This window comes from Colias eurytheme, chromosome 6 (genome assembly GCF_061535395.1).
Source record: "Colias eurytheme isolate Ceu_HAF_F1 chromosome 6, ilColEury1 Martin Lab GWU primary, whole genome shotgun sequence".
NCBI lineage: Eukaryota > Metazoa > Arthropoda > Insecta > Lepidoptera > Pieridae > Colias > Colias eurytheme.
Genome location: NC_142985.1, coordinates 13,361,634 through 13,649,991, shown reverse-complemented (window position 1 = coordinate 13,649,991; position 288,358 = coordinate 13,361,634). Strand labels below are relative to the sequence as shown.

Below are 288,358 nucleotides of genomic sequence, written 5' to 3'. Positions count from 1 at the left end.
TTATTAATCGGTTCGTTTTTTCTATAAGAGGTTCACAAAGCTTTTATAAACAAAAAATATTTAAAATCGTAACAATGATGGTATTTTATGTTAGCCTCGAATACTTGATACAATGAACGATATAAGAAATGATGGTATATCAAAATATACGTTTGGTAAAGTTAACATTAGTTAGGTATAGTGAATAATTAACAAGAGTACAAGTCGTACAATTAAATAATATTTCATAGATAGATCCAATTCACTTGGCATAAAGTACTTGTGATTTTTTATTAATTATTTATCACATAGAAATATTATGTTCTACATCAATGGGGACTAGCAAACTATTTACTATCATACATAGAATATTGTTATCTTTGTTATTTACAATCTGAAGGTCTGACTAAAATTTCTTGTCTACCTATACTTTATTTTGCACGTTGGTCTTATTTTGCATCCCTTATCTTTTGATTGCAGCCAGTGTCTATCACTGCACGAATTCATTGCAATAGTTTTTATAAAATACTAGCGGTCCGCCCCGGCTTCGCCCGTGGTACATGTTTACGTTTTCTCTACATAAGAACCATCCTCGTACTTCAAGGAATATAATAAAAAAATAATTATCGAAATCGGTTCAGCCGTTCTCGAGTTATGCGCTTACCAACACATTTTGCGATTCATTTTTATATATAAGATTAAAGTTTCAATTTTCCATCCAAAAGTTTAATTCCCACAGAATATTTCTCGTATATATTATTTTGATGTGTTAAAAATTCGCCATGATATTAAAAATCTTTTATATTTTATCGCATGCATTTAAGCCTGTGAAACACGGCCAGACCACCAGCCTCAATATTTTCGATACGAATTCAACATTTACATTAAAATATATCAATACTTTGCAATAATTACAATATGATTGGACGTGTTTGCGAATTAATCATGTTCCGACTCGGTAAATCTGTTCAAATTATGCAAATGAGTGGATTATAATTTGAAATCAATAACGCGGGTTCACTCGCGTCACGTTCACGCTTCGGGGCGATAGTTCTGGGGTATGTGACCTCGTGTTAATGTATTTTGGAATGAGTCGTTTTGACAAATAAATTTTAAGTTATAATTAAGGATCAGTCATCTGGGAAGTTAGTTCTCTCGCGCTGATTACGGGGGTACATTATAAAATGAATTTAATTGCAGGTGACTCTATCATACTATATAGTATACATGTTTTAATAACTGATATTTAATAATGAAGTTACCAGAAAGGGGTGCAAAATAAGTACAGAAAACAGTGTACAAAGCTGCATCTGACTTTCCTGACTAATTTGTTTTCAATTTACGTCACGGCTTCTAAAGGTATTGTGTTTCCAATAACTAACGTAACAGGAGCATAATTTGAAATACTGAAATATAACCTTATATGAGATTAGAATGTTAACGCAATCGAAGCTAAGTTACTTTTAATACAATTTATGTGATAGAAAAGTGAAAATATGGGAGAAGCTCTTAATTCACCATTTTATTATTATTAAATCCTTCGATTTTTGAACCTTTTTTTTTATTCTTCTTTATAAGTATCTATCTGACTGGTTCTCTTTGTCCAGGTGGTGCCGCTATGGCGCTGATCGGAAGTCTTGCCACCTTACTGCTTATACTCATCGGTAAGTCTGTTAAATGAACCCAAATAAATAATAGATATACTACCGATATGATGACCGGAAGCTGACATTTTTGAATATAAATACATACGTGTTTTAAAATGAAACGGTTTTTTATTTGTTGGGTTCATTTGTATTTCGCTACATTTTACTGATGTTCAAAATAATAAAATTGTTTCATTGAAATTTAGTGTTACCAGAATTAAAGGCGGATTAAAATATAAACCAAAACGTAAAAAAAATATTTTCTGTAGGTTTCAACGATGCCAAATTTAAAAGGATATTGATAAACATATTTTACAAAAAATAATATACCTAACCTACACTAGAATAATAATCATAAAAGTAAAAGTTTTCTGTTGTTTCTATACCTAAAGATTTTTTGAGTTGACTTTTGTTTTTGGGAGTGCAAATCTTTGGGACATCTATAGATTTTTGTCATTATATAAGTTTGTGTGTGGTAAAAAGATGAAGTTAGTACAGGATATATTCTTTGGCGATTATCCGAAAGTGTCCATTGTTCGGCGTCACGTATTGCTAAAGTACTATCCGAGTGGTCATTCTCCCACTAAACGTGCCCTTATATCCTTTTGACATACTTTTGGAAACGTTGAAGTTTTCCTTTTAGTGTACCCGCTTTGTTTTTTCGTTCATGATTAATTGGCAAGTAGTTACAATGGCATTACTTTGAAGTTATTAATTTTTATTTTTGAAGTGAAACTTCTTTAGGCGCGTTGCGAGTAAAATTTTAAGGTCGCATCATGGCAATACAGTCACGTCATGGAGTGGAGACGATTTTGGTATCTTTGAATCTGTCACACATGCATGTGTGCTCAGCATACACGCACTTTTTCTTTTTTGTACTCTCGATTTAAGTCGACGTTCATATTATGATAAAATCAAAATGCAACCAGCCAGGACTATTCACAAACATAATCTTTCCTTTTCAGTTAAAAGCAGCAGCACATCTTACAGCTTTCCATTCAAAAAATCCATATTTTTCCACTCAACTGCTCTTACCACAATCTGCTAAGCCTTCCTAAACATTGTTCGCGCCCCATAATTACACAGTAATTCACGGAGGAGGGCCCATTGTGACGTCACGTCGCGGGGCCCGTTCGAGTGACTCTCCTCAACTAATTACCGACAATGGAACGTGCTGTGATGTCACATATTCGGTTTTAACTAGTCATGTGGAAATTTGGCGGGAATTTTTATGTGTGGGTTCGGAAAAGACAGAAATTATAGATACGCACTTGTACTATGACAGTTATTGTACGGCATAATTTAGTCCATTTAGTAAGTTTTAGACCACCAAGTATGCACCGATAATTTAACCGTAGAAAAAATGAAATATATACAAAACACAATTTCACAAAGGTAGTAAAATATATTTAGGGGCTCTATAAACCGAATATTCACCAGGAGAGTAAGTTGCGGGATGCAGCTAGTGTACCCACTACCCAGGCAATTTGGGATTTAATTCAGTCATAACATTATCTACGATAACGGTATATCTGTTCGTCTTCAGGCGTTAGCGACTGACGGCGCATCGTTAGAGCAGCCTTATGGCGAGCTATAAAGGCGATTATACCGACTTTCATGGAGCGTGTCCATTGTAACACGTACTCAGGTTCCTTGGAATTTTGAAATAAATTTAGCAAATTCCTATCAGAAAAGAAAATTGCGAAAAGTTCAAAAGTTATAAAAAATGCAGCATTACCGTACGGAGCCGGACCGCACATCTATACTAATATTATAAAGCTGAAGAGTTTGTTTGAACGCGCTAATCTCGGGAACTACTGGTCCGATTTGAAAAATTCTTTCGGTGTTAGATAGCCCATTTATCGAGGAAGGCCTTTCCTGTTAGTCTTAACGTGATGATATTAGCCTATAGGCTATAATATCATCACGCTAAGACTAACAGGAGCAGAGCTACGCGGGTGAAACCGCGCGGCACAGCTAGTCTAGTATATAAATAAATCTCATACTTAACGACATTAATAATTATTTTGACGTAGAAAAGAAAACTCAAAGCCAAAGAGATCTTTTCTGAAATAGACTTGTAACATTTTATTCAAATAAGTTCCTGACAGAATCTCTGGTAGTTGCTCTTTTTAAATAAGTTACAATTTATACAATGTAAATAAAATTTTCGTTTTCACAAATGGCTGTTGTGTGGCTGTTTAAAGCGGAATATTTTCATGGATCTTTATTTACACAATTTCGCATCTAACCATTCTTTATCAAACAAAACAGAGAAATACAGAGAACTTGACAACCATTAAACGTGTTTTGAATAAAAACATAATTATCGTAATATAATGTAACATCAAACTTATGTTATTTTCACACAATAATTTTCTTGTTGTAGGGACCTCATATTATATACTTTTACGAAATACTTAGCAAACATGAATTTTACATTTCTTGACGAGGGACTCAGTAATGAGTGAGGGGGTATTTTCCAATAGCTATCGGTATTTAGAATTTAATAACTGAACAGAAGCGGTAGCATTGTATCTGTACTGTCCTTGAGAAGTATCAATTAAATAATGTAAAAAGGAAGGAATATATATTATTATACAATCGCATCATTATTTTAATGTTTTATGTTATGCATGTGAGAAACACATACCCGAATTACTATCAAGTAAAAAGACGTGTGGCACTCGGGGACTGCCGCGGTAAAGCTATTGCATAGCAATTAGCATGCCTTCAAGCCACACCTCCGAGCCCGTCGGAGTGGGGAGCGTGAGGTTTTTTCGTTACGGAATTTCTCGATTCGGTCCCCGCGCTCAAGGCCCGCGATAGAAGCTATGCAATAGCTTAAATGTAAAATTCGATAAAATAAGAATGTAAGTAATGATATAATGAAACAAACAAGTAGGTACATAACTATATTGATATCCTTATAGTCTAAAGCACATGTCTAAAGAGTCAGCGTCACAACATGTAATCCTATATACTTACTATAACTGGTCTAGCTTCACACTAATTCATATCGATTACCGGTATTACGTATCATCTATCTTCTGAGCTATATCTTGTCGTCTCTGTAGCTGCTGCACGCTGGTTGCAACCATTAATGGCTGGCTATAAATGTGATAATGGAAACTCACTCGTGTGTCCATTGTCACACGATTGCATTTGTGGTTACAGCAAATGATTGTGAAATGATTGTAGGAGGTAAGTTTGATGTGTACGGGAACATTGTCGTTAACGATAAGTACAAGGTTAGTTTGAGGTGTATGTTACATTGTCGTTAATACATATAAAAAAAGACGTGTGGCACTCGGGGACTGCCACGGTAAAGCTATTGCATAGCATGCCTTCAACCCACACCTCCGTGCCCGTCGGAGTGGGGAGCGTGAGGTTTTTCGTTACGGAATTTCTGGATTCGGTCGCCGCGCTCAAGGCCTGCGATAGAAGCTATGCAATAGCTTAACAATAAAAGGCTCTTTTTTTATAAGCGCTTCTTTGACCAATTAATTGAGTGAACGTGAATTATTTTGTATAACAAATTAATGAGGTTGGGGACAATGTTATAATCACGATTTAATTAATGCGATGGTAAAACGTTAACCGTTAATTAACCGACTTCAAAAAAAACGAGGAGGTTGATAACCTCCTCGTTTTCGGCCGGTATAATTTTTTTTGTATGTATGTACACCGATTACTCCTAGGTTTCTTAACCGATTTTCGTGATTTTTGTTCGATGGGGCATGGTGTCGAATTGGTCCCATAAAAATTTTATTTGGATAGGCCCAGTAGTTTTTATTTTATGAGCATTTTTGTCTGTACTCGATGACTTAATTGAAATGTAGCAAGTAACTTTGATTCACTTCCCGGTAACCGATTGAGCTGAAATTTTATATACGTATGTAAATTGGATAGCGATGAAACATTATCATGACATAGGTTTGAAGTCGGTGCCAAACACTAAGCACTTAGTATTAAGCCCGTGCACCGACATCAAATCTTTTTAGTAAATAGCACATCTAAATAATATTATGTAGTCATTAAAAATATCATTTTTTTTTTATTTTTACTTTTCTGTTTTTGAAGTCGGTTGTTTTTAACGCAGTTATTTTTATTACTTTTTAAGATGAAGTATATTATAAACACTATTCAAGATATGCAAATAAAATCACATACTTTACATTAATTAAAATGTAATGAAAAATATTCATAGATTCGTGACGTATAAAAATGGACACGCCAGGTAGTCGGCGACATGAAAGGCTCGTATGTATGTAAATGTGTCCTCTGGCGCTCGCTCAGCCGACGGGGATCTCTGGCGTTCATTAGCGAGGAGCGACTGATCGACTAACTTATTTATCCGAATGTTCGGCATCTAACCCCAACTAATTAGGACTTTGAAGTTTTGCTATTCGAAAATCTGCATGAACCGAATGAGTTGATAGGATTGTAATCTAATTGCAGTTATATTTATTGGAAGGGACTCTTTACTCATCTGCGTCAGTAGCAGTTTTGTTTCTGTACATTGGCGACCTATAAAAGCTAAAAGTTTTATAGATTTTATTGCGTGAAGTGTTTGAGGAAAAACACAAAATGCGTGATTGATTCTTTTACGACTGACCCAAAACCGGGACCCAATAGTAAAAATCTTCATTTAAAATTATGTATTTCGCATGTGTATATATTTAAAATTTTATGGTATACTAGCGGTCCGCCCCGGCTTCGCCCGTGGTACATATTTACGTTTTCTCTACATAAGAACCATCCTCGTACTTCAAGGAATATAATAAAAAAAGAATTATCGAAATCGGTTCAGCCGTTCTCAAGTTATGCGCTTACCAACACATTTTGGGATTCATTTTTATATTATAGACTAGCGGTCCGCCCCGGCTTCGCCCGTGGTACATATTTACGTTTTCTCTACATAATAACCATCCTCGTAGTTCAAGGAATATAATAAAAAAAGAATTATCGAAATCGGTTCAGCCGTTCTCGAGTTATGCGCTTACCAACACATTTTGCGATTCATTTTTATTTATAAGAAGAAGATTGAATAATGAATATGTCCATTATCCACCTCCTGGTAAATATGAAATAGCGCTGATTTTGGATTCAAAACAAGCTTTGAGATATATTCTAGGCAATATCTTAGCCCCCAGCAACTGTACTATATTAATGGTATTACACAATATACAGGTTAAATTATATTAACCGACGTCTAGACGCCGAGCATGTTGAACACTCTGACACCGCGCTAGAATTCTAATATAATTATTCTCCAATATTCTATCACTTGGAGCAGTCAAGATGGCAGGTTTGTTGCTAATTATCGCAGATGTTAATTATTCAAATCACTCATGCAAAAGTATTCTAGCAATTTACGCGATTAACGTCTAAGATCATCATTGAAGAACTATACCGAAGCTTTTTATACGACGCGATATTTTATCGTATCGCTATATGTAAATTAAAGCCACCCAGGCGGGATGGTTTTTTTTGATACATTGTAGTAGAAAAAATACGATACGAAAGTATGATTGATTGAAAGGTGAATATTTTGGCGAAACGTTATCAGAATTCACGTAATCAGTTTTCATTTAAACCTTTTATTCATTTGTTTTGTTTGTAATGAAACTCGACAACAATACATTAACAACGAATTGTACTGTATATTATTATTGTACTAGCTTCCCGCCCGCGGCTTCGCCCGCGTTTTCAAAGAAAAACCCGCATAGTTCCCGTTGCCGTGGGATTTCCGGGATAAAACCTATCCTATGTGTTAATCCAAGTTACCCTCTATATGTGTGCTAAATTTAATTGTAATCGGTTCAGTAGTATTTGCGTGTAAGAGTAATAAACACACACACACACACACATCCTCACAAACTTTCGCATTTATAATATTAGTAAGATGAACTTATTTAAGCGAGGAATTATTATGCTTTCGATCGAGGTAGGTACTAAGATTCATTTTAATACATACTTGGATTTTGTGTTAGATTCAATTAAAATATTTTTGTGTATGCTATTAGTTATAAATATACACGATATGATAATGTGTGAACATTGTTTATCCTATCCTACTGTAATATTATAAATGCGAAAGTTTGTGGAGATGTATGTGTATGTGTGTATGTATGTTTGTTACTCTTTTACGCAAATATTACCGAACCGATTGCAATAAAATTTAGCACATAAAATATATAGAAGGTAACTTGTATAACCACATGGGATAGGTTTTATCCCGGAAATCCCACGACAACGGGAACTATGCGGGTTTTTCTTTGAAAATACGGGTGAAGCCGCGGGTGGAAAGCTAGTAAGTATTTATATATTACTAGCGACCCGCCCCGGCTTCGCACGAGTCCAATGCTGAAACTAAATACACTACAGAAAAATTGTGAACGTTGTATATAAAAACATAGCGGCCCGCTCCGGCTTCTCACGGGTATAAAGTATATAGCCGGGCGGCCGGCCGGTACCGCCGCAAACGCTACGTCCCACAATTTTTAAATCTGTAGTATCTTCGAAAATATTCACTTAAATCATACGGTGTAAAGGGCCATATAGATCTATATTAAATGAACAATGTATTCAAGGTATTTAATTGGTTAAGGATTAATACTGTATTGGTTAACCCTAGAACCGTACCCTGGGGTACAAATGAAAAAAAATTCAGAAAATCTTCTATATCTTTTTTTCTAAACAACGGTTTCTTTTGCGCGTTCGTGTATTTATCGGGGATGAGGAGACACGTAGATACCGAATTCGATCAGTGGTCAAGCTATTGAGAACACGTCGTACGAACCTGTCGGGGTACTCCAGTACCCCTGGGTACTACGAACGTAAGTATTTCAAGGTTCATTTATTTTATTTTTTCGCCTTTTGATCCTTTTATTTTATATTTTTTATTGATAAATTTGATGTTCAATTATAAGTTTACTTTACATTCATGTTATATACATACTGTTATTGCTATATAGTGTAGGAATTTGTATTTTCAACAAATTTATGATTTGCTGCATGATTTGAATACCTGAGTTATTCATTTTCTTTTTTTGATGGCAAATAATGGATGAATTTTGAGTTTTTGTGGGAGGTGGAATAACAAGAAGAGCTGGTACTTGGTGAGGCATCAAAATATGAACCTGACGAAATTTTTTTAATTTTTTTCTTATAAAAAACTTCACCTAGAAGAATGATTTCAGTACATAACTTTGCCAATGTCTCTACAAATAAGTAATGGAGATATTTTAGGACAACAATTACCAATAACTGCAGGGACCACTGCTTTTTCAAAATCTGAGATGTAACTGTGAATATCCACGTTAAAATCCCGTCAGTCCCGCACACAATGCAGGAAGTGGAAACTTTTAATAAATTTTGATCACCAACGTAAAGTGTGTGTAAATTGTAGAAAAAATATAAAAATGCCATGATAAATTAAATTATTAGGACCTAAATGAATGTTAAGATTACCTTAATAAGACAACATTTAAAAAAAGTTAATAATCTTTTTGTAATCTATTTTTTTTCATAGGCGTACACTTGTACCCCTGGGTACCGTTAATGAAATTTTAATATGGGTACGGTTCTAGGGTTAAAATCGCTTCGAAAATTAGCCATTATTTGTCGTAAAAAGTAAATGACAAAAAAAAGTTATTGTGGGTTATCCATATGAGATAGACATAATATACCATCACGGACTTTTCTGTAGACCTTTTCAATGTGTACAATACTTAGTACATTATTTTGATAAAACTCGTAGGGTTCAGCCTGCGTTAGAATGTAAGCGGAAAAAATGTAATTATTTACGACATCGCATTAGAAACCTCAACAAGATAAAAAGTAAAACAACTAAAACCCAACTACGACAAAAAACGACGCTGAAAAAGTATAAAACAAAAGTTAAATTGATGAACTAATAAAGAAGCTATGAACGAAAAGATGTGAATTATATGCAATCAGCCCATGAATACAGGTAAAGTCACAAGCAAATGCTAGTAATATATATATATTCAAAATGTGCAAGTAAAAAGCTTTCAAATGATACCAAACACGGCATATTTATCTTAACTTTATTTTTTTACTCTGTATGTTTTGTCCGCTAGAGGGCGCCACATTAGATTTTGTGAAACCCCATATAGCCTATAACCAGCGGACAATTAAGACGCTTCTAATGATATATCATTTGTCGAATTCTGATAAGTAGGTTAGAAGTTACGAGGGAACAGATGAACATACATACATACATACATACATACATACATACATACATACATACATACATACATAGCCTGTCAAAATCATAACCCTCCTTTTGCTTTGCCGTAGTCGGGTAAAAATAACAGTACTTCTCCACTATTTCATGGATGTTATTATACATATAAACCTTCCTCTTGAATCACTCTATCTATTAAAAAACCGCATCAAAATCCGTTACGTAGTTTCAAAGATTTAAGCGTACAAAGGGACATAGGGACAGGGAAAGCGACTTTGTTTTATACTATGTAGTGATGATGATGATACACATTTTGGGTTAGATTATTTTTTATCGTATCGGATGTCGTAAATGGGCTCCTAGGTAAGTTTCCTGGCTCCGTGGAATATTTCAATTATGCCTTAAATACTCGTTTATTATCTATAGTTTTTAAAATATTTGAGGTAGATATTTTATTAAAATTTCCTTTGTTGCCGCTTAATACCTCCTCATTATATTTTCCTCAGAAGTACATTTATTCAATTTCCTTTTAACTGAAATCAAATAAAGATTATGGCTGATCAGGCAGAGAATCTTTAATTTATATTCTGTGTACTTAAATGTATATAAAATACATCTTGAAATAACAACGTTCACTTTATAATATTATAGAAATGTGTTTCTTCGTCAATTATAAAAGTTGCACAGCAGTCACGCGTCGCGCATAGAATGTCTGGTAGCTGCGGCATTATTTGCGGCGGCCGCGTGCCGAGCCCCATTGATCACCATACGTTTAATATCCACGAACAAAGACCTCTGCTTAAAGTAAAAACCTCGAAATCCTTTTTAAAATTGCTCCCGTGCATGATGCATGTAATTAAAAAGTGGGGCAGCCGACCGGCCAGCGTCGCTTGAGCCCTGCAATCCTGCAGCGACGCGCCTCACACCTCCGGGATCGTTTGGAGTGAGGGCGGGGGAGAGGTCGCGTTCGGCCGGTTCATTGAAGGGGGGGGAGTGATAACCGCGGAGCTTTGATATCTGCTGTGCACGAAATTATGTTGATTTATGCGATACGTCGCAATGAATGCGCCGATCGGGAAATATTATATGGTGATGATATTACGAGATATGGGAAATTTTAATTAAAACGTACGGTTATTGGAGGCTGTACAAATAATTTCAGTAGTTTTTAATACATCTGTCTGATAACTCATGCGTAGTGAAATTGCTATATTAAGTGAAGCGATGTTGGATATCAAAAAGTATATATTATGTATATTATTAAATTTATATTGTTACTAGCGACCCGCCCCGGCTTCGCACGGGTGCAATGCTGATACTAAATACACTACAGAAAAACTGTGAACGTTGTATATAAAAATAAAACCGGCCAAGTGCGAGTCGGGCTCGCGCACAAAGGGTTCCGTAGCAGCAAATATAATAAATTACAGTTAAATCAACCTATCTCAAAAACTATAAGAGATACTTTGATCAAACCAAAAATCGTTGAAAGAGTTAATTAGCATGCATCACCTCTATTTTTTTTAGAATTTTATACCCCGTAGTTATAAAAATAGAGGGGGGGGGACATACTTTTTACGACTTTGAGAGCTGATATCTCAAAAACCGTTCACTTTAAGAAAAATGTTTTTTAGAAAACTTTATATAATTTTAAAAGACCTTTCCATTGATACCCCACACGGGTATGTACATCGAAAAAAAAAATTTCATCCCTCAGTTACATGTATGGGGGGCCCCACCCCCAATTCTTTTTTTTACTATTTAGTGTCATATTTTTGTAGCGGTTCATACAACACATATTCCCATCAAATTTCATCACTGTAGTACTTATAGTTTCCGAGTAAATCGGCTGTGACAGACGGACAGACGGACAGACGGACAGACGGACATGACGAAACTATAAGGGTTCCGTTTTTGCCATTTTGGCTACGGAACCCTAACAAAACGGCCCGCTGCGGCTTCGCACGGGTATAAAATAGATAGCCGGGCGGCCGGCCGGTACCGCCGCAAACGCTACGTCCCGCAATTTTTAAATCTGTAATATCTTCGAAAATATTCACTTAAATCATACGGTGTAAAGGGCCATATATATCTATATTAAATGAACAATGTATTCCAGGTATTTAATTGGTTAAGGATTAATGCTGTATTGGTTAAAAAACGCATCGAAAATTAGCCATTGTTTGTTGAAAAAAGTAAATGACAAAATAAAGTTATTGTGGGTTATCCATAAGAGATAGACATATACCATCGCGGACTTTTCTTTAGACCTTTTCAATGTGTATAATACTTAGTACATTATTTTGATAAAACTCGTAGGGTTCAGCCTGCGTTTACAATGTAAGCGGAAAAAATGTAATTTTTTACGACATCACATTAGAAACATCAAAAATAAAAGTACTTCTCCACTATTTAATGGATGTTATTATACATATAAACCTTCCTCTTGAATCACTCTATCTATTAAAAAAAACCGCATCAAAATCCGTTGCGGAGTTTCAAAGATTTAAGCGTACAAAGGGACATAGGGATATAGGGACATAGGGACAGGGAAAGCGACTTTGTTTTATACTATGTAGTGATTACCTTGTAAACTAATGAAGATAAAGCATATTCATAAAGAACTTTATTAAATTTTTATACGCTGATCAAAATTCTAAACTTTCTAATAAAAAGAGATGCACTAAGCGCTTAGCCTCCACTTTTCTCCATAGTCAATATTAACACTTACACACACTTTATTAATTATAAAAACATCCCAGTATGTGACAGCCCTTTGTTGCAATGTTTATGACGCACTAGATCTAAGCTAATTTACCTATACACGGTCTGTAGGCTGGGGAACAAAGGGTTTAATTAAATCAAACGATTTTCGACCGTATTGCTTTGAATTGTGCGAATCATTTTCGTATACAATGCCTAAACTATATCAATTAATGTGAAGTATTGGTTTGTTAACAAAAATTATTTCATATTTTACCGATTCGATACCGAAAACACATTACGTTAGCAAGTAATTAATATAATATCTGCACTGGATGTAACATACGTATGTTTATATTAAAATATACGATTTTAATCAACCATTATAGCATTCAGTGAGGTAATGAAGCGAAAGAGAATTGTTCAGATGATAATAATCGACTTCAAGCCGGCTGTAGAACTTTGTATTCAGGTTACAATTAAATTTCAGTATTCGATATAAATACAGTATAAACAACAAGAAGTCGCTCGAACGCTCCCAAAATGAAAATCAACAGATTTGCGAGAGCGTCCCGCGAGATTAATTACCGGAACCAAGTGAGCCCCGACGTGACGCGCCTGCTAATCACGGGCTTCACTCAATTATTATAATATAACACGAACTACTTCGTGTTGACGTACCGCGCCATTGGACTATGTGCTAACTGACGATGTTGGATTGTGCCTCTATCAATTAATAATATAGAGCTTTAAATTTTTTAAATGTAGAGCTGTATTAAGTATGTAATTTAAGCTATAACGAAAGTATTCCAGAATAAATACTGTCTATCTGCTGCTCTCCTTATACTACAAAATAGGTGGTCACTGTTTTGACCTTAACAAATTATACACCTTGTCTATATCATTATGTTTCTTTATTAAAATCGTATAAAACCTGTTTGAATGGACAGATAAACGAGGCAGGAGACTTCATTTTATGATAATTTATTAAAATATTACGTATTATGTGAAGTGATTTATAAAATTATCTTGGAAAAGTTACTCTTAGAAACTGTATATAATATGTGTTACACGTGTATTAAACGCCCGAGGTAGAGCGTTCAAGACTTTGGATAAAAGAACATAAGAAATATATCGCCTTAAGTCAGGCGTATTAAGTATTTATCGATGAGTGCTCTTACTACTTTGGATATGTGTTTATTTCACTCCAGATATTTTGGGATTGTGATATGAGTATCTCTGTTGAGAATTACAAACTTCTATTGTTATTTCGTAAGTTTGGATTACTAGACAACGTTTGAAATAGCTTCTGTGTATCGGTTCAGTAACCTTTTACTAATGTTACATAATATAAATTGTGTACATTATTTGGGTGATGACAATTACAAAGCAGCTTGTTGTTTATAAAATTTGCGACACATAAAATTTGAAAACTATAGACTTGAAAAAACAAAAACTTTAACTTAGAATTTAACAAAATGATATTTTCTTAACTATAGCATCCAATAATAATTATTATACCATTTAGTACCTTTTACGAGTGCAATTGTACATTGTTTTACTTCCTTTTCTAGTAAATGTGTATGGAAAATTTAAAGTGGGCATAAGTAACGTTTGAATACACTCGCAATAGCAATAAATGAGTTGCGTAAGTAGTGTCGATATCGATAACTGTTTACGAGTAGTTTTATAGTGGAATTATACGGGAGCATGTCGGTCCGCAGTATCGATAAATGCGCCGTTATGTCGATATACGGTACAGCCCTATGGGTAAGTATATTGTTGATAAATGCTCACAGGAAACCAACGCGTTAGATTCATGAATAAAAAGGGTACTTGTTAAAATTTACTGTTTTGGCAGAGTTAGTATTAAAGTACTTGATGTTTATTTAAATTCTTTAAAGCGACCAGAGAAAATGTTTGTAGTCTTTTCAATTTTAGTCCCATTACATTTTAGCCGATTCTTATAATTGTGATTTTAATAATATACATACTTCTAATTTAAATTATTCATCTTGTTTTTTGTTGTTATAAAAAACGATTAGTTTATTCCGTGATTCTTGCTTTCCATAATTGCGTATCTACTTTGTTAGCAAAAACCGCAGATGTTACAATGTTCTAAACTTTTACCGTGCGGAAGTTTCCTCAAAAAGCTACCAGTTTTTAAAAGTTAGTCTACTAGTGGAAACGATTGCTTTTAACTTTTAAAAATTCTATTATTATTTTATGAGCTTGAATCTGATTCATCGATTAGTTACTTTAATCTCTACGGGGCATGGAAAGCAGATTGCACGCTAGATAGTAATTTTCAATTAAAATTAACTCGATCTTCAGTATTGTGGGAAAAAAATATTCTTAGCCAAAAGAAAACTTTCACACACTACCTACTATACAGCATTAAAAGATAAATCAGCTGTTTATCATGCAAATCTGGCATAGTTATTGTGTGTCAATTTTTAAAGTTTTCGTACGTAACTTATGATGCGATTAATAATAATATGACATTAAAGAAGGAAGTCCTTATATATCTATATATCCAAATAAGTCGTTAATTTATCTCTATAATTTTATGTTCCCTGCATGGAAATGCTGAAATGAAACGAAACTTGCTCCACCAAGGAATTGAGATACAAAGTATAGCTCATATTATATATCTGAGTAGTTAGGGGAAGGTTTAACTGAATGTAACACACGATCGCTTTAGTGCGGGTATAATTCTGGGCTTAAGGCATTATGGCCGCTTCATTATGTAAGCAATGTATGGGAAGTGTAGACAGCTGCTTCTGAGGCGACTCACTTTAAACATCGTTTAAGCTTGAATTGGTGGGAAAGCGAAAATTATTTGTTTATTCAGTTATATTTAAATTGAGAAAAAGTGAATTCGCATGTCCCCTTGTGGGATGCATGTTTAAATTTGCGAAATCGACTATTATTTTTATTTCAAAAATTGAACCCAGTACCTTTGGCTCAGTCATAACCTATCTGTACTGAACTTTCGATGCATTTTTTTATTTATTTCGTTATCATTTCTGTCTGATAAAATGTGAGCCAAACAACTAGTAGTAAAAGCAGGGCACAACAAATAATCACGTCTACAGCTGATCCTTTGATAGAACAATGCGTAACCGTTAACGTCCATCAATAAAACTTGAACTATTCTCGAACATTCTGGAAGTTCCCAAATACTGAGCTCCCAGCGGGCCTCTGTTTGCTTTACAATGGAAATTATCTCCGCTACGGTACCCATGGGCCCGCTGAAATATACAAATGTTCTAATTATTACCCTCGAGGTGGCTAAAATATATTCTATTTACAATTGAGAACGTTATTTTAGGTTTGTATTTTCTTTTCATTATATCATATTGCACACGTGGGTTATTTTAATGGAGGAAACTGATACAAAGTATGTTATTACAACTTCAAAACTTGTGTTTTAACATTCTTAAATATATAGATACTTAGAGCGATATTTCCGAACACTTCAGTTCAGAGAAATACTTTTAAATTAAATTTGATAATAATATGCAATTCTTTCTTACATCTATGTGCTATGTTTAAAATACACATATTATATCACTACATAGTATAAAACAAAGTCGCTTTCACTGACCCTATGTCCCTTTGTACGCTTAAATCTTTGAAACTACGCAACGGATTTTGATGCAGTTTTTTTTAATAGATAGAGTGATTCAAGAGGAAGGTTTATATGTATAACAACATCCATTAAATAGTGGAGAAGTACTGTTATTTTTGAGTTTCTAATGTCATGTCGTAAGAAAATACATTCTTTCCGCTTACATTGCAAACGCAGGCTGAACCCTTCGAGTTTTATCAAAATAATGTACTAAGTATTATACACATTAAAAAGGTCTACAGAAAAGTCCGTGATGGTATATGTCTATCTCTTATGGATAACCCACAATAACTTTTTTTGTCATTTACTTTTTACGACAAATAATGGCTAATTTTCGAAGCGATTTTAACCAATACAGCATTAATCCTTAACCAATTAAATACGTTGAATACATTGTTCATTTAATTTAGATCTATATGGCCCTTTATACCATATGATTTAAGTGAATATTTTCGAAGATATTACAGATTTAAAAATTGCGGGACGTACCGTTTGCGGCGGTACCGGCTGGCCGCCCGGCTATATATATGTATTTTATACCCGTGCGAAGCCGGAGCGGGCCGTTATGTTTTTATAAACAACGTTCACAGTTTTTCTGTAGTGTATTTATCAGCATTACACCCGTGCGAAGCCGGGGCGGGTCGCTAGTACATAATATATTTCACCTGTAAAAGGCAAATTGCAAAGAGTTGATTAGCTTCTCATGTGCGCTTGTATTTAAATTACTTCTTATTTTGTGTTGCGACTGGGGCAAAAGTGACCTAACTATTAACTCAATGGCTATATAAAAGGTATACTATGTAATTGTTTAAGTCGGACTTTTTTATACACTCACATGAAATTCAAGTTAACAGTTTTAAAAGTAACAATACGCTGATAACTCCATTATTTATGGATCAATAAATCAAAATAGCCGATAAAGCTCCCGTTATAAAACGCTGACAGGATCGCCTAAGCGCCATAAAATTGAATTATGTCGATACGTCAGCATCGATCGTTCTTTGTCACTAATCCCAGTTTGATTGCACTCCGTGACCTGCCTCACTGCGGCCTGACTGACGACTGTTCTTGCTGAAACTTCATATTTTAAGTCTAGTCCCGGCTTATATGCGCTCTTTGTATTTTTTCAAGTTCTACAGTTGGTATTGTGGTTAGCAGGTAAGATTTTCAATTTGGTTTAGTTAGGTCGTTACTAGATACCATGTTTATAGATGTCTCTGTTAATTTTCAAGGAATATATATTTACGTAATTTTAATAACTTTTAATTGCGTAATAATTGACGTATGTCAGTATTTCAATCAGTCCAGTAACTTAGATTATCCACTAAAAACAAATAAACAATCAAAAAATCGATCGTAAGTAATATCTTGTTCTATGTAAGGTTTTATTTTATTAAGCTAAATATTGCTTACAAATAAAATATGCGACCAAACTATAAATTACGAGACATCGGTACCAGGAAACCATAAAGCGGAGGAAACGGCTCTGCATAATGTATCTCGGTGGACAGATGCACGGCACGAGACTGTGCTCAGACAGACTAATAATGATCTTACTGCTATACTAAATACTAATATTATATTATGTAAAGGATGATTTTGACGGAATTAATAAAATTCTCGAAGATTTTAGAATTGATATTGACAGGATGTAAAACATTGTGTTTCAAACTTAAACCTTTATTTATTCAATTAGACTTCTTCCAGAAGGACTTTTAAATCGTGGTCTTTCGTTTGAATATAATATTGAAGATATTATTGATAGCAAATACTACCCACTAATAACAATAAAAGTAGATAGGGAGCCACAGTTGACGTTGGCAGGATTCGTTCATTTCCGGGAGTTGCTCACTCTAGAAGAAACTATCTACATTTGAAATATGATATAAACAGTTGTTACTAGATAGATTATTTAGTTATCTTTCAAAGACAACTAAATAGTATTATATCATCCTAACTTCAATATTATAAATGCGGGTAAACTGCGGAGCACAACTAGTATTACATTAGATAAGAAGTACTTGATTTAAACACATAGTGTTAAAGATAATTATTGCAAAATTTGTTGTCTGTAAAGTCGGTTTACTGAAGATAGTTGAACGTGACAACGTCCGATTGTGCTTCTTTGCCGCTCGTTCCGCGCTCTCGCTTGCACTTCGAGCCTCACATGGAACGCTTCAGAGCGAGGTAACGCCGCATGAGTCATGTTTTTTCGTGCGCGCAGCCGGCTCTATCGAATTATAAGACATTGTCACGTCAAAAAAATTGGTTGTCTGTAAAGTCGGTTTACTGACGATAGTTGAACGAGACAACGTCCGATTGTGCTTTTTTGTCGCTCGTTTCGCGCTCTCGCTCGCACTTCAAGCCTTACATGGAACGCCTCAGATGAGTCAGAGCGAGGTAACGCCGCATGAGTCATGTTTTTTCGTGCGTGCCGGCTGCACGCTTATCACGCTTTATCGAATTATAAGACGTTGTCACGTCAAAATGTATTTATTAAAAACATTAATAGGTATTAGAACCATGAAGCAAATTGAAGAATTATTTCCCTGTATATTTATTTCGTTAAGATTTCATCAAATATCGAAAGTTTGGCTTCCATCATTAAATTCATAATTAAATACTTTATGCTAAGTTCATTTGAGAATTTTGAAGTTTCCTTACAACAAATATTTATGAAGTTTTTTGTGAAATTTGTTGGGAGCAAGCGGGCTTTGCCGGGATTCCGGAAAGCCCCGGGAATGTATGGGATCAGGTCCGGGATAAGCAATAACCGTTCCTGTGATCCGCAGCTCGTTACCGGACCTCTAGTCCCTCCTAATATCCGACCTGACAAGCCCGAGCAATATATTAACCATATTTCGGAATAGAATTGGAGGTTTATTAAAATGAATTATTGTCTTCCATTTACTATTTGTAAAATTAAATACGAATTATATACATGATTGTCACCATGTATTTAAGTGTTATTTCGCTATTAGAAATTGAAGATTATCTAATTTATTAAAAAGGAAAATTTTAATTAAAAATTTGTTATTAAGGACAACAGACATATTATATTTATTATTTAACCTTGTTATTCATTACACAAATATGTGATTTACACAGAAAAAATAATAATATCCAAAACAAGCTCTAGCCAGACCGACAGAGAAACAACAAAGGCGCTTATGCAAGTATTATACTTTATTAAACGGTAAAAAACGCAAAATTAGCAGGGCTTTTGAGGAATATTACAAAGGACCATTAAAGCTATTGAATCGGACAGAGGCGCTCACGGCCGTTATTGAAATGCCGGCCGGAGCTGTTGTTCCACCATTTTGAAATTAAATATAAAACTCAATGGTAATCCCCATATAACAGACGCCTTTCAAACACTGGTGTGGGATACTCAAATAAGGATGTGCTTTTTTATCTACAGACGTGAGATTTTAATTAAAAAATATGATATGGTATAAAATTATAAAGCCCAACATTGCAATCTTAGCAGCATAATAATTTTATCCGCAATAAAATTAAAGCTGCAATTTTCTTGGAATGAAATTGTTAAATTACTTAACAGTTTTATACTCGGAACATGATATTATGTTCTTGTGAAAACGTAATAATCGATAGACTGTCTCAAATTCTAACAAAGTTTCAAAAACTTTCTGATTCATATAAATCATTATTAATGATAAGAGCAGGATACTTGAAATTGAAGTCCTAATCTATGCAGCGAAACAATGAACGGATAGTATTTTTTTCTAGTTAAAAAATACAATTCCTTTATAACGTGACAGAAAAAGTAAAATGATACGGAAGGTTGCATGCTGGCCCGTTTCGGCAGCTGTTCGCTTGCTTTTTATTTGCTTCTCCAGCGCTTCAGTTGGTATCGTTTTGAAGTCATGTCTATAATTGTATACGTGGAAATTGACGAAACATAATAATATAATGAAAATAAATATAAAGTTGGTATACTTTGGGACTTTACAAAACATAATCATAAATTGCATAATAGTTCATACAGTTTCACCACTAGTCTATTATCCTGATTATTTTTCTCTACAATTTAATTTGGTGTGCTAAAGATCCAGTTGATAAAGATTTATCTTTTACGATTACAGTTAGTTTTTCCAAGTAGAAAATGTTATGGAATCGTTATCGTGTATGTATCATAAATGTAGGCTTTGTAGTTTTCAGAAAATGTAATTTGTGAGATAATAGACATGCGTATATGATAAACGTTACATTTAATAGACACAGTTGAGTGAAAATTTTAATATATTCGCCGGTGTTACGTCACAGCTATAAAAGCAATTAGCGGCGGCGGGTCCGCCTATATGGGCCAATATGGCTGGCGCTGGGCCAACTACGGCCACCTCTGTCGCTGCCCTGTACGGAATGTTTCAGTAACAAACGGGGGTTTTATTAAATTTTTAACGCTTAGAATTTGTTGAACCATATTTCAGTTCTCGCTTGTTATTGGTAATAAATTGTGTTATGGATCTGTTGGATGGTTTATGCGTTAAATATTTTTGTATTGTGAGCATTTTATGGGGAAAAATTGTTTTTAATATGGCTTTTGATGCAACGTATCAACGCATGCCCCCAGTTGTAAATTCTGGACATTATAATATTGTTCTTAGTTGTTTTTATTTACGTTGTGAGGTCATACTGAAAGTTTACAAATTAAATTATTAAAAAATCGTATTCGTTTAAAGACACTTTCTAATTAATCTATTTTATGATAAATTTTAATATATTTGCCATATTTATTGAGCTATTGAATAGGAAATATAATGAAAATATAATGAGAAAACGGGAGAGCATTAAAGCCGCAATAAAGTGAGATTAGCGGATAAAGGCCGGCTAGGGCTGCCACCTGCGATATTTTATCTATACTAATATTATAAAGAGGAAAAGTTTGTAAGTATGTATGTATGTATGTATGTATGGTTTTTACGCAAAAACTACTGGACCGATTTCAAAAATTCTTTCACCATTAGAAAGCTGCATCTTTACTGAGCAACATAGGCTATATTGCATTTTCAAAAAAATTAGAGATCCTTACCAAAAATGCAATAATGTAACCCAAGGTGTAAAAAAATCCTCAATAAAACTTCTGTCATCGCGTGCGCTGCGGAAATTATTGAAGATAGAACAAAAAAATGTTCTACGGTATTATAGAATGGATCAATATCTACAAGAAAGTCCGCGATACCATATGTCCATCTTCAGTAGTTATGTTACTACAACAACTTTTTTACGTTTTCAAAGTAAATAAAAGTGCCGACAGTAATCAAATCATGTTATCCATACACATATATTAATCCTTATCCCATTAAATGATGTTTTATTATAGACTGTTTCAATACCAGCAAAATACTTTTTAAATGAAAAGAATTGGATATTCCATTCAAAAGATATAACGAATTTTTAAAAGTGTCAATCTACAGAAAATAGTAGGTATACTGTTCGAGCAGGCCGTAGTGCGGGGGTCACGGAGGAATTCTACCAATATGCGTCTTGACGGAACACAGTGGGGTTTTGGTCGGTAGGAATCCGACATAACCCACGGCCCCACGGGACGGGGTAAAGGTGATTTTCATGTGATTAAAAATTAAACCTATAGTCCGACCTATAGTAGACTTTTCACTGTAACGATATCGCTATCTATGCGGGTGAAACCGCAGGGCATTGCTAGTATTTTATAGATCTACACGGAAGAACGGAATTTAGTACTGTTGGATACGGTCTTGTTAATATGAAATATGTCTTTAAAATAAATACATACATACTGAAACGTATTATGTTAAATAAAGATATTCATTTTATTTTCCACTATGATTGCTATAAATAAGTACAAAGAACTTGAATGGAGTTGAATGACTTATTGGAAAAAGTAATTAAGAATTGCATTAACCGGGACATTTGAATACCAAAGGGATTATTTAATACTTCTGGTCTCTTAGGTAAGAAACGTTTATTTACACTAAAAAAATAGACTTGCATTTTTCTTTTACGATGAATAAATTTCATTTATATCACATAGTGGAATGCAATTTTTTTAATTAACAAAATCACTATTCTATCGACAAAAATATAGACTTTAGATAAAGAGCAAAATAGGTTCCAAAGGAAGTAAGAAATTTTAGACCTAAAAAAAGTGCCTAAAAAAGAAAGCATTATCATTTTCGCCTTAAAGTCAAATCTCCTGTTATTGCACGACTCATGATGCGAAGCATCAGAGAGTGCTTTACGATCGAAAAATTTTTTTCGCCTCATTTTTGCAGCTATTCTTATTATTATAGCCTTGTTAGTTCACGGAATCAAGATATTTTGCATACTATTGTCGAGATAATTTAATGGAGATTAATCCCATACTTTTTAAAAATTGATTTACTTCAATAGAATTGGAAAAAAACACCGAAATAGGTCAAAAAATTTTCCTGTCCGTCATGTGTGAAACCTGAAAACACTATACCTAACTTGTGAAAAAATCCATCATTTGAGTTAAATTTTTTTTTAAATATTCTTATCGACGATTATAGGTCACTGAATGCGAATGATTAATTAATTCAGTGTCGTTTAATTACAATTAATAAAAAACGAAAACTACAATAAGTTTTTTTTTATAGGTATATATTTCATAATTAAATGAGCATTATGAGTCGTGCACTTTTGGATTTTCCAAACTTTTTGTAAAATATTTTGACCTATTCCAAAGAAATCAAAGGTAAAGTCTCTTGAGCGTAATGAGAGCAAATCCAGGCAAGATCGGTTAAATTGTCGGATCGCGGCATTGTCTCCCGGCTCCGGTCTCAGTGTGAGTAATGGACCACACTTAGCGGTACGTGAATTTGTGATCGAAACTCTTTTTATTTTTCTCCATTTTAATGTAGTTTTTGATGTTCTATTTCCAAGTGATTTTTGTTCTACTACCTACGGTAAATGGACCGGTTAGTTGCAGTTCTCTCAAGCCCATAATATATCAAAAATTAGGTATGAAGCCATAATATGGTTTTCATTCAAGGATAAAATAAATAATAATTTATTATTGGATTTATAACAACCTAAAAATTGAATATTCCTTATCGAAACAACAGAAACTCAGCGAGAAATTAACTTTCTAACAATAACTATCTAGCCTAATATTTAAAATGTAAAACAATATTTTTGAAGTATATTGGAATAGTATCTATTTATAATATTCTTGAATAACTGAAATTATTATTAAGTTTGATTTCTTCACTAAGTTTATTCTTTAACATTTACTTGAACACTTGAACATACCTTGATACCTCCCTACACCAATGCTTCTCTGCAAACAAAAAACATAGCTACAATAAAAGCATTGTAGTTTTGTACAGTGCGTTTGTATCAAGGATATTTTGAGACGAGTCAAGTAAATAATAAGGCGATGAGAGAGCGACAACAATCGCGGTGAGAAACTGCTCGAGGAAAGTATTTAATTCCATAATTGAGGTCTGAGTGAATGCGCGTAAGCCTCTTACACGATACGACATTAATGACGACAAATCTTTTGTCCAATTTATTCCAGATCGGACGGTTTAAGGGAGCTTCGTGTATTATATTTTGTGAACGTTATTAATGTTTGAAATGAAATCGTTGATAATAAGGTTTTAAATTTAATATTTTATGAAAAGAATTTTGGTTAATGAATTTGCTATTATTTTTACGTAACATCAATCTGAATAAAACTGCTGTTTAATATTGGTTGTTATATATTTGATTCAAATGCAACTCTTTGATAATATTATAATTATAATTAATCATTTCATTTTCCATACGCATGACTGACTTCATATTTGTTAATGAAACTAGGATTTTGAATGAAATAATATTATCAAATTATAAATTAGTTTAATTTATTAGTATACTTAACATAATTATACATTTTAGGGATTTATAGTTGTTTAAAATAAAATATTATATTATTTTACATAGAGGTTGAATGTTAAATATTGTGTGGTGTATTTATATGAAGAGATGTAACATGATACAATTGATCAGTCACAAATACGTTTCGGATTTCGAGTTAAGAGTCACTTTGTGGTTCACACTTCAATAAAACTGTGCAATACAATATAGTTAAATTATAAGCTGAAGCGAATGGGGTTTAAATTTAATTATTTGATTGAATGACAAATACACAGCCACTTATATTCATTTTTACGAAAAATTAAAACTTTATGTGGTATTTTTCTGCGTAAGATGCATTGCAAGTAATAAAGTAGTCGGTACGTTCGAAAAGTTAATACTTACATAGGTACCTACCTAATGCGGTGGAACTCATAAGTTGTTAAATTCTTTAATAAATAACTTACCTATAAGTTATATAAGATATAAATGATTTAAATAGATAGTGGTAGATTAGTTTTGAAAAACACAATAGAGGATTTTTTTCAATAATTCGCCAAATTCCATAAACGCAGTCGCATTCAGGCAATTTCGTTTTTTCTATTTACACTGTATTCACATAAAAACTCAATTGTGTGACTTTTGAACTTTGCGTAGTGCTCGTAGTTTAAATAAAGCAACAAAATGTTTGAAAACTAGTTGTTAAGCGAGTATCAGTCGCAAAGTGAATGGAGTCGTCAAAACAATGCGATGTTTATGGCGACCGGCGCGCTGAGCCGCTCTCAATATCTATTTAACTTTTCTATTGTTAGGATGTTCGTACACGTGTATGAAACGCTTATATAAATTGATATATGTATTAAAAAATTTTGTACTCTTTGTCATATTATTATTATTAATTTTTCGTTTAAGTTAAGATATGACTCACATGTCATAGTAAAGTTTTTTTGAAGTGAAAAAATCTTCTTTATTGGGGTTGGAAAAAATTTAGTGTAACATTATTTCGTTACGCGCCATCTTTTTCTTATCCCTACCACGCGTGATTCGACGTATTTCTGTAAAGTTGCCTAAAGTAAATTATTTTTTGAAAAAAATGTTGTGTGGTTTTATGAAACCACGGTAAAAGTGAAACTTAGGCACAAAATTATCGTATTTGTACGATAATTATCGTACGGTTCGACCGTCACGCGACATGCGCTACACAGACCAAAAAGTTTGAGACGATGTAATAAAAGTTTCATTTTAAAAATAAGGTCATATAGAAGTTTCACTTCTGACGTGTGAAGACTAGTACACGCACACATTTTTTTAAATAAAATTTACTTAAGCCTTTGACTTGAAGTGTTATTGAGTTGTCGTTAATAAATAAGATATCACATGACTGATAACAAACGTGTAATAGATTTTATTTTTAGAAATATAAGAATGAAACGTAACAAATATTATTTTATGCATATAAGTACCAATTCCGTTTCTCCTTCCGTAGGCTCATTCTTCAAGTTCTGTTTACAAAATTATTTCTTCATAAATTTGCAAAACACCGCACGACATTCTGATAATGTTCGCTCACCAGTGAGCACCCCGCCTTACATTCCGCCATAAACATGTGCCCCGGCACGAGGTATGCGTGTCGCCATTTTTAACACCGGACAAAGCAACCTTAAATGATTGTATGAAATTCAAACTAGAATTTGTTTCGGTATGTCACGAATTTTTGGTAGACTCCGCTGCGTTTACGGCATTTCTGAATGTTTGCAACTATTTTATTAAATTCCTGCTGCAGACTGCTTAAATTTATATTCGTTTTATAGTTTTAAATGTTGTGATTCTTAGCAAATAGTTTTTTGTAATACAAATACATACAAAACACGTGTGTTTTACTTATAGAATAGCGTAAACATACAACACATGTGTCAAGTTACAAAAAAAATATATTTTAAAACAAATTCCTGTAAGAGATCGTTACGCAACTCTTACGTAACTCGATATTAAAAGTATTAAGTTCGATCTCTGGCTGGATAATGGAATAAAATTGGATAATGGTAACGTAATTAATAAATAATCTTCCGGCGTTTCGATACTTTAATGGGAGACATAATTCCATTGCTCCAGTAATCCAATCAGGAGGGATGAGGCTGGGCCGTCAAGCGGTGCGAGTGCGACGCGTGACTCGATTTAATTTTGCCAATGAATTTTGTAGTTTTAAGTGAATTTTCGCCCTTCGTTTGTTGCGGTTTTAACGTGGGTTTGTAGGATTGTGACATGGGCTTAGTTCATTCGTGAGAAACGAAAACATTGCATCAAATTTGTAAAATACATGTATTATACTTTGGTGAAAACGAGGGGTTAGACGTCAAAATTTTGTTTGTTAATTTTTAAAGAGAATTTTATAGTAGGGTTCGTTTGTGGAACTGATCTATTAGATCAAACTAATTATAAATTAGAATAGTTAACTGTGTAATTGAAATGTGAAAAGTACTATTTTATTTAAATTCTTCGTTATTTGTTTTTCGTTATCAAAAACATAGAGATGTCATGTTTTAAATCACGATTATCTGAAAAGATCATATTTGATTTGTTAAGAATATGATATAGTTCACCAAATTTATTCAAAGTGTGCACAATAAAATTTCAGAGACGAATAAAAATAATACGAAACGTTTACAAGATATTTGACATTAGAGCATCACTCGGGGATTCCTATGAATACGTAATGTGCAGGCTTTGCATGTCGAGTGGTGAGGAGCGGCGCGGCTGAGTGACTTATGATCTTGTTGTCACAATAAATATATGGTTAGCGTAAGGCTTTTTTGTTGCGAAAAAAGAAAAACTGTTGGACGTAATAAAAGCAGATGATTATAGATTTACATTATCTTACGTAACAATAATTATTAGAACATTGTAATGCAGCATCTTTACGGTTTGTTCGTAACTTCGCCATAATAGAGTTATTAATTGTTATTTTTTGTAAGCATTAAGTAATCACTACATAATATCATCTATACATATAATAAATCTGTAGAAGGGTCAATTCTGTACATTGAAAATATTGAAAAAATAATTTGGAAAATCCAAAAGTGCACGCCTCATAATTTTTTTTTAATAAATATTTATTAATTATTATTTTTGTTTATTTAATAACAATTAAACCACATCGAATCAGACCCTGAAAAATGAAAGGGTTCTATTCCTGAGCATACTCAAGCGTAAGAGAAAAAAAAAGACTCGATTAGTAAAGTATTTCGGTCGCTATCGTGTTAACAAGAAAAAGGATCCGCACATACAGACACACGGACGTCCAAGACAGAACTTTTTTAAACTGTTTTTTAACTAGTTTAAATAACAAAAATGACATCAAAAATATCATGAACGTTAAAAATAGTGTTTTTTCTTAATATGTGTGTGTATGTATTATCTTACAAGTGCAATGTATGATACATAAAGACATTTTAAGTTTGAAAAATCAGATGTTTTGCGCGAAGTGACAGTAGTACCCACCTCAACGCTTCGCTTATGAGGCGTGCAATAAATAGCAGGGGGTGTTACTGGATCGATACCAAACCCAAATATGTGATTAAAAAATTTTTTGTCTGTCTGTCTATATGTGAAGGCATCACGTAAAAAATAACGGTTCGATTTCGATGAAACTTGGTATAATTATACCTTATTATCCTGGGCATAAAATAGGATACTTTTTATCCCGGAAAAAGACGTAGAAAAAAATTTTTTCTTAATTTTTTCGCGCGGACATAGTCGCGGGCGGAAGCTAGTATAGTATAAAACAAAGTCGCTGTTGCAGTCTTTCCGTCCCTATGTAAGCTTAAATCTTTAAAACTACGCGACGGATTTTACAAATATAGTTATGAACCACGAACTCTATACAAATATAGTTTACAAAAACACGCTTAATATTTTGTAGCTGAATTTCCGTACACAGGCAGACAGGAAATTGCAGAATATTAAAGTAAATATAAGCTAGGCTGGAGCGATCGGGCTGCCAGAATAATGGCCGGCAGCGGTGGCCCCTCCCTGTGACGTGAGACCGCTGCTGTTGTATACCCTCACTTGTGATATATCTTCAATACTATATTATATAGCTTTGTAAAACCACTATTGTACGAAAGTATCATGTTTGTAGACGATTGTCAACTTAAAATTTGTAATGTAGAATGAATTCATACTATATGATTTGATATGGCGATTGGCGAAGCTTTATCCTTTAGCGCCATATCTGCCAAATGTTAAAGCTATCGGCGCCGCTCAATATAAATTCCTTCAAGCCGTTAATGCTACACGGCTACACGTGCCAAAAATCATATTATATACATAGATGTACTCGAATAACAAAACAGTTTTTTCATACAATTGAGTAAAAACAATAAAGAGAGCCATTATGTTAAGACTAGCTATTAGCCGTTTTGTGTCAAAGTTAAGAGCTTGAATTATCAGAACACTAAAATATAAATAAAGACCGTAACTTAGTCTTTAGAAATGATGCATAGACAAATATTTAGACAAAATTAAACTTCTGAGATTAATGTAATAGCTACACGGTTCTAAATGTTTATACTCGTATTAACAAAGCTCAGTGTGGCCGGACCACGATGGGCTAAGCGTACTGTCAGAAACATGTAAATAGTAATAATATAAAGGGAGTTGAGTTTGTAGATTGTCTGAGTGTTTGTGTTATGAACTTTATAATTTGTAGCAAGTTTGTATTGCTTTGTTGTCGCTCAATCAAGTGCGCTTAATTTGGCTGAAAATGTACCTACGTTGTAACGGCTTTGTGTTTACGAGTTTTGATTAAAAAACTGGCTTCAGGAATTTTAGAGTCAGCTGAATACTAGAGATTCTATAGACTGGAATGTTGACTTCGTGTGTTATTTTGAGATTACTTTTGAGATTCGCAACTGTTTGATTACACGAAAAATAATATAAAATATAGGAATGAGGTTATAGCAAAGTGCTGCTGATTATCATTTGCTGTAGACTTCTAAAAATCAAACATCTGCAACGTTTTTTTATGGTCATTAAGTCTCAGCATGTAAGGTTAAACTTATTTCACTTTTAAAAATTTATATAATGCTCAAATAAAGCATAGAACAAGATTTAAATTAATATAATGACGACAAAGCAATGTTTCAAACCATAATAAATAGCTACTACCACTTCTGATTAATATTAAGCTAGAAATTAATTTTATTCATAGCTTGTATCGTGGAGATGATCCAAATCAAATATTTTCATATTAAATCGGAGATCACTCCCATTGTCTTGACGGGCCGCCATCTTGGACGAAATTATTAACGTATTTACAGACAACGGCATTATTCACAAATATCGTCTGCTTCTTGTACAGTTATGTCAGATAATTTTTAATTTTGATCCTGTTTTACTGATTTCGCATGAAATTAATCTCTGTAGTTTAAACATGGCGTATAAATACGTGAAACTTGCATGTAGTACAAACATGTTTCATGCACGTCAATATTTTTGCGTAATTGTGATCGTGTAAACAAATATAAACATTTCCATTGCAATCAAATTGTTTTAATGTAAACATCATTCAGACAGAAAGATAAATTATTGTGAATTTACACGATTGAATTGAGCTGTAAAAATACTTCAATAAAATTATGAAAATGATTCATAATTTTGTCAAAATAAAGCAGCGTTCCGTTATTGACGGAGAGAGACGCATTTTTGCATTTATAATGGACAAGTAATTTCTCTGAAAATTATATAGTAGTAATTATTGTAAATTCGATCGAAAATCTTAATTTTATCCATTTTTTTTTTCATAACAAAATCTTAACAAATAATGTTTACAAAATTTATTTTATTTTTTAGGATACCGATAAAAAATCGTATCCTGTAAACTAGCTCCAGAAGTACGTGTCAGTTCAATTTAATTTTCCCTCGATTTCCACTTAGAGTTGACGACAATTGAAAATACTTGACTGTCATAAATATTTAGTTCGAGAATTCCCTGAACTCCGATTTCCATGTACTGGCAGTTCGGACGTGACGACTTTTATTTGATTCAATATCTTCACTTTAAGAAACCAATTTATTTGTGTGGACTTTCTTGGTCTATTTGCAATGTCAATGTTAATAAACTTTGGGCTTATAAATATTATTTTTTTGATATTTAACATTATATAAATTATTCATTTTTTTTCTTTTTCTTAGATATCAGGATTTTTATAATGATGAATGTATTATAATCACTCGGAGTTCAGTAAATTTTGTTAATTAATAGAGAAAGGAAATATATTATTATATAACATCCCGCTACGAATAATAGGATCAGTGTACTATCGACTTTTTTAGAAAAAACGGGAAATCTATTCTTCTTGAAATTTACCAAACATGCATGAACCAGCTAATAGTTTGTAGTGGCGCGTTCAATCCGTCTGTATATAGACAGCTTAACTGTTTAATTATTTCTTGGAAATTTGATAGGCACACTGATAAAGTAAGCTTTGATGTCAAAACTAGGTTTATTGAAAACGTAGTTAATAAATAGTTATAAAATAAAGTTCTGTGCCATAAAATTGAGTCAAACATTATTAAAATGTTTTCGGTCAGTCAAGAGACATGCCTCAAAAAGTTGCTATATAAAAGTAAAGCTCATTTATTATTGATTTTGTAAATGACTGTAATATCAACTTATGACTCAATAATGTTGAATTGAATGAAATATTAATGAGGATGGAAGGAGGTGTAAAAATGAATAATAGTACTTAACTACAAACATTATACAAATCTTATCATGAATGACATTTTTTTAATATTTTGCAATAAAATTTCAATTTTTATGCGATATCTTAATGGAGTAATCTTTAAAAAATTGGATTCTATTAGGGACATGCACAAAATTGAATCTCATTAAGCATAAAGTGATATTAAATCAATGCCTAGCCGATGTCCCCTGCTTTAACCGCTGTAAAGTTCCTCTAATGGAAACTTCTGTCCCAGTTAGCGAGCTCTCGCTCTTTAGGAAACTAACTTTGGATTTTATTAACATTTCTGTAATGTTTTACCGACTTCAAAAATCAATATAATCAAGTAACATCAATTACGTAGATTATAAGGCTATTAAGATATTAATGTTTTGTCTTAAAAACGGCTTGTGTTGAAATTTATTGTATAAACTTATGGAAAGTAGCAGATAAACAAGATTTCAATCATATTATTGAGTTAAAATTTATCATTCTAATTACAAATTATTGTTACGTTTTGATTTCTACGTAGGTACATAACAAAAAGACAGTATGTGTGATTGCGCAGATCTGTGTGCATAATCAGCGAAACCAAAGCAATATTGCTACAACTTGTTGAATAATCAGCTATTAATTAATTTTATTTGACAAATAACTTGAAATACGGGATCTGTTGATTTACTACTCGAAGAAGTAAATCAAAGTTGGGTGCAATATCTCATGTTTTTATGCTAGTCTGATTTCACAGTCTAGATTTATAACACATGTTATATTAAGGTGTCATTTCACATGTCATTTCCCAATAAAATAAATACCTGAAGCTTTTTTTAATATAATGATAACATTAAAATATGTTATATTTAAGATAACCGTGTGAACTGTTGTATAATCATTATTTTTTAAAATTGAATCGAATCTATTTTATGATTGAGTCCCTTTGGTCTAATGTCTAGATTTTTTTATAACAAAATATTGGTATAAATTGAATATTTATACAAATTAGGTTACCCACAGTCTAATTAACATTTAAACACAAACTGTATCAGTGTTTCAATCTCTCAACCATATTTCTGGCCATATTAAAACTCAAATTAACTTTAAAATGAATATTACGCACCGGCGTGGACATCGCGGCGAAAAGCAATTATGTTCATGTAATGACTGATGAGCGTCACACACACACAACACGGGATTCTCACCTCTCACCGTGCTTTAATTAGAGCCAGAATCCCGTATACACTTTTTTATGGCTCTGCAAATTGCTGAGGTTGATGACTGGGTTAAAATATCCAACCCGCAGTATTCGTTTCAATGCATGTATGAACGTATTGCGCTATTGTGCACGAGAGAATGGACCGTCTGCTTCTGATATTGAAGATTTGTATTTTTCAAGGTATTGTTCGTGAATTACAAACCTGTAGTCGATCGATTATAGTCTGGGAAGTGGTCTTGCAAGACCAGATATGGAATGAGAGAACTGGACATGCCTCCAATGATTATTTAGTATCAATTATTGAAACAAGGTTTAAGTTTTAAAATAACAGTATTATGAATGTTATAATATACGAGCGGTCCGCCCCGGCTTCGCCCGTGGTACATGTTTACGTTTTCTCTACATAAGAACCATCTTCGTACTTCAAGGAATATAATAAAAAAAGAATTATCGAAATCGGTTCAGCCGTTCTCGAGTTATGCGCTTACCAACACATTTTGCGATTCATTTTTATATATAAGATTATTATGTAATGTATATTATTATGATAAGACGCATCATCTCAAATTTCGGCATTTCATTCTAGTGCAGTATTGATTAATTCGGTTTCAAAGTTACAAGCTAGATGGTATCGCTCGCAACGTCCAATATCGCTCTACATCGGTTACGTAGTACATGTGTATACTGTGCAGGTTTAACAAGCTTCATGTGTACATAGTTTGGGGCTAGATAGTGAGCTATGCTATTCATAATAACATTATATCTATGTAAGCCAATATTCTAGCTTGAACGTATGAGGTAATATTCCATCGTAAAAAACATGTTTTATTAAATTTTTGTGATTAGGGAAATGAGAAGAACCAATGAACTACAGTCGAATTATCACAAAATAGCAGTATTGCAATCACCTAATAACACTATCCTGTGATACGTACGTATCTACTCTATACTATATTGTAGTGTATAAGGATGACATCCCATGAAGTGATTCTTTATTTTGACGTGATAGTAATGCAAAACAAAAATACAAAGAAAGAAAATAAATCGCGAATGTGTCTACGCGCTACTGTCGTAGCGGTCGTAGCAGGTCGTAGCTGCCGTAGCTTGCACGTAGCAATATTCATGAGCTGTTGAATGTTGTAGGCACTCCGCAGTGGATGGGAAATTCAATTTTAATGAATTTATTGTCGTGGCTCAAGGTAATAGACAAAGGGAGTTTATGTTGTCCCTCTTTATTCAATTCCCTTTATGTGGAGAATGGAGAATGTTATAATATTATGTAGTACTAGAAGCTGTTATTAGTTTTCATTGCTACTCCACCGCTATATCAATAATTATTATTAACATTTACTACAGGTAAATAATATAATTATTATATACATAATTTAAACGCAATAACGAGACGCGAACAATCTGTATCAAGTATCATTCATTTTAATGTAAGTCTGTACTAATATTATATAGCTGAAGGGTTTGTTTGAACACGCTAATCTCAGGAACTACTGGTACTATTTGAAAAATTCTTACAGTGTTAGATAGCCCATTCATCGAGGAAGGCTATAGGCTATACATAATCACGCTGACTAACAAGAGCGGAGCTACGCGGAGCCGCGGAGCGCAGCTAGTCTGATCATTTAAAGTGCTTAACGTATTAAATATCTACTAAGTAAGCAACGCATGTATTATAGAAAAAAAGTAAAGATTTGAATAATATCCAAACACGTTGGTTTTTTAATGAAAATGTATCAAAGCAAAAGCCATTTTAATCTCTACGTTGGAAGAAATTTGAACAAGTCATACATTACTCATATCACTGTTATATGAGCCTTTGAATGTGAAATGAACTTTTTAAGATTCCAACAAAAACGTAATAATATTATGTATATAGATAATTTTATTGTAATTTTTCAGGAAAATTATATTTTGAGTTTTTTTATGATTTTTCCAACAACTCTACCTTTTTCTGTATAAAACGGTTTTCTGTTCGGATATAGGATAAAAATAGGAAAAAAATTATGTACGCAGTTCGATTGAGAAATTTATATCAAAATATTGTGTAATTAATGCATTTGTTATTAATTTTGTATTCGATATTTTGTTAAAGACGCGTTTGTGAACATAATATCCTTCCATTAATATACTCATACAAATTATAAAGAATTTTAAATACTGTACCTAATTAAAATCTCTGATATCTAGTACCATATACAATAAAATACGGAAATCTCTTGTTAGATTGTAAGGTTGGGATAAAATATTGATGCTGGAAACTGAATATATTACACGAGCGACCTGTCCAAACCGCTCACTACAATATTCACAATGAAGCCCTCCATACTCTGCGACCGCCTATTTGCCTATTTATAAGTTTTGCGATTATATCATGTTGATAACAACATAGTTTTGTATATTTGAAATGTTAGAATTGTTTTGGCTTCAAATTAAATCAGTACAAAATACGACGCAATTGTAATACGTGTTTTTAAATTTGTAATAACTTATCCATAAAATTATCAAACAATATTGCAGATTTTAGTACTTTTTATTGAAGAAAAAGAAGTTCTTGTTTTCTTCTATTAGCTATGTCTAAACAACTGTTATTCATCAATTATGAAAACGGCTGTTAAAAGTTAATTTATCACAAATTATATGGCAGTTGTTTATATTAAATTACCACAAATAAAGTCGCTTTTCAGCTCGTATTACATAATATATCAACAACAACATTATGTCTCTAATTTTTATAAATCCATTTTCCGTGGTAAGATCGGGCGATACCCGTGCGAGTCGGCAGCTGTATCCACAAGATAATCTCTTTAAACATTTCCAAGCCAACTTACCGGTAACTTAGGATCTTGCATACAATCATTATTAAGTAGGTGTATATGTTTATAAGTTTAGAATGATTAGGGTAGTGAGTGAAAATTATTTTTGAATCAAGCATATTTTCTTTTACCTTTTTACAATGTCATATTCAAGAACTTTTAACATCGAAAGATTGTTTGTTAGTAGGATCTACTATTAAGTTTTTGGTAACATAAAAGCTCAAAGTCAGGTTTTTCGATTTTCATTAAAAGATAATTTGGAATTAATGGTATTCTAATAAAATAAAATGAATAAAATTTTCGGGTATAGTGAAGTCGAAAACCGTTAGTCTCATATTTAATTCTATTTAGTCTTAAAATATGAAATATAGAGCCGAGAGCGTTCATCCCATTATGATAATAATTGAAAAATTAAACATTAATACTCTATACTTAGTTAAATAATTATATTACAAGATCTGCATAGATTATTACGACCGATAATTGTATATCCGAATGGTGCAAAAGCGTTTTCTTTGAATATATTGGTTGGTTTAACAATAATAATTAATGTTTTACGAGAAATTTGTAACACCTATTTTTCACTGCTTTAACAATTTTAAAACTATATTCATCGAAGACCATACAAGTCAAACTGAAACTGAAATCTTTTATATTCATGTAAACTTTTCAAGAGCTTATGAATAATAATTTTTTACTTAAACTGCTGCGGAAAAGAGTGTCGCTTCTGCTGAGGAGTTTAATTAATCAAGATGTATTTTTAGTTCAAAGTCAAACATCACACTGGCTGAATGGTAAAGTATGGAAGATGTTTATTTATTAAGCTATTGCATAGCTTTTATCTCAGACTTTGAGCGCGGCGACCAAATGTTAAAATTCTGTAACGAAAAAACCTAACACCCCCCACTCCAACCGGCACAGTGATGCGACGCTATGCAATAGCTTTAGAGTGCCACACGTTTTTTTTTTAGCTCAGTAGCTTGTCGGGAAACGTTATATATTTTGTAAAAATAGCAAAGAGCACGTAGCCAAGGGCAGTATGACCGAGTGTACACATCATATTTTAAACCTTGTTGAAAATACAGCAGTAATTGCGTAATCATTTTGTAATATTAACGCGCGGTTTGTCACAATATTTTATGCGGAGATAATGTTTCCAAGCTTTAATCATGTTTAAACTCTATCTGATACATTTTTACATTTTTATTTTTTCATGCGAATATCTCGTATTATACTTAAAGTATTTTAAAGCTTTCTGTTTTATTCTTTGAATTACATAATATTTATTTCTGACCAAACTGAAATTTTATAGCTCAATTAAGTTAAATAAAATACTAAACCATTTTTACGACGTTTAAAATATGTAGTGGTACGTAAAGCGGTTTTTATCAAATTTAACGGAACTACTGAAGTGAGATTTTATCGAATAAAGTTGGCTTTCTATTGCTCCAAGTGGTCTCAAATGATGTTAGCTGAATAGCTTTAGATTTCCATATGAATTGTTTCGTTTTTATCGAGTGTTGTAATTCTTTGTTTTTTTAACTTTCACTTACGTACTCAAGTCTCACTTTATCACAATTTGAGTTATTTTTAGTTTATAATGTGATATCAGTGATATTGCAAATGTGCATTAAATTTAATATAAGATAAAATCAAAATAATAAAATTTACTAAAATCTTCAAAAGTTATCAGGCAAGTATGTCATTAGTGTGCTGAATTCAAAATAGCAGCTTCAAAAGCCGGGGACATGTTACAAACACGGCGGTTAATTAGTCCACATATATCTGTATATCCTTATATCATTATGTGAAGCCTGCGGCGGTTTCTCATTACGAGGATGCGTCAGACTTCATAATATTGCATTAAGAGCGTCGTTAGGGACGCTATCAATAACCTATGCACGTTTTAATGATGTCTATTTGGGTTATATTTTATTCCGGTTTTATATCTGTAGGCTTTAAATATTGTGTGGTGCGAACGTGTTAATATATTCTTGTTGTACAGCGCCTACCTAGAAAAGATTGCGTTTATAGGGAGAGTGAGAAACTACACGTGGATCACTGTTCACTGTTTTAAGGATGGAGAAGCCTTCATTTAGTGTAATCCTAGGCCGTTTCTATTTGGCTTTACTTAGGCTATTACGAAATTCTTAAAACATGGTACCAACTTTTTACATCATAATAATATTAAATATCATCGTTCCACATTCTAACCATGCATTTAACCACCAAAAAGGCTTCACTTATAGCAAAGCAAAGAATATAATATACGCAGAGTGCATCTCAAACAGCGTAAAAGCCCCTTGACCGCGTCCCTTCCAATTGGAGCTGTCTGCAACATGAGGCGGAAAGAGATACTTTTCCTTTGTCGCAATGTTCAACCAGTTTTTAAATAAAATAACGCGGAACAACAATGTGGCCGTGTTGTATCCAGGTCATAAAGCACTACACATGATTAAAAGCTAGTTAAACTTTGTTAAGGGTTTTCTTTAGTTTCTTTTGCTTTCCATTTCGCAAGATTGTACGTGAAACCTCATTTTCATTACAAACACATTAGTTTATGGGAAATTTAAAAACTAATATGTGACGTTTTGTTTCACACACACACGACTCTACAATACGTTAAACGTATGTTCATGTTACACACGTTTTTTTCCAATAAAAATATTGCAAGAGATTAAAAAGCTTAGCTATTAATTTTGATTTAATATACTTCAAAATTATATTCTAACTTAACTACTCAGCCTTGAAATTATAAACCAACGCTGTCATTATAACGAAGTCCCTTTGAGAGAACATTTGACCAAAGCCTGTCCATTAATTAATTCCTAAGATATTTATGCAATAATATTATTATGAAATTAGCGTGATGATAAATCTTACCACAAACTTTTATTGTTTAGTTATCTAATAGAGTTAACAAGTATACGTGTAGATTGAAGTCGCAATCAGAACAATTTGGAGTACTTAAATTAAGTGGGTAATAGGTATTTAAATTGCTTACCTACTAATCCTATTCAACACAAAAACATATTATTACAGAGAAACGCTGATCTCTGAGTGTGTGGTAACTTACTCAGAGAAAGCGTGACCCAATTTTTAAAAATTATGCTGCTATAATAATATGTACATATTATGCATCAGCCTACAACATGAAGCTAAGACGATATACATTTACTTAAACAAAAGCCCAGGTTGCTGGAATAGCCTAATAAAGGTGGAATATTTCCATTATAATTATTTACCTTTATATTTCTGTAAGCTGGGCCGTTATTAAATATATTGAATTAATAATACGCCCCGAGAATAAGCACTAAGCCGGTTACGGAGATTAAGACAAACGGTTTTAATAATGTCCCGGCGCCGCATAAACTCTATTTAATTAAACTTTTTTCCACTATTCCGCGGGATTTTTCTCAATTTCACTTACGAGTTATGTGCTCTTATTTGTTTTTAGTGTATTTTTTATTAAAAAACGCTTTGGCTCTTTAATACAGCATAATTTAATTCTTATTCACTTAAATGAAAGTTCATCTATCATTGTAATTAAGAGGCTCTGGAATCGAATCCCAGTGGAGAAATCTTGGCCAAGCACTTCCTTGATCATATTTTAATAAAAATAATGTGCTAAAATACATTTATTTTATTTATTTATTTATTTATTTCAGAACCAAAGACACATATACATATTATCACAATACTCTGCCAAACTGTAAAACAGTTTGTTGGCAGATGTAGCTCCATTTTACAAAATATGTACTTCCATTTTACTTATAAAACACTACAATTTAATTTAACACTTTGATATTCTAACTAACAATGTTAAATTTCAACGGCCACAGATCATCAACACATCAACTCACTCTCAAATGCATTTAAAAAATATCTTCTTAATTCCTTCCTAATAATTCCATCCTTCCTATCACTTTCCTTAATTTTCATTGGGATTCTATTAAACAGTTTTGGCACTAAGTACTTCCTATGTCTCTGCCCATAGTAGTTACAATAGTGTGGCACTTCTAATACATTTTTAGTTCTTAAGTTATAAGACATTGTTTTATTAATACAGATTTTAAATTCATCATTATGAAATTGTTCCATTGCTATTAACATATTTACCTTCTCATGAACAGGCAGCATCTTGCACTCTACAAACAAATAATTATAATCATTATTTTTTTTACAGCGGATTTTTACTTTTTCATGTGCTAATATTTTAATAAATTTTAATTGAAGCGCTTTTATTTTATCAAGGTAAGTCTTAAAAGTCATATTATGTATTTCAATTTTCGGCTGGATTTTTCATTGTACCTAATAGGAACAATTAATGATTACAATTAATTATTAATCAGCAACAAATAATAAGAATAATTCATATATAATTAATTATTGGTTACTAATCAATTATTTCGCACAGCACATACTATTATATCTTTTAAACGAATCATCCTTATATAAATAGACAAAATTGTTTGCAAAAATGAAATTTCGATATTGAAAAAGGCTCACTCTAAGCCAATTGAATACGAATTAAACCGAATAAACTTTTTTCATCCGTCACGTTCAGGCAAAAGGTTTAGCCAATATAGTGAACAAATCAGCGATGCGTCCGCTGTCTGCCTTATAGCGGCAGCGATTGAATCGCTTTAAGTGCTTAAGTTCCGATACGTTGGCTTTTATTTGCAGATTTGTTTGGTTCCTGTGAAACTCCGCTGTACCGTGTATAGCGTATGTTTGAATCTGACGTATGTACGGCTGTGATTTTTATATTAGTGGGATTTAAACGCTGTTTATCGTTTAACTGTTACTGAATGAATGAGCGATGTAAAATAAAGAAATGATTGTTTTATTCAACACACCAATCAATGTGTGTACAAATTGCATGACATAGGTACATCATGTTGGGAAGTTACTCAACTAAAGTAACGAATTGGTGTTTGTAATGTAACAAACGAATCAAGAAGTTAGTAAGATTTCTGGCCCAGTTCGTTTTCCTTTACTAAATGATAATGAAAACTGATAAATTTTGAATGAAAAACCTTCAAAGACAATTCTGATAAATTTTAACAATCGTATAAGGATATGTATGAAGGAAAAGAAAAGTGAACACGCTCTACAAAATCACCTTTTCTTCTCGTCTCGTAAGAGCATCGGAATAAGGTAACAATGCGCAAACACTGCACAAAAACACAATTTCATACAAGTCAAAAAGTATAAAAGTCAGGGAGGGATTGCGCGGTTTGGAAAACAACGTCACACTCATATTGGTACAATGGCAGGGTTGACACTTATTAGTTTTTAATTGATTTTTTTTGCCATACTTTTATATTATTTTATACTGTATATTTATTTAGCTATCGGTAATGGTAGCAGATATTCACATTAACCCGTAACGTGTAATACGCACAGCGGGTGTGCGTAACTCAAAATGGTACTGTAGCGTCCTGCGCACAAATGCCTGTGCGTAACGCGGCCCGTGACATTGAAGGTCATCAGTAGAGACTTACAAGTGAATGTTTCCAGTATAAAAAATATTTCTCTATGCCTTAAACATTTATAATTCGAATCGACACGACTCCGAGACAGGCAATAGAGACCAAAACCACAAAATAAAAAAAAAGTGAATCATTGATTGAGTTGCGTCATCGGCCATAGTTTGTGACATTTGTCTTGTTCAACGAATATTTGGATTGTGTGTGTGATGAGTGATAATTGAGACGTATATTACTGGAAATTTTATGTAGAATACGTTTATGATATTGGTTTTAGGGATATTTGAAGAATACTCAGTGAAAAAGTGTCTCAACTTTTCAGTGCGGAAGACGCAAAATGGCGCTTTTTTTCTTGTTTGTGAATAATGGAGATTTGTTATTATTCATAGTGAAATACGTTGTGTTAAATGTGTGAAAATATAAGTGAATGTATTTGGCAATCGTGTAGTGATATGAAAACGTGAATATGATCATTTGATGACTCAGCATTATCATGTAAGTGTTAGTATGTAAGCAATTAAAATTAAAACAAAAGAAAATCAATTTTTTATAATTTTATAGAAAAAATATATCGTCATGATTACATTTTTATGCTATAACTAGTTTCTTCCTCTTTCCAAAAATATATCATACATGGCATATAATTATAGAACAATAGGGTAAATAAAATTTTCAAACTCGGTAGTCATAAATAAAAATTTTGTGTGGTTTTATGAAACCACGGTAAAAGTGAAACTGTTCGAACGGTTCCGAACACTGCTTTGTGTAGCGCATGTCGCGTGTCGGTCGGCTGCCGAGTAGGTATACCTACTCGGCAGCCGCGATACACGCGACATGCGCTACACAGACCAAAAAGTTTGAGACGATGTAATAAAAGTTTCACTTTAAAAAGCTAGATTTCGTGAACTCCCTTGACACTATCGGGATCGGTGCCGGCTGTGCGCCGGACGCGTAACGGGTTAACTCATAAATCAAAGGTTATTTAACTAAAAGTTAATTTGATACTATAATAGGCTTTACATGCACTGGTAATAAGTCAAACCAAGAACTTGGCTTGACTCATTATGACTGAACATTGTTTTCTTAATTTTCTCTAGTTACAATGCTTAATATATTTCAGGGTATTTATCATCGTCACGCATCGGTCTTTACGTCCACTACGATAAATCAAATAAAATTTAATAAGTATGTAAAACTGAAAACATTAATAAAACTACATTAATATATTTTTAATCTTTCGATAAAATTATTTTCATAGTACATAATATGCGACATTTTTTATTTAATGTTTTTCGTTAGCAGCCCTATGCAGCCATCAGAGAGGCTTTCAAGCGTGCGTTACGGAGGACCCTCGAGCGGAGAGCGGCTCCTTCGCGCGACGTCGCACGATTTCACCCAATTCGGGCGCGATGCACTACCAAGTGTTCAAACATACTATTTTAACCGACTTCAAAAAAGAGAATGTTCTTAATTAGACTGTATTTGGATTTGTTACCTCAGAACTTTCGAATGGATGATTTTGATAAGTTTTATTTCATTTGAAATTTTAAAGTGCCAGGTTGCTAGAAATAAAATTTGCTCTGACTATTTGAAGGATTTTTTTAAATAAAAAGAATTATTTATACTCACTTCTACTGGTTTACTACAGCCTTATAATATTATTATGATATGAAAATATGTAGTTCATAAATATTTCGTTCATTAAAAAGCTTTTTGATGTTACATTAATTGTAATACATTCGTAAATACATCAATAATTCTGTTGGAATAATAAAATGAACTTTAAATACTGAAATAAGTCATTTATGGATTACAGTTTTTGAGGTCTTTATGAATATCTCATCAAGTTTTAATAATTCTCTCTTTAATTTGTTACATTATATATTTTTAAAAGAACACAATTTCGTTTAAATTAAGTCGCAGCAATGTATTTTTCACAAAAGTCAAAAGTGACATAAAATTGGATGTGCTGTGTGATATTCCGACTTCACTGCTATATTAAAATGTTTTATTTGGGTTACGGACTTTTGAAATCTAGCTTTGCTATACACAGAAATTTTCTTATTTTATGGAGAGCAAACGTCAATAAGAAGCATAGCTAATTTAAAATAGAGAGAATATTACTTCTAACCCACATTTACAAGTAATAGACATAGTTTTTAGACATGCAATGCAAAAAAATGGAACTTGTAAAGTCGAAATAAAAAGAAAATCAACAGAGCAAGCAAAAGTCATCGTAGTTTTCTAGCTCATCGAACATTTTGCTAGCGATAAAATTAAAATATCTATAGTTGAACTTTTTGCGATCTCTCCGCCATTAGTTTAATTGTAGAAGCGGGTAATTAAAACTTCGTCGACACTTCGGAGTTCGGACGTTGGCTGCAAGACGTTCCGTACTATTTATAATTTTGTGTATTTAATTAACTGTTACTTCAATTCGTGCATTTTATGTGGTTTCAACAAAGACAATGCACGTGTTAATAAAACAAAGATTTATTTATTAAATGACACGAGTAAATCGTTTTTAAGTATTGAAATGATTTAGTACTAAATTGTATGATAATGCACTTGTGTTTAAATACCGTACTCAATATAATGTGAATTTATTGTCTCGAAGGCACAACAAAAACGCAGACAAACCCGCAACCTCGGGCTAGTGCAAAGCAAACACCATTCGTAGCCATTTAACTTAGACACGTTTAAACAAGCTGAGCACATTGTATTTGTTATTCAAGAGCCAGCGGCAGGAAATTAAGCTCCTTGGCTTCCCCGGGGAGGGGCAAGGGGGGTGTAGAGGGAGGGGGGATGTAACGGACACTGTTTAGCTCCTTCGAGACTTGTTGTTCTCAGTTAGAATGTACAGATGCTATTGTTATTGCACATGTTATATTTAGGTTGAATTGAGATGGGATTATGATCTCAGGGATATGAGTCTCAATGAACATCTTGGGTGAGGGTCTCAAGAGGTATGTATAAACAATTACCTTAATGTAAGAAATAAATTGATGGTAAACATGTTTGTAGAATTTTAAATTAAACATTTGTTGGTGTCATCAAAATGGTTTAGAAACTATTTATTTGTAAAAAACTAAACACATTACACACATATAATAATATATAATGATCTCTGTACATTGTATACTAGATATAGTATAACTACTTAGTAGTACTTAGTATATTACGAACTGTGCTAGATCAAAGTTTTGTTTGAAAACTTAACCATAATCTACTTCAAATAGATACTTTATATTATGTTAAGTAACTAATTTTACCCGTTTTCTGCGAAGTCGAAAGCAAAAGGTACCTACTAACAAAGCCTCTTAGGCTACTTATCATAATTTCATAAAGGTGATATCACTGTTAGCCATACAACATAAGTTAGTTAAAGTTTAAAGTATTACGTCACATTAAATTCAATAAAACCCCCTAGGGAGGATAGAATATCTTAAACATAATTTTTCCTCGCTTCAGTTTTTAGTTAAATCTTCGATGCTAATAAAGTTGGTATCGTTGTATATAATATAAAGTTTTTTATTTACAATAAACGTATGAGTATAAAGCAAGCAGTTGACAAAGTTAGCATGCATTAGCATCGCACAGGCGATCCCGTTTGCAATGCTAATGGCTACTTCACCCATCGCTTTATATAACCTTTTTTGGCTTTAATTCATGTCTTCTCCTATACTACGTAATCTAATAAATCTGTAATAGTAGCCTCTAGTTTGCATGAAACATCATATTATGTATAATGTTGTGACGTAAAAAAATGTAGAGAAATACGGTACAACAGAGTACAACACTGTACAACAATTACTACATCAGCTATCAATCAGTCACTTACCTAAACAGACAATAATACAAATTCAACATCATCGCACAGATGAACAGAGTGTTTGATGATAGGAAATATTATGCCAGCTACTCGATACGTCATTACATTGAGGAGTTTTCATGTCGTTGGCGGTCTTTCCAAACTATACAACCAAAAACAACCAAACTTTTCCACGCGTTCCACGAAATTTTATACGATATTCTCTGAAACTTTTTCCAAATAAAATATACGATTTTATTTGTATCAACAAACACTTTTAAATAATTATTTTAACCCTTGGCTAAATTCCACCATTCTCATCGTAACGGGACATTAAATAATTTTAAAACAACAATTTTTCATTTTAATAATTTTGCGACTTGTTTGTTTTAAGGAACAACGCTAATAAAGCGCGGGTTCATCTCACAATATATTAAAAGGCGGAATAATCAGGGCTGTGAACAAAACAATGGTCCATTGTTCAGGTACCTGCGGCCGCGTCGCCCTTCCGACGGAAGCGACACTCGCGACCTCACGCGACGCAGTGGTAACTTGTAGTGGCGCACGTTCATGTAAAAACATTTCAGTTGCTTGCCATTCAGTGCAAGTATACTAACAACAACGAAAGTATATCTTTATATTATATATCCTTGTAGGAAGTAGTTGCCAAGTTCATAAACGTTGTTGAAGAAAAAAGACGTGTGGCACTCGGGGACTGCTGCGGTAAAGCTATTGCCACAGCTATTGCATGCTATGCCTTTAAGCCACACCTCCGTGCCCGTCGGAGTGGGGAGCGTGAGGTTTTAGGTTACGCAATTTCTGGATTCGGTCCCCGCGCTCAATGCCCGCGATAAAAGCTATGCAATAGCTTAAAACAAATAAGAATAAAGTTTACATGTAAAATGTGCTTGGGCGTCGTCACAAAAAAAAGATAATTTATTATTTAAAATGTGTGTGTAATGAACGTGTTATTATTATTCCAACTTTAATTTAAAAGGCAAATGAAAACGCGCCCTTTTAAATATAAAACTAGTAGAAGTGACCATTCACATGACATTCTCATGTGAGTGTCGGATAATTGTGTGCATTTAATAATAATTTCAAAATGGCTGCTTGAAATTTAATATGAATTATATTAAGTTTCATTGTCATTAATTATTGTATGTAGTCACTAGTAACTTTCTGATTTCATTGATTGAATATAATTAATATATCAGTAGCTTAAATAAATTTCCTTCAAAAAGCTTACTGAACTAGTAAATCTGCGCAATTAATTGATTCATTTTATTTTATGATAAAAATAAATTACTTATAGCAATAATAAATATTACTATAAAAAAGTACTCTTCAGAAAAGACGTGAAAATGATATTAAAGTTTTCCAAGAAGATTGACAAGCAGCTTAAAAGCTCTTAAACGGTAATGACTTCTGAACTTAAAAATAAGTTGGACGTGTACACTGTACAGTGTACAGGCTTTATCTATACTAATATTATAAAGAGGAAAAGTTTGTAATTATGTAAGTATGTATGTATGTATGGTTTTCACGCATAAACTACTGCACCGATTTCAAAAATTCTTTCACCATTAGAAAGCTGCATCTTCACTGAGCAACATAGGCTATATTTCATTTTCAAAAAAATTAGAGATCCTTACCAAAAATGCAATAATGTAACCCAAGGTGTAAAAAATTCCTTAATAAAACTTCTGTCATCGCGTGCGCTGCGGAATCTATTGAAGATAGAACAAAAATAGTTTGGAAAATCCAAAAGTGCACGCCTCATAATTTTTTTTAATAAATATTTATTAATTATTATTTTTGTTTATTTAATATAACAATTAAACCACATCGAATCAGACCCTGAAAAATGAAAGGGTTCTATTCCTGAGCATACTCAAGCGTAAGAGAAAAAAAAAGACTCGATTAGTAAAGTATTTCGGTCGCTATCTGTGGTCGCTATCGTGTTAACAAGAAAATCCTCCACACATACAGACACACGGACGTCCAAGACAGAACTTTTTTAAACTGTTTTTTAACTTGTTTAAATAACAAAAATGACATCAAAAATATCATGAATGTTAAAAATAGTGTTTTTTCTTAATATGTGTGTGTATGTATTATCTTACAAGTGCAATGTATGATACATAAAGACATTTTAAGTTTGAAAAATCATACGTTTTGCGTGAAGTGACAGTAGTACCCACCTCAACGCTTCGCTTATGAGGCGTGCAAAATGTTCTACGGTATTATAGAATGGATCAATATCTACAAGAAAGTCCGCGATACCATATGTCCATCTTCAGTAGTTATGTTACTACAACAACTTTTTTACGTTTTCAAAGTAAGTAGAAGTGCCGACAGTAATCAAACCATGTTATCCATACACATATATTAATCCTTATCCCATTAAATGATGTTTTATTATAGACTGTTTCAATACCAGCAAAATACTTTTTAAATAAAAAAAAATTTAGTATTCCATTCAAAAGATATAACGAATTTTTAAAAGTGTCAATCTACAGAAAATAGTAGGTATAATGAGCAGGCGTAGTGCGGGACGGGGTGAAGGTGATTTTCATGTGATTAAAAATTAAACCCATAGTCCGACCTATAGTAGACTTTTCACTGTCACGATTTCGCTATCTATGCGGGTGAAACCGCAGGGCATTGCTAGTATTGTATAATATTGACTTTGAGAGAAATGATTTAGTATCTATGTATAGGTAGGTAGGATTAAGTGAAAGTTTTCAAGCATTTCATTGTATGAATTAATTTATTTTACGACATTTATCATTATTTCAATGTCTTTACTAATTTAAAGATAAGAAAAGGATTTTCGCACAAATTTAATATCAGCATAAGACATGAATTTTATATTAACTTTTTACCCAACAATTGTTTCTTTTATTTCATTCAGATCGTAAAATTTAATTTAAACGCTAAAGTAATATTCTCACTTTTCATATTAATTTGAAAATATCTAAAAATAACACATTTCAATTTAGTCCTAAACGTAGCTCAGCTTTTACCATAAGAACTAGAAAATAATAATTTATCTTTAAATTATTATTTGACAAGTATTTCGTCATATAAAAGACTAATAGTTTCAACACTATACTGTGAAGCGTTCAGGATTCGAAGTCGGGAAGCAAATAAAACGTGACAGAGAGCCGGCGGGCTGGAGTAGCGTGTAATGGAATTTACTGAGGGACCTAATAAATGGTTCGTCTAGAAACTATGAAATACTTTCTTGACTTTACGTTGCACTACAGAATTGTCTTTATGTGGTTCGACCATTTGTGTTCAGAAATTCGCTAATAAAGAAGATATTTTTATAATCATTTTTTTATGAACAAATATAGCATTATGTTTTGAAGCTTGGGTTCTATAAAATATCGTGTGCGTTTACAATACATCACGTATTTTAGCACAGTAAATGCTATAAAAACGTATTTAATATACCATTTTATTACTTCTGGTACGGTACCTATTCCTTTTAAAAGATCTTCTGCATTTTACGGCATAATACCCATCGAGCGAACACTATAAATGACACACTCGATGTAATTAAGTCGTCTCTACCAATACGACGGTGTCTTAGCGCGGTTAATATCCTGCATGATGGCGGAGACTTAATAAAACGGAATTACGCGGGCTCAAGATGACTTGAATTTACTGCTCGTCGCTTTGGCCGTAAAAGAAGCTCGTAAAGTATAATACAGGTAATTTTAATAGTCGCCCCGCGCCCAATATTGTTTTATGTGGAGTCTCGTTACTTTGCGTTTAAATTTCAATTTTGTTTTCGTTTCATATTTTTCATTATGACTTTATTAAGTTATAGCACGAGAGGGATTTCACTGTTGCAATGTGTTGTTTTTCGAAAATTTGAATACAGGTTCCCAGAATAAAACGGATAATACGAATAATTTCACAATTTTCTTAATAACTTCCCTCTCGTGTGGTGAAAAGTAACTGACATGCAATAAAAATGAAAGCTTTCCAAGAACTTTCAAATGAAGCATTGTTAATAAATAGTTTAGTTTGAAATAACAATACATTGAATACAATGAGATGTCTAAACAGACTTCTCATTCTGTTAGGCTTTATTCAGACTAGCTCCAGTCTTACATGCATTCGCATTCAATCTTTCTACTATACATATTTTATTCTTACAATAATTAATACTGAGATATATTACCTACAATAAGCTTATGAGATAAAAAATAGTCACCAAATTGTGTCACTGACGTGACCTACGTGTGTTGAAGCATGCTTAACTCCCACATAAAGAGTTCACATTACTGTATTATTTTCAGTAAAAGCAAGCAAACACATTTACACATCCTTCAAATATACGCGTCCGTGTAATGGAGGAAAAGTATAACAGTAATACGATAGTGTATCGTTTTGCATACAAAGTAAAGCCACACAACTCATATAGTAATTGAGAAAGTTCGCGACATCAAAGCGCGGGCTAACAGACCTATATTACCGACCTCTAGGTATTTTCATAATAGCGAATCCTCACAAAGGACGGCTGCCTCTGAAATATTTTAATTTCATTCCAATTTGTTGGTTAGCCAAGTTTTATTATGTCGGAAATATCAAGTGCACGTTCGCTTGTTCATTTTTACTGTATCCATTTGCTGTGCTGTTAAGTTTTGAAAATGATGATTATTATTTAGAATGTAATAGTGATCTAAGGCATTAAACCAGCTTACTCATATTCTTAGGAATATATTATGTAAACATTATGATTGGGACATAAAGACTATTTTATATGGAAATATCGAAATTGTTATATGGCATACAAAAATAATGATGCTACACTTTTTATATAGAACACGTATACTTTATTAATTACAGCTCTATCTTACTTCAAAAGTCATTTAAAACAAAAATTTAATATTGAAACTGAAAGCTCAACCGTAAAATGTTCCCTCACAAAAAATTTAAGCACTTGAATTATTTTTTCATCTTTACCAAAACATAAATTTTCTTTAGTTTTGTGACAATATTATGAATACATTAGAAATTATAAGCATGAAAATGAGAATTTGGAATGGAGGCCGACATCAGAAGGTCTAATTGAGGTTCCCTTTGAGCGCTCCATCCGCGGCGCAGACCACGTGTGAAATTGTTGTTGATGAGATAATGCGCCTCAATTGCTCTACTCCATATATACGTCTTATTCTTGATGTGATAGGATAATTGCTTTGCTTTAATTAAGTACATTATTATTTACCCTTAAAATGTCTATAGGTTTCTAAAAATGATATATAATACTGAAAGTTGAAATTGAAAGTCTAATAAGTTAATAATCTTTATTCATAAGTATTGGGAGAGTATGAATAAAGACTTATTCATGCCTTAACAAAACAATATTCAGTTACATTTCTCGTTATGTCTCGTTTCATGTTTTTTATTTCTACACATATGAATAAATAATTATTACCTCCGTAATTCTTAGACACACGAAATTGATATTAGATTATTGTGTAAAATCCATACTAATATTATAAATGCGAAAGTAACTCTGTCTGTCTGTCTGTTACTCAATCACGCCTTAACTACTGAACCAATTTGCATGAAATTTGGTATTGAGATATTTTCATACCCGAGAAAGGACATAGGCTACTGTTTACCCCGGGAAATAGGATAGGTTTTATCCCGGAAATCCCACGGGAACGGGAACTATGCGGGTTTTTCTTTGACTGCAAAGCTAGTGTTTAATAAAATATTGACATGATTTTAAAAGAGCAACTATGGAGTTTTTGCCGGTTCTTCTCCATTCATATTGCTTTCTGAATCGGTGGTCAATGTAAAAACTGTCATGACGATTCAGAAGTGCTGCTACAAGAAGTCTAATTGAATAAATCAATGAAAATGAAAAATGAAAAATGAAAAATGAAAAATTATTTATTTCAGCAAAAACACAGTATGTAACAAAACAAAATTTAACAACATCATATTTTGCTGTCACTTATTATACAATATACTTATTGACTGTAGCTCCCACACTAAGAGAACTTGTGTCGTGGGAGCTGGTACGATTATAAAGAATGGATTTGCTCGTGGTACCGTAATTGTTGATTAAAAAGATTTAAAATAACTAATTTAAATATAAGATATGAATTGAGTACAACTAATGAACTAAATTTAAAAAAAATAAATATAAATAAATATATACCTAACTATATCAATAAATAAAATAAGTTAAATAAGTAAATAAATTAAAGTTAAAATAAATAAAATTATAAGATACATACAATATAATGTAAATAAACAATAATTTATATTAATTCAATGTATTGAGACAAGAAGCTTTTCTGTTTGTGTGTAATTTAATGATTTTAAATAGCATGTAATAACTTTTTTAGCTTTAAAAATAGAAAAACTCTTAATGTTACATTTTAAATTTATTTTATTATATATAAAGATGCCAATATATGGGTTCATGCGCTTAGCGAATGTTGAGTGTGTAGTTATGTTTGGAATTTTGAAGACACGCTTTTTTACAAGATCTTTGTAATCAACTAAATTTAAGATAGATTTATGGGTGGAAAGAGAGCTATAGAGGATGAAAAGCTGCCGCACCGTCAGAACGTCACTGTCTTTATAAAGTTCAGAGGTTGGGTATCTGAAGGGCTTGCATAACATTGTTTTTAGGACCGCTCGTTGAGCTCTTTCAAGGCCGATAAGTGATGTTTTCGCAGCCCCGCCCCAAGAGTTAATACAATAAGTGATAATGGATTGGCAAAGAGCATAATAAACATTCCTAAGCAGATCAGTTTTAGCAGAATTCCGAAGTTTTTTTATTATACCTGAAATTTTACGGACACGATCAGAGAGCAGATGTATGTGACTCTTAAAGTTCAAATTTTCATCCAACATGATACCCAGGTATTTTACCTTTTGAGCTCTTTTAATTGAAAGATTAGCCGTCCCTGTTTGCGGAAACTCTATCATGTCACATAAAGAGGGTGCCGAAACTGAAGTTTTATGAAAACAAATATAATTGGTTTTATCTACATTTAGTGTTAGTAAATTGCGTTCGAGCCATGCATTAATTTGAGTCATACCTTTTTGAGCGGTAGACACAGCCTCATCCCAATTTTCACCGCAAAATATGACAGCTGTATCGTCTGCGTAGCAGAGAATATCCGCGTTAGATAGAGGGACCTTGTGAATGTCGTCCATATAAAGTATAAAAAGGGTGGGGCCTAAGATGCTACCTTGTGGGACTCCAAAATTGACCTCTCTCGTTGAGCTTCTTTGGTCTCCAATTTTAACACACTGAAGCCTTCCCTTCAGATAGCTCTCAAACCACAGAAGTGCGTGGCCTTTGATACCGCATCCATCAAGCTTTCTAAGCAGTAATGGAATAGAAACGGTATCAAATGCCTTTGCAAGGTCGAGAAATACACAAAGACAGCTTCTTCTGCAATCTAAATGCGAAGCAACAATTGACGTGAGGAGGGAGACTGCATCGGCTGTGCTTGTGCAATGTTTACGTTTGAGATTTATTAAAGCATCCCTTTGTCCCCAGTACCATGCAGCAGCCAGCTGATCTTCCTCATGGAGCCACCACCCCGCCTGGCGTTCTCCAACAGCTCTGGTGCGAAGGTGTCCTGCGCGGCGCACGGCAGCCCGCCGCCTACCATCACCTGGCTTACTGAAGATGGAGTACCGGTGTCTGATATACCTGGCTTGAGGTATGGACTGTTGTTATGATACTGTAACTAAATTAGACTTGTTCAATATGCATCATAATATATAATAATTTATAAGTTATAGAGCCTTTTAATTTATGCTGTGTGGGAAACCTTTATATTATTCTTCTATGAAACGATACGAATGTCAATCTAATACATATTATAAAGGCGAAAGTTTGTAAGGATGTATGGATGTATGGATGTATGGATGTATGGATGTTTGTTACTCTTTCACGTAAAAACTACTGAACCGATTACAATGAAATTTAGCACACATATAGAGGGTAACTTGGATTAACACATAGGATAGTTTTTATCCCGGAAATCCCACGGGAACGGGAACTATGCGGGTTTTCCTTTGCAAACGCGGGCGAAGCCGCGGGCGGAAATCTAGTTGTATATAAAAAATAGTTAAATAGCTTTTTTCTCTATTTATTTAATATGTGTAAGTACAATATCTTGCAAGTAAATAAGGCCCCATCAAGTCATTGAGTAATTCGTATCATTGTTTTTACTGTAGTTCTTGGAGTAATTTGGAAAAGGAACAGAGATCGTACACATTTACATGATTATGTTTGCTCTCTAATATTTGCTAGTTGCTACTTAGTTTTGCACAACATAAAACTATTACATTGAATAATGTAATAAAACAATTAGAATGTAAAGCTCTCCATATAAATCCATACTAAAATTATAAATGCGAAAGTAACTCTGTCTGTCTGTCTGTTACTCAATCACGCCTAAACTACTGAACGAATTTTCATGAAATTTGGTATGAAGATATTTTGATACCCGAGAAAGGACATAGGCTACTTTTTGTCCCGGGAAAATGACGCAATCCCGGAAATCCCACGGGAACGGGAACGGGAACTATGCGGGTTTTTCTTGGACTGCGCGGGCGAAGCCGCGGGCGGAAACCTAGTATTTGTATAATTTTTCCCATCTACCATCGTATCTACCATCAACCTTCTTCTAAAACGAACTTTATCACATATATCAAACACTAGAGGTCCGCCCCGGCTTCGCCCGTGGTACATATTTCGCAATAAAAGGTAGCCTATGTCCTTTCTCGGGTATCAAAATATCTTCATACCAAATTTCATGCAAATTGGTTCAGTAGTTAAGGCGTGATTGAGTAACAGACAGACAGACAGAGTTACTTTCGCATTTATAATATTATTAGTATATTAGTATGGATAAACAAGTCTTATAAAATAATGAAAATCTCTCACACCGTCTCACGCGATATGTCACGGCGTGTCGTCGAAGTATTAATGACGGATCTGTTGATCTCGCGCCGTAGACCCTAATCCTGACGCAAGATAAATGCGTGTCACGCTCGACCGACTCGTGTTCGATCCGAATGAATGTAACGACTGTTTTGGGAGATTATTTTTACCATTTTTTCGGACGAAACGCGATCCTTCATTTCGACATGTAGAACGTATTGTTTTGGTATGACCCGTTTTTAGCGTTACGCGTGAGTAAGAACATTAATTTGACATTTCCTTTTCGCTTTCATTCAAATGCTTGAAGTAGAAACGCTCGTTATGCTAATTCTGTATTCATGAAACAATTAATTCTGATATCCTCCGACTGAATGTCTCTGGTAAATGTTAAAAATACTTATGTAATGACGATTCGAAAGTGCTACTAAATAGTTGTCTAATTAAATAAATGAATTTTTGAGTTTGAGTTTGAGTTTGATGAAGATAGGTTTTTTCTACATAGATGTATATAACTATGTATTATTCAATTTATAGACGTCAAATAAGATGCGTGATATCCTTTTGAAAATTAGATGTTAATTTTTGTAGATTATTTCATAAATAACTAGCAAACCGGGCGAACTCCGTTTCGCCACCAGAGACACCTTTTCTTTGTTATAAACCTCACGGAGCCCGAGACCTTTCCAACGAATGCAAAACCGTGGAAATCGGTTCGTGCGTTCTGGAGTTATAGCGTCAGGAAGGAAAACCCGACTTATTTTTATATAGTAGATGAAACCTCTTCACAAACATATAAACGAAAGAACCATTCTTCAAAACAAATTACAAAGTTATTAAATGAAAGTAAAATATAACAATTATTTAAATAAATTCCTTTGATCCAACAATAGAATACCATTTTGATAAAAGCAAAATTTAAACTTTCGAGTATAATAAAAGTTTGTAAGCAATTAAAACAAAAATGAAGTTGATTAGGGTTACCATTAGCATTTAAATCAAAGCCGTTAATCCTCCGTGTCTCCAGGGTGCGGACTCACAGCTCACTCCTGATGTATTGATGCTCTGAATTATAAAGTGGTTAAGGGTCTGGGTTATATATTAACGTTTAGATATTAAAGACTTTTTAATGTTGTTTAGAAAGTTTTTATGTTATTATATTTTATCCTGTTTATGGGTAGTCACGGGTAGTCTGAAATCTAGCAAAATTACTGAATGTGTCTTTATGCAAGTGTTTTTCAGTAATAATAGCTTGTTATAAACTAAACGCCTAATTTTATATAAATTCACTCGGATAGGCGCCCACTAATAAAAATAATCAGTGCCGATGAGTAAAATCGCTAATGTTTATCTCATATAAATGTTATCAACAAACATTTATTAATACTTATTTTAAATTCACATAAACACGGAACGAATATGCAGCAAAATCAGCTAATCTTCAGGAATATTCCGCATCAGCTCATAGCTCAGGCGGAGGAGCTCATAGCTCATAGTGACGTCACGACAGACGCAGTTTGTCTTCGTTACAGTAATAACGCGAGACCGCCGCTAATGGACAGGCGGCTTTACGCCACGATGGACACGCTCTAAGCCGTTTTGGACATGTCAGAAATAGGCCATTAGAAGGAAAACACTTTTTGTATGACTATTTTTTATCTGGCTGATGGTTAGAAGCGTCTGGCGATCGGTATACGATCTGCTGGCGAAGCAACCTAAATTGCGACAGTCTGTCAGTGCTATATCATCTCGATATTAAAGGAATTAAACATCAGAATATTACATCAAATGCAGTATAGTATAGGTGTTAAATTAAAATAAGTTCTTTGGCTTCCACGTAGTTAAATTTTAAATTAATGCTGAATCACGAAGACCACACTGATTTCATAATGATGCAAAAGTACTAGTATCTGTAACAATTCGCATCGTCTAGCCAAACAGAAAACATAAATAACATACTTTTTTCTGAATTTTCAATCACTCTAACAAAATAAACTTTGAAATTATAAAGGAGATCTACAAATAAGTTATTGTATCCATCCAAACAATTTCTATCTTTGAACATAGATTTTATTTTAACTGCAAATAGCATCAAACGAAATCCTCTTACTCCATTCTCATTTAAACACATCTCCATACATAACATCCCGAACGTTGTCACTGAACTATTTTTCAGTTTCACGGTGAGGGAAAATTCTAACATGATAGTATGCTATTATTTACAGTTAGGTCGGAAATATGAAGATACATTCTGAGGATTCCGAGCTCGTTCCTCTTCGTTAAGCCATAATGTCTCCGAGATTATACATGATGTATGTGTGGATTTCGGGAAAACTATAGGTTTATCATTATGAGGTGTCTAGTTAAGATCATGTGATTTGGAATCTGTGGTTAAAGGTTGTGATGATAGTAAACGATTGGGACCCGATGAGTGCGCATCACATACTAAAAAGTAGAAGATGAAAGTGAAGTTTTACAAGGGAATAGTAGTTGATGTACCTATATAATTATACCTATGGTACATTATAAATACGTTTTTCATTGGAAATAATTTTTTCGGATCACAAATTAAAAGGTTATACCCGATTGCTTCCACTTATTCTACAAGTACCTAGATATCTTGTACACATAAATTTAGAGGATATTCAGCAGTATATAGCTATATTTATTTCTAAGCATGTTATAGGTAAATATTAATAACTAGTGATTGATGAATGATTTCTACCTAAGTTTTAAAAGAATATTATAGCGAACAATAAATAGTTAACTGTATTCTTTATTAAACAACTACATAAATCATTATTATTATCAATACTGATATGGCAGTTCCTTCATTTTGGGGTAAGATAATTATTATTTAATATTATACTAGCGACCCGCCCCGGCTTCGCACGGGTGCAATGCTGATACTAAATACACTACAGAAAAACTGTGAACGTTGTATATAAAAACATAGCGGCCCGCTCCGGCTTCGCACGGGTATAAAATAGATAGCCGGGCGGCTGGCCGGTACCGCCGCAAACGCTACGTCCCGCAATTTTTAAATCTGTAATATCTTCGAATATATTCACTTAAATCATACGGTGTAAAGGGCCATATAGATCTATATTAAATGAACAATGTATTCGAGGTATTTAATTGGTTAAGGATTAATGCAGTATTGGTTAAAATCGCATCGAAAATTAGCCATTATTTGTCGTAAAAAGTAAATGACAAAAAAAGTTATTGTGGGTTATCCATAAGAGATAGACATATACCATCGCGGACTTTTCTGTAGAACTTTTCAATGTGTATAATACTTAGTACATTATTTTGATAAAACTCGTATGGTTCAGCCTGCGTTTTCAATGTAAGCGGAAAAAATGTAATTTTTTACGACATCACATTAGAAACCTCAAAAATAACAGTACTTCTCCACAATTTAATAAATGTTATTATACATATAAACCTTCCTCTTGAATCACTCTATCTATTAAAAAAAACCGCATCAAAATCCGTTGCGTAGTTTCAAAGATTTAAGCGTACAAAGGGACATAGGGAAATAGGGACATAGGGACAGGGAAAGCGACTTTGTTTTATACTATGTAGTGATGATTCTGTTCAATTCAATCGTATTATAATGATGTCTTGTCGCTCAACAGACAGCGTTTCTCTACCGAGGTGTAAAGAGATAAGCTAAAGATCTATTCATGTCATAAATAATAATCTGCACCTTTAAACAGTTTAATATTGAAAAGTTAATTTCTATGCATATCCTTTATCGATAATGGATATAGGTACTACGGCAACACAACAACCAGATTTCGATTCTCGTTGCATTCCAGGAGAGCATCTGAACAATATAGCAGAAACAATAAGGCAGTAAGGTCCGATGAGTTAATTTTATAAGTTAACCATATTAAAGTATAGCAGCTCCTATTAGTTTGTATTTTATGTAGAGTTGATAAATTTATAGTACAGAAAGGTAAAGCGTGAATATCGGAAATTAGTTACCAAGTTCATTATTATTAAATTCCAAGCGAAACTTACAAAATAATATCAGCGGTCGTCGCTTCAGAATCGAGTTAAAGTTCTAGTTCATTATATTTTATCCGTGTGTAGAGTATCACAAAACTATGAGGACAAAGTGAACGGGACGAGGTAAGGTCGCGGATAGTTAGCAAACGCAATAAAAGGGGCGACGTGTCCGGGGCGATAACGAGCGCGCGCCGGAGCGTGGACGACACGACTCCGTGATCAGACATGCGAGCCTCGGCGACTATTTGGAGAACATACCTTTGATAGTACTGTTTGTATATCGAGAATTTATTTAGCTGGAAACCAAAATAGACGAGAGATAGATGAAAATCTGGGAGAATATTTTAAAATGTGGTTCTTATACAGATTTTAAAATAATAAATAACAATCCTGGAAAAATCGGTTACGACAAACCAAAATTATTAGGATAATATTTTACATAAAGGGCCAACGTGGCTTCTATATCAAAAAGATATCTTCTGAATCTATAAAATGACTACTACAAACTAACGCATACATAACCCTTGTAACTATTTATAATCAGCTCGGTTCGGTTCAAAGCGCCGCGTCATCGCAACTTGCTCCATTAACACCTCGAACCCTATTATAATTTGGGGGTCAATTTCACCGCCCACGACCTAACTTTACGCTACACACTGATATTGGAAATTAATTTGGTATAGTTTAACAATGTCTGCCTTTTTTATGGAAATGACTGTCCAAATTGATGAACCACTGATAACGGATTTTCGCAGACACACTTTTTATTATTATTCTTCAAAAATATCATAATTCTGGAGATCAGTCGGAACCATCAAGCATACTAAACATACTTTTGAATAGTGTTTAACCTGTCCTATTAAATTATTAACCTTATTTACTAAGTACATTGGTAAAACTAATCCAATTAAATTTATAACAAAAGTACTTTCAAACCTACATAGCATACTAATTCCAGAACACCTTTCTAACAAAATTTGGAGGAGATAGTAATATTAGAAAAGTTGTGAACCGCAGAAGCCGGCTGCGAACTCGCATCAAGCCAGCGTAGTTGAGCGAATTGTCCTAAGCAGGTAGTTTGTGTGATGAGTTACGCTAAACTTTGCTACTAAACATTTCATTATTATTTCGCGAATGTTCTGCGGCTTTTTAACAAATTGCGTTTATTTCTTAGGATTGTATTTAATTTTTTACACGTGACTTGAAACAGTGGAGTGTTAATATTGTGATATGATTCTATTCATAAATTTTAAGGTTTAGAAAAAAAAAACTTGTTTTAAAACAAACGATAAAGGTTTTACTATGTTGTATTATCACAAGACAAACAATTTTTTTTGTTATAAAGCATCCTCATTTTTTTATCAATACCGATGTAGCGTCCCTCTGGGATCTCATTTCAGAACAGCGCTGCTGCGTGAATCGTAAATATAATATTATGTAAATATAATTTCTTATAATTTAATATATTTCTTTATAATTTCTTATTATAAATAATAGTACCGAGTATACGGAGAATACAAATCAATAAATAATGGTAAATTGTTTATTTCAATTGAATTTTTGTTTAAAAGAAATGTTGAAATACTGTTGTAGGTATGAAACTTAATATGCGCTTGCTTTTTTTAAATATGACGTGAATTATAGATAGAACGCATCTCCAAATACTTTTATTACTCAAAGGAAGAAGACATCTTCAACGGATGAAATGAAGGAACTGTTTAAGTGTTTTAAAGACGAAATAAGTTCTATGTTAAATAGTTGGAAAAATGAAATTATTGAGAAATTAGTTCAAGACGTGAAAACCCTTAAACACGACGTTAAAGAGATGCAAAAAATAAACTTGGATCTGGAAAAATCTATTGAATTTTTATCAAACACCATTAATGATAGAAATAAAAAGTTAGAAATTCTTGAAAAAGAATATCAAGCAAACCAGCAGTGCCTAGAAGTTCTCGAAAATCAAATGTACAACCTGCAACAGAAACAACGAGCGAACATATTAGAAATCCGGAATTTACCTAAAAAGGAAAATGAAGACCTAAAAGACATTTTTGGAAGACTATGCGAAACTATAAGGATGCCAATAGAAGATTCGCAACTTATCAACATATCTCGAAACCCAGGACCCGCCAGCAGTGTCAAACCCGTATCAGTTGAATTAAAAAACTCCGAGCTCAAATATCGTCTCATCAAAGCAGTGAAATCATATAACGAGAAAAACAAACAGGCGCGCTTGAACTCTTGTGATCTCGGTATCGCTAGCCCAAAAGTGATAGTGTACGTCTCAGAATGTTACCCCGATAAAACAAAAAAGTTGTTTTTTCTTGCGCGTCAATTATGTAAAACCATCAATTATAAATATTGTTGGGTTGCTAATAATCGTGTCTATATTAGAAAAACTGACGGAAGCCCGCACGTACACCTCCATAGTGATATACAAATTAAAAACTATAAACCAATATAGAATAGTGCTTACATATTGTGAATTATCAATTAGGTATTGTATAACTAATTTTGCTATAAAACATGTCCAGAAATTCTATTATTATTGTATACTTATATTTATAATTATTTATTTATTAATAATAATAATCATTCACTTATCTACAAACATAAACAATCACACCAATTGCATTACACAAACATTTCACGCTTGGCCAGGTTTTCTCTGCCGCATTCACTACTCTGTAAAATGTTTTGCATCAACCCTCATACGTTTTAATTTTTATTACTTTTTCATAACTCCATCTTATTATATTGCTATATTTTTACGTAATAAATTTGAGTTTATATATTCGTTAGTGGAAGAAATAAAAGTGCATCAATTTACGTTTGTAACAATAATAATTAAATATAGATATCCTAACAGCTTACAGAGTTGCGAACATACACAAAAATACAATTTAATTCTTACACCAACCGTTAACGTCTTAATCCTTGAGATTTTTAATATTTCTTTACATTCGATTCAAATGTAATAAACACTGATTTAGATTCTATAAACACAAGTGGTTCCTTTTCGTGCTCTCCAGAAAGTGTGCAGAAGAATTTACAAGTGCAGATGGGACATAAAGGTATGGCCATTTTATCTCAAAACATACGTAACGTTCATTGTAACTTTGATGGGTTATTAGTTTTGCTACAGCGTATTAAAATGCAAATGGATATAATTATATTAACCGAGGGATGGCTATCACAATTTGACAATTATCCTTCTATGGAGGGTTACTGTTTTTCAGCTTCGAAATGTAACTATAATAAAAATGATGGGGTCATTGTTTACTATAAGTCAAGTATAAAAAATGTTTTAACTACAGAAAGAAATCTATCCAATGGTACATGCATACAACTTACTATTTCATCAAATTGCGTAATTCTAGCAATATACCGGCCCCCTTGTTTCTCGAATATTGACCCGTTCTTAATTAGTCTTAAAAATATTTTGATATCGGTCAGTTCTCTCACAAATATAATTTTAATGGGTGATATTAATATCAATATTACTGAACATAGCTGCGACCCAAAAGCTATGGAATATCTTAACTTGTGCGCATTTTTTGGTCTATATCCAGCACATACCTTGCCCACTAGGGGGAATAATTGTCTCGACCATGTTATGATGAAAACTAATTATGTATCAAACACAGCTGTGCTGCTCTCCGAAGTGACTGACCACTACCCAGTGCTACTTTTCCTCAAAGTTAATTTAAATTTTCAAGTGAGAACTGTAAAAAGTACTTGTTATCAAAGCGTTTCAAATAATCTAAAGGAATTTGATTGGGGTAAAATTGAGCAAATATGCGATCCTAACCAGGCTGTGTCGTACTTGATGGAGGTAATAAGTGGCTCTGTACTAAATAATACATTGTTACGATACCTTCCACATTCAAAACGTATCTTTAAACCTTGGATTACACCAGGTTTATTAAAATGTATTCGTAAACGTGATCGTATGCACAAAAAATGTAAAAAGTACCCAGATAATACTATTCTTTCGGCAGATTATAAAAAATATAGAAATATTTGCAACAATACCTTAAAAAAACTAAAACGTGCTTACGAACGTTCAGAAATCGAAAAACACTCACATAATCCCAAGCTATTATGGAAATGCATTAAACGTTTTTGTTATTTAGAACAAAGCAGAGTAGAAGCCACCGAGTTGATATCAACCGACTCTCAAACGTATCGATCAATTAACATGGTTAATGATTATTTCTCTTGTGTGGGTAAAAGTTTAGCTTGTGAAATCTTACTTAAATTAAATAGCACAGAAAGCGAATTGGCCAGATCTTGCACACTTTTAGAGAATAGTATAAATTCTTTCCATCTAATGCCCACCGATAATAATGAAATTACCAATATCATCAAGAATCTGAACAATGACTGCGCTACAGGGTTCGACAACATTCCTTCACGTGTGATTAAAGATAACATAGACTCATTAATTCAACCATTAACGCGAGTTTTCAACCGGTGCCTTGAAGAAGGTGTATTTCCTTGCGATTTTAAACATGCTATCGTTCGTCCAATCTTTAAAAGCGGAGATAAGTCTTTAGTCAATAACTATCGACCTATAGCAATTCTACCAATCCTATCGAAAATATTAGAACGCATTATAAACAATAGATTGATCAGCTACTTAAATTCACAAAATTTTTTATCTGCAAATCAGTATGGTTTTCGTAGAAATTTGTCCACCAGCCATGCAGTTGAAGCATTAACTAATTTCGTTAACCTGAATAATGATTGTGGAAATAAATGTGTAGGTATTTTCCTCGATCTAGCCAAGGCGTTTGATACGGTTTCAGTACCAATCCTCCTCTCTAAACTTGAACGCCTTGGTGTTCGGGGAGACACCTTTAATTTATTTAGATCCTATCTGACAGGGCGCAAACAAACGGTCAAAATTAATTCTACCCTCAGTAACGTACAAGAAATAGAATACGGAGTGCCGCAGGGCAGTATTTTGGGCCCCACCCTGTTTTTAATATATATCAACGATCTCTGTTCCCTCAACATCCCTAACTGCCAAATAATCACTTATGCTGACGATACAGTCCTGCTCATAAAGGGCCGTTCATGGGACTTGGTCCAGAGGAGCGCAGAATACGCGCTAAATGCCGTTATTTCATGGCTGGACAAAAATCTGCTGACGTTGAATTACAGCAAGACGAAATATGTCACCTTTTCCACGACCACTAAAACACAGCCGGATGTCGATTTCACAATTAAGGCTCATAGATGCGCTTCTCTGGATCAATGCTCATGTGCAGCATTGGAGCGAGTAGCACAAATAAAATATCTAGGTGTAACGATAGACAACCACCTCAGGTGGGACCATCACATTAAGTCTCTCGCAGGTAGGATCAGAAAACTTGGTAAGGTCTTTAAAACAATAAGACACCTTGGCGACTATCCCTTTCAAATGAGAATATATAAGGCTTTGGGGGAATCTGTCATTCGATACTGTATACTCGCATGGGGTGGAGCTGCAAAAACGCGTCTAATATGTCTCGAAAGAGCTCAGCGTATGCTCTTAAAAATTATTACTTTCAAACCTTTTCTGTTCCCTACCTTCGACCTATATCAAGAATTTAAAGTTCTCACAGTGCGACAACTATTCTTTCACAGCCTTATTTTAAAACAGCATAGTTTCCCTAGAGATAATAGTGACTTAACCCTGGCTTCAAAGCGTAAAAAGAATAAAGTTTTTATTATTCCTAGAACTAATCTTAAAAAAAGCAGAAATCATATACATTTCTTGGGCCCCGCCTTATATAATTTTGCTAATAAGGAGTTTAAAATATCTAATCTATCTAATTACAAACTTCGAACAGTAGCACACGACTGGTTTCAAGGATTAAGCTATGATGACACTGAAAAAATTTTGTATGATATCCTCTAAAAATCACACAAACACACACAAACATACGCACACACACGTACACGCAAGCGCATACACACTCACTCACACACACAGACACACATACTCACATAATTAGATAACTTGTAAGAAACCATTTTATAATGAATATCTTTATATATATTATATATGTATATTAATCTTATTTATTTATATATTTATTTATTTATTTTAAAGTTAAGTCTAACTAAGTTTGAAGATTGTACCTACACAAAAATTTCTGTCTCTAAATATGTACTGTTAAAATCATATTGTTAAAAATATTATGCTAAGCCGACGGAGGTCACTGGTTGACCCCGCACAGGTTTTTCCTAGTGGGTTAACCAGGGATTTACTACAATTTATAGGAGTTGTAAAAATTGTGAAACAAATAAATAAATTTGAAATTTGAAAATTTGAAATTTGAAATAAATTTGAAATTTGAAATTTGAAATTTGAGCAAGACTTGACAAACAATAAGGATCATTTTTTGTGTTAAAATAATTATTCTTGAACGTGGTGATATCTATGAGAGATGCCATCCCGCTTTACCGTAAAGGGCCCGCGAGCAAAGGCGCGGCTATCAAATTAGTTTTCTAACGAAATAACATTTCCTCCTTTCCTTTGTTATTCCTTGCTTGAGATAAAGTTTAATTAATATTTATAGAGCTATTTTAATCAAGCAAAAGCATTCCAATACCGGGAAATATGTATCTTAGCTGTGATATTTTAAACAAACAACATTTCAAAATTCCTTGCCTTCATTCTTCGTGTAAAAATTATAGTAACTATTATATCATTTAATTTTATATTAAGATTTTAATTCAAAACAAATTTCAACATAATATTTTAAGTGTGAGCGAGATTATTAACTACTAGCTGTGCCCGCGACTTCGTCCGCGTGGAATAGTGACTGCATAGTAGTTACTACTTAACACACAATTATTGAGTAAACACGTCTTGAAACACGTACTAATCATATGCAACTAAATTATAAGTACATACTTACACATTATTATAAAGTTAAGAAATAAAATAAATAATAACACAAAAGAACTGTTAGTAAAATTTATTACTAAACTGAGCTATAAAACTTAGGTACAGAAGAGTTCAAAATTTCCAGGATGTGGTTATTCACCCGCTCCCATATTCCTTCTACTTTCACAGACTTTCAACTTTTCCCTTTCACCCCTAGTAAATGGCAGAACCGATTTTGATCTAAACCATGTCTAATCATACCTATATATTATGTACATGTCATATCCTTTCGTTTGGTACTCCATTTGGATTATTTATCCCCACTATCACCCCTAAGGTGCCCTATATGTAATAAACAGATTAACCAATTTTGACTAAAAAAAAAACATGACTAATTGTAATTCACACGTCATTTGATATGCCGCTTGATTATATTATTTGACCACATTCGATTATTCATTCCCACTTTTACCGCTATAAATCAATAAATGGATGAACCGATTTTGATTAAATAGGCCTCATCATACTTCTCACGTCAGGTCATGCCCTTTCATTTGATATGCCACTTGGGTATATTATTTGACAACTTTTATACCTATATCCAATAAATGGATGAACCAATTTTGATAAAATATGTCTTATTGTACTTTACACGTCATGTCTTTCATTAGATAAGTCACTTGAGTATATTTGATAAAATTTATTTATTTATTCCCACTTTTACCCCTATATCAAATAAATGGATGAACCGATTTTGATAACATTGGACTACTTAATTGTTTCTGACAGGTCGTCTTTTTTCATTTGATATATCACTTGGGTATAACAGACAGCATTCGTTTTTCTCATTCCCACTTTTGCCCTACATATACTTATTGGATGAACCGATTTTGATTAAAATATATGCCTCATTATACTTCTCACGTCAGGTCATGCCCTTTCGTTTGATATGCCACTTAGGTATATTTGACAACTTTTATTCCCACTTTTATACCTACATATTATATCCAATAAATGGATGAACCAATTTTGATAAAATATTATGTCTTATTGTACTTTACACGTCATGTCTTTCATTAGATACGTCACTTGAGTATATTTGATAAAATTGTTTTAATTTATTCCCACTTTAACCCCTATATCAAATAAATTGATGAACCGATTTTGATATAATTTGACTTGTTGTTTCTGACAGGTCGTCTTTTTTCATTTGATATATCACTTGGGTATAACAGACAACATTCGTTTTTTTCATTCCCACTTTTACCCCTCTATATCATAAATGGATGAACCGATTTTGATTAAATACCTATGCCTCATTATACTTCTCACGTCAGGTCATGCCCTTTCATTTGATATGCCACTTAGGTATATTTGACAACTTTTATTGCCACTTTTATCCAATAAATGGATGAACCAATTTTGAAAAAATATGTCTTATTGTACTTTACACGTCATGTCTTTCATTAGATACGTCACTTGAGTATATTTGATAAAATTCATTTATTTATTCCCACTTTTACCCCTATATCAAATAAATGGATGAACCGATTTTGATAAAATTTGACTAATTGTTTCTGACATGTCGTCTATTTTCATTTGATATAATTATCACTTGGGTATAACCTACATTAACAACCTACATTAAGAACTAACATTCGTTTTTTTCATTCCCACTTACCCCTATATTATAATATAATAATAATAATAATAAACAACTAATGTAACAAAAAAACGCATCTAATTCGTATTACCCGTTAGCGAGCTACGGTGGCACAGACAGACACGCAATACACACATAGCGGTCATAACACCCCTCTTTTTGCGTCGGGGGTTAAAAATATAATACCTACGACATAATTTCAAAGACCTTTTATATAGAAAATTTACCTAGAAGTAACCATAATGCTATTTGTGCAGGTTTTAGACTTATGAGCAAAAATCTAAATAAAGGTCCTTTGACCCCCCCTACTACCCCCTCAGCATAACCACCCCCCCCCACACGCTTGGGGTCTTTCGATATGATCATCTGGACATGTCAAGGAATAACTTTAGCGTATAATTTACGTAATAAAGTAATTCATGTATAGAATGCCTTAGCAAATGTTCGCTGTGATTACTTAAATGGTCATAACTTTTTTATTTATGAACCGATTGACATGAAATAAACACTAAATGTTAAATGAAGCTTACCACAATATATTAGTGAAAACCGCATCTAAATCGGATAAGCCGTTTCTGAGATTAGCGTGTTCAAACATACAGACAAACAGACAAACAGACAAACAGACAAACAGACAAACAGACAAAAATTTTTTTAACAACAGTTTTGGGTTTGGGATCGATTAAGTAATAACCCCTGCTAATTTTTTTTTACATATTTTCATTGTACAGACACCACTTTTCTAGAATTTTATTATATGTATTGATGATGATAATAATTATGAGTGTACCTAATGCTTGTGACGTAGCAAAACCATACAATGTGCATAATGTTTTACACTATGAAAGTGGCAATGAATTGTGTCCTGGAAGTTGGCTGACTATGACGTCATAGCCGTCTCCCGGGACATGGTACAGTTATTGAGCAAACACGTTTAACGAATCGTGGGCTATCTCTATCTTCAGCATGGCTATAAAAATAAAATATTATGAATCTTACACGAAAGAGCAATTTTATTAGATAAAATTCGAGTAAATTACATACAAATTACATTTTTGCAAGCAATTTTTATAATAACTTTTTATTTTAACTATTAACGAAATCCTAATCGTAGACTATGAGTTGAATGGCCGCAGATAATAAAAAGCCATCAATAAAACAACAGCTAAAACGCTCACAAAGATTTTCAAACAAACTCTTTGGACGTAACTCGATTGGCACACTCCATTAAACGGTCGCCGGTGGCCAAAAAATTCAGTTATGTTTAAGAGGTGCGTAAAGGACAGCTTAAAATATTTCCACCGTCCCCGAGGTCTTGAGGAAATTGCGAGACCGGGACAAAGGTTCTGTTATATCTTTTTACGACCACAACTCGATTTCGGTGAATTGCCGCTCGTAACAACAGGTGCGTTCTTAGAAGTTTTTTTAGATAATTGAATTTCGCTCCCAGCTAAGGTATGTGTGACTCGAACTTTTGTAACTTCTTTTATTTGGGAATTGGGAAACTTATAATTGCATTTATCGCGTGGAAAGTTTCTTTTATAGTTGGTGATCTCGCTTCAAATTATTATTATTTAGTTCTTAGACCTTTTGAAGATCATGGTGATACTGTAATATATATTTATTTGTATCGATTAATTACATTCTCGGCTGTAACTTTATTATAATAACGTTGTAAATTATTTCGCAGTTTGGACAACTATCATACAAATAGAACGGAAATACTTTGTGTGAGTGTCCCCGCCGAAAGGCCTCGTATTAGTTGGAACAATAGTTAGTTGGATGTTTATAGACGGGAAGAGATGCTAATGTGTATAACCATTTGCATGATTATGCGAACATGTTTGCCGGCGAGGCAAACAGAGCCTGTGTAGGCCGTAAAATAAACATACTTAAACAATAGCTATATGACCCTATTGAGTTTACAATGTTTGGGACAAGGGACAAGAGCGAGCGGTTAAGTTTTTTAAATATAAATGGGTATTGTATAATAGGGTGTGGCATTCTATTTAAAGTAGATTAAATACCGATTAACAGATGCCGAGACGAAAATTATAACTGGCTTTTTTAAATATAAAGAAGAAATAAACAAATTATTAACGATTAGCAGTGTTGTTATTATTTTTTTATTACAAAGTCAATACACAGGTGGAATGGTAACCAAAATCAGAAAATTTATAATCAAAATGTATATTAAGCCTACAAATACTCACATTATTACCTACATTACATGCTTCCAAGTTCTAGTCGTCACTTCACCCACAAAAGGTGCCAACGAGTACGAGTACATACTATCGCTTCGGTTGTTGTCTTGTCCCGCAGCTATATTTGCCTGGTCCAAACTGCAGGCTAGTTTGAATTTCAACGAACCCTCGTTGACCCGGTTGCTATAGTTTGCGAATTGATATCGTCCGCTTGATGGATTTAGTTTTTGTTTCGCAACCGACACCCCGGGGAACGGGGATGTAGTATATGTAATATCTGGGCGTTGTTAGTAATATTCTGTGTTTGCACGTCGCTTGTTATTTGCTTGTTTGTTAAATTATTTAGCGGTTGAATTAGTTGGAATCTCGTGAGACTATCCTTTATATTGGTAACTACTTTTGTATTGCTATTGTGATTTTATCACAAGCTTTTACGCCAGCTTAGTCAACAATTGACAGTGTTACAAACAGTTTCAGTGCTATCAAAACACAAAAATCTTAACTGTTACATTGGTAAAATAAATCTTAACATTTAAGAAAATTCCTAAGCAAAATACACTAAAACAATAATAGAAATAATAATAATTGAAATACACTCCAAACTGCGTCAGTAATATTCAATTGGAGTTGTAACAAAACGTCGCGTCATAAAGGTGGAGCGGATACAATTACGGAGTGTTCATTATCATACGAGTACAGTGTTTGAGCCATCGCTGTTAAGGGTACGATATTCTTTACACGTTTCATTTACACGCGACTTTTTGTTGACACTCCCGTTATTCAGCTTTTTACCACAGTTTCAAAAGGTGATATAACACGCACGCTTTTAAAATTATTTTGCTGCAAAAATATGATGTCAAATGATAGAGTTTTTGCTTTACTATATTGTAAGAGTTAATAATTGCGCGTCATTTAAAAAATTACGGGGACGCCATATCATTTTACGCGGACGAAGTCACTGTAAAAGTAAATACAGTTGAACATACAACTTTCATATTTTTTCAAGTTAGATAACATTTATTGTTTTATGAATCTGTCGAAGTCCTATAAATTTTATTAGTGAAAAAGACAGAAGAAATACAGAGAAGACAAAAAGAAAATGAAATAATTTTCAAACTTAATAGACCTAAATACTACCGAAAGCCTAAACCTTCAAACTATTAAAAATACAAGTTTTACTAACTAAACTAATAAACACATACAAGTGGCTCCCCCTTAACCAGCCCTTTAAGAGACAGCGTAAGACGGGTTGCAATTAGCGCCCGCTATCGAGTCATATTTTACCCGTAGCTTCATTAACAAACCTTTGCGTATGTCGAGATAAGTTTATTTGATGATAACTTCCTGTAATCTTGTATAGTAATTTTTATATGTCTTTATTTCAAGATCGCTATCTAAATATTACTCTATGATTTTTATGTTAAAGTGTAAGTATCAAATTTTCTAAATCTGTTATTCAGTACTAAAATACATAAATTCAGTTTTTGCAAAGGAAACAAACACCCAAATACGAGGAATAGCGAAATACGATATTCCAAAGAATCCTCTGTTGTACTGAAATGAACAGAATACTCTTAACTCAAATACAATATAATTAATGATATATGGGGCCAATCCTTTACACAGATGTTTACAGGTATGAAATAAATTAAATACAAAGACTTTCACGTCAATGTGTATTTACGACGGCTGTGTTCTTGGAAAAAAAACATTTAATTCAGAGTTCAGGTCAAGTAAGTAACTTTCTTCTCGAAAAACTATCTCACCTTGTTAACTACCTCAGAACCTTTGTCATTTAATATTTTTATTTGTGCGAATATTTGCGGAATAATAATAATCAATTCCTCAAAATAATTTTTCTTTTAAATTAATTCCAATTATCACACATTAATATCAGCAAAGAAATGAGCATCTTAAATTAGCATAAACAGGACATAATAATATTATTGTAACTATTTGTTTTCATAAACAATGTTATAAAATAAATTATTATAAAAAAAGGTACATAATATATGGAAAATTATTGGAAAAGAACATAAAACACTTACTTCTTATTGCACTTTACCGAAGTGGTTAGTATAATGATTTAATTTTCGAACGTAACCGGTTATATAAATATATACTAGCTTTCCACCCGCAGCTTCGCCCGCGCAGTCAAAGAAAAACCCGCATAGTTCCCGTTCCCGTGGGATTTCCGGGATAAAACCTATCCTATTCCCCGGGGTAAAAAGTAGCCTATGTCCTTTCTCGGGTATCAAAATATCTCTATACCAAATTTCATGCAAATTGGTTCAGTAGTTAAGGCGTGATTGAGTAACAGACAGACAGACAGAGTTACTTTCGCATTTATAATATTAGTATGGATTATATACCCTATATGTAGGGTTATCAAAGCAAATAATATTATTTTTAACTACAATAAAACAAAATATTCCAACATAGACCGGGAGATACTGACACAAAATTTCGAGTCATTTGTAACAGGATGGCGGTTCTACAGGGTTCTTAGTACGCAATGACAAAAAGAAAAATGATGGTGTGAACGCTGGTACCGGCGGCTTAGTCGCGTGGGCGTTAGTCGAACTCGTCGGAAAATAGCGAAAGTCAAACGATTTGTAACAGTATGGCACTTATTTTTCCTGTAAGTTTGAGGATCGACGAATATAAATACAAAATTTCAAAGATCTAGGTGTTGGAAATCTTCACTTATATAAATTAATAATAAATTTATTTTTCAAGTATGACAGCACTTTTTCCCCCTACTAGAAGTATGGCAAATATAATAATGGTCACATTTTATCAAATACTCTCCAAAAAGCCAAATGCAATACTGGTACAAAAAGATAGGCGAAATAAAAAAATTTTGCAGATTTTCGGCGGTATGGCGACCATTTGGAATCGTCCGAAAAGTATGGCATGGCGATTTTCGTAAATGGCTGCACGACGATGGTTACCTGTGCAAAAGTTATCTTGGTACAAATGCTTGAATAATTGTTTTTTTTAAATCAACACATTCGCGTCGGTATGGCGGGCTGTAAGTCATACCGGAAAAGTATGGCATAACACTACCGCCTACTTCTTTTTTATGGGCTATCGGTAAATTCTAAAATTTTTGTGTTACAAATCGTTTGACTTTCGCTATTTTTCCGACGAGTTCGACTAACGCCCACGCGACTAACCCACCGGTACCAGCGTTCACACCATCATTTTTCTTTTTGTCATTGCGTACTAAGACCCCTGTAGAACCGCCATCCTGTTACAAATGACTCGAAATTTTGTGTCAGTATCTCCCGGTCTAACAGTATTAACACTAGTTATAATTTATTTAACATAAATAAAATCCATAGCTCAAAACCTTCTGTGTTCTAATTTTAAAATTTTTATTCTTAAAGACGCGCAAAGCTGGCCAGCGATAAAAAAAACATAATTGAAAAAAAAAGGAAAATTCGAAATTAGAATGTGATTTGGCGCTAACATGATAATTTTGTTCTATCTATTAAGAAGAAACGTGATCTTGTGATTTTGTTGTGTCGTGTGTTTTTATTTCAATTTAAAAATTATAAGTGTTACGTACTTTGAAAAAGTGCTAATTAAATAAAATACCATCGTTGGAAAATAATGTTGTTGTCAACGGCGTATCTTCAAATAGGTACGCAAAAAACTTCACTAAGATTGTAAGTAATTCATTACAGGAAAGCTTTTTAAGGAAAAAAAATACAATTTAAAGGAAAGTAATTAATAGCAGAAAAATATTAGAAAAATTTTCAAAATTGTATCCACTCTGTACCGTGGGCCCTGTTAGAATAAATATTGAATTATGTCCTTCAATGCATAATTGCATAATATCATCGACCGTCGCGAGAATAAGTGGATGGTTTTGGGCTGTTTAAGTTAATTAATTGTTAAAAATTCTCCTTTACTAATCACTACATAGTATAAAACAAAGTCGCTTTCTCTGTCGCTATGTATGCTTAAATCTTTAAAACTACGCAACGAATTTTAACGCGGTTTTTTTTAATAGATAGAGTGATTCAAGAGTTTTAGTATATAATTTTTTAGGTTTTAGATAAAGCGGGCGAAGCCGCGGGCGGAAAGCTAGTAATATTATAAACTAGCGACCCGCCCCGGCTTCGGACGGGTGCAATGCTGATACTAAATACACTACAGAATAAAACCGGCCAAGTGCGAGTCGGGCTCGCGCACAAAGGGTTCCGTAGCAGCAAATATAATAAATTACAGTTAAATCAACCTATCTCAAAAACTATAAGAGATACTTTGATCAAACCAAAAATCGTTGAAAGAGTTAATTAGCATGCATCACCTCTATTTTTTTTAGAATTTTATACCCCGTAGTTATAAAAATAGAGGGGGGGGGACATACTTTTTACGACTTTGAGAGCTGATATCTCAAAAACCGTTCACTTTAAGAAAAATGTTTTTTAGAAAACTTTATATCATTTTAAAAGACCTTTCCATTGATACCCCACACGGGTATGTACATCGAAAAAAAAAAATTCATCCCTCAGTTACATGTATGGGGGGCCCCACCCCCAATTCTTTTTTTTACTATTTAGTGTCATATTTTTGTAGCGGTTCATACAACACATATTCCCATCAAATTTCATCACTGTAGTACTTATAGTTTCCGAGTAAATCGGCTGTGACAGACGGACAGACGGACAGACGGACAGACGGACATGACGAAACTATAAGGGTTCCGTTTTTGCCATTTTGGCTACGGAACCCTAAAAATTATTGTGAACGTTGTATAGGTATAAAAATATAGCGGCCCGCTCCGGCCTCCGGCATCGCACGGGTATAAAATACATAGCCGGGCGGCCGCAAACGCTACGTCCTGCAATTTTTAAATCTGTAATATCTTCGAAAATATTCACTTAAATCATACGGTGTAAAGGGCCATATATATTTATATTAAATGAACAATGTATCCATGGTATTTAATTGGTTAAGGATTAATGCTGTATTGGTTAAAATCGCTTCGAAAATTAGCCATTATTTGTCGTAAAAAGTAAATGACAAAAAAAAGTTATTGTGGGTTATCCATAAGAGATAGACATATACCATCGCGGACTTTTCTGTAGACCTTTTCAATGTGTATAATACTTAGTACATTATTTTGATAAAACTCGTAGGGTTCAGCCTGCGTTTGCAATGTAAGCGGAATAAATGTAATTTTTTACGACATCACATTAGAAACCTCAAAAATAACAGTACTTCTCCACTACTTAATGGATCTTATTATACATATAAACCTTCCTCTTGAATCACTCTATCTATTAAAAAAAACCGCATCAAAATCCGTTGCGTAGTTTCAAAGATTTAAGCGTACAAAGGGACATAGGGACATAGGGACAGGGAAAGCGACTTTGTTTTATACTATGTAGTGATGTGAAAGTTTGTGAGGTTGGATGTATGTGTATGTATGTTTGTTACTCTTTCACGCAAATACTACTGAACCGATTACAATGAAATTTAGCAAACTTCGATAGGTTTTATCCCGGAAATTCCACGGAAACGGGAAGTATGCAGATTTTTCTTTGAAAACGCAGAAGCCGCGGACGGAAAGCTAGTTCTTTATGATTATTGACATTAGAATAAAACTTTTGGTTTACTATGTTCTATTTAATATCCATATTTATCGCTAGTATGAACTATAACGATAGTTAGATTCGTAAATATATATACATTGCTTAGAGTACTACCTTCGTGATGAAATAACGACTTAACTACTGTGTTAAGCTATTTTGCATATTTACAAATAATTTATATCTACCTATTAGCGTACATAGATACTGAAAAATCTCTTTTTACAGTGTCAAACGTGTATTGGCTAAAATTTCATCGAATTCCAGAAGAAAATGTTTTTTAAATAGTATATTACATTAATTAGATACCTAATTTTACATTTAAATGCAATTAATTTTCACAAAATAAGGTATTTTTCAAACGGTTATCTATTAGACTACAAGCCCGCATAGGACAAAAATATGGGTCAAATGAACCACCATGGGACATATCTAGAACGATAGCAGAGCAAAAAATAATAAGATTCATCACTATGCCGTCACTTGTAAGCTGTCCAACTGAGTGCAGATGAGAATTGAAAAGTACAGGTAGACTCGGTAAATTTTGGTCATATATTTTTGTACGGCATTCTTAACCATTGATAGATCCATTAAAAATAATAAGAAACCGCTCAGTGCCGTACAAAAATGGTGGTCCACCAAGTCGGAATTTTTATTTAATTTCCGAGAGTTACCGGGGGTAAATTTGGTCATTTGACCATGTACGGCATCTGTGTCATACTATTGCTATACTGCTTTTAATCCATTATTCCGCAACGCCGTACAAAAATCATGGGGACAAGGGGAAAAAATCGAGAGTTGTAATCCCCTCTCTTTCCCCACTCCAGGGGGTCATTTGACACAACACGAAATAAATTTATTTTTAAAGTATTTTATGCATAGATAATATTTTTTCATGTGCCGTACATTTTCGTTGGTTCAAAGGGGAAAAATCTGAAAAAGAAAAAAATCCATATAACGAAATATTTGCTTTATATTTTTATAATAAAATATAAATATACATTAATATTAAGAAGCTCGAGGTGGTTAATTATCACCTTGGAAAGTCGGAGTCAGGTGGAATGGACTCCGTTAAATTGATGAACTAATAAAAAAGCTATGAACGAAAAGATGTGAATTATATGCAATCAGTCCATGAATACAGGTAAAGTCACAAGCAAATGCTAGTAATATATACATATTCAAAATGTACAAGTAAAGCGCTTTCAAATGATACCAAACACTGCATATTTATCTTAACTTTATTTTTTTACTCTGTATGTTTTGTCCGCTAGAGGGCGCCACATTAGATTTTGTGAAACCCCATATAGCCTTTAGCTAGCTGGTCGTTGGTTATCCAGTGAACAATTCAGACGCCTCTAATGATATGTCATTTGTCGAATTCTGATAAGTAGTTTAGAAGTTACGAGGGAATAGATGAACATACATACATGACCTGTAAACAACCATAACCCTCCTTTTGCTTTGCCGTAGTTGGGTAAAAATATGTTAATGCCGTACTGTATCAAATGGCCATAAAGCACTCTTAAAATTGTAGCTTTCGTCGCTTTCATCAGCCTAAAAGATGTGGTCTGCACAAAAATGTACGGCATCGTTTTTTCCTAATTTATCTATGTTAATACTATTTAAAACAACGGATAAAGTGTAGAAAACTATTATATTTCATTAATCTACGATGTTTAAACTTTAACAAAATTTCTGGTTTTGCATTTCTCTATAACTTTTTTTAGAACGGTTTCTTTTGAACGGCAATACTATACAACAATTGAATTTTACAATATCATGTTAAAAAAAAAGTTCCCGTACAGGGTCAAATGACCTTACAGCTCTTTATATCAAGAATTCGATGAAATTAAGATGATTATTGGTATACATTTAAAAGAACAATTATTTTTTGACGGCATTGCTTTTAATAGTACTTTTGAGTGCTAGATAATGTTTTGGAACCGAAGCCGTACTTAGTCAAATGACCCCCTGGAGTGGGGAAAGAGAGGGGATTGCATCTCTCGATTTTTTCCCCTTGTCCCCATGATTTTTGTACGGCGTTGCGGAATAATGGATTAAAAGCAGTATAGCAATAGTATGACACAGATGCCGTACATGGTCAAATGACCAAATTTACCCCCGGTAACTCTCGGAAATTAAATAAAAATTCCGACTTGGTGGACCACCATTTTTGTACGGCACTGAGCGGTTTCTTATTATTTTTAATGGATCTATCGATGGTTAAGAATGCCGTACAAAAATATATGACCAAAATTTACCGAGTCTACCTGTACTTTTCAATTCTCATCTGCACTCAGTTGGACAGCTTACAAGTGACGGCATAGTGATGAATCTTATTATTTTTTGCTCTGCTATCGTTCTAGATATGTCCCATGGTGGTTCATTTGACCCATATTTTTGTCCTATGCGGGCTTGTAGTCCAGCGAGCAGAAAAGCAGACGCGATCAACGCGTCCCACATTTTCGTTTAATAATTTATCATTTCTCTAATTTATTTCTATATCCAAGAGCCAGGACCTTTAATTCCATAGCTTTCACACTTACAAAATATCCGTAATTAATCTTTCTGGAGACTTATACAAAATGGAAAACGAGCGACGTCCAGGATGGCTTTCATTAATTATAAAAAGCTTTGATAACGGACATCAATCGAATGTCCGTATTTTGATATGATTTCAAAAATATCTCTCGAAAGCGCTCCGTGCTCGAAATGAATGAATTCCGGATTATTTTGCCAATATTACCTCAAAGGGAAATATTGAGTTTTTTATTATTTGTCCGAGTTGCCTTCATCTAGTTATTTCTATTTACTTATTAAAGGATAATATTTATAGACGGTCATTGGAAAGTGCCTTTAAATTTTCAATATAGTTTGTCGATGATTATGATTGTTTAATTAAAATATGTATACTGACTAATAGCAATTTAGTAATAAGGTACTTGTTTTAAATTAATTTGGCCTTGTGTTAAGTGTAAGTTTGCGATGTAGTATCTTTTACATTCTGAGCTCTATTCCCATAGCAATAAGCGTGTATCTGTTGCAGGCAGGCGCTGTCGAACGGCACGCTGTGGCTGGCCCCGTTCTCAGCGGCGCAGTACCGCAGCGACGTGCACGCGGCCGTGTACCGCTGCCGCGCGGCCGCCAGCGTCGGGACCATACTGTCCCGGGATATGCGGGTGGATGCTGGTAAATACATCCTTGCTTATATTATAAATGCGAATGTTTGTGAGAATGGATGTATAAAACTTTACAGTAATATAGGTCTTTCATGCTAAAATAATCTAATCGTATCTGTGGCACATGAGGCTATGGCTGTTATGAGAACTGAGGCTATATTTAAGCATATTGGTATTTATCTTCCTATTGATATTAAAAGTGCGAGGGTAGCTCTGTTTCTTTAATAAGATCCGCAGAAAGGTCGATGAATTTTGATATCAAAATTTAATTTTAGATAAGAAGGAACATGAGCCTCTCTTGTGAAAATAAAAGTTATTAAGTGTTATATGGGTCGGAAATATATTTTAGGAACGAATATCCCGTAGAGTTTTGTATGAGGTTAAGCCGGAGGCAAAAGCTAAAAAGAAGTATAGATGCTATAACTTAATTCGGATTTAATACAAATTTAATTTAATAAGTAACAATTTAGTGTATATGAAACTTGATAACAATAATCGTTGATAATAATACTTTAGGCACATTGTAAATTAACAACCAACTGAATTGAGATTAAAAAAAAATATTTTTAGGAATCATAATCATTAATGTAATAAAAAAATTATATCTGTCTTCTAACAATACCGAAAAATGATTAATTCGTTAATAATAAGTAGTGGTTAGGGAGCCAGGTGCAAATTTGGTTAACTATTTCCTCTCAAGAGATAATTCGTCAGACGCATGAGAGTATAGTATTATAAAGCCTCGTGAACGTCAGCTGGCGCTCGGTTGGGGGGGTGCCTCCCACGCACATACGAAAAAAAATACATTCATTCATTCATTTCCTCTCAGCTAAAAATTTGTCAAATTGTAGCTAACCCAATATCTCAACGAAAAAAAATAGTCAGCTGGTTACAACATGGTGTATTATACGTCAGCTGGTGTCTCGAACATGAAAGTTAAATTTAAAGAAAAATTTATTTTCCGTTATTTCCTCTCAAACAAAAATTTACCTGATGATACCTTATATGTAACTGTGGATAAATATATATGTCAGCTGGCTGTATCTTGGTGGGAAAACCGTCAGCTGATACGGGAGGCTACAACCGCTCTTCCCCCCAACCGAGCTCCAGCTGACGTTCACGAGGCTTCATAATACTATACTTTGATGCATTTTACTAATTACCGCTTGAGAGGAACTTGGTCATAAAATCTGCTGCTGGCTCCCGGACCATAGCCTGGTAGAGCTTTATTTATAAAACTGCCTGTAACATAAACTTCATCAATTTTCAAATTCGTCACCGGATATTTATAGTTATAGAGCAACAATAATTTGGAAAATCCAAAAGAGCACGCCTCATAATTTTTTTTCAATAAATATTTATTATTTTTGTTTATTTAATAACAATTAAACCACATCGAATCAGACCCTGAAAAATGAAAGGGTTCTATTCCTGAGCATACTCAAGCGTAAGAGAAAAAAAAGACTCGATTAGTAAAGTATTTCGGTCGCTATCGTGTTAACAAGAAAAAGGATCCGCACATACAGACACACGGACGTCCAAGACAGAACTTTTTTAAACTGTTTTTTAACTAGTTTAAATAACAAAAATGACATCAAAAATATCATGAACGTTAAAAATAGTGTTTTTTCTTAATATGTGTGTGTATGTATTATCTTACAAGTGCAATGTATGATACATAAAGACATTTGCACGCCTCATAAGCGAAGCGTTGAGGTGGGTACTACTGTCACTTCGCGCAAAACATCTGATTTTTCAAACTTAAAATGTCTTTATGTATCATACATTGCACTTGTAAGATAATACATACACACACATATTAAGAAAAAACACTATTTTTAACGTTCATGATATTTTTGATGTCATTTTTGTTATTTAAACTAGTTAAAAAACAGTTTAAAAAAGTTCTGTCTTGGACGTCCGTGTGTCTGTATGTGCGGATCCTTTTTCTTGTTAACACGATAGCGACCGAAATACTTTACTAATCGAGTCTTTTTTTTACTCTTACGCTTGAGTATGCTCAGGAATAGAACCCTTTCATTTTTCAGGGTCTGATTCGATGTGGTTTAATTGTTATTAAATAAATAAAAATAATAATTAATAAATATTTATTAAAAAAAAATTATGAGGCGTGCACTTTTGGATTTTCCAAATTATTTAAGTTTGAAAAATCAGATGTTTTGCGCGAAGTGACAGTAGTACCCACCTCAACGCTTCGCTTATGAGGCGTGCAAAAAGGTCGTTGAATATCTAGAATGTTTAAAGTTGAAGAAAATAATTCGACAGAGTATGAGTATTTCGATCGTCGATTCCATTAGCGGACGTCACAAAGGCGATATCGAAGGCTCAATCAAAGGTTTACGACTGGAGCCTCTTCCATAAAGATTCCCATTTGCATTCGAACCAAACGATTCACGCCTGAGACCTCAGCGGTCAAGTGCCTCCATCCGCACGGGATTTACACACTTCACGCAAGGGAAAACGGGATATTTTCGTTTGTCAATGGTAAGTTATTCAAAGGGTTCGAAGGATGATGTGATCGGGCTTCAATACTTCATTTCTTGAAGGTTTTCATCCCACTTGACTTTGACGCAATGTCGAGATGATTCTTTTGAATGTGTTCCCGCAATTTTGTTATATTTGAGCTGTATTTCAGTGAATATCACTTGAAAGTAATTTTAAAGCTTTAAAGCTTTGAGCTCCTTGAAACACATACTTTACTTATCGTTCTTAACATTAACGAACAAATATCAATAAATCGCAACTTTCTTTTTGTTACGTCAAATATTTTAAGTGAATAATCTTATCTAAGTATATCACTTTCGAGTAGACTTTGTTAGTTGAGATGGATGAACCTTGACGTTAATTAATTGTTTGCGAGATTAGACTTATCATTCAGCAATTAGATCTGAAAGGCGTTAAAGCTAGTCATCGTGACTGAAGCACTATATTGTTAGGGTTTTCCTCACAAATGTATGGTTTTAATTTACTAGAAATATTTATCACTATGCACACATAATGTTTCCAATAGTAAAAACGTGAATTAATTTCTATTATCTATAACTTTGTACATATTAAAACACTTGGGTTGTCGGTCAACATGTTTGTACCGCACAGTTTGAACGACAAACCCGGCCATTGTTCGGTAATCCGTACTTACAGAGATATCTCGATACTACCTTTTAGCAGACAATGGGCCCTCATGACAAACAAACCCTGAACCTGTCCCTTTGATTCGGTACTTTTCTTCGCTATAATTGCTCGTCTTTCTATGCTTCAATTTTTGTTTTTATGCTGGATAGGATTCGGATTTATGGATCCTGAATTTTACCTATGTACAAATAAAGTAGTTGAAAATTATATAAACATCGTGTTTACACTGAGAAAACTAATGAGACAAAGTGAAAATAAAATGGACATAGAATATAAGGTTCCGTGTCCAATACTTACTAGCAATAAAGCAAATATATTTCAGCCTTGTTTGATTTCAATAAAAAAGTGACTCAATGTATATCAAATGTTTAGTAAAATCGAAATGATAAGAATAATGTTATGAACTACCCTTATTCACAAAAACATTCATGTACCCAAGAGCATGCAAGATAATAATATGACAAATGTTTTTAGCGTCGAAATCGAGAAAAAATATACTTTAAATTAATGTCCAATAATTTAAAACTATGGTTACTTATTTGAACGTGGATACATTCATTAATAAGTCGGCAAGAAAAATATTATACAATTTTTATCACAGGTTAAGAAAAAAATACGTACAAAATATTTCGATTCTGATTTTAATGATGTGACACGATATTTATCATTCCCTACCTTTTGCTTGTAAATGGAAGCGGCGCTGAATGATTGATTGTTATAAAATCTCGCTGGCAATAATGAAGTCCTCGACATTATAGCAAGTTCAATAACAGATTTACCGACGCGTCACAAAGGATGACAAGTGGACAGACTGCTGACGTCATTGAGTGCACATGAAATTTGCATGCTCGCTCTCAGTCGACTGATCTCTGAGTATGTGCAAAAATTTCTCTTTGTGATACGGAAATAGCATTTTTCATGGAGGTATTCGATATTAACTTGAGAATATATAACTTACATTCCTGCTGGATTTAGAGATCTGCGACATAAGCCTCAAGATTATTTTATTTTCAAAGAGAATTTTGATAAAATGTTAATATTCATACACCTATGTCAAACAGTAATCAGCTGATGTACTCCAGTACTCACCCCTTTTTTATTTGATTTAATTTTATAAAGTTCAAATCGACTGTTCCCGTTTTGTTTTGAGGCCTACTCAATCACAAATATCATGAAGTTTTTGAGGTAAATTTAAAATGAAATATCGCAAAACGTTGTAGAGACTGTCGCCTACATTGTTTTCAATCTAAAATATTTCTCTTCCAATATCCGGGTTCAGTCGCACAAAATAAATCCATTCATCTTCACGAAAAACACGTTTTTAATTCTAAGCGATTTATTCGACAAACAGAATGAAATTGGTATTCAAAATAAAGTGATTATTTCAAGATGGCGGCTGACAATTGGCGCGAAATGAGGAATTGAGAAGTTCGACCCTTTCAAATAAACAGTTTAATAGACAGGGAGTTGTAAATATTTGTTCGCAAACATTGAGTTAAAGTAAACAGTTATTATTAGATATACCTACAAATATACAAAATAGACGAAAGTCCTCCAACTATAAAATTAACCTCCCCAAGATTTAATATCAATGTGATGATAAATTAGTTCTAGTCTTAGATATCATTGACAATGTAACTATTATAGATATTATCCTTCAATTGATCAGTTGGATCAAAGATAAATTTTGTTTTACGCTGATAGTAGAAAGTAATAATTAATCTTTACTAATATTATAAAGCTGAAGAGTTTGTTTGTTTGAACGCGCTAATCTCGGGAACTACTGGTCCGATTTGAAAAATTATTTCGGTGTTAGATAGCTCATTTATCGAGGAAACTATATACCATCACGCTACGACCAACAGGAGAGGAGCCACGGGGGTGAAACCACGCGGAGCGGCTAGTTAATTATAAATCAATAGGTAATTAAAATTTGAAATTATTATAATAATTATAGAGAGAAAAAAAGCATATCATATCGAGTAATCCAATCGAAACGCAAAATAAATTACCGATAATGGAAAACATAAAATACGATTAATACATAATCGCTTCCATTATGACGATTAAAGTACAAATACAATAACCCGGCCATTACCAATACCGCCGTCAAACTTTTAATCCCAAACTACAACCATAATGTGCGCTCGATCGGCTTACATGCTGTCCGTCCGTCACTTAATCCCGTCAAAGTAAGCCGGTGACGAGGGAAATCAGCCCGCGCGTTTATTATTCATGGCGACCAGCGCGCCGCTTCATTATGACCATCGGGCCCACTGGGCTTGTCATTGTCATCCCACTTTTGGGTTCTGCGGCCAGCTTTTACTGTGCCCACTTTTGCTACATGCGCTGCATGTTGCTGTGGTGACTAGGTTGAGAAATTCAGTTTTGAACTTTTTTGCCACCGTATTAAATTATATTACACAATGTTACTTACTAGGAACTTGCTGAACTTATTAGAAGCTGAGGCCATTTTTTGATATTTATATTTTAAAAATCAGTAAATCTAATTGCTGTTTATTTTTATTTTTTTAGTTACCACTTAATAAGTGACTTTAGACCATAAGAATATTAATGTGACTTTTGCTGTTTTAAAAATGTTATGTTATTTTTACTTTAATTTTAAAATTCTATAGATACCGACCATAACGTAAATATTTAAAAGCTACCTGATATTCTAATTTCTAACTACATTATGATCCAATAAAAACAGTTTCCAGTGGAGCAGTTCCCGTAATTGGCGAACAGCCGACACTTACTCCAAGCGATACGTGCTATGATTCACAACGCGCCCTCTTTATCCGTAATTGTTTGATGTTTCATGTTTCGTCTTTGAACACTTTATTTTCACACATCGGAGGTTCGAATATGAAATTCTATTTTTGTATGAGCTTTTATTGAGGAGGTTAATTCAAATGTATTCTGAAATCAATATAAAACTAGGGATTATTTTTTTCAGTGATTTGATTTATAATAATGCGGTCGATATAACGTCGTATCTTCTAAGAATTGTAAATGATTGATTGGGAAATTCGATACGAGAAGTTTTTTCCAAATTAAATTCTTATCTTCCATTCTTCCTAGTATCATACTCCCAACGATCAGCCTGGTTTTTGGTAATCAATTTTGCTTCGCCAAAATCCATCATTAAGGTCGAAAATTGAATGAAACAGCGTGCTACGTCACGTACACACCACGAAGGTGAATGCCTCAGTTCAGGATTAATATCATCCAAAATGTCAACATGCTTCCACCGACACTTGATAGTTAGATGTAATTAATTATTGGGTGACAGCGTACCGAGTTACGAATTAGACGAAGGACCGCACAGTAATTCAGTTGCCGGCGGGAACTTCTCCAATTAAATATGTGATACATGGTTGACGGGTAAACTAAAAGGACTTAATGAATCTTGTACTTAATATGTATATTCCGTTGTATACTGGTGTTTATTAAAATGAAATAAATAAGTTTCAACTAGTTGAAGTAAAACTTCTTTAGGCGCGACTAGGGAGTAACTCAGATTTTTTTTCTGACGGAAGTAACGCTGTGTAGTTTCCGCCATTTAAAAATAATAATTCTGATTGGTTGTAAGTATACCTATGTCATATACATACTACACGCTTCTTGACTTATACGCCAGCTAGTGGCAAATATCATAATCAATTAGGATTATTTATTTTCAAATTTTCAAACGGATCAATTGTGAATAGCAAAGTGAATGAAAAATTCAACAGTTTTAAAAACATTATTTTAAATTGCAAAATTTTTTGAAAATCTCTAAATATACTTGTTTATTTATTACTTTTAAAATAAGTAAATTAAAAATAAATTTTCTGACAATTGCGACATTTTATAATAGGTATTCAATAACAAGGTTATATTGACATACGTGCGTTTTACTTCAATCGCGCGTAAAGGTTACACGCACACACTTTTTTTCAACTGAACTGTATGTATAAAATATTATATTAGTATATCAGTAAGTTATAAGTTCTGTTTCAGTCATTTTTATTCTTCTGGAAAGAAACAATTAGTTTTTTATTTATTTACTAGCACAATCACGAAATGAATCACGCATTTGTTCCCCAGTAATGGACGTGGCATGGGAGGTGCGAGCGCAGGCGACGCACGGCGTGGCGGGCGGCGTGGCGCTGCTGAGCTGCACCGCGCCGCCCAGCGTGCGCCCGCACCTCACCGTCACCGGCTGGTTCCGGGATGGCGCACTGCTCTCCTCCATCGATGGGGACACTGGTAAGTGAAAACACGTATAAGACAATATAACGAAGAGGTTGCATGCAGAAATAAGTATAATAGCAGTAAGTTTTCGATTTGAACGTAGTACTGAATGTCATATTATTATGAAGTCATAAAGGCCGCATCAAAAGAGTTAAAATTTCACTGAATCCATGTATTACGCAAGCCGTTTTATATATAACACTTTCAAATGTACCTTTTACACTAAATGTTATTAAGAATTGATCCCTCAACAGCATCATTTAAATGAGCAATAATGAGCCTTCCGCCCCGAGCTGTGTGCTCATACCGTTGATTGATAAATGAACAACAATAATCGCGCAATAAACTACGAGCTTAACATATCGATATCATTTTGGAGACTCGCCAACGCTTCCACAGAGTATAAATTCCAAATTAATTTCTCTTTCGCTATTGCTTGGGATATTGATGGATAGTTTAATATTATAATGTGATAGGTTGCGACGTTAAGTGGCATAATTTGCCAATTAGCACAAAGCGATGGTAAAAAATTGCCAAGCTTCGACTGGGTAGTGAGAAATAATATTAAAGTTATAAAAATAATATTGAAAGCCTTCTTCTTGCTATGTTGTTGCATGTAGTACCTAGTCTTACAATAATTCAAAATATAGCATCATCAAATTAAAAACTATTTTTAAAAAGGCATACAGCAAAGCATTAAAAAGCGCACCATTCCCTAAAGAATTTGGAATTCTCCCGAAGGGCGAGATTATTGCCCAGGGAGGGTGCGAATTAAGAATTTTTCCTACAAAGCTGTCCACGACAGAAACAAGGCTTTATGAGTTTTAATTCTCTCGATTGGATGAAGAAATTCAATTAACTTTCTCGTTTTGGATTCGCTGTTTTCAATCTCATAGCCGACTATTGGGAAATTATTAAATTCGGCTTATTGTAAATAATGGACAATTGTGTTTTTTTAATGAAAATAATTTTATTTGTGCGTAACGAGCATACGATGGTTATTACAGCAGTATACAGTTGCCGCCGTGTTATGTATGTTTTTAATATGCAGCATTTTAAAATATGTATCGTAATAAAAACATAAAATGAAAATGTTCCCTTGCAAATTTATCAGACAATTTATGTGTACTGAAAAAAATACATTTTATAACCGGTAGCAGATTGCTTCGTCAATTAAGTAAAAATAAAAATGATTAACTGCTAAAATTAAACAAATTATAAAAAAAATACGTCTTCGACCTGGTTCGTATCGACAATAACAGTTAGAAATATTAAAAATATCTTTTGCGAATCCACTACATGCCTTCAGATAAATGGTGAGGTTGAATCGACAGCTAGAAGAAAGACAAAAATGGTTACGAAGAAGAAACTTGTAGTGGAAAATTTACAGTAACCGTAAAAAAGATAGAGTAAATCAACGTGTTTGAATAATTCTTAATTAATAGTGAATAATTATAATGATATAACAAAATCATTTCAGAACAAATTGCGTGTTAAAAAAACTATAGTCCCGTGCAATAACGGTCCCTTTTTAAGCATTAAAAAATATTTTTGCGTTTATTTTTCCTCAGCAAGTTTTATGTGGTAAAAATTAACACAATAAGCCGGATATGGAATTGAATAGAATGACGCTGAGCTTGTAATTGAATAAAATCTGCGGTTTATTTATAGTCTTTATTAATATAATAATTAGTCAAAAATACTTTTTTCTCAAATATAAATCGGTTATAATAATTTTTGGCGAAGTGGTTTGCATTATGTTCAGTTTCAACTGAACTGTTGATGAATGAATGCTTTAATGTTCTGAATTCAGATGCTACAATTTATTTGGTTTAATTGTCGACACGATAAGCGCAGTGGCAGTAATATCTTTTGCACCGTTATTATATTGTAATTGCTCATCTTTAAAAGTTATCGTTAATTACGGCTATAATTTTTGTAGTTTTCTGAATGGTTTCGTCTCGTTTGTTGAAATTTTAAATTAAATTTGAACGTTGTTTTTAAATGTAACGTTTTTAATTTATACATTGTTATAATAATATGAGCACTTTTATTCATCCCATTCCATACATACGAAATTATAAAGGTTATTCTCATTTTTATTACTATACTGATTTAATTTGAAACCTTCGAAAGCCGGTAACATTCTCTCAAAAGTCATAACTCTGTGAATACTTTAGGCAGCTGTGGTGATCACCTCTTCAGGTGGTCCACGTCCAAAAAATAATAATAAATGAGTCTTTGATAATAATACTACATTCATCACAGCAACTGATAGTCTCAAACGATAGAATTGACATAGTTTTACTTCAATTACTCGCTCTTCCATGGCTCCCAACATCTAGCGGGAATATATTTTATTTTCCCGTTCGTTTCACTGCCAATAAGCATCAAATAGAAAACTCTTGAGAGAAAAGCTTATGTTTACGAGACGACAGTAAAAATAAAATGAGATAAGTTTACTATACACTGGGCAAGATAAAATCAAATGTATTTTTCAGTTGTCTTTCAGCTAAAATAATTATGGTGCTAAAATGATAAAAAAATTAACTTCATAAAAGTAATAAAGTCTCTTATTCTCAAATTGGAATCAGTGCTATCTTGCATAAACTTGAAAATTGCTAACCATGAACGAACAACATGACCGAATTGATGCTATGATATCTAATACATTAAAATAATTAATGATTATCAATGTAGGTTTTATGAGAAATCAATTCATTCGCTCTGCTAACGCCATAGGGCCAATTCACATATTATTTTATATCCAAATTTTTAAGCCCTTAACTCAGTGTGTTCCACGCCTTATGTGCTTCAAGACTTAGAATAAGCAGAACGAATTAGATTTAAAAGTTTCGACAGAGAGACGTTAATGCAAGTTTAATGTCCACTCGGAAGATGTCCAGGGTTATGACACTAATTAATGGCGGAACTTTTATTTAGAAGATCAGCATTTTTTTGAGATAAACATTTTCTTTTAAATCTGCTCACAGTTCCATTGAAGGAGCTGAGCGTCTTAAGGGCAAGAAACGAAAAGAGACTTTTTTCGACATTTGCCTTTCGAATAGCAAAAGAAAATTGTAATTAATTTAATGATCACATTTTAGAAGACGGCAGACGATGATAAGAAAAATAAAAATTTGAAGAATTTTGTTACAAAATATATTTTGAACACCAAATGTTTATATCGCTTATTATAATTTTCTTTTAATATTGATTATTTTTCCGACCCAAATATCGACCAATAGAATTGCACCATTCGACGTCACGTGGTACAACCTACATGGTATTATACTGATAATTTTTTGAAAATTTTCTCTGGTCGTTGACGTCAAACTGACAGGTTCAATTCAATTGTGAAATTATTGGCTGACATTTGGGACGGAAAAATAATCTCCTGAATACCACACACGAGCTTCAAAATTATCTGGCATTTCCCTCAAGGTTCCCTGCAAACAAATAAAGTCGTCAAGTTTTTCAGGAAAAATCACTCATTTGTTTGCAACGAACCTATCGGAAAATACCCGATAATTTTGAAGATCTTGTGGTATTATAAGTGAAAAATCTTTCGAGTGACATAGTTACGTCGCGTAGATATTGTTTAACGGAATATAGAGACATCATGCAATTTGCTCGATTGTTTTCCTACGTCATATAAACAGGTCCTATTAATTTGTGCCAAAAGTCTAACGTCTATTTAAATGAAGATACACCAGGAAAATAAAGCTCGCGACAAAAGCAACTAATTACCCAATTAGTGGCGATGAGTCGGAGCGGAACGTTATAATGATGTGTCGACAATATGGCCTTATTGACTATCAGTTTGTTGAGTTTTCACTTCTTTGTGAAGACAATTGCGTTTTATAAGGATTCGTCTAGTTTCCGTTTGAATAAATGAATTGATTTGAATTGTAGACAATTGAACATTCAGTAATTAACTTGTTGTTAGTGAGGAGTCTGCGTTAGTTTATACAGCAATAATGATGGAGGTATCCGTTTGTAGATAGTTACCTATACTCGTACACTATGTTTACTTTATTTACTTAAACTACAAAGCGTGTTTAGTATTAAAGAGTAACAAAACTTCATACATTCTTACAAACTTTCGCGTTTGTAATATAAGTAGGAAGTCCGCCCGGTTAAAACAATTTTATTAAAGCGTGTTTTTTTTCATATTCACTACCGAAAAATATCAATGAAAGAAATGTTGTAACTCAATTACGTAAAAGGTCAAACAAATTTATATGTAATTTATTTTATAGCTTAGGATAACACACGGGATACTTTTTAACCCCGCTTCATCCTACGCAAATGGAAAGGGGCTTTTATATAAAATTACGTCAGTTTAATAAAATAAAACAATTACTCCATTGAAAAGTTACCTTTGGGGTTGCATTTTTTAGAGGACGCAATTTTATTTTTTTGATGTGTAGGGGGGGTCAGTATGAAGCTATCACCAAGTTTGTGGGGTCGCCACCCTTGTCCCACGGCCGCCATCTTGAAAATAGCGGTTGATATGGTTTTTACGATATATCTCATAAACTATTTATTTGATGAAAAACATTGAGAAACATTATTTGTTGCAAATTAAATTCTCTACAACTTTGGTCCAGTAACTTTTTGTCGTAGAACTATAAATAAAAAAGTTATAAGTGAAAATGTTCAGATATTAGAGATATTTATATTTTTCAATAAAACTTTGTTTTATAATTTTACGAAGAAATGATATCAGACCATTTTTGTAGATTGTTTTTCGAGGAACAACTTTTATATACAACATTTTGTCATTAAGTAAATATCTAAGGTTTTACAGCGCTCTGAAGTGAGTACTAATTTTCAGTACTCTGATCTATACAGTATACTTATATTATGTGTGTAAATAATAATTTGTCATCAGTAATTGTTTTTTTTTGTTATTATAATATTTTTAATAATTAATTTTGCAATATTATTAATAATAATTAATTATTGAATCTTTTCCCCACCACCCAGGAGATAGAGTCTGGAAGCGCGTTTTTTTTACGTCGAAAAGCAGGGCTGAAATGTTCTGCAGTGTGCTTCCATTGTTGTGGAGTCTGGGAAAAGAGCCAATAGCCAATATATTATGTATAGTTACTACTGAAAAATAGTACTCACTTCTGAGCGCTGTAAAACCTTAGCTATTGACGTAATGAAAAAATGTTGTATATAAAAGTTGTTCCTCGAAAAACAATCTACAAAAATGGTCTAATATCATTTCTTCGTAAAATTATAAAAAAAAGTTTTATTGAAAAATATAAACATCTCTAATTTCTGAACATTTTCGCTTATAACTTTTTTATTTATAGTTCTACGACAAAAAGTTACTGGACCAAAGTTGTAGAGAATTTAATTTGCAACAAATAATGTGAACGATATTTTTTTATCAAATAAATAGTTTAAGAGATATATCGTAAAAACCATTCCAACCGCTATTTTCAAGATGGCGGCCGTGGGACAAGGGTGGCGACCCCACAAACTTGGTTTTAGCTTCACACTGACCCCCCCTACATATCAAAAAAACAAAATTGCGTCCTCTAAAAATGCGAGGTCAGGCCTAAAAAATGTAACATTTCAATGAACTAAATTCGATGTTACAAAAGTTAGATACGTGTCGATGCTTAAATTTTAATTGTGCAAATCATAAACAGTTAATTTTGCTTTGAAAAATATGATGTCTAGTACTTACTTGTTATCCTTTTAAATTAAAAAAAAATCCTAGAAAAATTGTTTTACCCGGGCGGAGCCAGGGTGATCAGCTGGTATAAATGTTAAATAATTTGGAAAATCCAAAAGTGCACGCCTCATAATTTTTTTTTAATAAATATTTATTAATTATTATTTTTGTTTATTTAATAACAATTAAACCACATCGAATCAGACCCTGAAAAATGAAAGGGTTCTATTCCTGAGCATACTCAAGCGTAAGAGAAAAAAAAGACTCGATTAGTAAAGTATTTCGGTCGCTATCGTGTTAACAAGAACAAAAACCGGCCAAGTGCGAGTCGGGCTCGCGCACAAAGGGTTCCGTAGCAGCAAATATAATAAATTACAGTTAAATCAACCTATCTCAAAAACTATAAGAGATACTTTGATCAAACCAAAAATCGTTGAAAGAGTTAATTAGCATGCATCACCTCTATTTTTTTTAGAATTTTATACCCCGTAGTTATAAAAATAGAGGGGGGGGGACATACTTTTTACGACTTTGAGAGCTGATATCTCAAAAACCGTTCACTTTAAGAAAAATGTTTTTTAGAAAACTTTATATCATTTTAAAAGACCTTTCCATTGATACCCCACACGGGTATGTACATCGAAAAAAAAAATTTCATCCCTCAGTTACATGTATGGGGGGCCCCACCCCCAATTCTTTTTTTTACTATTTAGTGTCATATTTTTGTAGCGGTTCATACAACACATATTCCCATCAAATTTCATCACTGTAGTACTTATAGTTTCCGAGTAAATCGGCTGTGACAGACGGACAGACGGACAGACGGACAGACGGACATGACGAAACTATAAGGGTTCCGTTTTTGCCATTTTGGCTACGGAACCCTAAAAAGGATCCGCACATACAGACACACGGACGTCCAAGACAGAACTTTTTTAAACTGTTTTTTAACTAGTTTAAATAACAAAAATGACATCAAAAATATCATGAACGTTAAAAATAGTGTTTTTTCTTAATATGTGTGTGTATGTATTATCTTACAAGTGCAATGTATGATACATAAAGACATTTTATGTTTGAAAAATCAGATGTTTTGCGCGAAGTGACAGTAGTACCCACCTCAACGCTTCGCTTATGAGGCATGCAATTATACTGAAGTGGATTCTTAATAAAATAAAACTGTACTATACTGTAAACATGTAAGCACTGTGTAACAATATATTTTTCTTTTTTATAAATCAATTTCTACATTAAAAAACCAAATCCGGATTTTCATTCTGGTCGTCCTCATTGATAGTAAAACTTTTCGAGTGTAGATCGGTTGAACATGCCAGTACCAGAGCCGTTCGATATAACATTTCACAGAGATTACGCAACAATCAAGGCACAAAGTTCGATCGGATGCAATCTCTGATTGCTGATAGAATTATGCAAATCGTCCCGGCTACTTATCGGGAGTCCCGGGCTATGCCTGATCACACCGGAGATAGTTGCTGCTATCGGTATACAATGTAGGTCATTGTTGTTTCCATATTGGTATTATGTTAGTTTGTTAAGTGTAATGGTTGGTTTTGTTGGACTTAATCAAAATATCGGCTAATTAAATAGATTTCTATAAGCAAAAAATGTATTTTTCTTCTACAAGCTACAAAACTGTATGGTGTATGAATAAATAAATTTCTAAAGGATAAACAAACTCCTCTCTAAAGCAAATACATTTAGGGTCAAAATTATACTATAAAACTTGTGAACCGAAGGACTGCTCTACTAAACACCCCACTCGAGAAAACAATGTTATCAGATCTATCTGCTAAAAGCTTGCCGAGTGAGACAGACAGATTATCCCCCTGTTGGTTGAAGCAGGACGGCGAATAAACATTCCCGCATTTAGAATTCATTGAAAAACTCCGCGCTGAAAGTTATCTGATCGTAAAAGATGACGCGCCAACTGGACAGAAAATCTCGCTAAATTCTTTATAAATTGTTCCGAGGCTAATTTTTTGCAAACGACTTTCAAATGTTTGTCATAGAAAATCTAATTTAAAACTTTTATTTTAAGGGTTGGTTTGTTTGGAATGTGAAATGGTTATGTTGGTATTTATAATATCTGGAATAACCAGTAGAAATCTATTCAAAATATTTCCCATGACCGAATTTAAAACACTAAGATCAAACATATTCTACTCTTATAACCTTATGAGTAACGACTGAAAATAATATGCAATGTAGCAAGACACGACGTGGAGCTCCTACCTTCCACCTTATTATAATAATGAAGTTATTATTCAGCTATATTTTTAAGACTTAAAATGGCCATGAATTTGAAGAGCGCATAAAACACCGCAGCGAGGTGACATCACCAATTCTATAAATGCTTAAGTGCACTCGATGGAAGGTTCCTAATTTCAAAGTCATGAGAATTTCACAGCTTCTGCAACTATTTGTCGTGTTAGGTGTTTGAGATACCTGACATCGTAATGCAATTTTTACTATACATTTTAATGTAAGTGTGGACCTTTTTATTTGTCTACTACAAATAATTAGTCAAATTTCTACTAGTCTAATCTAAAAACATTGTAGAGATTTTACATTTCTAAACATTTCTCGTTTTGACATTGTAATTCTGAAGAAGCTTAAATATGGAACGATGTTTCATGAGAAAATTAACCGTTTTATGTTAAGTCTTTTCTGTAAATAATATAACACCCGCGTTGTTATGGGTTCAGACAGACAACGCGGTTCTGTTATTCTGAAGAGTTATGTTTACACATATTATTTACTGACACGAAAAGGACAGCGAAAGGGTCTTGAGTAATAAAATTTATATACTTACTTTTATTATTCTCAATAATGAATACAAATTTGAAGAGTTCTTTAGAGATCCCTATGGTACAGAACTGACACATGTTCACTTATGGACCAACAAATTATTGTATAGGAACTTACTATTAAAATCTTTGTACATATTATTATGCTATAGAAGACTTTTAAATATTTCAACATAGAACAGTTTCTGCACTTTATCATCTTTCACAGGTCCATACGTAGTGGCAGGTGGTCGGGGTGATGTCCTGGTGATCAGGAACGCGCGGCCCGACGACGCCAGCTCGTACTCCTGCGAGGCGCTGCATCAGCTCACTGGAGAGAAGCGGAGGAGTCCACCAGCCATGATTGCTGTTTCACGTAAATTTTATTTGAGCTTTTATTTCCGATTTATTGTTAAGAGGGTAAGATTCTATGTAAAGTTAAATCGCCTCCTATTATAGGATTACCTACCTAATATTTTTCCAACGTTTTCATTATTCAAAAATAAGTGTTTGTATTAGGTATTCGTACATTGTGTTTATTAATGATTTATTAGTTCGAGTTATAGATTAGGTATAAATTACAACTTCTGTGTTTATTCGATAGCTTTAGGTACAGAAATCTACAGCTTTACCTCAAGTTTATGGTAAAGTCTCAATTAAAATAATTTCTACAATTTCACCTGTAATTGGAAACGATACCTGTTCAATTAAATTGAGACGAGTTTCAATGGGTATTCATTTGAGTAATCCGTGTTCCGAAGCGCTAGTTTGATCCAGACATCTAATGCATTTTCTAAAGTTATATTCCGTATTTTCGAATAATTGTGTGTTAGATTTGGAAAACGTGAATCCTACTTACTATTATAAAGGCGAAAGTTTGTAAGTGTGGATGTATGGATGTTTGTTACTCTTTCACGTAAAAACTACTGAACCGATTACAATGAAATTTAGCACACATATAGAAGGTAACTTGGATTAACACATAGGATAGGTTTTATCCCGGAAATCCCACGGGAACGGGAACTATGCGGGTTTTCCTTTGAAAACGCGGGCGAAGCCGCGGGCGGAAATCTAGTACATACAATATAATTATTATATTATATCCTACCGATATCTATAAAGTTCTAAAAAAAGGATGTGCGCTTAGTTTGTTGCCAATTTTAATTTTATGTGCAGACCAACTTATTCTCTAAAACAAATAGAGTGGTCGTGAAGTTAACACAGTCATGTTTTATTTGTCAAGAAAAAGTTCAGTTTAGTCGTTTCGTAAGATGGTGTTAATAAAAGAGTTAGGCAAAAAATCTATCATGACCAATGACCATGACCATGATGAAAAAAGTCAATTTTGTCAATTTGAATACTATGTGCATACAGAGAGCACGGGCAGCATGGCGCCTCGAATACTGTCGATATCGGAGGACGAGAGCGTGCCGGCGGGTGGAGACATCCGCCTCGTGTGCTGCGCCATCGGCAACCCGCCGCCCACATACAGGTGAGATCTGCTGCTATACTAGGTACTTCTACAAGAATATAAGAATATAATATTAAATATTTATTTGTTCAAGATAATAAAGACGGTAGAGGTACTTATTTCACTGTTTAATGTTTGTTCATTATATGAAAGTTCATATTATGGAAATATCAAATATATTTATGTCTGCCTTGAAGATATATTCGAAACGTATAGGGGAAGTATATTGTTATATAATACTAGCGGTCCGCCCCGGCTTCGCCCGTGGTACATATTTACGTTTTCTCTACATAAGAACCATCCTCGTACTTCAAGGAATATAATAAAAAAAGAATTATCGAAATCGGTTCAGCCGTTCTCAAGTTATGCGCTTACCAACACATTTTGCGATTCATTTTTTATATATACTAGCGGTCCGCCCCGGCTTCGCCCGTGGTACATATTTACGTTTTCTCTACATAAGAACCATCCTCGTACTTCAAGGAATATAATAAAAAAAGAATTATCGAAATCGGTTCAGCCGTTCTCGAGTTATGCGCTTACCAACACATTTTGCGATTCATTTTTATATATAAGACTAGCAGTCCGCCCCGGCTTCGCCCGTGGTACATATTTACGTTTTCTCTACGTAAAAACCATCCTCGTACTTCAAGGAATATAATAAAAAAAGAATTATCGAAATCGGTTCAGCCGTTCTCGAGTTATGCGCTTACCAACACATTTTGCGATTCATTTTTATATATATAAGATAGAGAAGAAGAAGATGTGTATTTTCGACGACAACATGAAAAGACGCTATAACATTAAAAGCGATTTCATCAAGGGCTTTTTTGCAAAATATTTAGTTTTAGTGTTTTACACTTGAGGTAGATTTAATTTAGATAAATCTTGGGTCACCAAAGTATCTCTTTGAAGTTTTCCTTGCAGAGAAATCGGTAAGTGAAATAGATGGTGAAATACATCTTCGTTTAAACCTCGACTTGACACATTCCTTGAATTTTGTATTTAAAATTAAACAGATAAATCGTCGTTTTAGGCCTTTGCCACACTAGACGGAAACTCCGTCGCCGAACTTCCGCGGCGGAACGCCAATACATGTTAATTGCATATAAAATACAAATAACGGGCACACTACGCGGAAGATCGGTCGTTCCGTCGCGGATGATCCCGCGTTCCGAGCGGACCGTCACTCGCTCGCGTCTGATCGGTCGTCCGCGCACCGATCTTCCGTCAGCATAAGATCGGCAACGTCGCATTACAGGTATTTGTATGCATCGCGCCACATTCAGCGGATAACTCGCAGTGACGACGCACGCACAGGAGCGCAGGCAGCCGACTGATGATCTGCCACTGAATATTCAGTGTGGCTGGTACCGTATAGAACGGATTGACCGCCGCGGAAGTTCGGCGACGGAGTTTCCGTCTAGTGTGTCAAAGGCCTTAAGATTCATGAATTGATTCATAAAAATATGATAGAAATAACTAATCCGTGTCCCCACGTAAGCCTTCCAAAGATCCGGGTACTGTCCTTCTGGTGGTACCCGAGTATTATGGAAATGAGAAACATAATAATTAATAATTTATTTATGTAATCAACCTAAAAATTTCCAAATTTTTTTCGACCTTTAATTAAATCGGATTTTTTACTTACAATAATTGTCAGTATTTTTATGCTATCAATTTTTAATAAAATCAATAAATGTAAATAGAAATTGTAAAATGAGAACCAATCATCATCATCATTCTTAATTTGTATGGGAAATCTATATTAATATTATAAATGCGAAAGTAACTCTGTCTGTCTGTCTGTTACTCAATCACGCCTAACCTACTGAACCAATTTGCATGAAATTTTTTATGGAGATATTTTGATACCCGAGAAAGGACATAGGCTACTTTTATTTGCGAAATATGTACCACGGGCGAAGCCGGGGCGGACCATTAGTATTCTATAAAAATCTTTATACCGTCTTTCCTATTTTTTTCAATCAAAGAAGATTGTATTCGTTGAACATTGTTATGTTTATTTAATATGTATTTAAGAGCTGCTATATATCAGCTCTGTCTTGCAGCTGGTTCCGCTGGAGCGCGGGGCGCGCGAGCCCGGTGGGCGGCGCGGGGGGACGCGTATCGGCAGCTGGCGCGGTGCTGTCCGTGCGCCGCGCACAGTCGGGCGACAGCGGCGCGTGGACGTGCCGCGCGCACAACGCGCTGGGCGAGCAGCGCCGCGACGCCGCGCTCAGCGTGCGCGCGCGCCTGCTCGTCACTGTGCACCCGCAGCTGCAGGTAACCGCTACACTACACTCTTCTTACTAAATTGAAGCATAGCTAATATTTCAATTAATGCAAAATATAACTGATGTTGTGTATCGTCCAATATTTGACGTGACAACGTCTTATAATTGACGACGCGGTTGGCGCAGTGGTAAAGTAACTGCCTACTGAGCCGACGGTCCCGGGTTCGATCCCCGGTCAGGGCAAATATTTGTGTGATGAACTCAATTATTATTTTGTTGTTGGGTCTGGGTGTTATTATCTATATATGTATTTATTAAATATTATATTTATCGTCGCCTAGTACCCACAATACAAGCCTTAATTGAGCTTACTGTGAGACTAGGTCGATTTGTGTAATAATGTCCTATAATATTTATTTATTTATTTTATTTATATATAATTCGATAGAGCCTGCTGCACGCACGAAAAAACATGACTCATGCGGCGTTACCTCGCTCTGAGGCGTTCCATAGTGCAAGCGAGAGCGCGGAACGAGCGATAAAGAAGCACAATCGGCCTTAAGACGTTGTCACGTTCAACTATCGTCAGTAAACCGACTTTACAGACAACCAATTTTTTTTTCTTGAGTGATGACCTTCTTTACAAAACGAGTCAATAAAACGTAGAGCCACAAACAAATGTAACAAGTGCTGCAAGAAACGTTAGCGCTCCTACTAAAGAACATCACAATAATTATTCTTAATATAAACAAATCGTATAAAATAATTTATAAGCATGATAAATTAAAAAAAAACCCCTATCGATAAGATGTGAAAGAACAGAAAGAGCAAGCCTACTCACTATGTGTACGATATCACAATATCTCGAGCAGATTGACGCGTTGCGTGACACTCGCTAACATTCCGCTCGCGCTCAGCCGTCTGCAAATTGAAAAATAAGCATTCACCACACTCGTACATTATTCAGAATAACTGAGACGCGACCGGAATATTGACGGCATATTTCTACTGTTATAGACCTGTATAAGCTAGAAGGTATGGTTAGGGAGCCAGGTGCAAATTTGGTTCATTATTTCCTCTCAAGAGATAATTCGTCAGACGCATGAGAGTATAGCATTATAAAGCCTCATGAACGTCAGCTGGCGCTCGGTTGGGGGGGTGAGCGGTTGTAGCCTCCCACGCACATAGGAAAAAAAATACATTCATTCATTCATTTCCTCTCAGCTAAAAATTTGTCAAATTGTAGCTAACCCAATATCTCAACAAAAAAAAATAGTCAGCTGGTTACAACATGGTGTATTATACGTCAGCTGGTGTCTCGAACATGAAAGTTAAATTTAAAGAAAAATTTATTTTCCGTTATTTCCTCTCAAACAAAAATTTACCTGATGATAGCTTATACGTAACTGTGGATAAATATATATGTCAGCTGGCTGTATCTTGGTGGAAAAACCGTCAGCTGATACGGGAGGCTACAACCGCTCTTCCCCCCAACCGAGCTCCAGCTGACGTTCACGAGGCTTCATAATACTATACTTTGATGCATTTTACTAATTACCGCTTGAGAGGAACTTGGTCATAAAATCTGCTGCTGGCTCCCGGACCAGTATTCAAAGAGCAAAAGGAATGAGTAAACGAAAGCCGAACTTGAATATTTCTCTTATTGCACGCCTCATAAGCGAAGCGTTGAGGTGGGTACTACTGTCACTTCGCGCAAAACATCTGATTTTTCAAACTTAAAATGTCTTTATGTATCATACATTGCACTTGTAAGATAATACATACACACACATATTAAGAAAAAACACTATTTTTAACGTTCATGATATTTTTGATGTCATTTTTGTTATTTAAACTAGTTAAAAAACAGTTTAAAAAAGTTCTGTCTTGGACGTCCGTGTGTCTGTATGTGCGGATCCTTTTTCTTGTTAACACGATAGCGACCGAAATACTTTACTAATCGAGTCTTTTTTTTTCTCTTACGCTTGAGTATGCTCAGGAATAGAACCCTTTCATTTTTCAGGGTCTGATTCGATGTGGTTTAATTGTTATTAAATAAACAAAAATAATAATTAATAAATATTTATTAAAAAAAAATTATGAGGCGTGCACTTTTGGATTTTCCAAATTATTTTAAGTCTCTTGGTATTGTTTCAAATGCCTTGTACCAAGTTTTAACAAATATGAAAAGTTTGACAAATCGTACGGAGTTCTTAGAATTATAACCTCACTTTTCACTTCTGTTAACTACTAAACGGAAACTATTGAACTGAAAAAAATATTTTTTCTTATGAACTTATCATTTATCTTGTAGTGTACGAACCATAATGATGATGTATTAATTTGGTTTTGACTTCGATTGCATATAATTAAAAAAATTCAATTCAAATTAAGCAAAACTTCATGTTAAGAAAGAATATTATGATTAAATTCTTCTATAATCACTACATAGTATAAAACAAAGTCGCTTTCCCTGTCCCTATGTCCCTATGTCCCTATGTCCCTTTGTACGCTTAAATCTTTGAAACTACGCAACGGATTTTGATGCGGTTTTTTTTAATAGATAGAGTGATTCAAGAGGAAGGTTTATATGTATAATAAGATCCATTAAGTAGTGGAGAAGTACTGTTATTTTTGAGGTTTCTAATGTGATGTCGTAAAAAATTACATTTATTCCGCTTACATTGCAAACGCAGGCTGAACCCAATGTACTAAGTATTATACACATTGAAAAGGTCTACAGAAAAGTCCGCGATGGTATATGTCTATCTCTTATGGATAACCCACAATAACTTTTTTTTGTCATTTACTTTTTACGACAAATAATGGCTAATTTTCGAAGCGATTTTAACCAATACAGCATTAATCCTTAACCAATTAAATACCATGGATACATTGTTCATTTAATATAGATCTATATGGCCCTTTACACCGTATGATTTAAGTGAATATTTTCGAAGATATTACAGATTTAAAAATTGCAGGACGTAGCGTTTGCGGCCGCCCGGCTATGTATTTTATACCCGTGCGATGCCGGAGGCCGGAGCGGGCCGCTATATTTTTGTACCTATACAACGTTCACAATTTTTAGGGTTCCGTAGCCAAAATGGCAAAAACGGAACCCTTATAGTTTCGTCATGTCCGTCTGTCCGTCTGTCCGTCTGTCCGTCTGTCACAGCCGATTTACTCGGAAACTATAAGTACTACAGTGATGAAATTTGATGGGAATATGTGTTGTATGAACCGCTACAAAAATATGACACTAAATAGTAAAAAAAAGAATTGGGGGTGGGGCCCCCCATACATGTAACTGAGGGATGAAATTTTTTTTTTCGATGTACATACCCGTGTGGGGTATCAATGGAAAGGTCTTTTAAAATGATATAAAGTTTTCTAAAAAACATTTTTCTTAAAGTGAACGGTTTTTGAGATATCAGCTCTCAAAGTCGTAAAAAGTATGTCCCCCCCCCTCTATTTTTATAACTACGGGGTATAAAATTCTAAAAAAAATAGAGGTGATGCATGCTAATTAACTCTTTCAACGATTTTTGGTTTGATCAAAGTATCTCTTATAGTTTTTGAGATAGGTTGATTTAACTGTAATTTATTATATTTGCTGCTACGGAACCCTTTGTGCGCGAGCCCGACTCGCACTTGGCCGGTTTTATTCTGTAGTGTATTTAGTATCAGCATTGCACCCGTGCGAAGCCGGGGCGGGTCGCTAGTTAAAATTAAAATACTATAATAAGTAGTGTACCAACTATCAAATTTAAGATTAAACGATATTAAATTATTAGATATTCTCTTAAAAAGTGATGCGCATTTTAAATCTTAAAACAGTTTTTAAAAGCGTCTGAGCTTTATTGCAAACGGAACTTTTATTTTATAGTCAAAAAGATAAATAAAACTTTCGATCACGTTATCAAGAAGATAGAACTTTGCCATAAAACTAACTTTTGCGATTAAATAGTTGATCATGTAAACAGATTATTGGAAACAGTTTTCGCTCATAGCAATTATTATTAATCTTCTGGGAATTTCTTAAAGATAACCCAAATTTTCCTTGTGAGTTTAGTTGTTGCTAAAAGTAAATAATACACTTTAAATATAGTACATGTAAACAGCTATATATAACCTTAAATATTTTAAATTTCTTAATAAGTTTTAAGATGGTTTGTTTGGACGATTTATCTGAGTAGTACCTACATTAAAGCAGTTAAAAAATTGTTGCATAACGCAACTATAATCTTAGTTGATTTTCTAAAAAGTTAAGTACGAAACTGAAACGTGATCTCCATTCATTATCGTGAATATCATGGCGCTTACCACATATAAAGGAGGTTGTCATAACAATTAATATGCCAAAACTGTTGCATAATATAATAAAGTTGAAAACACTAACCGTGTTCAAGATTCCAGCTAAGAAAAACTATCCTGATCACACGTTGCAAGTCAATATCACGCTCTTATAAATAATTCAGTAGCGTCAGTTTGCGTTGACATCCAGTGACTGCTCGACCCGATCGGATTAACGGTGGGAATAACTAGCTTTCGGAATGGGTTCGATTCGATGGAAAAAAAATCACGAATCACATTAAAAAGATCAATAATACGCATTTTGAAATAGGTCGATGAATAAAGTGACTAGAAGTATACCAACATCACCGGCTTTTCGTTATAAGGTTTTGTCTCTTACAATCTTACACATTAAAATATAATGTTACAAAATCATTTAGAAATAGATTGTGACTGATAAAGAAGATATCCTTCTGTCTTTTTATTGGTAAAAATTATTGACTACAGAAGTTAATTTCATCTCTACGCTCATTTGTTATTATAATATTAAAAAAAATGTTCCGACCGTAAAAGTTCTTCAAAATTCTGTCTAAACACATTAAAACAGCATCTACTAAGAGTCGTTGTAAAAGTTGGAGCCAAGTTACAAGCGAAACATTTACTTAACAAATCAAACTGTCTTTTGGGAAGTTCATCTTACGATGTTTTAAATTACTTTGCCATAACTGTTTCTAGTTCATTTGAAGCTGTGTTATTGTTATGAGAGTTGCAAGCAGTTTTATCGAGATTTTCTTTCGGTATTTATTTGGGCGGCTTTTATTGTGAAAATATTTGTTTCTGCTGACGTTAAATACAATACGTATTGTTTTAACCTGCGATTATATTCCGATATTTATTACTTTTTATAACTAAAAATATTTGATTTCTTATTAAGTAGCTGCAGTAAAATTTATAAACTACAAGCAAGTGGGTTGATTATTTACTGACTGTGTTGGTGAAACTACGGCCCGTGGTTTTATCCACCTTAGTTAGATATCAGCTCTTTCGGTTTGTTAAGTTTATATGAGACTAGAGGTCCGCCCCGGCTTCGCCCGTGGTACATATTTCGCAATAAAAGGTACCTAGCCTATGTCCTTTCTCGGGTATCAAAATATCTCCATACCAAATTTCATGCAAATTGGTTCAGTTATAGTTTAGGCACGTTTAGGCGTGATTGAGTAACAGACAGACAGAGTTACTTTCGCATTTATAATATTAGTATGGATTATGGGTTTTGGTGGGAAGTTATAAAATGATTTTTTCTATAGTAGTTTGTGCTGTCCCATGACTGCAGTTGAATTCTATGTATAATAAGTTCAAATCAGGTCCAGTTTTATTACAAAGCAGTAGGCAGTGGGGGTTTAGAACCATAAAATAACTACACTTCACTTATTTTTGTATCGTTCTTTCGTCGTTTCTTTCGTTACTGCTTAGATAGAATCCTAGTCGGATGTTAGCTTTTGTACACCACTTTTGAAGTGAAACTTCTTTATCGGGGTTGGAAAAAAATTTAGTGTAACATTTTTTCGCGTGACATTTTTCCGTTACGCGCCATCTTTGATTCGACGTATTTCTGTAAAGTTGCATATAAATTATTTTTTGAAAAATAAGGTCATAAAGAAGTTTCACTTCTTACATGTGTACACTAGTACACGCACACATTTTGTTTAGCTTTATGTTATCAAGTTGAACTTGAAATAGTTTTCTTCCTTTCTTTGTATTGTTTTAAAGGCGAGAAATGTTGCAATTATGAATATTGCTGGTGCTATTTAAAAGGAGGACCAAGAACCGACACTTGGGGTACCCCAATGATTGGTATTGTTTTAGCTTGTTAGATTTCATGTCACTGATCGTAATGCGCGTCCCCAGATAGCGAACTCAGGCAGCACGGTGACGTTCAACTGCTCGGTGGAGGGGGGCGGCGCGCGCGTGCGCTGGCTGCACGACGGCGCGCCGGTGGGGGGGGGCGAGCCGCTGCTGCGCGTGCGCGGCGTGCGGCGCGCGCACCGCGGCATGTACCAGTGCGTGGCCGAGCGCGGCCGCCACGTGGCGCAGGCCGCCGCCGAGCTGCGCCTGGGAGGTGAGCCCCGCTAGCTGAGCACTTTAATACTTCCAGCATGTCAACTCCGGGCGCGTTCAGGTTCAAGTGACCAGACTGCGAGCATACGATTCTATTTGATTGGACATTCCACAACTACAAAACATGTAAATAATATGTGGAAGGATAAAGGTGTACACTTATGCAAAACAAAACTGATTTTTATGTATTATGAAATCTTATGAAACCTAGCACACTTGTGCGCATCAAATCGTCCAAATCTGTAAAAACGAAATAATCCTAGATTAATTCTGATGACGTCATCAGATTCCGCGCAGCTGATGCGATCGACTCGACCGATGATGCTCTCTTATTTCATTTAGTGTACGAGCTGATGATTATGAGAATTGTTCGACTTGAGATTAAACCAATTTAATTTTTTTTTTCAAGAACATTGAAACAGACCCATAATCTAAAAGTAAACAAACAAAACAACAACAGCTGTTATGTTTTAAATAACAAACAATATTTAAACAATCATGAAAGAATCCGTAATCCATCGCATCCCGGACAAAGAATTAAGACTATAAAGCCACTTTAGAATTGTAATAGTATTCCTGATTGCATAGTTTAACAAAGGTTCCGTCTGAGCTGCTCCACGAATCAAGTATTCAAATTTATTCAGCTGAAAAAACGGGAACATTAAAACTAAGCTACTTATTGCCTCGAGCCGAAATCTCGTCAGCCCCTAGTTAAATTTTAATTGATTTCTCGCGTCTCGTGTGTTTTATTTAATCCTTGATTAACGTGATAATTTCATTAAGCTTCAAAATTCTCATTGGATTATTACACATTTTTGGGCGTAAAGGTTTACATAATACATTTTCAATTTTAATTAACATTTTTAGTATTCATTCAAAAGGTGAATGAACGTAATTACAATTTATAATACAAGTGCTAGTTCTTTTTCTCTAAATAATTTATAGAGACAAGTTTTAAAAAGCTTTTGAATAATAATTTATTTAATCTGAAAGAAAATTTAACATTTGAAGTTAAAAGTTACTATTCCACACCAGTTTCAATCACTTTCTAGATGATCCTATGAGCTTTTGCAATCGTGCCAGTAAAGTTTATATACATAAATATTTGTACCAACTACAGTAATTTTAATTTCTAAACCACTAAACAGATTTGAATAAGTCTTGACATGTATCTTTTTCATTGGATCCGTCGATCTATACGATTTTATATGAAAACTAAAGCTGGCGAAATAGGGGGTGGAAAATTATGGAGAACAGCTATTGTAGCGTTATGCAAAATATAAGAGGGAGAGAAGCAGGTATATATACACCATACCCTACAAATTGTTATATTTACAAGCAGGTCCAATTATATGAGGCTAATTACGGTTCCAGACGATAAGACTCGTACTCAATTTAGCGATAGCAAACTAAATACCCATTTATCGGAAAACAATTAGCTACACGACTGCCTTGTCGCGATGACTGGAGTTAACTGAAGGCCGTAATGAAACATTTTAAACTTTAACGGCGCAGATAAGAGGGTATTAAATTGTTTATTGCACTTTTTATAGAAACATTCATTGGTGTCTCGCGCTAAGTGATGTATGTTTGTTTTGTTTAGCAGAAGTTATAATGTTACTTCTAATAAAAGGTACCTATTCTTTACAGTATTTTTTATTTCCTTTTCTACTTCTGTAGGTTAAAGCTATTTAGCTTTATGGATAAATTGCGATGATTACAATAATTTAAGAACGCATTTACCAGGAACACATAAAACAAAAAAAAAATTGCTAGAACATTTAATTTCAATATACAAACAGACAATAACATGTGCTATATACAAATGTTATATTATGTGAACAGAACGAGGAAGATCCATAGTTCTCTGTTCCATTCATCACAGATATAAGTACATGAGCATGTTAATATGCAAGAACGTCGCTATAACTCAGAGTGCACTCACGAGGATGTATGGCAGATGCATTAATTTCACAATTAGGACGATAAAGTGCTCGATTGCTTCTTGGTTTTATTGCATTTTATATTATGTATCTGTGATTTAGGTGAATATATTGGAAACAATTCGAAATAACTTTTATTTTTATAATATAAAGATTTCAAACTATGAATCATTTTATTTTTAAATCTTCCACAATTTTACTTACGAATAGGAATATTAAGAAAGTAAGACATTTATTAAGCGTGATTCTCGACGAATATAGTTTCGTTTTAGCCGAATTATTTTGATCCTACATCATGAAAATCTGAAAAGATCTCTTCTCAAAAGTTTCTTTAACTGTCCGCAAAATTCGTAACTTCGTGAAACTTTAAAATACGTTATGCGTAATAATCAATTGAATCTACATGAAACAAAGGCCTGGTACGGCAGCGTAGTGCAATTTATATCGGATTGCGTCGAGCCCATTGGCTGGTTATTGATTAGAGGCTGCAGTAATGGACGGGTCATGCGTCACGCGCCGAAATAACTTCCATATTGGTTCCAAAATAATCTTGTAGATTCATTATAGGAACAGATAACATTGGAACGAAACATTTGATGTTTGTTCTAATCCAGCATTCATGATGTTGTTATAAGAACCATACATTCAGTACTCTCCTGAATAAAAATGATTACCAGCTATTGTTGGAACCGTCAGCCTCCCGCTTTTGCTCCAATGCATGCGGGTAACAATAAAAATAGGCCACTGTTCCAGTAATAATCGCATTAAAATAAAAATAAATCACTCAGATTATATCACTAAAGTGATATGTAAGTGATTATGTAAACATAATAAGTTGTATTCGCATTGATATTGCAGTATAAATATTACGAATAAGTTAGTAACTTTTTATTAGCGCTTGATATTCATTCCTCGTGATTTAATAGCTCAGCGAGGATAAACACTGATTTCAATTACATTTAAAACCCGATATAAAACGGCTATCATTAAATGTGTTGACCTCTGTTTGTTAGCAAAAAACATTTTATTTTATTTTGTAATTAAGTAATTATTTGGCATGAATGAAAACTGTTCAAGTTGCTTGATTACAATCTAAAAGTAGATGAAAGCTGACACTGATATTATCATGAAATACTTATACCAATTCTGTTACAAATAACTTAACGTTAAAAGTTTTAATTGGATTAAAATAAATTTACCTGAAGCTCGTGATAAAATGTATGTAAATTATCCCTGCCCCATTATGCCAATATTGTGAAAAAAAAATTATGGCTCATGAATAATAGTATAATCGTATTTAAGATATAAATTGATACCACTAGTTAGTTTGCTTGCACTGTGTTTTTATCTAAAAGAAAATAAGAAGTTAAAAATAAGCATTTATTTATTTAAACCACTACCTATCTCAAAACACAAACAGTGATCGCGAAACTCAAAGTTATTACAGAAAATAGTACAAGCGGAAAATATCAGTTGAAGATTTGGCACGAACGGTTGCAAAAAACAATTTATGATAGATTAAACTTAATGATATCAATACAAAAGCTCACAGAAATGATAGTCGAGAGTACAAAGAGCGAAATAAATTGGGGGTCGGATTATGGACGCGGATAATGGAATAATGGATGGTTTCCTCCGCTTTATGATATCCTATTCCGATAACTGCAGATATACGCTCCTGTTACTGCTCTTCCATCGCTAGTGGGACGAAGACACGATTCACTGAGGATCAGGTAAACACCGCTTCATAGAAACATGGTTTGAAATCGAAATAAATAGATTCGCGGAAGTTTTATATCTCTTTGATGGGCTATCAAACTTCAAAAGACAAATGTGCATCGTTTTTAATACTATAGTTAATTTTTGTGTTCATGATTCTCCAAGGATCATGATAATACATATTATCAACTTTGCTAATTAATCTATGGAAATAAACACGCAGCAGAATTGTACAGTTCAATGATATCTGTCATCCAATACTTGGATAGCGAGGCTTCTGATAAGACGATTATGGACAAGTACAATTGGAACAATAATACACTAAAGATTATTGTATTATACAGGTCTCCTAAATAGTTCGCGATTCAGCTTAAGATCGCCAGTTTATTTCGTCTTCGTTTATATTTTATTATGTTTGTCTTCATCATGTTGTTCATGTCTTATTTTTTGGTGAATCTAATTGATACCTATCCTATTTGGAAGTATAAATGGCATTCTAGTTAACTGCAGATAAATTTTTCATCAATGTCAGAAAAACTTAGAAAGTAATACGATAAAAGTTTTCTAGTGCACCAATTTCAATTACAGTTACTTGTACAGTACGTGCTTGAAACAAATAAAAATCTGAAAAAAAATATTCAACATTAATGTGAAAAGTGACCGTGAATGTAACTGAAGAAAAAACGAGTTTTCTTACAAAATAAAATCATAACTTGGACTACTTAATTAAAGTGATGATAATAATATTAAACAATATTTTAAACGTATAAGTTTCAATTACATTGTTTATACTGAAGCAAACATTAACGTTGATTTGAATGTACATTTGCAATTCAAACTTTACCTTCTGTAGCTTACACCAAACATCAAAATGATCGGCCATCACACTGGCCAATGTTATATTATGACAAAGCGCTTATACGAGTAGATGTTGTATGTAAGTACATAGCTTATACGTGTATCATGTAATATAATATGGCGATTATGTCCGGATATATTAGATTTGTATTTATTAGCCAGGATATTTTGCCGGGTAGAAAAGTTGGGGTGCGAGTCTTTTTGTCTGGTAAACTAAATTAAATGTGATAAAAATCGCTGTACTGTTAAAAACAATCGTTTGAACAAAAAACGATTGTTTCAAAACTATGCTATGACTTATTGCGCCTGACAAACAAAAAAAACTTTTAAGTACATAGTAAAAATTAATAATTAACAACAAAAAAGTTCGTGGATAATTCATAACTTTTAATCATCTTTTCAATTTCGTCGTTTTAATATCGCGTCGTAGTACCCCGTCAATAAATATTAAATAAAAATTTAAAAACAGTTACAAAACACGCCCAAGCAATATCCGACCGAAAAAATGTAACCCAGCTTCACTCGCAGATATTCCAACAAAAAATGACAATCGTTTTGTTATTCCTTTTGACAAAACTGTGTCCAAACATTGCAACAACAAAATAAACGAAGAATCCAATAAATTCCTGTAACTTAAACACCAAAGACGAGTCGCAATAAAGAGCGCACGGACGTGATATACAAGCTCATAACTCGGTTGTCACCGCCACTGTGCGCCGATTGTAATGTCACTAAATTATAGCTCATTTGTTCACTGGCCTGGCCACTGTGGCGAAATGATTCTGTGAATTTCTAATGGCCTGTTAACTACGCGCTGGCTAATCGTAACTGACCTTTATTTTACAAAGGCTTTTGACCGCTTCGTAGATGATTGCCGGTATATAGGTCCTATTTCGGGAATTAAAGCGTTGCGTAAATTTCTCAGTATTATACAAATATACTTCTCACGTAGACCAGGTAAATTGATGTTCAAATGGACATTATATTTTCACATCTCATTTTAAAATGTATATAACTGGAAATCTCTAGAATTTGAACCTAATTAGCGAATCCAGTACATTAATTATTAATTAATATCTACATCATCAACAATGTATAGATATCCAACGCCATTGTAAAGTACAATATACTCTACGATGTACAATCTCAATACAAAATTTCCCTTTGTCTTCTAGCTAATAAATACTCAAATTCGAAATTTAACTTAACATTCTGTAGCTTTGTTCACTGAAAATTCATTGAAGTCATCACTTCCAAAAGCGATGATGAATGATAGCCATTGAATCGAGTCCATTTCTTTGTTTACTGGAGCTATGATTGGATTCTGTTGTGACATTCGTGATTTATCGTCTACTGTTTGTGGAGTAGGATCTTTATACTCTTCGTTAGGAGTTTTAGGCCATTTGCAACTATTAAATGTCAAATCTGGACACATTTATTACGTTGCGTTGATGTCATTCTACGTATAAGAATTCCCATTTGTTAAGGAGGGATAATGCGTTTTTAATATTCATAGAAATGATTGTTATATTTCATCCGTTGAAAATCAGGTAAAGGATGAAGCTGAGTAAATTTAATATGAATAACTTATGAATATTAATGTGAATAATTTTTGGACAAAACACCTGCTTCAAATATTTTGTAAGCTTATACAAATGGACAACAAAAGGTCTAATAATATTTTTGTTTTTCGGCGACAGTTTTTATACCCGTGTAATAACATAACACATTCATTATCTTCCAGATACAGCACCAGAGCTGCACTACACGTTCATAGAGCAAGCCTTACACCCAGGCCCGGCTGTAGCTCTGCACTGTTCTGCTTCAGGGTCTCCATCGCCTCGGTTCACTTGGCTTCTGGATATGCAACCTATTGAAGAACATAATACTCCACAAAGGTATACCTAAAATTTAATATGGTCAACAATTTCTTCCTCTGTTATCTCCTTAAATCAGTTTTGGTTATTGATAATTGGTTTAATAATTTTAAAAGCTGATAAAGTATGTGAAATTGCAGGACTATAACCCAGTTCCTAAGCCCGAGCGGCGAGGTGGTGAGCTACCTGAACTTCACGTCGGTGCGCGCGGAGGACGGCGGCCGCTACACGTGCCGCGCGCACAACTCACGCGGCTCCGTGGAACATTCTACACGACTCAATGTATACGGTAAGTTTATATTTTTCACTATTGTTTCTACTTGTTGTAAAATATAAGAACATGATATAGGTGATGATAATATGCTTTTCCGAGAAAAACCTATCAATCTCTCCTTCAAAAGATCAAGATAATATATTTTTGGACTTTGGCAAAGAATTCAGCTTCTCTTGTAGTTCGGACAGGGAACACATAATTGAGCTATTACATATTTATTAATATCAAAGAGATACAATGGACGTTATTGCTTTTGTTTACATTCCCATCGGGCAACTGAAATTGATGCATCAAAAGCGAACATTCGTTTATTTGTTGTTCTCGCGGTCTTTATTGGTTCTGTTTGTCTTTGTAAATTACACGAATCCTTTATCTCTATCAGTTTCGAAATCTTTAATTAAGCATATTTTTTTAGTTTATTCAATTATGAGATTTTAAATTGAAAATAAAACAGAGCTGTTTAAACGTTTTCTGTATGCTATTTTTTGTGTGTGTGTGTTTTTTTTAAATATTGGTTATATTATTATCATTAAAACATATTTTGTTGTGAACAAAACTATGATGAATATATTAAAATTATGTTCTCCGATGTATTATGTAACATTTAAGATCTAGCTCTGATCTATATTCTAAGATATACTCTACGGTATACCTACCTGAAATCTGGAATGCTACGAATCAATTTGTAGCAACGTCAATCATTCAAATTGATTAAGTTCAATTAGTCAAACGAACGGCAATTAGTAGAATCATTAAGCTTTTGATTAAAACGATGAAGCCGGACTTGGTAAACACAATGCTACCGTTTTCTCTTGCTATTTGTATTGTATTAATATAAATTCTGAAAACCTCTGATCATTTAAATGAAATACAGAAAATGGTTCGAAAACTATCAATTTTAATATTTTCTGTCATGCTACTCTCTCTTATTAGTTTTGTTTAGAACATTCGCTGTTGTTTCTAAAAAAATAATACCTAATTTTGAGATGCTAACCAGCAACAAAAAGAATATTATTTTAGTCTATGATTTGGTACTGTTCGAATCTCGCCACTCGTACTTAATTTTATTGTATTCAAATGAGAAAATTCCTTTCGGGCTTTATTGAATTGTACAAAAAATTTAAAAACATAATTGCTTGGTGTCCCAGGGCCGCCGTCGATCCGCAGCATCGCGCCGGTGCGCGCGGTGGCGGGCGCCAACACCACCGTACACTGCCCCTACTCAGGATTTCCAATCAGGTTGATGGAGGTGCATTTGTTTAGTTACATTATAAGTTTTCTTTATGTTCCTTTATGTAGACCGTAGAATTACTTTGCACGATGTTTCGTAAAAATTGTTGTTGTTTAAAATGTTATAATTTTAATTGAGAGCTATCGAAGAACAGAAAGTGATTCTAATTTCTATTCGGTTCGTCTTAAATTGTCGACTTTAAATACTTGCGACTTTTGCCTTCTCATGTCTAAAATGATACTTCTTAACGATAAAGTTAACGAGAGTTAAGTAGGTGTTGGCCTACACGCTTAGTGTCCCACAGTGAGATCCGCTGGCAGCGCGGCGGAGTGGACATCCCCGCGGGTGAGGCGGGTGAGGCGGGTGAGGCGGGCGGCGGGCGGGCGAGCCTGCGGCGCGGCGGCGCGCTGGCGCTGTGGCCGGCCGACGCGGCGGACGCGGGGCTGTACTCGTGCCGCGTGCTGGCGCCCGACGGCCACTACGCGCAGAAGGACGTGCAGATCTTCGTGCGCAGTGAGTGCCGCTGCTTCCTCCTCCTTCTGGTCGCGCCACGCTGCAACGCATCGTCGAAATGCCAAACAATTTCGTAGACTTAATAATAGTATTTTTTAAGGAATTTTAAAGTCAGTTTTTACAACTGATAATTGAAATGAAATAACCATTATTATGCCTATTTAATCTCTAAATAAATATGACTTTATTTTTCAGATCCTCCAAAAATTGCGGGATTCACTTTCCCCTCAGATTTAGTGGAAGGCAGTTCTATTCAAGTGCTTTGTGGAATCACATCCGGAGATAAACCCGTCTACTTTTCCTGGCTAAAAGATGGCCAAACGATTCCTTCTGACTTACAGGTTCGATTATAATCTTTAATATAATCTTTCGACAGTAAACACAATTATTATAAAAACATAAAAAAGCAACCTTCAATTAACAATGTTCTAATAATCGAGCCTCAAGATAGATGAAAACGTTTTTTCAATGAGAAATGATTTTGTTTCAAGGTGCAAGAGAAGTCTCTGGACGAGTTTAGTTTCCTGATATTCTCTCACGTGACGTCGAAGCACAGCGGCGAGTACACTTGCGTGGCCAGCAACTCTGCTGCTGAAGTCAACCACACAGCCAGACTTGCTGTCAAAGGTAATGAATATTATATTGACAGGATTTGCCATGTATATAGACATCTACTTCGATGTCTTATGACCCAACCCATACACTTTTTAGTTTCCAAAATATCTTGAAATTTTGACTTCATTTTATCAGTTTTTTTAATGTAAAACAAGTTTCAAAATTGAATTTAATCTCAGTTTAAAGATATTCCACTACTACATCATCTAGCACCCAGTTGCTTTTATAATATTAAGTTCATTACAAAAAATATATTGAATTCCGCAGTGGCGCCATCTTGGGTGTACGAGCCACAAGACGTATCAGTGTTGTTGGGAACTCCGATAATGGTACACTGCGCAACTAAAGGATACCCGGAACCTAAAATTACCTGGTTGAAAGGACACGGTAAGTCAATCGTATTTTCTAAATAATTATTAGTAATGTAAAGATACAGTTTTTTGAAAATATTTCAAAATTATGATTGTAATTAATTTAACTGTAAATACCATCAATAAAATATAGTAGTGACGTATGGATCGGAATGTTTTGGGTTGAGATCCTAATTAATTTTTGCTTTGACTGATTGAAGCTACACTTAGACTGGGTATCAACTCAAACAAAAATTATTATTAACCAATAATAGTTTAAGGGTGCGTATAAAGCAAAATTACCAATCTTCTATTAGATGATACGTGTAATATTCAAGATCAAATCTAAAAAATAAAATATATATCAAACTAAATGATCACACTTTTACGTTTTCTACTTGACATGGTAATACTTATTAATTATTATGATTATTTTTTTCATAAACAATTATATTAAAACATTTGCAAGATATTTGTTAGAGCATTTTGTGTAATTACTTTTAGTTTTGGTTTTATCTGCGATAAACCACTTTTGGCGCGTTTTTTTCTCGAGATAAACGTTTGGTTTTGTCACGATAAATGTCCAGTCAGTCCATGTCAAGTAGAAAACGTAAAAGTGTGAAAATTAGAGCTAACTTGGTGATTTTTTTTTATCGAGTAAATTTTAATATTTTATGTTTTTGATTGAACAGAATCGTTGAACATATCATCTAGTTTGATATATATTTTATTTTTTAGATTTGGTCTTGAATATTACACGTATCATCTAATAGAAGAGTGGTAATTTTGCTTTATACGCACCCTTAACGTATCGTTTCGATGAAAATCGCAAAAGCAAATACGCGTTTCTGCGAATTGTCTAGAGAGGCCCTGTTGTGGATTTGTGTTATAAATTCCATGCGCTTCTATCGTCGAGATATTTGTTTACTGTGAAAGAAGCTTTTGGACCATTAAACTTTTTAAATTATTATTAGACCTTTTGAAGCACAAATTGTTATTCCAGGTTCGAGTCCTTCCGACTTCCGTCCACTCTCAGTGGCGGAGGGCTCCGCAGTAATACTGAGCAACGGGTCGCTGAGCGCGGGTTCAGCGGCGCGCACGTTGGAGGGCCGCTACATGTGCCGCGCTGACAACGGGGTGGGGCGGGGGCTGAGCAAGGTCGTCACTGTGGCTGTTAATGGTGAGTGACATGACGATAACTTGATGTTTAGAGCGTTTAAAATTAGACGCTTACTAGTAGCTGAATGAAAAGTAAAATTTCAGTTGTGATTATAAAATTTTGTGTATTGCAGAGCCGGCGCAGTTCGAGTACTCATCCCGCAACATGTCGGTGCGTCGCGCGGCGGCGGCGGTGCTGCCGTGCGCCGCGCGGGGCGACCCGCCGCTGCAGCTGCACTGGACGCACAACATGCGCCCGCTAGACCTCAACACTTATAGGTAATATTGGTTGGAAAATTACTGGTGATTCTGGTGATGAGTGATACTTCCGTACGGTAAAAAAATTGGTTATTTGTAAAGTAGGTTTACGATCGAGATGTTTACGTGATAACGTCTTATTGGTGGCAGCGCTCGAGATGAGACGGGAGATCGGTCCGTCTCTCTCTCGTTATACCTGCGATCGCGCTCGTGAGGTTTTGGTGTGACACAAGTTTCTGAACATGTCACTCGACTAAAACGATTTTAAAAACGTTATCACGTTAAAAAATAAAACGAAATAATTGATGGAAAGTATTAATTTTTCTTGTTCGACAAAGTTAACACAATATTATTCTACACGCTTAAAGAGATATGATTTTCTTTAATAAAACGATTTTAATAAAAACCGTTTATGAATTTCAGGATATCAGTATCAGAGAAGAGGTCTGAAAATGGCGCCAGTTCCGAACTAAACATTGCTCATGCGCAGAGACGAGATTCAGGAGTATACCGATGCCGCGCTGAGAACGCGTACGGGCGGGACGAGTTGCTGATTTACCTAGCTGTACAAGGTCTTGGAAAAATTTAATATGACAAGCTATTATTATTTTTATTTGGTTCACAACTTGGAATTGATACAAGCAGGCTTAAAAACTATTTAGTAAAAAAACATTTGCGGTGTAATTCCTAAATTAGTGAGCACATCGTGAAACTACTTATACTACATACTTAGCTAGATAATAGACAAAATACATTTAATTTTTAAAATTTTAAACTTCAATCTAACATTTATCAAGTTACACTCTAATTTTCACTCAACGCAGAGTAAATTTTAATTCTAGATGAGGCTAGAGAATTCGACAAAATATCGAATGAAATGTGTGTACCCGGCACACACTTTTTTAAGCTATTGCATAGCTTCTATCGCGGGCCTTGAGCGCGGGGACCGAATCCAGAAATTTAGTACTTAACGAAAAACCTCACGCTCCCCACTCCGACGGGCACGGAGGTGTGGCTTGAGGCATGCTATGCAATAGCTTTACCGCGGCAGTCCCCGAGTGCCACAAGTCTTTTTTTTTTACTTGCGTCGTTATACTAGATTGATGTTCTCTCGCATCTAAATCGTGTGTGCTGGGCAGAGTTCCCGGAGGCGCCGCGCGGGCTGGCGGTGGTGCGGCGCGAGGCGCGCGCGGCGCTGCTGGCGTGGCGCCGCGGGTTCGACGGCAACGCGCCGCTGCGCGCCTTCCGCCTGCAGCTGCGCGCCGTCGCGCCGCGCGCCGCGCCCGCCGACTGGCGCCTGGCGCCCGCGCGCGACCTGCCCGCACACGCGCTCACGCACAGGTGAAATTTACAGCAACATTACAACACCTTAAACTTTCAAATATAAACTCTTTCAAACCATAGACAAATTTAGAATAGAATTGAAAAATTTCGATCACGAGGCGGGATTCAAACCCGCATCCTTTCACGCTAATCCTGGACGGATGCCTGAAAAACTCGGCCACCCGTGAGTGCCAGAGCAATCGAATTTATTCTATTGTTTCGGTTTTATGTGTCTCAGCTTGTTCCTTCTCAATAGGAAATTTATTTATTTTATCAGACAAGAATCATCAGATCCTGATTCAGACGTGATACTGGAGTATCGGCTGGATGGCCTCAGACCCGCGACGGCTTACGCCGTGAGAGTCGCCGCTGTTAACGACATCGGGGACAGTGATTATTCTGATTCAGTCATACTGAATACTTTGGAGGAAGGTAAGCAATATTTTTTATTGCATCTTGTATGGCAGCTTGATGTATGAATTTTTTATATAAATGAATGCTTTACAATTTATGTAAAAAAAGTCAAATCGATTTATACTCATCTTATTCAAAATCAGTAACCCCTTTATTTTTTTATTTATTTCAAATTTTGTTGTTAAATAATTATTATTATATTACATAAGTGTTTTACTATTTCCAGCACCTTCAGAACCTCCTCGCAGTGTCGAAGTATTAGCAGATGCACCGGGAGAGCTGCTTGTTAAGTGGCAGGTAATAAATTTAGAAATTCATTATTTTAGAAGTAATAATCAAATTTGGGAAAGCGTTATTTCGTTATAGGCTATAACACAATTAAGACTAAGGACTGTGTGCAGCTTCAGGAGGACTGAAACTGGTATAATTGTGTGAAATCAACTTAATAATGCTTTTGACTGTTGTTCCGGTTATGAATAATGTTTATGAAATAACAATTGTACAATGTACAGGTCTAATAAAAAGTTTAAGTTTTTCAAGTATTTGCGTATGATTACTATCGCGTGCACTCGTGTGTGTCAGCCGCCGCCGCAGGAGTCGTGGAACGGCGAGCTGGTGGGGTACGCGGTGTGGTGCCGCGGCGCCAACGCGTCGCTGGCGCTGGGCGTGGCGGGCTGGGCGGCGCGCGCGGCGCGGCTCGGCGCGCTGCGGCCCGCCGCGCGCTACGAGCTCAGCGTGCGCGCGCTCAACGCGCTCGGCGCCGGGCCCGCTGCCGCGCCGCTGCTCGCCACCACGCTAGAGGACGGTAAGTGCTACTTTTGCTATCGATTCTTTTGTCTTATTCATGAGGGTTGTAAGGCACATGATCGCAGTTGGTTCGATGCACTCCGTGATCGTCGGACTAGGTTAAACAATTTATCACCTTCCACAACATCATCATATAAGTGTAAGACTTGTGGGCGTTATTGTCGCTCCAGAATCGGGCTCTTTAGCCACGAACGACACTGCCCTAAATCATGACTGATTAGGAAAATTGCAACACTAATAAATTAAAATTTTCTTTTTTTAAATTTAAATGTAACTGCATATATTATGATCTACTACAGATCAAATAGGCCAACGACAGTATATTCAAATAATTTGGAAAATCCAAAAGTGCACGCCTCATATTTTTTTTTAATAAATATTTTTAATTATTATTTTTGTTTATTTAATAACAATTAAACCACATCGAATCAGACCCTGAAAAATGAAAGGGTTCTATTCCTGAGCATACTCAAGCGTAAGAGAAAAAAAAAGACTCGATTAGTAAAGTATTTCGGTCGCTATCGTGTTAACAAGAAAAAGGATCCGCACATACAGACACACGGACGTCCAAGACAGAACTTTTTTAAACTGTTTTTTAACTAGTTTAAATAACAAAAATGACATCAAAAATATCATTAACGTTAAAAATGGTGTTTTTTCTTAATATGTGTGTGTATGTATTATCTTACAAGTGCAATGTATGATACATAAAGACATTTTAAGTTTGAAAAATCAGATGTTTTGCGCGAAGCGACAGTAGTACCCACCTCAACGCTTCGCTTATGAGGCGTGCAATTGTCTTTAAGTAGTTGAAGACTGAATCCTTACTACACATGCACTGATGTACTCTACGTCTGTAGGTCAAACTTGTTAAAAAGCTTTACTTTGCAAAAAAAATAACTTTTTAAAAAATGTTGTGTGGTTTTATGAAACCACGGTAAAAGTGAAACTTAGGCACAAAATTATCGTATTTGTACGATAATTATCGTACGGTTCGACCGTCATGCGACATGCGCTACACAGACCAAAAAGTTTGAGACGATGTAATAAAAGTTTCAATTTAAAAAATAATAATATCTATTCATTTGATTCGTAATTGTATTTTAACTAAATTAATAATTATGACTACTAAAAAAAATTTTAAATAATAATCCTTCATTATATTTTCTCAATCCAGTCCCGGAGGCGCCTCCGCAGCACGTGCGCTGTGAGCCACTTTCATCGCAATCGTTCCGCGTGTGGTGGGAACCGCCGCCGCCGCTCCTACGCGGGGGACTCATCATCGGATACGAGATATCTTATCGAGTAAATATCTTGAGCCACTTAAAGTTATGAAAAAATGTAATTTAATTAACGTTGAGATGATTTGCTTTTTTTGGGTGTCAATTTTTTATTTATAACATAAGGTGTTTTTATGATAAAGTTTAGCGTATCGGTGATAATTGCGAAAAACCAATAACCAAAATATTAAGATGTTCGTTTTCTAAGAAGCGTGGTTTTGACACAATAATGTATGGTGGTCAGGCTGCGGATGCGGACGCGCTGGTGCCGTGGGAGCGCGTGTCGGCGGGCGGCGGCGGCGCGGCGGTGGCGGCGCGCGCGGGGAACTACTCGCTGCGCGTCGCCGCGCGCTCCGCCGCCGGCCTCGGCCCGCACGCCGCGCGCTACTGCAACACGCTCGACGACGGTACGCACGCACTACACACTATACGTATGGGACAGTACACTTAGGTACTACACCACAGTATACCTTCGAAACATCTCACTCACCGTTTCGAACGTGCGCATCGACGACACTTTGATAACTGTTATTAATCACAGAATGCAAATGTTAAAAAAATAATAGTACAAAAGCAAACGACAATACGTTATTATTATTTATTTCTAACGTTTTTACCATGGAATCTTTTTAATGCTATATTAAAAGTACAAATACATTAGCCACTGCTAATGAATAATTTCTCTTCCAGTTCCAGGACCTCCCGCAGACGTGAAAGTATTTCCCCACTCTGATGACTCTGTCATGCTGAGCTGGCTCCCTCCCTTACAGCCGAACGGACTGATACGACACTACAGAGTCTACACTCGACCGCAGAGGTAAGAAAATGAATAAGAATAACGATAAAATTTCAATTTGAACTAAATGATTATACGTTCTGATTGGATTTTGCATATTTTCCTGAATTTCAATTCAATTCATATTATTTTTTTATTTATTTTAAAGTGAATTGGCTTTATTGGATTAATCGATTCCTTACATATTATTAGTTTTACGAATACAAAGATACAATAAATAAATAATTTGGAAAATCCAAAAGTGCACGCCTCATAATTTTTTTTTAATAAATATTTATTAATTATTATTTTTGTTTATTTAATAACAATTAAACCACATCGAATCAGACCCTGAAAAATGAAAGGGTTCTATTCCTGAGCATACTCAAGCGTAAGAGAAAAAAAAAGACTCGATTAGTAAAGTATTTCGGTCGCTATCGTGTTAACAAGAAAAAGGATCCGCACATACAGACACACGGACGTCCAAGACAGAACTTTTTTAAACTGTTTTTTAACTAGTTTAAATAACAAAAATGACATCAAAAATATCATGAACGTTAAAAATAGTGTTTTTTCTTAATATGTGTGTGTATGTATTATCTTACAAGTGCAATGTATGATACATAAAGACATTTTAAGTTTGAAAAATCAGATGTTTTGCGCGAAGTGACAGTAGTACCCACCTCAACGCTTCGCTTATGAGGCGTGCAAAACGAGTACCTAATAGTTCAGGATAATACCCAATACTGCTTGATTGCACTGCAGGATAGGTCGTCACTCGAGCGAGGTGGTACTGGTGGGCGAGCGGCAGCAGCGCGGCGAGCAGGCGCTGGTGCTGGCGGGGCTGGCGCCGCGCCGCTACGAGCTGTGGGTCGCCGCCAGCACCGCCGCCGGGGAGGGCGACATGAGCACTGTGGTCGCAGCCACGCCCAGCGCTACGGGTGCGTTTTAAATGCAACAAAGTTTGGTATTGCGTAAAATTAGCGGCTACAAAAAATTTTCACTAGAAATGTTCATGGTAATTTTTTAATGTTTCGTTGGCGTAATTCATATCATTATTTAGTTCAAGACTTTTTTATTTTTCTTAAATATTACTATAGACATTAAGCACTTACAATAACTGTTTTGTAAAAAAATTGTCACTGTTTGTGTATTTTGTAGCGGGTGCCAAAATAGCGTCATTCCCGCGTCGTGTAGTGGTCCCCGTGGGTGGATCAGTCGCCCTGCGCTGCGCGGCGGCGGGCCAGGCGGGGGCGCGCGGCTGGGCGCGGCGCCGCCCGCCGCCGCCGCACAGCGACCCGCGTGTGAGGATGGATGGCGATGCGCTTGTTATACTCAGTGAGTGTTTGAGACAAGTTTTAGAATCTCGGAAATTAAGATTTTTAAATGTCAATTACAAAATATGGTTATATTTGTTTTGATCGACTAAATAAAAAGAATTTACTTTTAAATTGTTTTTGACAATTGCCATGTTTATGAACTTATCAATATTTTTATTCGAACTCACTCTCTGGCTAATAATATAAGGCATAGTTAATATATTTATAATTTTGTTCTAGTAACCCATTAAATCGTTTCCAGAAGCGGAGCCGTCCCTAGCGGACAACTACACGTGCACGGTGCGCAACCGCTGGGGCGAGGACCACGCCACGTGGGAGCTGGTCGTGCTGAGCGCGCCGCCCGCACCGCGGCTCCGGCTCGCCAGCGCCTCGCCCACTGCACTCGTGGTGGCGTGGGATACCACGGGAGCTGATAGTGAGTCACATTTTATAGTATTCTTGACTTAGGGCGTTGTTAAAGCCAACAATAGCAAACTAGTAGAATTTTTGAAGAACTATTTCTGAAAAGTTAGTAATAATAATAATTCACACACTTTATTTAAACACATCATTTTTTATTAAAGCAGAAAGAAAACGGCATGATTTATTATATTGATAGTTCAAAAAGTAAATTTTAAAAAGTACAAATATTGATCCCAGAATTGAGCCTTGTGAAACCCCAGGTGATGCAACTGAACTTTATCGATGAGATCCTTACTAATAATCCTTTAATTTTAGCATGTATTTTACATAGATAATATTATTATAAGGAACATCATCAGTCCAATAAATAAATATTTTTAATTTGGTAGAAAGTTCGTACGTAATATTGTTATGATGAACTTTATCAAACGCTTTCGAGAAAGCTATTGCACGCCTCATAAGCGAAGCGTTGAGGTGGGTACTACTGTCACTTCGCGCAAAACATCTGATTTTTCAAACTTAAAATGTCTTTATGTATCATACATTGCACTTGTAAGATAATACATACACACACATATTCAGAAAAAACACTATTTTTAACGTTCATGATATTTTTGATGTCATTTTTGTTATTTAAACTAGTTAAAAAACAGTTTAAAAAAGTTCTGTCTTGGACGTCCGTGTGTCTGTATGTGCGGATCCTTTTTCTTGTTAACACGATAGCGACCGAAATACTTTACTAATCGAGTCTTTTTTTTTCTCTTACGCTTGAGTATGCTCAGGAATAGAACCCTTTCATTTTTCAGGGTCTGATTCGATGTGGTTTAATTGTTATTAAATAAACAAAAATAATAATTAATAAATATTTATTAAAAAAAAATTATGAGGCGTGCACTTTTGGATTTTCCAAATTATTTTCTATTTTATTTGCATAATAGCACATTTTTTGGTAATTTATTAAGGTACATTTTTAAATACTTACAATACTACCAATCGTATCCGACAATCTTACCACTTTTATGTTATCTCAGTTTTCAAAAACGCTATCTGCTAAAGTGTTAACAATAATTGTACAAATCGTTGCGCTACGTGGCAGGCTACACGCTGGAGTGGTCCCGCGGCGAGGGCCCGCGGCAGTCGCGCGAGGAGGCTGGCTCTGCACGCAGCGCGGCGCTGCGCGGGCTGGCGTGCGGCGCGCGCTACCGCGTGTGGGCGCGCGCGCGCGGCCCGGCCGGCGCCTCGCCGCACAGCGACGCGCTGCACGCCGCCACGCTCGGCGCGCGTGAGTACACCGCGCTAACATTGTGCTAGCGGCTAACGAGCCACCAGTTCTCATCAGACCGGGAGCTCAAATTTGCAAAAGAGCGTTACAGCACGCACCAAAACACAGGAACGATCTGCTGCAAAACATACTGCAACTAAGTGAGACGACGCAGCGACACCACACCGCTCCAGTGAAAGCGATTCTAATTATCGATTTTCTCTTAATATACTTGATTGGTTATACTTGATTGATCTGATTCTACATCAACTATCAGTCGAAGAAGTTTTTATACTTGTGAGATAACTTGACCTAAAATTTTAAATACAACAAAAATATGCATTTTTTAGTTTACTTACTTTCGCCTACCATGCCGCTTCAATAACATTTTTTAAATATTATGTTGTAGTATCAAAAGCGGCGCTGGAGAAACACCTTATATCCACCAACAGTAGTTGCGTGCGACTCAACCTCCTCACGTGGGACTGCAACGGATGTCCCTTGATCCACTTTATCATCTCTATCAAAGGATTCGAAGAATTTTCGTGGAGATCTGAAACAGCAGAGTTGGAACCTCATCCGTTTGTCTTTTGCGATTTGCGGCCGGCCATGTGGTACCATTTGAGGATAGTCGCAACCACCACCGCTGGTGTGACAACTGCTACATATTACTTTTCAACGCTTACAGAAACTGGTGGTAAGATAATTTTACTATTTTGATTAATGACACCAGCAGGCTGAGACTAATGGCAGAGAATAGAATAAACGCCAAGGAATAGAAACTGCTATCGCTAATTATTGATATATTATGCTCATGACATTTTAGTAATGGTTCGGTCACACTACCAACAACGACGACGACAACGACCAAAATTTCCATCCAGATAAAATTCCTTCAAAATAAAATAAAATATTAAAATTTCCCGACATACTGGTACTCGAAAAGAAAAAATTTCGAGGTCAATTAATAAAAAAAATAGGTTTTTTGCGATTTTCGCCGAGACGGTAAGTTAATCGTATAACCAGTAACCAAAATTGTAGACCATAAAATTATCTATAAAAAACTTCCAATACATTTTTTTCTAGGAGCCACCGTTTCTACGAAAAATCTATTTTTTCATTCATTATTCTCAAAAATAAAAATTCCGATCACTAGAACGACAGGAAATTTTAATATTTTATTTTTGAGTGTGTTTTTCACAATTTTGTTAAATTGCGACTAGATTTCGTTTGTGGTCGTCTTCGTCGTTGGTAGGGTGAACAAATCCTTTGCGAAATATCGTACGTTTATGACAATTAGTATCGCTAGCGGATTCTATTCCATTGCGTTTTGACGTTTGGCTAAAGGGGCAGCACTATTATTATAGCAATTTGTGCTTCATTTGATACTCAACACGTACCTTCATTGGTCCTTCGAACCGGATCTGCAGAATCATAAAATCGTCTAATAATAAAATCTATTGTTGCATTTATTTTATATCAATCTCCCTTTTTGGCTCGTACCGTTTTTTGCTATCTGTTCTCATGATCCTAATTTGTCAGATTATTTAATAGGCATAAACTAAAATAAAAAAAAAACAAAGGTTATTGTTATTTCCACGTATATTGCAGAGCGCATCCCAGCCCCGGCGCAGTTCCCGGCGCACGGGCCGGCGGGCGGCGCGCCGGGCGCGGGCGCGCTGGCGCTGCTCGCCGCCGCCGCCGCGCTCGCCACCGCGCTGCTGCTGCTCGCTGTTATTGTGTACAAGAGGAGGTCAGTGGCATAGTAGGAGTAGTGAGCGTGGATATATAAACAGATTTAATTACTTAAATTTCGCTTATTTATCATGAACTATAATAATTTGTCTCCATGCCAATATTACTCAAACCATCAGCAGGTGCAATTGATATTAATTTCATTTTAATTGCTGTTTTTATTCAAGCAGCACAGCGAAATGCTTCAGGAAGGGCTACGAGCCGAGCAGCGTGTCAGAAGAAGACAAGTCGGTGGAGAAGAGAGACAACAGGAGAAACTGCCAGCAGGTGTACACCTCGTCACCTATCAAGTCTAATAAAAAGGAACAACAAGGTAAGAACGGCATGAAAAATAAGTGCTAAGGATCAAAGGTCGAGCAAATGTTCACTTATGTATAAACGGAAAAAGCAGTTATAGAGGTAGAACGAAAATAATACATTTTGTAAAATTCATACAAAAGGATAATCAAAAAAGCTCAGTAGGGTTTATTTTATTTCACTCAAATGTGTTGTACTAACAATTTCTTTCAACAGAGATGTACGAGATAAGTCCGTACGCGACGTTCAGCATGTCGAGCGGCGCCGTGTGCAACGAGGGCGCGGGTACGGGTGTGGGGGGCGCGGGGGTGGGCGGTGTGGGGGGGAGCGGCCCCGCGGGGGGCAGCGTGGGCGGCGCCACGGCGGCCAGCGGCACGCTGCGCACGTTCGGGCGCGCCGAGCCCGCGCCGCTCAGCGCTGCGCCGCCACGGCACCACCACCACGATCCAGCCGACTCAGGTGGGTATCAGTTATGACACTGGGCATTGTATTGACAATATTTCTGAACATTCCGTGAGCTGTGGTTTCTGCTTTATGTCAAGGTCACTATAACGAATCTCATTTTTATAAACCTACTATTATAAGCCCTGGTGTAATTAAATGTTTGTTTCTTTCCATTCCCAGACGAGTACACGCTGTCACGCGCGATGACGCTGATGGTGCGGCGCGGTGAGTCTGACTCCGAGTCCAGCGGCTCGCCCTGCGCCGAGTGCAGCGCCGCCGGCTACCAGCCTGCCAAGGGTACGTGACCGGTGAACCGCATAGTGAAATATAATATGATTGGTCCAGTAGGATATGAGGGAAAGATATTATACTGCTATTATACTATGATACTTTTTAAAGTATTGAAGTGAAACTTCTTTATCGGGGTTAGAAAAAATTTAGTGTAAGATTTTTTCGTTACGCGTGACATTTTTCCGTTACGCGCCATCTTTTTCTTATCCCTACCACGCGTGATTCGACGTATTTCTGTAAAGTTGCATATAGTAAATTATTTTTTGAAAAATAAGGTCATAAAGAAGTTTCACTTCTTACGTGTGTACACTAGTACACGCACACATTTTCTATTTTTTTTGATGATTACTTCAAGTTCAATTATTAGAAGAAAGAAAATGATAAGCTTTAATATTATCGTCATTAGATGTCAGCTTGAAAGCGGAGAGTTACGGCGCGTTCCCAGAGGAGTCGTTCCGCGGCGTGACGGACTCGAGCGCGGAGTCGTGCGCGTCGGCCGCGCGCCTCCCCGCGCGCCGCCGCCCGCGCCGACACGCGCCCAGCGCACACAGGTATAGTACGTGCGCGTGTCAGAAGTCAAACTTCTTTGGAAAACTTCAAAAATACCAAAATCGTGGCCTTACTTCTTGATGTGACGGTGTTGCCATGATGTGACTTGGAAATTTTACTCTCAACACGCCCAAAGAAGTTTCAAAAATAATCTATGTACCTAAATCATTACGGCTGTCAGCATCGTGCACGCAACACGGTGCGTTAGCACAGTCAAACGTTACAGCCGTCAAAATCTTAGAAAGTCAGAAAAAATCGTCTGTAACGCAATAAATTTGATTTATTTAAACGCCCTCTACAAAAGGTTAAAGAAACAAAAAGTCTAATACGTTCTTGCGTTTAGCGCCATCTAGTTGCGTCTGTTATAAACACTAGCATGGCTTATAAAACTGTGTTTTCCGAATCATAAGAGTTCTGAAATTTTCTGCTAGATGGCGTTATTTTAAAAATGTTTATTTATTATATCCGCAGATACCCGCAGCGTCAGGAACAGGAGAGGCGAGATTTTACAATACACGTTTGAAGAACGACAATAAAGACTGCTATAAGCGACTAGATATAATTATTACTGTTAGTAGATTAATATAAACGATTTGTTGGTTTATTTGTAACAAAGTTAAAGTTTCTAATTTTGTAATTAACTCGAATTATTCGCGGCCTATTTGGATATTATATAGAGATGTATCTATCATCGACAAAAATGGACAAAATTGTAAATTTCGAAATATTTTTTTGATACGTAATAGGTACTGAATAGGTTCGTTACTGTATATTTAAGGATAACTACATATACGAGAGAAGGCATTGTATTAATTTTATATCGAGTTACGTTGGACTTTCTATAGTTCTTAGCTATATTAAAAAAAAGTACTGAACAATACTACTAGTCAATATATACCACTGACTTTTTTACTGTTTATTTTATGTGAACGTTTGTATAATAATTATTATTAATGTTTAGACTTTTTAAGCTATAATATTATAAAATTTAGTTATGTAATTAGCAAGTCTCGTATGTTTGCTCAATGTTTTATAAGGTATTATGTTAATTACGCCAAAGTACACTGCCGACCCTGTAAATATCTGTTTAGATAATAATAAAGTTATAAGATTCATTTGTGCCTTTTATTTCACTAATCTCAAACCCACACGCCTGAAGTGAAAACGTGCAAACACCTTTCCTATACGTTACAAGGTTATCATACTTCTTTTATTATTGGCTCGATAAGGAAAATTTAAAGAAATCAAAATCTGACTGGCATTATCTTGAACAAGGTACATATTACATAGTACACATATTCGAATATGATCACGACACATATATTATAGCGTGCTCCATTTGTACATCAAAATAACTGAACCGATTTCGATACATTTTACCAAAGAATTAATAGAATATATAGTACACTAGCAAACCGGGCGAACTCCGTTTCGCCACCATAGACACCTTTTCTTTGCTATAAAACTCACGGAGCCCGAGACCTTTCCAACGAATGCAAAACCGTGGAAATCGGTTGGTGCGTTCTGGAGTTATAGCGTCAGGAAGGAAAACCCGACTTATTTTTATATAGTAGAGATCACAGACTAATTGACAATTATTATGATACGAGTGTCGATTTTTTAAGCTATAAGATAAACACAAGAATCACCTCGGGCAGTGAGCTAGTTCATCAGTAAAACGTCAAGCTCGGTTACATAACAGAAAAACACATACTTAGCAATTCCATCCCGTTACCGCCAATCTCGAAAGTGTAACAGACAGAAAGGAGTGTTGTGCTTTGGCTCTGAGAGCTGAGAGCGAGTCGAGGGCCAGCCTAATTGGACACTGGGACCCGCTCTATCAATGTCCTAGCTGTGCCGAATTGCAATGATGTAATTTTTGAGGTACAGGAAAATCTCCCGTACATGATGTGAATATTGATTGCTAGATTTAAATACTTGTACTGAACATTATAACATTCCTAGTAGAGTAGAGCAATTTAAATTAGCTAATAGCTTTAGTTAATAAGCTTTTATTTTTAAATTTTGTTTTATAGACCATTAATAAAGGTACCAGGTAAAAGAGGACTAAATTTTTATTATCTTCACATAACTTTCCATGCCGTTTTTTTATTTAAAAAAATAAACACTGAAAAAAAATCATCTAAACTAAAATTCACTCTAGAATTATTCAATTTATACGTAAAAGATTGGAATAGTTCCAATAAATTACCAAACAAAGGTTGTCATTGGCAGCGGAGGTCAACTCTCTTTGTCCCTCCGATCGGCACTCCGGTGACGTTTCACCTCTACATTTATGTGTTTAACGATGTCTACTACAGATTTTCAAAGAAAGTATACTTGCAACGGGTATTTTGTTTTGTTAAAGTTTACAGTCTTTTCGAAATTATTAAATAAATAAATAAAATAAATAAATCATTTATTGTATAAAAACATGGTACATACAAAGATATTAAGATCAAAATTAAAGAACATTCATGTTTTTACTATAACTACCTATCATACAATAATTATAATTAATTCACATGGATGGTTGTAAAAAGGTTTTTTTTTATGATTTTAAAATTTAATTAAACAAAGTTCCAAGCTGGAACATACAATAAAACAATTCAGAAAAAAAGAATATACAAAATAAAGGCATTTCTTGTTTGATTGCTTGAATAAATTACCTTTACTGTTATCATTACCCAACTCACGCCAACTCATGAGAGTTCCTTTTATCATTTTCGTGAAATTTCCCATGTCTTAATTGTCACATTGTAACTTGGAGTGAATAAAAAGGCACAAAGGGACTGAAAAACTTTTATATAAATGATTTCAGCTTGAGCATCCTGTAATAACTTTAACAACTAAGCCTCTCATCTGCACATAATTTAAGAAGGAAAAATATAGCCTACTAGCTTTCCACCCGCAGCTTCGCCCGCGCAGTCAAAGAAAAACCCGTATAGTTCCCGTTCCCGTGGGATTTCCGGGATAAAATCTATCCTATTTCCCGGGATAAAAAGTAGCCTATGTCCTTTCTCGGGTATCAAAATATCTCTATACCAAATTTCATGCAAATTTGTTAAGTAGTTAAGGCGTGATTGAGTAACAGACAGACAGACAGAGTTACTTTCGCATTTTTAATATTAGTATGGATTATAAGGTACTATCGCTAAAACATAGTAAAGAAGACTACCCTTTCATTGTGTTGAACGGAAAAGTTTTGAGTTATCCAGAATCCAGGTTAGTTGGAGTTGGTAGAATTTGCTTGACCCTTTGTAATAAGACTTAGTTGTTCAATGTTTTTCTGGAAACTTGATCAAGGTTTACCTTCTTTGTGACTACTATTTCATTGTATTTATGTTTTGGCTATAATGAGAACAGTTGTTCCATTATTTATCCTAAAATATATCATGCCTATACCATCCAGTTTAAACAAAGAGTTAGTACAACGATTAAACTCTTGTAATTCCTACACCTATTTTTAATAATTTTGAGTACACAATTTGAGTAAGAGCGTTTATTAAATTTGATGGAATATGTATTTCCGATTCATGTCAGATTTTTTCGTTAAAATACCTATTAGTAAAATACACATAGGACTCAGATTGATTTTTAAGCTATTGCATAGCTTCTATCGCGGGCCTTGAGCGCGGGGACCGAATCCAGAAATTCCGTAACGAAAAAACTTCACCCTCCCCACTCCGACGGACACGGAGGTGTGGCTTGAAGGCAATAGCTTTACCGCGGCAGTCCCCGAGTGCCACACGTTTTTTTTTAATTAAATCTTAAGCTTAACAGTTCTTTTTTACTATCTCTTATAATCTTGGGCAACAGTTTGTAAAATTTCACAATGGTACGTAAAAATAAGCACAGCTATAAGCAGAAATTAGTTTTAAGGTTAGATTTTATCCGCAAAATAGATTGAATCCGCAAAAAAATCTGATGTGCCCAAATAGAATCGAATTGAATCATTCAATCGAATCTAATCAAGAGTTTAACTTTCAATATCATCATGCTATAGTTATCTTTAGATCATATTTTGTACATTTTTTGATTCACATTTTATTAAGCTATTGCATAGCTTCTATCGCGGGCCTTGAGCGCGGGGACCGAATCGAGAAATTCCGTAACGAAAATACCTCACGCTCCCCACTTCGACGGGCTTGGAGGTGTGGCTTGAAGGCATGCTATGCAATAGCTTTACCGCGGCAGTCCCCGAGTGCCACACGTCTTTTTATATTGATAATATTCATGTTTTAATAAATAAAGACTGTATTCGTGTAAAGCACTACATCAAAGTAATCGAGTGTAGAACATGATGCTCCTTTCCCACGACAAAAGATATCACACATAATTTAGGCCCCTTTTTAACAAAGGACAAAGCATGACTGGATAATCTCTTGTGCAGAAAAGTGTGGTAGGTAAATATAATATTAAGTAGGAGAAACTTTGAGGATGAAAACTTCAATACTTATAAAATAGTTTATTATTAAATGAATCTAAGGAAATGAGTGTAGGTACTACTGATTAGATTAAATTATACATTTAAAACTCCCATTTATTCTAAAGTTATTCGTAGGTAGGTACGTTTACGTACTTCACGTTTAAAATACATGCATATAATTATTACTTTGAAATGTACTGAGCGAATCGCAACAAATTTCATTAGTATAATTTATTAAGACCCGTTTGATTTGTATTTTGAGCAAATATAATGTTGAAACTTGAAGATGTCCACAAAACGTAATATTTTCCTTCATCTTTATTAATTAAGGCGTTTTCAAAGGCCTGGCACGAGCATAAGGGCTCCACACACTCATACTGCTCAAAACACGACTTATTTCCTTTCTCTACACGCAGTAAGAGTCCTTTACCTTACCCAAGAACTTCAAAAGCGCGCATTTCCTGGCAAAGTTAACTTGTACTCAGCACGATAAATGCAACTGTAAACGCATATATTCAAGACTCAAAATTCGATCGGTGATTGCAAAGATATTTGTACGATTTCACGCATGCGCTGAAATCAAGGCAGCCATTTTCAAAAACACACACATAGAGATGTGATAGAGGAGTTACGTTTGAATAATACACACACAAAAAATGTATCAAATTCACTTGCGGCTGTGTGCGTGCGTTTGTTTTGTGTGTGAGGGATGCTGAGTAAAGTCTTGACTACAATGTACTTGAATTTGATATCCGTGTCTTGTATTTTTAAGTACGATGGAAAATTTAAAATCAAATAATAATGTATCCAAGCTTTTGTATTATATGAAGTTTTATGTTATATAATAAGACGTTACAGTTTATAGTAACGTCTTATTATATATTTACATTTATTTAAATAAATTATAATGACTTTTCACACTATTATCACGTTTAAGATTCCCAACCTTCATTGTTATGCAATAAAGAACAGTGTTAACGTTCGAAAAATATTTTTATAAAAACAATCTTTATGTTATTTTGCATGCAATTTATACATATTTTCAAAAAAATATAGAGCTCACCGAAAATAATTTATATTTTTGTAGAGACATGACTTTACTGCTTAACTCTACATTATGCCTACAATACTATATAGAAATCACTACTTAAGCCACAACCCAAGACAATCACAGTCACTAGCCACAGAACCCACAAACAATTAAAACATTTATCAAAATTTATCTGAACTCAGCTCAATAGATGACCTGACCTGGCTTCCACGCAGAGATTTAGTCAGGCTGTAGCCGCCGCGCCAAGCGGTCCCGCGTCCGCGTCAAACCGTCCTCTAGGAAAATAGAAAAATAAAACTAGGTACGTAGCATCCTTGCGAGTTGCGGGGTTGAGGTCTCCACGAGTGCCTGTTAAGTTTTCGAGTTGCGTATTCAATGTGCTCCCGATCAGCTGATGCGTAGCTTTGAGTGGAGCTTGAGTGAAGTTTTCAGACTCGAATAAATATTTGTGAGACGGTATGGAGTTGACAGTAATTACTGTATGTAGGATAAATATGAGGTGCTAACCTTCTGCGAGTGACCTATTTAAGAAATGAGATATATTTTACACCAACAACAAATGACGGACCGATTTCTGATCCACGTGCATCATGATAACATAATGTTTATAATGCTCTCTCGTTTGGTTACAAGTATAGATACCATTTTGTTTACGTTTAATGTAAAAAAGGAAGTTATAGAGAAATAAAATATTACCTAGCAGTTTATATCATGAGTACAGATTGATTACTGGTTTCTCAACTAGCCTCTTACCCCGGCTTCGCCCCTATTTGACCGAAAGCTTATGTTATTCGTTAAGATGTAGTTTTTACCCGACTACGGCAAAGCAAAAGGAGGGTTATGATTTTGACAGGCTATGTATGTATGTATGTATGTATGTATGTATGTATGTATGTATATATGTATGTATGTATGTATGTATGTTCATCTGTTCCCTCGTAACTTCTAAACTACTTATCAGAATTCGACAAATGACATATCATTAGAAGCGTCTTAATTGTCCGCTGGTTATAGGCTATATGGGGTTTCACAAAATCTAATGTGGCGCCCTCTAGCGGACAAAACATACAGAGTAAAAAAATAAAGTTAAGATAAATATGCCGTGTTTGGTATCATTTGAAAGCTTTTTACTTGCACATTATGAATATATATATATTACTAGCATTTGCTTGTGACTTTACCTGTATTCATGGGCTGATTGCATATAATTCACATCTTTTCGTTCATAGCTTCTTTATTAGTTCATCAATTTAACTTTTGTTTTATACTTTTTCAGCGTCGTTTTTTGTCGTAGTTGGGTTTTAGTTGTTTTACTTTTTATCTTGTATAATGTCCAAATAAATTTAGCCTTAATAAATTAGACTACAGGCCCATGTTGAAAAAATTATGGGTCATTTGACCCACCACCTGACCTATCTAGAATGATATAAGAGCATAAAATAATAAGATTCAGCTCTATGACGTCACTTGTAAGCTGTCCACCTGAGTGCAGATGAGAATTCGAAGGTTCAGGTAGAGATTTTCTCCCCTTGTCTCCATGATTTTTGTACGGCGTTGCGGAATAATGGCTTAAAAGCAGTATAGAAATAGTATGACACAGATGCCGTACAAAAATGGTGGTCCACAAAGTCGGAATTTATTTTTATTTTTCGATAGTTGCCGGAGTAAATTTGGTCATTTGATTTTGTACGGCATCTGTGTCATACTATTTCTATACTACTTTTAATCAATTATTCCGCAACGCCGTACAAAAATCATGGAGACAAGGGGAGAAAATCTCTACCTGAACCTTCGAATTCTCATCTTCACTCAGGTGGACAGCTTACAAGTGACGTCATAGTGCTGAATTTTATTATTTTATGCTCTTATATCGTTCTAGATAGGTCACCTGGTGGGTCAAATGACCCATAATTGTTTCAACACGGGCCTGTAGTCTAAATCTCCTAGTTTTTGTTAATTTATTCGTGGCAAACGAACAATCAAAATATTATTTTTCTTTATAATAGAAAAAAAATAGTAACAGATATTAGTTATTTATATACAAATATTCTGTTGGTTTAACTCGAGAAAAGAATACAATGAACTATTTGCTTTCGTCAATCAGCAGTTACAAAAAAAATCACGGTAAGAGGCAGGCATATTACACCTTAATTAAAGTGAGAATTATTGTGATAGCATACTAAGGAATCTATTTAGTCCTAGAAATACGAATAATTTTTAACAGATAAACGTAGTTCAGGTGTTATATTATTTATCCCATATATGTGTCTATTATTTTCAAATATTAATAAAACTGATATGATTTACAAATTAAAACGGTATGAAATAATGAAATGTTAATAATTATTTATGCAAGCACATGTTAATTACGTTTACAATTAATTCATGTTAATATAAAACTACACTGTAATATAATTAATACTCATTTTAAATTAATAACTGGTACTGAAATAAACAGCTTTTCACGTACAAGTTAAATATAGTTACATAACAATTTTCACCATTTCGTATTTATATGCATTATTTAAAAATAATTTGGAAAATCCAAAAGTGCACGCCTCATAATTTTTTTTTTAATAAATATTTATTAATTATTATTTTTGTTTATTTAATAACAATTAAACCACATCGAATCAGACCCTGAAAAATGAAAGGGTTCTATTCCTGAGCATACTCAAGCGTAAGAGAAAAAAAAAGACTCGATTAGTAAAGTATTTCGGTCGCTATCGTGTTAACAAGAAAAAGGATCCGCACATACAGACACACGGACGTCCAAGACAGAACTTTTTTAAACTGTTTTTTAACTAGTTTAAATAACAAAAATGACATCAAAAATATCATGAACGTTAAAAATAGTGTTTTTTCTTAATATGTGTGTGTATGTATTATCTTACAAGTGCAATGTATTATACATAAAGACATTTTAAGTTTGAAAAATCAGATGTTTTGCGCGAAGTGACAGTAGTACCCACCTCAACGCTTCGCTTATGAGGCGTGCAATAAAAGTAACGTAGGTAGAGCTTAAAATAGAGCTTATTTTAATAATTATGTATGAAATGAAAGTTGTTGTTGTAGTTGAAATTGGATAAAGCAATACAATATCAGTGAATCATTCCAATTTATATTTCATACCAATATGATCAAAAGTCGCATTACCGAAATTAAAAATTGGACGTTAAGTCAAGTGCGAGTCGACTATAATTGTCATCGAGTTTTAATGATTCTCAATAAGTCCTTATGATTGAAGTGAATAATCATTTTTACTATACAATATGTTAAAGTTCTAACTTAACTATAATATTGTATATGTTTTATGATAAGCGTCGATCGCCTATAGCACAGGTCTAGTACCTAGTTTAGTCGATTGTCGTGTCTCATGTATGTAAACTTCTTATAATGTGGGTCTAAATAAATATTTTTTTCATTTTTAAAGTGAAACTTTTATTACATCGTCTCAAACTTTTTGGTCTGTGTAGCGCAGGTCTCGCGAGCCGAGTACCTAGGTATACCTACTCGGCAGCCGACCGTCACGCGACATGCGCTACACAAAGCAGTGTTCGGAACCGTTCGAACAGTTTCACTTTTACCGTGGTTTCATAAAACCACACAAAATTTTTTTTTTCATATAAAATGTTACAAAATTATTACAGCTAAAGTAATTCGTTACAATGAATCTTTTGTAGAACGTATAGTAAATACCATTATAATAAAGAAAACCTTTTTATTGGGCTGTAGACAAAACTAAGCTTAACAGTAAGTCCAACCTATTACATCACATATTTTTAAGCATGGCAATATGATTTATTATAATACGTTATATTATGTAAAAATGATGAAACTACATAATTGTACATCCTACCCTAAAATATAAGTATAAGTGTTAATTTAAACCATATAAGATGTTTCATTACTGTATAAAAATGTAGGTACGAAAGCCGCACAGTAAGAGGTTAACAATGTACTTAGAAAAAGGTATAAATTTTGGGCACCATAGTAATATATAAGCAGTTTTTTTGTATACATTTATTGTTATTGTAGAAATGTTCATATTCGAGCTCTTACGTGACAGTTGTTATAACGAAGCTTTTACGAGGGTTCTTCGATGTTGTTTACGAAAAACTCACCTTTTTAGTTTATTGTATTCAAATGTAAAATTTTCGTCATTTTGTTTATGTTATATTCTACACTAGCTCTCTACCTATATTTTGCTCTTTATATTCTTGCATGCGTGCTTTAAATTTTATTATGCAAGCAACGCATATCCCGTTTAAATATCCACAGTCTTTCAATCTCTATCTTATTATATTATATGAAAGTTAAGAATGGCGCAGATTTGGAGTCTCAGCGGAAAAAGCAATTTGTTTTAAAACCAAAAATTTTCAAATGCCTTCGGTTGATGTGATTTTTATTCCCAGGTTTTAGAATTGATTTCTTTTTCAAAATTTAATTCATTTAAAAAATGTACCTACTAACTTAATTTCTTAAAAAGATATAATTATTAACCTATAAGATATAATTATTATTAATTAATTTTCTTATATCTTATATTAATTTATTTTCTTATATCTCTAAGAAAATTAATATTGTGAGCTTGGAACACAGAATAAATAAAAATAAAATATTCTCGCAAAACCTTCTCACTTGAGAAATGGGAGCAAAGCTGTGTGCAAAACTAGTACATAGTCCGTATATTCAACAAAGAAATTTCGCACAGGAATAACAAAAAATCCGATACTTTTCATACAGTTCTGTTTTTGTTGAGTTATTGTTATCGTATTGAGAACTTCTAAAAAGCTTTCAGTTACGCAAATAAACCATCAATTTATATTCAACAACTCTGTATTTTAGCTTTACTAAAGATACTTCGAATTATTAAGCCAATATTTAGGTAGAAGTTATTTTTATTATAATTACTTTTTTCATTGAATCTAAAATAATCAATAGAGAGTGAATTCACTTTAATTTCAATTCATATTTCTTTATTGAGCCAATAAATGCATAAAGAAATTTAAAGTAAAATGGAGGCCTTATCGCTTAAATGCATCTCTGCTGAGTAAATAATAAAAAACAGGTTAAGTATACGATCAAATAAGAAGAATAGAATAGAAATAGAAGAAAGTTTTGTTTTTCACAATAATTTTAACAATAAAGGCCAATAAAATGCAAAAAACACGTATTTTAACAGCTGTTGTTGACTTACAAAAATTTACCCAATAATGTAAGTAAAAAAACGCCATTTAAATTTAGATATAATTTACAACAACAAGTCAAGCGGATAATAATTCCCAGCACTTGGTATTATTGAAATAAAACCCAGAAAAGTAATTATTTCGTAGCATTTTTATATCATTTAACACTCTTCTGTCTGTTCGGTTAGTCTTTCATCAGTCACCTGCTGGAAATTATAAATGGAAAACATTGTATATTCAGTTGAAACATGAACATAATTCTGCGGGTGTTTAATCGTCATTCAGACGAATCTCTTTGATCTGGCCTTTACGTCCAATGTTATAGAGTCAATTGTGTCTCATTTTTAATGCATTTCAATACTTTATTGACGTTAATTTTATGAAAGTCTATCAAAGCAAGAATACGTTGCATATCTTTTTATTTGAAATGAAAGGAACTATGAAATTTTCTTCAGCTTTTCTCTGTAATAATTGCTTTATGAATGAGTGAATGCTGTCGCATTATCATATGTTATGGCTTAAAGCGCTTTAAATGGTTTAGACGGATGAATAACTGTATGTCTGTATAAGAACTTTCTGTGGGTAACATTCATCACTGAAAACTCTTTCTCTTGCATTCATTCTTAACGATTTTCACTAAACAACTCATTCATAAGAATGGTCAGTATGAATAGTATTTGTGATGACTGCTTACCATTTTACATTAGGGTAAAAGCCGGATAGTTGCGCCAGTGGGATACTTGCCGCAGTTTCGAATACACTATGTTACGGACATTAGTGGCAATAACGCTTTACTATAGTTGTAAGTACCCCTCCCGCAGACCTCAGTGCCACGTCAAGCGTTTGTGTAGAATCACGCGTTTCATCTGTGCGAGCGAAATTGTTCCGCGGTGAAACTTCGATATGCGTTGAAACTATATTGGTAAGTCATTTGTATTGAATATTTTTGTTACTAATTGTGATTTCAATATAGTTTATGTTTCTTTGCGTGCATTAGACTTTAAATTATACTGTTAATTACATTTTATTGCAAAATATTGTTGATTTATTTCGCAAATAAAAAGGGCAAGTATCCGTATCAAAAAGGATAGTCGCCTTAGAAACTTGTGCGGATAGTTGCTCTCGGGGCAACTATCCGCAACTGCAAATTCTTTCACTAGCAAATATTAATATTATTGCGTTTTTATTGGTAATAAGGCATCTCCGTGCCGGTACAATATTCATTTCGCTAATTTTTTATTTAACTTCCAGGAAAGTACCCTGTCCTTGATTTTGAAAATGAAAAAAGTCTAGTGACTCATATACTAAAGCTTGGAGACGCAGGATTTCCTCCTGAAAGAAATACAATTCGTCAGCTAGCTTACCAGTTTGCCGAAAATTTGGGGTTAAAGCATAACGGCTGGGCCACAATGGTTAAAAAGCTTTCTGGAAAGAAATCCCGAAATAGTTTTGAGGCAAGCTGAGGGTTTATCAATTGAAAGAGCGAGGGGTCTCAACAAGAAGACGTTGCAAAATTTTTTGATCTACTTATTACCTACTGTCTTAACTGAGAATGAATTGCTGGCTAAACCAGATGGAATATTTAATATGGATGAAACTGGATGCTGCATGCGATGTGGAAAGATGAAATCCCTCACTTCTGATGATTAATGCCAAAGTTGTAACAAATAATAAAGACTGATTAAGTGAATTGATATAAATTTGTTTTTTTTATTTAAAAAAAATATTGTGAGGCATCTATCCCCTCACGAGGCAAGTATCCTCTGAAGTATTATTTACGATAGGCAACTATCCGCTAGATTGGGCTACTATCCTTCATTTGAGAGGTCAAATAAAACAGGATTTACTCAAAACCTTTGATAATTATGTTTAATAAAATAGGCTAACATGATGGTTTAAAGACCTATCTTTTGATATACATGTTTCATTATTCTTATTAAGTACATAATTTTTCATAATATAGCTTTTTTGAAAAGTGGCGCAACTATCCGGCTTTTACCCTATAATAAAATAAAGAGTATTGACCTAGGAAGAAATAATAAATTTTAAAATTATACATTAATGAAATAGAGTATCTTATGTTTACTTTATTGATTAAAATACATACAACGAGTTAAAAAAGAGATACATGCAAAATACTTCAAAAAATATAACCTAATTAAGTCGGGTACTTTCGTAGTAGGTATCACGTAAAATTACAGAAATTTGGTATACAGCCTGTAATGGGATAAAATAAATATTAGACAACTTTATAAGCACTTTTCGACTTAATTAGAATTAATAATGTTCATGAAAATTATGGAAATAAATTAATTGATACAAAGTGGATGCCAATTTGCAGACGCAAAGCAAATTCACAAAACCTCGTAATGAAATAAATCGAATTAATGTTATATTTCTCGTAATCGTAAAATGCCGATGATACTCGGCTAATGGAGGACCCTAATTAGATTTGTCAAGCTTCAAGCACCTGCCTTTATTATCGTTCGTTACGGATTGCATAATTGATTGCGAACTACCCTTAACTTTACAATCCCACGCCAAACTAATATCTACTCTTTACCCGTACGAATTCAGTTTAAAATAGAACGCAGATAGAAACGCAGCAATGGCAGAAAAATTGGAAAGTATCCTAGACTCTGGACTAATGGAAATTTAAAAATATAATGGGATCTCATTAAGCTGCGGTAGTGAGCCTTCGTTTTATTTTACAGTAGATTTGCTTTGTGATTCATATTCTCGCATTATATGCCACGTGCACCAGTTTCATAATGATTGTAGTGTTAATTTTAAGAACGGTTTTTTCTCACCTGTAGTATTTGAATTTTTTCATAAAATACCTCTGTATATTTTAGTAAAACGTTTTTAAATTGAAGGTTTAGAGGCTACATTTTAGGAACTACTGCTTCAATATCTCTTATTGTTTTTAAAAGTTCAGATGACATTTTTTAATAAAAAAAAATTGGTTGTTTGTAAAGTAGGTTTACGATCGCGATGTTTACGTGATAACATAATGCAGTGGCAGCGCTCGAGATGAGACCGTTATACCTGCGATCGCGCTCGTGAGGTTTTGGTGTGACACAAGTTTCTGAACATGTCACCCGACTAAAACGATTTTAAAGACGTTATCACGTCAAAATTAATTTATTGTTTTTCACACAATAGAGTTGAATCATTATGTTTACACATAAATTACAAAAATTGTTGGTTTATTTTTCCATATTGAAAGCTGACACTATTATTCAAACAGCCAAATATTATCAAATTACATTTTTAAATGAAAAAAAATATTATTCATTTATAGGCCTCTGATACCGTTGTGCCCTGCTACATAAAAATCCCATCCGAATAAACTACGCAATCTCCAAGTTCGCGTTACATTGCGTGTTTTCAGCGACTCAATAAATTCCGAAGTCGTAAAAACTAGAAGTGTAATTAAGCCGCCTTATCCGGCCACTCGAGTTTATCAACTCAGTACAAGTCGTCGAGAACTCGGTGATGTGGATTTATGGCGATTTTAATTGTTTTTATCTCGGAGCTTTTATTGATTTTGCGAAGGTCGCTTTATCGGATAACGTCGCACTTGTGAGGTTTTGTCATGATTTTTTGTCTTGTATTTATGAACCAAGTTTGTTGGAACTTTGGTCCAATATTAAATTTCGCGTAATCAATTGTTTTCGTACATCAGTGGCTAATTCTTTATATTTAGGATAATAATCTAAAAGCAATTATCCTTTAACTATTAAGTCTACATAGTTTTCTTCCAGTTTAATTGAAGGCCTCTTTTCCCTACATATTTTATTATTCTATATGTTTAGTTTCCATCTTTATGTATGAATGTATAAGGACACTCTTTTGTTCCAGATCGTCAAACATTGAGCCAGCGATGTGAGACGAACGCGCCAAGATGGTCTCGTGGGTTGTGTCAGTTATTGTTTTATTTATCATGGGTAAGTGTTTATTATAATATTATTTAAGACTAAAATTATAAATCGATATTTTTGTGCGATTCAGAGGTTTAAATTTACAGAATATTTTCTCTGTTAAGAAATGATTAAGTCTAATAATTTAGTCCTAATTTATAATCACTACATAGTATAAAACAAAGTAGCTTTCTTTGTCCCTATGTCCCTTTGTATGCTTAAATCTTTAAAACTACGCAACAGATTTTGATGCGGTTTTTTTTAATAGATAGATTGATTCAAGAGGAAGGTTTTAATATATAATTTATTAGGTTTTAGACAAAGCGGGCGAAGCTGCGGGCGGTTAGCTAGTATAGTATAATTGAAAACTTTAAGAATAATTTTCATTGGTTTCATTCATCTACTCCGCAAGTTAAATAAAAAAACACATCTTTGCTAAGAAAATATATCGAATATATTATATATCTTCGTATTCCAATCACTTTCGATAATATTTGTGAAAATACTTCGGATATATTAGTTTGTATTACAAATAAAACCGGCCAAGTGCGAGTCGGGCTCGCGCACAAAGGGTTCCGTAGCAGCAAATATAATAAATTACAGTTAAATCAACCTATCTCAAAAACTATAAGAGATACTTTGATCAAACCAAAAATCGTTGAAAGAGTTAATTAGCATGCATCACCTCTATTTTTTTTAGAATTTTATACCCCGTAGTTATAAAAATAGAGGGGGGGGGACATACTTTTTACGACTTTGAGAGCTGATATCTCAAAAACCGTTCACTTTAAGAAAAATGTTTTTTAGAAAACTTTATATCATTTTAAAAGACCTTTCCATTGATACCCCACACGGGTATGTACATCGAAAAAAAAAATTTCATCCCTCAGTTACATGTATGGGGGGCCCCACCCCCAATTCTTTTTTTTACTATTTAGTGTCATATTTTTGTAGCGGTTCATACAACACATATTCCCATCAAATTTCATCACTGTAGTACTTATAGTTTCCGAGTAAATCGGCTGTGACAGACGGACAGACGGACAGACGGACAGACGGACATGACGAAACTATAAGGGTTCCGTTTTTGCCATTTTGGCTACGGAACCCTAAAAACAGCCTTCAACTATCCATAATATTATTGCTACTAAAATATTATGAATACGAGTGCACATTATTGAAGAGAAGAAAAACAAAAATAGTTTATCGTCACAAGCCTGAACAAATGTCGCCAGAGCGTCGGGTTGCTTCATATGGAAATATTTATTTATTTTTCTTTTGAAAACAATACATTCTTCGCTTATGACGAAGGAGTTAGAATAATATGAATATAGTATGTATCAGACCCAATTAGCACTTAACAATATAATACAAAGGGTATCATTTTCTCATATAAGTAAATATACTAAACCGTTTGTAAATTTTACCCAAATACAAAGTGGTTTGCGGGCTTTTATAACGAAGTATGTATGTTTTATCGCCTCCTTGGTATAGTGGTTGACGCGTGAGCACCGAGGGGTCCTGGGTTCGATTCCCGGTGGAGATGAAGAAAAAGAATGTGTCGGTCTGGTAGAACACAAAAGATTGATCACTGACTTTATGTATCTATGTTTAATATACTTTATTATTTATCCATTATATAATATTATGATGTAGAGCGTTGGCGACAAACTCGCGTATTCCTTTTGCAGATACTATGTATAAATGCAGTACACGATATACAAGGAGATTACGTCAGTTTAAAGCACTTATCGTATTTTCACCTCACTTTTTCACACACTATAAATGTAAGAGACGTCCCTAAAACATTTAAAAACGTGTAAAATGTATTGAAAATACTAGTTTTTAGGATAAAAGCTTTGTTTTAATGTTACTTGTTAAAGTAAAATGATATTTGTATGGAGGCTCGAATTTTATGGCTTAATGGAAGATATTATGTTTATCCTGTGAGTTAAAAATATTTAATATACACATGTTACAAATTTAAAAATTCACGAGATTTTTATTTTTATTTTATTTTATTAGTTTCCAAACAGCTTATACAACAATATAACAAACAAATTATTCAAGTACAATTAATAACGTTCTATGTATAAGCCTACACACACTCAACACTATTTATTTAACCTGCTACATACAGAGTTAGACGAATTATATATCACATTAATTGTCGAAGAACTACACAACAAATAATAATTATACATTTAGCCAAACAAAGCAAATAATATAATCCCACCAAAAACATTTTCATGTAAAATGTTGCCAAGACGAGCCTATATGACTCGCACTGTCAAAAAGTTATCAGATCTCATGTAGAGCCAAGCTTCTAACACTACACGCCCTAACTCTACAAGGCCTAACTTCACAAACTCTACACCTTAGTCAAAATATGTGGCTTGGCCATTTCGCTACATTCACATCGGCGCAAGGTGAAAAATTAATTCACTGTTCATTACTTTTGTGTTATACAATAGTTCTTGTAGTAACGAACGGCCAAGCCACATATTTTGACTAAGGTGTAGAGTTTGTGAAGTTAGGCCTTGTAGAGTTAGGGCGTGTAGTGTTAGAAGCTTGGCTCTACATGAGATCTGATAACTTTTTGACAGTGCGAGTCATATAGGCTCGTCTTGGCAACATTTTACATGAAAATGTTTTTGGTGGGATTTCATTTCTTTTTGTAGGTTGTTTGTAACAATTTTTTTTTTAACAAGGAGTACCTATACATATATATATCTAGGGGAACCAAGTTTTAGATTATTAGATTAGACCTAGAGGTCTAATCTAATATCTAATCTAAAATCTAATAACGCTAGAGCGTCATCAAAATTTAATTTAAAATTTTAAAATCACAGGTCTCATACAAACTCCCATCCCCTAGTTTAAGGGGTTGGGGGATGAAAGTTACAAGTTTTATAATTTTTTTGTTGTTTGTGTGCTAATACTAGCTTACATACAAAATTTCAGCTTTCTAGGACATTAGGAAATACCTTAAGAATTTTGATGATCATCAGTGAGTCAGTGACGAAATTAGCGTTTTTTAGATATAAATAAAATCTGAAGTATAAAAGCTAATGTAATTAAAACTTAATATGTTCAATAAGTCCGCTATTGACAATATATCCCGAAAATTTTGTTGATCTAGCATAATCCAAACCCAAGTTATGAGGGTTCAAAAAAACGTCGAAGCGCTTCGAGAAAAGGTAGGTAGTGCCCGTGCGCGTAGTCGCTTGGCTCGTCTTGGCGGGGGCACTACCGTGCCCCCAGAAGGTAGTGCCCGTGCGCGTAGTCGCTTGGCTCGTCTTGGCGGGGGCACTACCGTGCCCCCAGATAAACAACAAACGCTTGGCATTTTAACCTTTTCATTTGATTGAATAGAAGCCAAATTGCTTTTGTTTATGTTTTCTTCTAACGAGCTCGGTTTTTCAGCTCAAGCCAATTAAAATGTAAATCTAAACGATACACGATCCTGATACTCTTAACATTTTGGTTTGTCAAGTGTTTTTTACATGTTACTTCTTTCGACTTGGTTAAGTGAATATGAAAATGGTAATCTGAAATGTTCTTATAATTAGTAAAAGTGACGGAGCAAGGTTTCACCCAATTTTTGCTCACCCACCTCCTTTAAATGTGTTTTCCTGTTAATGTTAATGGTAGTCTGGAAGAGATCGCTGCCCAGCGATAAGGCCGCCATTTGTACATACTTGCATCTATTTGTCGTTCTCTGTGTTTATTGTAAATCTTGTGTGTGTGTGCAATAAAGCATTATCTATCTATCTATCTATAAAAGAATAATGAAATTTCATTAATAAATTACTAACCATACAAATATTTGCCATGTAAATTATAGAAATAAAAGGTTTTAATTGCATTTGTACAATTTCATTTGCACATATTTACTTAAACTATGTATGAGAATTTGAAAATATTAACTTGTAGTGCCTGAGGGCTTCCTTCAAAACATTTGCTACATGGTCTAGTAAAAGATTTGCGGTGCTTAAAAAACTTCTTACAACTAAAGGGATTCTACTACATAACTAGATGTATAAAATATTATGAAATAAAGCAACAGTTTATAAGTACGACCTGTTTCATTATAAATTAAGTCGTTCACGTCCGTTTTGAAATATCATCGTTAGAGAAATTCAAATAAAAGTATAAATTAAATAATTAATTATTTTCCCCGTTTCATTTTCCTGTTTCATCTATCATCATTATTAATATAAAACGATATTATGACTTTCTGCGTCGCAAATTAAAACAAAATTTTCATAAGAAACGTTTTTTCTCTTCTTACAGCCATAACATTATTATTAAGTAGTTATATTCGAGTGATATCACCCGCATTTATTTAAAATTATAGCGTGTAACATAATACATGCATATAAGTTTTTATGCCATTTAAATTTTTTCACTACGTTTAAGCGAAATTCCTTTTCAAGTGCTCACTTTTTCGTATGTAACAATTTGTCAACGTCAGTGGCTTGGGCTTGAAAACGTAACAGACGGACAGCCTTATTTAGGTATGTACTTGTTACATAAGTCATCACATGAATATTATTTGTTTAAAACATCAACTCATAATATATCCTCCTATAAAATGATTTTAGTACCAAAATTTCAAAATATTAAAAGCCGAGCTTGAAAAAAATACCAATGGCAAATATTAGGAAAAACACAATACCCCTCGTGATGAACATAAACAGAATAAAAAATTGGTAAATTCGTTAAACAATACAGAGTTTCAACTTTAAAACAATAAACACCGTGTATGCTTCGTAAAAACTGTAAATTCTAACAAGCATTGTGCGTAAACAAAGGGAATGAAACATGGCCTCATAAAGTGCCTCTCCCGCTGTAATATGCAACATACAGCGGACAGTAGTGTACTGTATTATATAATATATTATATGGATCGCCCCTTTAACGTTTGGCTAGTTTTGAATATACTTGCTCCAACTTAAGTTTGGAGTTCACTTCTGGTTGTACGTCTGTGATGGAATACAATTTATTTGGGAAAACAATTTTCATTATTAATATATTATAAACTAGAGGTCCGGCCCGGCTTCGCCCGTGGTACATATTATTATTTCGCAATAAAAGGTAGCCTATGTCCTTTCTCGGGTATCAAAATATCTCCATACCCAATTTCATGCAAATTGGTTCAGTAGTTTAGGCGTGATTGAGTAAGACAGACAAACAGAGTTACTTTCGCATTTATAATACTGTGCCTCCAGTGAATAAGGGAGTAAGACGAGTTATTCCCTTTGGTTTTTATTGCACCATTGGATTCAGCTCGTCAAAATACACAACATATCAAAAGGTCATATCTCTAGCTGCGTCCTAACCCATTTTTTCGAATGACCCAAACGGTATAAGTAGGGTGTGATTAACGGTATAAGTTACCTTATCCATCATTTTAGACAATCGCAAAGGAACTATTCGTCTCGAGTCAAAAGTACCCACGAACACAAAGACGTATGTGTAGTTATACTTTTTGAATAAAGACTTAATTCATTTTGTTCCATCAGTCCTAACACTATTTTAGTATTAAACGCATTTGTGTCATTTTTCTAACATGAGCATAAAGGAACAACTCTTTTAGTGTCATTGGTTCAAGTGACGACATGAGACAGTTTGGCATTAATGCCGTGTTGCTATTGGTCTATTAATTGAATACTGCACGGAAACAACGCACACTATTCCTTATTATTATTTTTTAAATCGTTTTTTTCAATAAATCTGCAACAACAAATCTTTATATTTTTTAAAAAAGGTATTTATCAGTTAACTTGGGATACCAATATATTTCTATGGAAATTAACTATTTTTTGCAATAGATATTAAAAATACAGTTAACACATTAAGTGCATTTAATGATATTATACACTTTGTTTATATAAATACAGAACGATAATTGAATCATCTAAAAAAAGCCAACAAAAATGTTAAACTTATATTTTCTTCTTATAATTGGGTAAGTTTTTAAAAAATAACTCGTTTTTAATCTTTTTTAAAAAAAATTATCTAACTACAATAATCAAGACAATAAGACTATAGTCTATAATAGTCGCATAAAAAAAAGTATTTATAACCAGTCTTGACAATTATGAATATTGTTTTCTCCGCTTATAGCGTTTTAGCCACTGTGCTTTGGTAATTTGCCTTTTTTATAGGAAAAAAATCCGAAATATCGATACTTCTTTGGTCCTGCATTTTCGTAAACATTTTATGGATACTCTGGTACCACATATTTTGAAAAAATTGGGCTATTGTCACGTAGAGTCTCTTCAAAGTGCGTATGCCACAAGTCGTATTTGCATCCAAGGCACCTTCAAATCTGTGCTTAATTTTTTCATAAAATCTTTGCGGCTCATTGTATTTTCTTTATTTATCTACATTATTTTGATATTATATGATATAGAAATTGTTAAAATTCTATATCATGCCGTAAAATATCGCCACTGACCACCTATAACTTTTCCTGTATTAACTGAACATACAGGAATATGGTTTTCGGGCTTCTCTTATCTCTTTATAGTGCTTGTATCCTCAATGTATACCACCATGACATTGTGGCGTTGCCACTTTTATTATCTATATTTTATTATCTGTGGCGTTCCGAAACGGAACGCACTTGATCGAATTTTAAATTGATTCGACGATTAATTTTCACTAGAACAATAGTTAATACGCAAAACGCAATACGCAGTTGATACGTATTTAATACCAATACTCAATGATTGTCTCCTGCTAACCTGTACAGACTAGACTCATTGCGGTGACTGGTGAAACATTGTATAGCATTAACAACATAGTAGGTACTGTATTATTGAAAGATCGATTAAAGGTTTATTTTACAATCTACGACTTTCATTATACATGGGTAACAAAACCCCATTACATATTCGGTTTTACTCCGGACAACATCTTCAGCCACCCAATCCCTTTGCTTGAAGTCCAAATCCAGCGGAGGACAATAATCGTCATTTACTAAAATTGAAGGTTTTTCGTCCTAGTATAAAAGTTGTCTGGATCCCATTTTATACTCAATCTATAGTATAATACTATAGATATCATGTGAAACGTGACTTGGAAAAAAATTATTCAAATAAATCACAAAATAAAAATTTGAAACAGTTTTAAAAGTTACGATAAGCCCAATTATACGTCAAAATGACGCACAACATCCTCTTTACAACCAAATGGCGGAATTTACCTGGATGAGCCAACTATGTACTGCTAGGTCTCGACGGCTAATAAGTTGGTTCTGGATTTTGCAGCGATTCGATGGTAAATATAGAAGAGTTCATACGTCAAATTTACGTAGATTGGACTTCTAGGGTTAAATGCATAAATACCTAAATGTTGTTTTGTTTTTATTATCTAATAACGATAAAAAACCCCGTTGATTTCATTCGTTTTTCAAGCTACGTGCATAGTTTTTCCACTAAAATGCCTCAATTGAGTCATAAAGTACACAAATTTCAAGCATAATAAGTCACATCATTTCTATAAAACCAAAACTGGCAATAATATAAGTCGTGTTGTGCGATTATGAACATAGTGCATAAGGGCATAAGTCGTTATATTGCAAAGAGTAAAAAAAAAATTATGTGAATACATTGAGTTATTCCATGAAGAACTCGTTCATAAGGCCACAACTACAAAAAAACACGAAAAAAGTATATTTATGGGGTTGTTACAATATGTGTTCATATGTAAAAATATAGTCTAACATCATATCTTACACATACAAGCTTAAAATTTTGAATTAATAAAGATTTAGTATTGATATATAGTTTTTTGTCTCTCCTGAAAAGTGCTGTTTTTGAGTTATTCCCTTATTCACTGGAGGCACAGATTATATTAGTATGGATTCTACGATATAAATAAATATGTACAAGAAATAATGGAGAATGTGAATTTAAGAATTTCTATTCTTTTATCAGTAAACAATTTTTTTCGTATTACATGCCTTTGAAATATCAATGATTGTTTGAAAAATTAAATTCTGTAAAAGCTAGCCTGGACTTTATACAACCCTGACCCATATTATACGAATGTATGCTTTACAAAAGCGAAAAGTTGGTAATAAATTTTGTATTTTCCCAGATTTATAATCATGCACAATGTACATACTCTCTAGTTGATTAAGACACTTCACATTAACGCCGACACTTGCCGAATTATGACTTGAGTGCCTTTTTAAAAATGTATGTGTACGCACGCAGCTGGTATGATCGAGGAAAATGTTCCGCCGTTTCACTCTTTAATTTCTTTATCAAGCTTATAAAAATATAACGAACTCCCGAACCGAGTTTCATTAGCTTTAAGACTGTAAAATACAACGCACCTTGTTTATATGTTAATGCGTTTAACCCCTGCTACGCGATTTTAGATCTTATTTCAAAGGTGTTGAGAATATTATGACACGAAACATTTTTAACGTTATACGATAGGCTCTGGTTCTTTGTATTGTCTTCTATATTAGATGATGAATAATGGAATATTTAATGAAGATACTGCAAAAAGTTTATTTTTGTTTAGATGGTGTAAAGTATGCATATGCAACAATTTATTTGAACAAAGGATTTTATGTGCATTTTAAAAATATCACTGCGGTCGACTGTATTCTGCTACTCTATCATAAAAACCCGACATAAAACTTGGAAACTTTTTTATTTTCTTTACTTTCTTAAACAAATATATTATAGTACATTGAATTTTAAGCGCGTAGCATCGTCTACAGTGTTCGTAGCGCAGTGCTACGCAGCTTGTACAACTATGCTACGATGAATAAATCATCCTTTTCTAAGAGTTTATGTTTGTATTTCTGCTAAAGTATAATCACTGAGAAAGTTCTTCGTCTATATTATTTATATACAGTTTATACAATGTTATGCATTCGCACGAAGGCGTCATCTTGACTCAGTTTACATGATATGGCGCCAACTGGTTGTGACAGTTTTGCATTTTTGTAAATAATATTATTGTAATAAATCATAATATTCTATCATCGTTTTTAATCTCAAATATGTAAAATTGTTTACTCTTATAATAAAACAAATAGGTACTTCTTCCCTTTCTGAATACATTTTTGGGAAACGTATAAATTTTGTGGAATAATTCATAAACGGTAAAATTTACAAATTGCCGTCAAACAAGAATATTTCTGGGGATTTCATACATAATTCAAATTTTATGACGTATAAAAATACTTATCATGGCGTTGTTTCGTTTTCGAAACAAGAATAATCACTCAATAAAAAATATGCGAAGAGTAAAATATTAATATCACATAAGCAATTTTAGAGAATTTTTCATTAAGATACGTTTGAAAAATTCTTTGTTGTACAGTAGTTTCGTAATGTTAGGAATAAATAAATAAAACACATTTGTTATTTTTCAGGAATTTTAAAAAATGCATCAAAATTCTTGCGTTACACAGAGAACTTTTATATTTATCTACTGTCAAACCATAACAATAAACTATTGATATATTAAAGCCTATTAAAATTTTGTAAAAACCTTTACAACACTATCTATACATAATAAATCACAGTGATCTTTTTATTACTTATCAAAACAAACCAGATTTAACACTAATAACGTAAATCGCAACCATAAAACTGTAACTCGCTTGAACATTAGAACTTCCGTGAACTTGTTAAAGTCGAAGTAGTGAAAGAACAAGCCTGAACAATTTTCATAAGAGCCTTTTTTAATCTGTGACTTCCCAGCTTCCCGTTGACCTAAAAAGATTTAACTCGGCGTGCTGGCACATGGCGGTTTATGGATTTATTATTCATTTGGAGACTACGTTTATAATTAGGTTTGTATAACACAGGCTATTAACATTCGTATATTTTTATTGTGCACGGTTGGCGTGTTTTGAAGCTGACTTTTACATAAAGATTTTTGTAATATCTGGAAATAAAATATGTGATGGAAATAAAAATATTAAAGACTAGATCCGTTTGTTCCTAGATCACAGTGTAAAATATAAAAATAAGATGATTAAATTTATGCCTAAATTCCTAGCATCTCTACTCGACCAGGAAAATAAAGTAGTTGGTTCCATATTTTTCGGAGCTGTGAAAGTAGACACTCAGGAATGCAAGCCCGCCTATATGTCATGGTATAACTACCGAGAGTACCTAAAATTCAAAGTAGATCAATCACTTTTTGAGTAGATATAAAAATATATATTTATATTTTATTTTATATTTATATAAGAGGTGCTAGAGCGCTAGGATACACACGAACCCAACACAACAAGCGAAGTTATTGTACAGTTTTTGTTTTAAATGTCGACAGGGTCACGTTTAGTAAAATTATGAAAATTAACAAACAAGTTTCGTGTACCCATGAGTTCTCGAAAATCCCATTAAAACTCAATATAACGTTGCGTATTATTCCAAATTTCGTGGAACCTGCCCGATGTAAACTCAACTATCCATATTATTGTAGTACTTACAGTTATTAAACTCCATGTTTTAGCATTAGTTAACAAAAGTTTGAGAAATAATGTGAACTTGTAAATAGCTCGGTTGTAGTTACGTAAGTGAAACTTGACGTGACTGTTTTTTTACTGATAATAATTTGTGGAGATACATTATTTGTGATGCTAGATTTAATTGACCAATACAAAGTATGTTAAGTAGAGAAATTATTAAAAACATTAAAATAAATTTTACTTAATTTCTATCTCAATTTTTTGTGTAAAAATTTCTTTAGAATGTTATCACACACTTTTTCAACATAATAATACAGCAAACAGGTTATGCAATTAGGAAAAAAAAAGCTATACGTAAACAAATCGGCCACTGGCTTTTCTATTAGAAAAGTTAAACGTAGATTAATCGTGTCCCCGGGCGATGTAGCGTGGTCACTGTACACACCAGCTGGTTGAATATCAAACGTCACTTGACCGCTTTACTACGAAATTATGGTGTCCATTTGTGGCTAATATGACGGAGATTCTAAACAATTTCGTTTGGTATTGTAGCGCTGGATGAAACAGAATTTGACTTTTATTTAGTTGTTTAAGGAAATAGAGGGAATAATGTTAGGATGACTTTTTTTTTTATTTTCAGCATAAATGTTTAAGGCTAAAGTTTTGTTTTATAAATATTGTATTCCATCTGCCCACTTACATCATTACATTAGCTGCAGTTCATTATATATTTCAAATCTGATGACGACTTATCACAGTCCGTATCTTCACCGTAGACCTATAAACCTATTCTTGTAGGCTGGATCTTCTATAGCTCCAATCCTTCCAGGTGGTGATGGCCAAGAGCATGGCCCAGTGTTCCTCATGGAGCCACCTTCCCGCCTGGTGTTCTCCAACAGCTCTGGAGCCAGGGTCTCCTGCGCGGCGCACGGGTTCCCATCACCACAGATCGCCTGGCAACTACCTGATGGGACTCAGCTGGATGATAGTCCGGGACTCAGGTAAGATTGCGAAGATTTTGTGCGAATTTTATGTTTAGTAACGAATGATTGATAGTTTATTGATTGTGTGTATGATATTTTGTCGCAGAAATCTGATAAAATTGACTGTTACAGGGTACTACGAACATAATATTATAATTCTAAACAGCAAAAGAATAGGTAGAATTATTCAAAACTTATAAGCAGTTATGAGAAATTAAGGGGAAACAATATTGTATAAAATATAATATGAGTTGTTATTTTACGTGTTTTAGAAATTATATCTTATTTTTATATCGTAAAAGTGCGGAGTTTATGTTAGTATTTTTTTACCATTTCCATCTCCTTAGCATAATGATTACATAATTTATTTTTAAACTGACTACGAGGGAATTGAAAAGTAGCGCGACGCGACAAGAAAAATAACATTACTCTTAAAGATACGTGAAGTTTATCTCACAGTGAAGAAAGACGAAAATAAACTCGCAACAAAACATCTGAATTTACTAACTTACATTTTCAACACGAATAGCGTAAGTATATCGTATGTGAACATTATTTTCTTCCACATATTACTAGTGCTAAAGAGCCATAAATTCCAATCATTCTTTTCAGACGCAACCACTTTAGGGATCGTAAATTCATGTCTTTATAGAAACATTTTAAATCCCTCTTTAAAAATGCTTATTTTCAGTGAGACGAGGTGTCCTTTTGATTTTTAGACTGAAAGATAGCATTTTAAAATACAGTGAAACTTGGTTAAGTGGGACCTGGATAAGTGGGAAACCTCCATAACTGGAACTCATGCTAAAGCCCCAACACTTTGGCACTGAATTACCTCTGTTAGTGGGACGAGGTAAACCTCTATATCTGGGATTTGTTCTTTCGATTTATCATCATAGTTACCTCTATAACTGAGACAGCGAGTAAATTTTATATGCATAAACCTCTGTAACTGAGATAACATTGTTTGTTTACTCATTCTTATTCTACCCTACCATATATTTTATTTAATGATCGGACCTGTATAACTGAAATAACCTGTATTCTCACCTATATTAATGGAACCCTCTGTAAATGAGACAGATATTTATTTATACCTGTATATCTGAGACACTGGGTAAGTGGAATACCTCTATAAGTGAAACAACATTGCCGGTCCCTTGATGTCTCACTTAACCAGGTTTCACTGTAATATTATTTGTGTTCTTAAAGCTCACGTAATTTCTGAGGAGAATGCAAAATCGATGCGGTAAGATAATGTGAACCTGGGTGCTGAAAACTCCTACAAAAATATCTGACTCTCACTATGTATTCTATAATAAAATTAAGTCTTGGTATTTTTAATAAAAAATACAACAGCGAACAAGAGGCGGACTCGAGACGCTTTTGCGTTACAAAGACGATAGTAATGTAAATATTTCATAAGTGTTGGAATACATATTATACAGCGGAGCGGTTCAGCTGGGAGCGAAGGTTCTACACAAGAATCGACTTTATCAGTTTTTCTTTGTATATATGCCCCATTTTCTTTGAAAGATATTACACTTTACTAGTGGAAATGGTTCCGATTTGCTACTCATCTTTACTCAGAAAGGAAAGCAACTTTTACATAGTATTTACCATATTTACGCCCTACAATTTAACCTGGATAGTCCTATATTACTTTAGTAATAGATTTACAAGTGTTATATCTTCTATTATATAAGTCTGTAAGAGATCTTCAAGCAAAAACATTATCATAATCTTATGTTCGTCCCTAAGAAAGGACACGACGTTATCAATGCATTTACCGAATATTACATAACTCTGAGCTCCGACAGCTTGGAAGTTAGCAAGTTGGTTATCTTTAAAATTACCCGAGTATACGGAGAGATGAGGCGCGCCATGAAATATGGAACAGCTATTTTGAATAGTTCTCGATTCAAGCGACCGAATTTAGAAATCTTCGTTCGAATATATTTGACGATATTGCTTTGGGGAAATATGTTCTCGGACAAGCGGATAGATAAATAATAATAACCTGGCTATAAACTTGACGATCGTGTATTTTTATAAGTGAAAAAATTGAACCGTGTAGAAAGCGTCAGCGAAAGGGTTTGATCTCTGAGCAATAATTTTACATTAAAACAAACATTTTCGTAAAATATGTTTAACAATTTGATTTGTAAATAGAAAGCTCATCATATCGACCACAAATGTGTCCAGCCGCACGCCACAACCCAATTTGAAATGCGGCGTTGAACAGCCGGAGCTATGAAGCTCATTTAGATACTGACGTGTGGCCTTCTGCAACTATTTTGGTAAAATAATAGCTGTGATTGAATTTTAGTGCTAGGTAAATTGAATAAACGTAGTGAAACTTTCAAATCTAGTTAGAGAGTTTTGTAAATACCCTTGTAATATAAAAATGATAATCTCTATATTTTATACAATCTATAATTAATCTTCCTGCCCCAACTTCTCTCGATTTTAAAATTAAAAGTTTGTTAATATTTTTGAATGATGGAAAACATGATTCATTTACATATTCGCTTTATACTTTTCTAATGCTTGAGGCTAATTCACGTGAATACAGAACACAAACATTGCAAATTATACGTTTCCTTATTGATCGTAGAATCCTAAAAAAGAAAACATAAGACCCACGTCCAACAAAATAGATAAACAACTATAAAATAGCGTGTGTTAAATGAAAAATTCATAAAACACAGTCTTGATTTGTTTTATATTAGTTTTTTCATCTGTACTCGTGTCCCACTTCGAACAGCGTACTGGGAAAATATACAATTCTTTCTTCATAATAATTGATACATTATCCGCTGCCGCCGTGATAAAATATTCCAGGATGTGTTATTTAACGGTTTTGCATTGTTTCTGTTAATTAAAGTAATGTAAAATGTGTTGACCAAAGAAAGAATTTACGTAAAGGAAAAATAGGATTATTTCAGCACTTTTGGTTGGGGAGCTTATTACAACTTTAAGGTATTGGGTTCAATCTTCCGTGAACAAATAAAAAGTCTACCATGAAAGTACCATAATATAAATAAAAGTGCCTCACAACACGACACGGCATTTCACACTTCACAATTTTAATTCTAACAATGAAAAAAAAATGTTAATCCACTTTACGAATTTTACACAACAATTTCGTGTATAATCTAATTTAGAACAGGACGCAATAAATCTAAAGTAACTAAATATAGTAGAGTGAACAGGTACCTTCTAGGGAAGCGCGTTCCATCTTAGACCACATCTCAGCTTAACATCAGGCGAGATTGTGGTCAAGCGCTTCCCTATTACCAATAAAAAAAAAAAAAAAAAAAATTAAATTCCCGTAAGTAAAGGGGAGACTAAAATACGCTCCGAATGAATTATGACACTTTGTTGTACCTTTATCTTATAATTCAGGTACATAGTTGCAAGGTCAGGCTTAATATATTATTTATTATATTACCCTGCTAAAAATAATAATTAGTAAATAAATAATATGTAGGTATTCCATACTATTAAATACAATAATTATTAATATAGCTTTTTGCAATGGTAAGATACCAGCTTATGACCACTATGTTGTTTCATCTGATCGATCAAAGGCTTAAATTGATTAAAAAGAAATTTTAACTCGACATTTAAGTGACAAATTTTATTGTAATACGTGGTAATACGGAGTATAATAAATTGTGAATTTCCAACGTCCAAATAAACAATTTAATTTATTATTTTCGCATACACAGTAATTTGAAATACCACTTCAAGTTATGTTTGATTGGTTTTATAGAAACGAAAATGTCATTTCTCGCAAAATGGTTGCAACAACTTACAAACTCCAGCGTACCGCTAAAATCCCGTCAACAAAACTCGATCCCTAAAAATGAAAAGCTAACGTTTCCAAGAAATGCAACCTTCAATGCGATTAAATCTAAAAACTGCTAAGCCCGAAATAGAGTGGTATCGATTGATGGCGGATAATACTGGCGAGTTTATTTTTAAACTTCACTTTGCTTTTAGGATATTGGAAACTTAAGTTGTTTATTTGATATCGGAATGTAATTTGATACGGTGGTTTGAAGCCCGAAAGTGCAGGGTTTTGATTAGTAGGACTCGGGCTTTACCGCAATTCGTCGTAATTAATTTATATTATTGGTTGTGACATTTTTTCTAAATATAGGTATGTAGTGTTTTCTTATACTTAAAAGTATAGTCCACGTTACAATGAATGGAGAACACATTTTTGAGAGTTTTTTACGGACTTAAAATGCTGCCAATTCTGGAAGAAACTGATACAGGAAAACATCAAGTCATTCTATTATTTTTTCAAATTTCTCTCTGACTAGTCTCAAACGTATGTTTAACAGTGAATTAGTAATATCCAAGACTCTGGTACCCAGTTTTTCCTTTATAGAGCACCTCCTACAAGACAATTCAAATATCTCTTAACAGCAAACAGTGAGCTCTGAAACTATTCAATTCGTAACCACATCCCTTTGCAAATAGAAGTGTAGTCGAGAAATTCCGACACATTGACACGTTGTAGCATCTAGAAACTTCCTGGCTTTATAATGTTTTAGTATTGTTTAGTAATTTGTTTGTTATAATGGCTGCAGTGATTTGGAAATAGATTTATGTTCAAGTATGCCCACGGGTATTTCAAAGGTATTTTTAAGCTGATTTATGTCCGTGATTTCAACACGTTTTTATTCGAAAGATATATTATATAAATATGTATAATAATAAATTATGTACTATTCTTCCGACAACTATGAAAGTATTTATTAACCCTAGAAACATAACCTTCGTCCATCTGATGAATACGCGGTACTAAATACGCCATCTCTTTCTAACGCGTGCGCGTATAAACTTGCCTGTTCTTGTCAACTTACTGTGCACCGCGCTGTTGCAGGCGACACCGGTGTTCAGCGCGTAAGTATTTTGTTTTTTGATTTATTGAGCATCTGTTCATCGTTTCGATGAATGGTTATGGTTTGTGTTAGTTTTGGTGACGGTTTGAAATATTTGCCTGCAGATTTTTGACATAGAGTCTCGTCGTGCACTGAGTGATGACACAATTGCGCGATTATTGTTGGAAGAGGATGACACCAACTCGCTGCCGGCTTCTTCGGACGGTGAAAATGAAGACTTTATGGAGGTGGACGACGTGGAAAGCGATCAGCAATATGAACCCTCTGACCAAGAGGACAGTCAGCAAATCCGTCACGGTTCATCACCATCTCACTCACGGGACCACGAGACCGACTCTCAATCACCTCCTGATAAATTGGAAGAGACTTCAGGTACTTCTTCATGTATTTTGACCTTACCCCAAGTACCATTCGTAGTCGTAATCGTCACGTTTGGGCCACAAGTAAAGGTCGTTCATCAGGAAGGACAACTGTGATAAATATCGTCCATGTAGCAAGAGGGCCATCTCGTGGTGTAAGAGGAATGGTAGATCCTTTATTATTATTTGATCAGTTCATGACCGATCAGATATTTGAAGAATTATTGAAATGGACCAACTCTGAAATCGCTATAAAAAGACGAACGTATGAACAAGTCACATCTACATTCAAAGATGCTTGCAAAGAGGAGCTTAGAGCGCTTGTAGGTATTTTAGTGCTAACAGCAGCTCTGAAAGACAACCACCTCTCCCTTGAAGAACTGTTTAACCCTGAGTATTTCTGGTACTAGGTACGTGTCATGTATGAGCAAAGAAAGGTGTGACTTCCTTTTACGCTGCCTTCATTTTGATGACAAAACATTTAGCTTTTGTATTTTTTAAGTGTAGAGTTATGCCCTAAGTTTATTTTGGCCAAAGAAAAAAAAGCTATATTTTGTTATTTTTTTTTATTTTAATTTTTACGTACCTTATCAACTACGATCTCCTTAAAACTAGTGCCTTACGTTATTATAATAAAAGTAAATAAAGATTTCCTTTTTTCTTAATTATTATGTTTTAATTATAAATAAGACCCTTATCCCTAAAAAATGATGTAGTAAACAGTTTTAAATTATAACGTTTTAAGTAAAAATTTCATACTTTTAAAAATGTTCATCAATATGATGAATGGTTATGTTTAAAGGGAGCATTAAGAAGGTTATGTCTCTAGGGTTAAACAGATAATCTTTTGCATTTGCAAGCGAAGGTATAAATAATATGCTATGATAAAGGTGCCGTGGCATTTTATCTACCTACATTATCCACCTACAGCCTGATTGTTCCCGTTAAACATTCGATATTTTGTTACCATATTTATTAAAAGCCTTTGTCTTGTTAAACGTGCCGTTATGTATAGTTATATAGCCGAATATATAGCAATATCGTATACAAGCATTAACTACGCAGTTTATTACGGCGAATGTCAACCGACTTATTGACACAGTTCAAGGGAAAATGAGCAGAATCGCTGAGGAAATAAGTGCGGAAATTGGCCGAGAGAGTGGTTAATGTGCGGAACCGCAATGCTAGTTTTACTTTACGTTATGTCAACTAGGATTTGACTGAAAACGTACTGTAATGGCGCGGATACACGCTTCAGTGAGCATGTTTGTTGCCTGTGATTTGAGGTCTTAAAATCCCATTTGTTTCCATAGTCCGTGAAATTTTATGATATTATTTCCTTGTAGTTGTCATATAGTATAACGTCTTATTAATTACAATTTCAGCGTCTAGCAAACAAAACTTTATGTGATTTATGGGATTTCACAAAGATTTTAGGACTAATAATTTATTTGTAGGTATTTATAAATAATTACAACTTGGTTTACTGTTATTGCTTACACAAAAATATATTGTATAGTTTTAAAACCTAGTTATCAATCTTATATATAAAAATGAATCGCAAAATGTGTTGGTAAGCGCATAACTCGAGAACGGGTGGACCGATTTCGATAATTCTTTTTTTATTATATTCCTTGAAGTACCGGGATGGTTCTTATGTAGAGAAAACATAAATATGTACCACGGGCGAAGCCGGGGCGGACCGCTAGTCTTATATATAAAAATGAATCGCAAAATGTGTTGGTAAGCGCATAACTCGAGAACGGCTGAACCGATTTCGATAATTCTTTTTTTATTATATTCCTTGAAGTACGAGGATGGTTTTTATGTAGAGAAAACGTAAGTACCACGGGCGAAGCCGGGGCGGACCGCTAGTTATTTATAAAATTCCTTGTCCACTTCGTAAGTGAAATTCTATTTATCCAATTCATCGGTCATTCGACTACAAATGCCTTTAGTCAATACAAGATGTGATATTTAAACATACAATACATTCCAGAAATATCCAATCCTATTGGACGTGATAAGAGTACAGTTCAATTAATACTAGTGTCAGAAAACACACGCTCATAGAGGTTGTCAGAGCGAGTTTCATATCGCTTTGCCGGCCAAGGCATGCCTTTGTAAATTCGAAGCACAATAGTTGAGCCGCAAAGAGAATGTCAAAGTGCAGATAACTCACTTAGTGGTTCGGAACTAATCTAACTTGGTACTTGCTGTCCATCGCACGTGACTATGTCCACACTTACGGGTATGCTAATCGAGTCTTTTTGGCTTGGAATTAGTAGATTTAGGGACGCTTATTGAACCGTGTTGAAACTATTTACATGATAAATAATAAATGTCGGTGAAGTTAAGTAATAAACGTTAATATATACGGTTATAATTGTAACAATTAAAACACTATTAAGACTCTACTATTCAACAGTCTCGTCTAGCAAACTTTGCACTGTTGAAACACTGGTGTATTAATTGCAAACAGATGTGCATCCTGTGTCTGAGCCTTTTCTTTTAAAACTCTATAGAATAGGAAGTACACTTCCTTCATCCATAGACTCTGTTATAGAACACTTTCATATAGAAGCATGATTTAATAATAAAGGAATAATTAAAATTCACTCACATCAAGATTCACTTTTCCCTGGACTTCATTATCCCAGAATCGGAAACCGTGCTTTGAGTCAGTAACGAATGAATACAAAGAAGAGAGGGAGATTAATTGGGCTTCGCAGGTTGGCATAAATATTGTTCAATTCTGTGACCGCGCATAAAACAAGCGAATTAGAGCCGGTGACGTAGGCGGATTAAATTACCGACCCTCTCAACATATTACTGCGAATATCTCATATATTATGTATGTCAGCGAGGATTTCACCATTTAAATTTTCTTTTATGTTTGACAATGTATTGTAACAATGCCTTATACGCTCTTGTATATATGGAGTTGGTACATAGTGTGTGAAAATTACGCAGGCCTACACAGAATAAGTTTGTTATTTGTGACAAAATTTTAATGGACTGAAATGATTTTATAGTTGGGTTGAAACGAAATTGTATGAATTGATATACCTACTGTATAAATTTTATAATTTATTATTGGTATTAAAATTTTATAAATAATAATATTTTATTTGGTTGGGTCATTTTATCAACGATACTATTTTTATTTAATTACTGTATTTTTATATGAAATTACATTTGATCAACAAAATATTATGACTATAATATATTATAGACCGTATATGAGCGTTTTCAGAAGTCTGTAAATATGGCAGCGTTAAACACAAAAACCTACATTAACACTGCTGTAAAATTAAATAAGCTTTATAATAACATAAACAGAAACAAAATCATATGCAACAGCCAACTGTAAACAGAACAGTGTTTGTTTCACCCCGAACAGAATCCTTTATTTTGTTCAGCTCATACGAAAAAAGCCAAAGAATGTATAAAACAGGAACGGAATAAGGAAAAGCTTGAAATTCTCAAAGCAACTTTGTGTTCCTGGTGCAAGCGTGGCGGTAAACGGAATTCTGCACTTGAAAACTTTAACGTTCATTTTAATTTTGAAGTCACAATTCTTGCGTTTACCTCCCGAGTTTGATGCATGGTTTTAATAGAGTTTGTTCGTTAATGCTATGTATACAAAAAGATTTAAAAGTTACGCGTTCGGATTTAATGCGGAATTAAGCTAAAATTTGTAAATTTGCATTTTGACGTTTTAATTATTTAAGACGCTGAATGCATTATTCGTTTTAGTTTTGTTAAAATTCTGGAAAAATACCTATTTTTGTGAGTACTTTACTTAATTATTATTTTTTATCGTAAGTTTAGTGAAAAACATACATAATAAAGATCTCCCAAAATGAATTGAGAAAGGAAGCAAGATCAATTATATATACCTACTTTGTAGAAAATAGATACTAGGTGGTATAGTGTCAACATATTCTACATCGTGAGAGCGACCACAAAGTTGTTATAACAAAATCATACATATAGCTTACAGTAGGTTACTACCTATAGTATATTATTTCGCACGTAAATAAAACGATGTACTCATCTGCAAAATAATATACTTCTTTTTATTATGAGTCAGTTGATATATTGTTTTATATATTGTTATAATTAATTGTGTTGAGCTTTCACCAAGTATGTACCGATTTAAGCTTGTATAACTAGTTAGATGTACCGGAATTGTATTTAAACTGAGCATTATTACGATTCAAAACAAGATTGTTCCGTTTAATTTAAGTTACAATAGAGGACTCGGGAGCGGCCACCGACACTTGCGAACTCTTCTCAACGTTTTGATTTGAACTCAATTACAAGTTTGTCTGCGAATAACTCGGTATTATTGCGATATGTGCATATATTGCTTTATTTGCGGTTAATCGTGGATTACTATTGTTTGCTTGTGGTATTATCCCGTGACGCGTCCTATGTACAGACGGTTGCTCATAACTAAAACTGTACTGTAGCGTCCTGCGTAACAACGACTGTTCATAACGCGGCCAATGACTTTGAAGGTCACCTGTAGTTCTTACAAGTGAATGTTTCCAGTATAAAAAATATTTCTCTATGCCTTAAACATTTATAATTCGAATCGACACGACTCCGAGACAGGCAATAGAGACCAAAACCACAAAATAAAAAAAAAAGTGAATCATTGATTGAGTTGCGTCATCGGCCATAGTTTGTGACATTTGTCTTGTTCAACGAATATTTGGATTGTGAATTATGCCGAGAGGAATAATTAGATGAGTGATAATTGAGACGTATATTACTGGAAATTTTACGTAGAATACGTTTATGATATTAGTTTTAGGGATATTTGAAGAATACTCAGTGAAAAAGTGTCTCAACTTTTCAGTGCGGAAGACGCAAAATGGCGCTTTTTTTCTTGTTTGTGAATAATGGAGATTTGTTATTATTCATAGTGAAATACGTTGTGTTAAATGTGTGAAAATATAAGTGAATGTATTTGGCAATCGTGTAGTGATATGAAAACGTGAATATGATCATTTGATGACTCAGCATTATCATGTAAGTGTTAGTATGTAAGCAATTAAAATTAAAACAAAAGAAAATCAATTTTTTATAATTTTATAGAAAAAATATATCGTCATGATTACATTTTTATGCTATAACTAGTTTCTTCCTCTTTCCAAAAATATATCATACATGGCATATAATTATAGAACAATAGGGTAAATAAAATTTTCAAACTCGGTAGTCATAAAAAAGCTAGATTTCGTGAACTCCCTTGACACTATCGGGATCGGTGCCGGCTGTGCGCCGGACGCGTCACGGGTTAATTACGATATTTGTTTGCTATGATGCATTAACTAAAGTCGATTGCTTCTCTAATTTCTATAGAGAAGAATGTCTGTTTAATTCGTATTTCTACACAAATTAGCAGTGGAAATGACATATTTATTGCTACTATTATAAAACTCTAAATTTATTATTATACTCCGTAACTCCGTACACGATTTTGAAGTGAATACATAACACCCGAAAGCTATTGATAGCGTTGAATATTCATGTATGATATCGTATGTCTACAAGATCTTGTCATTGGTCAGGTTTCTCTGTATTTTATTTGAAACCACTCAATTTACTTTAAACTACTCAATATTACAAAATTGCAAGTTATAAATCCTATTTAAACATCTAAAAACTATAATAGAAAAGTGATTAACTATAATGTTCCGTCTAAAAGCTGTTGACTTATATTTTCTCAAAAGAACTCGACAGCCGTGAGAAAGCTTTATTTACCTTAGACTCGTCGAACATGGCTTTAATTTCAACTGTAATATTTCACTCCTTTTATTCCTTGACGTAGTTTCATTTCCATGCCCTGGTATTTAAGGGTTTTTGTAAATTTACTCTTGTTTAATATTCTCTCGCTCTTTATAAATGCTACATTTAAAGAAGTCCTTTTTATTTATTTGTAACAGAGCCTTTTAAATAATGTATAATTATAGCTAGCTTAAAGAATGTTGGTAAGGGAGCAAATTATTTGAGACGGAAACGCAAAGTTTGCGTAGTGTAAACTAAACTTCATTCGCTTGCGTTCTTTAAAAAATATACGTTTGATAATGTGAAAATGTACTCTCTTCACTACATAAGGTGCAAATTCATTCAATATCTTGAGCAGTCTATTAAATGATTAATGATTACCTGACATTATTATCCAATACCTAACGAATTAATACAATAAGTGGTTAACAAAAACGCCAGGTTTCTGTTTAAGCCGTCATTTCTTGAAAACTTTACCAAGTGTACGAGATTTATTTTTCTTCCCCACGTACAGCGTACAGTTTGTATTCACGATGTCTGCAAAAGTTTTCAGTTTGTCAGGGAAATGTTTTCCAATATTCAGTTTTGCTAATGGTTTCTGTAAGTTTTCGGTATTCAATATGAAAATTTATAGTTTTATGTGTATGATTTATTGTAGGGCTTAAGGTATAAGTGTTATAAGTATATACAGTGTTCTTGCTAAATGTGAAATCACAGAAAAATATCTTAGACCAGGTTAAAGGAAATTAACTAAATAATTAGCTAATAATAAGACAAATTCTTAATATTTTTGTTATAAACACGTTAATTACTTAGTACCAATAAACACGTAGTTTCATAGTGCAAATATTCAGGAAACTACCTTTTCTCAGCGCTTTTAATCGTATCACTGCAGCAGAAAATGGAAACACAGTGGAATCAAGAATAGTTTAAAGCTGCACAATGAAGATAATTTCATGGAACCACTCATATTGACTTATTGGAGCAAAAGTCGATTGCGTATTTTAAAAGGCACGCGAAACGCTCTTTTTGACATAGTTTTTGTTATGTATGTGCTAGCATAAGTATAAGAGTATTTCTTCTGTAAAATATTTAAGAGCGTCGTGCATCATTTATTTGTTGATATTTCTTTTTGTAGAAATAATAAATAAGAAGTGTTGTAAAGAAAATGTTTGATTTTGTTACATACACAAAAATATTGAACCATAACAAACTTAATTGACCAGTCTTGTTAAAATAGTTTATAGGTTTTAGATGGATAAAATCTAATAAGTTTTAATACGTAGCCTTTATTACAAAGAAACATCCTTTCATAATAAAATATGATACCAGGATTATTATAAAAATAGATATTCGTAGAAGCTAGTGTATAAAAATGCTCCATATAGAAACTCATATGAGAAGCTGATCCGCCCCCAGGCCTATTGTTGCTAATGTCCTAGCACAAACAATTCTGCCCCCGGCTATTCATGCTTAGTGCTCTTTTGTCTACCCCCACATATCTTTAGTCTGTTATTGTGGCCTACCGTATTCGATTTGTATAGACTGACTTGGGGAGTTCAAAATGCTAAACCGAGGAAAAATGATTAATTTTTTATTCAAGTCCATATCATAGAAACAACTCAGTTTAACTAAGAAAGTTCAGATCTTTTTTATCGTGAAAAAGTTATGAAAATGGGTTTTGGTAGAAAACTTGTAAGACTCCTATTGTCAGTTCAGTCAGAATCATATACCCTTTATACATTTCTCATGTTTTGTGAATTTATTTCAATATACTTGCACATACTCTTTTATCTTACTCTTTTTTTTAAATCAGCACAATAAAAAGCAGTAAACGCACATCAAAGGAGCGTTGATTGAGCTCGCGGCTCTGCTTTCTATCTGATCATATTATCTTATACAAACTATTACTGAACACGTGTCTTTGCTTCACATGTAGAACATTTGCAGTTAACAGATTTATAATTGACTAGCGACCCACCCCGGCTTCGCACGGGTGCAATGCTGATACTAAATACACTAAAGAAAAATTGTGAACGTTGTATATAAAAACATAGCGGCCCGCTCCGGCTTCGCACGGGTATAAAATATATAGCCGGGCGGCCGGCCGGTACCGCCGCAAACGGTACGTCCCGCAATTTTTAAATCTGTAATATCTTCGAAAATATTCACTTAAATCATACGGGGTAAAGGGCCATATAGATCTATATTAAATGAACAATGTATTCAAGGTATTTAATTGGTTAAGGATTAATGCTGTATTGGTTAAAATCGTATCGAAAATTAGCCATTATTTGTCGTAAAAAGTAAATGACAAAAAACAGTTATGGTGGGTTATCCATAAGAGATAGACATATACCATCGCGGACTTTTCTGTAGACCTTTTTAATGTGTATAATACTTAGTACATTATTTTGATAAAACTCGTAGGGTTCAGCCTGCGTTTGCAATGTACGCGGAAAAAATGTAATTTTTTACGACATCACATTAGAAACCTCAAAAATAACAGTACTTCTCCACTATTTAATGGATGTTATTATACATATAAACCTTCCTCTTGAATCACTCTATCTATTAAAAAAAACCGCATCAAAATCCGTTGCGTAGTTTCAAAGATTTAAGCGTACAAAGGGACATAGGGACATAGGGACAGGGAAAGCGACTTTGTTTTATACTATGTAGTGATAGTGAAGCCCCGACAAATTGACATAATATTGAAATGTATATTAATACAGATTATACAGTAGATAATATTATCATACAGGTCGTCTTTCTATATGTATTTTAGCGTGTTCCTACTCAATGATTCATATCGTGTATAAATATTAATAGATTTCCGAGAATTTCGATACATATAATATGTAGATTGTAGATGGATGAAAAGGATGTAGAAAATTGTATTTATCGTATCTTAATCCCCCTTTTATGTATTTGTTTATATTAGGTTGTATTTTATAATACTGATATATCTATTATTTAATATGCGTAGAGTTTTTAATAAGGACACGGACACAAGATTACATAATGAAATCCATACTAATATTATAAATGCGAAAGTAACTCTGTCTGTCTGTCTGTTACTCAATCACGCCTTAACTACTGAACCAATTTGCATGAAATTTGGTATAGAGATATTTTGATACTCGAGAAAGGACATAGGATAGGTTTTATCCCGGAAATCCTACGGGAACGGGTTTTTCTTTGAAAACGCGGGCGAAGCCGCGGGCGGAAAGCTAGTACACATATAAAGTAAATCTTTATAAATGCGAAAACAGAATCCTCTACGATTGAATTCGAGTAACCTGCTTAATTATCGCTATCCTCCTTAATTATTTAGATGTAGCTAGCTGGTAGCTAATTTCAAAAAGACTTATTAAAATGCAGATCCAATATGATGCCATTAATGTTATCGTAGCACAAAGGATGCAACTTCGTCGCAGTCTCGTCCCTGGAGAGTGGATATTAGATTAGTACTTGACTCCCGCGATATTACTTCCAATATATGGAATAATATCCATCTTGTCCTGGACGTTCGTTCGTAAGATATGAAATTAGTGTTAAGGTAAAACAAAGATTTATTAACATTTTATAGAAAACCGTTAGGTTAGTTATTACAAAAAAATAATAGTAGTGATCTATTAGTTTTCAATTAGTTACTTGATTTTGGAGTAAATGTTGTGTTAATAAAATAAAGGTCAAAGAAGTAAGTTTTTGAGCAAAGAGTATCCTGCTCTAAACAGTCACTATCACATCCATTGTATGTCCAATGTAATCCATTTTTGAGGTAAATTCACCAATTAATTTAAAACCAAACAAACATAACCAAATATCCTCAATCCACATAAAAACAATAGGATTAAACCGATAACCTAGTTGCGAGGCAATTTTTTGTAGCACAGTAGATAAATTCAGCGGCGCCGTGTCGCCTAAACTTTCCGACACGTCGTAAATTCTCGTGACGGATCATTTGTCCGGTTCTTGTGTGCTATTAAAATCGGGCGTGTTATAACCGCGGACTTTTTCATAGCCGGGTAATGAAACGAATTTTACTATCGTGATCTCTCGAGCTTTTGGAGATATAAATGTGGTGGTATGTTGGGCGTGTATGTTGTGTGTAAGTATTTAGTTGTTATACTACGAGATAAAAGAGTAGTGTAAGAAGTGCAACTAAAACAAGTCTTAGCATTAAAATAGTATAAAAGGAAGCAAGATGAGTAGTTGCTCAGGTTGTGTAGAGATTGGCTCGGAATAAAAACTGAATTGTATACGAATAATAATTTACTTTTAAATGATAAAAGCCAACGTACAATAAAATAAACACAGCTTTTATCTCAAGTACTTTTATATCAATGAAACTGTAAATTCGAAAAAGCCAATATTTTAATAATAAGATATCCTGCAATTAAACTAACGTTAACGTAGAATAAAAACTAGACCCAAGCTTCCGAAGTGGAACCATTTACCTAAAAGCTAATAATAATTATCTATCAATTAATTTGTTTTAAAACTTCCGTCAAAAGTTAAGTAAAGACAAATGAATTGAAAGCAAAGCGTCAATGACCGCATAACAGAGTCGAGGTTTAAAGTTCACGTCAAAAGGGTAAATAATTTCATTGCGAACTCAAACCTACCCTCTAATTATAAGTGCAACTGTTACTTAGCATCCGCGCTTTTGGAAAATAAATCTTATCTTCGGTTAGTAGGGTTGAATATTGTAGTGGGATTGATGTCTGCGAGAGATAATTTCGTCATGGCTTGCCGAGTGAAGAGCACTGTTACGATACGCAGCGGCGTTTTAATAGCATTAAGTTTTATCTTGGAATTACGCGTTTTAATGTGAATTGTGATGCGCAATAGAACAGTAAATTTTTTTTTATGCAGTTGTCTTTTTATGCAAGCGATTTATGTACGGTGCAGGTGTAGGAAAGCAAATGAGCTCTATATAGAGCTAGTAGTATATACTTACATATGAGTCTACAAAATTTATAAAAGAAATAGTATGTCATGCACTCATACAAAAAAGAGTAACGATGGTTTAAAGTTAGCAATGCTATGGCTTGCTCAGCAAATGTTCATAGAAAGAGGCCATCACTTACCTATAAGTTGAACTACCAGCATGGATGATCAGTGTAACATAAGACAAATTCCTACAGAAGTATGCTCTTGGCTCAATTTAAATTTAACTTAAGAAAATTTCTTAAAATTTTTATGCCATTGCGCTATAAACTTTTGTAATAATAACGTTTGTACGTTACCGAATACCATATTATACGACCTATTTAGAATTGGTTTAAAGCAAGGTAATACGCATTAAATTTCATGGCCATTTGCTATTAGCGGGTCTAAACCGCATCCATAACTCTTCGATGAACTAACTCTATATCAATCTTATATATAAAAATGAATCGCAAAATGTGTTGGTAAGCGCATAACTCGAGAACGGCTGAACCGATTTCGATAATTCTTTTTTTATTATATTCCTTGAAGTACGAGGATGGTTCTTATGTAGAGAAAACTTACGTTTTCGTGTACCACGGGCGAAGCCGGGGCGGACCGCTAGTTGTTAATAAATTCAAAAGCTGTAACAGAGCAACAATGATAAATGCATACCAAGGCTATAACAGCACCTAATACAACCATCCGATGATTTTTATTTCATCGCAATATAATTTTCCATGACCTATTTTTTTAATGAATATTTTTAAAAGTATACCAGATATTAAAGTGAACTTACATGAAACAATACCGTCGGTAACCTAGTTAAAATTACCGACAATTCCGTTCTGAATTTGGCAACGGCGTGTCGGCGAGCGGCATGTCGGCGTGTCGGCGTGTCGGTGAAAGACCCTGACACACCGTAAATCCTGGTGACTGATGATTTGTCACTCTCATATTTCGTTAAAAATAAATTTGATCCAACGCTGGCTCATTGTTTTGCTAATAATATTATAATGTACAATAATGAACTGTTTTAATTTTAGCATAATCCATACTAATATTATAAATGCGAAAGTAACTCTGTATGTCTGTCTGTTACTCAATCACGCCTAAACTATTGAACCAATTTGCATGAAATTTGTTATGGAGATATTTTGATACCCGAGAAAGGACATAGGCTACCTTTTATTGCGAAATATGCACCACGGGCGAAGCCGGGGCGGACCTCTAGTATTTTTATAAATTGTTTACAAAAATTGTTAAGCTTTGATCATTTATGTGAAACAAATAAGATAGAAATTTAAAATATGAAATTTTCTTTCCTTCATAAAGTAATATTATTATTTACACAAACTCCATTTTTGTTTTATGATTTAAAATATAAATTAGCCAGTATAAGCGTGCTCTGGTTATGGTTTTAAATAATTTTGTTTTTTAGAGGCTGGAAAAAATTATTATGATAATGTATTATCTTGATGCTTCGACTTATTCATTTGACCTTTACTTTTCTATTTTTTATACTTCTAAATAATTTGCTTTAGTTTCTAAAAAATCAAAGCGAGTAAAACACTTCCTGTTTCTACTGAGATTGTCTAACCTCACGCAACATATTATACGCTTGAGGGCGTTTTTATTATCACCAGGTTGATCGTTCGTTATCACTCCAAAAGCTTTAGCAAAAGGCATTACATAGTGTTCACATGTATGACCGTAAGGGAATCTAGAACAAGAAAAATATGGAATTTGAGAATGAATAGAAAAAGAAAGCTTTCGAACAACATTACATAATATTATTCAATATATCTTAACAACAAAGAAGCATACCTTTAAGACCATAGACACATCGTCTTCAATGAGTCCAAATGTCTTTGATAAGCTTTCATCGCAATTTCGCTTCACCGCTCGAGAGCTACACTTTGCCCATTAAATAATTGAAACCAACAATCAATACATTCACAGTGAAGTAAACAACTAAAGGAGATAGCTGTCGAACTTGTGTTGAAACGTGTCCTAATGATGGAATGCCCTTTGAGCATTGAACCGTGGAAATTGGCGAAGGGTGAGTGTGGTGCGAGTAAGGATCGAATGGAAACTGAAATAACAAGAATTATGTAATATTGAATCGATTCAGGTGTCTTCTTATGATAAATTGTAAGAAGTAGAAGCTCTACTCTTGTGCCAAATTATGCTCGTTAAATGTATTCATTACAATAATTTAACTTTTTTATTATTTATTCTTACCATTTCTTTGTAATTATCTATTGCTTATAACTTTGTATTATCCAAAATGTGATACGAATGATTCATAATACGTCACATTTTATTTAAAACTAAAATAATATGGAAGTCTAATATATAAATTTTCTTGCCCTAAGATGTTCGATGACAAATTCCATACCCTCTCCTTACATCCCTGCAATTAAGTCGAACTTTTCATAAGTCGGCTAAAGCTTCTGCTTTAGTCACAGTAATAATGATTAGCTGATAATATGATGAACTTAGATCTTATGACACGGACCACACTGTCACAGATACCACTTATATACATATAACGTATGGGAACACACACAGGTGGCATTTGACCTGCCCATGATTATATCTTATGGTTTCGGGATTATTGTTCTGCCAACTTGGCGTTACTACTGCTGATGTTAATCTTGTAGGACTGCTAAAGGTTAGGTTGACTTTAATTGTTGTAATGATAAGATTATGTTATGTTATCGGTGTTATGATAGCTGTGGACTGCCAGTTTGAATATTGATAAATATTTTTAAAAAATAATGTGCTTATAGATGCCTACTTTAAGATGTAGGCAACAATTTCGTAGGTTTAAATCTTTTGCACAATGTTTTATCTAAAACTTCTTACAAACTAAAACTTTGCCCTTATCCGTCATATTCCAATAGAAATAATATGTAGAGTCGGGTAAATATTACGGGAAAATAAAACATCGGCTGTGACGTTTATGGGTTTTATTTCAAACGGAATATAAAGTATTGCTGACGTCTCTCTTTATCTTCAAAGTGAGGGTTCAAATAAACGCGTTGTTGTTTATTTTGCTTTCTTTTATCAGTTTTTCTTTCTACGTTATATAACATTGTTGTTTAGAAGTTTTACTATTGAGTTGTTAGGCGTTGGGTCATGTTTGGCTATAACTGTGTATGTTTATGGATGTATGTTTTATCTTAAACGCGCCAAAATCATATAATATGATAGTGGGAGTTATGCTGTTCGTGTGTATTTGTATTAATATGTTTCCCTTCTGCCAATCTGTCTGTTACAGTTGTATCTTTTGAAATGTTAGGTATATAGACGATTAATTATAATGAAACGTGGAACAATTAATAATACGACCAAGTGATGGATAGCATACATGCTTACACTATAACGTAGTCTATCCAACAACAACAATCAAACACTTATTATACTGATGGAGATGAGGTTTGAATTATACTTTTATCATTGTCAATCTATACTTATAATAAATCTGTAGAGAGGCCAATTCTGTACATGAAATATATTTAAAAAAAAACTATGAAGGGGTGATAAGGGATCGCTACTGATGCCAAAAATGCAATCAGTAAAATTTTTGTCTGTCTGTCTGTCTGTCTGTCTGTATATTCGTTATAGAAACAAAAACTACATGACGGATTTTAACGAAATTTGGCACAATTATTCTTCATACTCCTGGGCAGGTTATAGTAAAAGAATCATGTAAATCGGTGTAGAAACACCAAAGTTATACATGAAATACGCTATAAGTCATCGCGCGTGAATTACTATAAGGATTATTTTTGTGTATCAGTTGCCGCGTGGTTGCCGCGTTCGACGCGCTTCGCGGCGGGAGCTATAAAAAGGCGGCGGGTCCGCACCCGTTTCGCGTTGTAACGGCATCACGTGTGAACGGCTGAACCGATTTCGATAATTCTTTTCTATTATATTCCTTGAAGTACGAGGATGGTTCTTATGTAGAGAAAACGTAAATATGTACCACGGGCGAAGCCGGGGCGGACCGCTAGTTATAAATAAATTGATACAGTTAAGAAAAATGTAATCTATTTATTGAATAATTATGAAAAATAATGTTTGCAAAAGAGCTGATAACATACATATCGAGAGAGCCGTGTACAGAAAGCATTGTGTTTTGAAGCAAACTCGCACAAAGTTGCGTAAGTAGTTGGAAGTGTGCGATCGCGAATTAATAACTTAGTAAACAAGTTAACAAGTTTATCCAATTTATAATAAATTGTTGCAAACAGCGAGAAAGACAATTTGGGGTCTCTCGCGTCGCGTGCCCAATTTTAATGAGAAAATGAATAAAATTTATGTCAAAAGTTAAGCGTCCGGCTTATAAGGGACTTTTGTTTTTGGGTTACAATGGTGGTTCAGCGCTGCGTTGGGCCTTCGTATTTAGGCCTTCGTACCTTAAATGACAAAAAGGAACCTCATACAGACGAATATCGTTGTCTGTTTTAGTTCTGTATGATTTCATGAGGTTATTACGTGAACAACAAAGATTTTATAAAATAATTGAATCTATTACGAAGTCAAAGTTTTCATTCAATATTTTTAAGGCGCGAGCTTTTTGTATAGTTTGTTGAATAGCGTTAAATAGGCGTCATTATATAATATTTTTATACTTAGGTATAATAATGCGAGCAATAATTAAATAATCAACCAAATATAGAGCAAAATGTACAAGCCGTAAATAATTGGTTACATCATAGGTACTCTGATGCGTTGGCCGTAATATTTATATCCTTTCTTATTATACCCGGACTTGGACTTTTCGAGTACCTACACTGAAGTGTGTAGGTTGACGGGAGTCCTTCCAAATAGAACTTGGAAAGGCTCGAAATAAATCAATTTATTAATCAAAATTTTATTCAGTTCCTGTAGGTGATCTCAAAGGAAAAATAATAAGTGTATAAGGAATTTTCTGCTCCTCTTTTTCATACTATATGCTTATAATCATTCAAACATGTTACAATAAGGTCAATAAGGTCAATATGACAAACATTGTAAATTCATGTCTATTACATTCTTAAGTTTTCTTGCTAAATAGTGCTTGGAGGATCTAAGCGGTAATCCATTCACCTAGCTAAGCTATAGACCTGAAGAAGACCCCGGGGGATCGACGAGAGTACCGTATTATAACAAGATTTTATACTGTTTTTGCCAAAATAATGTGCCTGTAATTGTGTTTACATGTTTAATTTGCCTTTTCCTTTCAAATCCCATACGAAATGTTAATGTTTTTTACTTCAAGGAAATTAGTAATCATATTAAGTATAGAGCTATGAGTTCATATTATGTACCTAAATGGAAAATGTTATCTTTATAGGGATGTAAAAGTATGTTATATAGAACTTGTATAATATTCTTTGGAAATTGATGCAAAACAGATCAGGAATCCTGCAAAATTATTTCTCAAAGATGCTATAATACAAGCTTCTTGGAGAAAAGTAATACCAGTTATGAATTCCTCTATGAAGTTTCCTTTTATGCGTAATTGAATGATAAGAATGAATCTTAAAATACTTCTATTAGAGACGACACACGTATGCAAAGCCTTAGGCAAGAACGTTTCTTTATAAGTATTTCTGCTGCTTCAAGGCACTTTTGAATATAGTCTCAGTTGTGGCAATTTTCTGCATTTTGTTCCCGTATATTCTGCTTCGTGTGAATCTCGAATCTCGAAGGTTCTCGAGGAGTGCTCCACAAATTGCATCAAGACTGACAGAATACCTAATGATATGCGCTTTGACAATGCGACTTCGGTTAAAGTGCGCATTCAAATTGTATTATATTGCATTCTGATATTCTATTTTTTTCAGAATTGTATTTATGTGTTTATTAGTTCAATGTTAATGATTAAGAACCGCAGTACTTACTTGCGTTTATAATATTAGTATGAGTAGTATCATATTGCTCTATGTATATTATTCAATTGCAACGGTAACAAGTAAAAAGTGATATTTTTATAAACGATGAACATCGTATGTTACTTAAAACACCTGAAAATTTTGCATGTAGGTATCATATAATAGATTCTTAATATACCGTTAACCAAGATAACATTACAAAGCGCTTCTGAACAAAACACATCGCCCAAAATTGAATCACACTTGACCGGTCTTGTTTGTGCATGAAATATAGATGATATTACCAATACGTGATATTTCTATCGATTGTTCGAGAAATATCCTTATAGTTCGATTACAGGGAACGGTTACCTGATTTCCCCGGAGTACATGCTTTGCTCAACATTCGGGAACGCTTTTGTATTATAATGTGTCATATTATTCGAAGAACTATTTGTTTCAACGTATGTTTGGAAATTTCTGCGATAATAGGAAAGCCTCTCCGGGAACACGTTATCAATTCGGCATGAATTTGTGGTATATATTATTTTATAATGGTCCCATTTTATTTCTGTGTAAGTAGTACGCATTCTTATTCATGCATTGCTTCTCAAGTATTTTTCATTGAACTGAATAATTACTTCTTCAGTCACAAATAAATCACGATTTAAATCGTTAAAAATTATTTATATTCGCAATGCTTAATGGCTTTCACGGTTATTTAATATTTTATAATTTAAATAAAAATCAAATCGAATTTCGTAAAATGAAAAACGACAAATAAGTCCAGACATTCATTAACTTTTCACAGCCGTTAAATTGAATTCGATGCAAATCTCGCCACAGACGGATAAATATTAAATTTAAAATCAATTATAAGCACAGAAAATATCCGCTCATTCTGTCTTTGTAATGTGGTTATATAAATTGTTTCCTTTCCGCTTGCCTCGATAACATTCGCCTTATTATAATAGAATATTGAAAAGGTTTTCTAATTAAAGAAATGCTATTTCCAGCGTTGATTGATTAATTATTTAGTCAATGTTCGTATTCAAATTACGCCCAATTAAAGTTAAGTCGTTCTCTTGTTGTTAGGCGAAGGGCCAAATACTTACATCGTTAAGGCTCTTGCTAGCCCTCTCGGGAGATAGAAATATCTTAAGGACGTCTGAAAATTTTATATTTGTCTATAATGAGGTGGCAGTAACTTTACCCGTACATAATATCGATGTTTTTCTGCCTCGTAAAATTAATAGCACAAAAATATGATTACTTGGTTTTAAATGGTTCTAGTTTTAAAAGCACGAAATTTTATGTTGCCAGTAAGGCTATATAGGGCTATAATTTGATTAGTGAGTCATTAAGCTTTTTGAAAAAAGATTAAGGTAAAAGTTACTAGTAAAATAAAATATCCTTTTATATTACCATTTAACGGGGCCAAGCAAACCATTAGCAGTTACAGCATACACTTGTAATATGGTCTGTTAGTAAATATAAAAATAAAAGTATCCAGGTTTCCACCCTCTTCTGATATTGAAGATTTTGATGTAATTACATTATAGAAAGGGAAAGAATATAAGTGGAGGCACTTCAACAATGGACGTGATCCATTTCTTGAAAATTTTCCATGCTACTAGCGGTCCGCCCCGGCTTCGCCCGTGGTACATATGAAAAATAGATGTTGGCCGATTCTCAGACTTACCCGATATGCACAGAAAATTTCATGAGAATCGGTCCACCCGTTTCGGAGGAGTATGCAGACTAACATTGTGACACGAGAATTTTATATATAAGAAGATTTTCTTAGATACATTTTCTTATTTTGATTTTATGCCAAGTTTATGTAACTTAGTCAATACAAACAGTCAATATTAACAGTTAATATAGTTACTATAAGTACGGACAACATCATGTGAAGTTTCAGAGATATCAATTACTTAATATTTGTTATTTATTTAATAACAATTGTAGAGATTATAGAATCTAATTGCAGTATTTATAATATTATGCTGAATCATCGAGATAGAATGTACTACGTACTAGAGAGGCGATCGCTACTACACTCTCTTTAACACGAGCTAGAGGTAAGAATCACAAGTCTCTTTAGTCTGTGTCGGACTGTGCCCCCCGCTTGCCGCGTCAACACGTGTTATTGCTCTGTTCAAAATGCCTTCGTGTTTGCTTAGATATTGTTTTAACAGTTCCCATAATACAAACAAAGCCCGAGGAGTGACTTTTCACCAGTAAGTTTCCTTATTATGAGTAAGTCATGCATTTTACTAATATTGTTATCATTTTGCGAAAAATCACCACGCGTTCTGCGTTTCGCGCCATTTTTCATAGACTAACAGCACAGACGTGACACTATCGATGAGTCTGTTAAAAAAATGTAACTGGATTTTTTTAACTATGTATATACAATATCTACTAGGAAAGATTACCGTGGTGTAGTACCTAAATATTTATACTTTTACCCGACTACGCAAAGTAAAACGGTAGGTTATATTAAGTAATATTTATTTATTTACCTATTTTTATTTATTAAAAAAAGCCTAATCAATAGTTGTTCCAATAGGATTTATAAATTATTATGCACAACAATTACAAATAAACACAACATTCACAGAAACTAATACAGTAAAAGTTCCTTAATCGCGCTTCCTTTATTCGTGTTTTCACTATTCGCGGATTAAAAAAATGCGACCCAATTTCTATATTCACGACTAAAAATTTTTTTTATTCGCGGATTTAATAAGTACATACATAATAATAAAATTATTCCAATAGGTATCTTACCCAATATCCTTGTCAAATGGACTAATAAGAAAGTAAAATAGATCTTATAACAAGTTTGCCTAAAGTACATAATATTATGTTCTTAAATGATATCGCCGAGGCCTTTGACACAAGCCGCCTTTGTCGCAAGCCACCTCTGCAGCGATTGATGTTTTTGAGAATGTAAATAAACAGAATGGAAGCAACCTTATAACTCAATAAATAAAGTATATTTTTAAATGTAGTTCCGTTTATAGTAAAGTTACAAAAATTGTGATCGAGTAAGGGGGCGTCCATAAATTACGTGAGGTGTTTTTTAAAATTTTCTGCACCTCCCTCCCCCCCTGGTGAGATGTCGTGAGAATTTATTCAACCCCTCCCCCATCCTCGAATCTCGCGTGAGATTTTTCAAAATGTGAGTTTCTTATACGTAAACGCCATCAACATTGAATCATCGTATCCATTTAAATTACATCATGAAGCAAAAACTGATAAAACTATTGATTACTACACAAAACGACAAAAGCTTAATAAATTGATATTATTTAAAGGAAATTAAAATACATAGTTTAATATAAAATCCTCGTTTTATTAATTCCCTAGTATCAGTACCACCAGATAGTACCGAGTAAACAGATTGCACAATGTGTCGCATCTGCACGCATTGCTTAATCTTTGAACTTGAAGCCACGCCTCGCTCGTTCCACACGTACCCCACCACATCGGCCGCGCGCAATGTTTTTGTTTGGAATAACCCCTCTAGTAATATATCTCGATGTGCTGAATATACATTACAGAAAGTTTGCCTTTGATCACAAACGGATACGTTTTTATGACACTCCAGAGTTGATCAAATACATAATTAAATATTAATTTGACATATCAATATCAAGTACATCATAACAAGCAGTTAAATGAATAATTGTCTTGAATTCAGGTACAAAGTCTCCATCTGCAAAGTTTTCATAGCTCTCTCAAATTGTCCAAATTATCCTCCAAATGAAGGAACAGCATTGTAATTTAGCTCAACGAAACTTGCCGGGTATTCCCGTTTCAAATATGCACTAAGGCTTTAATATTCCGCCCCGGGCGCGCCAATTACTTACTCCCTAAGGTTTTTTTGTGACGTCAGTTGCCTTCCCCGTATCTGTTTTCGTCTGGTCGGAAATTACGCTAGCAACGAGTTTAAAGCGCACATACCTAAGTTAATTACGTCATGATAGGGTATAATCTTATTTCAATTTACCTACCATAATATATATTGAAACTCTGAAAATGAAATCCTCTTGAATTTCAAACCTTCTGTTCTGTAGGTACGTTATTTTCTTATTTTGTGTTGAAATTTTGTAATGTTAATTGTTTCATTGTATAAACAATATAGAAAAACAAAATATTGGGGAATAAATATTGGCGAAAAATAGTCTAGACTCTAGACTCATAATAACAATGGAAAATTTTGAAACCAAATCTATTGCCCATGCTATGTCAGAATGCATTTATACAATTTGAATGCACACTTTAACCGAAGTAGCATTGTCAAATCTATTGCTTTGCCTAATACAATCATGTATTAAGCAAAGTTTTCTAATATAGGTACATTACTTCCACGAATTAACGTGTTAATTTCAACTTTATGCAACGCCGCTTGGTAATTTTTGACGAATTTATAGTATGAGATTCTTAGTATAGTTGTTTCCAGAACGTCAATGACTTGCATTTATACAGTTTGTTATTGTCAATAATTAACACCACAGTGACTTCCACAGGCAAGTCCTGGACAACGGCACGCTGGTGTTCCTGCCGTTCGCCGCGCTGCAGTACCGCCAGGACGTGCACAGTTCGGTGTACCGCTGCCGCGCGCACAACGCGCACGGCGCCATCGTGTCTAGGGACATGAGGGTGCAGGCAGGTCAGTCAATTCAAAAAAGTAATCATCAGTCAGAAATACAAAATCAGTCAAAAACGTAATTTTTCATAACTTAGACTAAAAATATTTTTTACTGTTCTAATTAATGATGATTACAATATCAATAAAACATAATAATGAAATAAAATTCTCTTATGGATGTGAGCGAGAATAATTAACATAATGATATTATTTGTTTTTAATGTCGGAGAGAGTTTATATTGTACGCAATGCTTTCATAGCAATGTTTTGTTTTTGATTTGCATAACCAATAGGTAATTGAAATAATATTATTATAATAACATGTAGAGCGCCTATTAAAAATAATGTTAAAAATAAACCTGCTTTCCACTCTCTATAGTTTGTATCGTTAACCAAATATTTGATACGTCAGCAACCATTAGTATGACAACAAAGCAATACCATTGAAGCAAACGAATAAAATATCGTTTGGTATAAACACAGAGTGTCGTATAACAATAGCGAAGCATTAGCTTTGACTCCGATGTATCAAACACATAACATTATATCGTCGAGTGTCGTAGAGTGTAAATATCGGGTATTGGACACAATTTAAATTGACCTAGATTGCATGCGATTTATTTGAACGTTTACGTAATGGCATTCAGACAATGCGATAAAATAGCCATTGAGATTTGTTTATGCACTATGTATTACTAAGAGTAAACGAGCTTTACACTTCTATTTTAGGATAGATACCTGCATAGATAAAGTAGTTTGAACGTGATGAGATTTTATCTTGTTAAATGACCAATAAGGTTTGACGTTGTGTTTGATACCTATTACCACCTTAAATTGGCGACATTTCGTGAAGTTTTATTTACCTTTATTTTAAAATCAATAATAATTACTTAAAATAGTAAAATATGAAGAAAAATCAGTAGAGCCAACTTTAAGTTCCGAGAAAAACGTTTAACTCATACCATCTTTTGACCTTGGGCCTTCACAAACATTATTCAAACGAAAGATCTTGATTAGTTTTGGGAACGCCTTGGGAATAAAACCGTCCTTCGAAATCGTAATTTGTAGCTGAAAATTGTAGCCAGAAAACCAACAACGCAGCTGGGCGACTAGGTGAGATTAAAGGATAATATGATAGGTGTAACATGGGTCTCCTACCGGCGAACATTTGTCGACTAGAATTAATAATTTGTAAGCGGTGTGATACCACAGTTAAAATATAACACTATTGCAATACTCGCGTGTTTCTTGCTGTTATTGCTTGAACCAGCATAGGAAATCTTTGGCAATATTTACGAAAGTTATCGTTTTTCGATGATTTTGGATTTTTTTATTCTGTACTTACAAAAATAATAGCTACAAAAAAAGTGATTTGAAAAATATGTGAAAATTTGAAAAACAAGTAAATATGGTAAATACACATACAGTTCATTACTCGTAAAGAAACTGAAACATTACCCATTTGTTAAATCATTCGTATCGCAAATAACAGGACACATCATTTAACTCATATAAATAATGAATATTTTCCCCAACAGACGAATTGATGTGGTTAATTTTATGCATGACAATTTTTTATTTAAGAGATGTTTTATAATTTGTTTAATAATTATTTGAATTACTACAAAAATCAAGTCCGTAACGAATTGCGGATTATTTACTCTATAAGAATAAGATAGGTATATTGATGAGTTGACGGTTCCATAAATTAGTCCAAGGTGTTTTACTAGAAAGTTAAAACTATATGGGGTGAAACTTTAAGCTCGGTCAGTATGAAAAAGTCAAGAAGATCGGAGATCTGTTTTGAGGAAAAATTGCAATATACAAAATATTATGGTATTCAGTGCTGTAATCGGAATCGGATGTGTGATGTGTAAGGTTATCAGCTTCTATGTGATAACTGACCATCATTATTCTATCCCCACAGACATGTCAGAATAACTTCTGCATATTAATGTCTATTCCGCATAATTAAGTATCCACAACGATTCTAGTTATGTGTGGTAAAACTCTAACAATTTTCAACTTTGCGTATACATAGTGCAAACCTTTTTAATATTGCATAACGTACATTTATCTCCATTAAAACGTAGCAAAGTTCAAAGCTAGTAACCAAACGCCCGCAGCGTGTGATGGAGCTTTTAAAATAGCACACGTTGATTAAACTCTCTTACTGTTAATTACACGGTGGTTCATTGGTCACTACCGCCACTACTGCGGTGACTTTTCCAGCCCTTTATTTTGAATGAACGGTTTGTTAAATTTGAGATTTCATTCACATTTTGATGGATCGTTTATCGACATGTCGTTCGCACGCGACAGCTATAGTTTATTTCATGGATGACGAATAAAATGCTGTTTGAAACACTGCAATCGTGCACTCAGATGAATTATTAGGATAACTATGGTATTATTTAAAACTAATATCATTAATATATTAAATACTAGGTTTAAAATATTAGAATTATAATATAAAACGAGCAATAATATCTACTAGAAAAATTTATTTTTCCAATATACTCTCATTTATGCCTTATAACATTAAATTAGGTTTGCCCGCAAAAAAGCTTTTATCACGCAAAAAGCCACAGATTGGCTAGTGCTATATCTCATGTCGTATTAAATTAGGAGAAATCTCAGCCAAGGGCTATAATGCTATGTATCTTAGCCTACTTGAATACATTCCGCGTACAAACTGAGCTATAGTCGTTAAATATTGTTACGTATTAATGGTTGTTTGTCAAAGTGTATGTAACAGTTAGGTTTGGTTATAGCGGCGGGGGAGTCTAAAGTTTCTGAAGGAACATTATGTTTATTAGATTAAAGTTACCTTGTGACTCTTAGCAATGCTGTGCTCACGGTTATTTGCATACAGAAGTCAGCTATAATAATGATGGTCGGTATACTGATGCGCGACCAATTTGTAGGATTTCTTTGTAACTAGTTTCAGTAGGTGTATGTAGCAAAGTGAATGAACCCTGACTCGATCACCTTTGACAACGAGTTGCCAATTAAATAAGTAAAAACAAAACAACTAGTGGTCCAATAGTATAGAACTTCTGTAGTCTGAGAGAAGAATGCAGAGTGTAACCTGAGCATTACCATAGCGGATAGAAAACAATAAGAACAAAAACCTTATAGCAAATAGTCAATAGTCTTCAAACTCCTTGATCTTAAAACGTCTAATTGTTACGTAATGTTCATTCTGTATCTAGTAACTACCTGAGGCTATGACGTAGATGCTTGTAGGTTCTTCGGCCGCTATTGCTCTAATGGCCTGTGGCATTAAATATTTCTTCTTTCTTCGTTAGTTCTCGATTTTCGTAATCTTAATGACTGTTGTAATTATACCTTTTATTTACTTTTTAGTTTGGAATCATGAGCTTTCTATTTTGGATGCTTTTACAACTGTGGGCAAGGGAAATGTTATTAAAGGGGTTAGGGATAATTACTACAATAATATTAAAATATTTTACTCTTCAGTATGTGATTTTATAGAATTAACATTCAAACCCGATTCATCAAAATTATATTTTGTGTTGTTGTGTTGTAGTTGTACATTGACCAGAGTTATAAATTTTCTTGAATACTTATATTATTTTCTTTTAAATTGGCAAATCACCACAGTGTGCTTCTTATCAGTAACTGATTTCATGAAATGACATTTGTTATCAAAACACACAACTGCACTCTACGAGAGTATATTTGATAAGTTACCTTTAGAAGTTTAGTTGAAAAATATCGCTATATCTGTGACAAATGTACTAGGAGACGCTCTTTCAGCCATTTCTCTTGACGTCTACGTTAATACGTCATGCTGTTTCGAATAGATGTTGCGGTTATGGAAAAAATTCGACAATTACGAGAACGTCCACCGAGATGTTTTTATATTTTTCTTAAGGTGGAGTTTTCTATACATTCTACCATATTTACATGCAGATGAGCTTTGTATTTAGGACATTTGATGAAAGCACATAGTTTAAGACATTATTTGTAGAGTCACGTATTGTAAAAATGTATAAATGTTTGCATATTTAAAGAAATATAAACGTAATTAGCGGAACGATTGATATAAACACAGGCTACACACTACCTTAGGGAATAAGAACGTGAAATTATGTTACATAACTCTCATAAATATGTATACTTCACACACATCGCTGGATAATGATATAACTCTCACAAAATTTCCTTAAAACGTGATTATCTTGTAACAAAAAAAGACTGGGTACTTTAGTAATAGTCGAGTTTATTAATGATACCTGCAACACATATAAACACAATATGTGAGCCGTAACGATGTGGTATTGTTACATAACTGAATAGTCCCAACAATAGACAATAATTAATTACGGTTGTGGTCATATTATATAATGTTCTGTGCGATGAAATGAGTAATATACTGAAAAGAATATAACAGCTCGATTTACTAATTCACGGGTAAGTTATTAATTTTGCGAAACTTGACATGTTCATTACATTAATTAATGATTTTCCTTTGATTGTATTTAATTACGATGTCTAATTAGATTCTCTCAAAGTATGTTCGTTTTTATACAATGGTAGTTCGAATTAACTTTGATAATAATTTTCTATAAGATGATATTATTACGTACTGAAATACTAACATCTGAAGATTTTTTCTTCATATAATTTTCATTGAAGTATTATGATTGAATTTAAATTAATGAAATTAATGTATTAAAAAGCTAATTTTAATATGTCACTTACAGTATATTAGATTAATACCTAATTGTGTTTTATACAGACAAACGTACACGACATAAAGTCACTCGAAATCACACTAATAATAATCGAGAGACATGAAACATTATATTATTATTTTGACAGATAGGTAGGTATAGATTGTCTAATCTAAAAATGAACGCCCCTCCACTGTGTTTACGCTCACATTCAAAGTACGTGTATAGACGCAATACACACAAATTGGTCTGCCTCATTGGTCGTTCAGTCCTCCAGTCCTGTCCATGCCCGAACGACAGGACCAGTTGGCCAACTAGTGCATAAATGACGCGATGCACGACAGAACGGACGTGTCATTCCGTACATAGCGCACTCTCCCCGCCATACAATGCTAGGCACCTGAACTGATCGCCCGATTAGTTGACAAATCAGTGCGCGAAAGTCAAAGTTTGCAGTAGAATCGCCGCGCGCACACATATAAAAGTGGTTCAATAATTATTTGTCCTCACACATTGAAACAATGAAGTTTAGTGGAAGGGCGTTCATTTTTAGATTAGACAATCTCTACCGAAATTGTTTGAATTTTTACTAAAACTTATAGGTTTGACTTCTTAAAAGTACCTATACACTGTGAAACTGCTTTATACTCCAGTATGTAACCGTAACATGAAAATTCTCAATTTAAAAACCAAGCTCAGAAAGAAAGTTGGTGTTTAAATATAAACTTTACCAGGAATAAACTCCACGACCTTTCCCAAAAACTGTGTGACGTCATGTCACTTGCCGTTTGTGTAAACTTTTGACATCTCTTTGCTGTCAGACCCGTTTGTAAGGTAAAGTTTTCAGCGAAAATACAATTAAATTATAGCATAATTAAAGCGTTGTTAAATATTTGAGAGCGTTAAATTGTAATGACGCGTCAATTTTGTTCAATATTGGGTAATTTTAAGGCGTAATTAAAGTCCGATTCAGATTCCGTGAACATGAGTAAACTCTTATAGTATTATGTTTTCCTTTATGTTTAACTCGCATGTTTTGGTTTAACTTTACTTTGTCGATGCTAACATTATAATTAAACAGCATAGTATTTTCTAATACTTTGACTGCAGACGTTGCTTTAGACTAGATAAAACCAGTTCCTTTATTCAGAATTTTTTCCTATGAAAATCAGTATAGAAATAAAAAAAACATACCGGATCAAATCCAACAATTCTTTTATTACCGATTTAATAGCTCTAAGGTTTCGATGTACAATTATTGAAGATTAAGGATGATGTTTAGGAGATGATTAATCTTATACCATACAAATTTTGGCTATAGAGCATAAAGAATATTGAGTCATTACTCAATAACTAATTTTACCATTAAGCCCACATTAAGCTTTGCCAAGAATTCTACCGTCCTGTTTCATATACGTTGTCTCACTGAGCTAATGCCTAAATTTAAGATGTAGCCATCTATTATTTTTATAGATAAATAGGGAATATTGAGAAGTAACAGTGTGTATCTAGTACCTACTAGCATTGTGTATTTCTTCTTATTTGCCATTAAAAAACCATCTCAAAACTCAATACTATAAGCACTACCAAGCATTTTTCAACTAAAATATGAATACAAAATATCCAATTAATTTTACTGTCACACCCAATTCTTAACGACAACCGCATTGCTCAAAAATGTTCCCTTTAAATGAATAATTAGTACTTAAATTATAGTAAATCCTAGTTATTATGATAACAGAAAGGTTTGTGGTAAATAATACATTTCAGAATCTAGGTTCCAACTTAAATTATTAGGTCGTTAGTTGAGAAAATTTGAGGAGAAATCGCAGCCAAAATAGATAATGCTGTTTTAATAATGTTGGAGTTACAAAGCTTTTGTTGTTGTTTAAAGATTTAGGTATATTAACAATATTTAGTACAGTTTATGTTTAATATTTATATTAAACAGGTACCAACCCGATGAAATCTGACATCAAAATATCATTTAAAATCGCCAGTTTATGCTATTTTTATGTAGAGTGAATTTATTGCACTACTTTTTTCAATGAATACTACCAAAAAGTATGAAAAAGCGATAAAAAGGACTAAAACTGTGGCAGTAAAACATGTGGCATATTGCACGCCTCATAAGCGAAGCGTTGAGGTGGGTACTACTGTCACTTCGCGCAAAACATCTGATTTTTCAAACTTAAAATGTCTTTATGTATCATACATTGCACTTGTAAGATAATACATACACACACATATTAAGAAAAAACACTATTTTTAACGTTCATGATATTTTTGATGTCATTTTTGTTATTTAAACTAGTTAAAAAACAGTTTAAAAAAGTTCTGTCTTGGACGTCCGTGTGTCTGTATGTGCGGATCCTTTTTCTTGTTAACACGATAGCGACCGAAATACTTTACTAATCGAGTCTTTTTTTTTTCTCTTACGCTTGAGTATGCTCAGGAATAGAACCCTTTCATTTTTCAGGGTCTGATTCGATGTGGTTTAATTGTTATTAAATAAACAAAAATAATAATTAATAAATATTTATTAAAAAAAATTATGAGGCGTGCACTTTTGGATTTTCCAAACTATTTTAATTTTTAAATGGCATTATTGTACTTTTCTTTTTATTATTGTAACTACTCTTATTACCTATTGTTGAATATAAGAGGGATTTTCATGTTATCCATATATTATATAGAGAATGCTTCAGATTATAAGTATTTTTCATTTCAACCCAAAAAAGTAAGAGCCCAAATAAAATACCATTTGATTCTTGTCCGCCAATTAAATAAATAAATGCAGAATAGATCTGTAAGCCAATATTGAACTGAGACATCTGGCCTCAAGCTACAGCTAATTGCAAGTATATCATTTCATGGCGACGTTATCTTATTAGAGATAATCAGTAATGGTGCTCGACGGTAAACTAATTAAGGCCTGTAATTGATAGCTGGTAAAGGATCGATACCGTGTGTCTTGCCTGCTATCCTGTCACTATAGTTTTGCTTTTTGAATTAAAGATGAAGTGAAGGGAAACATGTATGGCATTGGGATATAGAAAGATGATTGGTATGTAATTAAAAAAAATAGTTTTGAGCACAAATAAAAAATAATAAAGGCTTATGGATGGCATGGATAGATGGAATTGGAGCGCTATAAACCTAATGAGTTAGGGGAGATTTTACGACAATTAGAATTTAGGCTCTTCGGATTTAGACTAATAAGGTACTTACGTAATTTTCCAATTAGAACCATCCAATTTATATCTTCACAATGCAAGACCACACTTTACCTTTAGGATTACATTAATGAATGTTTGCTATGTGGTAAGGTAAACGATTATCCTGGATAACATTATTTGAAACGTCTACACGTGTATATTATATTGGGAGCAAGATCTCGGGAGTTGAATTTAATACTTTCTAATGTCTATTACTTAATCCATGAAGCTTTGTTTTCTCGTTATGCTAAAATAAATTACAAGCTAAGAGATTTGGAAGTAAAAGGTTAATGTATTTTTTATCGAAATGATAATATAAATGGCGTTTTAATGCGTTAACTATTATAAATTTTAATTTTGTCCTAATCAGTGCTGAAGTTTAGATGTGAAAGCATAATAAGCAATTTAGAGTTGCGTATTTAAAATGGCAGTAATATTATGTTATATTTATGCAACTCTATAATATAGTGTAGCGGTAGTATTCGCCCAGTTTTAACAAATTTGTTATTATACATACTATTAATGAAATATAGACAACATGACGTCACAAATGAATACATTATTGCACCGCTTACTCGTAGACCTCTTCACAACGTTCCCTCACCTCTCATTACGAGATGGCACTTTTGCTAACTGACGGGTAATTGGTTAGCCCTCAGACAAATACCAGCTAATAACATACTGTTAACAGAACACTTGACAGATGCTTCAAGTACCCATTATGTAAACCTATAGTTATAGTACATGAAACAATTCAACACACGAATTTTAGGACCAGTCTAAGGTAGGTTTCGGAACTGGATCGTGTTATACAAACATTTTTGATAATATATTTTTGACGTGACAACGTCTTATAATTCGATTGAGCCGGCTGCACGCTCGAAAAAACATGACTCATGCGGCGTTACCTCACTCTGAGGCGTTCCATGTAAGGCTTGAAGTGCAAGCGAGAGCGCGGAACGAGCGACAAAGAAGCACAATCGGCCTTAAGACGTTGTCACGTTCAACTATCGTCAGTAAACCGACTTTACAGACAACCAATTTTTTCTTTTGAATGAAGATGGAGCTTTTTAGTATTGGTTGGTAATTAAGATCTACTTTCAATTTTTTGTTCAATATTCACAATATCATATTTTCGTTGGTTGTTGGATAAAAGTACTAGACTCTTAAGATCAATCTTTATTAACTATGATAATATCTAGTAATTCTTTTCCTCTTATTTAATTATTGATCAGACTATAATGACATGAATTATATTTTAACCGATTTCACAACAAGAGAAAATTCATGTTACAATAATTGTACCTATGAAGTTGTTCATTTGGAAAGTACAATATTCTATATACAATTTTTGTATGAACATACTCGGCTTATATTTTTACCCGTGTATCAATAAATTCATATGTTAGCCTAATTGAAGGTAACCTGAATTCATCTGGTATCGATTCATCAGAACAAAGAAATTCTCTAATTCAACTTTCCATAGCAAATGCGACATTTTGTCCAATTAGTCTAATAATTTTCTTTCCAACTTTTCATCGCAATTTGTATTATTTTTGCCGTTCAATTTGACTAAATCATCACATTTATTCTCTTTTTTTATGCGTCTACATTGATGTATATTCAAATGATATTCAGTAAACAATCAAAGCATTCATCATTAAGAGCTTCGCTTACATTTTCTTACTAGTATCATTTTTTTTAATGTTGGTAAACAAATTATGTAAATCTCATTAATTTTTATTCTGTTATTGTAATTATCTTTTGATTTCTCCAGTCTAGATTTTCTTCGCTTCGGCTCTAATTACAAGTAGTTGTCACTCGCTGCAAGCTTGGTTACATGCTATAACTAGTTGACACTATTCAGTGTGTTCAAAAAACTTTATCTTAACAAATTAAATTAAACTTAAGTATAGGAATGTGTAAAAGCATTTAATATACAATAACCTTTTTTAATCTTCATTATTATCAAAAATCGTACACATATCAAGAGATCTAACATAGACCGTTAAGCCTTTAAGAGAGGGCTAGGAGCGGCCATATTAGCACATTTACCCTATCATAACGTAAGATACAATAATCAAACAAGGCGTTTATAAGGCTTTTTATAAGGTTTACAAGGCCATCTTTATCATTCCTATAATAATAGCACATTAAATTTCTCTAAAGGGCCTTTTCCTTGTAAGCCTTGCACAATAGAGGTTCCTTCAAACTGATGATATCTAATAATGCACGTGGGAATCATAATTATAAACTTTTATTCTAGTACACAAACTACCCTCCATAAGTAAAACTTAAAGCACATATTCTTGTATATCTATAGGCAATGATATTATATATAGAAACAAGAGGTAGATACGTCATCAACGCACCAAAACTGATTCCGTGAATTGGTCCTATTTGGGACCAATGCAATCAGTCAGATTGTCACCGGTCCCAGTGAGCGTATATGCCGATAGGTACATTAAAGTTGTCGAAAATGCCTTCCTGTGTGTTCAGAAAGTGCACGTATTCGTGCAAAAAAATAAAAGATAAAGGAATATCATATTATCACAGCAAAATATATTAAATTATTACAGTTTAAGAGTAAAAATAATAATTTACAATTCTTTATGAATGACACTTGCTTGACACGTGTATTGAAATAATGAAAGGGATAAAACATTGCTTCAATCACTAGTGTGACAAAGCTAGCGTACACTGTGTTCAAAGATTATCATGTAGATACGATTATTGAAAATAGAACGGTTATTTTATTAATTTCGATTTTGGTAAATACTTTATTATTTTTATATTTAAATCCACAGTTTACATCCAGTGCATATAATTAACAAATATAGCTATTTATTATATACAATGAAATCGTGATGGCAAAAATGTTTGTTTGCAATAATAAAATGATAAATAAAAATAAAATGATGTTGAATATAGTTACGTAAACATTAAAGAAAAGATTATCGCTACTGACGAAAAATGCTATTTGCTTTTCTGTAAATAGCTATTGAACATAAATTTTATTTGTGTTTTAGATAAAAAAGGCTTATACTTCATCCTTTCTTTTATTTCATCCTTTTTTTCATCTAGGCACCACTATTATTATAATTATTATCCTACAAGTTGGAGTGATGACCTTGTACGGTTTTCGGGAACTGCCTTGAAACGAATAGCGTAAGATCGGTCCTTATGGAGTTCTATAATAAGGAGGATTATGCAGTATGCTCAGCAGTGGGTGTTTATCGGGTGAAATGATGATGACCGAAAACGAACACCACAGCTAGATATAAATACTTAATACAGTTATATCTCCAAAAAAAAATTTTTTTTTTCATTGTAATACGACATCATAATAATCATAAAATAGTAAATGAAATTGTCACATTTATTTACTTGTGCAGGAAACCTAACATCTATATTCTATAACATTGAACCTTCTGTGTCGTTAGTCTATGCCAATTACCATGGCAACTATTTGTTTATTTATATTTAATTGGCGAATTCTTATGACTTTTGCTTACACCTGCGCGGAAGTGACAAACTATCTTTGTCTTTTTTGTTTATATCATTTTATTAGAGCCATCTCTCTTATACAGTCTGTCAATGTAATAAATTGTAAAATGAAAATTGTATTTGTGTGTGCCTGACACTGCATGTGAAGCATTTTTTTTGGATATATTGTGAGTATATAACGTATCTATACATAAAATATCATTGTCTATAGGTACGTAATCAAAATTCATGATCTACGTACCGTATTGTCATTAATTAAAAAATTACGTACTAAAATTTGACATTTCCACTATCACAAAACTGACCACATACCTAACACAGACAACAAAGGTAATGTTACAAAAAGTATACTCCAGCGAGACAAGATTAGTGCCCGTGGCTTCGCTCAATTTGTCGGTTACGCCAATGCTTCACTTCGGACAGCACATTACAGTGTTTAACTGTGCCCGGGCTTAAGCATTCTCTTTGTGAACTTTATGCTTACATCACATTGTTAATTGGCTATTTAAACTGAGCTTAGAGTTGGAAAATATGCAATGTTATTTATGAAAATATAAGTATGCTTCGTTATGTAAGAACGTTATGGATAAGTTTATCTAATCTTGCGTATGACGCTGTCTTAAAACCTATTTGTATATAAGTACTAGATCTCCACCCGCGGCTTCGCCCGCGTTTTCAAAGGAAAACCCGCATAGTTCCCGTTCCCGTGGGATTTCCGGGATAAAACCTATCCTATGTGTTAATCCAAGTTACCCTCTATATGTGTGCTAAATTTCATTGTAATCGGTTCAGTAGTTTTTACGTGAAATAGTAACAAACATCCATACATCCATACATCCATACATCTATACATCCTTACAAACTTTCGCCTTTATAATAGTAGATATTAAGAGTATTTAATTGAAAAATTAACAGTTTTTAAATTGCTTATCTAAGCATTAATTATTGCACGCCTCATAAGCGAAGCGTTGAGGTGGGTACTACTGTCACTTCGCGCAAAACATCTGATTTTTCAAACTTAAAATGTATTTATGTATCATACATTGCACTTGTAAGATAATACATACACACACATATTAAGAAAAAACACTATTTTTAACGTTCATGATATTTTTGATGTCATTTTTGTTATTTAAACTAGTTAAAAAACAGTTTAAAAAAGTTCTGTCTTGGACGTCCGTGTGTCTGTATGTGCGGATCCTTTTTCTTGTTAACACGATAGCGACCGAAATACTTTACTAATCGAGTCTTTTTTTTTCTCTTACGCTTGAGTATGCTCAGGAATAGAACCCTTTCATTTTTCAGGGTCTGATTCGATGTGGTTTAATTGTTATTAAATAAACAAAAATAATAATTAATAAATATTTATTAAAAAAAAATTATGAGGCGTGCACTTTTGGATTTTCCAAATTTTTTATTAGTTCTCTCAATCACTTACCCTTTGGCAAAATCAATTAAATCATAATATAATAGACAATTCAATATAACTGTAATGTGTTAAATGTAAGATCTATCGTTAATCAACCGTGGCTCCATTAACCAAATTACTGAAGACATCTATATGCTAAACACTATAATAATCGTAAAATGTTCGGAAATTGGGGAGGAGGTCAAGCCTATCAGTTGAGCGTTATAGTAACTGCGATCGTTTAGTAACTAATGTATTACAAAAAGGTGCCAAATATCGATCATGAAGATTTAAAAAAATATGCATTAAGCGCATCACACACGGTGAACATAATGTAAAATATATATTATCTTAGAGCATATTTCCGATTATCGCTCGCCATACAAATCCTATGAGCCATAACACACGACGAAGATAATATATATTTTACCTTCAATATCTTATGATACCAAGCGATAAGCCATCTATGTATAGGCCGGGAGATACTGACACAAAATTTCGGGTCATTTGTAACAAGATGGCGGTTCTACAGGGGTCTTAGTACGCAATGACAAAAAGAAAAATGATGGTCAGAACGCTGATACCGGATACCTTAAGATACTGTAATATTTTATATTAGAGAATCTTAACATAAAATATTATAGTATCTTCACCGTGTGTGATGAGCTTTATGCATGTCACTAAAAGTAAAACATCACTTTAATTTTATGACACCTAGAATTCGAAAAATAAACCATTAAATTGGATTTCTAAAATACGTACCTAATAGTTCTATTATCTACAATAATTGATCGGTTTTAAATTACGTACGTGAATAAAACCGCAGCTTTGCCCGATAGTCCTTTTAGCGCTTCGTGGATAAACCTTACCTACAAACTAATCCTTTACGTTTCTAACATATTACATTACACAAATTATACTCCTATATTTCGTATAACATGATCATCATAAATTGAATAGCATAAGAGCTAGTATTAAAGAGGTATGATGTAGCACGTACAAATGTCCCGGTCAGATAAATCATCCGGGGCTGACGTTAAGCATCCCGGATGTGATTCCGGATAATTTATTATCTGTGCCGGATAAGTGTAATTGAATACGACGTCTGTGACCTTGGGAATGATTTGTGCTTTTTTAGAAACGTCGGGATAGAGATGAAATATAATAGAGTGCTTACAGATGAATAATGAGTTGTTAAATTATTCATGGATATTTCATTAGATGGCTTCATATTTGCGTTTGCTTGTAAAAGACTACTAGAAAATTTGAAGCGTGATATAATTATGTTTGAAAGACTGAATTTGCGTTATCTAAGTAGAAGCTATTTGATATAAGACTCATCTTATTCTATTTCATCTTGTACAAAATGATATAAGACGTCGTGAAATATTGAGAAGATTATTTATTTATATATATATATATATATATATATATATATTGTAAATAATACAAGAACAATTCAAATATAACTCAAAATACAGCAAAAATTGCCGAACTCTAAAATATATAATTATATTTTCATTTTCATCATCCTTATAACTTCAACTTTCTGTTTCAAATATCAATAGAATAAACCTACGGGAATTCTTATCTATTGACGTACATAATTTATTAAATGAAAATTATTTTTATGATAATAAATATAACTCAAGATCGAAATCTTTCAATGGTAAACTTTACCTACACTGAAAAGGGCTACAAATAAAGCTTAACTTACACTACGGACGGCTCAACCTTGTCCCCAATCTGTCCCTATATGTTTGTCCTTTCCACCTATGTCTTTAGATGTTAAGGATCCCGATCCTCATGTAGAGCTGTCACAAAAAGGGATAAAACCAGAGATCACACTTGAACATTAATTGGAGTAAGCGATACACTCAAAGAAGGAAAAAAATAATAAAATATATAAAATGTATACCAAAACTATGTACATAATTGAGATTTGATTTGAAACATAATATATTGCGAAATCTGTTCGAGTTATAAGATTACACATTTCCATAATTTATAGTCTAACTAGCTTTCCGTCCGCGGCTTCGCACGCTTTGTCTAAAACATAATAAAATTATATACTATACTAAACTTGAATCACTTCTATAAAAAAAAACTGCATCAAAATCCGTTGCGTAGTTTTAAAGATTTAAGCATACATAGGGGACAGAGAAAACGACTTTATTTTATGTTATGTGTGATATCGGATATGATAAAATTTTATTTTAATTGCTCTTCGCTTCCTTACAACGGTAGAAAAATTTCTGAATACTATTTATTGAAGTATATATATAAATGCAAGTAGACTAGCAATTATTATATGTATAAAAATATGTAAGTATTTTTTTGCTATATTTATACTTCACACATATAGTTACGTAGCAACCCTCGCGCTCCAGTGACACAGTCGTTAAACACGGTTCAAGTTAAAAGCCTCCGTGGTGTGACAGCGTTCGTTATCTATAATACCTCTAGAAATTTTATCTCAGTTTTAGTGAGACATTGCAATTTTTTTTTTCAGAAATTTATGTGTAGGTATATAAGGAAGAATAACGCACTTCTACTTATTGTGCTTTTTATAACATTATATTGAAATTGTGTTCCCGTTTTTTATTTACTTATAGTTCAATTTTGAATATTTATTTCAAAATCTAAATTAAGGAAATTACGAAATAGATTATAAAAACTCGTCTACGATATTTTCAAATTTTGTTACATTAAGATTAAAATCGTACCAAAAGAAGAATTATACACAATAACCGATAACGTAATAATTTTCTTCTTATTTTTGAATACAATATTTATAATACATTCAAAAGAAAGGAAATCTTAAAAATTACATCACTACATTTTGCGACCCGTTCGATTGAGTTGGGAACTTTAATTTTCTCAAACTGATGTAAAATTCTTCGTTTTATAATAAGTTTTATATACAATCACCAAAAAACCTTTACTTTTTCACTTAACTTACTTGTACTCAGGTAGGTACTTGAATTATTTAAGTAAATTGAATTTTCAATTTGTTCAAATAAAACGACTTACTTAAAAACATGACAATATCTGAGTGTTAATATCGAGATAGAAATAACTTGAATTTCATTTTCACACAAAATCTTTGCTAATATGAATAAAGTTCTTATCATTTTATTAAGTTTTACTAGACAGTTTTATAGACAAACTTTGCTTGTTTCAAAGTTATTTTAAAATATGGTAGTTTTGACCTTAAGCGTTTAACAAGATTTTTTAAAAACAATTTTTTTTTTGAGGTCACAAAACTTAATAAAATAAGCAATAAATTGTGTTTATCGTCTATATATCTAAGTTTGTCTGTTTAATAATTCGCGAAAAAATCACGTAAAAATAAACGTTCGCGTGAGATAAAAACCCTTGTAATAAGAGACTGGAAAACATTTGAACTGTGCTTGCCTGTGATCCAATTAAATTGTTCTGGTTGGTGGCGCCGCGGACTGCTCATTTTTGAGCAGGAATAACATTTTGAGTTACACGCGTAGTATATAATTATATATATTGGAAGTAAAGGGGAATTGAGGAATTACAGAGAAAGGAGGAAGAAATTTATACATATTTATGGAATTAAATCGTTTTATTGTAAATAAGAAAAAACGGCATTTTACTAAATAATAGAAAAGATATAAGTTAGAACAAGAGTTAAAAAGTGTTCATTGTTTAATATTTTAAACCACATGGCACATAATAATTGAAAAACACTTACTACCTTATGTGTTATATAATATGTATCATATAAAATTCATTTCTATTATGATAACACCAAGATAACACATTACATTAAGATCAACTCGTCTCACGCTTGTTACTTTCTGAATTTAAATAAAGGTAGGTATATAAGATACGATTTCCTCAAATGATTTTCCTGTTACTCTAAGGTACTTTAAATACTTTCTTCCCTAACAACGAAAAATAATAACGTCCGAGAATTGAAATATTGTGATGAAATTGTGATAAATGTATCAGTCAATAATGAAATTTGATGCCAAGGGACGTTAAATAACTTTAATTGAAATCCAACCCAATTTGATTCTTGATAATTATATAAAAAACATTATATTATAAAAATAATTAAATAATAATATGGGAGCTTATTCACATTTTTATTTGTTCTTAAATAAGTTTATGGTTTTAGTAATAAAATGTGTGTGATGTTATAATCTCCATCTGTTCATTCAAACATTTATGAATTAAACAAGAAATAATTCATAGATAATTATGAACTTGTTTTAATTTCATTACAAATACAATTATATAACCTGCATCTGTTTTCATAACATTGAGGTCAAATTGTCAAAATTTAAAACTATTAAAAATATTATTTGCGATATAAATATTCAAAGAGGCCTAAACGAGGCAACTTTAATTGAATCGTTGAGTTTCAAATTTAAACACGACCCGAGGTAAGGTCACTTCGGTTATTTAAAACTTAACTTTGAATTAATTTTAAAAACGAAATTACACGAACAAAAATTATGCACGAATACGCAAAGACCCAATTTGCGTTTCACACCGATTTTCTATTACCTTTACACACACATTCATCGAACGTAAATTAAAATTAAGTATTACATTTTATGTATCTCATTAAACATAAAAACGTCCACTCTCTTTGCATTCTGCTTTCCACCTTAGAAAATAATTACACGCCTACCCAATCTCTGTTAAAAACACCTGTAGCCACGATCTTCTTCGAAATATTAACCAGTATGTTTTCAACATTCTTAACGAGTTCGCATTAAAATTCGACTCTTATGAAACTTGGCTGTTATCCGAATTACGTGGACTTTATCAGGGTCTGATTATATTGATACTTCAAAGGCTGCGAGGGCACCGGCACGCTCGTCGACGAACCTTAATTGAGATATCAGTCTTTGCGTAGCTTTCAAGGAATGGAAATTTGATGGATACCTATATTTTATTCGTATATTCATGTTACGCTAAAGAAGCGCTTTAAATATGCCGCGGGATGAAAGATTGGAGTTTTTTATGGGCTAAGTACTTCTTTGTAGAGTCGTATACAACCTCCTTCTTGAAATGAAGTAAATTCTTGGAATTAAAGTTCACTATGTGCACTGTGTTTAACGTAAGCATGACAGTGTAGTGAGAAACAATGTATTTGTACGTAATATTATATAGTCTTGTTTGTTTTTCTTTTATATTATGTTTGTTGAATGAACAGCAATATTAAAGAAGCGTAACTAAAAGAATAAAATTAATTCCTTTCTAACTTCTACCAATATTTAAATTTAATTTCCTCAGTGAAAAACTTTAAGTACAAGCCGCGATTCTCGGTTGATTAAAAAGTGAACCGGCAACTTTTATAACGCTTTGAACTGGCGCTTTCAATTATCAGAAAAAACTATTTTGTTTTAATGAAAAGAGCTGAATTACTGAGCAAAGTTAACGGGACCTTTGTGAGTTAGTTCGTGGGATTAGTGTAATCTTGGACAATCTTTTGAATGCCTGAATTCATTTGGATGACTGAGTCAAACTTTGCTTGTTGTATTCAATTAACAATCTTTATTTGAATACATTTTTCTATGTAGTCTTGCAAGTCCTCTGTAGGAGGTATTTAATTCTACTTTGTATTATGAAATGTAAAAGCACTGAAGGTAGAGCTATGTATGAAACGAAAGTAAATTAATCCTTAAATATAAATTGGGTTACGCGCGGTAATATTACATTACTTTCATAAAATCGGTGTTAATTGGCTTCATGAGTGAGTGAGGTAAATTTATTAAAAGTAAGTGTTAAAAGGGTATGTTACATTTCAATATGGGAGCTAAAAAAATTAATTAATTAGATTATTAAATAATCGTATTAATATTCCTAAATAAAATTCCCACATAGACCTAATTTATGCTTAAAATACTAGAATTTTGTTTTAATTCGATTGAAGTTTCGAATTACAAATAATTGTTAACTGCCTGCGTATTTTTGAAGCCTACACAATTCTTATTTATAGAAATTTGATATGTACTGGAATCTTGGAAAAGGACACGAGAACTTTGTTAAAGTGAAAATACGATAAAGTTTGATAAAGGATTAAGGTGTCTGCCCACTACAACGTCTCATAACTTGACCTTTACTGAACTGTAATAATATGATGATCTTGAAAGCGTAGGTGTAAAATTATTTATAGCAATAACACCATTAAATAATTAATATGACGCGTGATATTGTGACGTTTATTTAAAGATGTGACCTTTTCACTGAATGATAAACAAGTTAATATATCAGAGAGCTGTGAAACAGGCCCTTAAACTTGGAAATAAATAAACTATAAATATCTAATAATACCAATATAAGAAACTGGTTTCTTATTCTTTTTTATAACTTACGTTTAAATTACAACAAATGTAATCTAAACATTTGTAAGATTTGTAACGTGGTGAAGGTACAGGTAATATATTTGTTTTATTTCCCACTACGTGGTGTATTCATATACCGGTATATAGTCGGATTTGGGACTGAGCTCAGAATATTAAACAAGGTCTTAGCTAAGAGGTTTACGGGTCTGTGTTTTGGCGAACATAAAATATTTATGGAATATCATACGTGGCACATGAGTTACGGCTCTTAGAGTTTTGTTCCTGTAAAAATATTTATAGCGTGGATGCGTTACAGCTATCTCTTACAAATTTTAGACTAAAAAAATAACACGGTGTAAGTCGTTAAATGGTTCAAGCTTTAAAGTTTGAACCATTTTTTTATTGTTTCTCTTTGAAACTACGCGCTTTCGTTTTTATTTTTGCCGTTTATAATTATAAAAAAAATATTTTTAGATTTCTTATTAAAATGCATATTTTTGATCCATTTAATAGTATGAAAATATCTCCTCTTTTTCGCGATATAATGTTTATTTGTCTTCACATTTAAATTTAGTCAAATTGGTCTATTACAAACATTGATATCAATCTCTAACTTAACCTATTCTTCCCCAGTGGTATGGCAAGACTGGCAGGTCCACGCGACGTCCACGCCAGCGGAGGTGGGAGGTCCAGCCGTGGTGACCTGCGCCGCGCCCTCCGCGGTGCGCGACCATGCCACGGTAGCCGCGTGGTATAGAGACGATAGCGTGGTCTCTGCGGGTGATCAGATGTGTAAGACATAGCTAATAAAAATTAATAACATTAAATTATATTTTACCAGATATATACACATACACACGCTAATTAATAACATTAAATTATATTTCACTAGATAAAGACGTGCACGTGTTCTTCTGGCAGTAATGAAGTTAACGTGAGCTGTAAAAAAAATAACTAATCAAATGGGTACTTAAATAATAGATGCGGCCGCGGCGGTATAAATTGTTTTAATAGAATTCACAAAATCGGTTTCGTAGCTCAGTGTTACAAACTAACAAAAATTAAATTAAGAATTACATGTATTTAAAAATAACTCTTGATATTGCCTTAATAACTTGTAATTCCCTATATTAATTAAATTAAATATAACCTGCAAAATGAATAACAATGGGTCTATAAATAAATATGACCCTGTCAGAGATGCCAACATGCCTGTAACTTACTGTTGTTTTATGATACGTGCCTACGCATTTGTTTATTTATAGCTAAAATATTTATCTTTAAAAAGGATTGATCTTCAAAATTTAAATGTGATAAAATTATGATGTTTCAACTTGAGAGATTCTATATTAAATGATTTAGTAATTTTTGGGGAATTACTTTGTTGAAAGAAAAGCATACTTTTAAACCCCATTTCGCTGTTTGTATACTTTGTTAATTTGAACAATTTATTTGGTCTATGCAGATTGATTGAACGTTGTTATTAAATTTGTTCTCCGAATTAAAATAATTTCCCGCGGGATGACGCAGACTGCGCAAAAACAAGTTTTTCGTGTATTCAATTATTTAAATAAATACAATACAAACGTTTATTATTTACTTCATATTCAGAAGCACAATCGCTTTTTATTTTTGTGTTCTTTTTTTCTTGTGTTCGTTAATTGACAGTTTTGCTTTTATACTTCTTAATTAACTGTTTTCACAAATTTATTTTATTTAGCTTATGAAACACTTTTACGTATAAATGTTGAAGTTTTAGTAAATAATACGCTATTATACAGAACTAAGCGAGGCAATTGCTCTATGCCTCTGTTTCAATAGAACTTGCTTCCAGCTGGTCCAGCGCTGGTGGTGGACGAGGGCTGGAAGCTGGTCATCCGCTCGGTGCGAGCTGATGACTCCAGGGCGCAGTATTCCTGCTCTGTACTGGACTCCCTCACGGGGGAGCGCCGGAGGAGCATTCCTGTCAGTATAGATGTTTCGCGTAAGTATCTGGAATATGAAAAAAATCTTTGGTTTATTGGAGTATTGTTAGGAGAGTTTATCGAATTATAAATTGAATGTTTTTTTAATGCTAAAATTTAAGTAATATGTGATTAGTATTTGTGTAACTGAAAATCATCTTATTTCTCTATTCAATACCAAAATACCTACGCACTACGTACTATGTACATAATGTAAGCGATTTTTTGTAACCCTTCTACGGAAAACGGTATCAATTATTACTTTTACAGCGATGAGCATGCCGTCCGCGCCACGCGCGCTACTGCACGGCGCATGGGAGGCGAGCGTGCGGCGCGGCGCGGATGTGTGGCTGCCGTGCCTCGTACATGCCAACCCGCCGGCTACTGTCACGTGAGTATAGAGAATAGAATTAACATTTATTTCAGAAACAAGGTACAAAACACAATACGAAATAAGGTACAACAAAATGGAGAAGAAAGAAAGTAATACAAAGAAGAGCGTGTGTACCAAGCACACGTGTCAGAAGTGAAACTACTAGAATTGGAATCATCTGTGTGTATATTCAAAATGATAAATCTACAGTATAAATCAATATTACCTACGTGTAATATAATACAAGATTTTAAATACTATTATGTAAACGTTGTCAGGCTAAATTGTTTTTTTTTTTACAAAATTGCGTAGAAATTTCATTACAAGACTTAATATAAAGTTCTAACTTATAAAACTTGAAGCTTCGTTTTTCTTTGTTATCACAGCGTAGAAGTCTGCAGGGTAAAGAAAAACAAAGACTATAATTAACCCTTCGCAAGATGCCGGCTGACAATTGCAAAGTTTCACTTTGTAAAACTTTTAACAACTAGTAGATTGGAAGATTAATTACATTAGTGTTCAGTCTTTTGAGCTCTCCTTACAGCAGATAGACTGTTATACACAAGAGATCCTTTGCTCTGAGCGAGGTGTCCGGTTGTTCTGAAGCGCTTTGCTTCTTGTTTTTCATAGACACGTGCGAACTTAAACTGGAACACGTGCGTCGTTTCCCGAGAAAATATAGAATATATTGTACAGTTTCAGAGTCAATGTTTATGTTTTGATTGAGTTTTACATACATAACCTGTTTTGTATGTGAGTATGAATAAAAAACAGTGATAGTAAAATGTTGTTAAAGTGGTAGGTACTGTATAATATTATGCTTTGAAAGGTTTAGGTTTAACGATATATGCATGACTGGAGCTCTTTCCTTGGATGGTATTAAACTAGTTTTTTTTATTTTTTATTATGCCAAATTTTCTTAAGATGACGCGTATTTGCGTAAGAAATATCACACCTACATCTACCTTCAAAAACTTTTTTGTTTGTTATAGCAGTAGAGGTTTTTTTTGTGTACAGAAGTATTCCCAAAAGATTTAAGCTTCGAGGAGTCATCGACCTTTATCAAGAAATTTATCACAAAGGAGTCGTTATAAGTTTTTATGAAAATAAATTAAAAAGGGGAACTTTGTCGCCAGATATTTTATTATAGCTCTTAAAGTTTTAAGAAGCATATCATGACATATTTTAACCTAAAAAATAAAACCACAAGCATGTTACTTACCTTATCATACGTAGAAACCGAAGAATTGCTAAAATTATGAACTAATAATGTGTAATAATGTTAATTGTGTAATAATATATTATTATAATGTAATGTGTAATAATTTAATGTGTAAAAATGTAATTTGTATTAATCTAACTTTTTTTAAATCAAATGTATTAGGTATGTAAACCTTATCTATTACTATATTATGCACGCATCCTCGTACACACTCACACCTACACACACACACAAACACACTCACACTAAAATACACACTCACACCTACACACACACACAAACACACTCACACTAAAATACACACTCACACACACACACACACACACACACACACACACAACACATACTCACGTTACTATCTTTACCTACGTTTTTACTCACGTTATAATGGCACTGTGTCATAGGAGTGGAAAGCGTCGATCGCCTATAGCACAGGTCTAGTACCTAGTTTAGGCAATCGTCGTGTCTCATGTATGTAAACTTTTTATAATGTGGGTCCAAATAAATATTTTTTCATTTTTTCATTTCATTTTTTCATCATACGTATTACCGAAAATATGATAACTATGTTATTATACAATTTTAATGAAATCGATGTGAAATGTAGAGGTCTAGTATAGAGCACATACATTTTAAATCGTGTATGTTAAATATATGCCACTTTTAGCTATTATCAGGCCAAATCAATCCTTAATGCGTAGAAATTTACACGTGTTTGAATATAAAGTTACGTGTTCTGTTTTATCAGAAGCAAAACAATAAACTACCTTTAGAGAAAATTTATCCAAGAGGAAAAGAGACGATGAACTTCGGTTTTACCTCATTCATTAAATATTGAGTTTGAGGCCCTTTACACCTGATGTATAAAATAAACATAATATTGTATTCTTAATTAACAGATAAATATACAACATTGAAATGTTGTATATTAAAAAAGTGTTGTTTATTGTAAAATTAATTTAATTATAAATATTACAGAATAAAAAGGTCCACTATTTAAGTAAATTCATTAAATTGAACTTTTTCAAATTCACATCTGTCTGCAAGTCGTGATTTATATAAAACTAGTTTAACGCCCGCGGCTTTGCCCGCTTTGTCTAAAACCTAATAAATTATATACTAAAACCTTCCTCTTGAATCACTCTATCTATTAAAAAAACCGCATCGAAATCCGTTGCGTAGTTTTAAAGATTTAAGCATACAAAGGGACATAGGGACAGAGAAAGCGACTTTGTTTTATACTATGTAGTGATATTAAGCCTCCAAGATTGGTCCAATATATTTTGATTATGAAATCTCAATTTTTCTATTGTATTGATGAAACAGAAAACATTTATACATCAATCAAATAGCGAAATAGCACAGTTGTACAAAAACCTCACCTCACGACATATACACGTAACACGACCCGATGGTCGTGTCGTATGGTGTGAGGAATACCCGTTAAGTCCTTAAGCAAACAAGGGCTTCGGTATCAGACGTTGAGCCTGTGATCCAGCGACACCGCAACCTCGGGTCAAATACCCTTTACCGTACCGGTCATTTCCTACTATGGGATTATTGGTTGATACCTTTCATTTGATTCGATACATGTACAATTAAAGATTACTGTGCTTAACAACATTCAAATACAATTCTAGGTATAGTTGTTATACTTTACAAGTTGTATAAGTTTAAAAGAAACATCATTTTTAAGACAGAAATGTCTAGTCTCATTTTATTAGATTGGTTAGGTGAGCAGGGTTGGTTGTAGAGCCATTTTTACAGTAATGTAAAGATGAAACGATTATTTAATTACCTTATTAGACTGTTATTCAATAAAGTATATCTCCCCAGGAGCGCTGAGCTTTCGCAAATAAAGTGGCGTTGTCAACATTGAGATTCGGTAACTCGATCACGTTATTGTTTTGATACGAGCACTCTGAATTAACTGATAAGTACACAGTGGAAAACATAAGCCACTTCGCTGTTTGTTTTACTGGGAAATGTATAAAACAATTATGACGATTGAGAGATTTTCAATTGTTTATTTTTTCAGATTTTTTGGGGAAATTGTTATGATGTTAAAGTTTCACAGATGTATATTACACAAACATGTGAATCTACATTATGAAACATGATAATAATAGGTTACCTAATTGATTACAATTTGTTTTTGCACGCCTCATAAGCGAAGCGTTGAGGTGGGTACTACTGTCACTTCGCGCAAAACATCTGATTTTTCAAACTTAAAATGTCTTTATGTATCATACATTGCACTTGTAAGATAATACATACACACATATATTAAGAAAAAACACTATTTTTAACGTTCATGATATTTTTGATGTCATTCTTGTTATTTAAACTAGTTAAAAAACAGTTTAAAAAAGTTCTGTCTTGGACGTCCGTGTGTCTGTATGTGCGGATCCTTTTTCTTGTTAACACGATAGCGACCGAAATACTTTACTAATCGAGTCTTTTTTTTTTCTCTTACGCTTGAGTATGCTCAGGAATAGAACCCTTTCATTTTTCAGGGTCTGATTCGATGTGGTTTAATTGTTATTAAATAAACAAAAATAATAATTAATAAATATTTATTAAAAAAAAATTATGAGGCGTGCACTTTTGGATTTTCCAAATTATTGTTTATTTAACGGTTTTAGAAAAGCTCATTCTCTCATCTCTGAACAAAGGTATTGAATTAAACCAATGGCATACCTTTGTTAAAAGTTACTGGCACATTATCCATTCTCTCCGCTATAACCTTCAATATCCAACAGCTCATAACAAAATATGGTTCTCAGTTCTAAAAAGGATCGTGACAGCGCGTCGTAAACGCAATACTAAAAGTTTAACACGTAATTAAGCGTCGCCCATTAGCGTTAATGGAGCGACTGTAAACTATACTGTCACAGATAACCTTTATAGCTGTAATACTATGATCTTAAAGCAGTATTATTTCCAGTGTGGAAAAATGACAGATCTATATAAGTCGTCTAGCGCCATCACTTTCTCCAACTGGAATAAATACTGCTATAAGACCTCCTGTGCTGTTCCTTGGGTCGGCAAGTTGAGCTGAACTCTTCTCTGGTAATTAAGCCTTGTGAATTATTAAGTCAAATTGAAATGGATATATTTATAGTTGCTGAAGTCGGCCGATATGTTATTTATAGTTTGTGAGGTATATCATCTAAATGATCGTCTCTAATTAAGTTTTACTGCTAAGATGTATGGAGGTATATTGCTCAGCGTTCTAACATAATTATGTTATGCAGAAAATATATATAATATACAGTTTTGTGTAATTTATTATGAAGTTAGAGGTATTTAAACGAAGCTCATGTTCGTATTTATGATTCCCTTCATTAAAATAATATCGTTTATCTTGACCGTCATTATTATATTTACATAAATGTTCTCTTTTCTGCTTCAATAGTATATCTTTACGAACAAATAGGTGTTCATCTCTCTGACCGAACCTGTCCCAGGGCTATAATATAATATGTATATGCTAACCACTATACCCAGGAGGTGGCCAATACAACACATACACAGTTATATCATAGAGAACTATCTACGACAGCAGGAACGGTCCCATATTCGTATCGAAGCCAATAATTTATGCAACGGGGCTGCACATTCGGTTATATTTCACTGTTTTGTCCCTCTCGCAATATACAAGAGGAATTTGTGAACAAACTGGAAATTCTACGGATATTTTCAGTTCTTTGTCACTGTTTTGTGGCTGTCTTTGGGATGTAGGTTTGAAAAAGTACTAGATTTTATAGGTCTTTATTTGGATCAACTTTACTTTGATGGTATTAGGTGTCCTAGTATAGATTTGGAATGCTTTATTTTCCTAGTGGATCATAAAATTCACTTATATGAGGTCTACAGGTTAATTAGGGCGACCAAACGATGGAATAAAATCTTAGTGCCGTAGTAGGTATATCACTTTGTTCTAAAAACGTGTGGCAATAGACACTTATTTTCTGTTCTACAATAATAATATGTTTAATGTAGTGCTTTTAACAAATATATGTTTTATTTTATCGTCAGACTACTAAATGAACAACTATTTACGAGATCGTCTATCTTAAAATCGTACAAATAATATTATTAAGACACTTAAGAACCACTGAAAAGTTCTCTGGCATCATTTAATATTTTATATGAAAAATATATATGATTTTAAAATAATAAATACAGATTTTCTTGTCGGCTTCTTTCTGTAGGAACTGCTCTGCGAACAGGTGATAAATAATTTATAAGTACTTTGACGATTCAAAGCTAAAAGAAGTCTTGCTGAATAAGTAAATGTTTGTATTTGAGTATATGCTAATTGATAAAGAAAACAGTATTATAGTACTGTATGCTGTATACATTTAACTGTAACAATATACAGCTAGTACATCATAAAATAATATCCGGAAATATCGCGTTCAAGCGAATATATTTTCACTAAAAGCACATTCAAAAATGGCGTAATTTTAATGCACAGTTCTCAAAGTGTTGGCTGAATATAGTTAATTCTAGCAGGGTCGCAGGTAATCCAATCATCCTTCACCCAGTACATACCAAAGTTTTGGAAACGGAACTCTGCGGTCGGACTAATTCAGATTACCCTAGCTTATAGAGTGTGCTTTGAGATCAAAAATACGGGTTTGTTTTGCGTAATATTTTTTAGATGAATTAGGTCAGCACTAGTGGACTTAAAATGTCAACGTCAGGGACTATTGATGGTGCAATAGTAATTGTTATCTTGGCTGTGTGATGAAAGGTTAGGATTCGATCAAAATTAGTAAAAGAGTTTCAAAATTCATTATCGATTTAAACGTTGAACTTTGTGTAAAATATACCTTTTTACAACGTGCCTATTATTATAATTCATGATGATTGATGTACTTGTTTTAGCTATGTAGCATGTTTGTGACGTATGTAGGTCCTACGTGTACGTTTCCGTCTAACTAACAACTATAAAACAAACTTTTTTCTTTTCCTTCAATAAAACTTCGATAATTGGTAATAATATAATAAGCCTCCTTCAGCTATGAATAAGTTTGAATCAGTAAAGTTAGTGTAATAAATTGCAGCCGTGTAATCGTTAATATTGATAAAAATAATAAAGTACCTATCAGTAATTATCTATTGATATTAATTAAATCAGTAAATATGTACGTATTATATTAAGTTCGTTAATTATATTTGAAATGGAGGGGGTTAACTATAAGATATCTGATATTCAATATATTTCATACCTCTATATAACGCATTTCTAAGGTTGCTTCCTGATTTCCTTCACCCCGCTTAACTAAAGGGCATGTAAGGTGATAAACTTATCCAATTATTGTGACAGTCTATTATAATAATCATATTAAGTTACATAATTTAACTAACACCTACGACTTCGTCCACAATTCATCATCTTTTGACAAAATCTAATGTATACAATCGAATCATCGATCAGACAAAATATTAAGCTATAAATGTAATATATTATGCTGTCTTTTTCGTTTATTTCATATTATTAAAGTTCCATGTTATGTATTTAAATTCGTACTTTATGCTGCAGCAATTTTGTCCTAGCATTCATTTGCATACGTAGATCATAATACACTGTATTATTTGTATTCATATCACATTGTACTATGTATTATCCGTCGACTATTTTCTCGTTAGTGTACCTAAGTGTGCCAACTCAAATTTCGTGTATATTGTAAAGTTGGCGAGAGCTCCCTTGAGTTCGATTCGTCAAGTTACTCCGATACTCGGATAGAACCGTGACCAAATTCTGGGTAAATTGATTCTGAGCAGTATTGTTGAGTTAGTTATTGAGTCTGGTCGCCTGTAATCGTGTTTTACATTTTGCAGGGGATTGTAGTTTAACGTCGATTAAAGCAAAGGAATAATGTTTAACATATAGTTAAGATTGCATTATATTTATTCATGTTTATTGTATTTAAAATTAAATAATTTGGAAAATCCAAAAGTGCACGCCTCATAATTTTTTTTAATAAATATTTATTAATTATTATTTTTGTTTATTTAATAACAATTAAACCACATCGAATCAGACCCTGAAAAATGAAAGGGTTCTATTCCTGAGCATACTCAAGCGTAAGAGAAAAAAAAAGACTCGATTAGTACAGTATTTCGGTCGCTATCGTGTTAACAAGAAAAAGGATCCGCACATACAGACACACGGACGTCCAAGACAGAACTTTTTTAAACTGTTTTTTAACTAGTTTAAATAACAAAAATGACATCAAAAATATCATGAACGTTAAAAATAGTGTTTTTTCTTAATATGTGTGTGTATGTATTATCTTACAAGTGCAATGTATGATACATAAAGACATTTTAAGTTTGAAAAATCAGATGTTTTGCGCGAAGTGACAGTAGTACCCACCTCAACGCTTCGCTTATGAGGCGTGCAATTAGTTAAGTTGTAATAAAATACATGAAACATGAAGAAGGATGAACCTAGTTACTTTCACGTCCGAGACGTCAAGTTAACAATATAATAAAAATATTGAGTTTGTAATACAAAATTATTATATTTCTAACCCGACCACCAGATATTCAATATGTTCCAAGGAAATTGTCCTTAGTGTTAATATAAATCAAAATTGAAATACGAGATAGTGACTGCACTCTCCACACGAGGGCTTGTTCAATCGAATGTTATCGATTATTCGATGGTACTTCACACATAATATAATTTTTAAGGACTTTAAAGTGGCGTGAATTATATTTTGATTCTGGTTGGGATTGTGCAAATAGTTTGCGGTCACGGGATTTATAATGCATCACATTGAAAACAAGGCAGCTTGTTATAAGAAAAGGAAAATAAAAAAAGACGTGTGGCACTCGGGGACTGCCGCGGTAAAGCTATTTCATAGCATGCCTTCAAGCCACACCTCCGAGCCCGTCGGAGTGGGGAGCGTGAGGTTTTTCGTTACGGAATTTCTCGATTCAGTCCCCGCGCTCAAGGCCCGCGATAGAAGCTATGCAATAGCTTAATAAATTTAAAGGCAAAGGTGTATACAATTACTTTGAAAATAATAACAGTTCTCTTGCCTCTAATTTCGACTGATCAGTCAATTACAGAATATAGAAAGAAAGAAAGAAAGAAAGAAAATTTTATTTATAGGGTTAACACAGTGTACCTATACTCTACATTTAATTAACGGTTGCTAATATTTTTAACGAATCAATACAAATCAGGTCATTTATCAAGGAAAGTTACCCCATACAGAATATATGACGTAGTGAAACTCTATCATAACATTAAACGTAGGTCATATTATTAGTGTGAGGATGGAGTCTCATATTATCAAACAAATGTTTTACAAAATAATAAAAATAATACATCAATACGAGTCAATTTCCAATTACACAGTTCATAGAACAAACGCAAACGATATCATAAACGTATAAAATTCCCCGAATTCTGGCTAAAAACTAATTTGTGTGAATCATCGAATATGGGATTATATTTTTTTCCGAAAACTTGCTATTTTCGGTGTAATTTAATGTTCGTAGAATATGTACGAGTAATAATATTAATGTTCTACATAAAAAGTAATTGGTTAACGTTATATTTACATAATGTTACTACGTGACATACAACGATAGAGCTAGTAGGTAACTATGTAGCAATCTGTGATAGAACTTCCATTGTTCAGAATTTGATATTGTAGGCAGGTTAAAAAGGCCTCCTGCATATTATTAATTTTATATCCTTAAAATTCGATGTGTCACTTAACATAATATATTACAGTATTGAAACATAGCATGCACTTTTCTAAAAAAACTTGTCTGGAAAGACCACAGCGACCGTTGGCCTTGCTCATTCAACAACCCTAAGCTTTCTAATCTAAAACCTTCATCAAATCCCACAAAATTCATAAAATTAAATTTTAATGAATACTTAGTGCGAAGTCCGACACTTAATGACGATTCAGTTCCATTCACGAAACTAGATGTTTTAGTTTTTTCATGAACCATTCAAAGCACGTTAATGTTGAACCGTGAATGGGGCCGAACGCTTCATAGCTTATAACTTATTAGTGTTGATTTCACCGGGTAATTAAAAATATTACTATCGTATTTTTTCGCATTTTCTGTTTGTTGAAACGAGGCGAGATTTTTTTGCGCGTACAGCATGAATTTTTACACTAACAGTATTTTATTCTGAAAACTGGTTTAGAACTTTGTTATATCAATACAGTTTAGAGAGTTATGAAAGAAAAGCTAGTACAGAAATATATTAGCATGATCTTACACAAATAACGTTTTCTTATACCTTTTATAATACCGAATACAACGAAAAAGAGTTAGACAACATAATTTGACTTCTCGCAAATACGAAATCAAAACAAATATCTCAAGTCTCTAACTGAAACAAAGTTTTCTAAAGTAATAAAAATTATAAATAATGGCACATATACCTAACTTTATGACCTCAGTCTTTGCTTCATAATGGAACAATATAAATACACAAATCCAAAATCGCATTGCGGAAGTCGTAACAGGTAAATCTAGCATTTCCAAAACATACAAATGATAAACAACATAGCTGTGGGATCTGCGAAGTTGGAAACTATCGTTAGATCCGCTTCTCATTCGTCTTCCAATATTCTTGGATACAATACGAACGATCCAACACGCGCGCGTTTGAGAAAGATTGATGATGTTATGGAGAAGCAAATACGAGATTTAAATGTTTCTAAAAGTTGGATTTAAAAGTTGTTGTTGTCAGATTATGTTTTGATACTGGGGTAGTTTCGTAACTATAATTCAGAATCTTAAAATAAACTTTGAATTGAATAAAATACTATAATATGTATACTGAAACATTTACAGACATTCTTTGGTTACAAGTTAAAGAAACTGAACTCATATGCATACTTCTTTACAATACCCGATACAATAATATACGAGAAACTTTAGCAATAAAGGTAAGGGTGGAGGAAATCAACCGTTAAACTGCATTTAAACACAAGTACAGAAGTTTACTTCAACGTGTTTAGTTCTGAGTTTAACAGTGAGCGAAGAATTTGTCCAAGTTATAGAATGGGTCGATTTATTTGAGCCGTTCGGTTGTTTGTTATTTTTTAAAGCATAAGAGATAGCGTACAGTTTTGAATTATCAAATTATATGAATACTTTGCGTATAATGTTTTTCTTTCTTCTGTTTGAATAAAAATATAAACTATGAAACTCAACATCCGTATCAATTTCTTATGTTTTATATTTTAATTCCTAAATATTATATCGACGTGTATTGTTAATAATAAATTATTATATACTACGATAGCATTCGTCTGTTATTTTGTTCAGGTTTAGTCCATGATTCGTTCGGGTAACTCGAATCCGAATAACAATGCAATCAGAATGCTATTTCAGGTTATTGTCCATCTCTGTGCCAAATTTTAGTCAGACAAATTAAACTGTACGACATAACCAACCATCTACTCATACAAACGTACAGTATAATTAGAATAGTAGTTATCCCTATATATTATAAATGCGAAAGTAACTCTGTCTGTCTGTCTGTTACTCAATCACGCCTAAAATACTGAACCAATTTGCATGAAATTTGGTATGGAGATATTTTGATACTTGAGAAAGGACATAGGCTACCTTTTATTGTGAAATATGTACCACGGGCGAAGCCGGGGCGGAGCGCTAGTATATCATAAAACATATTTCCAGATTTCATGAAGCAATCAAAAAACAATTTATCTTTCGTACAAAAAACATCTCTAATAAAAACCTTGCTCTTTATAATAATAAACAGCTTATTACTTGCACCACAAAGCGATATCACGCGAGCACACAGACACTCAAAGTTTACGATACATGCGACTGTTTCGAATTTACTGCATATCATGTCATAAAGTTTTACTTAACCCAACTGTGATTGAACTCCTGCACTTGACTGTATTGGAGACAATTTTGATATAAAAATAGAATCGATACAATTGCAGAATTGAATTGTTTTGGACACTTAGTTAACTTGTCGATAACATCTATTGAGCGATCATGTGGTGTTCATACAAACCGGCCCTAGGAAAGCTACATGAGGCCACAATACATATTTGTTAATTGTTGTTGTATAATACATATTTGTTTGTTTTCATTTGTTTGTTATGTTTTTCCTATCAATCACACTACTTAGTATCCAAAATATAATAAAGCATGTTACATGACGTACACATATCGATACAAAATCTGACACAAGCAACACGTTTTTGCGGGTTTCGTACCACTTTTCTTTGTATACATTATAGAATGTGCCTACCGAGATACAGTACAAACATTAAACCAACTAATCTGCTAGGTGTTGCAATTACTAAGTGCATACACTAGACAAATAGATGAGCTTGATGCATGCGAGCGTTATGAGGTTAGAGGATTTCGTAGGCTGTAGCCTATCGTAGCACACCGTAGCATATCGTAGCATAACGTAGCACAGCGTAGACGAAGCAATGTCTTGTGCAGAGAAAGTATAGTAAAGTTTGCTATGAATTAAAGATATTACCGGTATCGGGAGCTGTCTTATCATAAACATAAGCTTCAAGTCGATTCATTTACATAAAAATTTTCGCGTAAAAATAGCCTGTACCAATTTATTATTTGTATTTATTATTTATTATCTTTACGCAAAGTATAATTCATGTAATTAATTGTTGGTTAGATAAGAAAACTAACACAATTTTTTTAATCAGGTTAATTATAACAGATAACTTAAGATATTATGTAAAACTCTTCATTGAAGCCACCTTATCGCATCAATGCCTCCACCACGAATAACTGAAGATTATATCTCAAAGTTATTGGCTTCTCGCAGAAGAATCGGTGCCAAGAGACCAACTAGAGACTGCGCTAACACCATGATGTATGGCTCCTCTTAACAAGAATTTATGTGAAAGCTATTAAATTCTTCTATTAAATAGCATTTCGACACTGTTGGAAAACTATTACGACGCTTAGAAATATATGAGGTTATTTTCATGTTATTCTGCTCATAACTTTCCTGGCGATTTATGTTTCAATAGACATTCATCGACTATAATCTATACTACTCAGATAAATTATTATTATATGTGTAATTTACGTTGATAACAAAATCAAGCCATGAATCTTGGATAGGTCTGATTCCATTTCTAATGAACTTATATTTATTTTAAGTATTGGAAAGAATAGAAAAAAAGTATTGTGTGCGGTGTGTAGGATGTCACTGGGAATCTTTCACTTGACTGTACCATTTTCGACCTTCGGCTACTCGTAAGTCGTAATGTAATTTATTATAATATTCATTCGAATATATGAAGGGGTACTCCACACTTTCCTGTTTTTGATGTACTCGTGACTGTTTCTACGAAGTGAACAATAAACAAAAAAGTATATTATATCATAACATTGACTAGTCAATCAAAAACAACATTACAATAATCATAATTACCTTGAACTAAAAACACAAACTATTTATATAACTGAATCTGTTTGTATAAACAATAATAATAAATGTAGCAATACAATTATTTACCTTTTATGAAATGGGTTTTCTCTTTGACTCGATTAATTAATACTAGTCTATAATATCAAATTACGTCTGTTAGCAGTGAAGTGCCTATCCAAACGACAGAACTAAAATGGATGAAAACCAATTTATAATATTAGTTTAAGTTGAGAACTGAGAGCAGGGAGCGGGTTATTTGGTTAATTATATTTTGTAATTCTGGCTTGAAGAGTTTATGTAGTATCTTGTAGTTTGATAAATAATTTCGTGGTAATCTATGAAGTTTGATATGAACTTAAATGATTAAATGTAGATAAATAATATAATATTATAGAAATATTTCTAGTATCTCTCGCATTTATTTCAAAGTTTTATTGATACAAGTAACGTTAAAAACATGTGGATAGGGGCGTTAATTTGTGTCTATTAAAATATTATGAAATCATACGATGCGGTGGTATTTTATTTAGCAAACTACGTCTTTATAAATGAGATTCATTATAGTATTATACATTAATGTGCTCCTTCTCATAAGGCACCGGTTTATTGTCGTATACACTAAAAGGCTGGCAACTTGACAAGTCTAGTCTCTGAAACTTTTAACGTTGTAGCAACATTACAAACATTTGTATTTTCTGATGGAAAATCTTAATAAGAATTTTACTTTGAACGATATATAATAATGTTAGACGTAACTTTTGATTTAATATTTTTGTGGATGAGTAGTTGTCACTGTTTCCTGTCCGAACATGCTTAGCTGTCGCATACTATAAATTGCCGCGTTCCTTTGACTCGTGGTGCATTCGTACGAATCGTGCCTAGGGGCTCGGACGCTGTTTATACGACGTTCGACCCAACTACCCTCACTTTACTAATAGTCGTTGACTAGCTGCGTTTTGTTATCAACTACCTACATCAATTAGGTAGCTGTGTAGAATCGCAGTACATTCTTATTACATTCAAACTAATATTTTAACGCAGCCTCGCATTTTATTTCTTATATCAGAAGCGGGATAGAATTCAAGCCTACACTTGCTAATTGTTTTGAGTTAACGTAGTTTTGTAACGGCATACTGGCGTTTGTGTTTTTTCGTTCGTTGTGTGAAGTAAAAGTTTGTTACGTGGATTATTGTAACGGGAATGTAGTTCATCGAAGGAATTGTGTGTAGTGATCCAAATCGCCAGTTGAACTCTGGCGTTGAGGTATAGTCTAGTCGCTGACGTATCGTAGTGATGTATTTCACTAGTCGTACGAGCGTAGATATACCAAGATACGCGAACGGAGTGCCTATGTCATGTGAATGTGGTTATTGTTCTGTCAGGTCAGTGTGGCCGAGGCAGGATGGTTGTGTAATCCCGAGATGAACTACCGTAGTGTTTTAATACGAGAAAAGGCGTACGAGGACGTACGATTGTCAGTATGGCCGTGTTAGACGTAACTTTTGATTTAATATTTTTGTGGATGAGTAGTTGTCACTGTTTCCTGTCCGAACATGCTTAGCTGTCGCATACTATAAATTGCCGCGTTCCTTTGACTCGTGGTGCATTCGTACGAATCGTGCCTAGGGGCTCGGACGCTGTTTATACGACGTTCGACCCAACTACCCTCACTTTACTAATAGTCGTTGACTAGCTGCGTTTTGTTATCAACTACCTACATCAATTAGATAGCTGTGTAGAATCGCAGTACATTCTTATTACATTCAAACTAATATTTTAACGCAGCCTCGCATTTTATTTCTTATAATAACATATTTTCAGACTAAAAATAAACTTTAAAGATTTCTTAAAAAATGTACACTTACATTAGGAAAGAATCATAAATATTTAGTACTGCTAATAATATAATTAAATATAAAGTTAGATCTCTCCAATCTTTTTAATTAATCTAGCTCTTCACACCGAAGTGCATTTGAGCAGATTTCATTTCAAAGAAATATGATTTCTCATTTAATAAAATTTGCAGAAACACGTCTACAACAAACAAAAAGAATCATAAAGAGGGTGCGGAAAGCATTAAGAAAATTAAAACAAAATGGCGAAGGAAAAAAATCTCCACCCTGTGTAGCTGTAACTTAAGTGCTCTTTAGTTGGCACAAGCGATCTTAATTACTTCGCAGGTTTAACGGCCACACTAGCCGGATACTATCGCTTTTATTACGTGTGAAAACATCTCCGCATTTTTAAAAGTCGGTAAAGCTTGTCATTTCACACGCACGTAACACTCCATAAAGAGAAATTCTCAGTTTATTACGTTTCGTGTTTTATGTTGATACTCTTTTATCTTATTTTTTGGAACGCTATGTTTTTATCAAATACTAGCCGCTTGTCCCGGTTTTGTTAGATTGACGCAAAAAAGGGAAATAAAACATGTAGATTTTTATAATCAGTGCAGTTGTACCTATTTATTAAATCGTAAAAAAAATATCTTCATAGAGTTTCATTTTCATTCACATAATATTATAATACTAGCTGTGCCCGCGACTTCGTCCGCGTGGAATAGTGACTGCATAGTAGTTACTACTTAACACACAATTATTGAGTAAACACGTCTTGAAACACGTACTACCATAAATAACTAAATTATAAGTAATTACAGATTATTTTACAGTTAAGAAATAAAAAAAATAATAACACAAAATAACTGTTAGTAAAATTAAAACTAAACTGAGCTATAAAACTTTGTTACAGAAGAGTTCAAAATTTCCAGGGTGTGGCTATCCTCTCGCTCCCATGTCCCCCTCTTCTTTCACAGCCTTTCAACCCTTCCCTTTCCATCCCTAGTAAATGGCAGAACCAATTTTGATGTAAATAATATTATCTAATTGTACCTATATGTACACGTCATATCCTATCGTTTGATGCTCCATTTGGTTTATTTATCTGACCACTGTCACCCCTAAAGTGCCCTATATGTAATAAACGGATGAACCGATTTCGATAAAACATTACTAATTGTAATTCACCCGTTATGCACATTCATTTGATATATCACTTAGGTAGGTACTATCACAATATTTGACAACATTCGTTTCTTTCATTCCCACTTATACCTATACAGTAAAGTAAAAAAAGTAGTCAAATTTTATCAAAATCGGTTCATCCATTTATTTGATATAGAAGGTATAAGAGTGGTAGATAATAAAAAAAGTGAATTTTGACTCAAGTGACATATGAAATGGAAGGGCATGACGTGTAAAGTATAATTAGACATATTTAATCAAAATCGGTTCATCAATTTACTATACCTATATACACGGTGTAATCGTTAAGTGTGCACAGGCGATTTTTCCGTAAGTATTACAGATAACAAAAAACTTTAAACTGATATCGAAAGTACTTAACCTAATGAGTAAAATGGCCGTAATAAATTTTTAAAAATAAATCGAGAAATATCAAAAAAATTATCTTTAAAAGTTTAAACCCTCCCATACATTAAGTATGAAATATGAATATCCCGTATACATTTGATATGAAAGATTTTTAGCTTTCTTTTTCTTTTTTGGTTTTCTGCTTTAATTACTTCGCAAATTTGAAGTGGCGTTTTCCACGCTTTTTCCGGACATTTTCACGCATTTTCCGGGGATTTTCCGAGCATTTTCCGGGCATTTTCCACGCTTTTTCCGGACATTTCCACCCATTTTCCGGATATTTTCCAGACATTTCCCTGGCATTTTCCGGTTATTTTCCGGGAATTTCCAGACATTTTCCGGGAATTTCCCAGGCATTTTCCGGGGATTTTCCGAGCATTTCCCGGATGTTGCCCAGACATTTTCCGGACATTTCCCTGGCATTTTCCGAGAATTTTCCACGCATTGCCCAGGCATTTTCCGGACATTTCTCAGGCATTTTCCGGGGATTTTCCAGGCATTTTCCGGATATTTTCCGGGAATTTTCCAGGCATTTCCCTGACATAGCCTGTAAATGACTGGAAAATCCCCGGGAAATGCTCGGAAAATCCCCGGAAAATGTCTGGAAAATCCCCGGAAAATGCCAGGGAAATGTCCAAAAAATGTCTGGAAAACATCCGGAAAATCCCCGGGAAGTGCTCGGAAAATCCCCGGAAAAAGCCTGGGAAATTCCCGGAAAATAACCGGAAAATGCCTGGGAAATGCTCGTAAAATGCCAGGGAAATGTCTGGAAAATATCCGGAAAATCCCCGGAAAAAGCCTGGAAAATGTCCGGAAAATGCTCGGAAAATCCCCGGAAAATATCCGGAAAATGCGTGAAAATGTCCGGAAAAAGCGTGGAAAATGCCACTTCAAATTTGCGAAGTAATTAAAGCAGAAAACCAAAAAAGAAAAAGAAAGCTAAAAATCTTTCATATTAAATGTATACGGGATATTCATATTTCATACATAATGTATGGGAGGGTTTAAACTTTTAAATTTAAAAAATTTCCGGAAAAACCGTGGAAAGTCCCTGGAAAATGCCAGGAAAATATCCGGAAAATGCGTGAAAACGTCCGGAAAATATCCGGTAAATGCGTGAAAATGTCCGGAAAATATCCGGAAAATGCCTGGAAAATCCCCGGAAAATGCATGAGAAATGTCCGGAAAATGCCTGGGAAATAAGTGCAAAATCCCCGGAAAATGCCAGGGAAATGTCCGGAAAATGTCTGGGAAACATCCGGAAAATCCCCGGGAAATGCTCGGAAAATCCCCGGAAAATGCCTGGGAAATTCCCGGAAAATGTTTGGAAAAACCCGGAAAATAACCGGAAAATGCCAGGGAAATGTCTGGAAAATATCCGGAAAATCCCCGGAAAAAGCCTGGAAAATGTCCGGAAAATGCTCGGAAAATCCCCGGAAAATATCCGGAAAATGCGTGAAAATGTCCGGAAAAAGCGTGGAAAATGCCACTTCAAATTTGCGAAGTAATTAAAGCAGAAAACCAAAAAAGAAAAAGAAAGCTAAAAATCTTTCATATTAAATGTATACGGGATATTCATATTTCATACATAATGTATGGGAGGGTTTAAACTTTTAAAGATAATTTTTTTGATATTTCTCGATTTATTTTTAAAAATTTATTACGGCCATTTTACTCATTAGGTTAAGTTCTTTCGATATCAGTTTAAAGTTTTTTGTTATCTGTAATACTTACGGAAAAATCGCCTGTGCACACTTAACGATTACACCCTGTATATAGGTATAGTAAATTGATGAACCGATTTTGATTAAATATGTCTAATTATACTTTACACGTCATGCCCTTTCATTTCATATGTCACTTGAGTCAAAATTCACTTTTTTTATTATCTACCACTTTTATACCTATATCAAATAAATGGATGAACCGATTTTGGTAAAATTTGACTTATTTTTACTGATAGGTCGTTCACTTTCATTTAATATATCACTAAAGTATATTCGACAACTTTAATTATTTTCATTCCCACTTTTACCCCTATATAGGGTAACGGCACCAGTGGTCAGCCTCATAACAGTTTTTTGAAGTTTTGACAATTGCCATTTCTACACCAATCGTCGAATAAAAAAACGTACAACATGTATGGATTTATTGTTTATTGTAGTTTCGAATCAGCGTTTATCAAAAACAATAATTCTCTTAGTAAAATATATAATTAATTTTAAACAAAAAATGGCCCAGTGTCCCAGTGAACAGCCTCTAAAAACCAATAAACAGCCTTGTTGAACCCAGTGTTCAGCCTTTAGTAAGTATAACTAATTATGAGATCAAAATAAACAATGTTATATCAAAATCAACTATATTAATCACATTTTTATAGCAACGATTCACATAGCACAAAAAAAATGTATATCGCACATAATACAAATATTATTTTAAACATACTATTACAATCTCTTTGTGTCTTCTTATTTTCTAGGAACTTCTTATTATTTATCATAAAAACAGCAATAATTATTTTTAAAGAAATCAGCGATATTAGTTTATAATATTATTGATGTATCTATAATCCACAATATTGTATAATTATAATCAACCACAGGAGGATCTCTTTCGGAGGATTTCTCTGGAGGATACTGTTGTCTTGGCGGCATTTTTAGCTAGAAAAAAAGGGAACAATAATAACTTTTGGATATGAATACACATAATACCATTATTTCAGGTAAAACTTAACTAACATGAAGTATTACTTATAGATTTAAACACAAACATTCGCATTTATACTTAAAATATTATTTCAATAACATCGTGGCTGAATACTGGATCATTGAGACCACAGATTGAGACCCATTGGTCAGCCGCTTGAAAAAAATATTTTGAAATGCGGCTGACCACTGGGTTTTCTAACAATTAGGATAATCCCAGTAATCAGCCCCAGGGGCTGTCCATTGGATCTTTCATAAAAAATCGGTATCCATTGGTCAGCCCCTCAAATTTTTAAGTAAAAAAACAATATTTTTTATCAAATTTCATAAAATTAAATGCTCTAAGTAATCTATAAAGTTATTATCTATAAAACACAATCACATTTCATACTAAAATATGTTATTTCTCACCTCTCAAAAGAGCACCACGTGAAACAAAAAATATTGCAGACATGACACTTCTGCTCTTGTCGGCGGACAGCACCTGTACGAACGTGATTACTTCTCTCCCCTGACCCCCTGCTGCTCCTATTGCGTGATGCATGAACCAATAACGAAACAGAGCTTCTATTTAAGTGCGCGTGATTTGGTTATTTTGATTACAGCGATATTTATGGCCAATAAACAACGCAATAGGCTGATCACTGGTGCCTGGCTGACCACTGGTGCCGTTACCCTACCTAGTTACAATAAATGGATGAACCGATTTTGAAACAGTTTATTTAAGAACCAGCGTCGGAAAATATGCTGCCAAAAAAAGAAACATCATCTAATTCGGATTACCTGCTAGCGAGCTACGGTGGCGCAAACACACACACACACAGCGGTCAAACACTTATCACCCATATTTTTGCATCGGGGGTTAAAAATATAATATAATACGACATAATTTAAAGGACTTAGTTATGTATAAAATTGTTTATATGTGTATAAAATGTTTATGTATAAAATATACCTAGAAATACCCCTCCCCCCTACTTACCCCCCCAACCCTTGGGGACTTTCGATATGATCACTTGGACATAACTGTAGCGTATAACAGATAACTTACGTTTTATCGTACACTGTATGTGTACCAATTACCATAGAATTCCTTAGCAAATGTTCGCCGTGAGTACTTAAATGGTCATAACTTTTTTATTTATGAACCGATTGACATGAAATAAACACTAAATGTTAAATGAAGATTACCACAATATATTAGTGGAAACCGCATCGAAATCGGATAAGCCGTTTCTGAGATTAGCGTGTTCAAACATACAGACAAACAGACAAACAGACAAACAGACAAACAGACAAAAAATTTTTTAACTTCAGTTTTGGGTTTGGGATCGATTTAATAATAACCCCTGCTAATTTTTTTTTACATATTTTCATTGTACAGACACCACTTTTCTAGAATTTTATTATATGTATTGATGATGATTATTTTAGTGCAAGTGCCTTGCATATTCCAATTCTCAATTTATTTACTCGATCGTGACCGATATTTTTATTGGCTTTCTTTCAACTTACGGAACAGAAAATATTTTTCAAAGTCTGTTTGTTTAACATATTTCTTACGTCGGTATCTAAAACTTTGCCTGATAAATTGAACAACTAGAGAACATCCCACAGTTTAGTACGAATAGACAATACAACAATACATTAAAACACCAGCCTGATGTCCAAAACTGGAACATTTAAAAGAAATATACGTCGATTCAAAGCTGCATCCGTAAAGGGAAACAAAATTGTGCCAAACGGGATCCAACGGCGCGTGTGCGTCACATTTGGAGCAACTCCAAGCGTCACTGCAAATCGCATTGATTGTACGAAATGCTCTTTATACATGGTGTAGAGTGTAGACAAATAAAGAGCTCTTTGTTTATTACCTTAGATCTCACAGTATTATGTCTGTTCAAGTAGCCTTTCAGGCTACCAGTTGAGTAAATTCCAGTCAAAACATATTATGAAACCTATTAGTATGTTTTAAACACACGTGTATGTGCATTTCTTCGTGAAGCTGAAATCCTAAAGTGAAAAGTTGTAATGTACCTACTTATTGTGTTGGTAAAGTAAAAGGAAAGATTTGATTCTGTGTGTGATTTAACAACATGACTGACCATTAGAATACAATATATTTAAGCAAGTGACATATTACTATGCTTAGCTTTTTTTATCGCCAGGACAAGTAGCTAGGTAGAAATTAATAATATGTTACATAGCTATTTTCTCACTAGCAACAAATCTTTCCCGAATCTACAGACTACAACAAGTAAAACGTAAAGCAATGTCACATACATTTAACCCGAATCCATCTCTAAATAAAGCACTCCGTTAAAATTTCATCCACGTTCGGAGCGACCACTAAATTGAATGTGTTTTTGTTAGCCAAATAATTTGTATTTCGGACGAGTGTTCCAATTGCCAATTTATTACATTCCAGTTTATTTCACGTAAAATCAAAGCTTGATGACGATGGCATTTGCATTCGCTATTTGCATAATTATGTATAGCTGGAATTAATTTGTGATATATGATACAAAGCTTTGCATAGCTAATTATTAGTAAATTGTAAATGTAGGTGTTACGTTGACATTTTTTCACACGCCCACGAAATTGATAGAAAGTAATATCACATTATTAATTGCCATTATGGATATCGTTGTATCAAATCCTGTATTCCTAGTAGACAAGTAGAACTGTACTGTACTGTAACTGTAGGTACAGCAGTATATTCGGTTGTAAAATCAACTTACACAACTGTTCAATTTATATGTTTTCTTTAGAGATAAGTTAGTAATAATATAGTAGCGTAAAAAGTACTGTAATAATCACGCTACATTGTTACATATACGTTCACTCTTCTTATAAGAGATATCGCAAAATAGTGTAATGTAGTGATATCACAACTAATTTCGCCTTTTTGTGGGTGTGGCTGAGTTCCTCAGGGAAACATACGTAAAATTCAATCGAGAACTTATCCCTACGGGCTATCTGTCCTGCAGTCTGCCATTCTAACGTGGTAATCCATTTGTTTTAGTTGTACTATTTGTTCTATGCTTAATGCTATGTATGTACATTGTACACTCGCTTTCACCTGTGTCTGCGTCCGCGTAGTCAAAAGAAATTGCCATGGGAATTACATGTCTCGCCGCGGTAAATAGTAGCTTAGGCCTCTCTAGCCCCCTAACTATCAGACTCAAAAACTTCAGAATAAAAACGCTGTGTTGTGACCAGAAAGAAAGACAAACAAGCAATGACACTTGGGCATTTATAATAAGTAAGGATTATCTTTACTAACTCCAACTCTAAATTTTCCAAATTGCAAGGTGGAGTTTGTCGAAAAGTTTTAGCCATGCAGTCGGTACTATAAACGGTATGCATGGTGTTTTTATGACATAAAAATGAATACTCCTAGTTTGGTACATGTGTAGGCTAACCGCTCCACTATCAGACGTGGAGGCATTACGCGTAAGTACTTATGTTTTTGCTCGTCAAAGCGACACGCGCAAACGCGGCGTGAGGTTAATGAGTAAGGTTAGAATGAGGAGTGGCAAAAACATCCAGCTCGGTCATTTGTCTCGCAGTTTTTGCTCGCTGCTACGTCGCTTGGTTATTTATCTTTTAGGGTATATTCGGGTGTAAATATTCCGCTGTTTTTGTGGAAAGTTTTCATTTAAACGGAACCTTTTATAATAATTTCGGAGAAAATCAGGCAGTCACGTTGTTTTCTACTAAATAATTATTATATAAACGTATTTAAATCTCTAATTTGTATCTTAAAGCTAGTTAGATAGCCGCATATTATCTGTTACGTACAAAATAAAATATTATTACTATAGTTATAATAATCAAACATGATCAAACTTCTAGAACATGAAACTTGATAGAACCTAATCATTTTTTCTCAGAAGCATAGTAAAATCTCATGTTACAAAATCATACAATACCCGTTACTAAAATCAGTTCAATATTTGGCCCGATTGGCCTGCGGCAACGAATATGCCGCGATGATGGTTCTGCCTCAGGGTTCAGACGTTACTTTTTATCGAGTGATGAGGTATTAGGTTGAGCATTTTCAGTCAGATAAGGATTTTCCTTTTTATTACCGACATGTAAAAATATTTATTTTATAAGAATCACTTAAAGATTATTAAAGCCTTGTGTTAATGTTAAATAATTGGCATTATACGTGGACCTACAGAATGTATAAAACGTAGCTACGTTCTAAGCGCAAAAATAGCACTTATTTCAGCAACAACATACTTTTCAACGGAGGAATTGCCCTGTTTAGATTTCAAGTTAGTGTATACTTAGTAGGAGTATAGTTTCTTTCAATAAAAGTACAGTACTAGATGTAAGCGTAAGTTCTGCAGATGAAGAGCTATGTTTAGTTGCTCTTCCAGGATAAACATTTCATATAATAACTGTGGAGAGAGAGAGAGATATATTTAATGGCTTATTGGGTTAGTAACGTTTAGCTGACTTCTTAGTCAGTCCCTTGAGCTCTATTAACAGGATTTGATCACGTTATAAAAAATCTCATATCGTTTATTCTTACTGATGCTTTGTCGAGAGCCAGTAGACCTTAGCTTCTTTAGAAATATCACTTATTACGGACATTACATTTATTGAAAAAATGATACAATATTATTTTAATATTTGACTTTTTACCAGTAATACGACTGCTCACTAACAATTTAATAAATACTAGACCTATATCTTTGACTTAAATATCAAGAATATACACCTTATATTATAAACTGACTATTTGAAAGGCTTTAGTCAATTTCTCTTCTTATTGATAAAATACATGCATGTTCTTCGGCCTATAATATCATGTACATGTAATAAAAGCAATACCCTACGCTACGATAATACGTTACCAAAAAATTACTACCAAAATTCGTGATCCAATAAAGAGCGCAAGAAATTCCCGATGGATACATTATGCAACTCTATCCGTCACTATATTCAGACACCAATTTCTGTGACCCCAATTTCATATTCAAATCGCGTCACGTAATATTTGCTTCCCGTAAATATAACTTAGCGAACGCCGAAACTTCCGCGCAGAGTTTGCTGTAAAAATAAAGCTGTAAGCGAATGAGTGAGGCGCTTGAAGTTTCCGCTGACACTGATATCGATAGACTTTTGTGATGTCTAATTGTAAAACATTGTATTACGATAAAATTTATGAACTAGAACAATTCATAATCTGCTGCTGCTGTCCGATTTATTAAACAGAAGATATTTATTTAACTTCCCGATTTTTTAACATGACTCGGCAACTAATTATGCCTGTTATATAAATATAATTTTATTTACTTAGGCATTATAAAAGAGGAAAATTATCTTATTTTTATAAGCTTTTACAACTTAATAATTCAACGTCTTATATTCTTTACAATGGAAGGATAAAGGGATATAAATAATGTTCTTAATTGTAAAAATGCAAATTCGCCTTTAGAAAATTTTCATGAGTTCTAAGTTAATATTTTCTTGTTCGCGCGCAATTTTAGTTTACGGCTGTCTTCCTTACAAAATTATCGTGCTAATACGCTGGAACAAAAATAGCAAATCCCCAGATTAAAGTAGCAGTACAACAAAATTGCACGGCTTATTTTTTAATTTCAAGTTTATTTTAAGAAAGAAAGTTTTAAACGCCCGCTTAGCGTAATGTTGCAGAATAACAAGCTGAATTTAACTCCCATTGGGATACGATAAAAATATTCTGCCAAAATGTAAGATAAAGTTCGTGCGAGTTTACCTTGGGAAGGAATATCAAAATTTTCCTTTCATTATAGGTATTACAAGTGTTACAAGAAAATTTCACACCATACCGTACTTTTAGAGATCAGTTCTAATTACACGCCATGTTAGGTAGGTATGTCATGGAAAAATATCTGCCGTTAGAATTTGTTATTTTATTAAATTCAACTCTTCCATATAATACTTATTTATTATCATTACACAAAATTCACACATACCCCACTTGCAGCTGGTACCGTGAAACAGCCGGCGGCGTGCTGCGCGAAGTCCGCGACAGCGAAGGCGCCGGCCGGTACAGCATGACAGCTGACGCGATCAGCATCCGCCGTGCTGACCTCAACGACGACGGGCGATGGGCCTGCCGGGCTGCCAACACACACGGGCATTTGACGCTGCGTCTACACTTGGCTTTACGCGCACATCTGACGGTCCATGTACAGCCGCATACTCAGGTTAGTTGGGTATTAATGTGAACTTTATAGTAGTTACTCAGTAAAACCCACAAAGCGTGACTTGAATTTCTATCTACTGAACAATTAATTAATTACGTTTTTACGGACGCTCAAGATTTTTAGTGACAAGATAAATAACGAAATTTTGTTTCCAATGAAAATAAGATTAGACGTCATTAGACCTCGAAAGTTGGCGTCTCATGAACTTAAGCTTCTTGTCCCGTGTTTACCCGCATTAGGGACCAAAACAAAATCCTCCATTAGCGCTCGCGTTGGGATGAAAGCCTTTTAATTATAGCAAATAAATGTACGCTAACTCGTTCGTTAGGCTGGGGATAGATTATGTTGTTAGCATATTATTATATGTGTGTAAATTGATAGGGTCAGTCCATAATTAAATAAAGAGTTTACACGGATTAGACACGTACTGTGGACACGTAGGCTATAGCAATGGCTATAGTCCTTTCAATTAACAACAAATAACATTATTATTTCATAGAGAGTATCAATGCTTGTGGCTATATTTAGAAATTATCTGAGATTCGCTAGATTTATCTAGACCAAAATATTAATCTTGGCACCTAATAAATATTATTTTACACTTAGATTTGTTCACTAGTTCTATATAATACTTATAACATTATTAGATTAAGATGTACGATCCAATAAAGTGGAAAAAGAAAAGAAAACTATAACACTGATTATATGTTTTATTCTCTGAACTATGTGTGACAATGTTGCCATAAATTAGCATACATAAGGATTTGCATTTTGCAGTAACAGTGTATTCTACAAACTGCACTTGAGTTTACTGTTATTGTTCTACAAGTTTTTAGAATATCTTTAAATTATGTTATTGTATATCAATCATCATCAATCATCAATCAATACATATAATAAAATCGTAGAAAAGTGATGTCTGTACAATGAAAATATCATCAATACATACATACATACATACATACATACATAATATAATAAAATCGTAGAAAAGTGATGTCTGTACAATGAAAATATTAAAAAAAAACTTAGCAGGTGTTATTATTAAATCGATCCTGAACCCAAAACTGTAGTTAAAAAATTTTTTGTCTGTTTGTCTGTATGTTCGTGCACGCTAATCTCAGAAACGGCTTATCCGATTTAGATGCGGTTTTCACTAATATATTGTGATAAGCTTCACTTAACATTTAGTGTTTATTTCATGTCAATCGGTTCAGAAATAAAAAAGTTATGACCATTTAAGTAATCACGGCGAACATTTGCTAAGGCATTCTATACATGAATTACTTTATTACGTAAATTATACGCTAAAGTTATTCCTTGACATGTCCAGATGATCATATCGAAAGTACCGTGGGGTGGGGGGGGGGGGGTTTAGCTGAGGGGGTAGTAGGGGGATCAAAGGACCTTTATTTCGATTTTTGCTCATAAGTCTAAAACCTGCACAAATAGCATTATGGTTACTTCTAGGTAAATTTTCTAAATAAAATGTCTTTTAAATTATGTCGTAGGTATTATATTTTTAACCCCCAACGCAAAAAGAGGGGTGTTACGTCCGCTATGTGTGTTTGCGTGTCCGTCTGTGCAACCGTAGCTCGCTAACGGGTAAAACGAATTGGATGCGTTTTTTTTGTTACATTAGTTGTTCTTAGGTATTATAGTGTATCAAAATCGGTTCATCCATGCAAATTTTATCAAAATCGGTTCATCCATTTATTTTATATAGGGATAAAAGTAGGAATAAATAAATGAATTTTATCAAATATACTCAAGTGACTTATCTAATGAAAGACATGACGTGTAAAGTACAATAAGACATATTTTATCAAAATTGGTTCATCCATTTATTGGATATAGGTATAAAAGTGGGAATAAAAAAATGAATTTTGTCAAATTGGGTATATTTGACAGTGGCATATCAAATGAAAGGGCATGACATGACGTGAGAAGTATAATGAGGCATCTAGGTATTTAATCAAAATCGATTCATCCATTTTAGTCCATTGAATGAGTCCCTCCAAGGGGGGTCTAGAGTGCGTGAGTTAATAACGTAAGATGTTTCTTCGGAAACACGTCAAGAGTCCCTAGGTAATAAACATACTAAAACCCCGGGACACTAGGAGGAGCCCCGGAGTGAGGGGAGGGGGGGAATGGGGCCATTTTTTCATTTTTCGCTTAAATCTAAAAAACGGTACATGTTAGAGAAAAACTTTCAAGGAAAAGTTGAAAGGCCATAAAATTATCTACAAGCTGTAGCTAAATCATTTTTTCCTATATCCTACCGTTTCTGAGTTATACGCAGTAAAAAATGATTTTGGCTCAAACAATTTCCCCATACTACACATCAATCGATCAAAAAATATTTCTTTCTTCCAAAAAACTCAAATGTGCAACTTGTGACCGGTACTGATAGATTGCTCTTAATTAGGTCTATAATTGGTAAAATAAACACATTCCTCCATGGAAGCCTTTAGGAGGAATCGATTGTCAAAATATTATATTAGGGTAGTTTGAGTTACTGAACTTGATCTTTTTATTTTTTTCTTCAAAAAAATTCAAAAGTGCAACTTGTGACCGGTACAGATAGATTGCTCATAATTAGGTCTATCATTGATAAAAATACCAGATTCCACCACGGAGGCGTTTACGGGGAATTGAATTTTATTAGGGTAGTTATGATACTTGAACTTTTTATTTTTTTTCTTCCAAAAAACTCAAAAGTGCAACTTGTGACCGGTACTGATAGATTGCTTTTAATTAGGTCTATCATTGATAAAAATACCAGATTCCACCATGGAGGCGTTTACGGGGAATTTAATTTTATTAGGGTAGTTAGTTAAAAAGTTGAAGTATCGTAACTAACCGTAACGACCCTAATAAAATTCAATATGTAACTCCTAAACGCCTCCATGGTGGAATCTGGTTTTTTTATCAATGATAGACCTAATTATGAGCAATCTATCGGTACCAGTCACAAGTTGCACTTTTGAGTTTTTTGGAAGAAAAAAAATAAAAAGTTCAAGTATCGTAACTACCCTAATAAAATTCAATTCCCCGTAAACGCCTCCGTGGTGGAATCTGGTATTTTTATCAATGATAGACCTAATTATGAGCAATCTATCTATACCGGTCACAAGTTGCACTTTTGAGCTTTTTGGAAGAAAAAATAAAAAGATCAAGTTCAGTAACTCAAACTGCCCTAATATAATATTTTGACAATCGATTCCTCCTAAAGGCTTCCATGGAGGAATGTGTTTATTTTACCAATTATAGACCTTATTAAGAGCAATCTATCAGTACCGGTCACAAGTTGCACTTTTGAGTTTTTTGGAAGAAAAAAATAAAAAGATTAAGTTCAGTAACTCAAACTACCCTAATATAATATTTTGACAATCGATTCCTCCTAAAGGCTTTCATGGAGGAATGTGTTTATTTTACCAATTATAGACCTAATTAAGAGCAATCTATCAGTACCGGTCACAAGTTGCACTTTTGAGTTTTTTGGAAGAAAAAAAATAAAAACTTCAAGTATCATAACTACCCTAAAAAAATTCAATTCCCCGTAAACGCCTCCGTGGTGGAATCTGGTATTTTTATCAATGATAGTCCTAATTATGAGCAATCTATCTGTACTGGTCACAAGTTGCACTTTTGAGTTTTTTTGAAGAAAAAAATAAAAAGATCAAGTTCAGTAACTCAAACTACCCTAATATAATATTTTGACAATCGATTCCTCCTAAAGGCTTCCATGGAGGAATGTGTTTATTTTACCAATTATAGACCTAATTAAGAGCAATCTATCAGTACCGGTCACAAGTTGCACATTTGAGTTTTTTGGAAGAAAGAAATATTTTTTGATCGATTGATGTGTAGTATGGGGAAATTGTTTGAGCCAAAATCATTTTTTACTGCGTATAACTCAGAAACGGTAGGATATAGGAAAAAATGATTTAGGTACAACTTGTAGATAATTTTATGGCCTTTCAACTTTTCCCTGAAAGTTTTTCTCTAACATGTACCGTTTTTGAGATTTAAGTGAAAAATGAAAAAATGGACCCATTCCCCCCCTCCCCTCACTCCGGGGCTCCTCCTAGTGTCCCGGGGTTTTAGTATGTTTATTACCTAGGGACTCTTGACATGTTTCCGAAGAAACATCTTACGTTACTAACTCACGCACTCTAGAACTTTTTATTCAATGGACTATTTATTGGATTATAGCGGTAAAAGTGGGAATGAATAATCGAATGTGGTCAAATAATATACTCAAGCGGCATATCAATTGACGTCTGAATTACAATTAGTCATGTTTTATCAAAATCGGTTCATCTGTTTATTACATATAGGGCACCTTATGGGTGATATAGTGGGGATAAATAATCCAAATGGAGCACCAAACGAAAGGATATGACGTGTACATATAGGTACATGGTTTACATCAAAATCGGTTCTGCCATTTACTAGGGGTGAAAGGGAAAAGTTGAAAGTCTGTGAAAGTAGAAGGATATGGGAGCGGGAGGATAGCCATACCCTGGAAATTTTGAACTCTTTTGTACCTAAGTTTTTTTAGCTCAGTTTAGTAATAAATTTTACTAACAGTTATTTTGTGTTATTATTTATTTTATTTCTTAACTGTAAAATAATCTGTAAGTACTTATAATTTAGTTGTTTATGGTAGTACGTGTTTCAAGACGTGTTTACTCAATAATTGTGTGTTAAGTGGTAACTACTATGCAGTCACTATTCCACGCGGACGAAGTCGCGGGCACAGCTAGTTTTAAATATATTTTATAAGTTTGACTTTGAACGTAGAGATTTTAATGTTATATTAGTTTGTTACATAATTATATCGCCACTATTCATTCTTTTCCTTTTTATTTAGCTAAATAATTAAGAAATATTAGTTAAGTTTAGTCAATATTATCTAATTAATTAATTATTATCTGCTGTCAAATACTTATTATTTTTGAATATAAGGTCATAATATAATAATTATTAAAAGTATATACAAAATAATGTGTCTGATATCCTTCTAATCTCATTAAGTAGGTACATATATTAAAAAAACCGGCCAAGTGCGAGTCGGGCTCGCGCACAAAGGGTTCCGTAGCAGCAAATATAATAAATTACAGTTAAATCAACCTATCTCAAAAACTATAAGAGATACTTTGATCAAACCAAAAATCGTTGAAAGAGTTAATTAGCATGCATCACCTCTATTTTTTTTAGAATTTTATACCCCGTAGTTATAAAAATAGAGGGGGGGGGACATACTTTTTACGACTTTGAGAGCTGATATCTCAAAAACCGTTCACTTTAAGAAAAATGTTTTTTAGAAAACTTTATATCATTTTAAAAGACCTTTCCATTGATACCCCACACGGGTATGTACATCGAAAAAAAAAATTTCATCCCTCAGTTACATGTATGGGGGGCCCCACCCCCAATTCTTTTTTTTACTATTTAGTGTCATATTTTTGTAGCGGTTCATACAACACATATTCCCATCAAATTTCATCACTGTAGTACTTATAGTTTCCGAGTAAATCGGCTGTGACAGACGGACAGACGGACAGACGGACAGACGGACATGACGAAACTATAAGGGTTCCGTTTTTGCCATTTTGGCTACGGAACCCTAAAAACTAGGACAGTCGAGGCACAATTTACAAATTCGAAATACTACGTTATTTTTAACTTGTACCATAGAGACTGGAGCGAGGTGCTTTTAAATTTCCTTTCGTATTTTTATTTTTTGCAAATAGTACTTTTTCTTCTTATCTTTTGAGACTGCGACTTACTACAGTAAATTGAACTTAATGTGAACTTTGACTCTATCCATGTTAGCGTATTTAAGTACAAATATATTTTTTGCGTTATAAAGTAACATTTGATGCACTCAATTCAACTCTAAAAAAATCTCAAATTGAGATGGTATTAATATGATACGAATTTTTAAGATGGACGATAATATTCATAGTACATGTTTTGCAAAAAAAAATAAAGTTATGATTGTTGTATAACACGCTATTGGTCAATTTATGAAAAACCAATATGGTACAGTAGTACAGTACAGTAACAATAGGTATACCTACTTATAATCATAACAGAATATGTATAGCAATATACTCCGATCAATTACCGTGGCTTGTTAAAAATGCATTCTGCTTTTCTTTTTTTTTTCTTACATATTATTATACAAATATTACTTTCAACAAATAAAGTCGATAGAATTGACGCAGTTACTAGTCTAGAACATAACTATTGATTTGTCAGTTTGTTACATAGAGCCGGTTCGACAACAAATGTTAACGAGGGTAAAGGGAAAACCACTTACACGGGTACTAGCTGATAGGATTCGCAATCCCACTAACAATTCAGGAGGTCCCGACAAATGGCCGCACCATTCTTTGCGATTTTAAACAATCACAAAGGATCTTAAGGTCTCCATTGTATTTTCTTTTTAGTGGAGTCGAGTATTTGTGCAGAAAACGCTGGGATAGTTGTAACGTCGGAAAATTAAAGTTTATTGTTTGAATAATCCAAAGCTGCAATTGTGGTTTGTTTTTATTATCGCAGATGGTTTTGCTCCTTTAAAAATGCGGAATTTTATTATAGAATAGGTGCAAGTACTTAATTTTTAGAGCATATTTCGATAAAATAATGTTGCATCTGCATTCGTGTGAGAATGCTATGTATACGTGTTATGTGCCCTCAAGGCAGCGAGAGGAATGAATAAAATTTTAGAAATGACCTAAATACTGATATCCTATCTTTGTATAATTATAGCAATTATAAAAAAGCCATGAAATCAAAACCAAATAAAAATAAAAATTCAGTCTTTAAATAAATAAGCATCAACACAATGAAATTAAATATTCTTTTGCATATGATTGACGTATTTCATATTGTGGATAACGCTCAGTGTCCTATTAATAAAATCTCGATTGCTTAGATTCCATAAGGCTGATAAATAATGTATTGACTATAATATAACACAAAATAGAAGACATTATCTACCCCATAGACTTTCCTATGCCCCGGTAAAGATACGTGGTGAGAAAGCAAAGGAGCATGTGAGCCACATGATACGTAGTTTTTCTTTTCTCTTTATTTACTTCCAAAGCTTTAAGAAATCAGACACAGGTAACAAAGTTTGTTTCGGAGTAAAGTATAACAAACAAGAACTTCTTAACAATTTATACAAACACTTATTAATTGACTTACATCAGCTTGAAATGCTTTTAAAGGTTACACGTTTTATTCCTTGATATCCTAATACCGCTTATGGTTCACAAGAGTTTAATTTGACAGCATAGCTTAATAAATAATATAATTAAAAACAAGAAATATAAATAACCAGTAATCAGACGGTGATACATATTGTTAAAGTTTGTCCGTTGATTCCGAAATGTATCAATTTGTTAAAATCACTGTGTCCGAAAGTTTTGACCGTATTGCATGACGATTTATCTTGGATGCTATGAAAATTTTTTCATGTTATGATTGATACGTAATATTACCATGCTACTACCATGGTATTTAATTAATATACCTAGATAAAATATCAAAATTCATCTTAATTTAGGACAATAATTTATATGAACTTATCGATTGTCACTTATCCTACTAATTAATGCGAAAGTTTGTGAGGATGTGTGTGTGTTTGTTTCTCTTTCACGAAAATACCACTGAACCGATTATAATGAAATTTAGCACACATATAGAAGGTAACTGGATTAACACATAGGATACGTTTTATCCCGGAAATCCCACAGGAACGGGAACTATGCGGGTTTTCTTTTGAAAGCGCGGGCGAAGCCGCGGGCGGAAATCTTGTGAGTTATAAATGTCATAGTAACTTGCAAGTAAATAACCATAGTTTAAATAAAACAAAACCTTCTGAACCTCTACATCTATTAGAATGCCTGCTGCCCCAAATGGATAATTTAGTGATATCCGCAACAACAATTTCTGTCTGTTTATGTGGTATCGTTAACATAAAGTGAACTGTGTGTAGGTAATGTGTATCCTGCTGAGAGAAATATTAAGAATCAAATTCTATTGTATTGGACAAAAAAAAATTATATGATATAATATCATACTATTATTTTAAATGAAATAAATAAGATCATCACCAAAAATAAACATTTCCTTCTTTATCAAAGAGATGAGAATAAAATCTGGCTTCCTTTGTTATTTGATATTATACAACAATTTCCGCTCTACGTCCGTAAAAATTTCTTCAAGAAAAACCTGTGCAAAATATCTTCCTCTCTCTGTAGCGGATGCAATTATATTATATATATATTTCACTGATTTGTTTTAAACTAATCCAGTAGTTGTTATTAATTATAATTAATAACAACTACTGGACCGATTTCAAAAATTCTTTCACCATTAGAAAGCTGCATCTTCACTGAGCAACATTGGCTAGGTTTTATCCCGGATATCCCACGGGAACGGGAACTATGCGGGTTTTTCTTTGAAAACGCGGGCGAGGCCGCAGGCGGAAAGCTAGTAATTTATAAACAAATGTGAAAATAAATTATCATTCCAAAACAACAAAGATAAATGAATAACTTTATTCGATTGACCGCATCAATCATAGCAGAATCTATTGTTCAGAAAGCACACACCATCCATATTTAATCATAATTCAAATGTAAATAAATGAATATGTACATACCGCAGTATTTAAAATAGAGTGGTAACATAACCGAATTATACCGTGCAGCACCAAAGCAAATATCTTTGTATTTACATTGCAAATTAAATGTATGAGCCACGAAAATGCAGTGGACATATCATTTAATAACGTAAGCCTCCATATATGTAGTTATTATGAATTATTCATGATACAAATGTTAATTAACTCAAACAGATACTTATTGATGCGCAGTCATAATAATTTGATTGTTGTTTTTCAAATTATAACAAAATTTACATACTTACTGATTATTTGAATTAAACAATATCCAATATTCCTTAATTTTAATTACATTTGCAGAAAGTTATAAAGAAATAAAAATCCTTGATGATATTTATCAAAAACTGTAATAATTTAACAAAATGCTTAAAATAACAAAGGATGTTTAGCTACAACACAACTGCATTGTCTAAAAAATAGAACGACCCATAACACCCCAAATTAACAAGACAACTTAGCAAAATAAATTATTAAATAGTGAGATTTTTTCTTAAAATTAATACGTTAAAATATTTTTTTACGTAATATCATATTTGGTAAACTCGGTAACAACTTCCAACACATAATAATATTTCCCAAAGAACCCGCAACACAAAATTTGACAAAAAACACTGTATATATTTGGAGTTTAAAATATGTAATGAGATTTTCAGCGCAAAAGAAGGCTTTATTTTTCAGCAGACGCCAATATTTATTTAGGATGGCTGTGTACGAAGCGGCCAACTGCGACTGAATATCAAATTAGATGATAAAAATACTCCGTTTAACTTATTTACGCTCGGATGTTTAAAGGCTCACTTTGAAGAACGTTTTAATGAAGAATAGGAATGAGGAAAACATTTGATTACATTGGATAAGCTGTAATTTTTATTTATAAGCATAAATTAGCCTATCGTCTAAGAATTTTATTAATTTACTAGCGGTCCGCCCCGGCTTTGCCCGTGGTACATATGAAAAATAGATGTTGGCCGATTCTCAGACTTACCCGATATGCACAGAAAATTTCATGAGAATCGGTCCACCCGTTTCGGAGGAGTATGCAGACTAACATTGTGACACGAGAATTTTATATATATAAGATTCTTGTTTGATTCTTATTTCAATAAAAATAAGAGCAGTTACGGTCTTTGCATACTATTGCTTTGATGAATGATTGCAATATTATGTCCCTATAAGCAGTTTAATATGCTTTTACAGTGAAACTTTTATTACATCGTCGTCTGACTTTTTGGTCTGTGTAGCGCATGTCGCGTGACGGTCGGCTGCCGAGTAGGTATAAAGCAGTGTTCGGAACCGTTCGAACAGTTTCACTTTTACCGTGGTTTCATAAAACCACACAACATTTTTCTTCTTTTCTTATGTTCTGAAAGAAATGACTTCGGTGAATTTTATCACTTAGTACTTCATAAATTATCATCGTTGGTATTGTTATTGTCTCTTTGATTTAATTTTAACGTAGAAAATACAAAATTTGCCTCGTGGATATTAGTAACAAGTTATTAAATGATTTCCTTCCGTGTATAGCGGCTTACCTAAGCCAAACATAAGCTTTATTATAAACTCAGTTATTCCAACATACTACATACAATATACAAGATGTAGGTACCAGGTAATACGTAACACGACCTTTCATATCATTATATTCAATATGCGCAGGTATTCAATTGGATTCGTCGAATTACAGCGGCTTCAGATATAAAATTTTATAGCGGACTCCAATTTTGTTGCGGAGTTGCCTGAATATGATATTTATAAATGCGATCGGCTTATATCGTAATTTTCAAGCTTTTATTGTAGTTTGGCTTGGTTAACGGTGTATGAATGGAACTACTTTGTTACTTGTGTGGACTTATAGATTACATTGTTTCACATCCACTTAGTGGATGTGGTTGAAAATTGAATGTGTATTTATAAATTTTTAAGCTATTGCATAGCTTCTATCGTGGGCCTTGAGCGCGGGGACCGAATCGAGAAATTCCGTAACGAAAAACCTCACGCTCCCCACTCCGACGGACATGGAGGTGTGGCTTGAAGGCATGCTCTGCAATAGCTTTACCGCGGCAAACCCCGAGTGCCAGACGTCTTTTTTTTTAATATAGAGTTAGTACAATATTCGAGAAAAATGTGATTGTTGAATATTTTATTTGTTTCCACCAATTTACACAAAATATGCTCTTCCAAGATCATTGTAAAACTTACTGGTTTTATTGAAAGGTATAAAAATTAATTCGTCGTTTTCCAGGTGGTTAACAGTGGTGGTACAGCTATAATTAACTGCACGTGGGGCGGCTGGCCAGCTCCCCGTCTGGAGTGGCTCCACAACGGTATACCCATCAGCACAGGCATCGCAGGCGGCCGGGTGCGCGTGCAGAACAGTGGGGAACAACTTGTGATCACCTCTGTACATAGATCGGATAAAGGCGTATACCAATGCATGGCGAGGAATGAAAGGGATTCGGCTCAAGCCAGTGCTGAAGTTAGGTTGGGAGGTAAGATATACAATGTTTTAATAAGACAAGAAACATGGTGAATATTAAAAAAAAAGTCTTTATTTTAGAACCAAATAGGTATTTTACTTATTAAGAACACTTCATTGTACTTATTGTAGAATTTTTCGATTTGATCAGACTGTAAAAGAGAAGGTAGGTAGGCAAGTAATCTGAATTCGGAACATTCCGGGCTAAAATTACTTTCCTATCCCCAGAGTACCGCCCACGATGCTTGGGTTAATTACAAGTGTATTTATGCTATTTATTAACGGCGTGACTTACTACTCTAATATTTCAATCCTGTTTCACATACATATTTTATTACATAGTGATTTTATTACATAGATTGTAGCATTAATGTGGTTTCTAATTAGGTTAGTGGTTCCTATTCCGATTATTATATAACGAGTAAATCTGTTGCGAACCAGGATTGAATACATTATCAGTCTCTTGTATTAAGTCGAGGATTTGCAGTAAAATCAACATTCTAGACAACGGACAAAGTTCAACTAGATTTACAGTACTGAAAGCCAATTATCGTTAACTGTCAGTTTTATTCACCGCTTGAAATATCTATCGATGAATTATTGACCTTTGATTAAATAGGTCTTGAATGGATTGATGACGTCCTATATGAACAAACCTTTAAGACATCAGACTAAAACTTCTTAATAAATACATACATACATATTCAGGACAATTTTCACACACGGCACGATCTGATCCCATACTAAGCTTTCGCTTGTGTTATGGAAACCAGATGGCTGATAAACATACATACATATTTTTTTAAATAAATACTTATATAGATAATTAACGCCCAGACACAGAGCAAACATCTATGTTCATCACACAAATATTTGCCCCGGGTGGGAATCGAACCCACGACCTCTGTCTTGGAAGGCAGGGCCACTACCAACCAAGCCAACCGGCCAGTCAGTAATCTATGAACGGTATGTATAAAATATTTCAAAATGCACGGTATGTATAAAGTAATAAAAAATATCGTTATACGGAAATCGAACCTACGCAATGATATGCTAGCCTAATTCTCATATGAATATTATTATTTTGCAGATACCGCCCCAGAGTTGCAGTACACGTTCATAGAGCAGGTCCTCCGACCAGGTCAAGTGGTGACGCTCAAATGTTCAGCGGCCGGGTCACCTCCACCACACTTCACTTGGTTGCTGGACGGTCAACCGCTGAATACTATGGCTAGGGGACACCGGTTTGTTTTATAGAAATGTTTTAACAAAGATAGAGAACCAAAAGTATAGAAATTCATTACATAAACAGTTTTGAAATTAATTTAATTTAATTTATAATAATATTATGATGATTATAGTCGGCTTTTCAGTACCATTTACCACGAACCCTTTTTTTAAGTAGATATACTAAGAAAAAAACGTACAAACTTTAAATTGATTCCAATTCTCAATACAAAATTGTTTACATCTTCCATTTTAAAAGAAAATCAACACAAATGAAAAAAGCTTACCTTTGAAAACAATGAAGCAATTATTCCCTGTAGCGTTCAAAGGAAGTTATTGTTCGATTTAAAGAAGTTTTTCATCTTTATTTATTCTCATTTCAGATACAGTGTGGAACAATTTGCTACGAAGAACAATGATGTAGTGAGCTACCTCAATATCTCAGCGGTGAGGTCGGAGGATGGCGGCCTGTATACTTGCAGAGCAGCCAACTCATTAGGAGAAGTGTCGCATACCTCTCGTCTTAATATTTACGGTAATTATACAATTATTATTAAAACAAGAAAATAAAATAACTACTACATAATTGAAACATTCTAATAATTTGTTTACTAATTTTCAGGACCTCCTTACGTGAGATCTATCGGACCAATCAGAGCAGTTGCTGGTCGAGAATTGATTTTATACTGCCCTTACTCCGGCTATCCTATCAGGCAAGTAATAAGATGTAGAATATTTACCAACTTTTAAAATGCATGTTAACCATCTGTAATTATCATCAAAACATAATATAATGTATGAAACTCAATGAAATATTATAGATTCATTGAAATTGTTCCTTAGAGCCAAATATAAATCTCTCATTGTGAAATGAATTTCCATCGATATTATGCACTACCTACCGTTACTACCGAGAAAATATAATTATAATCATTGGTCAATTCAAATATATTAAAACTGTAATACCACAAAAGAACAAAGAAGAAACTTGTATTCATATATTTTCTCTTTCCTACTTACACAGTTCAGTCAAGTGGGAGCGAGACGGCAAGCAAGTAGAGTGGGACGGCGGCGGCGGCGCGGGGGGCGCGTTGCGCGTGGCGCGGGTGGAGGCGGCGCACGGCGGCGCGTACACGTGCACCGCGGCCGGCCCGCACGGAGAAATCGCGCGCCGCGAGCTGCAGCTCGTTGTTAGCAGTCAGTTTGTTTGCTTTTGTAGGGGTAAAGGGTTTGGTAGATTATTACGGTAAAGATTGTGTAATGATCCTAACAAAAAAAGCAAAATAAGTAAAACCTTTTAATTGAAATTTTGATAATTGAAAATTTATTATGGTAATAGTGCTCCCATAAAAAAAAGATTGGTCAATATTGAACGATTAAAAAGGCCTAATTATTAATTTACAGAAAATATTAAGTAGCTTGCTCTACATCACACCAAAGCAAAAAATGTATCTCCTTTACAGATCCACCAGAAATAGAGCCGTTCTCGTTCTCAGCAAACTTGCAGGAAGGGAAGCGAGCTCAAGTTAGCTGCAGCGTCATCTCCGGAGACATGCCCGTGCACTTCATGTGGCTCAAAGACAACGGACCAATACCATCTTCACTACAGGTAAATATGATTTCTAGAATATTCGTAGAATAACTATTAAACATTTAAAAAATGATTCCGAAAAAAATATATTCTCCATCACTGAGCTCTAAAGGTTGAAACAGTAGTTATCACAAGACCTAATGATGTAAATCGGTAAATATAACGTATGATATATTCATAACCGAGCAAAGTATTTTGCACTCATATGTAACAAAATATAAATTTATTACGTACCTAGTATGTCCAATTTCATAAAAGTGAATGATCCTGCCGGCGACACATTTGGACAAACGTTGAGCGTGTTTACTGATATAGGTGGAAGAGCGAGGCGCGGATTTTTTCAGCAATCTTGTATTCAAAGAAGTATCCGCTCGGCACAGCGGCGCGTACACTTGTGTCGCGTCCAACAGCGCGGCCAAAGTTAACTATACCGCAGAGCTGGTCGTCAAAGGTACTCGCACTGCACCGGCACTGCACCTAGACCCATCCCGCACGCCAACACCGTCACGCTTATGCACTGATGATATAGAGATGTCGACAGTCCGGGCTGGTCCGTCAGAATAATTGATGCTGCCATTTTGAATTGCTGATTTTTGGGTTAGTTGTTTTGAACTTTGGAAATTTACTTAGCTTTTTCTGGACATTTGCTTGTGTCAGGAATTTGAAGAGCATGATAGAAGAGATAGTGATGACAAATGGCAGTAATTTTATTTTTTCTGGTGGACAGAACTGTAAATTTGTCTGAAACATTGGGTCGTTACATGCCAATTTCCAGCCCGAAATACTCTTACGGGTACTCTTATAGATCACAACAAATGCAATAAAAATGATCACTTTATTTAGACTAAGTTGTTTTGTTTTTGTTTTGCACATCTTTGGATTACAGATTGCTAGAAGGAAATGGTAAATAACTTCGTTTTTAAATAGTAATTTTGATTAAAAATAAGTTTTGATTTTTACGGAAGATTAAGGAAGGGCCTGTAAAATCTTTTAAGTTTTCAAATTTAATAAAATCATTATTGATCTTAATAATGGAGTTCGTACCTTAGCAAATTTTTGTCTACAAAAAAGAGGGATACACCCATTTTCATATACTTACCATATTATTATGTTCAATCATTTTTATGAATTATAAATAATCATAGTAGTTCATAATTTTAAATTTACATACATAACCGAAACATTTTCTTCGTAATCTTTTATGTAGGGAAAAGCCGCTAGGATAGGTAAGAATATAGTAGAATTTTATGGCATATACTTTGTCAACAACTATTGGATTCACAACCAACTTTATAATCAGTTTGTATCTATTATTTCATCAAAATGTTTTAGACCTTTTTACCTAACAGCAAAATATATTCCATCAATATTTGAAAGTCTTGCCTTTAACACCTTCAATTTCTCGCATGCTGCAGTATCACCAAAGTGGGTGACGGAACCAAAGGACGAAGCAGTGCTGGCCGGCGAGCCCGTGGCCATGCACTGTGAGACCACTGGCTCGCCTAACCCACAGGTTACTTGGTTGAAACAAAGAGGTGAGGAACTTTGCTTATAAATTAATCTTATTTGGAACTGTTTTACTACCTCTGATGAATCAAAACTTGTTTGAAATTTTTTTGCCACATACACTGCGCTGGAGCATCGTTTTTAGTTTACAGATGGAAACTAATAAAAATAAGTAACGCTGTAAAATAATTATGTTATATCTATGCATATTAACATACTTCATGGTATCGTCGTACTTTATAATATTTTATCGTTATTTGAATTTCGAAGAATTCAAGATTTTTTTCATATTTTTATGTTAAAATGCAATTAAAATGTTTTCAGCTGGATCATCATCCGACTACATCCCATTAGTGAACCTGGGAGGTCGCTTCCAGTTCCTCACGAACGGCACTCTGTGGATAGAGTCCGCTCTGCCCTACGATGAGGGCTTCTACATGTGCAGGGCTGAAAATGGGGTTGGAACTCCGCTGTCTAAAAATATCTTCCTCTCTGTTAATGGTGAGTTTCTGATGTCTAAACTTTATAGATTTTCAAATTTGTTTACTTGTTAAATAGATCAAAAAATAGATAGAGCAAATTATAAGCTTTATAATATGCAAAAAATATTTGTCTTATTGTTAAGCATATGTACATCATAAATTATGAAACTAAACATTCATAGGGCGCATTTTTTTTGGCTCTATAACTAAAATCAGATGTACATATGTTTCTGTGTACAATACTTTAATTATACATACAGATGTATAATTAAAGTATCGCACACACAAACGTCGTTGCGTGCTATGTACGCAGAGCCTGCACGGTTTGAGGTGACATCGCACAACGTATCGGCGCGTCGCGACGCAGCGGCGACGCTCGCGTGCGAGGCGCGCGGGGACGCGCCGCTGCGACTCACATGGTCGAGAGCGGTGCGGCCGCTTGATTTGTCTACTTATAGGTTAGTAAGTGTTTTGTTGTGAAAATGAGCAATTGAAACAATTGAACTTTATCTAAACATATCCATAAAAATGATAAAAAAAATTTCAAGTATATGTTTTCTTCTTAATATTCAAAAATAAAATCACTATGTTACAGAATAAGTATATCAGAAGCGAAGACGGACAGCGGTCTGCGCTCACAGCTGTACATCAGCCGCACAGAGCGGACTGACTCGGGCGTGTACAAGTGTCAGGCCGTCAACGCGTTCGGACACAGCGACCATTATATCTACTTATCCGTCCAAGGTATATATTATTTACAAATACATATACATGTAATATTGCTCGTTTAACTTGATACTTTAAATTATGTTGTTAAGTTATTTCTCAATGAATGTGATGACTTAGAATAGAAGAAATATCACTGACTTTATTTAATTGTTTGCCGAAGTCAAGACGTCACCCATCATGCTGCATGTAACATGTTAACGCACCTACGTACGTAATTGCAAGTGTTCAGGTTTGCATCATCGTGCGGATTTAAAACGCACTCACGCACGTAGTTGCGTTTGTTGAATTCACGCGGCTCTCATTCATTTCATTTGACCTCTAATTATGATAATATGTCGCCTGTACAGAGAAGCCAGAGCGTCCTCAATCGCTTTCCGTCACGGAGATCCAGTCCCGCGCGGTGCGGCTGTCCTGGAGCCAGGGCTTCGACGGCAACTCGCCGTTGGCCGCGTACGCCGTGCAGCGCGCCGCGCTGTCGGCCGCGGGCGCGCTGCGGGCGGACCACTGGGACGCGGCCGACACGCTCAACGTGTCCGTGCACGGCCCGGAACATCCGCACCTCGTGTAAGTGTTGTGTTGTTTTAATACTCGCCTGTAGGGCCAGTTCCACCCGTATATCGTGTATATACCGATTGTCGGCGGGCCACTGTGGCGTGGGGTACATGTTCGTGACGTCACTGGTTTATCCACATCTCTAGTATGTTGTTGTTTTAGTTTAATTTGGTACTGGATGGACTTGATCAACTTTATGATTATAAGAAATTTAAATTAAAGTAGCTTATTCGGAGTTCTGAAATAAAATAAACATAACAGATATTTTGTTTTTCAGGCTAACTAAAAAGGGAGACATCCACTACGAAGCTCTACTCAGCGGGTTAAGGCCTCATACGGCATACATGATACGAATCGCTGCCATTAACCAGATTGACCGAAGCGCTTACACTGAACCCGTTGTGGTAAAGACACAAGAAGAAGGTAAGTTATCTTACCTTACCTACCTAATCAATAGTCGGCTGTATATTATATAGTTATCAATGTTCTGCTGAGAAAATATAGGATAACAAACAGTAGGTATATTAAATATTTGTTGCTACTGCTAGTCTGTACTTATTTTAACTAATATTAAATTTCTAGCATTACTTAATTCTAGATAAAACAATGTCATATAAGTGCGTAGTGTTATATATCGAAACGTCTTATCTCTCACTTATATACATATTACATATTATACGTTATGTAGCACCGTCGGAAGCGCCGAGCGCGGTGCAGGTGAGCGCGGCGGGTCCGGGCGAGCTGCACGTGTCGTGGCGCGCGCCGCCGCGGGACGCGTGGCACGGCGACCTGCTCGGGTACTCGGTCGCGTGCACAGAGCTCGCGGTGGACGGGATGCACGGGAACGCTACGAGGTGAGTGACACATTACTGACAAATAGGAAGAAACTGTGTGTAGTGGTTTGACGACTTCGTAGTATCACTACATAGTATAAAACAGTCGCTGATGCTGTCCGTCCTTAAATCTTTAAAACTACGTAAAGTAATTTAAGTAATGTGCAGAAAGCTAGTCATTTATAATCACTAACTATTATTATATTGATAATCGTTTATTTATAATGCTTCGTTTCTATACTTTCCATTCTGATAACCAAAAAGCCCAAAGGCAAAATTTTACACACTGTCCGTTCGACACTTTTCATGTTATAAATTAATTCAAATATTATCAAATTCTTACAGAACGCTAACAGTAAACGGGTGGTCGGCGACGGAGCTAAGTCTGTCGTCGCTAAAGAAGTTCACGCGGTACGAGGTGCGCGTGCGCGCGTTCAATGGCGTCGCTGCCGGACCCGCATCTGCACCCGTTACTGCTACCACACTTGAAGGAGGTATTTAAATACCAATCTGTTAGACAAATTAAATAGAAACACATTCTTATTGTGTGATGCACCAGTTATTAAAGTGAAACTTTTATTACATCGTCTCAAACTTTTTGGTCTGTGTAGCGCATGTCGCGTGTATCGCGGCTGTCGAGTAGGTATACCTACTCGGCAGCCGACCGACAAGCGACATGCGCTACACAAAGCAGTGTTCGGAACCGTTCGAACAGTTTCACTTTTACCGTGGTTTCATAAAACCACACAACATTTTTTTTTATTTGTCACAGCATTAACAGTAAAAAATATCTGTAAAATTTCTACAAACAAGCATTTTCTACATCAACAACAGCCCAACTGCAACGCCTATATTACGAAACAATATGCCATCGTAATAATGTATACTGTCGTATAGTACCCGAGGCAGCTCCATCCCGCGTGACATGCTCTGCGCTGTCGTCCTCAAGCGCGAAGGTGTCGTGGGGCGCGCCTCCACCCGCACTGCGCGGCGGCATCATACAAGGGTACAAGGTCATCTACGCGCCACTCACTAGTAACCATGGTGAGTGAATACAACACACACTACTGAATAAATCTACTTAGAATACTTCTGGTCACATACACTACACACGACTAGGACTATACACTAAAGCCAAAACTAACAACGGTGAGTCGGTGAATGCTGATGTAGACAGCATAATACACTTAATACGTTCACAGCACATGGACAAAATGATTACACAACAAACACATCAAAACTGTTGCATATTTGAAAATAATGGATCGATTAGAATTAATTCTTAATTAATCTAATTCTCAACTAAACTCCTGATTTAGAAATTATTGCTATATTTGTGATACATTTATCATTTATTAATTTCTCATTTAATATTGATCATAATTCCAGCGGATGTGGCGGAAATCAAGCGGGTAACAACAACAGACACGTACCTGCACACGCTGCACAAGTACACCAACTACTCGGTGCAAGTGCTCGCCTTCACCAGTGCGGGAGATGGGAAGAGAAGCCCGCCTGTGTACTGCATGACTGAGGAAGATGGTGAGTTTGCAGTAGTTTGCTAAGGAGGAAATATAGCAATCATACCACTTTAAAATTTTTCAAAATACTTTGACTACATAAATATTCAGTAAATGACTTAAAGTAGCTAGCTACTGGCAAAAGTATGAAATCCAGTAGTGAGTATATGGTGAATGTGATTTATAAACATATTTTCTAATATCTATTCATACCTCTGTAAATATTGTTTAATCGTTACAGTTCCATCGGCTCCAGAAAAGATCAAAGCTCTCGCGTACTCCAGTGACTCGGTCCTGGTGAGCTGGTTACCACCTCTCCATCCAAACGGCATTATTTCACACTACACTGTCTACTATCGAGAAGCTGGCAGGTAATTACAATAATTCTTGGTAATGGAAATATATTATGACATCTTTTTCGATACGTTTCACGCACAAGTTAATGAAAATTTATTTGACACATTTGGAAAGCTAATCAGAAGTGTTTTTAATTTTTCAAGAAAATTACGCTGGGTATCAACTTATCTGGCACATACAGTGCTAGGCTTTATAAAATTTTCCAATTGTAATATCAAATTTAAAATCATCTTGAAGGTATTGTTGCTCACTTGACTTTAGCTATTTTTCTTATATAAGGTTTTTCACCATATAATTATGACAGGTACGTTTTTATTAACACGTTTTGTGCATATTATCCAGGTTGGGAAAGCACTCGAGTTTCACAGTGGCTGCGGAGAAGAGCCCTGAGCTGGAGCTGCTGTTCCAGGTGCGCAACCTGATGGAGAACCAGCTGTACGAGTTCTGGGTGTCCGCCACCACCGGCTCTGGAGAGGGGGAGTCCACGCTCGTCGTGGGACAGGGACCCAGTGCTAGGAGTAAGATTGCATAATATCATGTCTGATCGAATAGTTTAGGCATTAAATATTATGTTATTACTTGATATACACAGTAATTTCTTTCAAAAAGAGCGGCCTTCCTTGTGGAAAAAAGCTGATGGCAATTCAACATTTTTACTTGTTTTTCACTGCATGGAAAATACATATTTTGAAAAAAATTTAATGTATATTCTTTCCTAGAAACAGAAAAAATATTTCATTGGACCGATCGTAATATGTACGGAAAATCAAGATTGAGGCATGTTTATTTACATCGTTAATAGGTTTTTTTTTATTCTTAACAATGCAGTACCAGCGCGTATAGCATCGTTCGGCGGGGTGCGCGCGGTGCGCGTGGGCGAGGGCGCGCTGCTGGCGTGCTCGTGCGTGGGCGCGCCCGCACCGCGCTCGCGCTGGGCGCACCGCCTCGACCCCGTCACGCACCACCACTTCTACCAGGTCACGCGCAAGGGACACCTACATATACGCGGTAAGTTGTCGGGTTAGTTCTATGACTGAAGTGAGGTCTTTGTTTTGAGTGATGTTTTTTTTTAACTTAGATCAGTATATCTACTTTTAACTAGCTGCGCTTCGCGGTTTCACCCGCGTTACTCTGCTCCTGTTGTTCTTAGCGTGATGATATACAGGGTGTAATCGTTAAGTGTGCACAGGCGATTTTTCCGTAAGTATTACAGATAACATAAAACTTTAAACTGATATCGAAAGTACTTAACCTAATGAGTAAAATGGCGGTAATAAATTTTTAAAAATAAATCGAGAAATAACAAAAAAAACCGGCCAAGTGCGAGTTGGACTCGCGCACCGAGGGTTCCGTACAAATAAGTTTAAAATTATTTAAAAAAATATATTATGTGATGTAACTGAAAATTTATGGTTTTCGTAATGTTTCCTTTATCTATGCTATAAGACGTTGCTTCGTACCAAATTTCAAGATTCTGAGTTCACGGGAAGCACCCTGTAGGTTTTGATTCCCTTGCAAGTTTCGAAAATTTGCGGCATAAACGGCTGTATCTTTTGATTGCGTTGGCTTAGAAGTTTGATTTTTTCACAGCTTCAAGGGACAGTAGATTTGAGTAATTCATATAAATTTCAGCTTCATACCTCCACGCGTTCCTGAGAAAAAGGGTCTTGACAGACGGACAACAAAGTGATCCTATAAGGGTTCCGTTTATTCCTTTTGAGGTACGGAACCCTAAAAATTATCTTTAAACCTCCCATACATTAAAATGCTCGGAAAATCCCCGGAAAATGCCTGGGAAAATCCCGGAAAATGCCTGAGAAATGTCTGAAAAATATCCGGAAAATGCGTGGAAATTACCGGAAAAACTGTAGAAAATGCCTTGAAAATCCCTGGAAAATGCCTGGAAAATGCCTGAGAAATGTCCGGAAAATGTCTGGGAAATGCGTGGAAAATCTCCGGAAAATGCCAGGGAAATGTCCGGAAAATGTCTGGAAAACATCCGGAAAATGCGTGGAAATTTCCGGAAAAACTGTGGAAAATGCCTGGAAAATATCCGGAAAATGCGTGAAAATGTCCGGAAAATATCCGGTAAATGCGTGGAAATTTCCGGAAAAACTGTGGAAAATGCCTGGAAATATCCGGAAAATGCGTGAAAATGTCCGGAAAATATCCGGTAAATGGGGGAAAATGTCCGGAAAATGCGTGAAAATGTCCTGAATATATCCGGAAAATGCCTGGAAAATTCCGGAAAAACCGTGGAAAATCCCTGGAAATTATCCGGAAAATGCGTGAAAATGTCCGGAAAATATCCGGTAAATGCGTGAAAATGTCCGGAAAATGCGTGACAATGTCCGGAAAATATCCCGAAAATGCCTGGAAAATCCCCGGAAAATGCCTGGGAAATGCGTGGAAAATCCCCGGAAAATGCCAGGGAAATGTCCGGAAAATCCCCGGGAAATGCTTGGAAAATGCCCGGAAAATGCCTGGGAAATTCCCGGAAAATGCCTGGGAAGAACGGGAAAATAACCGGAAAATGCCAGGGAAATGTCTGGAAAATGTCTGGAAAATATCCGGAAAATGCGTGGAAATGTCCGGAAAAAGCGTGTAAAATGCCTGGAAAATCCCTGGAATATGCCTGGATAATGTCTGGAAAATATCTGGAAAATATCCGGAAAATGCGTGAAAATGTCCGAAAAAAGCGTGGAAAATGCCCGGAAAATGCTCGGAAAATCCCCGGAAAATATCCGGAAAATGCGTGAAAATGTCCGGAAAAAGCGTGGCAATTTGCGAAGTAATTAAAGCAGAAAACCAAAAAAGAAAAAGAAAGCTAAAATCTTTCATATTAAATGTATATGGGATATTCATATTTCATACTTAATGTATGGGAGGGTTTAAAGATATTTTTTTTGATATTTCTCGATTCATTTTTAAAAATTTATTACGGCCATTTTACTCATTAGGTTAAGTACTTTCGATATCAGTTTAAAGTTTTGTGTTATCTGTAATACTTACGGAAAAATCGCCTGTGCACACTTAACGATTACACCCTGTATAGCCTATAGCCTTCCTCGATATGCTATCTAACACCGAAAGAAAAATTTCAAGTCAGATCAGTAATTTTTGAGATTAGCGCATTCAAACAAACAAACTCTTCAGCTTTATAATATTAGTATAGATTTGAAAACCTAACAGGACAATTTTCTCTCTCTGCTCTATTTCTGTATCCGTACCATGTGACTTGCAGAAGTAAACGAGCAGTCATCGGGCAACTTCACGTGCACAGCGCACAACAGCATCGGCGAGGACTCGATAGTGTACGTGGTGTGGGCGCTGGGCCCGCCCGGCGCGCCCGCGCTGTCGCTGCAGTACACCACCGCGTCCAGCGTGCGCCTGCTGTGGCGCCTGCCACCCGCCGACTCGCCCGTGCTCGGTGAGAAAAGAAGAAAGACAAACAAAAAAGAGCGTGTGCGTGCACACGTGTTAGAAGTGAAACTTCTTTGGCAAGTTCAAAGATACCATAATAGTCCGCTCACGCCATGAGGTGACGGTATTGCCATGAAGTCTAAAGAAGTTTCACTTCAAAAAATAAACAAACACACTTTCACATCTATACATATAATCAATCTGTGTAACAATTCTGTACATTGAAAATATTGAAAAAATAAATAGTAGGGTGTGTTACTGGATCGATACCAAACCCAAATATGTGATTAAAAAAATTTTTGTCTGTCTGTCTGTCTGTCTGTCTGTATGTGAAGACATCACGTGAAAACTAACGGTTCGATTTCGATGAAACTTGGTATAATTATACCTTATTATCCTGGGCGTAAAATAGGATACTTTTTATCCTGTAAAAACACGTAGAAAAAAAATTAATCTTAATTTTTAGGGTTCCGTACCTCAAAAGAAACAAAACCGGCCAAGTGCGAGTCGGGCTCGCGCACAAAGGGTTCCGTAGCAGCAAATATAATAAATTACAGTTAAATCAACCTATCTCAAAAACTATAAGAGATACTTTGATCAAACCAAAAATCGTTGAAAGAGTTAATTAGCATGCATCACCTCTATTTTTTTTAGAATTTTATACCCCGTAGTTATAAAAATAGAGGGGGGGGGGACATACTTTTTACGACTTTGAGAGCTGATATCTCAAAAACCGTTCACTTTAAGAAAAATGTTTTTTAGAAAACTTTATATCATTTTAAAAGACCTTTCCATTGATACCCCACACGGGTATGTACATCGAAAAAAAAAATTTCATCCCTCAGTTACATGTATGGGGGGCCCCACCCCCAATTCTTTTTTTTACTATTTAGTGTCATATTTTTGTAGCGGTTCATACAACACATATTCCCATCAAATTTCATCACTGTAGTACTTATAGTTTCCGAGTAAATCGGCTGTGACAGACGGACAGACGGACAGACGGACAGACGGACATGACGAAACTATAAGGGTTCCGTTTTTGCCATTTTGGCTACGGAACCCTAAAAACGGAACCCTTATAGGATCACTTTGTTGTCCGTCTGTCCGTCCGTCCGTCCGTCCGTCCGTCCGTCAAGACCCTTTTTCTCAGGAACGCGTGGAGGTATGAAGCTGAAATTTATATCAATTACTCAGGTCTACTGTCCCTTGAAGCTGTGAAAAAATCAAACTTCTAATCAAACGCAATCAAAAGATACAGCCGTTTATGCCGCAAATTTTCGACACTTGCAAGGGAATCAAAACCTACAGGGTGCTTCCCGTGAACTCAGAATCTTGAAATTTGGTACGAAGCAACGTCTTATAGCATAGATAAAGGAAAAATTACGAAAACCATAAATTTTTAGTTACATCACATAATATACTTTTTTTAATAATTTTAAACTTACTACCACGGAACCCTCGGTGCGCGAGTCCGACTCGCACTTGGCCAGTTTTTTTCAGTTTTATCTTTAGATTCTATTAGTCCATGGTTTTATCCATAGACGTTGTTCTGTAGACCCGCGAACACACGTTGCGTATTATTATAGGCCTAGCCGTATTTGGGTCCAATAGATATTTATAAGATGTCATTGTCAGAGTTATTGGAGAAATAAACCATCCACGCAAAGACCGACATCCGCGCGGACGGAGTCGCGGGCGGAAGCTAGTTTATAATATTAGTAAGTGTGTACCATTTTTAACCGACAAAAGCAGATCCAATAGTATTTTCTTTACAAATTTTTAACATTTATTTTATGTAAATCATTCCAGGTTACGTCCTTCATTACAAACAAGCATCAGAACAAGAATGGCACAGCGTGGAACTATCGCCCGAGCTGACGTCATACACGATGGACATGTTGAAATGCGGCACCACGTACAACGCAAAGATTCAAGCGCAAAACAAAATCTCGTTAGGTCCCCCGAGTGAGGTTCTCACTGCTACAACTAGAGGAGGACGTACGTTTTTTTTCTTACGTTTTAATTACTTTTTACAAACATTTTCATATTTATTTCAGTCAGATATGTGTTCGGCCGTGGCCGTAAATGAACTAGTATCTATGACCGAGACTACAACGATGGCTGTGCCTAATGCCTATGACTACGACCACGAATCTCGACAACCGACCACTATAGCGATGATCAAGATATTTATTGTATGCGCCAGGTCCCAAGCCACCGAAGCCGGAGGAGCACGTGCACATGAACGCGACGGCGATCAAAGTGAACCTGTACGCGTGGCGCGACGCCGGCTGCCCCATTCTTGGCTTCCGCCTCGCTTACCGCCGTGCGGGAGATGAGCATTGGATCAAGGTCTCTATCAACGTAGCTATTTTAGCATACAATTTTTTTTTATTCCTGCTTTTTCGACGACTAATATAAGCGCATCTAGCTTGACTGATATTGCATGTAGTGTGATGTTACATAATATAAACTAGCTTGTTAGTAAAAGCAGCAGCAGCAGCTTTCCTGTTGATTTGTAAATAAATTGATTTTGGCCTCATTTGGCAACTCAATGGATATCCCGCTGTACCTAATAAAAAAAATATGTGGATACTGAAAAATTTAATAACCTAAATTGAACAAATTAATATTGTAGGTGGGCGAGACGCTGACGGGCGCGAACCACGTGCTGGGCGAGCTAGCGCCGGGAACGTGGTACGAGCTCATGGTGGAGGCGTGGAGCGACGCCGGCGCCGAGCGCGTCACCCTCCTCGCAGATACGCACACGCTTGCTGGCGGTATGTGATATTAATATCATCAAGTAATAACCAAAAATAGATGAATAAGATGTATTCCTTAAGTTGGTGTCAAAATATCAATTTTTAATGTGCTTGTAAGAATATCGATACATTAGAAGAATTAATTTAACACGGTATAAAAAACATTTACATTCAAAATACCTATAAGGATTTTGAATGTAAATGTTTTTTATACCATTTACAATTTTTACTACGTAAGTTCGTTTATATTATTGAAATTCTGGAACAAACACAATTTATTATCCACTTTTATTAACTTTCAAATTATATTTCATTAGTATACCTACGACTGATTTCGTATCATACTCAGTAACATCATTAATGTTGTAAACGTAGTAGTTAAGATACCTCTAGCCACAGAAAAATAACTAGTAGCTAGCTACTCTAGCATAAAATTATTATGTAATTACATAAACAACTATCGTATTTGTGTGTACAGGTCGCATTCCGTCGCTGCGTCGCGCGGAGCCGGGCAGCGCGGCGGGCAGCGCGCGCACGGGCGGCGTGCGCGCCGTGCTCGTGTCGTGCGCCGCCGCCGCCGCGCTGCTCGCCGCCGCGCTCGCTGCGCTAATCTGCTTGCTGCATGCTAAGCGCAAGTGAGTGCACACACACACATACACCTATACTGCCAGGCGTTATACAAAGACAAACCTCTGAAATACACCGCACACGTACACACTTCGTAGATCTTTAATGAATCCCTGAGCTAAAATTCTAAATCTACTTCTAAACCAGTAGACCTACTAGTACCTACAGACCTGTACCTACTGAATATAAAAATAGCGTATCCATGAAATATTTCAACTTGCATAATATTTTAAAATTATTCTAACTATAGTCCGTTCGCGTTAAGAAAATAGTGAGTCATCGTTGTCCGCCGGCCTGGCCACGCCCCAAATTAGAAAGTCGAGTTCACAGTGACCAGTTGAAATCTGACCTTCGAACAAAACGGTTGTGTATTTTGCGTGACTCGTTCAACAATAAATTTTGAAAATGAATACTTCACCAATTCGAAAGAATAAAAGTGGATCAATAATCCATAGCGGAGAGAGACGCATAATTTACAATGTTTATAAGTACTTTAAATTGTGTGATTTTAATGCAACTAAAAAACGAAAAGGAACAAAATTATTTCATAATAAATGTAACTGAAGAATCTAGCGATACTGAATAGTGATTTAAGTAATTTTAAGACATTTTTTTTTCCATTAATAATAATTTAATGTTTAAAAAAATGTTTGTACTTTTTCTCCACTGTGAATAGACCCTCATCCTGTAGTTGCACTGATGACTCACTATTTTCTTAACGCGAACGGACTATAAGTCTGGGGGCACGGTAGTGCCCCCGCCAAGACGAGCCAAGCGAGGCGCACGGGCACTACCTACCTTTTCTCGAAGCGCTTCGACGTTTTTTTGAACCCTCATAACTTGGGTTTGGATTATGCTAGATCAACAAAATTTTCGGGATATATTGTCAATAGCGGACTTATTGAACGTATTAAGTTTTAATTACATTAGCTTTTATACTTCAGATTTTATTTATATCTAAAAAACGCTAATTTCGTCACTGACTCACTGATGATCATCAAAATTCTTAAGGTATTTCCTAATGTCCTAGAAAGCTGAAATTTTGTATGTAAGCTAGTATTAGCACATAAACAACAAAAAAATTATAAAACTTGTAACTTTCATCCCCCAACCCCTTAAACTAGGGGATGGGAGTTTGTATGAGACCTGTAATTTTAAATTAAATTTTGATGACGCTATAGAGGTCTAATCTAATAATCTAAAACTTGGTTCCCCTAGATATATATATGTATAGGTACTCCTTGTTAAAAAAAATTGTTACAAACAACCTACAAAAAGAAATGAAATCCCACCAAAAACATTTTCATGTAAAATGTTGCCAAGACGAGCCCATATGATTCGCACTGTCAAAAAGTTATCAGATCTCATGTAGAGCCAAGCTTCTAACACTACACGCCCTAACTCTACAAGGCCTAACTTCACAAACTCTACACCTTAGTCAAAATATGTGGCTTGGCCGTTCGTTACTACAAGAACTATTGTATAACACAAAAGTAATGAACAGTGAATTAATTTTTCACCTTACGCCGATGTGAATGTAGCGAAATGGCCAAGCCACATATTTTGACTAAGGTGTAGAGTTTGTGAAGTTAGGCCTTGTAGAGTTAGGGCGTGTAGTGTTAGAAGCTTGGCTCTACATGAGATCTGATAACTTTTTGACAGTGCGAATCATATGGGCTCGTCTTGGCAACATTTTACATGAAAATGTTTTTGGTGGGATACTTTTATATAAAAGTTACGCACGATTCTCATTCACAGATTTTTCTGTTTCTCAAATGACCATTACCTAAGGGACAACAGGAAGCTCAGCGAAAGCAATGAGGCTGAAAGAGAAAAGCTTAGAGAGGGACAGAAACTATATTCATCGTCGTCTATCAATGGCAACGAGAAGTCCAATGATGACTCATCAGGTAATAAAAAATCTTTTCTTATCTTTTAATGATTCACCACAGATAATATAATACTATTATAATAGGAATCCTGTAATTTTACCTGAATAAAACTGCATTCTGTTTTTATTTCACACAACGAATTTTCCATCATGTTTAACTTTCGCAGAATGATAACAAGAAACAATACTTTATTCATCTTTCATTCGGTATATTGATTTTGATTTCGTACTGTAATGTTATAATACTATGAATGTGTATACTAGCGGAGCTGTATGAGATCAGTCCGTACGCAACGTTCGGCGGCGCGGCGGCACACTCGCTGCAGTTCCGCACGCTCGCGCGCCGCGACGATGACGCGCCCGCGCCGCACCGCCGCCGTCGTGCTTGTGATCACTATCGATACGGTGAGCTAGCAACGCACACGGAACACAATAATATATCCTGTAGGTACACTGACTACAGATTGTTCATTGCATACTGTACACTTCACATAGCAAAGTAAAACACACAGAATATTGCACACACACACACTGTACACTGCTATAAAATACTTTACTTACCCACACTATTTTATGTGTGTGTTTGAGTACTTATCATGGCGCTTTTTACTCAGTACACAAAGATGATATAATCTTCGTGTATAACAGACGAGTCGAGCCTGTCGAAGTGCAGTACAGTGGAGGCGCGGCACCGGCTGCGCGCGCCGGCCGCGCCCGCGCCCCTCGCGCCCGCACCGCCCGCGCCGCCCGCCTGGCGCGAGCGCTCCGACTCGGACGACTACAGTGACAGCGCCGCCAATACCACCACTAAGGGTAAGGCGGTAGGACAATTTATTAAGGCAGCGTTGTGGGGACTTACAGATGATGGACAAAGATGTAGATGATAAAAGCCTATTAGAAATAAGAAAAATGGCATTGTGTAAAGCTAATTAGATTTTCCTTGCAACATACAATTGTTTTATGAACTGAATTTATAATTATTAATCTGCGTTATGAATCTAGTATTATTCAGTTCAGAAAACTTCTATAATATTAAGTACCCGTTCTTAAGCATTCGTAAAAGTCAATCTTATTGTTACTTTTGAGGAACGTTACACCTTAAATTACAAAGTATACCAAGCCCAATAATGATGAACAGGTTCAGGCTCGGGCGGCGGCAGCGCGTACGGCAGCGGGCGGCGCACCGCCAGCAGGTAGACCAGGTACCTCCCCGACACCCGCACACCGCACCCGCACCACATACCACACCCCACACCCCGCACCTTACACCCCATACCCTGCAATTAAACCTAATATACACCGCATTCTCCCATCACTTCTATGCTCCACACAACAAGTCAACGTGGAGATCAATATGCCAAACTGCTAGATATCAATTACATCCATACACAAGAAGAAAACAGAAAATCTAACTTGAAATGTCTTATCACAGCACCAATTTTCGAACAACCCAGATTTTAATTTACAATAATAATTACATATTTACCATTTATTTTGAAGTTGTAGAGTCAGAAATTATTGTCCGTTCATATCACACTGCCATCTTATCATTTTTCAATACGACGCCTACAGGTCCTGTATCCTGTGCCTTTTCCATCTTAAATGACGAAAACAGCTTTAATGTAAGCCTCAAAACACAAAAAGACGTGTAATTCACGCACAGCTTTATAATTGCTCAATAATTTCTAACTACCCTCATTTGTAACAATTTGTCTATTTTATGTTTATCCATACAGCTTATATCCCTGAATGTATTTGTATAAGTGGTAAAGAATGGTTTTAACACTACATTAATGTGACTAGTGTTTCTTGTCCGTCAGCGGAGGCCCGGCCGGGAGCGAGCTCTCGGGGTGCTTCGCCCCAATACCCCCTGATATATCTTCATTGATAGATAAGTAAGTAAGATACGAGTTTTAAAAAGTGTTTATTGTGTAAATTATGTTGGGAAAAGAGAGCTGTCTTTTTTCCCTCTCGTTTCTTTTCAAAAACTTGAACAAATATTATAAAATTGAACTAATATCTATTAATTTCAGATACCAACAGCGAAAGGAACAAGAAAGGCGGGAATGTACGATACACGTGTAACATTCCACAGTCCAATATATAGTTTTTATACATGTTTAGGGAGCTCGTCAATCTTAGTTCTAATGTATAGGATAATAGGGACTAAAATGGCATGTTATTGCGATTTAGGGGTGGTGTATGTAAAAATAGGCCTCATCTCTGCCACAAAAAATATGTTAAGAAAATATATTGAATACCAATAATGGTCATAGCTTGAATTCTTGATAGTCAATCTAAGTTTTCCGTCTGTTCTTGCTTGCCAATTTGATGGTTATTTTATAAGCATCTTCAAATAAAGCTTAGACTCTAAGAGCATTGGATTCTGTTTATATTTCTGAGACTTGAACGCTTTGGAAAGTAATGGGAACAAAGAATCTAAGAAGGGAAGAAACTACTATTTTTAATCTGATAACTTTATCGTATATAAATTATTATTGGAGAGATGATTAATTGTTTTCTCAGTTTTCATTCAACGCTAATAGAAGTTCATAAGGATCAGAAAAGTGTAATGGAACTCATAGTTATAATAGAAAATGATTTTCAGCATGATCCTCTTTTTGATGTATACCTACATATTATTATGTTTTATTTCAGTAGATATTAATTATACTACCAAAAATCACAAATAATTTCGACCTTTATTATGTGTATAGTGTGCTCTCTTTCGTGTACTTATTTTGTATACCTATTAGTTTTTAACATTTAAACTTAATTTAAATTCCAAGTTCGAGAAACGATAGAACAAAATACCCTTCCAAAACACATTTCTACACGTTTTATTTGCTTAAGAGCGCGACTGATTTTAGCATGAATAACTTATTGTTATTACTTATTACCTATTAGGTATGAACAAAATATAATTGTGTTCAAGTTTACTAAGAACTTTTATACTTCTCTCCTGCAGCGTATTTTCCTCCTCAACTTTTATAGAATGTAGGTACTTTTTCTAAGAAATTAAATGAAAAGAGATGAACGGAATTAATTACTTTAAAGTTTAACGTTTAAAATATAGAGCATGACTTTCATAGTTCAAAACTTAAATAATATAACTGAAAACTTATATTTTGCTGATTATATAATGAAAAAAAAAATGTTGTGTGGTTTTATGAAACCACGGTAAAAGTGAAACTGTTCGAGCGGTTCCGAACACTGCTTTGTGTAGTGCATGTCGCGTTACGGTCGGCTACCGAGTAGGTATACCTACTCGGCAGCCGCGATACACGCGACATGCGCTACACAGACCAAACAGTTTGAGACGATGTAATAAAAGTTTCACTTTAAAAAATATATCCCTTCGGGTGACTTTAAATATGTATAATCCAGTAAAAAATTAAGGCCATTGAAAACCGTTTTATATTGCTTAGGATAGTATATGGCAAGAAAATTATAATAATTTCCATTTTAAAACTGGTATAGGTACTTACTTGTAAATTACACGAACATTACATAATGTGCCAAAAGTTACCATGAATCTCATCTGTAATAACTTTCAAAAATGCTTTGCAAATTGTAGAGAACATTCCGCAACTAAAGTTACATTTGTGTGAACATCTATAACTCGCTTTCGCAAGGATGTTAGAATATAGTATGACGAATGGGAAGTGAAAAATAAGTATGGGAAGTATAAAATAGCATACTGCGTCTGACATACAGACGCTTCACGCTACTAAATAAAGGTACTAAAATTCAAGATGTAGTTAACTAATACAGGAAATGTTTAATTTTAAAAGTGCGTTATTTTTAATTATTATAATATGAGATAGGCGAATTAACTTGCTTAAATCGTGATTAAAATTGAGACACCCCATTGGCATAGTAGGATAAGTTGTTAACATTATTGTGATTTATTTTAATGCTGTTAAATGTGACGGTAGATTTATAACTTGTAAATAGTAGGAAATGATAGGTGTTTGCTGTGTGACTACAATTCTATGTCATTTGATGACCTTAAAGCAAGGATCAATGGGAAACCCATAATTTCAATTAAATTATTAAATTTATAAATAAACGACATAGAAAACATCTAACTAATCTAAAAATATTCGTATTAAAATTTATGATAACTGCCTAGTTGCTTTTGAATGTTTGCAATAAATAGCAAAAAATGCAGAAGGCATTGATTTCTATTTCAGACATGAAACGAAATTTATTTGCTCAACGTAATAATTTAAATAAAGCATTTAAAATTTGTCTTACTTAAAATTTTATTTACCATACAAAATACAAAAATTTATGAAAATGAAATATGTTTATTTCGTTAAAATGCAGCATTTGAGTATGAAACGCGAGCCTAGAGTAAACTTGACCCAGATGAACCGTGACCCTTGTGCCCCTCGTCCGGACGAAAATAGTCTCTTCATGTTAGGGTTCCTTGTTATGAGCTTCGTGAAACTAGTGACAAAGGAATTCACCGTGTATTCTTACTATGTTGCATTATAATGACCATGACGTAAAAAAAATTGAAATAAACTGAAACTATTATAAATATTAAACAGCGAGGTCCGTTGAACAGTCCGTTTGAAATCGTTGCAAAATATTAATTAAAACCACAAAAATTATTACACGATAGGGAAAGTTAATACCTATATACCTACTGTAGGAACATAGGTGTAGGTACGCAAAAATGTCGCATGTCTGCGCTTTTACTCTTTGAATATTTCAACAGGAAGCCATTCCATTTTAAGTGCATGTTTTATTTCACTGGAAGACATAAAGATATGCTTCAAATATTTAAAACAAAATGCAAACCTCGTTAAAAAGGAAACCTAGCTTTAAGAACAATTAGATGTTATTTTATGTTTAGGATCTGATTTTTTTTTATTATTAACAGAGAAGGCTAATAAGGATTACACAAATGTGTTCGAAAATGTTTTAATTAAAAACTTTTCCTGTATCGACTGCTACCCATTGATAATTATTTAATTGTATAAGTGATATTAATATTAATTATTATCACACACGCAAAAGTTTATATTATAAGATGTATTATTTCATTATTTTTACAGACTCAACAATAAAATACAATTAAAATTGTTTTCATTGTAAAATTAATTGTATTTTATGACACAATTAATAAATTGTGAGGCTTTGACCGTCTTTCGTTTATAGTATAATAAGGTAGTATAAACTTTATACTACCGCGCCGATCGCGATGTGAACTGTAGAGCTACCTGAGCTAAAGACACGACTTCTTATAATTTTTTTGTTATAGTTAATACAAAAATATATTCATCTATAATTATCTTTGCTCTAAGATAATTATTATTCTAAACAATGTATTGTCTTGCCTATAAGAAAGTTTGTTCGAAATTGATGTTAAAACGCCTAACGTTAAATTACAATGTGCGCCAATTATTATTGATGTAAAACTTAATATTAATATAAGTACGGCTGTTCCAAACTGCAAAAGATACATATCATTATAATAGACTGCTATTATTAAGAGATTCGTAATTCTTTTTACCATATTGTTGGTTAGTTTAGCGTATATACTATTGTATAAACTCTTTCTATATACATGTTGTGTAATTAAATTATAAATAGAAGAGGATGGGAATAAATGTGTGTTGTGGTGGTTTGTTGTTTTTTTATTTAACTGCCCCCTTTCCTTCCGTTATGATTTGAAATTTTATAGAAGAGCATAATCGTTATAATTATTAAGGTGAAAAAAAAGAGAGCTATTAATTTTTAACGAGAGAGCGAGAGCGACTAAGACGCAATCTTTTAAATTGTATCTACCTATCATTGCCTACCTACCTACTAACTACCCATTTCTAAACTTGAGCTTTATATTGCTCTTACATGCAACAGATCTTTATTTATGTGTCTATAATTCGATCCAACTAAGTTTAAATTACCGTGTGTGTACCGTAATGTAGGTAGTATGTCATATAATGGCGCTTCCTATCTGTTCTAAGTGGAATCCATGGTTATCAAAACAGGTTATAGTTTTATCAAAACCACTGGCTGTCCCAGCAGATGTTGTTTGCCCCTTTATTTGCCCTTTTTCGTGTTTTCTCTCCATAAAAAACTTACTTGTGCTTTTACAAAATTGTTAAGAAATTGCTGAATTCGTCAAGCCGTTCTCTAGTTTTACGCTTGGCATTTGGCAATTCGTTTTTAATAGCATAAAGATAGATAAATAATCAAAATCGCAAGATATTGCAACACGATCCAACTAAAAGTTCTGATAAACTTAAACGCTCTAGGGCATGCTGACTTTCGGTGCTTGGTTAAATAATAATTAGTTACATTATTCCACATAAAACTAGCTGAAATTTTTTAGCGTTGGCCACAGAGCAAGTAATATTATGCACTGTGCGGTGGGCCCTTCTGGGCCGAACCTGCGCAGAAGTAAAAAATCTATAGTAATAATTATTATAAAGCTGAAAGTTTGTTTGTTTGTTTGAACGCGCTGATCTCAGGAACTACTGAACTACTACCTAAGCACAAACCTAACTATTAAATCGTCACACAGAAACCTAACTATTATTACATTGAGGTTCAAATTTATGTCTATCAAAATTTATAATCATGAAAATTATTTTTGAGGACTGCACACAAGTTAGTTTTAAAAAGCTAAGCTAACCTAACCTAACCTAACCTAACCTAACCTAACCTAAGCACAAACCTAACTATTAAATCGTCACACACATCTGGGGGCACGGCAGTGCCCCCGCCAAGTCGAGCAAAAAATAAAACCGGCCAAGTGCGAGTCGGGCTCGCGCACAAAGGGTTCCGTAGCAGCAAATATAATAAATTACAGTTAAATCAACCTATCTCAAAAACTATAAGAGATACTTTGATCAAACCAAAAATCGTTGAAAGAGTTAATTAGCATGCATCACCTCTATTTTTTTTAGAATTTTATACCCCGTAGTTATAAAAATAGAGGGGGGGGGACATACTTTTTACGACTTTGAGAGCTGATATCTCAAAAACCGTTCACTTTAAGAAAAATGTTTTTTAGAAAACTTTATATCATTTTAAAAGACCTTTCCATTGATACCCCACACGGGTATGTACATCGAAAAAAAAAATTTCATCCCTCAGTTACATGTATGGGGGGCCCCACCCCCAATTCTTTTTTTTACTATTTAGTGTCATATTTTTGTAGCGGTTCATACAACACATATTCCCATCAAATTTCATCACTGTAGTACTTATAGTTTCCGAGTAAATCGGCTGTGACAGACGGACAGACGGACAGACGGACAGACGGACATGACGAAACTATAAGGGTTCCGTTTTTGCCATTTTGGCTACGGAACCCTAAAAAGCGGCATGGCCGTACCATCCTTTTCTCGAAGCAATTCGGGCCTTTTTCGACCCCCTATAATTCGGTTGTGGATAAAGCAAGAAACCTGAATCTTCAGTAACTAATCCGGCATTGTATAAACACGGAATATTTAAAATTTCAGTCAATTTGAACCAGTAGTTTAAGAATGACAACTTGTTAAAGTTTCTAAATTTTGTCACTCACTGACTCACCGATCATCAAAAGTCCAAGGCACTTCTAGCAGACTTAGAAGCTTCATATTTAGAATACATATAGAGTTTAGTGTCTTAATCATGGGAAAACTTAAATATTTTGTAATTTCGGTCCAGTTTTCCAAATACACCAACTGCATCAATAACTTTGTAATCCCATATAAATATATGGGATTACAAAGTTATTTATGCAGTTGGTGGTTGGTGGTGGTTATAAATTTAATAGGTGTAGATAGGTACCTACCATATGAGGCAAGGGAGGGGGTATAGGGTGGGTAAGGGTGTGTTTAGCCCATGAAACTGAACAACATTATTACTTGTAAAATGGTCGACGTAATGAAAAACACATGATTGGACATTAATCTTGAAGTACGAAAATCTAATAAAACAATATATTATAATTTAAATCTGTTATATATAAATTGTTGGCGCGACTAGCCTCCTTACAGACAGACTGGCCTCTATTTTACTCTATGACTGACAAGCAAAATATACGCCAAAATGACAGAACAATGAAATGTGAATGCCTTCGAGCGAGCGGCAGCCGCACGCATACGTGCGAGCGCCCTCATGCTGTTCGGATGTGCCTCGAAACCTAACCTATAAGTTTGCGATTTTCATTTATAATTTCGATTGATAAATTACATTTACGACTAAAAGGCTTGCTCATTAGTTTACTGATATTATTCGCTTACGATTGGGATGTTGTTTGGTTAATTTTAAGGAACTTACATAAATACCTTAGTCTTCAAATATAATTACTTAATAGTGTCGGTCGAAATAACGAGACCAAAGGTATTAATTGTATTCTTACATCTTGCATATCTACCAGTACTAGTAGTCGCAATGGATTCGGAAATACTGTATGTGAATGACCATCCATGCCCACACCGGATTGTCCGTATACCTGGTGATGGTTCGTGTCTATTTCATTCTTTGTCATTCTCTATGTATGGGAATACTGAGTCTAATGTCGACTTTGGAAGTATTAAAGCGCAGGAATCATCAATTTGTGAATACAACAGATTAAGAAGTATTTACCGTCCAGACTTGTCAAAAATTGAGACATCAAAGCCTCCGAGAAAAGCCCATAGAGACAGGGAGTGGGCTTTGAGAAAAACTGTGGCTGAAGCTCAAGAAGTAGTACCGGAAAAGAAAAAGAGGAAGACTACATATAAAAATAAGAAAATATCATAAGACCTTTAACAAAATTCGTTAGAAGTAGATGGTATCAAAAAGAAAGGCTCTACAAAAAGAAGTGAGATCCCATCAAAAACATCCTGTAAAAAACCCAAGTCTCGCAGCTCAGTCTTTCTACCGTCAAAATTTGTGAGATCCATGTAATACCAAGTCGGTTAATCTATTTAGTGTCTACTTGAAGGACCTTCTGTCTTAAGTTATTACATAAGTTATTATCATGCCAATATTAAAAATATTTAACGTTTTAAAGATATAGATCGACTTGGACATCGCATGAAAACAAAATGAATATTACAATATTATATTAGATTCTTTAGTCTCTCGCGCCTCACGCGATTGAAACTCTCGTTCCTGTTGGTCGCTGGCCCGTCGTGCTGTGTAGTGTGATACATACTAATAATCAAATCAAGCGATGTCCAAGTCGATCTATTTGTTTAAAACGTTAAATATTTTTAATATTGGCATGATAATAACTTATGTAATAACTTAAGACAGAAGGTCCTTCAAGTAGACACTAAATAGATTAACCGACTTGGTATTACATGGATCTCACAACTTTTGACGGTAGAAAGACTGAGCTGCGAGACTTGGGTTTTTTACAGGATGTTTTTGATGGGATTTACTTTTTACGACAAATAATGGTTTATTTTCGATGCGATTTTAACCAATACAGCATTAATCCTTAACCAATTAAATAACTCGAATACATTTTTCATTTAATATAGATCTATATGGCCCTTTACACCGTAAGATTTAAGTGAATATTTTCGAAGATATTACAGATTTAAAAATTGTGGGACGTAGCGTTTGCGGCGGTGCCGGCCGGCCGCCCGGCTATATTATATTTTATACCCGTGCGAAGCCGGAGCGGGCCGCTATGTTTTTATATACAACGTTCACAGTTTTTCTGTAGTGTATTTAGTATCAGCATTGCACCCGTGCGAAGCTGGGGCGGGTCGCTAGTTATAATTAATATAAATATAAAAGTACCTGTAACATAAGCTTCATGCGTTTTTTTGCATACACTTCTTTAGAAGGATCCTCTTTCATCATGTTCGAAACCAATTCCGAATAATATCCACGCTTCGGAATCTAATCTCTCTCCGCATAAACCACATCATGGTATTTGATTCTTTTCTTCTTACTGAATGTTACACTCATTTTAACCTATTTATTGATTGAATAAAATATTAATTAATATATTAATATATGTTTTATTAATGTCAATATACTTAATAATTATTTAAAGTGACATTTGGTTTGACAAAAAGGTTTTTAATTTTTCGTAAAACCGCAATGATTGTTTTTGGTAAAACTAAAAAAGGTTTTAATAGATTGTTATATTCAATACGTAATTTGATAATCAAGCACTTCAAGTCTTACATGGAACGCCTCAGAGCGAGGTAACGCCGCATGAGTCATGTTTTTTCGTGCGTGCAGCCGGCTCTATCGAATTATAAGACGTTGTCACGTCAAAAATGGTAAAAATAATCTCCCAAAACAGTCGCAATAAGATTTAACTTTGTTTGATTTATGTTTTATTAAATAAATAATAAATAAAATATCCTTAATTGAATTATTATGTAGATTAATGGACGACTAAGATCCGTTAGGCAAAAATAAAAAATACAAGAGTTACACAGCTATTGAAATAATACAAAAACATAATTATATCAATTTAGTTCATTATTAATGTTGTGGGCCAAGTGATTAATGAGGATATTATTATTAATGCCCAGGCAGTATGAATAATGCCTTTGTTATCACTTGGCTCGTAACATAATATTATAAACTTTCTTATAATAAAAAATAAATGATGATTACGTATTTTTGTAAATGATTTTGATGTCTTAACCAGTCACTAAAAATAAATGTGTTACTTATAAATGCATAATAAAGATTTCATTTTATTGAAAACATTAAACATGCAAGATATAGAGTAAATAATAAAATTACATTTCAGTATTTGAACACAATAAAATTAATTCATAGTTCTTTTTCAATCTCGTAATATCTCACTTATTACCAGATGTGTTGGTCAACTAATCATAAGTTGCCGAGCGCCCAAGACAACGCACGTGTCGTTTTCATAGAATCTACAGACGCTCCGATGCAGCGCCATTACTAATATTAATGAGCGATTAGAGCGTGACTAGTCGAGCAACAAATCCGTGGATTTGTTTTTGTTTGACGGCCGTCTCATTACGCACACATGCGTTTAGAATCTTGGTGGTGCATTGTAAATACTTTCAAATGTTTTGAATTTTGGAGGGGCGCGCCATGTAAAATAAAAAAAAATTGACAGTGCGGCTACATTAAAAACTTAATATTTAATATTTCATCGAATGATTCTGGAGTCATTCGAAGATATGTTCGGAAATCTTCATCATCCAATTCCTAAAGGAGCCGCATATGACTGTAATTTTCTCTATTTCTATAGTAGAATTTAGCCTATTCTCTTCGTTTTTTCCTTGGTTCCTTTTGTAGCGGTGCTGTAGCAACAATGGTTGCTGCAACCAACGCTATATTTTAAGCATTTTTCGATAATACCGGTGGCATGAGGCAAGACGTCCGTTCACTACTTCAAATCATATGTCAACTGCATATATTATATTATATTTGCCATATAGATCTATATTAAATGAACAATGTATTCAAAGTATTTAATTGGTTAAGGATTAATGCTTTATTGGTTAAAATCGCTTCGAAAATTAACCATTATTTGTCATAAAACGTAAATATACTCCACTATTTAATGGATTTTATTATACATATAAACTTTCCTCTTGAATCACTCTATCTATTAAAAAAAACCGCATCAAAAGCCGTTGCGTAGTTTCAAAGATTTAAGCGTACAAAGGGACATAGGGACATAGGGACAGAGAAAGCGACTTTGTTTTATACTATGTAGTGATGATGGTCAACTGACAGCTGGAAGGCCAACCGTCGGACAATCTGTAGCAATGTTGGAATGGTTGCCATGTCGGTTCCAATATGGTTGGCACCTGAGGTTGGCACCAACCAAATCGGAGCGTCTGTAGATGCTTTTATTATCGTAGTTTATCTCTACATGTGTTGCTACAGTTCGTACCCGTATAATATTATCTGTAATATAGTCGAAACTTGTTTTTTATCTATTCCTTACGTCATATAGACTAAATGACAGTCATTGGTGACATGACATTTCAGTTTTCACATTTGATATCTGTCAGTCTATGAATTTGATTTAATGGAGATAGACTACTTCTCTGAGCAAAATTAACAAGAATAAAATTTAAAATAGCCAAAAAATACGGTTGAGTTTATTATTAATATCTTTGAATATATATTATAAATGTGAATGAGACTTTTTGATTTTATTATTGTGTTCAAAAGTGTAGTATTAGAAGGATTTCTCCTATTGTTTTGATCTCGTTTGTGTCTCGTATATTGATTTATTGTAAGCTACTGACCTGTATTTGAGTATTAACGTAAAACTCGTAAATATTAGAACGCAATGTGTGCAATGTGAGTGCATTGGACTATCTAACGTGTTGAACTAGAAACACACCTAACTATTAAAATAATGACTTATGAAAGAAGATTGAATTCGAGTTTTTAAAACTTAAGTTAATTTTACTATCGTAATATGGTGTTTAATTCACAATGATGACGCCTATAGAGGAAAAGAAAGATGAAAGAGTAAGTATAGGAAATACTTCTACATCTTTTAAACATGAGTTATTTAAATAATGATTGGAATTCCTTTTGTTTTAAAGGAATTATTCTGTTGTATAAATAGTCATACTTCATAGACAGTTTAAGTTTGTTTTCACGTTATTACTTTTCAAATAGTTCAGTGATTATATAACTATTACATATTATACATCCATAAAAGTAAGCAGTAATTCATTGTAGTGTAAATTGAGATACAATTCAGATCTTTTGAACAAAACTGCTGAAGTTTATCCTATCACATTGTTTAAAGTATTGTCTTATCAGAAAATAATTACTTGCATGGTATACCATTTTAAAACAAGAGTAACTATCAACTCGTTAACTTTTACATAAGAGTCTAGATAGAGTTAATGAGGATCCATTAAAATTCTTTTCTTTAAAACATCAGTAATTATTATGTGACAAAGTTTAATATCTAAATTCTAAACTTTAAATCAAGTTACTGCTTTTTTACATCAATAGCATGTTTTAGTTCATGCAGAATTAAAATTAAATATTGAAGGTTTAGCAAGCCGGTCTGTAAAGAAGGTACTTATGACAAATATAACAGCGATATAAACCTTAGTGATTAGATTGTAATTACTATATACTTTTTGGTTTTAGATACATTGTTAAAATCCGTATTTAAATACTTATTGCTATTTTTGTTGTAAATAGAGTGACAAAATATAAATAACTAAAGAAACATGCATAAACTCATGAAATTATTTAATTGTAACGATTCTTGATAAATGCTCAAGGTTGAATAAAAACTGTCCATAAAAAGTTCTTCAAAATCAAGTCTAAAGGTTGCATACAAACATACAAAATATTGGTCAAGCCATTGGTGCATTGATTAATTAAATTGTGCATTTAGCCCAAATACAATTGATACTGACACAATGTAAATGAGATTATAAGGTTTCCAGTATTGCAGTTAAAGCCTTTTATTTGATCAAAGTGTCACTCACCTCTTGTTTAAGGAGATTAATGCTGTGTTGAGGGTATGCTAATAGCTATAGATTCGAACTAATTTAAAACAAATACAGTTTCTTCAAAATGTGATTGTTAAATGGTGTTTTGGGAATGGTAAAAGAAACATCCTTGATCATGGTAAAATGGTGTGTATTCTATAAATAAACTTTTACCTTTTATCTTTTTCTAAACTTTTACCCTATTGTCCATACTGGTAAATTCTTAATATTATGTAGTTAGTAGTAAAAAGGTAGGTTATACAATTATTTTGTCGGCTTATAGGCTGTGAGTTATGGAAAAGCCCATTTTAACGATTGAATATGAACTAAAATCTCTGAATGCATTTATATTATAGCAAAAGGACTATACATTCTCCTTTAGTAATAAATTTTTATTTGACTAGGATGATTTTTAACATTATTTATAGATCACAATAAACTCGACCTCAAATATAAACACTATGAGCATATGCCTTCTGTTTGTGTCAGATCCGGACGGGGATGGTGCAAGTGTCGGACGGCAAGTCGCGGCCGATGCCGGCGCGGCTGGTGCTCACGATGGACGCGGTGACCGTGCAGCGCGAGGTCATCGTGCCCGCGCCCGCGAGGGACAAGAGTGTGCCGCACGCTAGGGTGAGTTCACGTCTCTTGTTTGTGTCGGATCCGCACCGCATGGTGCAAGTGTCGGACAGCAAGTCGCGGCTGATGCCATACTATCTATTTATCTGGGAGAAGAAATGATTAAAATAACTACTTAGATCGCAAACTAAGAGCGAGCGCCCACGAGAAACTTAGTTGCCCGGCAACTATTTTGTCTCTGTCGCTGTCTCCTCGCAAAGTTTTGAACGATGCGCACACGAAAGCGACAGCGACGCAACTTTTTCTTTAAAATTTTCTGCATTTATCAACATGGATTTCGAAGAAACGGTTGTGGTCTGTGCTCTTGTCCCGCATAGTTGCCATTCCCGTGGGATTTCCGGGATAAAACCTATCCTATGTGTTAATCCAAGTTACCCTCTTTATGTGTGCTAAATTTCATTGTAATCGGTTCAGTAGTTTATGCGTGAAAACTGAAAACCATACTTACCTACAAACCTTTCCTCTTTATAATATTAGTCAGCAACAGCCTCACAAAGGTAACTTTGTGAGTGCTCATGGGCGGTGGTGATTGCCTCACTAGGTGACCCACCTGCTCCGTTGCCCGCTCTAATATAAAAAAAAAAAAAAAAGATATGTAAGTAATCGTAATTGTAAAAAGTAAAGTAGTTTTTATTTAATACTTTTTAGTGTATTTTTCAACACGAATCAAACGAGCTCAAACTCGATAAAGTTGAGTCAATATAATATTACTAAGTTCCTATGGCCACCTTCCGATTCCATCATCAAATCAGCGCTATGTCATAATAATGTTTCATCGCTATCCAATTTACATACGTATACAAAATTTCAGCTCAATCGGTTACCTGGAAATGAATCAAAGTTACTTGCTACATTTCAATTAAGTCATCGAGACCAGACGAAAATGCTCATAAAATAAAAACTACTGGGCTTATCCGAATAAAATTTATGGGACCAATTCCACACCATTCCGCATCAAAAAAAAAAAAGAATCACGTAAACCGGTTCAGAAACCTCGGAGTAATCGGTGTCCATACATAAAAAAATATACCGGCCGAATTGATAACCTCCTCCTTTTTTTTAAGTCGGTTAAAACTACAGTGTACGAGAATAAATACGTTGACATAAATAGGTATTATCGCTACGCCGGTTACGCGGCAACTGGCCGGCGGCCGTCGCCTGGCAACATTTTTGTCGCCGTGCGCGCACTTGCATTGAAACCAATAGATAGGGCGACAGTTGCGTCGCGGGCTTGTCTCCGAACCCGCGGACAAAAAAGTCTCCCGGGAGTTGCGTCGCTACGTACGCGCACTTTCATACTAGCCCATGGCTGGAGAGACAAAATAGTTGCGGAGACAAAATTGTTGCGGAGACAAAGTTGCTCGTGGGCGCTCGCTCTAAGAGCGTGCCGCACGTTGCACGCGCGCTTGCCATTTTTAAAGGCGGTCGTTTTAATGCACGTAGGCTCTACGAGATTGGATGTAGAGCCCAAAAGATCTTTATATCTGAATAGTAAACCCGGCGAACTCCGTTTCGCCACCAGAGACACCTTTAATTTGCTATAAACCTCACGGAGCCCGAGACCTTACCAACGAATGCAAAACCGTGGAAATCGGTTCGTGTGTTCTGGAGTTATAGCGTCAGGAAGGAAAACCCGACTTATTTTTATATAGGTAGTAGATAATGAGGCGTGCGATACCTAGGTACCTATTACCTTAATACTAACTGGTATCTTGTCCTGTTGATATCAAAAGTTTTTAGCCCAAACATATTATTTTATGCTCGGGTATTGACAATAGCTACTTTGCATAGAAATCTACTTCAATATATAGTACTGTATGTATTCACCTGCGGCAATCTTGCGGCTATCGTCAAGGACGCAAATTTCTAAGCACGTGCGGTATAACAATTCTGTACAAGCTGCATTTAACTAACCTAGACCTTAGGTCCGCGAATAATACCCATAGTGACCTCCAGTAAATAAATGTTTTTAATATCACTCCGTATAAATAAACAGTGTTTATTCTACAGAGATAAGATCTTTTTAATTATTTAAAAGGTTGCATGTTGCGCGGATATTATTAAGTCTTTATTATCCAGCCTTATCAAAGGGTAACGGTCATTTTTTATTCACATTTAAGCCCTTGTGTGTAATTTTTTATAAATTTACCTACCCAGCCCTTGCCTACACTGGATGTTGAACCAGACCAGACTGTGGAAGTTTTCGGCATGAACAATAAGTACTGTTTTAAAATAGCTTCGTTATCATTTTTTACATACAATACCTAACAGGATTACAAACATTTTGACGTGACAACGTCTAATTCGATAGAGCTGGCTGCACGCACGAAAAAACATGACTCATGCGGCGTTACCTCGCTCTGAGGCGTTCCATGTAAGGCTTAAAGTGCAAGTGAGAGCGCGGAACGAGCGACAAAGAAGCACAATCGGACGTTGTCACGTTCAACTATCGTCAGTAAACCGACTTTACAGACAACCAATTTTTTTGTTTTAAATAGAAATTCACTTGAGCTTCACTACATAGTATAAAACAAAGTCGCTTTCCCTGTCCCTATGTCCCTATGTCCCTATGTCCCTATGTCCCTTTGTACGCTTAAATCTTTAAAACTACGCAACGGATTTTAATGCGGTTTTTTTAATAGATAGAGTGATTCAAGAGGAAGGTTTATATGTATAATAACATCCATTAAATCGTGGAGAAGTACTGTTATTTTTAACCGACTTCAAAAAAAAGGAGGAGGTTATCAATTCGGCCGGTATGTTTTTTTTTTTTTTATGTATGTACACCGATTACTCCGTGGTTTCTGAACCGATTTACGTGATTCTTTTTTTGTTCGATGCGGGATGGTGTCGAATTGGTCCCATAAAAATTTTATTCGGATAGGCCCAGTAGTTTTTATTTTATGAGCATTTTTGCCTGTATTTGTAAATGTTGCAAGTGCAAGTTTGAAGTCGGTTGTTTTTAACGCAGTTATTGACTTGTTGAGGTTTCTAATGTGATGTCGTAAAAAATTACATTTTTCCGCTTAAATTGCAAACGCAGGCTGAACCCTACGAGTTTTATCAAAATAATGTACTAAGTATTGTACACATTGAAAAGGTCTACAGAAAAGTCCGCGATGGTATATGTCTATCTCTTATGGATAACCCACAATAACTTTTTTTTGTCATTTACTTTTTACGACAAATAATAGCTAATTTTCGATGCGATTTGAACCAATACAGCATTTATCCTAAACCAATTAAATACCTTGAATACATTGTTCATTTAATATAGATCTATATGGCCCTTTACACCGTATGATTTAAGTGAATATTTTCGAAGATATTAGGGTAAAAGCCGGATAGTTGCGCCACTTTTCAAAAAAGCTATATTATGAAAAATTATGTACTTAATAAGAATAATGAAACATGTATATCAAAAGATAGGTCTTTAAACCATCATATTAGCCTATTTTATTAAACATAATTATTAAAGGTTTTGAGTAAATCCTGTTTTATTTGACCTCTCAAATGAAGGATAGTTGCCCAATCTAGCGGATAGTTGCCTACCGTAAATAATACTTCAGAGGATACTTGCCTCGTGAGGGGATAGATGCCTCACAATATTTTTTTTAAATAAAAAAACAAATTTATATCAATTCACTTAATCAGTCTTTATTATTTGTTACAACTTTGGCATTAAAGGCTTATTAGACCACCCAATTTTTAGGGACCCTAACCCTAACTAAGAGTGGTGTAATAAGACTTAGGGAGTTAGTGTCCCGATTTAGGGCGATCGGGTCTGCCCGATCTGCCTAGCTCCCTAAGCGCCCTGCAGATTGGGTAATGTAATAACGTTTAGGGCGGTTAGGGAGCTCAGTTGCCGCGCGACTAGTGCGTGGAGTGGCTGCTTTTGTATGTAAGGTGTCACCAAACTTCCCTACTACAGGTTTATATAACTTAAAAGGGAAGTTCCAAATGTTTGTGATCACACCGCCATGTTAACAAATAAATAAATTGTTAAAATCAATTGTTTATTTAATTGTTTTAAAACTCAACAAGTGTTCAAATTGTTCTGCACGTACTCTAATTAATTCATTAAAACTCCCGGTTCAAGCACGCTTAGTATTTGCATATTTGAAAGCTTTTCACGTAACCGCAAATACTCTTTCACCCAGATCTTTCTCTTCTTTTTTAATATTTGTTATTGCGTCAACGGTTGCCACTGCTACAGCAACTTTTTGAAGTTTCGATACTGACGGCGGCATAATGTAAAATGCAACAATACGTTTATCTCTCTAGACATTCGCGTATAAACTGAGTTAGGGCCCAATTCGCAGAGAAGTGTAATAAGCGCCACACTAACTAGGGAACACGCCCACCCTAGATGCAGGGCCCTTCATATCGGGTAGTGTAATAAGCCTTATAATCATCAGAAGTGAGGGATTTCATCTTTCCACATCGCATGCAGCATACAGTTTCATCCATATTAAATATTCCATCTGGTTTAACCAGCAATTCATTCTCAGTTAAGACAGTAGGTAATAAGTAGATCAAAAAATTTTGCAACGTCTTCTTGTTGAGACCCCTCGCTCTTTCAATTGATAAACCCTCAGCTTGCCTCAAAACTATTTCGGGATTTCTTTCCAGAAAGCTTTTTAACCATTGTGGCCCAGCCGTTATGCTTTAACCCCAAATTTTCGGCAAACTGGTAAGCTAGCTGACGAATTGTATTTCTTTCAGGAGGAAATCCTGCGTCTCCGAGCTTTAGTATATGAGTCACTAGTCTTTTTTCATTTTCAAAATCAAGGACAGGGTATTTTCCTGGAAGTTAAATAAAAAATTAGCGAAATGAATATTGTACCGGCACGGAGATGCCTTAAATGCCAATAAAAACGCCAATAAAAACGCAATAATATTAATATTTGCTAGTGAAAGAATTTGTAGTTGCGGATAGTTGCCCCGAGAGCAACTATCCGCACAAGTTTCTAAGGCGACTATCCTTTTTGATACGGGTACTTGCCCTTTTTATTTGCGAAATAAATCAACAATATTTTGCAATAAAATGTAATTAACAGTATAATTTAAAGTCTAATGCACGCAAAGAAACATAAACTATATTGAAATCACAATTAGTAACAAAAATATTCAATACAAATGACTTACCAATATAGTTTCAACGCCTATCGAAGTTTCACCGCGGAACAATTTCGCTCGCACAGATGAAACGCGTGATTCTACACAAACGATTGACGTGGCACTGAGGTCTGCGGGAGGGGTACTTACAACTATAGTAAAGCGTTATTGCCACTAATGTCCGTAACATAGTGTATTCGAAACTGCGGCAAGTATCCCACTGGCGCAACTATCCGGCTTTTACCCTATACAGATTTAAAAATTGCGGGACGTAGCGTTTGCAGCGCTACAGACCGGCCGCCCGGCTATCTATTTTATACCCGTGCGAAGCCGGAGCGGGACGCTATGTTTTTATATAGTACAACGTTCACAGTTTTTCTGTAGTGTATTTAGTATCAGCATTGCACCCGTGCGAAGCCGGGGCGGGTCGCTAGTATTTTATAATAATAGATCGACATAAAAGCACCGTTTTTGGGTCAAAAATTAGCACAATTGTGGGCACTGGATTACTTACTACACAAGTCAATAACTGCGTTAAAAACAACCGACTTCAAACTTGCACTTGCAACATTTACAAATAATTTGGAAAATCCAAAAGTGCACGCCTCATAATTTTTTTTTAATAAATATTTATTAATTATTATTTTTGTTTATTTAATAAAAATAAAAAATGTTAATAAAAAATGAAAGGGTTCTATTCCTGAGCATACTCAAGCGTAAGAGAAAAAAAAAGACTCGATTAGTAAAGTATTTCGGTCGCTATCGTGTTAACAAGAAAAAGGATCCGCACATACAGACACACGGACGTCCAAGACAGAACTTTTTTAAACTGTTTTTTAACTAGTTTAAATAACAAAAATGACATCAAAAATATCATGAACGTTAAAAATAGTGTTTTTTCTTAATATGTGTGTGTATTTATTATCTTACAAGTGCAATGTATGATACATAAAGACATTTTAAGTTTGAAAAATCAGATGTATTGCGCGAAGTGACAGTAGTACCCACCTCAACGCTTCGCTTATGAGGCGTGCAATACAGACAAAAATGCTCATAAAATAAAAACTACTGGGCCTATCCGAATAAAATTTTTATGGGACCAATTCGACACCATCCCGCATCGAACAAAAAAAAAATCACGTAAATCGGTTCAGAAACCACGGAGTAATCGGTGTACATACATAAAAAAAAATGTTGTGTGGTTTTATGAAACCACGGTAAAAGTGAAACTGTTCGAACGGTTCCGAACACTGCTTTGTGTAGCGCATGTCGCGTGTCGGTCGGCTAGGCGGTATACCTACTATACGGCGAGTAGGTATACCTACTCGGCAGCCGCGATACACGCGACATGCGCTACACAGACCAAAAAGTTTGAGACGCTGTAATAAAAGTTTCACTTTAAAAAAAACATACCGGCCGAATTGATAACCTCCTCCTTTTTTTTGAAGTCGGTTAAAAATAATTGGTGTAAAAAAATATTATATTTATCACTGCTAAACATAACTTGACAAAATGTTGTTATGATTTCATACATTTTGCAGTTGTAATTATTTGTAATGTTATAACTTCATTATACTCAAAAACGTCTCAACAACGTTGGTTCAAACATGCTAAATTCATTTGAGTGTAAAAAATTCTAAACAACTCGGAAAAATTCGTCGCAGTGTTTAAAAATGCCAGCTCTATTAAAAATCTGATTATCGCGTCCTGTCTCGTCTGTGAATGACTCTCGTAATTTATTTTTAACGGCCGCTAAAAGCGTTGAATGCAGTACTTTATATAATTATAATTCATTCGTGACGGACCGATAAGGCAGCTTTCGGCCATCGTCACGTTATGAAATACGTCGTGAACAAGCGCTGCAGTTATCGTTGAATAGCTATTGCTATAAAAAACCATTGGATATTTACATTTAATCAAACCGTGGTCGTGTTTGAGTTGCGGTGTTTTATTCGTTCAAATTCATATTGTTTGTTGAAAGAGTAGCCGAAAAGTTAAATAGTTTTGTTTGATGCGTAGGTATTGTGTGCATTGATCCACTTTCAGTGTTATTTGTTTACGCATAACATGTTTCCGTATACCATATTTCCGTCGTTAGCATCGTAACTATCAACACACATGGATAGATAGAGCGCAGTTTTCTTTTAATCTTTCTCGAAAGTCTTGCTGTTGAGACGGTTTATTAAATAGAAATAGGACTAAATGAGACTCTCTACTCCCATTGCAACCAGTGTCATGATTTCGGCAAATATTCTAACTCAGAGTACAAAAATTTGTTTCTGGAAGATTTTGGGCACAACCAAAAGTTACGTTGATACTATTGATATCGAATTTTAATCTACCGTCTATCATTCTCATCTAATATCTCCTATTTTAGTAAAACCGAAAACAATACAAATAGTTTTATTGTTGTGTTTAAGGTACTCTAATATTGTATAAAGCTTTTTATCTATTTTCAAGTTTCCCATGGAAATATAATCTGTGCGTTCCTCTTAATGGACGTTTCACTTTTATATAAAGCAAGCAAACTTTTCTTCAACATCTAAAGAACAATGTCCGTCACGTTGCGTGGCGTTTTGACGGCCTTTGTTGTTGCTTGAAATGTATCGTAGTTCTGCGGTACGACGATCCTTTGTAAATGCACTGCGTATTTAAAAGCTCTTCTGATGATACCTGTGTTTTAGAGACTTTTATGTTTATTAAATTTAAGTAGGTTATCGTCAAATGTACCTTTGAATTGTCAGATTGTAGACCAATCTTGCTGAACTGGTTCGAAGAGCACATTTTTAAACAAAACCTGACTTACCTAACTGCTCTCTTTAACATTGTTGATATTTTTTTGGTACATAAACAAATAATAATTTATGATTAGTAAAAAAGCGATGCCTCAAAGAATTTATCCTAAATTTTTATTTAGAATTCTAATATTTCATAACCTCGATAAACTTTTATACGTTAGCCAAACGCGCGTGGTTATGATGTGAAGCTCAAAGTTGCAATGTGGAGTTATAACTTTATTACCGTTCGTTAGCTTTGTTAGGTTTAGAGTAGTGAACAATGCAATGCTTCAGTTCCTAATCTTCTAAACAATTTTTTAAATAATTTAACATTTAATTCATGCCCCTATGGCTTCAGATTATAGAGAACGTAGACTCGTCGAGACAGCCAAGACTTACTTAACAATTTTAATAGTATATATGTATTTGTAAGAGATAATAATGCATGTGAATATTATGTAGCAAGTGCAGCTTGTATAGTATAAAAAAAAACATACTATATTTCTTTTCGTTTTTCAGGAGCGAATGGTCCAAATAACCAGACAGAAAGTCGGTGGTCTAGGCCTCAGTATAAAAGGAGGAGCAGAGCACAAGCTGCCGATCCTCATCTCCAAAATATACAAGGACCAAGCGGCTGATCAGACGGGGCAGCTGTTCGTTGGAGATGCTGTTATCAAAGGTAAGACTTATGAGGTATGCGATAGATTCTATATTGCCACTTTTGTATGCTTTAATGATGATGATGGAAAACAGTTTTAATGGAAATAAGGATATGATACTTGAGCTCTTGGTGACAGTGAAAGCGTAAAGCAATCGATAGAAATGATATCGGAAAGTATATAAGATCTTTGAAAACTTGATTGTTTTTTTTTCGGAACATTGCTGTACTAACGGCAAAGTTACGTTTAGAATAGTGCACAATAGGGCTAATGACCTGTACGCCTTTGCTGGCACTGAAACTTCGCATGACTATTTTGCATAAAGGTGATTGAATTTCGTTGATGCAGCGGTGAATTTTCTCCTCCGGTGCACGTGGTAGTTCGTGCGTAAAGTCATAGACGATTTGAGGTTGTGGAAGTTCAAGTCATTGAAATTTTTATGCCAAAGAATTCTTTGTCTATATTGGTCTAACGTCTGTTCGGTCTGTCTGCTCGCTCAGCTTCGCTCGTATCTATGTCAGGAACGATCTAGTTTTAATGGTGAATTTTGAGATTTCCAGTTCTTGCGAAATTTATTTGGTACAAAAATAACCAAAACCTCTTTATAATCTACTTCTTATAACTGTTGCTGAGAGTCACTTATAATGGGTTAACCTATTCAATGTCAAGTGGTGCCTGATTCAAAGATGGAGCACGTAGCAGGCTGTGAAGCCTCTTGGCCTATATTTAATTGTTAACGAGTTTTGTATTTTTAATAGACTTTAATAATATACTAGCTTTCCGCCCGCGGCCGCTGCTTTGCTGCGTTAAGTTCCTTCGTGAAAATGCACTCTGTTGAAGTTTTATTTTCAGGACAAAAGAGTTAATATAGGTTAACTGGAACATAATTTTTCATTCAAACTTTCAACGCTTACTCACAAAAAATTCACTAAAATAGTAAATGTAGGAAATTTGAGTCACTGAAATAAAAAAAATCACGTGATTTCTATGAAAATAAATCTCCTAAGAACATAATATAGCCAGTTGTATTAATTAAACCTTTTTACAAATTGAAAAGCAGTTCTAATTCTAAACCCGGTACGTTTTCTTCGAAGTCTAAAAACAAAATGGCATTCTTTTATTTGTTTTTGTTTGCACTTGACTTCGACCTTGACCTTAACTAGTGCAACGGTTTTCAGAGGAAATTCATTCATTGATGTTGATGATGTTCTACATTGGAGTATTGCAATACTTACTAGTTATTCAATCTGCTCCATTCTTTTGTATTTAACGATACAAAATGAACACGACTTCTATTTTTCGCTTCTTTTTCAGCTATTCTCCGGGGTTCCAGTCGAGAGCAAACAAAGTTTGATTTTTGAAAAAGAAGTAAACTATGTTTGATTGTGTCTTCTACTATTACTATTTTAATTTCATGAAGTCAATTTCATTCAATACGATGCTGTCATTTCGCCTTAAAAAAGTTACAGAAGCGGACTTTCCAAGTTATCATATTAATATAGATTATCTTTTAAACCAATTCATTTATGCATAATTCTATTACCGTTCAGAAATAGAGCATAGCGTTCAAACTTAGCAGGCAAAACATCACACCGTGCCTCTTCGTTTATGATAATCGTGCGAGCAATTATTCAAAATTTTAGGTCAGTGCACTACAGCGTGTCTATTTGAAGACTGCATTTGGTGTGTTTACAGGCGCTATCTTGATGGAACACGCGTCTTTGCTGTGCGATGTGAAACATCCATCTTTTTAATGTTCGGAGATGGTGCGATAGTGAAGAAAATATTTGATAAAAGTCGATGTAGTAATGGGTTGGATGTTATGCTCGCTTTATTATCATGGAATGAAATGCTTGAAATGTAGGGACTAAATATACGCGTATCGAGTTTGCGAATAGTTCTGAACCGAACAATCTTTTACTGTCGTATTAATTTTATATTTAGTTTGGTTAAATTAAAATGATTATTATTTTTGGACACAACAGCCTTTTTTTACCTGAGCACAAATTTTGTGGATATTTTTGCAATAGCCATGATTATTTATCACTTCATCATATTAACCTTTAATCGCGAATGATACAATTCAAAGCAAGGAGGCGTCTATATGTCTTAACTCCATACTCCAACGAACATAATCAAATCAAATTAACTCATTTTGAACATAATTTCAGTAAACGGTGAATACATAACAGCGTGCAAGCACGACGACGCCGTGAACATCCTGCGCAACGCTGGCGACATAGTCGTGCTCACCGTCAAGCATTATAGAGCTGCTACACCGTTTCTGCAGAAACAAGGTTAGTGAACAAACTTAACATTTAAAGAAAATTTTAAATTTAATAGTTAGTTATCTAGTAGAACGAACACATAACCCTATTGCATACCAATAACAAAAAATAAAACAATCTGTGTAACGATCGTTTTAATATTAAAACGGTTAGTCTAAAAATATTTTACATTTCCTAAAAAATAAAAACACCAATTTAGATAATTATATTAATAAATGTGAAAATGTTTCAGCTGACGGTGCATCAGACACAGACAGCAGTACGGGAGACGAGCACCCGTCGCTGCACAATAAAGTTGATGATAACTGTAATACTGAAAAGACTGAAACTAATGGGGGATGGCAGGTGAGTTCATATATTTCTATTCTTTAACAAATCCCATAACTTGCTATAACACTCGCATCTATCGTACACGCACATACCGCACACGCATATAACGCACACCAACGTATACACATTATTTTGTAGGTAACATATAAAGTGTCAAAACAAACACGACGCGGTTGGCGCAGTGGTAAAGTAACTGCCTACTGAGCCGACGGTCCCGGGTTCGATCCCCGGTCAGGGCAAATATTTGTGTGATGAACTCAATTATTTGTTCTTGGGTCTGGGTGTTATCTATATATGTATTTATAAATATTATATTTATCGTCGCCTAGTACCCACAATACAAGCCTTAATTGAGCTTACTGTGGGACTAGGTCGATTTGTGTAATAATGTCCTATAATATTTATTATTAAAACATACATACAAAGTGTCATAGTACTTCAAGTTGTAGTGTGCATTGTGTTGCAGAGCGCGTGGGGCGACTCAGTGGAGGCGCGCGAGTCGCGGCCGCCATCCGTCGCGTCCGACCGGCTCGAGGGCACGCGGGAGTGGGTCGACGTTGTTTCTGGTATTGTATTTATTGCTTAATTCATTATTTTTTTAAGTGAAAACTTCTTTATCGGGGTTGGGAAAAAATTTAGTGTAACATTTTTTCGTTACGCGTGACATTTTTCCGTTACGCGCCATCTTTTTCTCGCCACGACGTATTTCTGTAAAGTTGCATATAGTAAATTATTTTTGAAAAATAAGGTCATAAAGAAGTTTCACTTCTTACGTACACTAGTACACGCACACATTTTTTTTATAGCAAGAACTCGGATTTTGGTAAACAAATTAGATATCTTAAAATTATTACTAAATCACATTCTTCTCTAAACTGTTGCTATTTCAGTACCTCTGATGATGGGCTATGTGACACGCTACGTGCTTGGGACGGATAAACTAAGGCCTGGAGCATTTGAGGTAAGAAAATATATTTTTTGACGTGACAACGTCTTATAATTCGATAGAGCCGGTTGCACGCACGAAAAAACATGACTCATGCGGCGTTATCTCGCTCTGAGGCGTTCCATGTAAGGCTTGAAGTGCAAGCGAGAGCGCGGAACGAGCGACAAAGAAGCACAATCGGACGTTGTCACGTTCAACTATTGTCAGTAAACCGACTTTACAAACAACCAATTTTTTATTAAAATTCTATTTTGACCTTTATGTCTACAATTTTATAATAAACACACATGATCCAATTTGGCTGAGTTATAATAGGATGATTAAAGTAATTTAAACATATGTTACACAGGTGCGTGGTGCTCGAGCGCACGTGACGACCGGAGTGATCCACGTGGACGAGCCGGCTGCACTATCGCACTGGCTCAAGAGCATCTCCGACAATATTATGGGACTTACTAATCTACAGGTTTGTTTGACATCATATTTTTTCATCCCCCGCTGGAATAATTATTTTAAATTTAAATTTATAAAGAATATAAAAAAATAGATTACGAGGCGGCATAGCAGAATATTTTAAATTTTGAAAAAAAAAGGTTAGAAAAAGATATTATGATTTCACACTTTAGTTTTAATTTCAGACAGGTGTAATAAGATACAGAGCATTATCTCCATAGATGATACAGATGATAAATGTTATGAATATCAAAATAACTTTCACAGTAGGATTTAAGCAACATTCTGAATTTTCCATTTTATGTTACGTATTAAAACCACATAGCTGAATTAAAAAGGCTTGAGTCAAACTTCAACGAAGGTTACGTGAATGTATACTATTAGTGAAAAATTTAAAAAATCCCATGTGCAGATGAAGCTGTTGAACCGTCACCTGCCTTCGGGCGAGCGCATCGAGTACCTGGGCTGGGTGGCGGAGGGCGAGGTGTGCGGCGCGCAGCCGTGGCAGACCTACCGCCACAAGTTCCTCGTGCTCAAGGGCACGGACGTCATGCTCTTTGATACGCCGCCGGTTGGTGGACGCTTTTTGTTTGTGTTTCCTTTTTATTATTGGCTAGCTTTTAAAACTAGACTCTTTTTCGAAGTAGAAACAAAGCCAATGACAATAAAACCGGCCAAGTGCGAGTCGGGCTCGCGCACAAAGGGTTCCGTAGCAGCAAATATAATAAATTACAGTTAAATCAACCTATCTCAAAAACTATAAGAGATACTTTGATCAAACCAAAAATCGTTGAAAGAGTTAATTAGCATGCATCACCTCTATTTTTTTTAGAATTTTATACCCCGTAGTTATAAAAATAGAGGGGGGGGGACATACTTTTTACGACTTTGAGAGCTGATATCTCAAAAACCGTTCACTTTAAGAAAAATGTTTTTTAGAAAACTTTATATCATTTTAAAAGACCTTTCCATTGATACCCCACACGGGTATGTACATCGAAAAAAAAAATTTCATCCCTCAGTTACATGTATGGGGGGCCCCACCCCCAATTCTTTTTTTTACTATTTAGTGTCATATTTTTGTAGCGGTTCATACAACACATATTCCCATCAAATTTCATCACTGTAGTACTTATAGTTTCCGAGTAAATCGGCTGTGACAGACGGACAGACGGACAGACGGACAGACGGACATGACGAAACTATAAGGGTTCCGTTTTTGCCATTTTGGCTACGGAACCCTAAAAATGATTAAAAATGTCAAAGTAAAAATTGAGGCAAAGACAAGAAGTATAAAAAATCTATTCTCCGTGTTAAAAATATAGTACAAAAAAAGAATCCGTGTACTAGAGTACACACGTAAGAAGTGAAACTTCTTTATGATCTTAAAAATGTCACGAGTATGGCGTAACGCAAAAATGTCACGCATACGGCGTAACTCAAAAATGTCACGCGTACGGCGTAACGCAAAAAAAAATAAAAAAAAACTTAATCTAATGAGACCTGACCTGTCACCCGTCAAGTATTTCTATTGCAACATTGCATGGCAACTCTATATTACTTTCTCCTGTTTAAAAAAAAATATCACTTACCTGATTAAGATATTGTACAATAATTTACAATTTTTATTTGTTCTTTGTTTTTTATGTACGGTTAATTTGAATATTATCCATTCACGATTTAGAAATACTTATAAAAAAAGACGGGTTGCACTCCGGGAGTGCCGGCAGAAGTGAAAACTCTATTATTAACGTTGAGCATGTTTGATATTTTGGAATGGTATCCGTCTTACGCTTTTTCGATCAGGTCACGTGTCCTGACGCGAGTTTAAGATTTTATACCCATTACAGAAAAAGTGCTCAACGCCGCTAAAGAAGTTTTCACCTCAAAAATTTAGTGGTTAACTCTATCAAAGGCCTGATGAAAATCGATTCAATGTTGTTCGTGTTTAATCATCACTTAATCTTATTTAATTTAATTTCCACCGTAACTACACATTCGCAGATGAACATAACGGAGCTGGCGAAGTGCCCGGAGGTGCTGAAGGTGTACCAGACGATGTTCCGCACGGTGAAGGAGAGCGAGACGGTGGACTGGCGCCAGCACTGCTTCCTCGTGCAGAGCTCCACCGCCGGGCCCGCGGCCGCCGGCCCGCGCTACTTCAGCACCGACACGCGCCACGAGCTGCTGCGCGTCGAGGCCGCCTGGACCGCCAACATCGTGCACTCGGTGCACCGCCTGGGGGTGAGTGCCCGCGCTACTTCAGCACCGACACGCGCCACGAGCTGCTGCGCGTCGAGGCCGCCTGGACCGCCAACATCGTGCACTCGGTGCACCGCCTGGGGGTGAGTGCCCGCGCTACTTCAGCACCGACACGCGCCACGAGCTGCTGCGCGTCGAGGCCGCCTGGACCGCCAACATCGTGCACTCGGTGCACCGCCTGGGGGTGAGTGCCCGCGCTACTTCAGCACCGACACGCGCCACGAGCTGCTGCGCGTCGAGGCCGCCTGGACCGCCAACATCGTGCACTCGGTGCACCGCCTGGGGGTGAGTGCCCGCGCTACTTCAGCACCGACACGCGCCACGAGCTGCTGCGCGTCGAGGCCGCCTGGACCGCCAACATCGTGCACTCGGTGCACCGCCTGGGGGTGAGTGCCCGCGCTACTTCAGCACCGACACGCGCCACGAGCTGCCGTTTACTTAACACTGGGAGGAACAACTGGGAAAGCTTAAATGAAACAGCTATTCATGTTAAAAAGTTTATTTCTTATACAAAACATGACATAAACTATTATAACTTAAACTCGTTCCTACAAAATAAACTAAACTTAACAAAATTAAATATGTACTTCGATTCTTAACTGAAACAAAATATCCTTATCAAGTCATAAAACATCATCTTTGTTATCCTTAAACGCATAAACAACACTCGTATTAATCTATGGTCATCCTGCGCAGGCGCAGTTTAGACTCGCTAAACTGTATAGAATGCCGCACGTGCGCGTCGATATGCGGGTACGGACGCACGCACCCGCGAAATGCTTCCGCACTTAATCTGCATATAAAAAAAAAACAATATATGCAATTGAAGTTGTTAAGTTATAAAACGAATTGTACATAAAACAAACTGAATAAATAAAATCTCACTTGTATGCCTCCGTAATTTCTAGAGCTATTATGGTTGTTTTTCGGATTTTCGTGGGATCGAACAAAGCGTCTTCGCCGAAGTGCGCTCCATCTCGCAAATGAGTTATCTGCGGCATTAAACGGCGGAAAAAATGTTTTTATATAATTTAATTTTTATCCTTTAAAATTTGCGAGACTGTACGTGAAAAAAATGTCAATCACATCGGCGATTGGCAAACAAAATCATTATTTAAATTAAAATCAGCAATCATTTTTTATTATTACCTCTTTTCCATTAGCATCCATAACTGTCATTGATCCAGATGCTAAAATATACATACAATCTATAGGTTCACCTTGCGATACCACAACCTACAAACAACAAAAATTAATTGCAAAAAATAGTAAATTAGTAAAAAAAAATGGTTGCCTGTAAAGTCGGTTTTACGGGCGAAGATTTTACGTGACAACGTCTTTTTCTCGATCATAGTTGAGTGGGAGAGAGACGCAAGGCATTCGGCGGGCCTCTCTCTCGTTCGGTGACTCATCGTAACGTTACCGAGCGTTACACTTTTTCATAAGTGACTCCCAGTCGCAACCTAATTTAAGACGTTGTCACGTCAATAAACAACAATAGTTCACCTCTCCAGGCATAAACACGGCTTCCACGAGATTAAAAATGATCGTATTCACAAAAGCAACAGGCATTTCTTGGAAAAGCGGTATCTTCGAAACTAAATCTTTGCAACAATGCATGTTTATGTCTTGTTTTATTTGCTCGTTAATAGTATTCAATATGTACTCTTCGTTGAAATAAGTCCCGTTGAATTTATAGTTAACGAATAGAAGGATCTTTTTCTGCAGAAAGTTTGGTAGACGCTTTAATTCCATATATTCTTTGAGGTCTCTTAGCTTGCCATTAAATGTGAATCGGTCGTATTGGCTGTATATGAAGAGACGAAATACTGTTGCAAATGAAAATATTATGAAGATCAGACCGAGTAAACTTATGAGTGATGTTAGAATGAGATCTGGAAAGATTCAAAAGTCGGATAAGATTACAAAACTAGGTGTCGCGTTGTTGTAGAAGTCAACAACAATCGTATTAACGTTACTTTGACGTTAAATACTTAAAACGTACCACTAATTATAAACTCATCAACCGGCCTATAATACCCTGCACCAATGCATAATCCAACAACCCAGAACAAATTAGTACTGTACATCTGAAACGTAGGTTGCTTGGTCATGTTAAAGCTTCGCTTGCTCCATACATCGAAGGAATAGTTATTCTGCGAAAAGAACACTGGAACTTGGTAGTAAATGTACGTCATCCAATGAAAGAATAACACGACTCGCACCATCACGCCGATAGCGGCAGTGGTCAGATAGGAGAGCTCTAATTGCTCATACGCGTTCTGCCACTTATCCTTAAGGGTTATAAGTCGAGGTAGCTTAAAAATATACATCACAGTGTTAGTAGGATATACACAGTTAGGATAAGGCGTGTACAATTGTAAAGGCAGGGCTCCAATAAAATCTAAAATGAAGTTGCCCTTAATGTATCGTTTCGCAATCATGCCCAGGTTTAATACGATCGATTTTTTGTCTTCATCGTTGTAGCCAGTGATGAATTTCGTGCATATGTCAAGAGCGGCGAAAGCGTCGCAAAATAATATGAAAGGGTCGAAAGAATTTGGACCTAAAAACATAATTATGACGGAAATTTGATTTTATTACTGTAGTTTATCGTAAAAAACAAAATAATAGAATTACTAACATATTAAAAACACTTGGAACGGCATATATATCAGTACGGACATCGTAACAACCAGTCCGATGCAATCCCAATAGAACTTAATCGCACTGTAAGGGTGCCAGATTATCGCAAACGCACTAGCCATTTGCTTCTCCTTCTCAAGGGCTAAATTCTTCCTGCTCCTGATATAGAAAACTGTACCGTGGTGCCATTCACACGGGAACATTAAGTAGCGAAAATTGCATATCAACTTTTCAAAGAATCCCGCTGTCGGTGGCAGGTCCATGCAGACAGGCTGTTTTGGTAACATGCATTCGTGTTTTATTGTTTTCATTGTTAATAATTATTATTTAACCTAGCATATATAATATTTTTAAATTATGCTATTATTGCATTTGGCATGTCTGTCAAATGTCTATCATCTTGATTTTCTTTTTACTTACGATGCTTTAAAAGAGGTTGTTTAATATAGTATAAGAATCTAGTATAATAATTGTGATAATAATCTATACTAGATTTTATAAAAGCTAAATGTGGTATTTAGTTGATTATCTCATATAAAAACTATCTACACAGAAGTTAAATACAACTAAAATGCCCGTATTTGAAGTAACCAATATAACGTGACCCTTTGTTACCAGAAAAAGACATTCACCGTGGTGCACATGGGTCGCGCGGCGGGGCTCACACTAGACTGGGCGAACGGCTTCTCGCTCAGTGAGGGGTCTCCCGGTGCACCGCCTGTATGGGCTTATAGGTAAGAAACTTTTAATTTAGTTGTAAAACGAAACTAATCTAACGAGTTACGACCATATACATAACAAGCAAAGAAGGGAAAATTCGTTGTAATGGTACTGTTGAGATTTATAAAATTCCTTTCATGTACATTACTTCTAAATATAGCTCAAGCAAAGTGAATCGATTTTATATTATAGAGATGATGATAATGTTGTATTATTTTTTTCCAGATTTTCTCAACTACGAGGTTCAAGTGATGACGGTAAATCCAAACTGAAGTTACATTTCCAGGACACAGAAACTAAAGTTATTGAAACAAAGGTAAGATTTGTAATCATGAGAGTTATAAAATATATTATCTTGTGTTTCATAGATTGTATTAATGAAAGTAAAATATTTTAAATTGTGTCTTGATGTTTTTAACTTATAAATGTCTGCTTTTTAAGACATTTAGACGTAAAAGTAGCATTTATTTTTTTAAGCTATTGCATAGCTTCTATCGCGGGCCTTGAGCGCGGGAACCGAATCGAGAAATTCCGTTACGAAAAAACCTCACGCTCCCCACTCCGACGGGCGTGGAGGTGTGGCTTGAAGACATAGCATGCAATAGCTTTACCGCGGCAGTCCCCGAGTGCCACACGTCTTTTTTATGATTTATTTCTCAAACTCTTTCTAGCTAGAGAAATACTAAAGTTCTTAACAACAATTTCATATTAACGACGTCCCATGTTATATCTTCTATAATACATTTTCCAGGAGCTGGAATGTCAGATATTACAAAGTCTGTTGTTCTGCATGCACGCGTTCCTCACGGCCAAGGTGGCGTCCGTCGACCCGGCTTTCCTCGCCTCCATACAACATTCTAATTGAAGGAAGTCAAAGGACTATGGGACATCCGGTTTTTTGAAGAAAAAAAAATGGAACAAACATTATTTTTTATTGCTTTCAATTTGAGTAGAGCGAAATACTGATAAAAAGATATTATGTTGAATTATTTCAGTGAATTCTGGAGTCGGAACGCTATATTAGAGAATTTTTATTTAAAAAAACTCAAACTTTTAAATTCATTGATAAAATATAATAAACTCAAACGAATATAAAGATCTGTCACAGTTTAGATATCAAGTAAAAAAAACAGTTTGTCTATGTTTCTTCGCATTTAATCAAAACATTGTTTATACCATTATCTATATTGTGTAAGTGGCATATTATTATGAAATATTGTAAGGACAAGTTTTAGTAATTAATCTGGTTTAGCAAGTTAGACCTAGTTACAGGTCTGGTGATGATTGCTATTCAAATATTAATTGTGAATTACTGTTGGTCTACTTCTCAATCGTCAAATAGATAGAGAGAGATAGTGAACTTTATTGTTGTCTCTTTCTTTCGTGTTAAAAAACGACAACGCTCTTTCGGAGTCTCAGTGAAATATATGGATATAGAAAAGTCGTTGAAGGTATAAAAAAGGTAAAATTATATTTTACTTGACTATTGAGAAGTTGTCTCTATAAATTCTTACGAATAATTTGAACGTCTTCAGTCTTCCTATTTTAAACGAATCTTAAAAGTGTTTATTTCATAAGTATGTAGGTTCGCTATGGCATAGAAAAAAAAAGATTAAGTTAAATTTTATGAAGTGAAATGTCAAAAATATTATATGAAACGTTTTATCGAAAATCACCAAAAAATTACCATTTGAGGTAATTAATAAAAATATTCTACATGTTGCATTCAATGAGATATGAAGAATAGATTGTAATTTAATAGTAAATGTATAAGTTTTATAATTTTATGATACCTTTTCTAGAAATATTTTATATATCTCAAATAATTTTAAGTGTAAGGCATGCATTTATTATTATCAGTATTATTTTTTTGTATTTAAGTTTCTATTTTAAGAAACATCGAATATTAGTATTAAATTTTACATTAGTTGAAACATTTTAGATAGTCTTAAAATATACAAATGGTTAAAAAATTACACATCATTACATTATAGTATAAAAAAAATAATTATTAAAATTTCAAACAACGCGTGATTGTTTTTAGGTATTTTTACTTATAGTCCGGGATACATCGCCCATTTTTGCAAGTGATTACTATCAAGCTAATTTTTCGTGAGTAGCTTTATTTTGATGAGATGCCCAATAATTTCATGTACGAAACTCTCGATTGTGGTAGCTAGCTACCAGAGGAAACAAGGATAAAATATTTTGATTTGATGGTTCTCAAATATTAATTACTAAAGTGGAGCCAATTTAATAGGCAACATTTGACGTCTATCAATTTTATCTTCAAAGGGTGGTAACCTGCATAAATACATCGATTAAAGTGAATTAATCGATACGGACTTGAAACATTTGTCAATCGAACTTGAAACACATGTCAATAATTTATGATAATTTTTATTCCCAAGTAATCAATGCATTCTATTCTAGATGTCAGATTTCGATTTTTAGAGTAACGTCTCTGGTATTTAAAAAGAAAAAATGTTTATTGACACAAAATTGTAGCGACGTCAGTTCTTTAAATCAGAAATTGTTTTTTATGTTTAGAATTGTTTATCAGTAAAATCAAATCCTAAAATTACTTATATCGGTCATTATTATAATAAATATGTAATCGTAATTGAAAATAATTTGGAAAATCCAAAAGTGCACGCCTCATAATTTTTTTTTAATAAATATTTATTAATTATTATTTTTGTTTATTTAATAACAATTAAACCACATCGAATCAGACCCTGAAAAATGAAAGGGTTCTATTCCTGAGCATACTCAAGCGTAAGAGAAAAAAAAAGACTCGATTAGTAAAGTATTTCGGTCGCTATCGTGTTAACAAGAAAAAGGATCCGCACATACAGACACACGGACGTCCAAGACAGAACTTTTTTAAACTGTTTTTTAACTAGTTTAAATAACAAAAATGACATCAAAAATATCATGAACGTTAAAAATAGTGTTTTTTCTTAATATGTGTGTGTATGTATTATCTTACAAGTGCAATGTATGATACATAAAGACATTTTAAGTTTGAAAAATCAGATGTTTTGCGCGAAGTGACAGTAGTACCCACCTCAACGCTTCGCTTATGAGGCGTGCAAAAGTTAAGCAAATGTGCAGTTCTAACAAAACGAAATATCATGTTATTCTATGTCGTCGTTACTAGGTTACGTTGTTGAATTTTGTTGAACTGTCAAATGTTGCCTATTAAAATGGCTCTACTATAACTGAATGTTTTTTTTTTGTTCAATCTCAAGATAATTATCTAAATTATTCGAAAAAATATTTGTCCTACAAAATCTATGGTTTGATCAAAGAGTCCCCCTTTCCAATGTGTATCGATAACGAAGTCATCATATATGATTACTAACCAGCTGATTTTTTTATTTTCACTTATTTAATACTTATATAATTCAACAGACATATTGTCCTACAAATTGCGTAATAAATATTTGAGAACCATCAAATCAAAATATTTTATCCTTGTTACCTCTGTAAGCTACCACAATCGAGAGTTTCGTACATGAAATTATTGGGCATCTCATCAAAATAAAGCTACTCACGAAAAATTAGCTTGATAGTAATCACTTGCAAAAATGGGCGATGTATCCCGGACTATTATACAAAACTCTGAAATACGTGTATGAATGATCAAATTTAATTTTTTTTTAACCAAAAAAGGATCGTATTATTAAAAAATATAAGGTTTGAATTCGAATATCCTAGAAAAAATATTGAATCGGAACTATATGGCATTTCGACAAAACGTATGAAGTCAAATCCGATAGCGGAAGGTTCGGAGGTTTTTGAATAAATTTATGTTATTACATATTCGTTATAACTTCCAATTTTATACAAATAATGTATGCCTAATGAAAGCAACGATTATTTTATGCTATATAGAGGCTATTACTTGCAAAGAATCTCTAATAATAAGTGGAAAAGAATCAATGGCAAT

The 288,358-nt window shown here is 34.3% G+C and overlaps 6 protein-coding genes, 3 long non-coding RNA genes and 1 pseudogene across 10 annotated transcripts; 9 read left to right on the top strand and 1 right to left on the bottom strand.

Annotated features, from left to right (window-relative positions):
* Positions 1–58,772: 58,772 nt before the first annotated feature.
* On the top strand, positions 58,773–110,887 carry LOC149908149 (cell adhesion molecule Dscam2-like). Its single transcript, XM_090102669.1, has 12 exons — positions 58,773–59,344; positions 61,994–62,401; positions 76,473–76,615; positions 83,851–84,012; positions 92,729–92,875; positions 93,874–93,991; positions 96,043–96,256; positions 102,412–102,622; positions 108,886–109,039; positions 109,159–109,307; positions 110,441–110,541; positions 110,828–110,887. The coding sequence occupies exons 1-12, from the start codon at positions 58,773–58,775 to the stop codon at positions 110,828–110,830; spliced, it is 2,382 nt and encodes a 793-aa protein (XP_089958795.1). The 3' UTR covers positions 110,831–110,887.
* A 26-nt stretch (positions 110,888–110,913) lies between these two features.
* On the top strand, positions 110,914–114,762 carry LOC149908148 (cell adhesion molecule Dscam1-like). Its single transcript, XM_090102668.1, has 8 exons — positions 110,914–111,036; positions 111,232–111,377; positions 111,528–111,663; positions 111,919–112,038; positions 113,005–113,181; positions 113,294–113,438; positions 113,841–113,989; positions 114,557–114,762. Exons 4-8 carry the CDS (start codon positions 111,978–111,980, stop codon positions 114,760–114,762), a joined length of 738 nt encoding a protein of 245 aa, XP_089958794.1. The 5' UTR covers positions 110,914–111,036; positions 111,232–111,377; positions 111,528–111,663; positions 111,919–111,977.
* A 299-nt stretch (positions 114,763–115,061) lies between these two features.
* On the top strand, positions 115,062–115,831 carry LOC149908147 (uncharacterized). Its single transcript, XR_016456830.1, has 3 exons — positions 115,062–115,172; positions 115,381–115,451; positions 115,737–115,831. It is a non-coding gene; the product is annotated as an uncharacterized LOC149908147 (long non-coding RNA).
* A 167-nt stretch (positions 115,832–115,998) lies between these two features.
* Positions 115,999–121,069, top strand: LOC149908146 (cell adhesion molecule Dscam2-like). Its single transcript, XM_090102666.1, has 8 exons — positions 115,999–116,059; positions 117,139–117,266; positions 117,486–117,648; positions 117,932–118,058; positions 118,782–118,957; positions 119,178–119,354; positions 119,598–119,771; positions 120,855–121,069. The coding sequence occupies exons 1-8, from the start codon at positions 115,999–116,001 to the stop codon at positions 121,067–121,069; spliced, it is 1,221 nt and encodes a 406-aa protein (XP_089958792.1).
* Positions 121,070–121,434: 365 nt separating this feature from the next.
* Positions 121,435–123,547, top strand: LOC149908145 (uncharacterized). The gene is made up of 4 exons (XM_090102665.1): positions 121,435–121,716; positions 122,631–122,772; positions 122,945–123,087; positions 123,288–123,547. Exons 1-4 carry the CDS (start codon positions 121,629–121,631, stop codon positions 123,545–123,547), a joined length of 633 nt encoding a protein of 210 aa, XP_089958791.1. The 5' UTR covers positions 121,435–121,628.
* A 151-nt stretch (positions 123,548–123,698) lies between these two features.
* On the top strand, positions 123,699–125,470 carry LOC149908144 (uncharacterized). The gene is made up of 3 exons (XR_016456829.1): positions 123,699–123,812; positions 124,213–124,357; positions 124,827–125,470. It is a non-coding gene; the product is annotated as an uncharacterized LOC149908144 (long non-coding RNA).
* Positions 125,471–138,970: 13,500 nt separating this feature from the next.
* On the top strand, positions 138,971–254,639 carry Dscam3 (Down syndrome cell adhesion molecule 3). The gene is made up of 38 exons (XM_090102664.1): positions 138,971–138,974; positions 150,233–150,404; positions 176,810–176,952; positions 196,733–196,891; positions 197,934–198,083; positions 198,334–198,454; positions 223,233–223,455; positions 234,405–234,651; positions 235,729–235,882; positions 236,249–236,400; positions 236,488–236,578; positions 236,890–237,062; positions 237,329–237,474; positions 237,772–237,907; positions 238,872–238,991; positions 239,287–239,463; positions 239,758–239,902; positions 240,040–240,188; positions 240,521–240,737; positions 241,003–241,148; positions 241,414–241,579; positions 241,904–242,052; positions 242,456–242,602; positions 242,948–243,100; positions 243,320–243,449; positions 243,778–243,953; positions 244,264–244,443; positions 246,680–246,865; positions 248,671–248,859; positions 249,068–249,213; positions 249,500–249,641; positions 250,102–250,258; positions 252,009–252,160; positions 252,406–252,546; positions 252,790–252,954; positions 253,280–253,334; positions 253,962–254,036; positions 254,175–254,639. Exons 1-38 carry the CDS (start codon positions 138,971–138,973, stop codon positions 254,224–254,226), a joined length of 5,586 nt encoding a protein of 1,861 aa, XP_089958790.1. The 3' UTR covers positions 254,227–254,639.
* LOC149908143 (uncharacterized) lies at positions 155,019–156,191 on the top strand (annotated as a pseudogene). The gene is made up of 3 exons (XR_016456783.1): positions 155,019–155,039; positions 155,169–155,306; positions 155,410–156,191. The product of XR_016456783.1 is annotated as an uncharacterized LOC149908143 (transcript).
* On the bottom strand, positions 216,683–217,925 carry LOC149908142 (uncharacterized). The gene is made up of 2 exons (XR_016456831.1): positions 217,658–217,925; positions 216,683–217,201 (listed from the first exon to the last, which is right to left on the bottom strand). It is a non-coding gene; the product is annotated as an uncharacterized LOC149908142 (long non-coding RNA).
* A 9,481-nt stretch (positions 254,640–264,120) lies between the features above and the next one.
* On the top strand, positions 264,121–286,176 carry Syn2 (Syntrophin-like 2). The gene is made up of 13 exons (XM_090103283.1): positions 264,121–264,576; positions 266,055–266,198; positions 274,619–274,778; positions 276,930–277,055; positions 277,279–277,391; positions 277,843–277,942; positions 278,267–278,337; positions 278,672–278,788; positions 279,188–279,346; positions 280,780–281,019; positions 284,302–284,417; positions 284,629–284,719; positions 285,155–286,176. The coding sequence occupies exons 1-13, from the start codon at positions 264,541–264,543 to the stop codon at positions 285,266–285,268; spliced, it is 1,587 nt and encodes a 528-aa protein (XP_089959409.1). The 5' UTR covers positions 264,121–264,540; the 3' UTR covers positions 285,269–286,176.
* The last annotated feature ends 2,182 nt before the right edge of the window (positions 286,177–288,358 follow it).

Bases quoted from the DNA above. Each gene is read 5' to 3' on its own strand.
- LOC149908149 (XM_090102669.1), top strand. From the start codon at position 58,773: ATGAAGGAACTGTTTAAGTGTTTTAAAGACGAAATAAGTTCTATGTTA. The intron at 96,257-102,411 runs GTAACCGCTACA...GCGCGTCCCCAG, and splicing joins CTGTGCACCCGCAGCTGCAG to ATAGCGAACTCAGGCAGCAC. The intron at 102,623-108,885 runs GTGAGCCCCGCT...ATTATCTTCCAG, and splicing joins CGCCGAGCTGCGCCTGGGAG to ATACAGCACCAGAGCTGCAC.
- LOC149908148 (XM_090102668.1), top strand. From the start codon at position 111,978: ATGGTACACTGCGCAACTAAAGGATACCCGGAACCTAAAATTACCTGG. The intron at 113,182-113,293 runs GTGAGTGACATG...TGTGTATTGCAG, and splicing joins CGTCACTGTGGCTGTTAATG to AGCCGGCGCAGTTCGAGTAC. The intron at 113,439-113,840 runs GTAATATTGGTT...TATGAATTTCAG, and splicing joins CTAGACCTCAACACTTATAG to GATATCAGTATCAGAGAAGA.
- LOC149908146 (XM_090102666.1), top strand. From the start codon at position 115,999: ATGAGGGTTGTAAGGCACATGATCGCAGTTGGTTCGATGCACTCCGTG. The intron at 117,649-117,931 runs GTACGCACGCAC...TTTCTCTTCCAG, and splicing joins CTGCAACACGCTCGACGACG to TTCCAGGACCTCCCGCAGAC. The intron at 118,958-119,177 runs GTGCGTTTTAAA...TGTATTTTGTAG, and splicing joins AGCCACGCCCAGCGCTACGG to CGGGTGCCAAAATAGCGTCA.
- LOC149908145 (XM_090102665.1), top strand. From the start codon at position 121,629: ATGTGGTACCATTTGAGGATAGTCGCAACCACCACCGCTGGTGTGACA. The intron at 121,717-122,630 runs GTAAGATAATTT...CGTATATTGCAG, and splicing joins AACGCTTACAGAAACTGGTG to AGCGCATCCCAGCCCCGGCG. The intron at 122,773-122,944 runs GTCAGTGGCATA...TTATTCAAGCAG, and splicing joins GTTATTGTGTACAAGAGGAG to CACAGCGAAATGCTTCAGGA.
- Dscam3 (XM_090102664.1), top strand. The intron at 236,579-236,889 runs GCAAGTAATAAG...CTACTTACACAG, and splicing joins TACTCCGGCTATCCTATCAG to TTCAGTCAAGTGGGAGCGAG. The intron at 253,335-253,961 runs GTAGACCAGGTA...CTTGTCCGTCAG, and splicing joins GGGCGGCGCACCGCCAGCAG to CGGAGGCCCGGCCGGGAGCG.
- Syn2 (XM_090103283.1), top strand. From the start codon at position 264,541: ATGATGACGCCTATAGAGGAAAAGAAAGATGAAAGA. The intron at 277,943-278,266 runs GTATTGTATTTA...TTGCTATTTCAG, and splicing joins GTGGGTCGACGTTGTTTCTG to TACCTCTGATGATGGGCTAT. The intron at 279,347-280,779 runs GTTGGTGGACGC...ACACATTCGCAG, and splicing joins TGCTCTTTGATACGCCGCCG to ATGAACATAACGGAGCTGGC.